Source organism: Rhinolophus hipposideros (assembly GCF_964194185.1).
Source record: "Rhinolophus hipposideros genome assembly, chromosome: 17".
Lineage (NCBI taxonomy): Eukaryota > Metazoa > Chordata > Mammalia > Chiroptera > Rhinolophidae > Rhinolophus > Rhinolophus hipposideros.
In genome coordinates this window covers 34,822,193-35,110,550 of record NC_138063.1, presented here as the reverse complement: position 1 = coordinate 35,110,550, position 288,358 = coordinate 34,822,193, and positions in this window count along the sequence as shown.

Genomic DNA, 288,358 nt, shown 5'->3' with positions numbered 1-288,358 from the left:
GATGCTTCCAATGTACTTGTGAGAAAAGCATTAGTTATATGAGAAAACTAGGCTAAAATCAGTTTATTTGTTATAATAATTGCTCATTGGATCTATCAAATGAATAATTGTTAAGTACCTACAATGTGCCAAGCACTATTAATATTCAGAGATAGGCAGTAAAGAGATAAAATTTCTGCATCATGAAACTTATTATCTAGTAGGGAGTAGTTTTTCCAAAAACACAGAAAATAAATAAAAGGACACAGTGAATCATTTTCTTTAAGGTACCTGTAGTAAATCAAGATTACATATTAATTTAAAGGTGAATTCAAGAGCACTTCAAGTATTGAAAGTATGACAAATAATATCATAATTTATGTAAAGAGCCTAAAATTATAGTCCACATAGTCTAACTCCTATAACTGCTATTTTAATTCTCCTTGTGACTAATTTTTCTTTATTCCACATATATTTAAATTTTCAAAGAAATGTGAAAATCTAATTGACAATAGATATTTCAATTGTATTTTTTCAAAGGTCAGGTGCTGTCTCTCTTACATTATCAAATGTTCTTGTAAAAATTTAAGTACAATATTTTTTTAAATATTTTGTTTAGTCTTGAATAGAAAACAAAAACATCTATGGTACCTTATGTGCTTTATTTGGCCTCTGAGGTATTGACGAGTTGAGAGGTATTAATTATTAAGTGCAAATGAGATGGCGACCTTGACTATTCTCTTTCTACTTGTTTTAACCCATTTGCATTAATCTAGAAAAGGATAGTGTATTACCTTGGACTTAAATCACAAAAAGCACATTCAACACCATGTTAAAGACAATAATTACATGCATAACACTTGAGTTGCTGAAGAACTTTCCGCCTCTCCTTCAGAAAATCGTTACCAATTGCCACTTTTGCTTTCACATACTATCCAATTCAGTAAAATCTGTAAAGCTGCAACTGACAGTTAAAATAGATTTCAGTAGTATTAGCTCCAATTTCAGGAGATTAAATGATGAGGATTAGAGAGTAGGATATTCTGATTAGGAATATTTTACAGTCTCTTTTAGAAGATGGAATATGGGAACTTAAAAACTAGAGACTAAAATAGGTGTTTAGTTTTAGATCTTATAGTGTCTAAGTAGATCATGTTATTCAAATCAATTTACTTACATTGCTGCCTAAATGAAAAAAAAATTCTTGATTGTTTCTGTTATCTAATGAAAAGATTAACTCCAGAGATTCAACATCTACTAAATAAATAATATTGAACTAGGCCTTTGAGTAGATCATAGCCCAGTGGGGGACACACATACATTTATAAATATCTACAATGGAAGGACTCTAATAGCTAGAAATAATTATGCAAGTGGCAAGGAATTGTCGACTAAGATATATATCTAGATAGACAGATAGGCAGATAGATGATAGATGATGATAGATATATAGATGATAGATAGATAGATAGATAGATAGATAGATAGATAGATAGATGATAGATAGATGATAGTTAGGCAGATCTCTCTCTCCATATATATATATATATATATATATATATATATATATATATATATGGTGTCAAAACGTGTATGCACATTTTAAGAAAGGAAAAAACTGTATTAAAATTGTAATGCTCAATACATATTGATAACAAAAGATGAATACTGTTTTGTGTATACTTTTTTTGGCACTCCCAGTATAGAAAGATATCTATCTGTGTGTGTGTGTGTATATAATGCATATATATATATATATATATATATATTTCATGTATATATACATACATATATGAGAAATATATATGTATGTATATATATGAAATATATACATATGAAACATATGTACATATCAAAATATATATGTATATATGAAATATATATATGTTATATATATATAATGAGAGATCTATCTATCATTTATCTATCTATCTATCTATCTACCTACCTAGCTATTATCTATACAGAGAGAGATATACCAGTTAAAATGGACTTACATACAAGGAGAAAATAAAATCTCTATGAGAAAAGACTACAGAATAATGTAACATTCCTATCCCAATAATTAATAGATCAAGGAAACAAAAATGTATTTTAAAACTTTATCAATATAATTAACTAATTTGAAGTTATAACTAATTTGTGCATATACAAAACTCTACATCCCATACTAATAAGAGTCCATGTTATTTTAAAACATATAGGTAACATGGATAATTTCATACTATGTTAGGTTGCAAATAAAATGTGTACATATTTTCAAAACTATAATTATATGATACAGACATCATTCCTATTCCTAATGCAATTTAGAATCAAATAATCAAAATGTTAATTTAAAGGGTTAGTGGAAATTAGAAAATATACTTCAAAATATTTCAATGATCAACGAAAAAGTAATAAATGTATACAACTTAACAAAATTGAAAATACTATATATCAAAAATGGCATAATTGTAAGCAATACCTAGAGAGAAATGAATTCAACTTACTTACTTTTATTAGACAATCAGAAAAACTGATAAGTAATAAGCTAAGCATCCCATGTGAGAATTCAGAAAATGAACAAAGAATAAAACCAAAAAGAGATAAAAGTATCTGAATTATAAATGCAATATTAAGTACATAAAAACAAAGATAAAATAGAGAGGAATAATTGAACAACAAACTGACTGAAAAAATATATGCACAGCATGTGGAAGATTAAGAAAAAAAAAACGAAGTTTGAAAAGGGGATTTTAGTTGAGATACAACAGAGATTAAAACTAATAAAAGAATACTATGAATAACTTTATGATAAGACATTAGAAAATTTATATAATAAAGCAGTTGTCTGGAACTGTATTACCCAAACTGCCTCAGGAAAAAATAGAAATTCTCACTTATCATTAAGAAATTGATTTAGTTGTTAAAAATCGCACCACAATTTAACCACCAGTCTTAGAAAGTTTTATAGCTTAGATGTACCAAAGACTTCTGGTATAGATAATCCAATTTTATACAAATAGGAAGGTTTTTTAATTAAGTTAGACACACACTTAGAATAGAAACCAGCATATTTACTCCTAGGTATTTACTCAAAAGAAATTAAAACATATAGTCACATAAAATGTTTTACTCGAATCTTCATTGCAGCTTTTTAAATAATAAAAACTGAAAACAACCAAAACATCTATCAATTGAAAAATAAGGAGATTGTAGAATAATCATGCAGTGGTATGCTACTCAGCAATATGAGCAAATGACTAAAATATTCAACAACATAGGTGTACTTAAAAAACATAAGTAAAATGCCAGAAAAAAAAGTTATGTATTGTATGATACCCTTTATATGAAATTTTAGAAAAGACAAAACTATTGTATCCAGACAAGTCAATGATCGTCAGGGGCTGGATACTGAGAAAGTAAGTAACTGACAAAATGCATAAAGGAAGTTTAACTGAGGTTTCTATCTCATGATTATGATAGCCATTGCATGACTATATATATCTGTCAAAATCCATCTAATTATTTATATAAAATTGTTAAATTTTTGTATGCAAATCACACCTCAAAAAAGGCTGATTTTTATTTTTTTAGGACTGACAGTATATTTGACTTACTACAAATATAGTCAAAATGGAAATGTTTCCTATTTTATTTATTTATTAAGTGCTTTAAGAACTTTATAAACACTAAGATTTTTAAAGAAGTCCTATAACTTTGAGAGCCAAATGAATTAATATTCATGTATGTAAAATCGTTAATGTTTAAAAATAATAAAGATAATAATATAACAGTATTGAAAACTCCAACAGGTTTTAATAAAGACTAAAAAAGATGCTAATGTGTGAATTTTGAAGAAAAAAAAAGATGCATAAAGGGCCATGAGAATCACAGGTCAATAAATCTTAACTTGAAAAGATTTATTCATAAAAGAAAATTAATTTTAAATAAAACTAAAAATATATTCCAGGGATTCCAAAAAATGTACACACATGACTTGTATTCATCTTTTGTTATCAGTATATATTGAGTATTACAATTTTAATACAGTTTTTTCCTTTCTTAAAATCCGTATGCATTTTTTCAGCACCCCCTGTAGTTACCTCTCATTATCTATATTAATGGAGAAGAAAATAGCTTGCATTTATTCAATGATTGATTATTCTTCAGAAATAAATGGCATTTTATTGACTGTGGTTAAACAAATGATGTCTACATAGCCGGTTATATTTAAATGCTACACATTGAATGTAAATTAAAAAATGAAAGTGTTTCTGTATTTCTTTTTCTACAAGTACTCGCTGAAAATAATAATGAATGCCCAGTGAGTTTAGATATACTTGTATGATACCCACTAACCACTCATGATTTATTGACAAGGCACCTACTTTTTTTTAGCATTTTTGTAACTAATCTATTGTCAAAATTTTTCTATCAGAGAATTCTACAAGTCATTTAACTTATTGTGATGATTTCTATGTGCCAATGATAAGTTAAAAGTCATGAATACATGAATTATGTGGCCTTTTTACATACTTCGTTGAGCACTTAAACTCTGCTCTAAGCATCGGGATATTTGTGTGAAAAAGTCTCCCAAAATTTATAGTCTCAAGGAGTTTAAATTCTTGTTAGAAGAGAAAAAAATAAAATTAAAAATGAATAAATCCAGATATTGATAAGGGCTTTCTAGGGCATAAAAATAGGTAATGGGCTACAGCAGTACTTAAACACTCTGTGAATCTGGGGGGTTCCCTCCAAACTATTGCAGACCAATATTTTTATACAATACAACACACCTGTGGTAGCAATATCAAATTGCTATAATATTTGGTCAGCACACATTCTGCACTTGTTGTTGACTGGGATACACAGTTCTTGGACTGGCACCAAATGGTGGACTTCCCTTTGAGTACAACATAGAAGATAACTAAGGAGGGGCTCCTTTTGCTGAGATAATAAAGGAAAGCCATTCTAAGGAGATACGTTAAAGTAAGGACTTGATTGATGAAAGGGACAGACGTACAGAACCTAGAAAGAAACATCTCAAACATCAGAAACTTCAGATAAAGGCAATTGTTTGTGGACATCCATATTTAAGGTATTTGTAAAAGTGAGAGGCAAGTAGAGCTAAAGCATAGAGAACAAAATTTAGGATTAGAGGTTTAAGAATTAAGAAAGGGCCAGTTCTTAGAAAGCCTTTACAGCTTAATCAGCCAAATTTGGCAGATTAGATTTTATTTTAAACTAGCATCTTATTGTCTTCATAATTCATAATAATATACTAGGAATGAAGAAAGACCCTACTAATTACTTTTGAAGAAAAGATAAGCAAGTTATTTAATTTATATTAAACTTAGTTTCTAAATCTATAAAATAGAAATAATCATGATTTTCTCATAGGTGATTGTGTAATTAAAAGATACATAACATACTAAAGAGATCTAGATGTCTGGCATTTGGAATATTCTCAATACTAAGAATTTTTGCTCCTTTTCTTTTCACACATATCACATCCTTAATATAAAATTTAACCAGATAATTATATAATTCTGATTATAAGGTTCTTTGTTTTGGGTTAACAATTTAGAAGGTCAATTTATGAAAATTGTATAGCACATATTCATTCAGCAAGTGCTTACTTATCATTTATGGCACCATGATTCTCTATGCTGATTATATATACCTAAAGTCTAATGAGACAATATAAATACATAAATGGAATACAAATAAAATAATTTCAAATGATAAGTGGTAATAAGAAAATAAAACTGGATGATGTGGTGAAGTATGCCCTGAATAATAGATAATAGGGAGCTACTGGAATTTGGGTCACTTCTGAGGAGGTGACAGATGAGTTAGGAACTGCATGACAATTTTGACTTTGCATGTGATTCAAAGTTTAGGAGTCCAGACACTGGAGAGTTTGGACAAATATTTAAGGAAAGAAGATGAGTCTTAAAGGATGTAGAGTGTTGCTCTATTACAAACAGCGCTAAAGGGGGGTCTGCTCAGCAAAGAGGACAAAAAGGAAGAATAAAGGAAGTTGAGTAAAGGCAGTTAATGAAAAGAAATAAACCACTCAAAAAATGACAAAATTTTGGACAAGAAAAGAAAGTTACTAAAACTCCAGATATAAAAATCAAGAAAAAGACAACAAAGTTATGACTTATCTAAAAAAACACTTCATAAAGTTTTTAGAGACTACGCTAGGGATTTATTTGGTGGAGAAGTTTGAAAAACATATGTAAATCTATTTCTATGTAGATAAATATAGGTCATATATATGATGGGACTATATACAAATATATATGTATATATGAATATATATATATACACATACATATATATACACACACATGATTAATCCTGCTGACAATAAAATAATACTGAATATAAATAGACTACTTTTAATCTTGATATATACCAAATTTAGCTATTTCTTTGTTAAATTTATTTATTTGGCATCCACTGACACGTTTTTTAATACTCTTAAGAAATGAAGCCCAGAATTTCAATGTCATAAGTTAGTCATTCATTTTCAAAACTAAATGACCACATTTCAACTTATAAAGATTATGTAAATTGATATTTTAGTCAATTCATAATATACTAGGAGTGCCAAAAAATATATACACATGACTTGTATTCATCTTTTATCAGTATATATTGAGTATTACAATTTTAATAGTTTTTTCCTTTCTTAAAATGTGTATACATTTTTTTGGCACCCTCTGTGTTATGTACAGTGGTACTGTATATTCAGAATACTATGAGAATATTTTTGGTTCCATACCAAAGAAATAGTATAAAATTTGTATGATTTTCTGAGACAAAATATTACAATATAAATTATAAAAGTATATACAAATTACAAAAGTACAATATAAATTACAAAATTATGATTCCAAAAGTACTGATTGGTTTTGGAGAGCTATAAACAAAATCATGTAGGGTCATTGGAGTCATTATAGTGGACAAGATTTTGAGCCAATCTGAAAAGAAATTAAGAAATATAAATTATTAGAAAGAAGATTCTTTTAGTGGAAATACCTCAATGGTATTTAAATTAAAATATATTTGTGTTTCTCTAAAATAAATAGAATGGAATTTTTTAGTCAGTGACGTGTTTAGACAATATATTGAAAGGGCCTAACCTGAATGTTATGGAAATAACCCTAAATAATATGTGATATAATCACTCTAGTCACTTGTCTATTTTATTGAGTCAGATAGTTTAGAAAAATATGAGATTGTAGATTGACAATTATTCTAATAGTAATTTAATACATTTCATAAATGAAAGGTCAACCTAAGCAATGCTTCTTTAAGGAAAGACTGCATGTAAATATAGGATAGAGTGCTTAAATTTTTGTTTTAAGAATGTACACATTTTCACAATTGTATATTGTTTTTGTGTTTCTTGTTTTATAACTTAACTTGACCATTTTTTAAAATAGTATATACACAATAAAAATAGTTGCTCTTTATTGTATGACTGGGCAAGCAGGCAGGCACCAGGCTACTTGTATGTTACACGAATGGCCTCTGTTACTTTTCATCACAACTGTCTGAAGTAGTTTCTAATAACCCCATTTGTCATAGGGAAAAACAGAAGCTCAGAGCTGTCAAGTGTCTTTCTCAAAATGACACAACTAACCACTATTCTGGACTCCTGCTGTCTGATTTCAGAGCTACCACTTTTTATGCATATACCATACTCCATTAATGTTTCTGCCAACCAGTTCACGTCCTTAATGTTTTGCTCTCTGTTTGTTTATTTTATTTAGTTTTGGGTCTTATGACTTGTGAAAAATAAAGTAAAAGCTTAATAGATTTGACTTCTTATTAGATACTTTTTCTTGTCTTTTCATTAAAGGTTTCCTTGAACTTGCATATATGGCAATCACCTAAATCAAAAGTTAATGATTTTAGTAAATTCGGCAGAGAAAAATGTCAACTTGGGTTTTAAATTGAATTAATTATCAAACTACATGTCCATGCACCGCCCACACTTCCTTGGAAGGGGTTGAAATCTATGGAGAAGAGCTGTGTGAGTCATAGACCCTATCATGTCAAAGCCTTATATTGAAAATGTATAATATAATACATTACATTATAATGCATTATATTGATACTTATATAATAAATAACTCCTTTTAGGTAAGTTAAATATAGAGACATAAACACATAAAAAATTAATAATAATACAGGGTTTAACACTAAAGAAGAAATGCTGGATTATTGTATAAGGCCATACCTGATTAAATGTTGAAGTAATAACACAAAAATCAAAGGCTTTGGGTCAAAGAGCATTTTTTTGCAGTTTAAGTGTTTAAGTGTTCATAAAGAAGAGACAATTTTGTTTGACTTTGAAAATTGCATGTTATTTCTGTACCAATCACAGTTGCAGTTAGCAGCAAAAGGTATATTTATTTAGGTTAAAGAAAATTCATTAAAGTCATGATTTTAAGTGCTGTGGTAGGAGTTTAAGAGAAAGCAATGGTGAAGTACAATGAGGAGACACTGCCATCCCTAGGCCTGAAGATGTAAGGAAAGGGATCACTTATCACATCCCAGGGAGAGCTGTCGCCATAGATGTGGGGTTGCCAGATAGGAGTTCTGCCTTCGGTAAAGAAATACCAAATGGCCAGAGCAGGAATGAGCAACACCCTCTATCCAGGCCCTCTTTATTCCTAACAGTGGTGTCTGATTAACTAAAGGAACCTGGAAATCAGAGGGCAGAGAAGCTCCAATACTAGTCTCGTTAGCCTGCAAGGCAAAAGGGTAGAAAAACAAAGGGAATGGATAAGGTGAGTGCAAATAATCAGCCCAATTTTCTTGGTCAGAGAAGACCAACTAGTTATTCCCAAGCTAAAGAGAGGGAGAGATTGGGTGCACAGGGACAGAGATAGGAAACTGCCATGACTTATCCATGAAGTATAAGTAGCCAACATAGAGATGATAGAGACAGTAGAAAACAGAATACAGAACAGAGGTCAAATGAAACTGTATAGAGGACCTAGACCAGGGGTGTCCAAACAGCGGCCTGTGGGCCAACTGCGGCCTGCAATCCATTGTTAATTGGCCCACAGCAAATTCCAAAAATATATTTAGTTTACTTAAATAAACCAGGTGAGGCAATACATACTTCACCTCGAGTGGCCCTGCTGTTTGTGTATCTTACCACATATGGCCCTTGGTGAAAAACGTTGAAAAAGTTTGGACAACCCTGACCTAGACTATCATCTGAAATTACCCCATCATTAAGAATTAAACATATAAACTTGCTTTAAAATGCAAATTGTTAAATATAGACAAATAAAAGTTATGACTTTCCCATTTACCTTGCTTTTCTTTTTTTTTTTTTTGTATTGTTAGTCACAATCCTTTCTATTCTTGTTCTAGGTCTTTCTTTTCTTCAGCTTCTGTGATACCAATTGTTTTACCTCTCTTCCAGCATCTCTAACCTTCCTCCTTCAGGTCTAGTGTAAATATTACTTTTAAATAAAGCTTGTTCTAACACTTTCTTTTAGGACTCTAGCCCATAATGATTTTTCTGAGCTTCAATTGCACTTACAGTCAAAAACACACAATTTAGTACTGGTGGATTTCTAAATGTTCTTAAGTGTCACTTTACTTCACTTCTGGCTGAAGGTAAAGTGAAAACATAGTTTTTCCTGCTCTTCACAATACAGTGTAGAATTCAAGCAGCATAAAATTGTTAAACATAAATTCTTATAACACTAGATACATTTAAATTAACGTTTATAATGTCATATAACCCCAGGGTACATTCTAATACTAACGTAAATTTGGGGATTGTATCAATCAGAGTTGTGGCAGTTCTGAACATAATTCAGAACATAGTTCTGAACATAATTCAACTCAACTCAAGGGATACAGAGGATCCTAAGGAAGAGAAAATTCAGGAAGGTACTAATACCACTGGGCACAAAGTAGCACGAACAGAAGCCATGTTCTTGAAGCTCAGTGAGAGCTGGAGGCTTCAGGCCTAGATCCTATGGGGAGTTCTTCTAGATTGTGAGTGAAAACAACAACTTGAGGAAATAACTGTATAAGACAAGAATATGAGAAAGAAATTGCCCACCCCCCTCTTCCTTCTTCCATCATCTATCCTGCTGGTGTCTCTCACTGACTGAACTCAAACAGAATCCAGGAAAAAGAGAGTCCGAGTGACTCAGGCCCATGGAGGTCTGCCTGTAGGGCACAGAGCACGGAAGGAAGGACAGAAGGGGATAGTCCAGTGGAGAATAAACACTATGGTAGAAACTGAAAATAAACTTATTTTATGGAATCCAAACCACTTTATACTTTTTTTCTTTCCTAAATACACTCAGATAGAGAAAGTGATTAAAATTATTTTCTCTGGAATATCAGTTACAGATCAAATCTAATTTCAAAGTGTTTGGTTTTCAAAGTGGATGGTCTTCACAAAGGAAACATTCTGGGATGCCTTAAATAATAAGCTAAGTCTGTACAGATTCAAATAAGAGCTAATGTGCATTTTAGTTTTGTTAGAAAGTGATTTAACTATGAGAGATTGACCACTTAAACATATTTTTCTAATGGACATATTTTAGCTCATGTGCAGCCACCTTTTGTTAATACCTTTCCGAGCCACGGTAAACTACAAAAATAATGAAGGGATGATGTAAAAGCAACAAATCATAGGCTAGCAATGACTTATTCCCGAAGCCTTAGTAGAAAATTATGAGTTGAAAGAAACAGATCTAAAGGGTGGAGTTGAGTCATACGAAAGGTAGAGATCGAGAAAGGAAATCATACACCCTTGTCTACTGTAATTTCTGCTCTTTATGTAGCCCATCTCTGCTTTCAGTTCTACTTGTCTCATTTAATTATGGCTTTTACTCTTCCAGATTTCTGCGTTTTCTAACTAGGGTTCCTACAGATATGCACACTTACAATAAATGGTTCAGTACTTGACATAGTTGAGAATATGATCTTTGCAAATCAAAGACTTAAACTAAAATAATTCTGCAGAGAATTCACTTTGCACATAAAAGGAATGACTGTCTAGTCACGCGTGGTGATTGTAAGTGACATTAATTTCAAGAAGACGTATTTTAAAATCCTAATCAAAACTATCTAAAATAGTACCCTGTCCTCTAACTGTTGCTTATCTGCTTCCTTTTAACTCTTTCAGGTAGTGATTTTTCTGTTTCCACCTTCAACTAATTCCTTCACATTGTCACATTGTCCTGTGAAACAGCACAGAACAAGAACACTGGGGAAGATGCAAGATGGGGGAAAATATCTAAGGAATAGATGCCACGTGTTGAAATTGTCAAGGAAACATTATTCTCTTTGTCATACTTGGCTAACTTTGCTGACCTAATACATAATAAATAAATGTATTATTTATTTTCTTACTTATTTACTTACCTATGTGGTTGCTAATTAAAGGTGTTTCCTTTTATTAGTCCTAAGAGAAATATTATGACTCAGGACATTGCCATTGAACTAAACCTTAAATTACACATACAGATATTTTGACACCCACAAATTAGCCCCAAATCCCTACTATTATAAACTGATGCAATCAATTTTCATGATATCAAAGCGGATCCCAAATTACAGTAATAACCATATCTTGTATTTTCACAGTATCATGCTATTTCTAAAGGACTTATGGGCATCTTCTGACTTGAGCCTCACAGTAAGTTTATAAAGTGCAAATTACTACCTCCAGTACACAGGTAAGGAAACTGAGGTTAAGAAAGTAATGTGGAGCCGTATTATAGTTGGCAGGGTTGATCAAAATTCCCAATGTCCTAACACAGTGGCACCTACACTGTGGGTGTCAAATTTTTATTACAGGCTTATGAGTAAGATCTGCTGACTTTAGTGTTACACAATATATTCAAAATAGTGTTCTCAAGATTGCTTGGAAGATTCGTATTATAGACCTCAATTAAAATGCACGTTTGGCCTATAATGGAAAACAATGATTTCTAAATCTTCTGTCTCTTGAGAAATTATATTTTACTTTTTTTTTTTTATTGAGGTACAACTGATATACATTACATTAGTTTCAGGTGTACAACCTAATAATTCAATGTTGATATATTCATATTGCAAAATAATCACCAAAATACCTAGTTAATATCCGTCACCATACATAGTTACAGGATTTGTGTGTGTGTGTGTGTGTGTGTGTGTGTGTGTGTGTGTGTGATGTGAACTTTTTAAGATCTACTCTCTAAGCAACTTTCAAATGTGCAATACAGTATTATTAACTATAGTCCCCATGCTGCACAGTACATCCCCAGGACTTATGTATTTTATAACTGGAATTTGTACCTTTTGACTTCCTTCACCATCCATTTGGCCCATCTCTTTCACCCCCTGCCTCTGGCAAGCACCAATCTGTTCTCTCTGTATCTTGTTTTTATTTGGCTATTGTAAATAATGTTGCAATGAACATGGGGGTGCATATATCTTTTCAAGTTAGTGTTTTCATTTTCTTCAGATAAACACCTAGAAGTGAAATTGCTGGATCATAAGGTAGTTCTATTTTTAATTGTTTGAGGAACCTTCATATTGTTTTCCATAGTGTCTACACCAATTTACATTCCCACCAACAGTGCACAAGGGTTTCCTTTTCCCCACACCCTCACCAGCACTTGTTATTTCTTGTGTTTTGGATAATAGACATTCTAACAGGTGTGAGGTGGCATCTCACTGTGGTTATTATTAGCACATAATAATGAGGATTAGTGAGGATGAACACCTTTTCATGTACCTGTTGGCCATCTATGTGTCTTTGGAAAAATGTCTGTTCAGATCATGTGCCCATTGTTTAATTGTATTATGTGTTTCTTTGCTATTGAGTTGTATGAGATTTTAAAATATATTTTGAATATTAACACCTTATCTAATATATTATTTTTGAATATTTTCTCCCATTCAGTAGACTGCCTTTTCATTTTGGTAATGGTTTCCGTTGCTCTGCAAAACCTTTTAGTCTGATGTAGTTCCACTTATTTATTTCTGCTTTTGTTGCCCTGTCTGGTTATTTTATAAGGAGAAAATTAAAGTTCTTTTAAATCAGAACACCACTTATAATATAGCTATCTGTTAAGAACCTATGTTATAGGCTTAACAGAACATGAATTGAGTTCTTATGAACTAAATATTTCATCTTTGTAAAGTATTCAGTAAAATGACCATCTTATATTGTTTTAGATCAGCGTTTCTCCAAGCCCATTTGGCAGAACTTATTCAGATGGATGTAATTAGTGCTGTGTTAAAAAAAAAAAAAGAAGAAGAAAAAAGATAGCTTGCAAAGAAATTTTGGGAATTACTGGATCCTCTAAATTGCTGAAATGGACTGTAGATCTTAAGAAAGGGTAATATTCCAAAATGATTTGGCCAAGAAATTCTTTTTTTTTTTTTTAACCCTGAGTATGTCTAAGAAGTAGCAGCATTCTTTAAAAATCTATTATAAAGGCTATCTACTCTTAAGTTTTTTACTGAATGTGACAATAAATTTCTGATGCACAGAATGGGCACAATAGACAAAGTGATATTTGTTACAAGATTGTTGCTTTAAAAAGAACTCATTTCTGTCTGAATATATGAGTGATATTTTCAATTTAAAGTTAACATTTCTATTTGCAGTGTACATGATATATTTTACTATAAAATGATAATTATCAATTATTAATTCACTTAAATGTCCCTAAATTTCTATTTGACAGTCTATACTGATGTGTTTTTGTGTAGACATGGACAAATATATATATATATACACGTTTTAAAGTTATTTTCCTCTTTTCTATTTTATTTTTCCAAAAATATTCCCAGAGTTTTTGAGATATAGTTGACATATAACATTGTGTAAGTTTAATATGTACAAGGTGATGATTTCATACATTTATATGTTGTGAAATGATGACCAGAACAAGGTTGCTAAAACATCCATCACTTCACATGATTACCTTTTTTCGTATGAGAATATTTGAGATCTGCTCTCTTAGCAGCTTTTGAAGATATAATACTGTACAATATCATCAACTATAGGCACTATGCTGTACATTAGATCTCCAGAACTTATTCATCTTATAAATGGAATTTCATACTTTTTGACCAACATCTCTTCGTCTCACCAACCCCCAGCACCTGGCAACCACCATTCGACTCTGTTTCTAGGAATTTTGCTTTTTCAGATTCCGCATGTAAGTGAGATTATACAGGATTTGCCTTTGTCTGTGTGACTTATTTCACATGACATCAAGATTCTTTGATGTTACAAATGTCAGGATGTTCTTTATTTTTATGCTTTAATAATATCCTATCACATACACATATAATTTTTTATAATTAGAATTAGAATTAGAATGACATAATTATAAGTAAATATCACATAATCTTAACTCATTCATCCATTGATAGACATTTGGATTGTTTCTATGTCTTGGCTATTTTAACAAGGCTGCAATGTGCATGGAGATGCAGATACATCTTCGAGATAGTTACTTAATTTCCTTTGAATACCTACCCAGAAGTGAGAATGCTGGATCATATGGTAGTACTATTTTAATTTTTTTAAGGAACTTTCATACTGTTTTCTATAGTGGTTATACCAATTTACATTGTAGCTGTACCAATTTGCTTAATATATTTAGGTGCTTTGAAGTTGGGTGCATATGTATCTAACAATGTTATATTTTCTCGTTGAAGTGAAACCTTTATTATTTTATAATGAGTTTCTTTGTCTCTTGTTATAATTTTTGATGTAAAGTATATTTTGTCTGATGTAAGTATAGCTATCCCTGCTCTTTTTTGGTTTCTCTTTGCATGGAGTATCTTTTTCCATCCCTTCACTTTTGTCTATATGTGTCTTCAAAACTGAAGTGAGGCTCTTGTGTTTAGCACATAGTTGTGTCTTGTTTTTTTGTTTTTGTTTTTTGTGTTTTTTTTATCCATTCAGCTACACTACGGCTTCTGATTAGTTAATTAAATCCATTTACATTTAAAGTAACCATCAATAGGTAAGGATTTACTAATTCTATCTTATTGTTTTCTGGTTATTTTGTAGTGCCCTTGTTCCTTTTTTCCTCTCTTGCTGTTTTCCTTTATGAGTTCATGATTTTCCGTAGTGGCATGCTTTGCTTCCCTTCTCTTTATCTTTTGTATCTACTGTAGTTTTTGTTTGGTGACTACCATGAGGCATACATAGAACATTTTATACTTATAACAAGTCAATTTTAAGCTGGCAAAATTTTAACTTTGCATACAAAAACTACATTATTACTCCCCCCATTTATGTGTTTGATGTCATAATTTACCTCTGTTTATATTTTTATCCATGAACAATTTTTGTTGTGATAGTTATTATTAATATGTTTCCCTTTTAACCTGTATAATAGAGTATAGTGATTAACATACCACAGTATTACAGTATTCTGAATTTGACTAAATACTTTCCTTTACCAATGTGTTTTATATTCATATGTTTTCATGTTACTAATTAGCATCCTTTCACATCAACTTGAAGAACTCCTTCCAGCATTTTTTTATACAGCACATCTATTGGTGATGAATTTCCTCAGCTTTTGTTTTATTTTTTTGTGGGGGAGGAAATAATTATCTCTCCTTCATTTCTGAAAAACAACTTTAATGGTAAACTATTTTTGAACAGTTTTTTTTTTTTCTTTCAATACTTTGAATGTATCATTCCACTCTTTCCTGGCCTGCAAACTTTCTGCCAAGAAATCCAATGATAGCCTTATGGGCATTCCCTTGTATGAGAAGATTTGTTTTTTCTTTTGCTTATTTTAAAGTCATCTCTTTGTCTTTGATGTTAGAGAGTTTTATTATAATGTGTCTTGGAAGAGATTATTTTGGATAGAATTTCTTGGGGGAACTCTGAGCTTATGAATAAGGATATTCAAATATCTCCCCAGATTTGGGAAGTTCTTAGCCATTATTTCTAAATAAGCTCGCTTCCCCATCTCTTTCACTTATCCTTCTTGGACTCAATGCCTAAATTGTTTCTTTTAGTGGTATCCTATTACTCATATATTTTTTATGCATTTTTTTTATTCTTTTGTCTTTGTTCTCCTCTTACTGGATAATTTCAAATGACTTGTTTTCTACTTCACAGATTCTTCATTTTTCTTAATCCCATCTATTGTTTGTGCTCTCTATTGCATTTTTCATTTCAATCATTATATTCTTTACGTCCAGAATTTGAGTTTGGGTCTTTTTATCTCTAATTTCTCTGGTAAACTTCTCACGTTGTGTATTGATATCTTGATATCATCAAATCGTCTTTCTGTGCTTTCTTGTAGTTCACTGAGCTTCCTTATAACACTATTTTGAATTCGTCATTGTAAAAATAATGAATCTCCATTTCTTTGGGGTATGTTACTGAAAAATTATTGTTTTGTTTTGTTTTGTTTTGTTTTTTTGGTGGTATCATGTTCCTTGATTTTTCATGTTTCTTGAACTCTTGCATTTCTGTCTTCACATTTGAAGAAGCAATCTTCCTCCTGTTTTACTGACTTGGTTCATGAGAGTAATACCATCTGTCAGCCCTGTTAAAGATTCTGAGTCTTTCTCAGATTTTTCCTATGGCTATGCCTATTCCACACTTCTCTTGAGGGAGTTCTTAAGATTGTATGGCTTTTCTAGACCCTGCAAAACTAGTTTAGACGCTGACAACCTCTGGGTGGTGCTGAATTCTCAAATTTGTGTGCTATTTTTCAGTCTTGCAGAGTCAGGCCAGCTTTCTACACATGCTCATTAGCTATCTGTATAGGTTTGTTCTCACCACCATTGGGGGTGCACGCAGTGATCTGGCCATGGAGTCAGGGAAGCAGGGGGGTAAGGCATGTGGAGCGCAGCAGATGCTCTTGGGCCAGTAATGAGGATTTATAGACAAGCTATCCCTAGCAGCTTGTAGGCAGGATTCCTGAGGGTGTCACAAAGTGGTTAGTAGATCTATATTCGTTTGATACCTTCCAAGAGCCCTGGCTGTTGTTTTCCCAGCCATTCCCTGCCCCTGAGTTCTGTAATTCACCTCAGCGTTCTGGATGGAATGATAAAGAAATAGGTCTCTTTGGCAGCATCTTGCATACCTAGAGGAATTAGGTATTCACTCACACGCTCTCACTTTCTCCCATGGAAGAAATCACAAGACAAGAAGTTCTCTCTTGGTATTTAGCTGTGCCTCCTTGCAGATGGAGTGACACAGGTAAAATGAAACTGTTCCTTTTATCGTCTTCAGTGTATTCAATCACAGATTGATTTTTGCTCCAACAGTGTGCTGGAACTTCTCTGCCAGACTCCAATCTTCCATAAAGACTCTCATCATGGGTGATTGTCAAAATTGGTGTTCTTTGGTAGGGGCCTGGGGGAAGAGGGAGAATGGCAGAATACTCCTATATCCTCATTTTTATTATTTTCCTTTTTTCATTGTTCCAAGTACTAATTTTTGTCAGACAATGTAATCAATATGAGAATTTTCTGATTCTGAAACATCAGTTTCTTAGCAACACAGTGGAAGACTCTTTAATATCCATTGAGATGTACATCAATAGCTTCAAATTTCTTAAAATAAAGAACTGATAATATATGATGTTATTAAAATGTATTTTACAACGTAATCATTAATCTATAAGACACAAAATTTTTGTCATAATGGGATGCTGTCTTTCTTGAAGTTGATTGATTTCTGATCCAGTGCTGCTTCATTTATGATTGAGCCAAATCCAAACACTTTTGGATAACATTTAGAATTTACACTATACCTTTTAAAAATGCTTTTCTTTGCTGCATTTGAAGAGTATAAAACTTGAAGACCCAACCCGGAGGGTAAAAAGTATAGGACGCAATTCTATACTTTTTAGAATTTGCCTAACTTTATATTAAGGAACTAGTTTAACACTGGATTTGAAACAATTTGATAGATAGATTAATCTTTTGAAAGATAGTCAAAATGAAGAGGAATAAACTACCCATCTTCACCAGTTTCCTAAAAAATAAGACTTATAAAACATTTTTACACAAGAGACAAAGTGTGACTATTGATTCCTAAATAGCATAAAAAGAGAAGGGGTATGAGAAAAACATCTAAGGTATAGCTCCTTGACTTTGTTGTAATGTTTGAGAATTTTACTTTCAAGTTCTGAATGATGAATCTGGGTAGAGCGGGACACTGATTTAGTGAAGATAGTACATTTGTTCTATTTTGCATTGTTTTCAGAATCTTTTAGGGCTCTTCACATCATAATATCGACAATTCTAAGAAAGAACTTATTCCTCTTATACTGTGGATTTGACTAGGAATTGAGTAGTTTATTACCACTTCTAGGTACTCATCTCCAAATGTCACCCTTGAATACACAATAGCCCAATGATTGTGTTAACACAATATGTTAACAAATATTGTGTTAGAACAATATGATTCTAAAAACTGGCTCTTTTCCTTAATATTATTCTTCCTTTTCTTTTTTTTAATTCCTTAAATAATAGTATTATTCCCTTTTTCCCTAAGTTCTATGTAGACTTAATACCACCCAGGATAAAGATCTTACCAGACTCTCTTGCAGCTAAATATGGCTATGTGACTAAATTCTGGCCAGTTAGATATAAGCAGAAGTTTTTGTTGTTGTTGTTGTTTTGTGCAATATTTAGAGTACCCTCTATGAGAGATAATTTTTGTGCCCACTTTGTTCTTTTTCTTAATAATTTTCTTCATCTTGCTGCCTAGAATACAAACATTACCATCATGAGCCATGATAACAAGGCCACTCCCTAGAGATAGAGGAGTCTGGGTCACGAAGAACTGAGTGAAATAATACTGTCACACTAGTCCTGCCATATTCATCTCTGTGCTTTTGGATTCATGGAAATAAACTTCCAAATTGCTTATGTCACCATTATTTTTGGTTAAATTTAAGATTGATAAAGATCATGTTGACTGGAAATAGGACTCTTCTCATTTTAGGATCTACAAATGTAGGCTTAGTGGAAATGTTTATGAGAATGACAGCAAACACTAAAATTCTTCAGGCTGTCTTAGTTGTTCATTATCCTTGTCATACCATTGAAAAAATTTAGTGTTATCTATTGCAACTTGGAATCCAGACCATTTGCTGACCCAGAGGAAATGGTATCCCTACCACTTAAGAAAATAATGTTACGGCTTTCAAGAAAATGCTTGGACAGATGAACTCAGGTCAGAGCTATTCAAACCATAAAAAGGATAGAAAGAGTGTTATGGGTGTTATAAGAAACACTCTTTGCCTTGGCCAAGGATGGAAATTGACAGGAAGACCTATAATTTGCAGCCTTCAAAGACTGAAAAAAACAATGTTTTGTACCAAATATTGGACCAGTTAAACAGTGGCTTCAAAATCCCAGATTTAACAAGCAGAAGATGTCCTTTCCCACAAAGATTGCCCGGCTTAATGGCAGATTTGTGTCAAGGGTATTGTCTCACGCTTCTATGAAATGATTTCCAATAGTTTCAAGACAATCAAGACTAACTGAGAGGACTGATGATGGATAAATTATTTACATAAAACATCAGAGACTTTAGGGTTAAAACCTAGATTTAAACAAGATATTCTGCTAAGGGAACATGGACATGGGATTGACTACAAACAAATAAGAAGTTTACAGAGTGGTTGGGTAGATTATATTGCTACAGAAAACAAGAGACAGACTGGACTGCAAATGTCAGTAATTTTTTACTCTACAGCAATCTCAGGACTCACAAATCTGTACCAACAGAAGGTGGGCTCCTAAATCTCCACAATCTCCAAAATGGACATATTTTCTGGTACCCACTGTAGAACTGGCTATGAGAAATACAGAATATTGAAGAACCACTCTGATATACAGACAATGCTCAGACAATGAAAAAAGGGTACACTCGGGGCTGCCAGATGTGCTAATAAAGGAAATTATACCTGTCAGAGGAAGGAGGGTTCATTATCTCTGCCTAATGGAATATTGTTATTGCTATGGCTTAGCCAATGGCTGTATGTTTTTGCTATGGTTTCCTCCCTGTATTTCACTGTTGTATACACGTATCTGTACCACACAATGAAGGATACTAGACTTTGAACTGGCTGTAGAAGCTGGAGGAGATTTTAGTGTTTTTCACTCTTCGGAAGATGAAGACATTTTCTCTGTGTAAGAAAAATAGTAAATATGTATATCTTGGAGGCCAAAGAGGAGTACAGGGACAATGACTAATAGCTAACCCTCTGATATTAGTCTTCACTTTTTGTTTTGGGGTGAGGGGGTAGGTCAGGGAATAGAGTTTAAAACTGGGCATGTTTCTCATCTGCCCTTTCATTAGGTGTGGTTATGTAACTAAATACTAGTGAATGGGATGTAAGAAGGTGGGCTTCCACACCCTTAAGAGTCAGGTAAAGTGTGTCCTTTGCTTTTTTTCCTCCCCTTTTCAGCTTATTAAAGTTAGAAGGCAGTATGCTATGTAGCCTGAAGCATCTCCTTGGATCATGAAATAATCATGAAATATAGGCCACAACACATCAATATAAAAGATACATGGACCCATGACACTGTAGCCTAGCATATCTGCCATAGACCACCTATATTCAACATTTTTCACAAGAGAGAAGTAAACCTTTAACTTTTTAAAGCATTGCTATTTTGGGTTTCCTGTCACTTGTAGCCAAATATAATACAATAACTACTTTACTTCAAAATTTAGCAAATATAAATGAAATGTGACTTAGTGAGGAATATTTACATCTTTAAGTTACAGAAAACCCAAGTAACAGTATATTAATTATAGAGCTTGTGTTTTTCCCAATAGGAGACATTTGGTTTAGACTCAGCTAGACCAAGATCTCATCAAGGATCTACACTGTCCCTTTATTTCTTCTCCTTTATCTTTAATATGTTTGTCATGTTTTACTTGTTTTGGTACTTCATGATTATAATCAGTTCCAGATTTCATAATTGTTTTGCGGCAGAAATGAGGGCAAAATGACGCTAGTTTTCTTTGGTTCTTTTATCAGGAAATCAGTCTGCCAGCAAGCTTTCCATGAAATTGCATCATTCTGAACTGTGTCACCATCATCCTAGAAAGTACAAAAAATGGGAAAAGTCCGGAGCTCTGACTTCCATTGTGGGGGGAATTGAGTGAGAAAGGGCTTGGGAATAAACATTGCTCCTATTGTGTGCCAGTTTATTTCCAATATACCAGTCCTCCAAATCACATGAACTGTGATTGTATGTACAGTGGACTTTGCTCAGATCTATTTCATAAACTTTTGTAAGTAAATCAACTGATTGAAAGAAATGACATACTCAAAATATGTAGCATATGTATGGTTAGTTAAATGAACAAAAGTAAAAAAAGTAAAAAAGTATGAAAACATCTTGTTTCACAATTCAAAGATAAATCATCACAGCATTATAGAACTCAAATTAAGTGGCACTATACAATAATGGGGCAGTTCATTTATGTAGTTTAAGAGTAGAAATTATATAAAAGTATATGTAATACTCATATCAATTTTATTAAAATATTACCAAAATGGATAGATGACTTGGGTCGTCTTTAAGCTTTAACAAAACGTTTTTGCTTTAAAAGGAAATGTCATTAATTTCATGTGGAAAATAGGCAAGCCTTTTCAGTGAGACACATGTTTATCCATAAGACTGTTTTCTAAGGAAATATTTTCCATCATTAGCTAGTCATTATTATGAAATTCACCCTTTATTTCATTATCCTTGGAAGATCAAAGACTTATGTAGTTTTTTTCAGTTCAGATTGGATGCATTCTGACTTGGTTTATTAGCAAGAGTCATTTCTTGGTGTAACAAAAATTCATGAAAACTCAAAGCACTTTATGTTCACATTTATTTGCAGCTTTTACTCTTTTGTTATGTAAATCTGAAAAAAAAACCTTACTAAACACATAATTGTGATAGTACTTGACCACTGGGTGGTGCTGATGGTGGTTAAGATATCTTAGTATAATGATAGAAAATCCATAGAAAATATGGGTTCTGGTATATAAGATGAATAAAAAGAGAATTAACCATTGTACAAACAGGTGGTTCATGTCTCTCCCTCCTTATTTTTTAACTATATGATTATGTTTATAATGTATGTGGGCATGTGTGCATGTGCAGATATTAGTCTCCATTAAAAATTATCCTTCAGAATTTTACCCTAATTTCCAGTCTTCATTGATTGAGCTGGAAAATAATGTCCTGGCTGGATACAAATAGGGAGTGTTAATGCCTGGGTGTGTTCACCTAGCAGCTCAATACAGAATCCATAGATTTTGCTAACATTGAAAAGGATGCCCAATATTAGGTATTCATAAAACATTATTTTATTATCCTTACTGACTGACCTCTAAATATCACTCTATTAATAAGATATTTCTATCACTACAATGGTTAGAAAGAACCAGAGATAGATTTGTTTTGTTTTGTTTGCTTTTGTATTTTCATCTGGTAAAATCAGTCAAACTCATATGAAAACAACAAATATTAATTCTTTCCCTCCCATAACTTTGAAGCAATGAAACAAAACAGATCCAAAGAGAAAATGGCAGATTCATTTAACCTAATTGGCTTACTTTTGTCGTGGTATTAAATATTGAAATTGCTGAATAGAGATTTTTCATTTCCATTGCTACAATGTTCCTCAGATGGCAGGCAGAGTATGAAATGAAGGGAAACAGGGAAAGTAAGAGAAAAATTGCTCAAGTAGCTATTTTTCACTTGCAGTTCTGCTTTATCCCAAGAAATCTAAAATGATCAAATGACTCTGGTATCAAAAAAATGCATAAATATGACAACCACATAAATTACTACCAAAGGACAGAATTCTGCCATTGCAGATATTTTTTTTACCTTAATATGGAATAAAAATACAGAAAATAATTTTACAATTCTCTGATGATTACACTGAAGAAATGCTAAAAATGTCACACTGACCATTTCTCACCACAGTCCCACCATTAAGAAGTACCATAACAATAGAGAGAATTTAGAAGTAACTATGGTGTCTCCCCTACCCAGATGACACCAGTAGTGCTTTGAAAGGATTTTATAGGAAAATACTGAGCTGGCTTTGCCTGTCCATCAGATTATTAATAGAAAATGGCTAGCACCATCTAGCTGCAACACCTACAGGGTAATAATGTTAAACCTTGACGTCCTGGGCCAGTGTAGGGGCTCAAATAACATCCAAAGAGACATGGGAACCATAATAACATTAACACAGGAGCAGCCCCATGGAATTACATGTAAATATATATAACATTAGCTTGAATTATAGCGTGGAAGTTTTGTTGTTGTGGTTTTTAAATTTTCTAAAGTCTAAGGTGAGCATGGGAAGGACGTGTCAACTGTATATTTTGCCTCAGGCTGAGCGATAAGTCATTTTGTTATAAATGCAATTTTTCATCCATGAACTATTGTTCATGACTGTATGCCCACAAATACAAATGCTCTATAATCTTGAAATTCTCCTGGTTACAGTCAAGGTATTTTTCTTAGGCTAATATTTCCAGAATACCTCTTAAATCTTTGCAAACTGCTACAATATTTTATGCTTTAACATCGTGTGAATTCTAGTTCCTTTAGAAAAAACAAAAGACTCTTGCAGTTCTCCTGTGTAACTAGGAAAAGAATAAGATACTGAAATAATATAAAGCAGGTTAATACTTTTCAATTAGCCATTTAATGACAATTTACCATAAATTTCAATTGTATATAATGTTATATTTTCTACTCCTCCAAGATGGAAACATTTGTTTTCCTTATAAGCATATTGGAGATATCAGAGTAAAATAGAAATACCAAAAAAAACAGATATACAGACTAATTCTCTTGGGTATAATGGAATTTAACACTGGTGTCCAATGGCTGTTTTTATTCATGACATAGGAATGCATTAATGCTAGTAGTTCACATGAAAAGACATGCTTCAGGAAAGGAATATATTTCACTAGAATAAATAACTTACCTTCCAGTGAGCAGGAAATCTTACAACAGAAACTTGGCAAGAATTTACCTGTAATGAGTTAGTTCGATTAAGAGAGGGATTTAGTATTGTTACTTTTGCAGGAGATGAATGATTAAAACTACTCCCTACACCAGGTGCTGTATGGTGCTCTTGACCTTCATCCCCACCTATGTTTGCAGGTGTTCCTTCAGTTTTACAAGAATAAACACTGTCTTTCTATGTCTCCATGTGGTGTAATTTTAGTGGCATGCATTGTGGATGAGAGCAGGCACTTCATCTTGCCATTACAGCTAAATTTTCAACAAGAGGCTCCAAAATCTCATCCATAAAATTTGCATGTGTATCAAGGGAACTGGAAGAGATGCCAGCATTTGCACACACTGTGTGTATGAGTATTGGTATTTAACCTGATATTTTCATTCAAGTGGATTTAAAGAGAAAATTTAAATTGGATTGGATATGTTAATATTATATCCAGTTTCTTATGATGTATTTAAGAATATAGAATGGGAAAAACACCATGTTTCCCGGAAAATCAGACCTAGCTGGACCATAAGCTCTAAAGCGTCTTTTGGAGCAAAAATTAATGTAAGACCAAGTCTTACTTTAATATAAGACCAGGTCTTTAACATAACATAAAATAAAATAAAATAAAATAAAATAAAATAAAATAAAATAAAATATAATATAATATAATATAATATAATGTCATATTGTATAACATTATATTATATAATATAATAATATATAATATAATAATATATAATATATAACAATATAATACTGAGTATAATATAATATAAGATATAATACAATACAATATAATATAATACCGGTCTTATATTAATTTTTGCTCCAAAAGACACATTAGAGCTGATGGTCTGGCTAGGTCTTATTTTCGGGGAAACATGGTGGAATGATTTTATTTGACCAACAACATTGCCTTTGATTGTAAGTGCATATGATGGTACACTAAAAAGATATAACCGAATATATTCCCTATTGTAGTTGTACTATGGAAGAGGTAGATGAGGAGAGAGTAGATTGTCAAGAAAAAATATAGGGTGACTTTATTGTGCCATTGCTGCTGGGAGCAAGAGAAAAAAAATGCCTCCCCATGAACAGTGACTCTGCCTCTAATGCTGAACCGTAAGTAATAGGGAGGATATATTTCAGATAGAGTAAATCTAAACGTAGTATTAGCTTACCTCATTAACTATCTGTCTATCATCTATCTATCTATCTATCTATCTATCTATCTATCTATCATCTATCTATCTATCATTTATCACCTATTTAATTTTAAGAAAGCTCTTCTATAACAAAATATTGGTTAACATTAGAGAGGTTACATGAATTTAAGGAAATTAGTACATACTACCCTTCTGAGTTATAGCTTTCACATTTGTTCTTCCATATTTGACTTTGGTAATTCTGAGTAGTAATTCTGGTGTTATTAAATCATATGATTAATATGGGGAATTGAAGTAGAATAGCAATACTGTGATAGCATAAATGTACAGGATCTTCTGTGATACTGTAATCAAGTATTTCAAAGCACGTGCAATTAAAAAAAATAAATGGCACTAGTAAAGCAACTGTATACAAGGCAAATACATTTAATTAGTGGGGTCAAAACAAAAAAGGCTAGGAAAAGATTTTAAGCCAAACTTCTGAAAAACAGTATTTATCTTTATTGTTAATCGCTGTATCTTATTAATGTATTGGAATGCTGTTTTTGATACAATAATCCAGTGTTTGGGGGGTTATTTTACTTTTCAGATTGTGGTGCTCAAGTCATACACACAATGGTTAGGTACTTCCTGGAACTGTGTAATTTGGACTCACTTTTAGGATAATTGGGCCAAAAAGCCAAAACAAAACAAAATAAAATGGACAACTCTAAATTCAAGTAAAGTAAAATATGAAATTTAGAAAGGAAGGAGTATATTTAACTACCAACATTGATTTATGATATATTTTGAAAAAAGAGAAAAAAATCCTATTTTATCATCAAAAAGGACTGAATTTTCCATACTATCCTCATTTTTTTCTCCTACTTATCAATTTTTTCCTCCTATTTATCTCCTACGTATCAGTAATTGATTCTACTTCCTGGGACCAGCAAATAAAATGATAGCTATATTGAACCTGAGATGTATTTGACAAAAGCAAGAATTTGACCTGGATATTATTTGAAATTGTTAAAGAGGACAAATAGGCCAACCTGAAGTGAGCTCTGCTAGTGGACAATTATGGAAAATGTGTGCATCAAAAGGGGAAGCAACAATTACAGCCAATAAGATAAGCGGTCTTTCAAAAAATTCATGAAAATATAATGATGCAAAAAAGGGGTCCTGTAACACAAATTATAATAAAAAGTTACATGCATATGTGAATTTCCTGATTAATAGAAATGATATGAGTCCTAAACAGAAATTTTAAAAATGTAAGTGGTTTAAAATATAGACGTAGGCTCTTGTTTTCTAAAAAGACATAAAATAAGTAAAAACATTTATGTAAAATGTTAAACAGGGGGATGATTAGTATTTTTGGAAACATTTCCCTGTTTTCTTACTATCAAACTAATTTGGAACTTCTGATTTGGTAACTCATTCTACCAAACTTTGGAAATCCCATCTCTGTCAATGTTAGTGCTTTAGACTGTCACTTGGATTCCACCGGAATATCTGGACTCTAATTCTGGAATTAAAGGATTGTGCTTGGGATGAAGGTTATACAAGGAATGATCTGGCTCTGAGTGCAATTACTAGGGATATCTAACTATAAGTTCATTTGGAAGAAAAGGAAATTTTTCTAAAATCTGTATTGGAGAGTAGAGAATAGGCCCTGTGAAACTCTTCTGGCTGAAAAATATGGACCATGAAAATTGCACCATGGAAGACTTTTGGTTTACAAGATAAATTAGAGTGTCACACAGTGGAAGAAACACTGTGGTTATGGCATATGAGGAAATCATGTGACAGGTTGGTGTTTATTGCAAGAGCAGTGAAAAATTATGAGTATCAATGTGTGAAAATTACAGTGTTAGTTAGATGTGACAGTACTTAGAAGAAAAAGACAATGACACTGGTCAAAATTGTCTGAGATTTAAACTGTTACTACTCCTCGATGCAGCAGTGGTGTCTAGTTAAGAGGATACCACCCTTTAGAAGAGAAATTGAAGGCTGTGAAAAGTTTACATTACAATCAATTAATAAGGCGAATTATAATAAAAGTTGTGGTGGGGCCTAACAGTCTGACTCAAGTTTACTGGCTAATGCTGATATATGCAGTTCAAGGGGAGTGAACTATGGAAGAAAAGAAAGGAAACCCAAAGTGTGCCAATATTTAGCTGGCCACAGTTTCCCAAGGAAATCTAGATGGTGGATAAGTAATCTGTCATGTGGAAGTCTTTGTAGAAGCTATATGATGGAATCGCTCTGTCAAAGGAAAGACCACTGGAAGAGAGTAGTAAATGTGGGCAAATCTAAACCCATGTAGTGTTGACACCAAGTATGTTGGGATTGTATTACCCTTCCCCTCCACTCAACTGTCTGGGAAGCCAGAGCCCCCGGAACTCAAATCCAGTTAGACACTGTTAGAATTGCTGGGAATCTCACCTGGGGGGCACAATGAAAGACTTGCTGCATCCCAGGCTTTACACCTAGAGAGTCTACATGCTAAGAGTTGAGGCAAGTGGGATGGCACATATGGCTTTGTGATCATGAAAAACAGTCCGTTCAACTCCTAAAGCAAGGAAAATGGCTATGGCCTAGAGGGCAGAAGTGACGAGACAGAGCCAGGCTTGTGTTCAGGCTGGTTCAAGTAGATGGGGAATTATGATGCTTTGTCAGTGTAATTAGTAATAAAGGAATAAGTAAAACAAGAAAAAATGAATGAAATATTAAGTGATTAAATGATGAAAGTATGTTTAAGGAGATATAAACATTTAGGAAGAAACATGTCAAATGTTGATTAAGGGGGAATTCTATTATATAAGAAAAGAGAAATGAAACACTTAATTTAAAAATAAACAAATGAAATTATGTGATAAATTTAAGAGAATCAAATCTCACTGTGAATTCCTTAGAGGCGCATGAGACCCAAAGAGATTGGAGTTATGATAACCATATAAATAGAAGGGAACTTTAATCCTTTTGAATTAAAACAGTGAATTCAAGAAAATTGTACAGGTCAACCAGACTTTAAGGAGATAGGAAAGCAAGGACAAAAATCTGGCCCAACGTGAAATGATTTGGACTCTTATTGTTCTCCAAAAGTGAAATAGAAGAAGCAGCGGACATCTGATCGCTAGGTTCAAGGTCTCTAACAAGACTAAAATTGGGTGACCACCTATCCCCGTGGTACTGACAACATAACCTTCAAGCTAACAGCGTGATCATGAGGAACATCTCATATAAATGAAATAAACAGCAATTCGGAGCTCTTCAGCTCAACCTTGGAGGAAGAATTGGGAGGAATTCACTTTGGGTTGTACTGCTGGCAAAGAATGGATTCATGGTGGGGAAGAATTTGCATTATATATCAATAAATGCAAATCAATGCAAAATCAGTTGCAAATCAATCAATGCAAAATCAGTTGAATGAGCTTCTGAAGACTGTTGGTTATTACCTCATCATAGGTCAGTGGGCACAGCAAATCATGTGGTTTGTTATCCATGATGCATTGTCAATATTTGCCTTTTGCTTTGCTACCAAAAGAAACTATGCATTGAAAAATAGGAAGCTCACTTTCATTTGTCCTGGAATCCGAAAAGTCATTGCCAACTGCAAGTATACATTCTGCTAGAGCACTGGGCTTGCCTAGCACAGGAGTTGAGCTTGGCCTCCAAATGGACTCTTCTCCTACTACCATTGGGATGCCTTAGAGTTTCTTTTCCAGTCTTATTTACACCTTCGCACTATCAAAAACTTTGCCCTATGAGCACATAAAACCATTTTCCTGTAAGTGAAACAGAAATGTCACAGAGAAGAAGACCTCACTGTGCTTCTATCAGAAGAGCAAAAGCCAGAGTTATGATCGTGTGCGTAGAAGAGTGCTCTTTTCATGTCGATCCATATGATTGTGCAGTGTCCTGATTTATATTATATCAGTACAGACATTTTCAGTTTCATAAATGATAGTTTTAATGCCTACTCTCTTACTGAGTATTTACAGCTTCTCATTATAGCAGTCTGTCCTAATAAAAATAGATAAATCACTTTTTAAAAATTATTCTGGTCAACATCAAGTCGTAGAAATGTATCCTGAAATACTAATACTAAGCAGTGAAATACTATTTCCATCTAAGAATTTGAGCAGAACCATAACATGAAGTAGCTGAGTAAGGACACATGGATGGAAGATATGTCAGAAAACCAGCTTCTAAATTTGATGTGCTGAGACTTTCTCAGTACATCTTTAAGGGAACAAAATAAATGACCAGAAGAGAATGATACTGTGCTTCTTATTGGCGTTAGCTCAAATGCTTATGCAAGTAAAATTTCTCATAGCCTTCAAGTTCACATTAGAACTAACATATCTTATGAACCTATAACATTATTAAAAGAACACTTTTTAGTAACAACATTGTAGGTCTTTAAATTTCAAAATGAAGTCAACAATGTAGTTGTGAAATTTCTTATAAGGGTTTCTTAAAACGGTGATATTATAAAAAAGGTATGTAGTAGAAATGAATCTTTTAAATGGATTCTCTTAATTGTACGAGTATATAATGACTTAATAAAGATTTCAGGTTAAGAGACCATGTACCTTATTCTTATCTACCCTTACTATCTCAATTCATTTACTTCCCAGTTATTCTTTAATCCACTCCAAACTAGTTTCCACCCATACACTCTATGCACTTTGGTTTCAATATATTCATTTATATGTTAGATGATGTTTAATCCAATGTAATTGGTTTAGTTCTTATTTTGTATGGCATTTCAGTAATTTTTGAAGGTGAGGGGACATTCTTTCTTTCTTGAACCATGACTTTTCCCTGGCTTCCATAATGCTATAATATCCTGGCTTCCTTCCTATCTATAACACTAATCATTCTCAGTCTGTTTCTATGGCACCAGACAAAATTAAACAGGCAAAAAAAGACTGTATTCAAAGCTTTTTTAATATAGGAGGGAGACCAGAACTCAGAACTCAACTTCTCTGAAACAGAAAGCAAGAGGTAAGGTTTTTAAGAGCTGAGGTGAATGGAGGATAATAGGCCATCTATGTTTGCTAATTGGCTTTATCCAAAGGATAAGTAAACTCTAATATTTTCATATTAGAGTTGTATTTTACAACTTGGAGCTCAGTGTTCCCCGAAGTTAGGCTTCTACTCTCATTTCCCACAGCAACTGAAAGATGGAGCTGCTGCAGGTCCTCAAATAATGTTGTTTTCTTCAAAGTTGTTTTATTATAACGTTGATGAGAGGAAAAAAATGATTCCAGACCAGGGCCAGTGTTTGTGTTGAATTTGCACGTTCTCCCCATGTACAAGGTTGGACAATTAAGTTCGCAAACTCGTCTTAGAAAAAGTGCTGCATACCTCATTGCCAAATGTCCTAAATGTCATCAAAATGTCTTCCTTTCAATATTTCCTTTGTCTTCGGGTAAAGAAAGAAGTCATGGGGGGGCCAGATCAGGTGAGTAGGAAGGGTGTTCCAATACAGTTATTTGTTTACTGGCTGAAAACTCCCTCACAGACAGTGCCGTGTGAGCTGGTGCATTGTCGTGATGCAAGAGCCATGAATTGTTGGAGAAAAGTTCAGGTTGTCTAACTTTTTCATGCAGCCTTTTCAGTACTTCCAAATAGTAAACTTGGTTAACTGTTTCTCCAGTTGGAAGAAATTCATAATGAATACTCACTCTGATATAAAAAAAAAAATAGAGGAAGGAAGGAAGGAAGGAAGGAAAAAAAGAAAGGTTAGCAACATTATTGCAACAATGTTGCGAACTTGTCAGACCTCATAAACATAGGCTTTCTCAGGGCACTCTGTTTCCTCCCCCATCCCAAGGAGGTGCATGTTGGGTGAATAGGCATGTTTAAATTGTCCCCGTCTGAGTAAGAGTGGGTATGGGTGTGAGCGCCCCTGTGATGGAAGGGCATCCTGTTCAGGGTGGGTTCCGGCCTTGTTCCCTGAACTGCAGGGAGAGGCTCCAGCCACCCATGACCCTGAAATGGAATAAGCAGGTCGGAAAATTATTGTCTTATTTGCTTTAATTAATTTTTCTTCAACGTTTGTAGAGCTCACATTTATTTCACTGTTTAATATTAGAAGTGCTTGCATCTTTATTTAGAAGTTTGGTAATGTTTTTGTGACCAAAATTTTGCCTTAGGAACTTAATTCTTGTTTCTATCAAATTTTCTATGGTAAAATTGTTTTTCTTAAATTTTGTTTGCTTACAGTCAGTTTCCAAGAACCCGTTCCCTATGTTAAGTGAGGACTTACTGTGCTATCTTAACGATCACATTACCTAAAGGGATGTTTCCAAGTCCTTGAGAAAGACAATCCCACATTGCAAAACTATCAAGATGCTTTTTTAAAAGATTTACATCTCAAAGGGACAGAGAAATAATTTTCAATTATAAGTTTTCTAAAGTAAATGCTCTAAGGAAAGGAAGGTCAAGGACCTAGAGACAGGAAGAAACTTGGCCTGTCTAAAATTGGGTCACAGTGAGAAAAATGTTAATGTTAGCTCTCTTTATCACACACTCGAAACTGCAGTTTTGTGGTGTGTGTTTTTTCAGTGCCTTGTTTCCTTTTAAATTTTTCCATGGATATTCTTGTCTATTCTCATGGCTTCAGCATCCATATTCTAATAGCGGCCAGATCTTAATTCCTAGCCCAGCACTGTCTTGTACACTTCAAACCTCTCTATTCAATTGCCTAAATCCTATATTTGTTAGGGTCCGGAGTCAACCCCTCCTCAAGTGAACAGAAGTCACACGATAATGCAAGTCACACAGCGAGGTTTATTTCCAGCTAGCTGGGGTCCGAGTATCTGCCCGACGCAGCGGGTTTCAACAAGGACCCCAAACACTTAAAACTCAGGGTTTATATAGCATTTTCAAGGCACACAGTAATTAAACTGCAGGACTTACATAGCTTTAAGGAGTATATGATAAACTGCAGGACTTACACAGCTTCAAAGAGTATAAGATAAGCTACAGGGCTGCTTGTCTCCTTGCTGTCACTGCCCACATCTTGGAATTTACAGTCAGGTTGTGTTTACACTTAGGTTGTTTTTCAAGCCAGGGGCCATTAACCCTGACCTTAAGATAGCAGTTCTCATGCTAACAGTCTCTTACATTTCCCCCCTGTTTGTTGTTCATAATGAGCAATCTTGCTCATGTGCGGGCCAGCTGTAGAGGTCTTCAGGGGCGGCCACTTCATCGTTGGGCGAGGCAGGGGCTTGGTGTTTCCCCGAGGTCAGGAGAGCTGTAGCTTCAGAGGGTTATCAGGGTGTCGCCGTATGGTCCACTCCCCAGCTTGTCTGCTCCAGCTGGTTGGCTTGGCGTACCTGAGAGTGATGGACCCAAGGTCCGATGTCGTCAACCTTTAAGGCAGTGGGGGTAACCAGAATAACTATATAAGGACCTTTCCACCTTTTGTCCAGTGTCTGGGACCTGTGTCTCCTCACCCATACCCAATCCCCTGGAACGATGCCATGTTCCGGGTTTGGTGCATCTTTAATTTTATATGGTGAGTTCCAGACCCGGAACATGGCATAGGGTCAGAGGGCACCCAGTCCCCGCCAGTCTCGATGGCCAGTTTGGACAAGGTCTCCTTTAGAGTCCAATTTATTCTCTCTACCTGCCCTGAGCTCTGGGGATTATATTCACAATGTAACTTCCAATTGGTCCCTATCGCTCGGGCCAGTCCCTGTAGGACATTACTGATGAAAGCTGGGCCGTTGTCGGAGCCTAAAACCTCGGGGACTCCATATCTGGGAATAATTTCCTCTAGCAACGCCTTAGCAACAACCTGGGCAGTCTCCCGTTTCGTGGGGAAGGCTTCCACCCAGCCTGAAAATGTGTCAACCATGACTAGTAAGTACGTGTACCCACACCTCCCAGGCTTTACCTCAGTAAAATCCACCTCCCAACTCCATCCCGGCGCACCGTCCCGGCGCTCTCCCCGGTACCCTTGTACCTGTATGCAGGGGCCCCTTCCTACTGAGTTTCATAGCCTGGCACCCAAGGCACTGATCCACAATCTTCTGGATCTGAGCTGTTTGTCGGGGGAACCGGAGGGGGGCAGACTCAAGAATCCTTAGTAACTTCCTCTTTCCTAAGTGAGTGGCTTGGTGCAGGTTGGAGAGGAGAAACAGTCCTAGCTGTGCCGGCAGTATCAATCTTCCCTCTGCATCCCGATGCCACCCATGCTGATCAGACTCCGGGCAGTGGTGGCTCTGGATCCATCGCAGGTCTTCCGGAGTGTAGTCAGGTCGCGGGGGCAGGCGCGGGAGCTCGGGTGCGAGCAGGGCGAGTGCCAAAGCTGATGATGAAGCTACTGCCGCTACTTTGGCGGCTTTATCCACTCTCCGGTTTCCTTTAGCTTCCGGGGTCCGGGCAGACTGGTGCCCGGGGACATGGACAACAGCAACTGCCCGGGGCATTTGCACGGTTATCAGCAGTCTTTGTACCTCAGGGAGATTGCACAGGACCTTTCCTTCCGCTGTAACAAAGCCTCTCTCCCGGTAGATAGCACCGTGCACATGAACAGTGCCGAAAGCATAGCGGCTATCGGTGTAGACAGTCACTCGTCTCCCTTCAGCTCGCTCAGTGCCTCTGCCAACGCGATCAGCTCTGCCTTCTGGGCTGAGGTCCCCGGGGGAAGCGAGGCACTCCAAATGATGTTCCCACCTTGGTCTACTACTGCTGCGCCCGCCCTCCGCACACCGTCTATAATGAAGCTGCTTCCATCAGTGTACCATACCAACTCACTGTTGGGTAGTGCGGTGTCCTGGAGGTCGGGGCGCACCTGGGTGACTCTTGCCATGACCTCTTGGCAATCATGCAGGGGGGGGGGGGCTTCCAGATCCGGGGTCGGCAGCAGGGTGGCTGGATTCAGAGCGGTGGGTTCAGCGAAGATGATCCGAGGCTCGTCTAGCAAGAGACCTTGGTAAAGGGTTAGTCGGACATTGGTTATCCACTTACCAGGGGGATATTTCAGGACCCCCTCGATCGCCTGGGGGGTCACCACCTTCAAATGTTGTCCAAAAGTGAGTTTATCTGCATCTTTTACCATTAGGGCTATTGTCGCGATGATCCTTAGGCACGGGGGCCATCCTGCTGCAACTGGATTTAGCTTCTTGGATAAATAGGCAACCGGACGTTTCCAGGGCCCCAGACGCTGCATTAGCACCCCTTTCGCTATTCCCCTTTTCTCATCAACAAAGAGAGTAAAAGGCTTCAGGGGGTCTGACAATGCCAGGGCCAGGGCTCTTAAGAGAGCTGCCTTGAGTTCCTCATAGGCCTTCTTTTGGTCTGGCCCCCAGGCCCAGGGGCCTTATCCTTGGTTGCCTCATACAGAGGTTTTGTTATTTCAGCATACCCCAGAATCCACAGCCGGCAGTAGCCTGTCGTTCCTAAAAACTCTCGGACCTCTCCAGCGGAGGTAGGAACCGGAAGTCTAAGAATAGTCTCTTTCATGGCCTCTGTCAGCCATCTGGTTCCCTCTTTCAGCTTATATCCCAGGTAGGTGACTGTTTGCCTGCATATTTGAGCCTTCTTTGCACTGGCCCGATAGCCCAACCGCACTCGGCTTCGGAGGGGGCCGCCAGAAGCGTCATCTACATACTGCAGGAGCGCAACTGAATCATGGCTCTGGCGAAACAAGTCCAAATCCTGATTCAGGGCTTCATTAAACAGGGTAGGAGAGTTTTTGAAGCCTTGCGGTAGTCTAGTCCAGGTCAACTGCCCGGGGGTTCCTGTATTGCCATCATGCCATTAGAAGGCAAAAATGTGTTGACTGCTGGGTGCCAGGGCTATGCTAAAAAAATGCATCCTTCAGGTCTAAGGTAGTGTACCAAACATGTGAAGGGGGTAAGTGACTTAGCAAGGTATAAGGGTTGGGGACCGTGGGGTGGATGTCTTCGACCCTCTTATTTACTTCCCTTAGATCCTGGACTGGCCTATAATCTTCCCCCCCCTCCGTTTGTTAACGGGGAGAAGCGGGGTGTTCCAGGTAGAGTGGCAGGGTTGTAGTATCCCAGCTTCCAGTATTCAAAACTGAGTACTGAGCTCCTGTGTCTACCATGAATCCCACCAGCTCCCCCTCCACATACACGGTTACCCAAGACTCGGGGAGGGGATCCGAGTCCCCTCCCCCCTAGTCACTGTCTATTCCCGCCAGCAGAACCCGTGTGCATTGCCTGGTCTGGCCTTGGCGCTTGGGGCACTCCCTCTTTCAATGTCCATATTTTTTTCAGTTTGCACACTGCCCCCTATCCAGTCGGGCCGCGGTCTCCACGGTTGGGCTGGTCCAGCTGGACCTGGTCCCGCCCCAACTGTGCCTTGCACGCCTGCCAATAAGATCTTAGCCATCTCCCTCTGCTGCCTCCTGTTTTCCCTACTCTGATGCTCTCTGTCTTCCTTCCTGATTCTTTCTCCTGATACGATCCTCCCTCTCTTCGGGAGTCTCTCAAGTGTTGAAGACTCTCTCCGCTACTTTCATCAAATCCCTAATAGTCATCTCTCCCAGTCCCTCCTGCTTATATAATTTTTTTCTAATATTTGGGGCAGCCTGGTTTATAAAAGACATAATTACAGCCGACTGGTTCTCCTCTGCCAGGGGGTCCAACGGGGTGTACTGTCTAAATGCATTATAGAGGCGTTCTAAAAACACGGCCGGGCTTTCATTTTCCCCTTGCATCACAGCTTTTACCTTGGCAAAATTGGTGGGGCGGCATGCCGCCACTCGGAGACCTGCCATAAGAGTCTGGCGGTAGACTCGGAGATGCTCCCTACTTTCTGCATCCCCAAAGTCCCAATCCGGTCTATTCAAGAGAAAGCGCTCGTCGATCAGCTTTGGTAAGGCTGTAGGCCGCACCTTGTCACCAGGGACATTTTTTTCTAGCCTCGGTGAGGATCCGGTCGCGCTCCTCGGTGGTGAATAAGGTCTTAAGAAACTGCTGGCAATTATCCCAAGATGGGACTGCGTATGCATGACAGACTTAAACAAATCAGTTAGACTTTCGGGTTCTCAGAAAAGAGGGATTTGGGGCCTTCCAGTTATACAAATCACTACTCGAAAAAAAAAGGCCAATACTGATAGGGTCGCTCCCCATCTCTCCCAGTTCCTCCTAGTGCTCGCACAGTGAGGGTTGGCGCCCCAACGGAGGTGGAGGAAGAAGGCTGCTCCTCCTCCGGGGTTTCTCCCGCTTTCTACGGGGCTTCAATCCTCTCGCTGGTCCCTGGGCTGGGGCAGGGGGAGGGGGAAGGAGAGGAAGAGGGGGGAGGCGGTCGAATGCGGAGACGCTGGAAGGTCAGCCGCCTCTGGCTGATGCGGCGTTTCAGGCACATAAGGAGGGGGAATCTGCCTGCACCGGGAGGAGGCTCGGGCAGCCCCGGCGTGGGGCACAGTGGAGTAAGCAGACGCGGGAGGGGCAGCCGCCTCAGGCTGGAGCGGCGCCACAGGCGCGTAGGGAGGGGGAGTCCCTTCAAAATCTAGGTCTATCAGGGAGGGATATTGGTCCGGATGGCGCCGATTAACAATATCTCGGACCTTCTTAATAATGCCTAGGGAAAAAGTCCCCTGGGGAGGCCAGCCCACATTAAAAGTGGGCCATTCTGCAGAGCAGAAGGTGTCAAACTTACCTTTCTTCACTTCCATGCCATTGTTACGAGCCTTGGCGCGGATTTCAGGAAAGTGGCTCAGGAGCAGAGTCTTAGGTGTTACCTGAGCCTGTCCCATAATAGTCACAAAGAGAAACCAAGAAAAGGCAAAGGAAAGGACGAAAGACACAGTACCAGCAAATACACAACTTCGCACAGGACTTTTCAACACCCACCGGCCGGTCAACCACACCACATCCACAGGCGCCGTTTCAATCACACCAGTCACACCACACTCAGGATCCTTACCCAGGGCCCGTCCAAACGGCGTCCACTGCGGACGTCGCTGAGCCACCTTCTCGTCAGGGACGTCTCCCACGACTTCCAGTAATGGAGCCTCCAGGGTCGTAACCCGCTCCTTCCTTCCCGTGAGAATTCTCAATTGGGACCGGGCAGAGACCTGTTTCAGTCTCTCCGGCCGAGGGCCTGTTTCAGCCCTTCCCTGATGACCGGGCAGAGACCTGTTTCAGTCTCTCCGGCCGAGGGCCTGTTTCAGCCCTTCCCTGATGACCGGGCAGAGACCTGTTTCAGTCTCTCCGGTCGAGGACCTGTTTCAGCCCTTCCCTGATGACCGGGCAGAGACCTGTTTCAGTCTCTCCGGCCGAGGGCCTGTTTCAGCCCTTCCCTGATGACCGGGCAGAGACCTGTTTCAGTCTCTCCGGTCGAGGACCTGTTTCAGCCCTTCCCTGATGACCGGGCAGAGACCTGTTTCAGTCTCTCCGGCCGAGGGCCTGTTTCAGCCCTTCCCTGATTGGAGGTGGCCAAACCTCCTACCGCGGTTCCAGAATAAACCTCGGTATCGGGAGTCGTCTGTTCCCCTGAGGTAGGGTCTTAAGATCCCGGACGAGCCCCCAAATGTTAGGGTCCGGAGTCAACCCCTCCTCAAGTGAACAGAAGTCACACGATAATGCAAGTCACACAGCGAGGTTTATTTCCAGCTAGCTGGGGTCCGAGTATCTGCCCGACGCAGCGGGTTTCAACAAGGACCCCAAACACTTAAAACTCAGGGTTTATATAGCATTTTCAAGGCACACAGTAATTAAACTGCAGGACTTACATAGCTTTAAGGAGTATATGATAAACTGCAGGACTTACACAGCTTCAAAGAGTATAAGATAAGCTACAGGGCTGCTTGTCTCCTTGCTGTCACTGCCCACATCTTGGAATTTACAGTCAGGTTGTGTTTACACTTAGGTTGTTTTTCAAGCCAGGGGCCGTTAACCCTGACCTTAAGATAGCAGTTCTCATGCTAACAGTCTCTTACAATATTCACTTTAATGTCCCACATGCTCTTCAACAGGCTCCAATGCTAATCCTAATCCAACACTGTCATTTATACCCACTAATTCAACTAAAAATACATTTTAAAAAAAAAATCCAAATAGAATGAGTTACTATATCTATTAATGTTAGTCCCAACTATTTATCAGAATAATTTGTTTTCCAACTTGCCATTGTTTGCATACTAGATCAATCAATCCACCACGGGAACATGCCTTGCTTGCCACATAACCTCTACCAGGTCTCTGTACATTTTCCAGCTCCTTCTCTTCACTGCAGCCAATGTAATATTTGAAAAACACTTTTTTTTACACCACTTCTTTGCTTAAAACTCTTCAATTATGTTTTTTGAGGTGCAGTTCAAAATATTTGACGAGAGTTATGTGCCCCTCTACAACGGATCTTCGGTCTACATTTCTAGGCTTAATATTCACTGTCTGTGCTCTAGCTGTAGTGTTTTTTTTTGTTTGTTTTTTTTTTTATTCCTTGTAATATATCATGCTTTCTTACCTTATGGGTTTCACTATAGTGTTTCCTCTTTCTTTCACAAATATTTTAGCTAACTCTTATGTTCCCTTCCAATCTCAAGTTAAATTCTACGTTTTCCAAAAAAGGACTTTTTCCATCCCTCAAACTAGACTAAGTTTCCCTTTTCTGTGCTTCTGTCCTACTCTGTACTTCTTTTTTTGTAGCAGTCATCACAGGGCATCAAATTCTTTGTTCCCATGATCAGAACCTTGATGAGAATAGATAATGATGGTCATCATGACATCTAGACCAAAGGCTGGCCTGAATCCAGTATTTGATAACTATGGAATATAGTCAATGAACCACAAATCAAAGTAGTAACTCCTAATTCAAATGCCTATTACATATCAGCATATACACATTTTTCAAAATATCTAAAAATTAAAGGCAAATTTATGTCTAACATGGCTTTGGAGTGTTACACTAAGGTGTGTCTTTCAGATTAAATCATGTAAAGTACATATTTTGCCAAAGTAAGAGCTATCTTATTAGAGTAACATATGTGTGATATAATATATATATATATATATATATATATATATATATATATATATATATATATATTGAACCTAAGGAAATGTCACATCAATTAGATCACTTCATCGGTTTTCCTAGTCATTCTTATCAAAATTTAGCTCACATAGTACATTGTGTCCAAAAGGGTAAGGGCAAAAAGCCTGAGGGTGTTGCCAAATTCACAACAGTATTCATAAATATTCATGAGCTTACAGCATTTCTTCAAGATGCTCTTTGACAAACTTTCCAGGAGAATTGAGACTTTGTCAAGGTTTCAAAATCACATGATTGATTGTTCTGGTAGCTCATTGTAAATGTAAAGTATGATTTTTGGGGGAGAAGCTTCTCATCACTGGAAGTTGTTGAAAGTCTTTGGGAGCACATATGTTAATACTATTATTAATTATTCACTAAGGATCCCATCAGGCCACTTTACCACAGGAAGTTCTTCCTAACATACCTGAGGCATGATCTGAGAGACTAGAACTTAAAAGAGAATTGCAGAATTTTCAAAATGAATCTATTCACACAAAAATTAAGAAGTAAAAGAGACCATTTATTTACACATTGTGTTCTGAAAACTGTACACATCTGGTTGATTATGTCACTAAGGTTTATGTCAAACCTTAGTAATGAAATGAGACTGTAGATGCACTGTGCAAATGCCCTTTAGCAATACTTTCAAGCCTCTATATTTAATCAAATCCTTACTCTCTTGAATAAATAAGAGGAGATAGGGGAATACCTTTAAAAAATACTAGCAAGGTTGATTAAATAATCATTACCTATCAGAAATTATACATGATAAGATTCACTGGAGAAGATGAAATGTGAAAGCTTTCTCATATGCTCCTTGTAATAATACCATTTGGTTTAATCTTTTGGGGTAGTATTTCACAGTATTCAATAAAAGCCTTGAAACGTTCAGAGCCTATTATTTTGTCACATATATTTCACATATAGTAATGCATCCTAGTAAAACAATCAGACTTATAGAAAGTGTTTACAGAGCAATATTATAATAATCAGCAATTGGAAATATCCAAAGATGGGAGGATTAAGCTATTAGTATATTAACATATCTGAATATTTAAGTACTTAGAAAGAATTCTTGTAAAGAGTTTTTAATAACGCGCACTTGCTAAAGCAAATTATACACAAAATTTTATAAATTCTCCCTATAAACAGCATTTCAGTGATTTTAACATATGCATAGCAAATAGAATAAAAATTAAGATTATGAATTGTAGATTTCAAGTATGTTACTTACGTAATCAAAAAACCTCATATTAGTACTTTTTTGAAAGAAACTTTATATTTTAGAGCAAATTTAGGTTGAAAGCAAAATTGAGTGACTAGTTCAGGGCGTTTTCATGTACCCAGTGACTCCACATGTACACAGCTCCCCACACTGTCAGCTCTGTGAACCTATCACCCAAAGTGTGTAGTTCACATTAGGATTCACTGTTGGTGTTGTCCATTCATTCTGTGGGTTTTGACAAATGGATAATGACATCCATTCTCGATTGTGGTACCATACAAAATAGTTTTAGCACCGTCCAATTCGGTGATCCACTGATCCAACCCTCCCTCCCCACTAATCCCTGGGAACCACTGATCATTTTAATGTCTCTATAATTTTGCCTTTTCCAGACTGTCATATACTCCAAAGTGTCATATAGTTGGAATCATACTATAGATAGGCTTTTCAGATTGGCTTCTTTCACTTAGTAAGATGCTTCAAATATCCCTCTACATCTTTTCATGGCTTGACAGCACGTTTGTTTTTTAGCATGAAATAATATTCCATTGTCTGAGTATACATGAGTACTCATGGGTGACACAGGCTGGTTTCAGTATTGAAATTCAGAATTATAACATAGAATGCACTTTAGTTACTGCCCCAGAAAATATAGTGAGAGTTTATGTTCATGCAAAGGATGTCTACAGAACTACTGTACTATCTTGTTACAGCCCATCCTTAAAAAAAATAATAATAAAAAAAATATATAAAAACCTTCAGGGAATATCTACATGTTATATAAAATATGTTTTATTAAGATGGGCAAAAGTCAATATAAAAAGTAAACAACTGTCTTGTTATGTATTGTAACCCAAGTGTTAAGTATACTATATTGAAATTTTTAATTATTTTTCATGAAAGTGTTTCCTTTTGGGGGGAATCCTAAAACCACAAGCACAATCTTTTTCACACGTGACTGGAGTTTTGAGGCAAGAGCTATGCAGCCTTGCTAGCTGTCTGAAGTGACGAGACCAGGGAATTTGACCCCAATATTTCCTCCTCCAGGAGCTGTCCCTTTGCAACAACCCCGAGGTGATGATTAGAGTCCACCAACATAACTGAACCTCTGCATCTGGCTGCACTTATTTTTTCAAAACTAAACATTTTTGTTGTTTTGTTTTGTTTCCTATTTCCCTAGTGACCATAGACCACAGCACTAGAAGGCAAAGCCTTGCTTTGCACATTATCCCAATTCCCATCATCTCAGGGAGTGTGTCCATTGTGAGTTCCCTGCCCTGGAGTTGAGCTTCAAGGCTTCCAGTGCCCAACCATTTGTGTTCTCTGTGGGACACCTTAGAACCCTGGGGTGGGAGAGGAAGGGCTGGATGTTAAAGACTGGGTATGCTGGGCCATAAATTACCACTGTCCAGAATTACCATTGTCATTCACCTTTTAACACACTTGGTTTAAGCTCTATTAACACAGATTCTGTAAATGGATCCTTACAAAATCCCAAATGTCTATGTGAATGGATTTCTACAAACCCTTACCATTCCTTTAGTGCAAACCTTTAAAACAGAAAGAAAGAGAGAGAGACAGAGAGAGACAGAGAGACAGAGAGACAGAGAGAGACAGAGAGAGACAGAGAGACAGAGAGAGAAGGAGGGAGGGAAGGAGGGAGGGAGGGAGGGAGGGAGGGAAGAAGGAAGGAAGAAAGGAAAGAAAGATAGAAGGAGAGGGAGGGAGGGAGGGAGGGAGGGAGGGAGGGAGGGAAGAAAAAAAGAGAGAGAGAGAGAGAGAGAGAGAGAGAGAAAGAAAGAAAGAAAGAAAGAAAATGAACTTCAAAAAATAAACATTGAAAATTGGGTAAAAATTTTAAATGAGTTGTACAGTGGCTCTTGTCACATTTTCCTTTTCCATACTCTTATATTAATGGAAACACAACAAAGATCATTTGTCTTTGGATGAGCTATGTGTCAATAACGACAGTCTGACTTTAGTACCTTGATAAAAATCAAGATGGTAAAGTTATTTTATCAAATCCTAATCTGGGAATAAATGGCTTTAGGTACCACTCTAAGAATCACCAAATAGTCCCCGTGAAAATTTTTCATCTAATTTAATCAGTTATAAGCTTCCTTGAAAAACAAAACAAAACATATGTTTTATATATATAATATATTTTATAATATATATATTCTATATGTAAAATAAATATATTATATATAATATGTTATGTATAATATGTATTATACATATATATCATTTTTGTATGCGTACATTTTGTATGCATACATTTATGTATGCATATTTTAAGAAGGGAAAAAACTATTAAAATTGTAATACTCAATCTATACCGAAACAAAGGATGAATACAAGTTACATTTGACTTCTGCAATTACAAGAGGTGCTCAAAGTGGTTACCATCAGCATCCAGATACTTCTGGTTGCGGTGAATTACTGCTTGAGTAATGCTGACCAAAGTGTCCACTTGTATACGTTTTTTAGGCACCCCCAGTATACTCACTCAAATATATATGAATGGCAGTTGTAGCACTTTTGGTAATAGGAAATTCTTTAATATGCAGTTGTACAGCTATAAAGGAACTGAGCTCCTCATACTTACTACAGGGATACCTACACCGCTTTAGCACTACTGACGGCATTCACGTCCATGCCACATAGGTCCAGTGTCCCTACCAGCAGTCAGCGTCATCCACAGTAGTTCAAATTAATCTTTAAGTTGGCATGCAGCGAAGAGAGAATTCAGTAAGATTAAAGGCAGTGCAGAAAGTGGTATGTTTTAATCTTTATTATATAGATGTCCAGATTTTTAATCAGGGTCTCATATGTATGACTGAATCATTGGCTTTGTTTTTAAGTTCTGTTTGTAGCTTCCATCTGCAGAGGTCACCACGCAGGCTAGGATCTCATGGCTCAAACCTCCAACACTCTAATTGCATCTTGCAACTATCCACAGGTTCATCATGGGTTACCCAGAGACCCAATATGAATAACAAAGGTAACTCCGCCCACTCAGGAAATTCCAAGGAGCCAGTATCAAAGGTCAGCTAAATTCTTTGCTATATAACATGAACTCATTTAATTTTCTTAACAGCCCTTTGAGATACGAATATTTTCCTAAGTTTATAGGGCAGAGGGTGGCTAAGTAACTTACCCGAAGTCCACCCCGCTACTGAATGGACACAACCTAACTGAAAAACACAACAAAATAAAACAAAACAAATATATACATATATATGTATATATACACATAATTTCTGTGCCCTAATTCTGTTTGAAACTCCAGCTTTCATACAAATGTTAGTTATACTTAATAAAGAATTAATTCATCGTTCAATTTAAAAAATGTATTATAATATATTTTCTTTGTATATTTTGATTAATTGATGTCACCTTTCAATTTGAGGTAATATAAATCATCTTTTTCCATCAAAAACAGCCAGCCTTATATCCAACTAGAAAGTACAAAAGTTTACAGAAAAAAAACAAAACACACACACAAAGCTAGAAAAGCATAGGCTGTCAATTGAAGCGTTAAAATATCCCAGTATTTACTGAGAATGTTCTGTGAGCTAAATGTTGTAAACAATAAAATAGTAACAGGATCCCCTCCCTCGTGGGGCTTAGGATCTCACTGAGGAAATCAGGCTAACAGTGCGTGATACAATTAGTAAACAATTAAGTATGTAATTATTTTGTACTGACTAAATATTAAGCACACTGGGAGCAGAGGGAAAGATAACCTGTGCAGTTTCTTGGCTGCTACATAGCAATCTTACTTGGAACAGCAGAGGTTATGAAAAGCAGCTACCGATGTGGCTTTATGAGAAGCAGAGATAAGAAGTACTTTTGATTGTCTCTTTTGTTTCACACTTCCATCTGCTCTGACCCCTCACATCTCCAAAAGTCTTTTATTATTTCCTGTGCATCCTGATTTTTTCCTAAATTCTCTTCAATGAGACAGAGTTGCCCACTCCTACAAGACTGTTTATCTTGACTGGAAGATGTGTTGTATTTGCAGGTACTTAGTACTCACAACCATCCTGTCCAATGCTATCATGGGTAATGGCAGTTTTTCCTCATGACACACACTGTAGAGGACAATCCCCCTTGACCGGCACCTTCCACCATCTCTGACATCAGGTAGGATGTTTGAAGAGGAGGAAAGATTTTAAGGGAAAAATGACTTGTAAATTATTTTTATAGGACTTCATCAACTATCTAGGGGAATTATTTAAACTGAGTGTGACTTATTTGAAGTTCTCCAAGTTTTAAAATTAACATAGGACAGCAATAGTTTAAGCAATGAACACCTATGCTTATAATATATACATATACAAAAAAAAAAAAAAAATATATATATATATATATATATATATATATATATATATATATATATATATATATATAAAACATAGCTGAAAAATAAAATAAAGTATCTCATAAACATACCCAGGTAGCAAAATCTTGTATGTTATATTAACATAATTATAGACATTCTAGTAATTTCCTCCATGGGATATTATCATAGACAATGGAAATTTTATGCTAATTTCCATACACATTTTTAAAATTCTGAACTAATGATTGATGTTGGTTTTATAATTTTTTTGAATACTTTATAAATGTTCATTTATTATTCTAAAAACTCTGATATTTTCTCTGCAATTTTCACACATATGTTCTTTTTAAAAGAGTTTCCCCAAACTACCCAACAGATTTCTTCAACTGTTTCCTCTGATTTTGTAATGTTGAATGGATTTCTGTTTACTGCTAACATTCTTCACTGATATTTTACATTTTGCTTTTTGACAGAACTACAGGGAATCTATCCTTTAGTATTCATAGAAGGAAGAAAACCAAAATGTAGAGAGACTACGATTATTGAGGGAGAAGAGTACAGTAGATTATACTCTTTTGAAATAGATGTTCTGGTAGCTTGTCATTTTATGTTATTGCCAGATTTAATGTATGTAAAATACAGTTGCAATAGAAATGGAAGTCTAATAAAGTGAGATTTTCTTTAAATGACAGAAACTTTTCAATAGAATAAGAGCACTTGAAACCATTACTAGACCTTTCCAACATGATCTAAAATTTGTGTAAACTTTAAGTGAAATGTTGTCCTTAATGTCAAAAATACTTGTCCAAGTATACTTTCAAAGATTAAAAACATTAAGTCATGATACTACAGATGCAATGTCTTTAAATAACAAGGAGAGCTACTGTATTTATAAATCATTATTTTTATCCAGACAATTGTTTGAGCAATTTTCAGTACCCCTCAAAAATGTCTTACTACTGTGATGATACAAAGCAAAGTATTGTAATTTTGAGAGGTTCAAACTGATAAATCTGTCGTTTACCAGTGGTTTGCAACTAATTTGCAGACATTCCTAATGCAGGGCATATCCCATTAAGTTGAAAAATTCATTAACATTTCTATGTGCCAGATGACACAATGTAAGAAATGTTTGAAGTACACAGCAATTAAAACTCTTAAACATATAATAGACTAGCTGGCAATTTATTATATATATATATATATATATATATATATATATATATATATATACACAAATATATATATATGTGTGTGTGTGTGAGTGTGTATATATATGTGTGTGTGTATATAAATATATATAAAAATATATATAATTATATATAAATTTATATATAATGTATATATAATATATACACATTGTATATATATTACATGTATATATAATATATATATAATTATATAATATATAATATATATAATAAAATTATATATATATATATATAATGTTAGAGCACCACAAAATGCTAGCTATATAATATATTGAATTTCTAAGAACATCAGTAAACAGATCAGGCTTGAAATAAATTCACATTCTGATTTTTAAAGACAATAGAACTTTCCATTAAATTCTCCAAAGTTACAAAACACAACTGAATTTCAAACTGATTGGAAAAGCACAGAATGATGTAGACACCAAGCATTTAAAATTTTATCTTCAGAGACCAGCTGGGTTAATCACCTTGGAATAGAAAACCATTAAACAAACAAACAAACAAAAAAGTGCTCTTGCAAATATCCTGTTAAAAGCAAGTATTTCAGGTCACAGATTCTGTGACAGATTACAGGTCACAGTGTAAAAATAACCTAATGTGATCCCTTGTAAGGAGCTATCAACAACAACTATAGATCTTATGTCGAGGCAGACAAGGGAAAAATAATAGCTAACATATATTGAGCTCTTACTATTTGTCAGGCACTAAGTAATTTTTTAAAGCAAGTATAGTTTTGAAATAGAGAAATTGCAAAAATACTAAATTTCAAATTTAATATTGTATTATATGGGCTAGAATTTAAATCTGAACAGTAATTCATCTGAGTTCTCACTGATTACATTCACCAAAATAAGTATGCTGTTTATATGTGGCAATCCAGAGATTACCTCAATTACCTAGTTAAGAAATATCGTTTATCAAAGCTTATATGAATGATTTAAGAATGCATTTTTCAGCCCCCTTTCAACATTAACTAAAATATAGTTTGCCTTTTGTCCCTGTATTACTAGGTGAAAATGTCCCCCTAAATTCAGAATACATTTAATTTCCTTAAATCCTCTGCTTCACTTGAATATAGTGTTAAACGGATATTAAAAATCTCCTATGTTTTATGTGGTGCCAGTCTGATTTTGAAGATGAAAGTTTCTTTGTCTCTAACAAGAAATAACAAAGTGATAAAACTTATGTTTAAGATCTACTAGGCACGGTGCACTCATGTTTTTTTTAAAGCATACCTATGCAGTAAATTTTATTATACCGATTTTACAGATGAAGAAACTGAACCTTAGGAAGCTTATATAATTTTCTAAAGGGCACAGAGCTAGTAACTTGAAAAATTAAAGTTTGGAGCGTATTCTAATTCTCAAGAAGTAATTTTTGTAAAAATAGTCTCAGATTATCTGATAGGGTCAGATTATCTGATCTGGAAGCCCAGACGACAGCTAGGGAGCAGCACCTTTGTAGGCAAGATACTGGACAGAGATCTCTAGTTTTCTAGAAATCTAGAAATTCTGCTTAACCTATACTTCATAAGAATGTAGCAAATATCATGAAATTACATTAAAAGGAAATTCTAGAAGGCATTTTTAAGAGGAATAGACACTAATGATGTCATAGTCTGGTTGCAAAATAGAACATTACGTAATAGTGGCTTTAAGTATGTCAAATTATAAACAAATGCTGATACATATGCATGTACATACGAGTCAGAGAGGTATAAATAGAAGAAGAATTAATAGAAAATATGCGGGAGTACTTGGCTTAATAGCTTGAAAAGCAGGCATTAAAATTTAGTAAATTAGAAGAATAATTTTTTGGATTATTTTCTAGATCATAATTGTCTTATAACATAGGCCATTTATGAAATTTTTAAAAATCCAGTTATATTAAAGACTAGGATAATTTAAATGTTGCTTAATTCACTCTGATTCTAATACTGATATAAAATATTATATGTAGTGTCAAACTAAGAAAATCTTGTGAGTCTGATGAAGTTGGAATACCATTTCATAATCCCTGTCTTTTAAATATCTGAAATTCACCATCTAGTTCTATCCCATTCATATATGATGCAAAAATAGCCATAATCCACACTACTCTAAAATTTAGAAAAAATGGATAATAAAATATTATTTTGTAACTCAGGCTATTTGAATATTGGCATTTTGGTAATGTATAAAGATTTTAAGAGGACTACCATAAAATCTCAGTTTGGAATATGATCAAATCATAGATAGTTTCTTTGATTATTTGTATAATCTCATGATTGATTTCAAGACAATAGAAGTAAAAATCACTTGTAAACAAAAAACTCAGATGGTTTTCATTAAATAGAAATTTTATATCTAATAAACCAGTTCATAAACTTCATGAAATTTTTCCATGTAATTATTTCATGAAATATTGCCCAGCTGGACATTATTCTTTTCTAGGATACCTGAGAATAACTAAAGACACAATTAATTACTTTTTTAAAATAACAAAAGAAGAAATAACAACTAATCTTATAAACAAGCAAAAAAAGTATATTTCAAAGAAGAGTATCATTGTGGTTATGAAATATGACACAAAAATAAATACAAAACTACCCTGTTCTCCCTTATTGCTCCTCTAAGAGGTGTTATATTAATTTTTCATGTAACTACAATACATTCAAATAGTTACTGAAACATGTTATACTGAATTTTTAAAACAATAACAATAAAAATACAGATATCTCTGGAATCTTGTAATAAATTTAGTAACTTTACAGAGGCAAAACTTTGCAAGTTTGTTATGCTTAATCCTGAAGAATGACAGCTGTTTTATGATAATTTTAAATTTAATGATAAATTCTGAAAATAAAGATGAATAAACAAATTTATTTTGCTAAATTGTGAAGAGTTAAAATACATAGGAAATCTTTCTTTAAATTAAAGTTTATTGGGGTGACAATTGTCAGCAAAGTTACATAGATTTCAGGTGCACAATTCTGTAATACATCATCTATATATCACACTGTGTGTTCACCACCAGAGTCAGTTCCCTTTCCAACATCATATATTAGATCCCCTTTTCCCTCCTCTACCACCCCACTCCCCCTTCTCCTTTGGTAACTACTAAACTATTGTCTGTCTGTGAGTGTTATTTCTTTATTTTTTTTTCTTGTTCTTTGGTTGTTTTCAGTTTTATATACCACATATCAGTGAAGTCATATGCTTCTCAACTTTTTCTGTCTGACTTATTTTGCTTGGCATAATAATATCAAGAACCATTCATGATGTAGCAAAGGAACTATTTCATCTCTTCTTATGGCAGAGTAGAATTCCATTTTGTATATATACCACATCTTCTTTATGCAATCATCTATTGAAAGACACTTTGGAGTTTTCATGTCTTGGCCACTGTAAACAAAGCTGCAATAAATATCAGAACATATACATCTTTATGGATAAATGTTTTCAGATTTTTTAGGTATACAAAAAGAGGGATTGTTGGGTCCTATGGTAATTCTGTTCTTAGTTTTTTGAGGAACCTCCACACTGCCTTCCATAGTGGCTGCACAAATCTGCATTCCCTCCAACAGTGTATGAGGTTTCCTTTTTCTCCACAGCCTCTCCAACACTTGTTATTATTTGCCTTGTTGATGATAACCATTGTAATTCCTGTGAGGTGACATCTCATTGTGGTTTTTATTTGCATTTCTTGATGATTAGTGATGTTGAGCATCTTTTCATATGTCTATTGGCCATGTGTATGTCCTCTTTGGAGAAATATCTATTCAAGTCGTCTGCCAATTTTTTAATTGGCTTGTTTTTTGTTGTTGTTGTTGAGTTGTATGAGTTCCTTATATATTTTGGATATTAGCCCCTTATCAGAGGCTTTTTTTGCAAAAACTTTCTCCCATGTGGTTTGTTGCCTCTTTGTTTTGTTGATGGTTTCTTTTGCTGTGCAGAAGCTTTTGAGTTTGATATAGTCCCATTCATTTATGTCAGCTTTTACTTTCCTTGTCTTTGATGTCAAATTCATAAAATCCTCTTTGAACCCAAGGTCCATAAGTTTAGTACCTATGTTTTCTTCTATATATTTTATTGTTTCAGATCTTATGTTTCAATCTTTGATCCATTTTTGAGTTAATTTTAGTACATGGAGACAGATAACATTCTAGTTTCATTCTTTTGCATGTGGCTATCCAGTTCTCCCAGCACCATTTATTGAAGAGCCTTTCTTTCCTCCATTGTATGTTTTTGGCCTCTTTGTCAAAGATTATCTTTTTCTATAAAGGTCAAGGTTGATGACCCTGAAGGTGTACTGACAGTAACTGGCTGCCCCCTCCAGGTGATTTAGTTGCCTTAGAATCATCAGGGTCAGCATGTGCAGAAGCACAGCAGTCATCATCTGCACTTTGGTTTTGTATCAGGTAAATGTATGCTCAGTAGTGCAACACTGTGTAATATCGTGTGGAATTTATCTTATAAGCAAATATAGTGCTTTGGTATTTTACTTCGATTCCATATTAATATATTGAATCTTAAGTTATCATTAAAATTTTTCAATTGAATTGTGCTTAATGTAATAAAGACAGTTTTATGATTTGGTGTAGAGTTTCAATAGGTACGAACGTAGATTGAGACACCTAAACAATTGTTTGTATGTACAATGACCAAGTCCAAAATCCAGACCTACTGAATCCTGATAGCTGAGTGTGAGTCCTACGCATTGATCAGCTTAAATAGTACTTTCAAATGTTATCACTGATGCTCATGTTGGTTAAGAATTATCTTTTCGTGTTTATTTGGGGATTTAGAAAAACCATATGTTGTCTCTTTCATGAATGCCATAATTCTCAATAGAAAAAATTAGTATAGGAGAACATTGTGTGTGTGTGTGTGTGTGTGTGTGTGTGTGTATCTTTAAAAAGGAAATTGAGAGTTTTTTTAAAAAATAATCTGTTGAATTAAAATCCACATAATATTAAAATAATTAAAGTGAGCAATTCAATGGCATTCAGTATATTCACAGTGTTATACAACTATTACCTTGTTTACTTTTAATCACCTCTTCCTTATGGCTTGTCTTCATTCAAAAGAGTTCTGTCTTCTTGATTTTTTCATTCTTTTGTTCTTTCATCTTTCTGAATAACACTAGATGTACCTGTCTAATACTTCTGTGTTTGGCTTTGTGTCCAGTTATTGCAAAATGCACTGTGTGTCAAACATGGATATGGGCATGACTGAATTGAGAAATTGAAAGGGCATTTTTTAGGAACACACATTGTTTTGTTTACAGGAGAAAAGATAGGGGGAATGTCAAGAAATATTATAGGACTCTCTGATGCAGAGGATATCTTTGTTTTATCTTCTTTCTCTTTGGCACAGGCAGGTCACCAAACGTGCCAGAATTCTGCTTGGAGGGAGCCTAGGATTGATTCTCACAAGAATGTCTGTCAAAGTCCTATAGCTTGTTATTCAACACTTTGTATTCTTAAATGTTTTATCTCATCGTAGGAAATTTAAGATCAGGTCTGAGAACCTACCCAGTTTTAGCAGAAGTTATTGGCAGAGAGAGATATCTCCTTACCAATCAGACTGCAAGAACAAGAGGTAGTTTATTAGAGTGAAATCAATACTGGACTAAGAGGGAAAGGATTCCATGCTCTAGCCTGAGCTCTGAGTCACTAACTGTTGTGAGTGATTGGTTTACCCTTCCTTGATTTATTTTTCCTGCAAAATGGGGGGAGGGGAAATGTGTTACAGGGTAGCTGTAGCGATCATGTGTGAATGAATATTCATGACCACATTTCAAAAAAGAATATGAGCCTTCACTGTTTGAAATTGGCTTAAGTACTTGATGTTGTAGCCCCTGGTAGTGGGAAAGACGGTTTGTACTAGATCAACTCCCATAGAGAGAACTTCCCCTGATAACACAGCAGAAACAGATTTGCAGGTCCTATGTGGCCTCAGAGTTTTTGTCTTACTAGACTTAAATTTTTTTGGTAGTTTTAGGTTTGCACAAAAATTGAGCAGAACTTAATAGAAAGTTTCCATATCCCCCTCAGTCCCCACTCTCTTTCTCAGAAATCAAACTGTCCTCTCAAGTGGCTATACCATTTTGAATGGCTATACCAAATGAATGGCTATACCATTCATGTCTTTATACCAGAAATGAATGAGAGTTCGTTTTTCTCCATTTCTTTACCAACATATTGTACTATTATTGTTGTTTTTTTTTATGTTATCCATTCAAATAGGTATGATGTGGAATTTCTTTGTTGTCTTAGGAACTGAGAATTTTAAAAAGATTGAAATGCATAGTATACTGAAATACAGTTTGGTGGTTTCTTACAAAACTAAACATACGCTTACCATACAATCCAAGGAGTTATCACACTCCTTGATATTTACTCAAATGAGTTGAAAACTTATGTCTACACAAAAACCTGCACAAAGATATATGAGATTTCTCATGTGTGTATTTAAGGCCAATTGAGCAGGTGTGTTCACCTGCTTGAGGTCATGGTCTTTATAGCTGTGTGGTAAAGTTCACACTAAACTGCGCTCCAATTAGTGTTTCATTGCAGTTTTTCAATGTTGAGTTTATTTTATTTGTCTCCTTGGGAATACGTTTTCTAGGGACATTTTTGGTTCTCTGAACATAATTTTATTGTTCCTTAGTGAATTTGTTTTTGAGTATCCTAACACATGCTTTTACTGTCTGTTTGCTTGTCCAGGGTTTTGAGTATTGATTGTCTATAAAAGGAAACATCTATAGAGAGAGGGCAGGCAGAGGAATGATAAGCCTGTCCTTGACTAGGCTCCTGGAATAAAAGGGTAATCCTCAAACTCTCGTCTTTTTTACAAACTTTGTCTTAAATTCCATTTCTAAACCTTGGAAAGGGAAAGTTCTATTTCCACCCAAGATGGAGTAACAGATACCAAATTTGCCCTCTCACTCAAAACAAACAAACAAAACATACAAAACAGTGGTTTCAAAATACTCTACACAGTGAAGGATTTTGCTCCCTGAGGTGCAAAGGGTACCCTTTGCTCAAATGAGGTGAAGCCTGTGGTTGTGTCAGCTTATTGCCTTGAGAGTATAGCCTGGAAAGGGAACAGGGACACAAAAATCTAGTTAAAATGCAGCAGATCACCTAAGAAGATATATCTGAGAATCCGGAAACAAAGCACCTGAAGTTAGCAGAGCAGAATGTAAGAAAGGAAACTGCTGCAGAGAGAGACAACCTCAGAGATCTTCAAAGGTTTCAACATAAATATTCAGCTGACTGCAGCTCAGTGCATAAGTGTGAGATAACTCCTCAAGGTGGAGGAAGGAACAACTCAGAAAGTTTAGAGGTCCCAGCACTGACACCAGGCTGGGAAGAAATTCTTCTCGCACCTGTTGGATGGACAATATAGTATGATTCACAATGTCTTGGGCAGAGTAACAGGGAAGGATCTTATCTCAGTAGGGGGAAATTATTATCATTAGATCATGTGTTTCAACAGGGGCAAAATCATTTCTAAGAGGTTAAAAAATTGATCCTTGAAAGTCAAGATAATCTTAGATATTACAATGATTTATTTATATACCTCTGAAAGGACAAAGTATATAAATGGAAATACTATAAGATTGTGGCATTAAAATTTCTTGAAAGGAGAGTGATTTGAAAAAAAGTCTAAAATGCCTTCATAGAAGATAATGAAAACATACTTTATTTAAGAAACATTGCCTATAGGCTGACCACTGCTCTGGTCTCCTCTAACAAATATTAGAAGAAAAACTAGAAAGATTTAATATGTCTTAAGTAATTTAACTGTATTCCACAATAAGTTTTAAGAATATTTATAGGAATACAAAATTATTTAACACCCATCAAGAAAAAACTGATTACCAAGAATGCAAAGTAGTCAGAAAATTAAAAATGTCTGCTTCTTGAAAGACGTTCTCGAGAGAAAGAAAAGACAAGCCACTGAGCAGGAAAATATATTGCAAATCACATATCAGATAAAGAATTTATATCTGGAATATATGTAAAAATAAACTGTAAAACACTGATATTAAGAAAACAAATACCTCAGTAAAAATTGGCAAATTAATTGAACAGACACTTAGATGATAGATAGATAGATAGATAGATAGATAGATAGATAGATGATACAAAGATGGAAAATAAGCTAAGCAGGTGAAAAGATGTTATATCATCACTAATTTTTAGGGAATTTCAAATGAAAATGACAGTAAAAGGCCAATATACATGTTTTTAGAATGGCTAAAAATTAAAAAACTAGCTATATCAAATTTGGGGGAAGATATAAAGGACCAAGAGCTCTCATACAATGCTGGTGTGAATAATAAATAAGAAAAACAATTCAGAAACCAATTTAAAAACAAACATTAAATACATACTTGCTATATGCTCTAGCTATTCCACTCTGAGATATTTGCTCAACAGAAATGAAAGTATACATCTATAAAATGTATAGATTTTATAAAATATATAAAATCATCCCTGAGGTGGTCACCCTAATGGGACAAGTGTCCAACGGATACCCTACAAAATCTTTACAACATTATAAAGAGACATTTTTCTAAAGAGGATATTCAGATGGCAAACAGACATATGAAAAAACGCTCAACCTCACTAATCAGTAGATAAATTGCTATACTATTTTTGAAATGTACTTTATCCCTTTAAGAATGTGTTTCTTTTACCTGCCTGACTCTAAATACTCTTCCAGCATGGAACATAAAATATAGCTGCAAGGAATTTTATATGCAAATTAAGAGAAAAAAGGTTTTGAGACAGTGAAATCTTTTGAGAAATAAAATTAAAGAAAGAAATATGTAGTTTAGATAATTATAATTTATTTCAAATAAACAAAGAATACTTTTTAGTAATGGTACAAATTACTTTTTAATGTCAGTTTGCATGTGCATAGGCAATTACAAGTAATTCAAATTTAACAGAGTGCCTTATATTTTTATTCACTAAATATGGTAATTTTACTTATACATAAATGTTCATAATTGTTTTATTTTTAATAGCAAAACCTATAAACAACCCAAATGTTCATTATATTAGTCTGTTTGTACTGCCATAACAAAATACCACAGACTGAATGGCTTAAACAACAGAAATTTATTTCTCACAGTTCTGTTGGTTAGAAAGTCCAAGATAAAAGTACCAGCCAATTTAGTTCCTGGTGAAGGTCTGTTTCTGGTTTGCACATAGGTGCCTTCTTCTTCTGTCTTCACATGGCCTTTCCTCTGTGTTCATGTGGAGAGATGGAAAGAACTTTCTGATGTCTCTTCTTACAAGGCCCCTAATCTTACTGGATCAGGACCTCACCCTTTGACCTCATTTAACCTTCATTTCTTCCTTCGAGGCCCATCTCCAAATATAGTCACACAGAAGAGTAAGGCTTCTACACATGAATTTGAGAGGAACACAGCATTCAGTCTATAATATCCAGAAACAACTAAATAGACAAACTATGGTATATCCACATACAAATGTAACACAATGTTATTTGGAAATAAAAAGGAACTATTGATACATACTATAACAGAAATCACTCGAAATAATTATACTGGTAAAAGAAGTCAGACAAAAAAAAACAAAAAAATACATACTTCATTTTTCCAGTTATATGAAAGTCTAGAAAGTTCAACTAATCTAGTAATACAAGTAGGTTAGTGGTTGCATGAGAATGAAAAAGGAGCATGTAGAAGTGTGGAAAGACAGGAGTTATAGAGGGGCATGAGAAAAATTTGGAGGGTGGTGAAGGTGTTTATTATTTTGACTGTAGAGTTTATTTCTTGATGTATGTTTAGTATATGCAATAAAACGTTTTATAAAAATTTTGTAAATGTCACTGATAACTCCTGAGAACCACTGTTAAGGTTACTACCTGGGGTCTGGCCTCAAATAGGGCAAGGCTGATCTTTTACCAAGTTCCAGAGATACAAGTTTGCGCAAACACACTGTCCTCCTTGTACCCTGCAGGGTACAAGGGTTTTTTTTTTTTTCCGTCAAAAACGACACCTCTCCTAAGCAAAACACCTGTTGTCTCTTTTCTTTCTTCTTTTTTTTTTTTTTTTTGCTATAAAGTTAAACCATGTGATTCTTTCTAACTGGCATAATTTCATCAGGGACAATTTGGATTTAGAGAAGTTCCCTTGGAGAATTGTTGAAAGTAAAGAGGGTTGTTGATTTGAGAGATGCTTTAGAACAAAATAAGAAAAACATCAGACTATTCGATAGTCTGCTTTCTTTAATCAGTTTGAAGACGCTTCCAAATGCAAACTGAACTCAAATATTTTGACCCACTGAGTGATTCTTTATCTAATACCAGTGAAAATTGTGAAAACTTAAAATTGCTTCATTTGTCAATTCACCAAAATTATGTTGTCTTCCTTGTTTTATGTTTCCTTTCTTTTTTTGGTCCTCTTCCTCCTTCTGAGCCAGTTATCACCTCAGTGCAACCTCCACATGGAGAAAATATTGGTTGATCTTTGAACTTAAAACCCTGTGCCATTGTTAAAGACTCCCTAAACACCAAGACTTAAAGAAAATTGTTATTTAAGAGGTCAAACTTGTTCTGGGCTCAGACTCTCTAAATTCTATCGATCATTACCAATCAGAATACCTATAGTGGGCCAAAGTAATACAACATTTAGGTTCAGGAAATTGTCACAACCCTCAGTATGTTTATGGCCTTGATGGCAGTGATGATTTCAACGTATACCAGGGTGTATATGTTTTAATTTGAAAAAATTGAAATTCCTTTTAATTAAAACATTCATATAGTATATGTACATAGTATACACATAAAAGACACTGTATTATTTATAATTCATTCAATATGTAAATACATTCATAAACAAATAGAGAACAAATGGGGTACACTGAGAACATACAACTAGAATTAAAAAAGTTATATCTGACACTTGCAAGCCTTGTTATCATGATTAAAGAATTTTAACCTCTCAGTAATAATATTTCTCTTCTCAAAATGTAATAGAGAAAATTATAACTAATACCACCATGATTTCCCATACTTAAAATAATTTATGCCGAATATGAAAACAAATATTTCAATAGCAAATTATTATCCTATACAAATGAAGGATATCATTATTTTAAGTGCACTGTAAACAAGTGGCACTTAGTAACTTTCATTGAACCACTACTGATGGTTATAACCGATCTTGAAAAATAATGTATGTGTGCCTGCTCTTTTGCAAATTTTACTGCAATTAATAAATTTTCTTCTTTTAAATGTCATTTTGACTTAAAAATGTCTTATTTCCTGTAGGCTAAAACTTTGGTTCAGTCTGAAACCAACGGCTGCTTTTCTTACTTCTCACCTTCTGTATCAATACTGAGGATTCATCTCTTAACTAAGGCATTTTTTTCTTCCAAAGTTGTCTTTCTTTCCCTTTACTGATTTCCAGTGATTTCCCCAGGGCTTGCTTAGGTCATCCCCTAGTGTCTCATCAAGAACTACAAATTTATGTGAATTCCTCTTGTCCAGATTCCTTTCAATCAAAGAAAGTAGTATCGTTTTCAATTTCTTTCTTCTCCCTGAGTATTCACTCCTAACCCTTCCACTGAGTTTCAGCCTACAGTGAGCTCTTTATTCTCTGAATTCTATTGCCCTTAAATCAGCTTTTAATTGTTCTGCACTTATTTTCTTCAGGTCTTTGTGGCAAACACACTATCTTATTTTTTGGTCACCCTTATGGGTCCTTAATGTAGTTTAGGGTATACAGTTTGTACAAACACTAGGTGGTTGTTGATTGCTTGAACTAAACTGTAATTTATAAGTCTAAATGTATTTGTAGCACCTATAACTACCTCACTCACGATAAGGCGTATACATTCACAGACACGTATTTGAATTATTAGGTTGGTGCAAAAGAAATTGTGGTTTTTGCAATTATTTTTAAACTTTTAAACCACAATTACTTTTGCACCAACCTAATAATATAGATGCAAACTTACTAAAAATCAAATAGGAATAAATAGTCCACTACTCTGTAAAGAAATGGGCTCTTTCTAGCTGGTTTATGCATGAGTGAAATGCTATCTGATAAGAATATTGAATATTCAATAGCTAGAGCTTTTGAGAGCAGTAGAGGGTAATCAAATGAGCTGTAAAACTCCCATTTCTAAGAACATATATACTAACTTACCTATAAACCGCTATTTAAAGTTTATGTTTGTGTAAATTATTTATTATTCTCCTTACAAAGATTTAAAGTCCCTTGATCACAAAAGCCAGTCCTGCTCCTTGTCCCATTACTCACAAATTTACATATATAGCATTCTCTTTATAATGTTACAATCAGGTTAATAGGCAATGTTTTGTGACATTGGAATTTAATTTCAATTGAAACTGACAGCTATTGATATATGGCAGGGAAGAGAATGCATAAAAAGCAAGCTCCAGAATTGAATTCAAATTTTCAAAACTTGGTATTTACTAATAGGAGCAATTTAAAGATTTAAATATATGATTTAGTCAGACTCCGAAGCAAATGTGAGCTTTACAAATATTTTATTAATATGCAAAAGAATATTTATTAGATGAGGTGAAATAAACTACTAATACATTTTAATTTTCATTTATGTTTATGTCTGTATATATGAATAGTAAACGTTTAATCATTAGTCTTTGCCCGGTTCTTACAACTGCAGTAATTTAATTCTATAATTATACCAATCTTTTTTTGTATTGTTTTTATTTGACTTGTAGTAAATAATTATTAAACACATTGGTGACAAGGAATACGTTTCACATCTGTTACAATTGAAATAGAATGTACAAGCAATTAAAACCACACCAACAATGCTACTAGAAGCAGCAAATAGCACAGGCTGAAGTTCAGCTTCTAATTAGAATGAGAAACTTCTCCCAGGCCTTTGTAACTTTCCAGAACACACCCAACATCGTGCTGATCACAGTTTTGCTGTTTATTTCCTGTACCCTCACATTACCATACACGTATGTTGCTTTAACCACAACCCCAGCTCCACAGGTCGTAAGGCTTCTATGATTGCTACAGCAATTTGTTTCATAAGGTGCTCTTGAACTTGTAATTTTCTACTGTAAATTTCTGCAATCCTTGCAAGTTTGCTAAGGCCAAGGACTTGCTTGTTAGGAAGATAACTGATATGAAACTTTCCAATAAATGGAACTAGATGATGTTCACACATGGAAAACATATCTATGTCCTTCACAATCACCATCTCATCATGATCTTCATGAAATATAGCATCATTTAGGACATCTGAGTTCTGCTGTGTGATCTCTGATAAGTGACTTAACCTGATCCTTCGCAGATTCCACTTTTTTAAAATGAGTATGACTTCCAAGTTGACAGCAGGATCACACGAGGTCACACGTGTACAACCTGGTGTGCTTTTCCAGAGGCTTGGTTTCCAGGCTCTTCCCATCAACACCTGAGGCTTTCATTCACCAGTCCCCAGCATGTTGCTACCTTGATATACACCAAAGAGAAACTCACTGGATCCTGACAGTCAGGAAAAAAATACCTCAAAAATTTTCAGTTTTCTGTAATTTGTCAACTTTAGATTTCTATAATTTGTGAAATTGTAGAAAACCCTAAAATCCTACAACTGACTTCTGACCACATTAAGCTATTAAAACTGCTAGCATCACCTTCAAATCAAATTGCAGTACTCATTGCTAACACGTACAAAATATCTGTTGCACTTCATGGATGCTGGGCATTTCTCTTAGCACTTTGTGTATGAATTCACTAAATCCTCACAATAATCCTATCAGATGTGAGTACTATTAATAGCCCCATTTTACAGATGGGGCAATTGAGGTACAGCTATTAAGTAACAGGATCTGAAACCAAACATTCTAGTTCAAGTCTTCTATATCTCATGACCTCTTCTTTTTGTTCCTTTTTCCTTTTAAAACAGTTTTTGGCCAACACTTACGCTGTTGGATGTCCTGCCTTTCATATCTCCCTTGAGGTCTGCCTCTACTGCTTCTTCTCGCACTCTTCTTACTATCTCAGGGCAAACATCTCCTAAAGTTTAAACCACCCATCTCCCGCTCTCACTCATTTGAGGAGCTCAGACACTTTCCTAGCTTCAGCTGTCAGCCTTATACTGATAATTCACAAATGTAAATCTCTACCTTTAAAAGCATCATGCTATCTCTTGGCCTGTTTAAGTCACTCTTTTCCTGTGCACAAATGCAAATTCTAACTACGCTTATCTCAAAACCTGTCTAGTTGCTTTTTGTGCATAACAAAACACTCCAGAATTTAGTGGTATACAACTATTTTATTATGTCCCTGGATTATGTGGGTCTGGAATTTAGACATGGTACAAAGGATATGCCTGACCTCTACTCCACAGTGTCTGGGGCCTCAGTGGGGACAACTAGCTAGCTGAAGGCTGGAATCACATAGAGGACTCTTTACTCACGTGTCTAGTGCTTGATGTTAGTTGTTGGGTGGGAATCTCCGCTAGAGCTATCAGCCAGAACACCCACATGTGGCCTCTCCATGTGGCATAGCTTCCTCACATGGTATGACCGTCTCAGGAGTAACTGGACTTTTTACATGGTGGCTCTGGGCTCCAAAGTATCCCACTTTCTTAAAACACTTTTCAATTAATTCAATCCCACAATTTTTCCATCCCATAAAGGAAGGATTATATTAAGCATCAAGTGCTTTATACATACCTTCTTATTTCTTTTGTTGTTGTTGTTGTTGTTTTTTAACATCTGATTATTTTTTTGAGTTTCAAGTGTACAAAACCGCAGTGATTAAACATTTACATACCTCACAAAGTGATGACCCCGGTAAGTCAATTACCCATATGACATTGCACATAGTTATTATGATATTATTGACTATATTCCCTATACTGTACTTTTGATCCCATGACTATATTTTTAATTATAGTTGACATTTAATATTATTTTTTATTAGTTTCAGGTGTACAGGGTAGTGGTTAGACATTTATATAATTTATGAAGTGACCGCCCCCCCATAAGTCTAGTGTCGTGTTTCCCTGAAAATAAGAACTAGCCGGACCATCTGTCTTTGGAGCTAAAATTAATATAACACAGGTATTATATTTATTATATTATATTATGTTATGTTAATTATATTATATTATATTATATTTAATGTATAAGACCTGGTATTACATTATACTATATTATATTATGTTATACCTGGTCTTATATGAAAATAAGACCAGGTCTTATATTAATTTTTGCTCCAAAAGACGCATTAAAGCTGATGGTCCGGGGAAGCATGGTGCCCAATTGAGACCATACATAATTTTTACATTATAATTGACTATATTCCCTATACTTTACATCCATCCCCATGACTATTTTGTGACTACAGATTAGTACTTCTTAATCCCTTCACCTTACTCAGCCAGCTTCCCAACACCCCTCCCATCTAGTAATCATCAGTTTCTTCTCTATATCTATGTGTCTGTTTCTGTTTTGTTTGTTCATTTATTCTGTTCTTTATGGAGTCCACATATAAGTGATATCTTATAGTATTTGTCTTTCTCAGTCTGACTTATTTCACTTAGCATAATGCCTTCTAGGTCCATCTATGTTGTTGCAAATGGTAAGATTACATTCATTTTTATGACACAGTAATACTCCATTGTATGTATGTACCACCTCTTCTTTATTCAATCATCTACGGATGGGAATTTTGGTAGTTTCCGTATCTTGCCTATTGTAAATAGCACTGCAGTGAACATAGGGTTGCATATATCTTTTTGAATTAGTGTTTTGGATTTCTTTGGATAGATACCCAGAAGTGGAATTGCTGGGTCATAAGGTAGTTCTATTTTTAGTTGTTTGAGGAACCTCCATACTGTTTTCCATGGAGGCTGCACCAATCTGCAATCCTATCAGCAGTGCACAAAAGTTTCCTTTTCTCCACACGCTCACCAACACTTGTTTGTTGATTTATTGATGATGGCCATTCTGACAGGTTGAAGTAATAGCTCATTGTGGTTTTTATTTGCATTTATCTGATGATTAATGACAGACTTCTTTTCATAAGTATATTGGCCATCTGTATGTCGTCTTTGAAGAAATGTCTATTCAAGTCATCTGCCCATTTTTTTAATTAGACTTTTTTTTTTTTTTTTTTGGTGTTGAGTTGTATGAGTTCTTTATAAATTTTGGATACTAACCCTTTGTCAGATGAATTGTGGAAGAATATTTTCTCCCATGCAGTAGGCTCCCTTTTTGTTTTGTTGATGGTTTCTTTTGCTGTGAAAAAACTTTTTTAATTTGATGTAATCCCATTTGTTTACTTTTTCTTTTATTTCCCTTGTCTGAGGAGATGTATCAGAAAAAAAAATATTACTCTGAGCAATGTCAGAATTTACTGCCTGTGGTTTCTTCTAAGAGTTTTATGGTTTTGTGTCTTACATTTAAGTCTTTATTCTATTTTGAATTTATTCTTGTATGTGGCATAAGAAGATGGTCCAGTTTCCTTTTTTATTTTTGCATGTATCTGTCCAGTTTTCCCAGCACCATTTATTGAATAGACTGTCTTTACCCCAATGTATAGTCCTACTTCCTTTGTCATAGATTAAATGACCATATAAGCATGGTTTATTTCTGGGCTCTATTCTGTTCCATTGATGTATGCTAATCTGTGTTTTTATGCTAATACCATGCTGTTTTGATTACTATGGCCTTGTAGTATAGTTTGAGATCAGGAAGCATGACACCTCCATCTTCTTCTTCTCAGGATTGCCATGGTTATTTGGAGTATCTTATGGTTTCACATAAATTTTAAGATTGTTTATTCTAGTTCTGTGAAATATGCCATTGATATATTGATAGGTATTGCACTAAATCTATAGATTGCTTTGTGTAGTACGAACATTTTTAACTGTATTAATTCTTCCTATCCATGAGAATGGTATATTTTCATTTATTTGTATCTTCTTCATTTTCTCTCTTCAATGTCTTATAATTTTCTGAGTACAGGTCTTTTACTTCCTTGTTTAAATTTAGTCCTAGTTTTTGTTTGTTTGTTTGTTTATTCCTTTTTTTAAATTTCTCTTTCTGATAGTTAATTATTATGTATGAAAATGCAAGCAATTTCTGAATATTAATTTTGTAATCTGCTACTTTACTAAATTCATTTACCAGTTCTAATAGATTTTGGTGGAATCATTGGGTTCTCTCTATATACAGTATCATGTCATCTGCAAATAATGACAGGTTGACCTTCTCCTTTCCAATTTTGATGGCTTTTTGTTTTTCCTTGTCTGATTGCTGTGGCTAGAACTTCCTTTGCTTATTTCTGATCTTAAGGAGAATGGTCTAGCCTTTCCCCATTTAGTATGATATTAGTTCTGGGTTTGTCATATATGGCCTTTATTATGTTGAGATATGTTCCCTCTATTCCCACTTTGCTGAGAGGCTTTATCATAAATGGATACTGGATTTTGTCAAATGGTTTTTTTTGTGTGTGTTTTTTTTCTGCATCTATTACTATGACCATATGTTTTGTTTTGTTTTCTTTTGTTTCCATTTTGTTTATGTGGTGTATCACATTAATTGATTTGTGGATATTGAACCAAACTTGCATACCAGGAATAAATCCCATGTGGTTGTGGTGTATGATCCTTTTAATGTATTGCTGAATTCAATTTTGCTGATATTTTGTTAAGGATTTTTGCCTGTATATTTATCAGGGATATCAGTCTATAGATTTCTTATTTTGTAATATCTTTGTCTCATTTTGGTGTCAGGGTAATGGTAGCCTTGTTAAACGTGCTTGGGAGTCTTTCCTCTTGAATTTTTTGGAATAGTTTGAGAATAGGTGTAATCCATTTTTGAATGTTGGTAAAATTCACCTGTGAAACCAACTAGTCCAAGACTTTTATTTATTGGGAGCTTGTTGATTACTGAATCAATTTCATTAGTCATAATTGGTCAGTTCAGATTTTTCTGTTTCTTCTTGATACAGTCTTAGAAGATTGGATGTTTCTAGAAATTTATTGATTTTGTCTAGTTTGTCCAATTTGTTGGCAGATTAATGCTTGTAGTATTTTCTTATTTTTTTTTTTTTTAGATTTCCATGGTGTCAGTTGCATTTCTCCTCCTTCATTTCTGATTTTATTTATTTAGGTCTTCTCTCTTTTATTCTAGATGAGTCTGCTTAATGGTTTATCAATGTTTGTTTGTTTTTTTTTTTTTTTTAATCTTTTCAAAGAACCAGCTCTTGTTTTCATTGATCTTTTGTATTGTTTATTGGCTTTGATTTCATATACTTCTGCTCTGATGTTTATTATGTCCTTCCTTGTACTCACTTTGGGCTTTGTTTGCCATTATTTTTCCTGCTCTGTTAGGTGTAAAGTTAAATTATTTATTTGATATTTCTCTTATTTCTTGAGGTAGACCTGCTTTCCTATGAATTTCCCTCTTAGGAATGCTTTTGCTGTGTCCCATGGATTTCAGATCCCTTGTTTTCAGTTTTGTTGGTCTCAAGATGTCTTTTGATTTCTTCTTTGATCTCACTGTTGACCCATTCATTATTAGTAGCATGTTATTTAGCCTCCATAAGTTTATGTGTTTTCCAGTTATTTTCTTGTAACTGATCTTTAGTTTCATACTACTTTGGCCAAAGAAGACACTTGATGTGATTCAATGTTCTTAAATTTACTGAGATTTGTTTTGTGACCTAACATGCGATTTATCTTAGAAAATGTTCAATATGTACTTTAAAACAATGCGTAGTCTGCTGCTTTTTGGTAAAATGCTCTAAAAATATCAATTAAGTTCATCTGGTCTAGTGTGTCATTTAAGGTCACTGTTTCCTTGTTGATTTTCTGTCTGGAAGACCTGTCCATTGCTGTCAGTGGGGTGTTAAAATCTATGATTGTGTTACTATCAATCTCTGCCTTCATGTTGGTCAATATTTATTTTATATATGTAGGTGCCACGATGTTTGATGCATAAATGTTTACTAGTGTTATGTCCTCTTGTTGGATTGATCCCTGTATCACTATGTAATGTCCTTCTTTGTCTCTTTTAGAGTCTTTGTTCTAAAGTCTATTTTGTCTGATATGAGTATTGCTATCCTAGCTTTTCTCTTGGTTCTGTTTGCATGAAATATCTTTTTCCATCCCTTTACTTTTAGTCAATGTATGTCTTTTGATTTGAGGTGGGTCTCTTGTAAGCAACATATGAATGGGTCTTGTTTTCTTATCCATTCAGCAATCCTATGTCTTTGATTAGATTATTTAATCAATTCACATTTCAAATGATTATTGATAGTTTCATAGTCATTGCCATTAATTTATTCATTTTTTATTTTCTTTTGTTTGTTTGTTTGTTTTTCCCCTTCATCTTATTAAAGAAGTCCATGTAGCATTTTTTGTAATACTGGCTTAGTGTTAATGAATTTCTTTACCTTTTTCTTGTCTGGGAAGTTCTTTATCTCTCTTTGAATTTTAAGTGATAGCCTTGCTGAGTTGTAGTGTTGGTTGTAGGCCCTTGTTTTGCATCTCTTTAATTATTTCTTGTCAATCCCTTCTTGCCTGCAAAATTTCTGTTGAGAAATCAGCTGTTATTGTTATGAGAGGTTCCTTGTAAGTAACTAGTTTTCTTTCTCTTGCTGCTTTTAGAATTCACTCTTTGTCTTTAACCTTTACCATTTTATTTATAATGTGTGTTGTTGTGTGCCTGTTTGGGTTCCTTGACTTGGGACTTTCTGTACTTCCTGGGCTTGTATTTTTATTCCCACCAGGTTGGGGACGTTTTCAGTCATTATTTCTTCAAATAGGTTCTCGATGCTTTACTTCCTGTCTTCTCCTCTAATACTTCTATGATGAAAATGTTGTTATGCTTAAGTTGCCTCAGAGTTCCTTTAAACTATTTTTGTGTGTTCTTTTTTTTCTTTTAATTCTTTTTTGTTTTTGTTGTTCTGATTTGGTGTTTTCTGTTACCTTGTCTTGTAATTCACTGATTCGATCTTATGCTTCATCTAGTCTGCTGCAGATTACTTCTGGTGCATTCTTCATTTCTTTATTGTATTCTTTATTTCTGACTGGTTGTTTTTTTATGGTTTCTATGTCTTTCTGTATCCTTACTATCTCTTTGGGATATCTTCACTAAGTTCCTTAAACATTCTTATAACCAGTGTTTTAAATTCTTTCTGTGATAGGTTCGTTGCTTCTATTTCATTTAGTTCTTTTTCTGGATTTTTCTCTTGTTCTTTTATTTGGGACATATTTCTTTGTTTCCTCATCCTGGTTCTCTCTCTGTGTTTGCTTCTATATATTAAGGAAAATATCTTATGTCTCTCAGTCTTTGCCAGTCGGCCTTCTGTAGTATGTGTCCTCTGTGGTGCTCAGCACAGTCTCCATGATCCCCTGTGTGTATATTCCCGGAGTGTCCCTTCTGTGTGTTGTATGTATTTTCCTGTTGTAATTGAGCCTTGATTGCTTTTGTTGCATCAGTGGGTGCGATTGACTCTCCAGCTGACTGGCTGTGAGGATTGGCTCTGCCTATAGCGTATAAGCTTCTGTGTTGGGGAGATTTACCCCATAGGCATTGTACCTGTTATGACCAACCTTTGTGTGTGCTACTTGTGGGGCTAATCAGGTAGTGTTCTGATTTGGTCTGAAATAGGCCTCAAGGTGTTTCTCATTTCTCTTGGAAGGGGCTTCCATATAGACCTATCTCAGCCTTGCTTGTGACTAGCCTGGGACTACTTGGTTGGAGCTACAAAGCTATATGTGGTTAGTTGCTGCCTGTACCGGACCTGGAGACATGTGGTCGTGGCCTCACTGTGAATCAAGGTCAGCATACACCAGTATCAGGCCTGCAGCAGCTTAGGAAAAGGACCAGGACCTCACAGGCCTGTTACCACTTTCCAGCTACCACTGGTATCAGGCCTGCAGCAATTTAGCAAAAGGGCCAGACTCCCCTAGGCCTGTTGCCACCTGCTGGCTACCCATAAGACTCAGCCATTGAAAGAGCCTCCTAGGTGCACAGGCCAACCTGGCTGACCTGGTGTTGAGTGTACCCCCAGCAATGCAGCACTAGCTGGGTGGGGCAGGGTCCCAGGGTGTCACAGGGTATGTCTGATGGTTTTTACAAGGTTAATGTAGATTCAGTTCTTGTACCAGTGTTGGACCTGTTAACACTTTGCAAAACACCCTGAGAACACTGTGGCCAGTCACTGTGTGACTCAGGTCTGCAGATCTCCAAGGGCAGCCCAGGAGAGGCTATAGCACCAGCTGTGGCTGACTGCCCACCACCAAAAGTTCCTTAGGTTGCTGTGAGCCAACAGCTGCTGTAAAAGACTTCTGCAGCTTCTTAGGTGGGGCTGGCCTCCCAAGAGCTGAGAGTGCCCTTGGAGATGCAGAATTAGTTAGTGAGGTACGGATTCACGGTATCATCAAGTTGGTGTATATGCACGAATTTTACAGGACCAATGTGATCTCACATTTGGCCCTTTGGGGGAGGGTTCAAATAGGAAAGATGGTGCCCTCCTGCAAGCTAAATGTGAGGCAGGCTTCAAGCAGGAACAATGGCTGCTGTCTCTTCAGCCCTCACCCCATAAGGGGCCACACAACTTAGTCTTTCCCTGTATGTCTCTGGTACCTCTCAAGTTGCTGCCCCTCTACCAGAGCCTGAGTGAGTGTTTGCAAGCAGGTGAGTCTGTGTGTGGGCTCTTTAAGGGGATGTCTGGGTTTCCAATTACTGCCTTTGCTCTTACTGGGATGAACAGATAGAGTCTTTGCGATTTTCACAGCCAGATTTTGTGGGGACTCCTTTTCCCAGCACAAGATCCCTGGATTGGGGAACCCAGTGTGGAGCTAAGATTCCTCCCACTTCAGGTGGGACCTTTAACATCGAGATGTCCCTCCTGTTGTTCAAACACTACCTATAGGTTTGGAGTCAGCCTATTTTGCTTCCCCACCCCTCCTAGCAGTCTCAATGTGGTCTCTTATTTATATCCTTAGTGATAGGGGTTCTGTTCATCTAGTCTTCAGATGATTCTTGAGATTGATTGTTCTATAATTTTGTTGTAATTTTAACATTTTCCTGGGAAGCTGCAGTCATAGTGTTTATCTATTCCACCATCATGGACCTTCAATTATACCAATCTTACAGATGAGGAAATTGAGGCACAGAAAGTTTTAGTACTTGATTAAGATTGCATGGCTAGCAAATGGAAGAGCCTTGGACCTTGATAGCATGATTTTAAAATTGCTGTTTAGCCACCACCCTATATCATATCATCTCCTACACATAGCAAGTCCTAATACTTTTACATTCTCATTAGCTGCTAGGCTGTGTTTAAGTATAGATAGATGATATAGATAAACATAGACATATAGACACAGCAATAGTTTAACCTAGATTTTTACCCCCATTGTACAGATAAGGAAGCTGAATCACAGAGATTAAGTGAATAGCCCAAGTTTACACAGATACAATGTGGTAAATATGACATCTGAACCAATACTATCTTCTCTAGAGTCCGTGCTTTTTGACACTATAACTTAGGAGTCTCATGTAATAAATATACAAAAATATATCAGATTCATTAACATCGCTGTGTTTATATTTTCATATTTAAATTTTCCCTGTAATTAGTTTCTAATTGACCATTATTTTATTTTAATATATTAATCAATTAACTTATTTTAAAATAAGTCAAAAGTAATAATACTGAGAATGACGAAAAGTTGATTATGGAAGGTTGACAAAATTTTCTCAAAAAATTGTATTTTTCTATCATTTGGCTGTGAGATATTATAATATTTCCTATTTTCTTGAGAAAAATATAAAAGATTCTATTTGGGGGAATTTCAAAGGCAGTTTTGGATCAAAATCCCTGTCATTCATTATTATCTCAATAGATTCACTTTTGTGATGCTCCAAAGTAAACCAATTACAAAAAGTATGAACATGCAAAAGATGTGGATTTCAACCAGTGACTGATTTGCCAGGTCAAATTGAAGTGATTTTGGATTTAGCCTAGATGATGTTTTTATTTAAAAGTTTGTAATATAGAAGGGAAAGAATGAAGAGAGGAAGGAAGGAAAGCAGGATGGAAGGAAGAGAGAAGAAAGGGCTACAGGAAAGGAAGAAGGAAGGGAGGAAAGGAAACAATACGTAAAAAGAAAGCAACTCAAATCTCGGTGAGGTCATATGTTCGATATAGGTACTCTTTCCCAAATGTTAATAACACACATTAACATGAACTTTTAGATAAAAAGGATTGGTGAGTACAAAACTAACCTAGTGTCTCTAGATTCTCGAGATGACAAAATAGAGGAGTCAATCTAGAATAGTGATTAAAGTCTCAAACTCTAAACCAAAGTGCTTAGTTTACATCCCAGCTGTTCTGTTGGTAACTGCAAGTCCTTGAGTAATTTATTTTACCTCTCTCTGCCTCTGTTTTCACACATATAAGATGAGGTTAATTGTGACACTTTTATGAATTGAATTAAAATATACAAAAATATTGTATATAATTGTATCTGACCAATAGTAAGTACAATATAAGTGTTTGTTATAAATTATTCAGATTTTAAAATTTTTATTTGATTATATGATACACTATTTACTCAATGAATTTTATTTCAGCTAGCTCAAAAAAATCCCTTTCATACACAGCTGACCCTTGCACGACATGGGTTTAAACAGCATGGCCCATTTATATGCAGATTCTTTTCAATAAATACTGTGAATGTATCTCCTCTTAAAGTTTTCTTAATAGCATTTTATTTTCTCTAGTTTACTTTACTGTAAGAATACAGCAGATACTACATAAAACATGTATATTTGATAATCGACTGTTTATGTTATCGGTAAGGCATCCGGTGAACACTAGGCTATTAGTTGTTAAATTTGGGGGGAGTCAGAAGTTAGAATTGGATTTTCAACTGGTGGGGGTTCGACACCTCTAACCCTCGCATTGTTCAAGTGTCAACTGTATAAATTTCTCAGGAGAGCTAATTTATACTTCCTGAACTAATAATAATTTAATAAATTCAATATAACCTTGCATTGATAAGCATTAGTATACTTTATGTCTCCTGAAGTAAAATGTTACTTCTAAATTTTATTTTGTTTCATTGTTCATCGTGGCTATTATATACTAAAAGACCTCAAATATGAAAATAAAAACATACAGACAAAATAACAAGAGGGTCCTTGAATTGAAATATCCACATTCTATTCCATTTCATACACATATAAATTATAAACATAACATTTCAATTTCCTATCAGTAATCTATCTAGTTCATAGAATTTGTAGAAAGCCTCTTTATTGCTTTTATAAATTGACTAATAGCATTACCATAAAATCTTGATGAGGTTTTTAAATCTGATTTTAATTTATTTGACAGAAAAACAGATTGAACACATTTTTTAAAAATGAATCTAATCAATCTCTTTTTTACATAGATTGAGTCCTCCTCTCTTTGCTTGCAGACATCATGATCAGAACATTGGAAATCTGATCATGTCAGATGTCCTGCTGAAGATCATAAATAGCACATTGCATAATGTAGACATTTTGTTCAATTTATGGATGTACTTTCTATCCCACTTCTCAAATCCAAAACATGGAAGAGTCAAGGTGTCTGTGATAGAAATGGCAGCAAACTTCTTCCAGTAGTTCCTTTTCTACCCTGAAAATTGAAGCGATGAAAAATTTCACACCAATTCACTCCATTGACTTGTTAGCCATAACCCATACAGACACACACACACACACACACACACACACACACACACACAATTATGATAGAGTAGGTAGATCAATAGAAATGAGCAGGAAAAAGAGAAATTTAGCCCTGATTAGAAAGCCCTTGCCGCAGCTCCTACTTGGGCCAAGACCCCTGGCAGCCACCCAGAAGGACTCCAGGCTTATACATACCTCTGAATCAGAGAGATAAGTTGTTAAAAGTCGGAGAAGAGGAGAACACATCCTGTCTGTCACCAATACCTTACTCACCGAACAGGACTCCAGGTTTCCACATACCCCAAAGGGATATGTAAACACATCCCCCAAATCCAAGGGGATGTGTTTACACATGCCCCTAAATCAAAGAAATGTACTGTCAAATGCCAGAGGACAAGGCACCTCGGGGGAAGAGAGACTGATGAGAGGGGAGAGAGGGAGGCAATTCCATCCATAGAAAGTAAAGCCTTCACTCAAGGTAAAAAGAGGCTGCTTCCCTCTCTGGGGTCAACCCATGCTATGTCTCAGAGTGTACCTTCTTTTACTAATAAACTTCTGTTCACGCTGCACAAATTTCTGTCTCTTGATTGAAGTCTTTCCTTCAAGAAGACAAAAGCCAAGGTTTAAATGTCATTTTCCCAGTAACAATTAGAAGAATATAATATAAAATCAAGGGGAAAATATTTTTCTCAATTTATATCACTTATGACAGTAAAATCTTTTGGCCGATTTACCAAAAGCTCAGTGAATTTCCTGTACCTTAAGCAATGACATATAAGCTTCAACACAGTCATAGAGGAATAGATCATTCAATTGTTTATACCTTGAAAATAGATGCACCTAGTGAGAAAGAGTTCTAAAATATCAGGAAATACTTTATAAGAGTTAGACAATTTTTGTATTTTTTTTTCATAGCACATAACGACAAAAATTAACCTTATGCAATCTAAGGTGAAACTGAGAATGATGCCTCATTCATGTGTACATTGATTTCTTCATTCATTTATTCACCACACTCTCCACTCCCCATTCTCCAACATTAAGCACTAGAGTTGGCAGAAGGGATTCTAACCTCACCACTTAGGATCATGAGAATTTAAGCCACTGAATCTGAGGACTTCATGCTGTCATAAAGATGAAATGAAGTAATGAACATATCATTAGCACAGATTCTGGTACATATTAACTGTACAATATATGTTGTCCTTGTTTATTATCATTCAGTGCATTTTGCCGGCCAATAGATGATGTGAATAAAGAGCTTGATGTCAAGCAGATGAGAATATAATGCAATAAGGGAAAAATGTATAAATAGTGGTAATATAATGTAGAAACAGAAGAGAATCAGAAAAATACATGAGTATATTCCAACTTAAACAACTTAGAAGAAATAGAATGTTCATGATCGTATAAGGGTTTATAATGAATAGCCTTAAGATGTGCCCCTAAGACCACTCTGGTACATAGATTGTTTCTAACTGAAAACAATCAAGGCCCAGAAGTCTCAGGAAGAACCTTTGACCTTCCCCCTTAGTACCTGAAAGAATTTAGATAAAAGACCTGTTTCAGAAAGGGAGCCATAATCATGATAACTGTATTTTACTATGAACTAAGCTCAATAGACAGGGAAGAAACTTGCAAGGCCCATTTGATCAAAGCCCTCTCTGTGTCTCATTGTTTCAAGATGGCCCAATTAACATTTGTTTGCTAAACATGAACTATTTTCACCTCCTTATGAATTGCCTTACTTCTTTCTCTTTACTCCCCCCCTACCCCCAGTGCTGAATAACATGTATACCTCATTTTGCCTTACTGTGTTTGGGATTTTCATGCTTATGTGAATTCCTAGTGCATGGGTATTAAAACTAGATTTTCTTCTGCTAATTTTCCATATGTCATTGAATTAGTCCACCAGCCAGAAGAACTAAGAGGGCATGGGGGAATATTTCCTCATCCTCAAAGGTATATAGTTTTGATGTCTACTCTATGTTGTTTTTATCTAAATTATTTTTATCCCTTTTCTCACAGAAACAACTAAACATAACCGAAGCCTCTTCAGATGTCATGTAATTCTCTATCTGTTGTTGTTTAATGAAATATATCATCAGTCATTTCTTTCAACTCCATCTGAGCTGACATACTGAAAAGTTACAAAGCATGGTTGGAAAAGCCCTATATTGTATGTTAATTAACAGAAATAGACAATTGCAGTATTAGTTGACTTAAATTTTTAACATTAGTAACATGTAACCAAAATATTTTTTAGTATCTTCATGGCCAAAGTATTTATTAGCAAGAGAAAATTAGAACATAAATCTGATAACTATTTCAGAGTTCTCAATATGTAGCTTTATAGATATGCTAAGGGAGTCTACATTTCTCAACTCAGATTTCTAGATTCAAATTCCAGCTCCACAACTTAATTCATGTCAGAACATTGGGCAGTCACTCTTTGCCTAAATATTTACATCTATAAAATGGATCTTCAATTAATATCAGCCTCATAGATTTGTTCCGGGATTTAATAAGACAACATATGGAGAGTGCTTTTTAAATGTTCCTAGCAGATGATTTAAGGTCAAGAAATTTTAGCTATTAGTATCATCATTACAACTATTATTGATTCAGTCTGTTTTTGCTACAGTGAGTAATTGGCCTATTCCCCAACTAAGAAATTGGATGCCATCTCAAAGCCTGGATTGATAGAAATTTTTCGCTCAGAAAAGTAAACTGTTAATTGATATTTGATTTTATTTATAACTTGATTTTCTTCTTGTTTTTGTAGATTGAAAGTACCCAATTTTGAAAAAATCTGCTGCTTATCATCTCTGTGCATATATCTTTTTGACTGGGCATACGTTTTATCTTGGCATGCTAGCCAGTTATCCTGTCATTCCTAAAATAGACACAAGCACACTGTTTTAATATGGCCCATTCTAAACTAATATCAGTTAACCATGAGACTTCTTTCCCATTTCATACAGATTCTACATTCTCTTACCCAGCCTTGCAGCTTATCAAACCTTGCCACTAATTTCCCACATTTTACATTTTAAACCTACCTGCAGTTAAGTTTCCCATACATAAAATGTACACACACACACACACACACACACACACACACATACGACTAATTCTTTGATAATTTTTGGTTTTTGACTTTTGATCATAGACAACAAATATTGATGACAGCACACATTGGTATGCAGCATGATATACCTGGATGTTTTTCTTTATCAGAGCTGTGGGGGAGGAAAAATAATATTCTCTCCACCGTTCTAGGTTTTTGGCTGAGTTTCACACCCCACAACCATAGTAAAAGACAGATTAACAGGAGAAAAATGAATAGTAGTTTAGTAACATGCATACCTCCTGCACACATGGGAGCTACCCAGGAAAACTGAACAACTCCCAAAATGATTCAAGTCACCACCTTCAATACCATCTCTAGCTAAGACAAAAGAAAGACACTGTGGGGAAGAAAGTGGCGAGTTCCTTATGGGAGGTTATCAGGACAAGCACAGAAAACAAGGGTAAATTGTGATGCAGATTTAAATCCATGCCTTCTCCATTGATAAGAGTTTCTAGAGATTTGGTCATCCTCCTCTTCCTGGTACAAAGAGGGAGACACGTTTACAGTGACCACTCTTGTAAATATGAATGTCTCTTTCAAAGGGTAACTTCTACTTGGTTTTTAGAGCTTCTCCCTTGTCTATTTTGTTTGTTTGTTTGTTTGTTTTAATAAGCAGCTCAAAATAATCCTTATGCCTAAGAGGCATATTTTGGAGTGTCGTGTTCTGCAACCCTTCACAACATTCAAGGAAAAGACCTCAGTTTTATTTGAGGGTCATTCTGCAGCACAATTTCAATTTTCTAGTTTCATCAGGAGATAAGAATCATGATAATGTTATTCAGCTCGTGAGTGGCATGGCCTGTCTCATTTGTAAACTCCTCTCATCACCTTTTTCATATTTGTTACAGAATAAAAGGCAATAGGATAGTGGGTGGAATTGAATATGACATTTATTCAAATATTCTTGAAGTTATAAAAAGTAACTAGTTAGAGCAAACTCTGTTCTTCCTAATGGATTCCCTTCATTTCTGGTGGATCATTTTAATTAATGTACAAAGTTCCAGTGAATCTTATTAAAAAATCTTATAACACTTGGCAGAGTGATCATTTATAGTAGTCAAGTTTTTAATCATAAAAGAAACAGTGTTTTTATTATATACTGCTACACAATCTGTGCTATTACATCCAACGTAGTGACATAGAACATACTTTGGCAGCCTGGGATTATCTGATTCAATGCAAAATTTCACACATGACAGATTGTAAATTATTATTGTGCAACTCTATCATATAATCAGATATCGTTATCACATAGTAACCACATAGAGCTATATTTTAAACAGACTTCAGAAAAAAAAAAGTAAAGCAAAAATCCTCATTGAAGCAGTTTTTTAAACTAAAAGACACAACACTATTGTTAATATTTTCGTGATTTATTTTAGGAAACCTTGGTTCTACGGTGGTCTATATCCTAAGTATTGTTATAATCTCAAACACATAGCAAAAATAAAATTAATGACTAAATATCTTTACTGGATGGGAAACTGAGTAAGAGTACCACGCATATCATATTCTCAGCTGTTAAATCAAGACAAGGACTCATTTGAATCCAAATATGTTATTTGATGCCCCAGTGAGGGTTTTTTATTTACATGGATCAAATTTCTTACGTTGAAAATTAATACATTCAATGAGTATACTCTGGGGAAACTGAGAATAAGTGTGCTTTTTACATCAGTTTATTTCCAAACCAGATGTATAAAAGCACTAACAAAGAAACAGCAGTTATTTGTACCAGGTTTGTCTTAGAAGAGTTTACCAGGGAACTCATTGGAAAAGATGATATGTTCAAGCTTCTTGGATTCTCTTTTAACGATACCTACTGCCCCCTGCTGACTCATCACAGAAATAGATCGTGGCTTTCCTGAGGAAATTGACACAAATGCCTTTGAGTAATTGAGAAGAGTAATGGGACAGAAATATCTATTAAGGTTTGAAAATGTATAGATATTTACCCTCCTATTATTATGTATAAAAATATTTCCATATCTAAGTTATGAACTGCCCCTTTCAACCGGTCTTTTGTGTGTTCACAAATGATTTTCTGATACCCTTCCGTTTGACCCATTAGATCATCTTCTGTTATAAATGCAAAGCTAATGAAACTTAGAGGAGACCACTGGAAGTATGAAGAGGTTAATATTAGTTTTAGGACAATTGAACAAGATTTATTCAGTAAATCTAAAATATCTTTTCACTGAAAGTAGGTGTTTCATGGTATGTACCTCACTTTTGACAGCCTCTAGGACATAATCCCTATTGAACACATGTTATAGATAACATAGTAGATATATGTGCATGGCACATGAGAAAACCAAAATATGTATGTATTAAAAATCATAAAATAATTTATTTCATATTTTTAAATATATTTCACAAAAATAACCAATTAGATAATTTTTGGAGTCTTTATGTCATTTTCTACTAATTTGAGCAAATTGAGAAAAAAAATTGAGGCTATTTTTAATCATTTAAATGAAGATTAATGGATATTTTGTTTCCTCAACATTAATTAATCTGTAAAATGGATCTTATTTCAACTACACTTACGAGTTGCTATAAAAGGAAAATATTTTCCAAATTCAGACCAACAGTCTAAGTTATAGGAGAATGTTCTAATAAATTGCTGCTGTCACTTTCAATAATGAGAGCCCAGAAGTAATCCACACTCAAAGTGATATTCTAATAAGGCTTCTGAGTAGTCAGTCACCATTTTTAAATTGAGAACATAACTGATCATTTTCTCTTCATCCCAAATTATCAACCATAAGAATTGTGTTTCATTAACTAAGTGAAAATAACACTTGTTATTAACAATGATATTTGAGATCATTTATAGTTATAAATCCCAAACTATTTCACTTGGAAAGCCTATGAAAATATGTTATTAAAAGCATTAAAAGGAAATAAATTGTAGTGAAAAAGTATAATAATGTAGTAATAATTATTAACTTGTAAGTAAATTAATTATTTTATTTACTTATATCTTTCATTAGTTGTTTTAAAAGAATGCATATTTATAAAGTGCTAATTTTCATTAAGAAGTAATTAAATAAGTAAACACTAAATTATTAATATATAATATCAATTTTTCTTTAAACGAGATAATTGGTATTAACTATTATATACACAAATAAATGTTTAACAAAGATTATAAGCAAATGCATAACAAAGAATTAGACAGTTTTTTTATTTTTATATATTACAATTATTACGTATAAGTAGTAATGCATTTTTGTTTAGACACTTAAATCAACAAGCAGATTACTATCTACCAGAGACAAATAGTTGAAACCTACCAGATGATACTCTACCCTATGATTCAGTTTTTCTCATGAAATTAGGAGTTGTAGCCCTAAGTAGTCCATGCTCATTAATAAAAAATTCTGCCCAAACTTATGAATTGTTCTTGGATTACCCAGTCAGAAAAGACAGAAATGATGGGAGAAAAATCTACAAAGCTGCAGTAGTTATCCCAGCATTCCACTTACGTGAGCTTCTATTTGTCACAATTAAGTTTGTTCTACTCAAACATTAATAAAAGATTGTGTGTGTGTGTCTGTGTTTGTGAATACTGACTACTTCCCCAATATTTAAAGTAATTATTTTACATATTTTCTTTCTAGATTCTGAGTATTACAAATTATTTTAATATTTTCCTGTGTCCAGGGAAATACATGCATATTTACTCAACTGGCTTTTTTTTCCTTAAGAAAGGATTGCTGATAAAACTATAATATACAAATAAGCACATAGCTATCTTGAAATTAGTTTCAAATTTTCACTGATTTTTCAGAATACAAACAATAAAATGTAAAATACTCCTAGAACTGGAAATTTCCATATGACTTTCAATGAAGATTCTGAGAATTCAGAAATGGAGACAAAAGTGTCTTGTTGAAGCACATTGTAGGGTAATTTATTATTTTCAGCAACACTACAGTTAATGCTATTTACTTAGTGGAATAACTAAAGAAATGCTTTCTAAGTACTGATTTAAAAATTAGAAATGCTAGATTCTAATACTGCCATGGTTTCTAACAATTTATATAACCTTGATAAATCATTACACCAAGTAATCTTTAATTTCCTTTGTAAATGATGGAAATGGCTAAATGCCTTTGAAAGCCACTTCTAGTTATTTATTCTTTTGATGAACATCAATGAGCTTTCCTAAATGGTTCCTCTCCCAAACCCTATTTCCATAATTTGTCATAATCTGAATAAATCCATTTACTCCTCAAAACAACTCAATGACAATGGCAGTTATCACCATTTCACCAAAAATAAAACTAAATTTGGGAAAGAATAATAGACCTGTTGATATTCATACAGGTGGCCAATGGTGAAGTAAGTATCTACTTCTTAACTGTGGGAAACTACACTGTAGTGGGAAAGTGGCTTTCTCAAAAAGGCTTTTATGATATATGGCATTTTTCTAAGGGCAAAAAATAATTATTTAATGAATTATTACTATTCCCATTTAAAGGTGGTTTACTGGTTATTTTCAATGAAATATACACAGATGACAGGTCAACTTGCATCACTATATACACGAAGAAAGAATTATAATGTAAGCTTGAATAAACAAACTACAGAAATTCAGGAAATTGGCCATGGACACATACATTTAAATAATAAAATATACCTGTCAATTTGCACAACAATAATTCAATAAAATTTTAATAAAATAATTCAATGCAGTCAAGAAAAAAAGGTTATTGTGTTATTCAACTTACTATGTTGGTTGAATCGATCAAAATGAACCAGTAATTAAAAGAGATTCATTTTGGTTTTTAGGGACAGAAGTCAGGATAGAATGTGTCACCTGGATATATGGTCTTTGCTGTCACATCTCATAGAATTTCTCATTATTTAAATTATTTCTGTCATTTAATTGATTTTCACTTGAGAGTAAAACCTCATTACACTAAATTGCAACCAACGTGAAATTTTATTTTTTAAAATAGGCTTTTCTCTTTATCCCTAATTTTCTCTAAATTTTCACTTCGTGTGTAATTCTCTTTTTCGTCGCTGAGGACCTCCAAAATAAAGTCCAGTTAATTATATGCCTCATTATCAATATTACCATAGCACTGTTTTAGTCGTTTACTCCAATGACCTTTGATATCTTCAATTCAGTCTTTTTCATAAAAATCTTGGATGTGCAACAGCCAGATAATTTGGGCCATTTCCAAAGCGAAGGGATTCAGTTAGATATTCCAAGATGTTCCACTTTGGATATGTAGATTATTTTAAGTTAAAAGAAATGGAGACTCTTCGGGCTGTTTTACCTCGCCCTTAAATAATTTAAATTGGGGGCCCTGCCCATAGTAAGAGTTATTACCAGAAATACATTTTTATGACCTAGCTGTATGGCATGGCAAACATCTAATTACTGAACATCTGCTCTTCTTATCATCCTGTGAATTACTCTCCTTCCTTTGAAGCTCCAGGCCCCTATCCTATTACCTACCAGGGATGCCAAAAAAAAGTATACATTTTAAGAGATGTTATCTATTATTTTTTGAAGTTGAACTGAATTACGGTAGCAATGTGTAGTATAAAGTTCACTCAAAAGATGGCGTTAGTCAAATGAATGCTACCATCATTCCTTGTATTACAATTTTAATAGTTTTTTTTCTTTCTTAAAATGTGTATACATTTTTTTTTTTTGGCACCCTCTGCTCAGTGTACCTCTTTACCTTTCTGTCTCTGAGACTCTCATGTATGTGGGGTTTCTCACTCCTGTGTATGTGGGATTCCCATGCACATGAAATTAAATTTGTTTTTTTGCTGTTAATCAGTCTTAGGTCATTTTAGTTACTCAACCAGGCAAAATGAACCAGAGGAGGTAAAGGGGAAATTTCCCCCTCTTCCACAAAAGCACGGACTGATTTTATTCTGGTAGACAATGGAACTCAGAGGCCTCCTAGAAGAATAGTAGTGAACTGGGATGGTTGATTTTTTTCCCCCTCTTCCTTTCTCTTTAGTGCTAAAAGAACTTAAATAAAGTCCCTATAGTCTTTTTTGTTTTCTTTGTTTGATTGGTGTTTTTGTTTATTTGGTTTTTTGGTTGTTGTTGTTTGTTATGCTCTTGTTTTTTTGCATAACTAAATGGAGATGAAATGCTCAGATAATTTTGAAGGTTTACCTCAAAATTACTCAGCTCTGTACTGTTATTCTAGTTTTCCATACAACTTATTTCATTCTTTAAGTGTATTATTGTCTGTTTCAGTTTTAATAATTTTACAATAGGTAAGCAAAATAATTGAATACCCCACATCACTTAAATAATTAATTTGCATGATCTCACCAGCAAAAATTAAAATATTAAATTTGGATAGAATTATTATTATTATTATTATTATTATTATTATTACTCATGTCAACATGTTGCTGGTCTGATTACAACTACAGAAAAATAAATTATGGTTATGAAACTATATAATTGATGTTACCAAATATTTTGTTGATAACTCTTTTTAAAAAGATTGGAAATGTAAATCATCATCACCATTATTGTTTGAATTATCTGGTTTTCCTGTGTACTCTTTGCAAAAGCCTATATGGTATAAATTAGATTTCCAAACTGTTCAAAATTGAACTTGATAGCATTGATTGCAATTAAAAAATCTTTGTGATATTTTAAAAATACCAGAAGAACATTCTTATGTATTGTGCTCTTCACTTAGAGAAAAATATAACCTGTATCCTCCTAACAATTATTTACTCACTGGCATTTTTTACACATGTGTAAGATAGGAAAAAAAGGAAGTCCTGAAATATTATATTTCTAAAGTTAATTTTGAATCCTAAAAAAAAATAGTATTAAAGTTTGTTCAAGATAGCTTTAATGTGTTTAGTATTATAATTCATATTCAAATTATGCACTATATACACTGACCCAGAGGCTTTAATATGCCCTTCAGGGTCACTAGACTTTAGATAGGTTTCTTTCTGACTATAAGTTCCTGACCTCCCTTTACTTACAGCATTTGCTTTAGAAAACTTTTAATTATAAATTCTTTCTCTATCCATTTGGGATGTAAATATTCTACAATGCAGGACTTCTTTCTCTAGGACCTGAAATGTAATCATTAAAAAAGATATGGCCTTGATCTGCCAGTCTCTGGTGGAGAATATGAGCCCTACTTTGATAAGCAAGAATTAGCAAATACTGATAGCCTAATCACATTGATTAACGTTCTCCAAAGTTCTCTAGTACTTCTCCATTAATGTACCCCAGAGTTTAAAAATCCTACTTTGCTTCATTGAAGTCTTGATCTTTATTGCAATAGTCTTTAATAAATTCTCCCTTACCATTTTAAAGTGTCCAGTGCAATTTGTTTTTAACAGTTCAATGATTAATTAATTAACCTGAGTTTTACTCCATGGTCATGTAATATTAAAAATATACAACATACGCTGTAATATATACTCCCATATATTTATATTCTTCATCTCAAAAAGTAACATTTTGATTAAAAATCTCAAGAGCCGAAGCTCATGTAATTCTGATTGAACCAGAGCCCTATGATGTGTACATAGCTCTCTTCACAGTTTTCCTGTTGTTTCTTGTCTATTTGGTAAACTACATACGCCCTACTTGGAAAATATTTCTGGTATTAGAAATCATGTACAAAATGCTCTCTGTACTCCTACAATCTTGCTTTTTAAAAAAGATTCTGTTTATTTCAGATTTGCTGTTATAACAGAACACGTTTCTGATGTGTTTTACACTTTACATTTTGACTTCACAACAGGGAACAGCTTATTAGTGGGTGGTAGAACTGTGATCCAGACGTGACTGAGCCAGTATTTACATAGCAGTTAACTTTAGCTCTTTTTCAGGCTGAAAAATGATATATGGGATGAAATGTATGGGATGAAATGACTTAGAAGTCACATACAATATTTGAGAAGAGAAAATAGTATATGCTGCCAGCTTATCTGGGCCTATTTTCATTCCTGCTGTTGACTTATTGGTAGATCACTTGTTTCTGTTTTTCCTTTTCCATCTTTCTTTCTAAGAAATGTGAATAACAATATCTGCCGCCTTCACCAAATACCACAATATTTTCAAGTAATGGTTTGGAATCAACTACACAGATAAGTAAATCAATACCCATAATATCTTTGTAGGTCAAATTCATTTAACAACAAACTATCAAAAAAAAAAGATACAGATATAAAGATAAGAAACTTTGTTTAAACAGTGCAACTGCCCAATATTTTAAATATACAGGTCATCGTGTTACCCTACTAGAGTGAGGATGCCAAACAAACAAAAAAAATGAAAAAGAAATTAATCATAAATGTTCTAAAGATGCTTATAGGATAGAGGGGAAATGAAACACTGCTAAAAAAATAATAGATGCAGGTACAGAATAGGAGAGCATTTAAAAGGGCCAACTAATAACAGGCTGAAGAAAGAAGGGAACAAAGATATCTTCAAGGACGTGAATTATGAAAAGATGAATAATTTTTTTTCACATGAACAATGGGGAGAAGGGCTTCTATATCAACAGGCAGTGTGTGTAAAAAGTTAGTGAAGAAAGTAGATCATAGCATAATTTAGTAGTTCTCAAAGACAGTATCTCTCACAATAGTCAGCAGCATCAGGATTACCTGGTAACCTGTGGCAAATTCAGATTGTCAGGTGCCAACTCAGACCTAGAAAACCAGAAACTCTTGCGACAAGGCCCCTCCACTCTGTGTTTTAACAAGCCCTCCAGATGATTATTGTGCAGGCAAAAGGTTAAGAAACTGTAATATTGCCTTTTCATAGTTTGTTTGGACCAACATCACTTAGGTGACGAAGCAGGAAATGCCTCACGTTCCCCAGATTCTGTTAGCCACTGATGCAATTTCTGTGGCCCTGGTACATTTAATCTTTTTCAGTAGCTTTGCCAAAGTGGGTGCAGCAGACTGAATTAGCTCAATGGGAGATCCGAATAACATCCCTCACTGGCTCTAGAGGCTCCACTTTCTAGCAAAGAAATTCCTTCTTTCATTAGAGAGCTTAGATTTTTCCCCAAAAACAGAAAATGCTTTAGGTAGGGCAAGAACTCTTCAGGAGCACTTTCCAAGATGCTTCCAGTCCCGGTAGGTTAAGGTCTAAGCCTGGAATGATGGGAATCCCCCTGCTTCTTTCCTTATCAGTTTCCCCAGTAGCTCTTACATCCTATGTGCACTGGGTGGTATTGCTCAGATGTGTCTGTGCCCTGCTTTACCCAATCCTGAACCTTTTGGAATCTTGAAAGTAAATAATGATTCAGAAGAAGAGCATTTAGCCACAGAAGACTCAATTAACTAATAAAAAACTTAATTTACCTTTGGTGGTTCTTTGATAATACCCGTTGTAGATCACTATTTTAAGAACAAATGCATTGGGGAAAAACGGTGGGGAAAAAAAGGCAAGACTTTATTTATAAAGCTAAGAATTCAATGAATAGAGAAAAATCCACAATATGTAGAATAAGTTAGAACATAATCTAATTTTTACATTTCTGAGATGAAATGGCAAATATAATCCATGATGTCCCTTTTTTATATAAGCTTGCAAATTAATGATACCAGAAACATAAATGCTATATCAAATTATGACACTTCATATAGCATACTTTATGAATCATAAAAATGTCTAAAGATCTAGTAAAGTCAATAAAAAAGAATCTTTGTAATGACAATAAAAAGCCAGAAGTAAAACTTTTATTTCAGATGTTTTCAGATTCAGAAATAATTTTTATCTAAAATTTTAGTCAAACATTCAGTAGAAAGACATGGATTTTTAAGGTCAAGAATACTGGTTTTGAATGCCAGTTCTATTATTTAGCAGTGTGTTGTTTTGTTGTTGTTGTTGGGTTTTTTTGATGTCCTATTATCAAATTTTAGCTGTAAAACTGGAGATAATATGTATCTCACAAAATTTTAAAGGTAAAATTTGATAAGGTTTGCCAAGTGTGTGTGTAACCTGTATCATTCCTATATGTAGACATATTAAATACATATTAGTTATCTTCCCTATGTTTTACAACCCTATCTCCACTATCCAAAACATTTCCAGTATTGTTCATGGTTTAGTTTCCTATTGCTGCTGTAACAAATTACCACAAACTGAGTGGCTTAGGACAACTGAAATTCATTATCCTATAGTTTTGGAGACCAGAAGTCCTAAAATCAAGGTGTTGGCAAGGCTGCATTCTTTGAAGAAGCTTTAGGAAAGAATCAGTTTCCTTGCCTTTCCTATCTCCTAGAGGCTGCTTGCATCTTCAGAGCTCTCTCTCTCTCTCTCTCTCTCTCTCTCTCTCTCTCTCTCTCTCTCTCTCTCTCCCTCTCTCTCCCTCTCTCTCCTCTTCTTCTTTTGTTACATCTTTTTTTTTTTTTCTGATGGACTGTTACACCATCCTCTTTCCACTATAATTACCCATGTTACTCTCTTGGGCCCACCCAGGTAATTCAGGATATTCTCTCCATCTCAAGATATTTAATCACATCTGCAAAGGCTCTTTTTTCATGTAAGGTAACATGTTCACAATTTTCAGGGATTAGGACATGGGATATCTTTTTGGGAACTGGGATTAGGACATGGGATATATTTTTGGGAATACTACTGCCTACCATAGGACAACTTCAAAAAAAAACACAACAACTTTTGAAAAGTGTTATAATAACTAATTTTAAATAAAATAAATTAAAAGAGATTAATTCCCTTTATTCCTGACAGCTTCCTCTCAGTTTGAATACTTAGAGAGCAAGGAGTGCAATTATATTTATTTTGTGGTGCAATTTTCATACTGAGAAATTAACAATCAATTTGTTTAAATTACAAAAACAAGCAAACAAATTTATCACAAAATATAACACAGTTCTCAGACAGCTAAAATATGAAAAACACATTTAAAAAAAGAATACAACAAAGGCATCTCAATAGAAAAAAATGCAAATATTTGTAAAGATTTTCTTATTAGTACAATAAAAGCCAATTTTATATGTTTTGAAATTGACTTGCAATAAAGTCTTAAAACACGCTGAGTTCAACTTCAAAGAATTTGCTCTTCGTAAGGCATGTCAACAAAGAGAAAATATGTGTGGTAAAAGAATTACAGCAGTATGCTTTTTACAGCTGTTGTATGGTAAGAAATACTGTGGAGAAAGTATAGATCTGGAGAAAGAAAATCATATTTGAATATAATCTTAGTTTTATGTATGATGAGTTCAGGTTAACGCATGCACTGTTAGTTATTCCTGCATACTCCTCTCAGGTTAGGTCTAAGGATAAAGTTACCTTAACTGTAGCTACCTTTATTATTCTTAAGGTTTAAATTGAAAAAAAAAATCCTCATTCTTTGTCTGCTTTAACTTTTTCTAATCTCAACACCCAATATGCTATTTTAAATTATTCCTATTGGATTGCCTATATGTATACTGAAACCTCAATCCATCTGGTTGCCAAACATTATACAGAAGTAAATTCATATATAATCAAACATAGCAGAAGAGGAACATGCAATTGAGGAAGTATGATGGCTTATAAAAAACAAACCATCGTGTTCTGCTTATAAGAAATCAAAGAGAGATTTATAGAGAATGCTTACACAGCCTTGAAGAATGCAGAGAGGGATAACAGGAAAGAAAGAGGAAGACAATTTAGGAAAGAATAGCACGTTCAGTGTTATAGAGATGAAAGAGAACCTGGTATCAGGACAAAAAGCAGTTTGGTAAATCTAGAGCAGAGGGTCAAAAAAGCAACAGATGGGGAATGAAAAGTGTGCCACAAGGTTAAGAATAGAACTTTGAAGACCACAGTACAAAAAGAGAAATCATTAGTACAACAGTAATTTTATTTTCAGCAAAAACCGTATTTCAAGGGAGACAATTCTGTTTTGTTTCTTTCTTTGAAGTTTGTTTTAAAACTCCATCATACTCTTGAATAAGCAACATTATAGAATTAGATAAACCAAACATGCAAAGCTCTTAAAAATCTCTTTAAATGCAAATGTATATGTGTGCAGGATACATAAATATTGAATACAACCATAAAACACATCCACCAAATTGTATACATTTTCTACTATTAAAAACTAAGCAACATCCCTGCTTGTCAGAATTCAGAACTAACCCTATGTTTTTTTGTTATGTTTTGTTTTGTTTTTGCAAAGGAGCATTATGTGTGTTCTCATCAAGTACCTCATTTTTTAATATAGAATAACAAAGCAGAGATGGTAATTTTTCCCTCCATAATTCCCCCCTTATATCTGATATCGGTATATCATATAAATTGCTGTCAATGGATATGAATTAAGAATAGTTTGCTCTTTATTCTTGATTATATTTTCCAGAAACTTATTTTCATCAATTTTTGGCTTAAGAAATAAAATCTTAGATGTATTAATGTCACTCTTTTCTATTTCAGTTCATTTATAACTGTGCTTTTATTATTGCTTTCTTCTTTTAATTAAAAAAAGTTTATAGCTCTTTCTAAGTCCTGTCTTAAAAATGTAATTTAGCCTTTTAGGCCAACACTAAAAATGAAAACTTTAGAAAGAATGACTTAGCCATTGCCCATAAGTTTCAAGCTACATTATTCAGTTTTTTCTTAATATCTCATTATTTATGATTTTACTATAATATTAAAAAATATTCTGTTTTATTAAGTAGTCTGCTGTACTGTACAAAGTTTTTTTTGAAAAATGCTTTCAGTTTTTAACTTACATAGTTTCTAATTTAAAAAAATATATATATTGAGAGTATCTTTCTGGCCATACATAAACAAATTACAGAAATAATCCATTGAATATATAAAGAGAGATGTAAAATGTAAGAAGTGAATAGAGCAAGGATTTCCATATCAGTTAGCCATATTTTGTTGATTGGATTAATCAGATCCTCTGTTTTAAAATTCACATATTCTCCTATGGGGTGAAATAATGATAATGTGTTAAAATGTGCCAAAAGTTTTAGAAATCAGTTTCTTTGTCTTTAAATGGCTAACAGTTGTTGTTGTTTTTTCATTTTATGCCTGTTAATTTGGTGACTAAAAGTTCAAATTTGTTTTGTATTCACCATTGATTGTGCTTCTCTTTCATTATTTTTGCCTGATATTAACATTGTTATGTTTTGTTTAAATGGGTGCAGGTTTCATGTATATATATGGTCTTTAAGTTCTTCAGCGTTATTTAATTTTAGTCTAATTTTTAGAAGCAGATATTTTTCCCAGTTTTGTACTTGAATACAATCTCAAATGTTTGCTTCCTATAAACACTAATTAAACCTTAGCATTTTGTCATATCTAGCATATTTGGTCTATCTTTTGTGAATTTTTTCATTGTAAAAGTAATTCTGAAATGATTTGAAATATATATATCAAATGATTTGAAATATATTTAAAAATATATATATCTTATTTTTAATCCGAGCATACTTTAGCTAAAAATTTGTTTTAAAAGTTTTTTTTAGAGTTCTAGTTACCTAATTATAAATAACAAAACAATAACTTTTGACTTTTCAAAAGTTACTTGCTTAATTTACTTTGTTTCATAGTTAGCTTTTTCATTTAAAAAATTATTTCCCCATTTATAAAAGTAATTAACCTCTTTTTAAAGTTTCTATTTCTTTATTTTTGCTATAAACATACAACAATTATTTAGCATCATAATCATCCTAATAGTAAGGTAAATGCATTTATTTTCCTGTTTTTACCTACTTTGTTGTCTTAATTACTCATTGACTATCCTTTTTTAGCATTACTTTTACAATTTTAAAATTTCCCCATCAGTGTTTCCATGATTTTGGTGCATTTTTGGTCAGTTTCAAAAATGTCTGGGTAATAAATTTTCTCAAAATTTGAAAATAATCATTGCTTATCTTAAAAAATGAAATACAACTGGCTATGACATTCTTAAATGACAAACCTTGATATTATTCTAGGATTTTTCTACCTTTATTTTCTGTTTTCGTTGTTTTTGCTGTTGTTTTGGTGGTGGTTTCTATATTTTTTCTTTATTATTCCCTGCCAGGTATAATTTTTTTTTAAATCTAGACATTGGTCGTTGATATTTCTGAAGTATGATTTGAAGGTAAAGGTATTTGTCCAGCTAGGGTAATTTCTCTTATAGATTTGATGTTTGCTTCTGTGCTTCATTCTAGTTTCAGGAATAAATAACTTCCATATATTGGATGTCTAATCTTTTTTCTATATATATTTTTGGTCATCTCATCATTTTCCACACTTTATACAATTTTGCTGTTTTCTAAAATTTGTCTTCTTCATCTCCAGGTTCTGCAATGCAATTCTACCTCCCTAGATTTTATTTTTTAAGAGAAATATTTAAAAAAAAAACACACATATAGAAAAATGGATTCATCAAGTATATAATTCAAATAATTTTCACAGTGAACACAAGACATTTCACTAGAGGTTTTAATTTTTGTAATTTACTTTTAAATTCTTTGCGGTATATTTTTATAATAGTTAGCAGCTGTTATACATTTTCTGTAATTTTGCCTATGTCCTCTCCCACCTCCATTGATGAATATATGGAAATTATACCTCTTGATGCAAATTGTTAATGGGTCATGTTTTATCCTGCAAGGTATAGTTTTCTGAGTAGATGGTCAAAAGAGTAAGTTGATGGGCTGTGACACAGTTTCATGTAAATACCCTGTATTTCCATAATTTATAGTAATTACCAAACTTGTATTTATTCTTTGATGTATTGCCCAACCAGATATTAAGCTCCTTGAAGGTAAGTAGGAAGAATTCATTATTTATTGCTGTATTCCCTGTGTCTTTCATAGTACCTTGAACATAGTAGGCACTCAATGAATATTTGGTGAATACAAGTATGATTGAATAAATGAAAAAAATGAGTAAATTAAAAAGTTAAGAAGAGAGAATTTCCTTGCTAAAAGTAGGTGACAGTTAACCATTTTTCTGGTTTCATCAATCTCAGAATTACCAGTCTCAAGGCATAATAGATTGTGAATAAACTTACAACCCACCTACTTTTTTTCCAAACATACTGATCCATTTCAAATTATATAAGTTTTATATCTATCCAAGCTTCATTGTATGGCAGAAAGAAAAAAGTTTTCCAAACTCTTGCATAGTTTAACCATTATCATTATAATCTGGTTCCTTTGTTTACCTAACTCAACTGTCTGCTGAAAAGAATTTAGGAATTTATAGCCTGCAACCACATTAAAAAAGAAGAACCACTTGCAACTTGAAAAGAATATTTTTTCAAAGTTGTTTTGTTTGCATGAAGTAGCTATTTAATGAGAAGACTTTTCCTCTAATTTCTTAGAACAAGTTTCTCTTTTCTCTACTAAGAATTTTTTCATGAGCCCTTAAACCATGAAAAATATATTTCAGTCAGATGTAGAACAATAAAAAAGATGAATTTCTCTCATTCTTTCCAATGATGTCTGAAGTGAAAAGATACAAAGAGATATGTTTGAAACACCTGGCTCGGTGTTCTGGATACAGCAATCAATCAGTAGTTCTAAAATGATGTGACAATTTATGACTCGTAGTTGGTACTATTGAGGTAAGTTTCTCTCCACACTGATTAGAGACAAATTTCTGCACCCTGCTGACACACAAGCTAACTTCCTATTCAGTTTTTGTTTTTTCTAATTTAATGTATATATGCATACATTTTATACTTAAGTTTCCATAGTTGAACATAGGTATAACTTTTGCTTTTACACTAGAACTAAACCTAATGGATTTAAATTAGACATATTTTTCTTTGACAACATGAGTTTATTTACTGTCATGAAAAGGTAATATAAAAACATTAAAATCTGTCCATAATGTAAATATTATGAATGGATTTTATTTAAAATAATTGAAAATTCCTCAGCTGTCTCATATACACATCATTTTGTACCCCCTGTTTGGTGCTTTTAAGTAGTAACTTGGTCTCAGTGACACTGGGGTGCCCTCACTCAGAATCAAAAACTGGAACACTAAAAAGTCACCCTCTCCCAAAATCTACTATTTCCAAAATAAATCACATTCAAATGCATTTTAGTTTATTATTTCAAAAGGAGACTGTGTTTTATTTACTGTTATACTTCAAGTGTTTTCTTTCTAGCGCCATGAATATTGCTGCAAATCCCCTTTGCTATTTGCTTAATTTGCTGTGTTTTATAGTTTAATAAAAGGGCCATTGTAATGTGGTATAAGGTTTTTATTCTTCAACAAAATTTAAATCACTAGTTATTCTCTAATACATAATTGCCAATGATAATGTCTTCTATGTAAACCTGGCAATTTTCGCTTAATTGCTTCCATGTTTATAAAAGGCACAACAGATGATTAATGCCTGTTCTACTGTGGAACAGGCTTTGGAAATTACTTAAATAACTTTCAGTTAATACCTTGGGCCATAATCACTAATGGCTCATATAACTTGCAAATGATTCAAATAATTTTTTTCCTACAAATATTTAGCAAAAAAATAGCAAAATTGTTCCTCAGCTCAAAATTTTCATTTATTTATTGAGGGCATTGCATAACTTAGCTAATTATGATCGTTAGTTTTAGATTAATGCATCACTAAGCTTCCCTTTGGCTCTTAAAATAAATATTCCTCAAATGAACTTGCCGTAGAAAACTTTCAATGATTATATTTAAGAACATTAAAATATAAATATACCTTATCATCTGCAAATATCAATTCTATTTTCTCTTTGATTAATCTTGTTTAGTGAAAAATGGAATGGAGGGTGCAACACAGGCACTAGTAGTCAGTGATATCAAATTTAACTCAAAAACTATGAATTAATTTAGAGGCACTTGTTATGAGTATGGTGTAACATTTAGGACTTAAAATTTGAAGGAATAATTCCAATTAAATCAATGACTTTGTGCCATAAATTAGGATCATCTGATTGATGTATAACTTTTTACCTTGTTAGTTCACATCTAGATGCCTCAGCTGTTAGGTGTCAAAGTATTAACAGTGAAAGCTAAAATGTAATAAAAAAAAAGAAAAGGAAAGCAGGGAGATTGATGACCACAAAAGTGGTATAAATGTGTACATCACACTTGCTTCTTTTTTTTTTTTGTATTCTGTACAGAAATACCTTTATCAATTTAAAATGTAATGTTATGTACAATTTTTCCAAGAAGAATTTTAAGTTTGAATTTTGAATTCTTTCCAGACATTGGGACTTTGGTCAGTTCACTAATTCTTTTCAAGCTTTTATTTGTTTTTCTTTTTTGTAAAATGGAGATGTTAATATTTAAATAGGCTTTATGCTTATTAAATGAACCCATCTGACACATGATAATTATGAATATAATCATATTTTTTATTATTAGTCGTCAGTAATGTCCATAAAAATCCTTCATCTTTTTGTTTCGTTTGTTTCTTACACCCTACTGAAGCAAAGTTAGGGTGCAAAATATCACCCTCATTGAAAGGTGTGTTTGGAGAGCATAGTTTAGAAATACAGGAACAATGCATTTAACAGTGAACCACAGAATTTGCCAGAATTAGTCATTGAAAATACTATGAGAATAAGGCATTCCTGTTCTCACCCTTCTCATTCCACCCTGAACTGATGGGGAGCCTGGAGGAGCACTTGCTTCCAGAGCTTTTTTCTCTTAAGTAAAAGATGAGAAAAGAACGTGGTGCCTCAGTTTATTTTTCCAAACTTATTATAGAAGTCATTCTACTTACCCCCTCCCCCCCAAAAAAATGAATAAAGGGACAGAGAGAAACAGAGAGAAGATATTAGTATGATACTCATGGGACTTCTTTCACATTGAAGTACATCATGTCAGGATTGGGGAAGAAGTACCGAGGTAAAAATATACTCTATTACACTCGAATTCAATACTGAACTTTGCTGATAGCATCACCCAGGCCTCAGCCTGGGTTTTCCAGAATGCAGAGGGTGAAGTAAAGACCTATGTTGTTATTATGAGTACAGACCAGAGTGGAGGAATGAGAGGAAAGGTGAAAGGAAGAGATAGAAAGATGATGCTATTGAGAAGGCTGCTACTAAGTACTAGTAATGATTTGGTTGTATGGGACTGTACGTTGAAAACCAAGAAGCTGCATTTTAAGACAATCTATTCAGTGATGTAAAAAAACAAAGGATTTATTCACTGACACCTGGGTCCCTTTGGGCAAAGGCTTATCCCATGGAATAGTAAACCCATTGTTATTCTTCTGGGTGTGTGTACATGGGTTCCAATCTGTCCTGTAGTAACCCAAACCCCGTTTCGTTTGTTTCTTTTTCAGTTCTGTAAAATCTTTATTTTATTTAAATTAAAGTTTATTGAGGTGACAATTGTTAGTAAAGTTACATATATTTCAGGTGTACAATTCTGTATTACAATTCTGTAATACATCATCTATATATCACACTGTGTGTTCACCACCAAGAGTTCTCTTTCCATTATTATATATTTGAACCCATTTACCCTCATCTACCACCCCTCCCCCCCTTGCCCTCTGGCAACCACTATTGTCTGTGTCCATGAGTTTTTGTTTCTTCACTTGTTTGTCTTGTTCTTTTGTTGTTTACAGTTTTACATACCACATATCAGTGAAATCCTATGATATTCGACTTTTTCTGTCTGATTTATTTCACTTAGCATAATAATCTCAATATCCGAAAGTATGTATCCATAAAGACATGTGTGCTCCAGTGTTCATTGCAGCTTTATTGACGGTGACCAAGACATGGAAACAACCGAAGTGTCCTTTGATAGGTGAATGGATAAAGAAATTGTGGTATATATACACAAGGGAATACTATTCTGCCATAAGAAAAGATAAAATAGTACCATTTGCAAAAACAAAACTCATTGCCTCTCACTCAGGAGAGGCCCTGATTGGGGGGCAAAAACATATGGTGTGAACATGACATGAGTGTTATCAGGTTGCACCTGCATGAAGCTGGGAAGGCTATACACAAATTGGGTAACTCAATGGTTACCCAATGGTAGCTGGAAAAAAACAGCTGATAGAAGAGAGCAGAGATGGCCTAAACTTGTCCCTGAGAGGTTATCTACTATAGTCCAGATCACGCTCGATGTTTAATTGTTTCTTTATTCATTCAGAAATTGCATTGAACCACAGTAATTGGAAGGAGTTTTTTAGCTTTATAAAGAATAAATTAATAAATCATTTACATATCCATTGAAAAATATGCTTTTAAATGTCCTGTGTACCTTAGGTGCCAAAGTGGAAAGATGTTATTCCCTTTAAGAAACTAGAATGTACTTGGAAAGACAATGCATGCTGTTTTCTAAATTAATGTATTTTTTGAGTTTGGTAGTGCTATTTTTTCATAATAGGAGTTTTTAATTTTTTATTTTTTTCTTTAGTCACCATTACAACAGCCAAATTTTTCTTGACTTCTTGTGTCTAGTTCTTAACTTTTTATTGACTTTTCCTTTTCTAACTCCAGAGATAAATGGTATTTTTCCCCCTCCTGATTCAAAAGTCAAACCTAACAGCTTAGAATAATTAAACTATAGTAAAATATGTAATTAAGTCAAAGATAGCATGCAGCCAGGTACATGGAGTAGGTAAAATTCCACCACAGAGTTCTGTTGAAACCAGAGGTCAGAGCCCCATTTAAAAACATTTCCATGTACAGCACTTAGAAAATTCTTACATCTATTTCATTTTAACTGGTTCCTTAATTTTCCCTGACTCTCACAACACACTTGAATTGAGTGAAAATGTTTTTTAGTAGATATGTTGTTTCAAGTGTTCAAGTCTTCCCTAAGGATTCTCATCACAATTTCACAATATGCTTTAGAAAGCAAGTTTCTCGGAGCAGAAACATTTTAACTTTTTCCCAGCAATCATCAACAGTTTCACAAAACTGATACCACAGCTTGACAAGATAACTCTTTGCTTAAATTGATGGTGACCTGATAGCAGTAAATATGAGGGAAGGAGCCATAAATACAGACAGCTGCATTGACAGCGCTTGCATTTATTATGTGATATTGGACAGGCATGCTTCCAGAACTCGTGCCACTTTGCTTTTGTTTCTTTTTCTAGGAAACAAATAGAACTAGATTTTGTCTCTTCCACTCAGTTCTTCTCTCTCTCCTTGATCTTTTTAAATTTCCTTTGATTAGAAAAATATATGTAAACACCTTCCAGTGTAAACACTTTCCACCTTCCAGTAAACAGCACCAAAAGATGGAAGGTGTGAAGGAGAGAGAGGTGAGGGAAAAAAGGAAAAGGTAAGGTAAATCTGAGAGCATAATGCTGTAGTGTTGTCTCTGGGGCATTCTGGCTGTGTCTACATATTGTAGGTTTTATAATCTAAGTTTTGTGTTTCTCTGTACACTTGATGGGTTAAAGTCAAGTAAGAGTATGCCTGTTATAATTCACGTGTGCATTGGTTCTGAAGAAATGTTATTCTATCTGGATTTCAACTCACTCATCCTCTTTGACAGTTTGTGTATAAAGTATTTTTCCCAGTATGTTTGATGAGTGGAGTAGCAATATGATCTTACCGGGTGTTGTTAACATCGACTGCATTTTTGAAAGGTTTAGCATGGACCAGTTCCCAGCTATTTGTTCTTAAAAAGTAACTTCTCTACCAGATTTTAAAATAGCCTACTTATTTGAATAAAAAAAAGTGTATGTTATTTGATCCCTTGGATGCTTTCTGCAATGTTAGATGACTGGTAAACATATCTGTTAGTCTAGAGCACAGACTGAATCCTTTCCTTATCAATGTTACTATAAATCTCCTCTGAAACCAGGAAGTGAAAGTAAAGATTGAAAAAAGGTTTAAAAACAATTTTTTCTAAGGGTCTTTCCTGCAATTTTGCCCACATGACCCCTCACAAAACAAAACCACGTGGAAGAAAAATATAAAATGCTTTCATACTAATAAAACATTCAAATTATGTTAATAATAGCAATCTTTCTATAAATTAAAAGTCATATTTTATTAAGATGGTTTCATAGATTAACATGATTATATATATATATGCCAATGTGAAACTTTTTCTAGTAAACTATTTTGATGGGTAGATGCTTTTTACTACATTTAAGGCAAAACTGGGATTAGACTTCTAATGTAAAAAGGATGTAAGTGTTCAGAACGTATTGTAAACTTGCCTACTGTGGATCTTAGAGTAACTAGTAAGTGAAATAATAAATGTAACTAACTATGAACTACTACTAGTAGCTCTGCGAGAAGATAGTCCATTCAACCAGGCATTACAAAAGGTATTCTTTGAATTAGTTCACTTCTAGAATTTTGGAATACAAGAACACAAAATCCAAATATTGAAAATGTCATAAACCAAAATTTGATGCTGAAACAATGTTCTGTTAGAAGTTTCAATTAAGCATGCCATGGACATATTGCAGGCTATCTATTGTTTTTCTTTCCAATTCAGATCATTTTTTATGGTACAGATGAAAGAATTATGCAGTAATAAATAAGTAAAATTTTAACAAAGTCAGAATAAAAACATATGTATTTCTCTGATGTCAAAAATAGGTTGGGTAATGCTTACACATTTTTATGAGGTTAAAACAAACCATAAGTCTTTAGTGCAAGGAAAATAATTTGTAAACACCTGGTTGAATAATTTTATTAATAAAACAATGATGAATGCCCAGTGTCTAAGCTTTTGTTTAAGTAAACAAGTGATCTAAGGGCTTTCAGCAAGCACCCTGAACCAAATAATTTTGAGCTGTATATAGATAAGACATCTTTTTACATTCTTTTTGGAAAGTGCAATTTATGATGAAGCTACTATGTGCCCTTTTGCATATGATTGCATAGGAATTTCTAAGTCCTTTTCTCTAAATTCACAGTAATATGGACTTAATTGTTCTATATTATTTTTATGTTTATAGTAATATCAATGTAAGGATAAAATATGTTCATGTAAAAATTTAGATGTGTATTTAATAAATATGTTAATAGTACTTAAAATAGTGAATATAATAAACAGTAATTATAATAGCTTTAGATATTCTATAAATGGCATATATTAAGAATCTAAAAAATATCTAGAAATCATTTATTGGAGTAAACTAAGGAGTGTGCCTCTTTTGCTATTTGTATACGGTTTGTTTGATACCTAAGATCATAGAGCGAGGAAAAAGTCTAGCTAAATTTAAACCCAGAAGTCTGAATTCTGAATCTGCTTTTTAATCCACTGTACTGCAGAGTCGGGTTATTGTGCAACAGCCAGCAAGGTCCCTTCCTTCTCATAGCTCCCTCGCTCCCAATATTAATTCCTTTCTTATCTAGGGAAATGTAACTACCTGTTTCCATCCAAACTATACCCCACCAGCACACATTTTATACCTAGTGTTGCTATCAATGCACTTTGCTAAACAAAAGACGATCACATGTCTTCAGAAAGGGATTGTGTTAATTCTTTAGAACTAGAGGCAAAGGATGGGTTTTGTTGTTTGTTTTTTTCTCCCATGTCTTCTGATATTAGAAATTTTCTGGCTTGATTAGATGTTTCAAAATCTAGATTTAATCAGTAGATCTAACCGTCATGTAGACAGATCTACTCATGTGTAAACCCGTGACATTTCTGTTCTGACAAAGAGCACAGAGGTGGCAGAGCATAACAAATCATGTTTTAGCATTTTGCAGGCTCAATTGATGTTAACAACTACAGAAAAATACTGTAGATAACATGGCTTCGAAGATGTTTTAAGATACGCGTAGAATGCAGACAATATCCAAAATGGTTACAATTCTTTAGACCTGATGCTAGAGTCAATAATACATTATTAACTGCAGTTAGTTTTTGAACAAAGCAGGAAATTATATGTTCTAAATTTAGAACACGAGCCTACTAGTTCTGAATTACACTTTTCTCTTTACAATCATGAATTAAGAATAGGTCTTTTTTCTATCATTTTCAATTACATCTGAAATACTAAAAAGTGTTATTTTTTAAAAGCAGAAAGAAGTATGGCAGTTTTATAAAAATTATTTCCATTCAGAATGATAACTAATATGTTTACTTGAAACTTTGAATATGTTAAATATAAAGTGAAGTACAAAACTTGAAATCATTCTTTTTAATTAACAACTCCAACAACTCCATTATTGTTAGGAAAAATGTAAAGTCTTGGGGTGACAAAAAATAAATAAGTAAAAAAGTCTTAATGTGACAAGATATATACATTATAGCCACTGAAGAAATGAAGAAAAGGACTCGTACATTATGACATCCTGCATGCATGTAATTCTAAGGTACTGAAATTGTGTTTGCTGGTGCTTTCTATTATTTTTTTAATGGTAATTAGTAAATTTTTGTTGTCTCAAATTTTCTATCTACTAACTGGTGATAATGGCCTTGAATTATTGCTAGAACTCTCTGAGACCAATTTTCCTCCTCTGTAAAATGGAATGGTGATAAGTTTAGTACCTACTTTTGTAGTTGTTGTGACGTAGGTATTGAAAGTATTAATTAATATATATGCATCACCATGTATTTGACCCCGTTTACCCTCATCTACCACTCCCCTTCCCCCTTCCCCTCTGGTAACCACTAGACTGTTGTCTTTGTCTGAGAGGTTTTGTTGTTTTTTTTTGTTTGTCTTGTTCTTTTGCTGCTTTCAGTTTTATATCCCACATATCCGTGAAATCATATGGTTTTCTGCTTTTTCTGTCTGACTTATTTTGCTTAGCATAATAATCTCAAGATCCATTCACGTTACTATTTCATCTTTTCTTATGGCAGAATAGTATTCCATTGTATGTATATATACCACAACTTCTTTATCCATCATCTATCGAAAGACACGTTGGTTGTTTCCATGTCTTGGCCACCGTAAATAAAGCTGCAATGAACATCAGAGCACATATATCTTTACAGATAATTTTTTTCAGATTTTTTGTAGTATATACCCAGGAGAGGGATTGCTCAATCATATGGTAATTCTATTCTTAATTTTTTGAGGAACAGTTATTATTTGTCCTATTGATAATAGCAATTCTAACCAGTGTGAGGTGATATCTCACTGTGGTTTTTATTTGCATTTCTCTGATGATTAGTGACGTTGAGCATCTCTTCATATGTCTATTGGCCATTTGTATATCCTCTTTGGAGAGATGTCTATTCAGGTCCTCTCCCACTTTTTATTTGGATTGTTTGTTTTTTGTTGTTGAGTTGTATGAGTTCCTTATGTATTTTGGATATTAGCCCCGAATCGGAGGCGTTGTTTGCAAATATCTCCTCCCATTCAGTTGATTGCCTCTTTATTTTGTGGATGGTTTCTTTCGCTGTGCAGAAGTTTTTAAGTTTGATATAATCCCATATTTTAGCTTTTACTTCCCTTGCCTTTGAGGTCAAATTCATAAAATCCTCTTTGAACCCAAGGTCCATAAATTTAGTACCTATGTTTTCTTCTATGCAGTTTATTGTTTCATGTCTTTTTTATGTTTAGGTCTTTGATCTATTTTGAGTTAATTTTGGTACACAGTGACAGACTCTGGGTGGCGAACACGCAATGTGATATATAGACGATGTACTACAGAATTGTACACTGAAATCTGTGTAATTTTAATAACCATTGTCACCCCAATAAATTTTAATTAAAAAAAAGTATACATGCAAATTTTTCCTGGTGTATCAACTAAGAACTTTTGGTGAAACATCAATCAACCCTCTGGAAGAGTCATTTTTTTTCTCCTAAAAGTGAAAATTGATTAAAAGTCTTTGTTTATGACCCCATCATTTTCATTTTCTTTCATCACTTAGCAGTGAGGGGTTTTTTTTGTTTGTTTGTTTTCCCCTTTCTAAGTCAGAAACAAATAATTGTTAGGGAAAGAAGTGCTCTGATCACACATGGTATACAAATTCTTTATCTAATCCCAGTCTGATTTTCCTTAATTCAGGATAATTTTATTTTATTAACAAACTGCTAACTCAATTAAACTTTCCTCTCCAAATAGATAAGACATTAAACATAAAGATGCTTTGTAAATTTTAATGCATTAGAAACATGAAAAGGGAAAGCAGTTCTTTATCAAGGCCTACTAAACATCAATTAAATTCACCAACCACTAACTCAACTCTTTATTGTCTCTAAAAATAATGTTTGTTTTGCTTGCGTTATATGCCAGGTACTTTTTTAAGTGCCTAAGTGTATTTATCCCATTATTATATCTACCTCTCAGATGAGAAAATTGAAGCACAGAGAAATAAGCTGTACAAGTTTATAAGACTAATAAGAGGTAAAATCAACCATTGAATGCAGGCAGTTTCTCTTTAAAACCATGCAATTAAGCACCATTCTCTACTAAATATCTAATGATCTGTATCTCTATTTGAAATCAGAAGGAAATACCTAGATGTTATTTCAAATAAGGCAATTATGAACCAGGATGAATTTTATATACTCATCACATATTTACAAATTATTAATCTCACATATCAAAAACTTGGGTTTTTAGTTTTCCAAATCTACATAGTGACTTTTAACCAAAGAAAATAAGTTACCAAACCCGTTTTATCAACTTGTACCACGAATCACACTTGCTAAAGTGGAGAACTAGAATATATCAGCATTTTTCTATCATTCAGCAGATTTACTCCAACCTCTTACATCCAAAACCATCTATATACAAGTTTAGTTCTCTATATATCAATATAGTAGAAATGCAACATGTGGAGTTTGCACAGAAACCTCTTTACACTATATTTAGAATTATTCAAGGTTATATATTCCATCTTCTGTGTTTTTGAAAATAAAAACAGACTTTAACATTGCAAAATGAAAAGCATTTGTTTGTTCAACTGCATGCGTTTGTTTTCTCTGTAAAAGCATTCACTTGAAACCAAATATGATAGTTTTCAAACATTCAAAGTTGTTTTTAAACACTCTATTACTAAAATTCTTCCAACAAATATGTATTGGGGGGAAAAAAAACAAGTTTCTAGAACCGAGAAGTTACCTCATTGCTGTGAAAAATCTTTCCATACATTGATGCAAAAGGAGGTTTTGTTGTTGTTGTTGTTGTTGTTTGTTTTTTAAAGAGTAACTGCCCACACAAGAAAAGAGAAAATGAAGAGCCAGTAAGAAATTTAAAATAATAATAAACAGAAGAGTTTATGAAAAAGAAAAGTATACCCACTACTATTTTAAATTCATGCCTAACTTAAGTTGCCCAGCATTGTCTAAAAACCATAGGGTATCTTGATTAAAAGTTGCATTCCAGAATGTATTCTGGAAACTCAGTATTAATAAAGATTTAGGATTAAGATTTGTACTTCTTAATTTTTTTTTTTTTTAAGCCTCAAAAAGAGCTTACTGCATACTTGCAATTATACTAAACCGTTAATTTATTCTGGTACTTGAGAAAGGATGTACCATATAAAATCTTCTTGTCATTACTTCTTATCCTTTTTGTCATTCTCCTACGCAATATCTCATTCAGAACTAGCATGCTGAAGTTTAATTCTACCAACTCTTATACTTGGGGATGGGGGGAATCAGTCATGAACATTTCTTTGTAACCTGTTCTTTCCAATCTTTGCATATTTGTTTTCTTTCTTTTCTTTTTCTTATGTTCTCTCATATATTCTAACCGAAGTTGTGGTATCTACAAAAATATATGTTCTTTCTTGACATATTAATGTCTACCTAAGATACCATTCAGCAGTTCAATTCCAAACTTTCATTATTCCTAAAGATAAATATAATCATATTAAAAGTTGTAATGGTAAGCTGAATGGGAAATTTATGAATCTAATTTTATAATTATTTAAAATTATAAACTTCTAAATTTTCTCAACAAGCAGTAACAGTGATTTTCATAGCTTTAGATAAAACCCCACCTGCTATTATTAGTGACTGAAAGTTCTTGTTACTCTACTAAGTTTCTTTAGTGCACCAAAGACATTACTCAAACCCTAAAACAACACAATTCTTACTTTGTCTAATTTCCCCCTATATTTTATTATTAGAATTTAGTTTTTTATAAATGAAATGTTATCAATTTGCTATATAAATATATTGTTGTTTTTTGACAGACACACTAATACAAGAAAACAATTACATTTATTAAATGGCAGTCAATAAAAATTAAAAAGTAGTGTTTTTGTTTTGTTTTGGCAATATCTCATTTTCACTTGAATAAAAATACATTGGCTTTTTCTATAGGTACAATTTTAAGTCTAGTTACCAAGGAGAAGAAAAAAACATGTCAGCAATGAACTCATCTAATTTTACCGTTTCAGAAAGAAATGTGAGAAATTTTAGTGAGGTAATTTGGTCACATTTGGGTTCTGAAAAATCAAGATGATGAATATATACAGAAAAATTGAGCTATTATAACAAGGGCAATAATAATAGCATATTGGATGAATGGGGTCTAGTTTGAGGGAAAACAACCCTATAATTTTACTATTGACAAGATTCATGATTGGTTAAATGTAAGGTGAGAAGAAAGAGCAAGTGGCAAGAATGACTCCCATTTTTATCTTAGGTGACTTGGATTATTGCAATATCATCAATTTAAAAAGGAGTAAAAATGAGAAAAACTAGTCAAAGGTAAAGATGATCGGTAAACTTTTGAGCATGCTGAGCTTGATGTGCCAACTGGTAACAATGTATACAAGAAACAAACACTTTGAGATACAGTACACTTTAATTATTAAGAACAGGGACATTGGAGCAGAGTTGGATTAAATTCCTGGTTCTTTTTCCACTTCTAGATCTTGGGCAAATTCTTTAATCACTTTGGGCCTTAGTTTCATCATCTGTAAAATATGAGTATGGATTGTACATCCTTTAAGGAGTTGTTCTCCAGAATAAATGAGACAATCCACATTAAGCACTTCATCCAGTATCTGCCCCTAGTAAGTGCAGAATTGTTTGACTCAAAATCAAGTTAAGTCCTTATAGCAACATACACATATCCATGGGCCACACATGCACACACACATACACACTCACACACATATACAAACACAGCTAACTTCTAGACAGGTTAAATAATTATTATTTTTAAAGAAATAATGAAAGGGGTAGAAGATAAAACCCGTGACTCCCCAATGTTAATTTTGAGAGATCTCGTTTAATACAAAATGATTTCAAAAGAAGAAACCATAAAGAAAAAGATGAATAATTTGAACACAGAAACATTTTAGAAATACTAAGGACAAAATTGAAGTACAAATGTTGTAAATAAATGGGAAAGTATCAGTTTTAAATATATGTATGACCTATAACAAATTTATCAGAAAAGTATTTTGAGAAGACAAAGGACTCAAATTGGCAATTCATAAAATGAGAAATGCGTTAGAGAAATGTTTAAAACATGGAAAGTTTGTCAAGATATGTTATTTATCTCTGGCTAAAATAGTGTAGGTTTTCAGAAAATGACCACATCTACATCTGTTAAGAGAGTAGTGACAGTGGCACAGTGGTATACAATCTAGCTCTGTCTCCATTGGGGGGCAGTTGTGACATCCTGTGTAAATTTTAATATATTTTTCCAACAATTAATGTTTAAGAAGTATCTTAAACAAACAATGATAGATCCATGCAATGCTTTATCCACATCCAAGTAATTATCTTATACAATTATTTATAGATATATGTGGTTTTATGCCTAGAGGTGTGTGTGTGTGTGTGTGTGTATCAATAGTAGGTCATAGGTTTAATAAAGTATACTGGACACCTAAATTATAATTACAATAATAAACTATAAGTAAAAACTCATGTATTAGAAAATTTTAATAGCATTATAAAGTATAATCACTCAAAAGTGATGAAAAAAGTACTTTACTTTTGTACTGCATATACCATTGTTAATTTGTCACATGTATTTTTAATATATTCATATGAATAAACCTTATTTTTACCTATATCTGCATGCATCTATTTATAATTGTAAAAAGCTGCAGATACACATACACACATACACAGATATACATGTATGTGTATGTATATATGCATATATTTTAAAATGGCTGTTTCTTTTTTTTCTTTTTTTTTTTAATGGCTGTTTCTTATTGGAGATTATATTATGTTTATTTTCTGAATTTTTATTTTTTGTATTTTTTGTGGTAAGCACATGTTTCTTTTATAATCATAAAAATGTAATAAAGCACTTTAGAAAAATAATAAAAAAAACATTCAAAATTCATTTAACATACATTATTTCTTGGCCACAGCCATTCTGCCAGCATGACAGAGATTTACCATTTATTGGACAAAGGTGGTCTGTATTAACCATTGTTAAAGAGTCCAAATTAAAGGTAAGATTTAAAGAAATAAATTACTTAACTCTGTGAAATCCAAGTGGAAATACTATCTGTGTATGTGTAAATACATATAGGAAAACTGTGTGTGTGTGTGTGTGTGTGTGTGTGTGTGTGTGTGTGTGTGTGTGTGAATTGGTCTCAAGAAATATAAGTAATGTAGTCTTTGAAACACATTCTTTCATTTTGAGTAGGTTTGAATGTAAATTCTGAGATTCTAAATTCTCTGATGAGAGAATTCTGTTTTTTATGTAACTTTCATAGTGTCCTTCTCTTCTAGGTAGAATTACATCTTCATGATTAGTGCAATCCTCTCTTGAAATTAAGAAAATAAAGTTGCAAACAGATGATTTTAACTGAATAAAACAAGAAAAACAACTAAAAACAAGAAGGCAGTTACTCTGGACATAATGATTACTGTGTACATTTGCAAATGTGGAAGATCCAAAATAGAGGGTAGGTTTAATAGGCTAGTTTTTAAAGATTAGAATGGCTTTTACATTCATTTAAATATTCTTTAGACGTATTGGAATTGGATGATTTACATACATCAATGAAGGTATATTATAATGACTATAAGAAGAAATGGATTTATGTGTAAGTTCTTGAATATCACAAGATATTGAGAATATCTATCACCTTTCACTTTAGTGAATTTATATATTTATAAATGTATATGTGATAGGAATTTAGAAAATAAAATATTACATTAATTATTTGCAAATGCTCTCCTTCCCTACCCTCTTAGAAAGATGTAGGATTTATATTTTCTGGGTCAGCTTCTAAAACCACTTTTGTAAGATAATATCTGTATTATGGAGGACAAGAAAATTGAAGCATTGCAGATAATTAAATTACTCTATGTAGTTAAAAGATGAGAGGAAAGGTGGGAATGGAAAAGATAAAAGGGTGATCTGTGAGGGCATTTTATGAGTTCGGCTTGGAAATGAATACTTTGGGTCAACTTTTATATGTTATTAATATTTTCAATGAGAGAGATGTATAAAGCAGATTTTAATAAACTTTTAGAATGTATGTGCATATATTTCTTCTTTCAGATTGATATGAGCTCTATGGAAGTTTAACAATGAGTTGGATGCTTGAAATTTGTTTCTTTGAATTCAATCCTCTCTTGAGAAGAGCACTAAAGAATGAGCATTGTTTAAATGTAGGGCATACTGTTGCAAATATACAAAATTAATGTACTCTTATTCCTTACAAAACTCTATAATGGATCTAGTTTCCTCCTCCCTCCAAAACAAGCAAACAAAAAAAATATGCACTTCTGAAGAAATTGACTTCACTGCCAGTTCTGCCAACTCTAGAGGGAAGAAAAATTGATCTAAAAACAAGATCATTTCCATTACAAGTGAATGGTTCAGAAATGGATATGTAACCCAATTTTTACCTATAAGACACCTGGGAAAATTTGCTAAGGTTTGCTGGGAAAAGTTTTACATCTGCCACTAGAGATCATGTAAAAAGTTATATTCTTTGTTTTTCCTCTTGTGTTGTCATCTCCTATTGTGAAATTCTGATATAAGGGTACCTATGTGCAGCAAACCTGAGAATAAAAAGAGAACATTGAAAATAGCAGAGACAAGGAATTGAAAGAATCTGGGGATTTGATGGACTCTGTTGGGTGCTAAGTAACTAGCTTTATAATCAGCACTACCCCTGGATTTCCTAAAAAAATTCTTTATCATTTAAATCAGTGTGAATAAAAGTGTTTTTAATTATAACTAGAAGCTTCCTAATTGAATGTGTAGTTCACATTTGGGGGGCTATAATTTGATGTTTTGAAGCTAAATTTCCATCATTCGAATTATAATCCAAAAGATTACAATTTTACTGGATATTGTAAAATTTGGATTCTTGTTCCGCAACCAATCATTCCTCCTCCCCTCCCACTGTAGGTGGGATATATTTCTCTACCTCAGTGATTTGGGCTTGGCCTAGTAACTTATTCTGGCTAGTGGTATGCGTACTTACCACAGGCTGAAATCTCCAGAGACAAGTATGTTTCTGTTTGCTTTCTTGAGCTTTTGCAATTACCAAGAAAAGAGCATTCCATAGTAATCTATGATTTCAGAAGAATGAAAGACATGTGCACCAGATGTGGACCATGTTAACTAGAACCTGACTCACATCAGCCAACTCTCAACCACAGCACAGACATGTAAGTGAGAAACACATGTTTACATTGCATGCTACTGAGTCTCGGAGTCATTTGTTATGAAACATTAGACTTTAGCTGACTGCAATTATATGCACTTGTTGATTTTAGAATAATACCACAAAATTAAAAGACAGTGATGGAAAGTACTCTGAGATCAACACTATAACTTTGGGACTAGCACACAAAATGCAACTGGTTGCACTTCTCTGAGACCCAAATAGACCTCTATTGATTTCAGTTATTGAAAAGTCTGGGTGGCGGATGTCTCAGTTGGTTAGAGCAATAGGGTTGCGCATTAGATTCCCACATGGGCCAGTGAGCTGCACCCTCTACAGCTAGATTGAAGACAATGAGCTGCTGCTGAGCTTCTGGAGGGGTGTCCAGATGGCTCAGTTGGTTAGAATGTGAGCTCACAACAAGGTTGCCTGTTCAACTAAAGATTGAAAACGGACTTGGAGCTCAGCTGCGCCCTCCACAATTAGATTGAAGGACAACAACTTGGAGCTGATGGGCCCTGGAGAAACACACTGTTCCCCAATATTTTTTTTTAAGTCTAAAAATTTCTTTTTTTAAAAGTCTAAAAATTCCCTTGTGAGAGAATTTAAAATAAATGTAAAAACAATCTCCATACGTAGCCTATTTCTTAAGAAACTAGTATTTCTGGACAATGATATTAGACATTCATGGACCAGTGGAGACATGTGTCCAAATCCTCTAAGGATTTGGTTCCTGCTGTGATACTTTCAATTTAAAACCTTTGGAACATGTTACCAAAAAAATGTAAATCTGGAAATTTTCAGGATTTACTGTTCCATGGCGTGAAATAAAAAATGGAGAATCATGTACTGAACACATTATGAAAACAAAGAAGAATAACATTTCAACTGCTACGGAGGTTCAACATGCTGTGCCATTGACATTTTTCACAGACACAAAACCACCAGACCTAAAAGGGACACATGAAAGAGCAAAGCATTGTTAAGATTCACATAAAGAGTAAAATATTTAGATTCAGTAATTTCTAGAACTATTCTTCTTCCAGCAGGAGGTTGTGTGCAGTTTACAATTTTGAGCCAAGATAAAAGAAAAAGAGGAAAATAGATTACAGCACAATGACTTAAGTTGATCTGTGAAACAAAGAGCTAAGCCACAACTATTTGGCTGTGGGGGCCAGAGGAGAAGTAAGAGAATTTCTTTGGTCTTTTTTGTTAGTGACTTTATGTAGTTAGGAATGAAGGTGAGGGACAAGTGAAAGGGAACAAGACATTTGTTTCCCTTAAATTTTAAGAATTTAAGGAATTAAATTTTTGTATTACAAATTTTTCTCCCCTTGATATTGCAGTCAAATGTACATTATTTTGTATTATTTTTTGATGCTGATTTGTATTTGATTTGTGACAAACACATGGACATTGGGCTGCATAGAGGTTATATGTTTTTGTAAATGAAACTATTCAATATTATCGATTAAAATATATAGTTCAATTAAGAAACAAAATGGGTTAAAATGACACTAGAGTGTTAAAAGCACAAGTTGCTATATGGAAGGTCATAAGTAATTTACAAAAAAGAACAAAGGAAATTTCCTTATTTCCATTCCTTTCTAATTTAGTCATATTCTGAGCCAGATGCTCTATTAAAATCCATAAATTTTCCTTTCTTCTCTCATTTTACTTTAGATTTAGACTCAGCATTTCATATTCTTTATATAGTATAAAAATAAATGTGGAATAAGTAGTTACAACCACAATTTATCCAAGATGTTTGCCATAGCCATATGAAGGAAAAGGCAGGACTAAAAATTATCATGTTGAAAATCCTGCAAGGCAAAAAGTTAGAAGTGAAATATGACATTATACTTTATAGAAACCTTTCTCATAGTCATGACCTAGAAATGCCAATCAGCACATTGACTAGTCTTACATGTTGAATTCAGAAGGCGTACACAAAACTGTTCTATAAGCTATTCAATTGAGTTTAAAAATTCTGAGATATTCTGCTGTATTTGTTATATATAGTATGTATATAAATCACCAAGTCAGAAATTAATGTTGCAAATAACAAGATACAAGAGAAAAGTAAGGTACAAACAGAGCTGAGAAGCAAGAAAAGATGGTGAAAGTGAGTACAAAGATTATTAATAAGTAGAGAAAATCAGCAATGCAGACAGCATGAAGGACCCCCTTCAGACCCTCAGAATTCTTAAGTTCATGTACTGACCTTCTTAGAGTACTGATAAAAAAAATACATACATACATACATATATATATATATATATACACATATACATATATACATATATATATATATATATATATATATATATATATATATATATATATATATGTATATATCAGCACATTAAAGAAAAAACAAGGGAAGCTAGAAATATGAGAGACCCTAGTTATTTGTTGACTAAGCAAAAAACAGTTATTTGTTAAAGTAACCTAACTGGAAATTGGAGTGAGAATCAGGGTCATCACAGTCTGTAACACTACTGCCTGTTACAAAGATCTTTAGTTTTGAATAAATACAGCTTAGAAATCCTCTGGTTACAGATCAAAATGCTTCCTTTTTTTAAAGCCATCTCCAGTTGTTTAAATTCATGGAAAGTCTTGATTTTGTTTTCACTCTATCTTCAAATCTTCTGTCCTTGATCCTGAGAGTTCTCTCCAGAACTCTGGTCCTACATACTTTTAAAACTCTGTAGTGTTTGCTCCAAAGAATTTTAATCAAATTATCCAGAAATTTAGTCAAATTTTTTCTACTCATTGTTACCTGATCTGTTTTGTCCATTGATAGTTCTGCTGGTAGATTTTCATAAAAATCACATTGTTAAATAATCCCTGTTATCTAAAGTCCGCTTGCAATTATAAATAATTCGATTTCAGTAAATAGAATTAATATATGCACATTATTTTTGTGGTAAACTTAGTGTTTGTTACAGAAAACAAAAAGGAAAACCTCAGAGTTGTCTAAACAGGTTATTGAAAGGGACTAGATTGACATGAAAATAATCATATGAAAACCAAATCATCATAAAAGGAATTTTTGCTAAATTATATAATGCTAGAGCACTTTATTCTATATAAATTCTAAGAACAAATCCCTGTTATGATTAAATTACATAGGATATATTAAAATTGAACTTAAGAAAAAGTGAGGAATAAACATGACAGATATTTTAGACATTGTTCTTCAAATTACATGTGTATAGTATATATGTAACATCAATAACAGATAAACAAAGATATGAAAATCAATGAAATTATTTATTTTGTTCTGCTTAAATATGGATATTATACCAACAACAGCTATCTACCAAACAATATTAAGTATAAAACTGCATTGATATGGACAGTGATTACAGAATATATAAAATTTCTTTGGTTCAAATATTCATCTTTGGTTCAAATATTCAAAAATTATTTAAATTTTGGAACTGCATGATAAATTTATACCTCTTAACTTTTAGATTCTGAGTTGTTTAAAGGTACGTATGATTTAAAATCATAGTTTCAATGATATACATGGTTAGTTTTCTCTATTCTGTGACCATTCCTTAAAATATTATTAGTCAAAGATACTTATAAATGTATGATGCAGCCGTAAAGGGAAAAAAAGGCAATACTGAAAACTCCTTAAAGGCAGAGGTAATAATCCCACTTACGTATTATTCCTCCATGTGCAACACAATATCAACACAACACAAACACCTGTTAATAATTGATGAATAAATAAAATGTTATTGTGCATTCACTCAACACACATCTAAACTATGACTAGAAAACTGTTGCGTCCAGTGCAACACAGGCAGTGAGAGAACAAGAAGAGTTGTTTCTTGTTCTTTTCAAAACAAAGAAAGTTTTGAAACAGGGGCCAAGCATCTCACAGCCTCAAAGGATTGAGAGCCCCGAATCAGGCCACTTTGTGGCTTTTATTGAAGCACATACAAGGAAGTAGCATTGTGTTTTCTACGGTCTGTGAGTTTCATACACCATACCAGAAAATTGGTTCAAACCAATCACCCTTGCCTGCCGAAAGTCCCATGATATATTAGTAGTTGTTTGTACCTCCCAAGGGGACAAAACCTTAATGCTGAAACTTGCTGAGATGGAGAACTGATGTTATCACTTCTAGAGTCACTTCCCAAGCAGGTTGTGGGAAGGAATACAGCCACATAGGCAGACGCTCTCCTTAGACAGGAATGTGGGGGGCTGTGCCCACCTCTATCTACCCCGTGAGTTCTTCTGGTAGTACCCACGCGACTGTGGCTGTATTAGGTCATTCCTCTCTTGAGGAATCTTACCCGTCATTGGCTAACCAGCCATCTTTTGGGGGCCAAACAGAGAGACATGACGTGTAAGCACAAAGGTGAAGCAAAGTCCTTGAAAGGATTAGTCTCACAGACTCTTTTCTTTTTAGGGGTAGGCATGAGGGGACAGACGGGCAGGCAGCTGCATGACAACAGAAAACAAATCAAACTTGCTGATTTAGATCAAGACATCTTTCTTCATGAAAAAGTACACATATCCATCCCATATTAAACTCGTTTTGGACACCCAGCTTTGGTATTTCCAATACTTAATTGTAAGGGCAATGTATCAATAGTGTATTTCTTACTATGACACAATGTAAGTCAAAGTTTTAGGATATTTTAACATATTATAATTTTGAAACAAAGTGTGTATCATATTTTGGGTATAATGTTTTCTAATTTCACTTAATCACATAATTGTAAGAAATCTTAAAAAACTAGTGTACACTTAAGAAAATTACATATATAATCTATTTAATGAAATGAAGTGTGTAAAAATATGCATCATGGCATTAATTCTTTCAGAAGCAACACAGAATTTTTCCTTATCCAGGTTTGTTTGAAACCCATTTGATCATGATTTCTCTGAGGCAATTTATGAGAGTAATTCCACTTATAGACTGTGAACAATTCATAATTCTGTCTTCACAAATTTTTGGAATAATGTTGCTTTGCATCTCTTTTGGGCTTAACTCTTCATTCAATGATAACAGCAAATAATTAATTTCATTCAGTAAACTTACACCAAAGAATTAATATATTTTACTGTTAAGAGGAAAAAAATCAAAGGGAATGAACCATGAAAAAATATTTTTTCTGTAAAATTATGCTTTTAGAAACATAACTAAAGCTTTGATGTAGCAATTAGTGATATTTTAAGATTTTTTACATATACCAGGGATGCCAAAAACATGTATACAAGTGGACACTGGTCAACGTTGCTCAAGCAGTAGTTCACCGTAATCAGAAGTGTCTGGACAATGACATTAACCACTTTGAGCACCTCTTGTAATTGCAGAAGTCAAATGTGACTTGTAATCATCTTTTGTTATCAATATATATTGAGTATTACAATTTTAATACAGTTTTCCTTTCTTCAAATGTGTATACATTTTTTTTGCACACTCTATATATAATCTTGCAGCTTGACATTTCGAAAGAAGATTTGACAAATTAAATGATGTTGTTAGTCTGATGATCTGTGACATCTCCTATCTACTGCCTGTCTGTCTATGGTCTCCGTGCATAGCCTGTACCTCTTATTACAACTTGGCCAATAGAGTAGCATGTCACATGCATTGTTTTCTGTCTGTCCCTCTTTGTTTCCTTTTCCCCTCATGCTTTCTGGCCAAAGAATGCATCTGTGAAAAAGCATATTAACACTTAACTCTTACCTCAAACTCTGTTCTAAGGGAGTGTGGGATAAGATTGCAGATTATCTATGAAATTGCCTAGGCTAATTGTATTAGAAAAAGTACTATTTAATTGACCATAGTACATAATGTATTAATACTGGATTTCCTTTAGAAATATTATCATAAATGCACAAGTTTTATTTTAATTTTCAGTCTGACTTACTAGTTCAACATAATAAAAATTATCTCAATTAATTATGTAAAATATTCAAAAAAGCTGAAATTTTACATGTATCATTATATCAATGTAAGAAAACATAAAAATTATTTTATAAGCAACAAAGAAAATAGTGGAAAAAACTTACCTCAGTAGTTAAAAGTCGTAAAAATTTAAGGATTTTCTATACTACACACTTTGCAGCAGCCAGAATGTAATTTCATGACATTTTAGATGTGTGCTGAAATGAGAAGAATATTTACCAATTTCCAATTCTCATGTGTTCTCCCAATGAATTCCTTCAATTTTTATCACAAAACTTTGTTCTTAGTCCATGTTGTCATTCATCAAGACTACATACTATATCAGAAACTCCTGTCCCACATATTTTCCAATCTTAGTTTAATTTGTTGAATTTTGGGTAGAACCACTGTAGTCTTAACTTTTTTTTTTTTTCCCACAAATTAAAGAATTAGATTTGAAGAAAATTTTACTAGATAGTACCTAATCTGGTGAGTATTTTTACCTTCAGAAACTGATAAGGTATGACATTGTATCATTAACCAAATAATTCAGTTAATTTCAAATTTCAAAAGGAAACTAATTGTAGTTAATAAAATTCCCAGATTTTATGAAATAAAATTTAACTTAAAAATTTAGTTTGGAATTTGATTTACCAGAAATATGCTAATATATTGAAGTTTCAATCAAAACTATTTAAAAGATTAATATTCACCTTATCATATCATATAGGTAAGCATAGTATATAGGTAAATGGTATGCTTAATAAATTATCTTTTTATTTGGAGGCGGAATCTCTAGGTAAAAAAATTTTGAATAAGTTGTTCATTACATACCATCATCATTCATCAATGTAAAGACTGCCATATATTATTTTATGTATTTTTCTTTTATTCCAGGTACCTATGTCTCTTTCCCTCTAGAGTTGGAAAGTACAATGGAAATCATGTACTCAAACAATCTCACTCATTTTAGAAAGGAAGAATCAAAAGTACAGAGACTGACTTGATCAGCATCACATACTAGTTTGGTAGATTTGGAAGTAAGACTTAAGTCACCTAGTCTGTGAACTAATGTTTCTTTTTTCTATAAGTGATGTTGAATAGTGTAGTGGTATAGTGTTTAGAGCTGGGAAACATTTTTCTAGGCATAACTTTTTCACTGACAGTCATGTAACTCTTCTAACCTCACATTTTTCATCTGTAATATTAAGAAAGTTTAATTAAGTAACTTTCAACTTTAAAATTATATGACACTGTAAAAACATTTCTTTATTTGTGGGAGTTTGAGAGTGACAAAAGAGAAATACCAAAATCCATTTTATTTGTTCTCATTACTTTTCTGAAATGCTGAATCACTTCCAGTTTTCATAAGGGTAGCCCCTCTCATAAATTGTCTATGTAACCATATCCTATAACAAACAACCAATTCCCCGCCCCCCAGTACATCAGGTAAGAATGGATTCATTATTGCTTTTCATGTGATAAGCACAAAATGTTTCTCAAAGTCAGATATCACTGATTTCATGAACTGCAAAAAAAACCCAAAAAAACAACCAAACAAAAATAATTTCCTATGAACCTGCTTTATCTTTAGTTTGTCTATAAGAAAGGCCATATTCACATGAAAATCTGACAAGTAAATCTCAATATTAACATTTAATTGAATATTCATGATAAAAATTTTAAACTTGAAAAGTAATTAATTTTTTTTCTGAAATAATTTTCAATCCTTTCTGCAACCACATTGAGAAAATATTAGAAAGTATTAAAGCCTAAAAAAATTAAGTATACCTCCAAGAAAGCTTGCCATTTTCTTATTTATTGGCTATGCAGAACCTAAGAGATACATATTACCTTAATAATTTGTTTTACTTTCCAAATAAATGAAAAATGAACAAAAGAATATTTCCCAAAAAACAGGAAAAACAGAGATAATGTGATGGTTAATTTTATGTCAACTTGATTGGGCTATGGGTGCCCAGATATTTGGTTAAACATTATTCTGGCTATGTCTGTGAGGATATTTTTGGATGAGATTAACAGTTGATTCAGTGGACTGGGTAAAGCAAATTGCCCACCCTAATGTCGGTTTTCCTCATTCAACCACCTGCCTGACTGCTTTAAGTTTGGACGGAGGTCTTTTCTTGCCGTTGGACTTAAAATGAAAAATCAGCTCTTCTTGGATTTTAAGTCTGATGGCTTTCAGACTGGAATTTATACCATGGGCTCTCCTGAGCCCTCCAGGTGCCAATTGCAGACCTTGGTAGTTTTCACCCTCCACAATCATGTGAGCCAATGTGTGTGTGTGTGTGTGTGTGTGTGTGTGTGTGTGTGTGTGTGTGTGTGTGTGTGTGTGTGTAGAGAGAGAGAGAAGCTAATATAAATGGCATAGCAAACTTTTCTTGACTTTATAAATTATGCTTATCATAGTTCCATAATGAGGAAAGCAAAAAGAAGGCTTAGTAAATCTACTAAAATCTTTAGGGAAGAGAGCTTATCATGACATCAGGAAGATTTGAAGAGAAAATGAAAAGTTGAAAAGCAGAGTACAACTGAAGAAATAAAGGACTGGGACTTAGAAAATCAGGGTTGGAGTCCCAGCTCTGGAATCTTGGCCAGAACTATAACCTATCAGAATTTCTTTTTATTCATTGAAGAGTATGGAATCACTTCATTTACTCACTTATTCAACAAAAGATGTGAATGTGCATTTTAAACCCAAATTGCCATGTAAATAAATGTCTGTATTGACAGAACTAAACATGATAATGCAAATAAAAATAATAAAGAAAAAAATGAAAGGAATATGAAATTAATCTATCTTTTCCATAAATGTTGTGGAATGAGTACACATTTCAGAAAAAAGGGAAGAGTATAGGAAGAAGTTATATAAAAAGTGCTAACTCTGTGTACCTTTCAGAAAGGGCATTGTAAGATTTGTTTACCCTGAGATTTTAATATTGAGAAGAACACTGAAAATTCATAAATATTTAAGTTGTGGCTAATTATAAATCAATTATGAATTTTTAAAATATTTGTATTTAAGATAGTGTATTTAATGCCTTATTGTGACTAATAATGACAATATATGGTCTCTTTGCTGAAATCTAGATCTTTCCTGTCATTCTAACTATTAGACATCACTTACTTCCTTATCACAATATACAGCTGAAGAAACTGATAATGAAATACCTTCTTTAATGAATCAGCCCAGTAATGGAAAAAGTCACCAAATATTACAAAAAAACAAAGCTTCATTCGAAGCCAAATAGTAAATTTTCCAAAAATAAAATCCAGGTCTTTTATGAAATAGTGACCAGAGAAATGGCAAAGCCAGTAGAGAATAATATAAGCAATTTTTTGAAAAATTGCCAGCAAGTAAAATAGACTGGGAAGGAACTGTCATCCTAAGATGTTAAACAGAAGAGAGGACAGGAAGAAAATGTGTACTATTTGTTTGTTGTAGGAAAAAAGCAAAAGATAATGAAAAGGGTTTACAAATGCATTTCTCATCTTGTTGTCTGTTTTTAAAATGTCACATGCGTCACATGAGAGAGCATACAAGAAACATGTGATTAGAAGGAAATACAAAGAGAGCTAATATTTATTGAGCATCTTGCCTTGAAGTAAATGTTGACATATTTTATTATTTTTAATCCTCCTGACAACATCATAATGCTTCCATATTTTATGGACAAGGAATGTAAGGCTGTTTAACTAGTGTAGTCATAGTGCTTTAAAAAAAAAAAAGGTAGCTGGATTAAAATTCACATATTCTTTCAATCTAAAAGTTCTACTTTACCATGAAGTTTATGAAACCAAAATTGAGCATTATTTACAAAAAATAACTACAGACTTTTTGTTCACCAAGCGCAAAAAACACATAATATCCTTGAAGTATTTACAATTATTGATTTAAAAACCTGAAAATGTTATTTAATTAAAATACTTACAGACAAAAAAAAAAAAAACTCAAAAAGATCTATAAACAAATTCTCCTAGTAAAGAAATGTAAATAGTGACCTGCATTCAGGGAATTGCCTTAATATAACTTAATGATCTGAGCAAGTTGATGTGGAATCATCAGGTTTACAAAAGTTGCGAAAGATAGTGATGTAGTGGAGGAAATGCATTTAGCAGTAAGTGGAGTAAAATCGTCAGGTCTGTGGCTTGTAATAATTTGGAATTTTGCTGAAGCACCTATTTGAATTACTCACACTGATGTGTTGAACGAGTCAGTTAGCCTTATAAATTATTTTAGTAATGCATTTATAGAATCATTAAAAATCCAAAGGGGTCACTTAAGAGCTTCATCTTTTACTGAATTTTATGAGAGAAATTACATTCTATAATAGTACTGGGGGTTTTAAAGATTCATGAAATTATCAGTACAGGTCCCTTGAGAAGAATGTCAGTGATCTAGTATAAATGAATGCCACTTTTTAGGACTGCTGCTCTGAACTCTCAGTCAACAGCGAGGAATTCAGGCCAGATTGCTTTCTGAACATATAATAGTAGCCCAACATTATGCTGATGCAAAAGAGACCATTTAAATGATGAACAATAGCTGGAAAACTGTCAGGAAGAAATATATAGCCTTATAGAATATTAGTGGGTTAACAATTAATACTAGGTACAATTTTTGAATATTACTCCTCACTAGGGAAATAGGGGAGCTCCTAATATGTACCAGACCCTTTACTTAGATTGTCATTTATTCCTCACGGCAATCCTCTCAGGAAAGTATTCATTTTATTATCATTGCTACTTTAAAGGTAAGGAAACTGAGGCTCAGAAAGCTGAAGTAATTTACTGAAAATCCCATGACGTAAGAAGAACCAAAAGCTAGATTTGTATGCCTTTATATTTTCTTTCCTTTTGTTAAACAATTAGTTTCCATAATAACCAGCTATGTTTTAAAAAAGAAAAAGAAGAAAAGGGGGTTCCTAAGAAAACACAAGTTGAAATGGTAACATATTAATGTCATAAATCTTGAAAGTTGTAGATAATATAAACAGAAAAGCACTAAAAGACATTGATTCCTGATAGAGATACATTTTAAAAGTATGATTTAAAAAAAAAAATAGGTAGAAAATCAGGGTAAACCTTAACTCCTGATGTGCTATAACTCCATTAGAGAAATGATTAGACAAAATACTGGGTAACAGCTAATTCTAGGTCATGCCTCCTGATTTTTTGAGGATGACATAAATAAGAACATGTAAATTTTCTTAGAAGACAGTTTTTAATCTTGTTCAGATAGAATGTCATATATATGAAGGATTGCCAAACACTATTATGGTAATCAGGAAATTTAATGACCTTAATTATAGTTTAAAGAGATTCAATTTGAATTGTGAATTCCTGAAAATGTATTTATTTGTCCAACAATAATTTTAAAGATTTCCTATAAAATGCTGCGTACTGTACTAGGTGCTGGCCCCAAAATGTTGAAGAACAGTGTCTTCCTCTACTTTCTCAGTGTGTATTGGGTAAACAAGTCATAATGTGTTACACAGATCACACTGAGAAAATGTAAGATGGCACTAAACCCAATCTAGGAATGGGTAATAATAAAATAATAATAATAATAATAATAATATAATAATCAAGCTGATATCTAAGCTTAACACCTTCATGCAGTAGTTAAAAAAATATTGGTTGGGAGCCTACTATGTGTCAGGTATTATTCTAATAACTATAAATAAATTACTTAACAAGGTATTTCTCTATTTTATTTTTGCAAAATCCATATGAATCCATATGAATGAAATAAGAAGAGAAATCAGTAAAATGAAAAAAAATCGATGAGAAGGATAATAAACTAATAAGTAATTCTATGAAAAGACTGTAAAGTTAGAAAAAAAAAAACTCTTGGAAGATAACCAAGGGTTAGGGCTGGAAGGAAAGGAGAAGGTGGAAAAAATTCATATGAGAAAGCTGTATTTATAGACACAATATTACAAAAAGAATACAAAACCTTATGAAAATATGTAAATGCCAAAAATGTGAGAACCTAGATAAAAATGAAAAAACTTCTACAAAGAATACCTTAGGGGACCCTTGTGAATTTTGGCTATATAACATCTGAACCTCTTTCCCTATGTTCAAGACAATCCCCATCTTATTGGTAGAAAATGCAAAGTACATGGAAAGATATTCCAATAAGAAGAAACAGCATGTGTAAAGGCCCAGAGGTAAGAGAACATAAGCAGATATGTGTAGTGGGCTAAATAGCATGGCTGTAGACTTGAATAGAGAAACAGAGATGCCAAATCATGAAGTGTATAAGTATTGTAAGCTATTTTAAGGATTTGGGGATTTTCCCAGGTATTAATAGAGAGTCACTAAAGGGTTTCAGAGAAATTGTATTATAAAATTGTAATATGATCATGCTAATGATGATCTTGATAACTTCTAACATTTTTTAGTCATTTTTATGTAAAAAAGCATGGGATACTAATTGTGTTTTATGAACTATCTCAGTTAATCCTCACAGGAACTCAGTAAAATTCATACTCCTATTATGTGAATTTTAAAGGTCAGGAAACAGGTTAACAAGCTTGCCAAGTTTAAGAAGAGAATACATAAGTGAAAACAGAAACATCAGCTTCTTTTAAAATACCTGTCAGATATTTGGGTACAAATACCACATATCTCCTAGAGTATATAACATAGAAAAAGTAGAGAGGATCCTTCATCCATTGCCCAGTCCTAAAAGAAGCCAAAACTTGGAAACAACCGAAATGCCCATCAGTAGACGAATGGATTAAGAAACTGTGGTATTAGTTGGCTATAAAGAAAAATAAAAATCTTACCATTTGCTACGATATGGATGGACCTAGAGAACATTATGCTAAGTGAAATAAGTCAGTCGGAGAAAGACAAATATCATATGATCTCACTTATGTGTGGAATCCAAAGAACTGAATAAATGAGCCAAGTAAACAGAAACAGTCTCAGAGATATAGAGAAGAAACTGATGGTTGCTAGAAGGGAAGGGGTTGGGAATGAGCAAGAAAGGGAAGGGACTAGACAGCATAAATTGGTAACTACAATATTACCAGGGGATATGAAAGATAGTTTGGGGAATATAATCAATAATGTAAAGATTTTATAGGGTGTCAGATGGACACTTGTCTTATTAGGGAGATCACTTCATAGGCGATGTAGGTGCCTGATCACTGCACTGTACACCTGAAGCTGAAGCTGAATAATATTGAATGTCAACTATAATTTTATATATTATAATCATGGGATATGGAGTACAGCAAAGGGAACAGAGTCAATGGAATCGTAACAGCTGTATATGATGTCAGAGGGTTAGCAGGTTGGAAGAGGGGGGTTATCACTTTGTGAGAGGTAAAATGTCTAACTATTGCATTGTCTTGTACACCTGAAACTAATTAAAAAAATAGTCATGGCCATGTGAAGTATAGCATAGAGAATATAGTCAGTAATATCATACTAACTATTTACTATGCCAGGTGGATACGAGACTAATTGGGGGAATCACCTCATAAATTATATAAATGTCTAAACAATATGCCATACCCCTGAAACTAAACTGATATAAAATACAAAAAAAATTTTAAAGTCGTGAAGAAAAAAAAAGAGGCTTCAGTTCTCAAGCCTTCTCATTCTCAGTTGTGGCAGGTATCCAAGAGCTATTGACTGAGCAGTGCAGAGGATTGGATTTATTAATGGAAACATGTAAAACAGGCTGTGGGAGCCATGAAGTGCTTGAGGGAGGAACACAGCAGGAGATTGAAAATCCATTGTTTAAAGGAGATGACAAGAGTCATGACATTGAAATTATAACGTTAATTCTCTCATGTTATCTATATTCACAAAAAGATTTGGAAAATGTGAACTTCAGGTAAAATGCCAAACATCACAGAATTAGCTGAGATTGTGAACTATGCGTTTTCAGTACCAGGGGTCTGCACTGTTTCTGTTTCAATTCTCTCCAGCAGTGCAAAGCAACCCGAATTTAAGAGCAAGGAAGGCAACACGGATAGATTGATGAGATGTAGGCTTTATGTTTCCTTAAGTTTTCAAGAAATTAGATAGCTTTGTGAGCCAGTTGTCTTTCTTTATTTTACAGATCTACTTAAGAGCAAATTAGAAATGGTGAAAAAGGTGCCAGGAGGAGACTGTAAATATGTCAATGAAAATTGTCATCCCTGACAAGAAAAAAAAAAAAAGTTATCAATTCTACAGATGGTGGTAGAGCATCATCCTGTTAAAAAAAGTAGAACTCACTACAGTTGTACATAAATATTCATCAACTGCACTTAGCTTATCTTAAGTGTTTTTGCATTCTTTTTTGAATTATATTTTTTGGTAAGAAAGTGTTCTAAAGTATGAAATTTCTTTTATTCATTCTTTAATATCTATAATATTACCATCTCAGTGAAGATGCAATCTTAATTGAATTAAAATGTTATAAAGAAAAACTATGAATTGAACTTAAAAAAACACATACTTGTGGATGATACCACAATCTATTTGTAAGGGAATGACTTCTTTCAGGACACAATTGACTGTTTTAACTCTATTTAGGACTTTGAGGTAGATGAAAATAACTATGTGAATCACAAATTTTTCAGTTAAGTGCCAAATAAATCAATATATGACAATAGGGTCTATCAGGTTAATAAATATAATAAATAACTTATATTCTATATGTAATACTCCATTTTATGAGCTAATGCATTTATTCAGAACATTCAAACTTTCTAATGGCATGCACCAATGCCAGTATCTAGTCCACCCTTCAAAGCAATTTTGGAACTCTTTTCCTTTGGGTAAAGAAAGAAGTCATTGGGGGCCAGACCAGGTGAATAGCAAGGGTGTTTCTATACAGTGATTTGTTTACTGGCTAAAAACTCCCTCACAGACAGTGCCGTGTGAGCTGGTGCATTGTTGTGATGCAAGAGCCATGAATTGTTGGTGAAAAGTTCAGGTCATCTAACTTTTTCACGCAGCCTTTTCAGCACTTCCAAATAGTAAACTTGGTTATCTGTTTGTCCAGTTGGTACAAATTCATAATGAATAATCTCTCTAATGTCAAAAAAGGTTATCAACATCATTGTAACAGGTTCGTAAACTTAATTGCCAGGCCTCATGTACCAGTCTTTATGAAGCAAGAATATATATTTTCCTCAAATGTGTTAATTTTGTTCATATATTCAAATCTTAAAGTGGTTCAGTACTTTTCTATATTTAAAAAATACATATATATTTCCACATAACCTCTCAGAAGCAGGGTCATTTTGTCTTACTTCATTTGTTTGATGGCATATATCATGACACATATTTGTAGGCTTACTATTATATTTTCATTCATATGCTGAAAGCCTTATATAAAAAATCATAATTTGACAGACAGATAAAGTGGGCAGGGCAATAAGTGTATACCTGTTCTAGTGATATGCTAAATATAAGCCACTCTTGGCATAGGGTATATTTTTAACTGGGATCATTGATCACAGTTAAAGTGCTACCTTTCCTTAAAACTTTCTTTGGTGTTTACTTCCTCTAGAACTTACTCAAAAGTGAAATCATTTACTGAATCACAGAGTAATAGAATCTGAGACTTAGAACATTTGAAGCCTTATGTAGTGGATTAAATGGTAGCCCTAAAGCTATATGTACATGTCCTAATTCTGTACATGTTTTAATTCCTGGAACCTGTGAATATTATCTTATCTGGAAAAAGTTGTGCTTAAGGTGAGGCTCTTGAGGGGAAAATCTTATCCTGGATTATCTGGACAGGACGTAAATACAATCATACGTATACTTAGAGAGAGGCAGAAGCCTGAAACAGATACACAAAGGAGAAGGCCAGGTGGAAATGCAGGCCAAGATTGCAATGATGCTACAGCAAGTCACAGAATTCCAAAGACAGCCAGTAGCCACTTGTAGAAAAAAGAGAGGCATGGAATGGATCCTCCCTAAGAGCTGCTGGAGGGAGTACAGCGCCACTGTCACCTTATTTCAGACTTCTGTCCTCCAGAACTCTGAGAGAATAAATTTAATTTTTAAGCTACACATTTGTGGTACTTACAAAACAAAAACAATAAAGAAAAAAAAGTTACAGCAGCTACATAAAACTAATACACCATCTCTTGCAAGCTCACATATCTTTAGGTAAGAGGTTTACTTGACAAATTGCTGCCCAGGTTCCCCTTGAACTGATCAAGTATAAGCTAACCTCTAGGTAACTTAAGAGGGTTTCCTAGTACTATCTGGCTTATTAGCATATTCCTCTTGACAAAAAGCTGAAGTCTGTCTTCTGACAGTTCCTTATCCCAGACCCACCACAATTAACAGGTGACACATCAGTCTTCCGGTATAACATAGACCATGTCTCTTCTTACATGAAATTCCTTTGAATATTTGAAGACAGTATTAATCACCCCTTAATCTTCCTTGCATAAATTAGAGTGCTATATTTCTTATAACATAGCTAAAGGCTGTCCCATGAACCTCTCTCAGCCTTCTCTGCTCTTCCACCAAGGAAAGTGAAGGATACTTGATCATGAACCTGTGTACCTACGGGATACCTGGCACAAGAAGACATGCAAACATGAAAACACAACAACTGGAAGTATCTGTTGATTTCAACGTTTGAAAATGGAAGACAAGCAATTTTAGAAACAAACAGCAGAAACAGAGATGAGGTAGGCAGAGAGGTAGAGATAGACAAAGAAAGAAGGTGGAAGGAAGGGAGGGAGGGAGAAAGAAAGGATGAGAAAAGAAAACATAACAAGTAGACCCATGAATCTCTCGGTTATACAGAATCATTGGATCATAATGAATAGGAATGGAGAAAAAATAGAAAGTGGGAATGGAAAGGAAGACTTGCCAAGGAAAGTCTGTTGAAGAATTTTAATAATAAATAATCAGTCATTAAGAGTTGGTCAAGTACATACCAAGCACTGTACAAAACATCTAAATATAATATCTCTGCTGTTACAATAAATTAAAGATTAAATTTGGTTTTATTACCTCAAATTGAAGGTTAAAAAAAAACATTAGAAATATTATTCCACATTAAAAATGAAAAAGAGACATAAATATTTCATCAAAATCATACTTCCTATGAATTGTGAAGCTGGAATCTGAACCCACAAGTCTTTCGTTGCTAATGTGACTTCTTAAGCATTTTGATATGCTCCTTCTTGATCCAAATAACCATAAATCTTACTATTATTTTACACTGTCTTTATTACTATTTATTCCAACTTATCCTCGCTTTTTATCCTCATGCCTCTCTTATCAGACTAAGTCCTGCAAACATAATTTGAGAGCTAAAGGGAAGTCCTTGAAAGGTGATCAGAGAACTAGAGTTATCAAACTAAGACTATCGTTTAGCACAATGTCTGAAACAGTATATAAAACCTATTTACTTGTATCTATATTATATTTTAAATATATCTCTAGAAAACACCACAGTACAATCTTGCCACACATAATTGTGTGAGTGACATGTATCTGGAAATAGATATAAAACTGGTTTTCCTAACCAAAGCCACATTTGATGCTATTTTCTTTTTAACCTCTTTCATTTAAATAAGATACAGAGTCTATTTTCTCCATCTTTGTTTAGAGGCCATGGTTATTAGAATCCTAAATTACTTCCCTGTGCAGCTTTATATTGAAATTGCCTCTATAATTACTTTCCCCTGAAATTTCTATGGTTAAGTTTAGCAACTAAATGTGAATTGCTTCTAAATGAAGATATTTGGTCACTGCTGTAAGTTTGCTTATTTATAACTAATCATCAAGCAGGTAAAGATTTTATTTACTTTTGGAAAGTTAAAGCTTTTCAAACAGCCCTATCATCTCTTTTTATTCATTTATTTATGATTCAAGAAATTAATCTTACCAGTGTCATTTGATTCTGTGTGGTATGTTGTTACCATGGTAGTTCTGTTGGTTTTTAATAACTGATACAAAGTTCTGAATGAAGTGTTTAATTGTGTTTGCAGATAGTTTCCTGAGCCATAAATAGCTAACTCTCAAAATCCTCTTTCATTATCATTGACACTAGATAATCAACTTGTGCTTTTCATTGAAATGAGGCATAGGGAGCATGGTGCCAGCAAGGTCATCACAACTCAAAAAGAACATGAGAAGATATGAGGTCACCACAAGTCACAGAGGGCAAATAGAAACTTTGCATAACCTTACCATATGGCAGTGTATCCAATAATTATTTTCCTTAGAACGTTTCAGTGTAAGACTGCACAGATCCCTGCATACAAATCTAATTATTCTTCCCACTCATAAGAGTAGGTTATTCTTGCTGTTTCTATTGTCACTTTCAGGTCATGGACATGAAAATAGAATTTATCTAACTGCAATGCCATTTGTCCAATGATGTCCTGGAAGAATTTATTTTTCTTTTTGAAAAGTGCATGCTTTACTTACAGTTACTGTACTCATTTTATTTACCCAGGGAAGTTATTTGCCTTTTACTGAATGAGTTGAAGTTAATAAAATATGTAATACTTTTATTTTCATCATTATAGCATGAGTCACAGTTTTCATGGAAATCTACCTATAGTTTTAGTACAATGGCAAAGCTCTATATTTGAAAATGACTGAACTTTCATATTTAGAATCATAATATTTTTACTAAAAGATGAGAGTGCATTACTCATCAATAACAAAAAATAGGAATTTTCATGTGAAGGTATGAGGAGGTAGTACATTATCAGATGATTTTAGGAATGCTGTTTCATTTCTCAACTTCATTATTTGAAAGGAGGAAGAATTTTAAAACTATATTTTGATAGAATTGGGCGATAAAATGGAGGCCGTGGTGAAATTAAGACTGTTTCTCTTGAACTATATATACAAACAAAATGCAAATATTTAAAACTTTATGAAATTAAATAGAAAGATGAAACCTGTGTTTTTAAAACAACAAATGCGAAACTGTTTTTAGAATATGACTTTTAGGGAAATTGTACCCTGAAAAATAGGCTTAACTTATAATAAGATATTTTACTATCTAAGTACAAACTACACACCATAATGTCTGACTCTGAGACCACTGAAACAATATGGATTCTCATGTGCCCTTCATATATATATTCAGAGTACTCACCAAGTACCAGAGGTGTTAATGCTCTGAAACGTGTAAACATTATGAAGCCACTTCGTTCCATGTAAATATTTTCCAGAAATATATCTAGTGCTACCATGTATGGAGATCCTTTACCCATGATTTATGATAAATAAATAGTAAGTCATTGCATCAGATATTAGAACAAACGGTATCATTTTATATAACGTAGCATCAGGCCTTTGCAATATACACATTAATATTACTGTGATGGTCCTAGTAGGTGGACTCTTTTGGCATACAATGATAAAAGGCTGCCCAGGTCCTAACTTGGGACTTGTCTGATCTGTCCAATCTGCTGCCTCATCTAGACTGAATGGTATGTCTATATGGCGGCCGATCAATATTCCTAACAAAGTGACACAAATTTTAGTAAGCAGGATATGGAGAATAATGAGCTAATCTTATATTTATTAAAATAAACTACTCAGTTTAATGAAACACTGCCATAAATAAAACTAAACAATGAACATAGGAGATCAGATGATTTATCGAATTAGGAAGTGATCTTAGTTTCAATGTTTAATTTCAAAAGTATACTTTGTACAACTTACCCAATTTATTTAGACGGGTATATTGAACATGCATGACTACATTACTCAGTTAAGATAAATAATAGATATTATATTGAGTAAAAACAATCCTTATATAGACAAACATCTCTGTGTAGTAGTTTGTAAGTAGTCTGGAATTGGGAATCACAATGGCACTCAATTATTTATCATTCATTAATGAATTTTAACTATGAATATCTACAATCCATATATGGGAATACATATTAGGAGCTATGTCATAGACTGTGGACAAGATTATAGCTTTCTATTGTTATTCACTTGTAGTATAAATAGGTTGAATTGATAGACCTTTATCTTATTAGCATTCTATATATTATATTTTATAATAATTCTTATTCTTCCCTTTCTTATGAATGGTAGGCTACCATGACATTCTATGAAAAACGCCTTTTCCTTTGGGACATGCTTTAACATTTACATGGTTAGCTAGAGCTGGACTGCTTTGAAGATCTGGCAAACTGATAGGTGACCCACCAGTCAGAACACACATTATAGCTATTGAAGTAACACATACATTTTCTTCTTTGAAATTTATGCCTACTAATTCAAACCATTTTAAAAATACTTACTGAGCAAAGGTGATTTTTCAGGGAATTGAGATTCTAACGATTCATAGCAAATGATTATCAACAATCTTTTCACATGGTCCTTAATTATGGGGAATTTTACATCTGAGGACTGGGGTACAGATTCTTCAGGCGTAACAGCAAATTAAGAGAAGAATCAGGCTTAGTGTAAAACAGATAACCTCATCTTCCATCTAGAAGAAGAATGTTGGACATGTTGACTTCTTAACTGAGATTACATCAACAGTCTGGAGGTGAACATAATTTTGCATAGTTTTATTATGACATGCCAGTATAAAATAAAATAACCCAAACAAATAATTAAAATTGAATAATAAATCTTAATTCTTAGGCAGCATCATTTTTTCCTCACTAGTTAAATGCTTATTAGAATACTGAAGGAAAAATAACAAGCAATATTGCCATCCAATGGTGAAATTGTTACATGTAAAGTATATTAAAAATAAAGATGGGATTATAGAACAATATTTCAGAGTTAGTAGAAATATCTTTCTTTTTACTGCCTGCATTTTCTGGGAAATATAAAGGAAATGCTTGATGCTGTTAATATAATGAGTACTAATCTAAAATAAAAAGAAATTGCTAAGAGTGGGTTTTCACCTTTTTCAAGCACAAAACAAGAGAAGCTTTAATTCACATTATTTAATCATTAAAGAGGTAGGAGAATGGAGCTCGCAAAACTTATTAGTATCATTTTAATTTTTTATTTTGCATTATGCTTAGCAAATATTTTCCTTTCACAGTCAATTAAGGATCTACCTGAATCTTGTCCCCATCCAAAAGACTTCAGCACTAACTTTCTCTCTCCCAAGCCCCCAGACACTTCATACCTACGTTGTTCTTTATTTATAATCATTTGATTTAACTTAGAATCATTGACATAATCATTGGCACACCTTTTTTTTTTAATTAATTAATTTATTTATTAGTTTCAGGTGTACAAAACAAGGTAATACTTAGACGTTCATCATTTATATCCCTCATACTGTGAACCCCCCTCCCCCATCCACTATCCCTCCGACCTCACACTGAACCATCACATTATATATATAAAATTATAGTTGGCGTTCATTAATGTTTAGCTTCTGATGTACAATGCCATGATCAGGTATCCACAGTATCCCTGAGGTGGTCTCCCAAATAGGACGCATGTCCATCGGATACCCAACAAAATCTTTACAACATTATAGAATACCTTCCCCAAATTAATTTTCAAAAAAAAAAACTGAGAAAGGAGGGATTATGTTTTATTCACTTGTAACATTAGTAACTGTCTGTGCCTAACAAGCCAACAATTAATAATAGTTGAATTTAGTAGAATTGTATTAATCTGAATGGCTATGGCTATACGGATTTTCATGTTCACACTGAAATGACTATATTTCACTAGTTAGGCAGATTTTATCTCACTCGTGAAATTCAAAGAATAACTTCAAAATTCTTAATATGTGGACATTTTTCCTATACTTAATGGCAAGAGGAGATTACAATAACTAAATATTGAATAGCTATAATTGATAAATAATAAAGTTTATCATTATGCCTATTGAATAGAATGTACTTAATAAATACTAGTCAGTGAAGTTCTGCTGCTGCTATAATGATAAGGATTACTTAGGCTGCTATAGTTGGATGTTATTAACCTGGTATGTCAGACACGTACATTTAGAGAAAAATAAGAAATGCATTTTGATTTCCTAGGATTGAATTAATTACTGCAGTAATCGGTTTACATATGTATTGCTAACTTACATATTTTTCATTTAGCTCTTCAAGAAATATTGAAAGAACATTTATTTTGGAACTGCTCACTCTGTTAGGTAATACGAATGTGAGAGTAAACCAATAGAAGTGGTCTCTGCCGAAATTAAAATAGTCTTAGTGACTCAATGGATTTTGATCATGCAACTGCAATTACAATAAGTGTTATGGACATGGTAATTGGATGGCAATAGCAGGAACATCTATCCATAGAGTGAGAAACTCAGGGAACGACGTTCTGAAGGAGCTAAGACCCAAGAATGAGTAGTAGTTACCTAGGTGACCAAGTTAAAAGAAGGTAAAAGGAGAGTTTCAGGGAGAAGAAACAACTTTAAGGATAGTTTGAGGGAGAGAGGATCTTGGAACTTTTGAGGGATTGAAAGATTCATTTGGTTTAAAGGAGATAGAATTCAAAATGAAATTGAAATCCTAGGCTGGGCTTTTTAAACTGTGTCAAGAATTTGAGATTTACCTTAATGGGCAGAAGTACTCGGCAGCACATTAAAGGAAGAAAAAAATAAGTAAACACACTGATCTGAGTAGAAGAAATAATGTGTGTTGTTTTTTTTTTTTTTATGTGTAGATGTTGAGTGCCTACTTAGACAATAGCAAAGAATCTACTTTAAAAATTTTCCTAGAATTAATACATGAATTTAGCTGTGTAGTAGGATTCAAGGTCCATTTACAAAAAGCAATGATATTCCTATATACAAAATTTAAATGGAGAGGCTAAGGAACCAAAGAACCAAAACCCCATGCGTATTCTCTCAGTGTTTTCAGGTTGCTTGACCTGACCCTTGCTCCAGAAATGAGGCTTTATAATTATATATTCATCAATACACCCTGTGTTAAGTATGATTCCTGAGTCAAGGTCTCGTTGTGTACATCATTTATTCGGGGACACTATCATGAGAAAGTGTTGATAGATTGGGGAAAGCAGGACACGAAGAACTAGCTAGCTCAAGCTAAGTCCTTAGAACATTCGCTTCACTCTATCCCTGAAATTAGGCCACAGAATTGTCCCCACTGAGACCAATGAGCTGGGCTTTCATACTCCGGTTCCCAGCTTTCATACCCCATTCCCAATTAGTCAATTTGCTATAATGAGAATTTGGCTGGACATCTGATACAACCTCTAGCTCTTTTATGATTGATTTGAAGTTTAAAGAATGTCAGTTTTCTTCAAACACTTATGGTCCCAGTGGAGATATTTAGAAACCAAGTCAATAGAACAGAAGGTAGAGCCAAGAGATAGAAAGAAACAATCCCATGACCTTATTTTAACACCAAATGCAGCTTTTCCTAAAGCCACATTCTTCCCCAATGCTTCAGTTACTCGAAGTTATTTGAACCAATACAGATGGTGCCAAAAAAAAATGTATACACATTTAAGAAAGGAAAAATCTGTATTAAAATTACATTGATGGTAACCACTTTGAGCACCTCTTATAATTACAGAAGTCAAATATGACTTGTATTCATCTTTTGTTATCAGTATATATTGAGTATTACAATTTTAATACATTTTTTTCCTTTCCTAAAATGTGTATACATTTTTTTTGGCACCTTCTGTATATTCTTTCCCTGCCTTCTATTTTCTTTGCTCAAGGCAGACAATTTCACAAAAGAGTTATAACTGGTACGGGTCAGATGGAATTCTTATAAAAAAGAGTGATTCCAGAGAAGCATTTGAAGGATATACAAAAATTAATTGAATGAACAGTTTGCTCTGCCTGCTACTGGTTCCTAACATTGCATGAACGCATTGCAGAGAATGAAGGGAATGTAACATGATCAGCCTTTCCACGAGGGAAATTCTGTACTTGTTTATTATATTTTAATAAGTTGAAAACAGAGAAATTCAATGAGACTATCTTGTATATATCCATTTACCTATCTGTTAGTATTATTAGGTGTAACTATTTTGTCAATATGATTTATCAGAGAGAGTTAGAACACTCTTTATTTCGTCTCTGCAGTCGACTCCTCCACCCTTTCTCCTCAGACACAATCACTTATCACAAATTTATTATGTATCTTTTTCATTCACAATTTTGTAGTTACCTCACACCCACAAAATATGTGAGTATATATAAACAAAACGTACATATATAAACAAAAAATACATATAGGAATGTAATAAATAATATGAAGATAAATATACTACATACAGTTTATTTAACATTGAATGCTGCAGAATTTCATGACTACCCACCAATTTATTTATATAATATATAACAAATATATCTTTTAAATTCCATTACCTTTTAATTTTATGTGTTATTTGACTAAGAATATCAGTTGTAGTGAGTAAAAACTTGAATTTACACCTAAAGCTGAATAATATTGAATGTCAACTGTAATTAAATATATATGTATACATACATACAAACTCTGACAATTAGGTTTGCGAACTCATCCTAGAAAATGTGTTACACACCTGATTGCTGAATATCACTACAGTCACCTTCAAAGTACTCCCCTTGGGAAGCCGTGCACCAATGCCAGCGCCTAGTCTACCTTTCAAAACAAGTTTGGAACTCTTTTTTCTGGAATGGTCATCAGAGCTGTCGTGGAATTACCCTTGATATTACCTGTGATTAATTTTTTAAAATAATTTTCATTCCTGAACTAGTGGAGACATCGTGAATTCTCTAAATATCAACTGAGATCTTCACTCTAGCTACTACTATCCTCTGATACTTCATAGAGTGGAAAAAATCCTCATCTTTCTAAGCTTTCTTTGTCTTCCTTTCAACATTTCCTTTATCTTTGGGTAAAGAAAGAAGTCATTGGGGGCCACGTCAGGTGAGTACGGAGGGTGTTCCAATACAGTGATTTGTTTACTGGCTAAAAACTCCCTCACAGACAGTGCTGTGTGAGCTGGTGCATTGTCGTGATGCAAGAGCCATGAATTGTTGGCAAAAATTTCAGGTCATCTTAACTTTTTCACACAGCCTTTTCAGCACTTCCAAATAGTAAACTTGGTTAACTGTCCAGTTGTACAAATTCATAATGAATAATCTCTCTGATATCAAAAAAGGTTAGCAACATCGTTGCAACAAGTTTGCACACTTAATTGTCATAACATAAACATACAGGATTGGCTCCATAAAGAAGTTTATAGAACCTATTGGGAACATCACGGTGAAGGGACCTCGTGTGTGTGTGTGTGTGTGTGTGTGTGTGTGTGTGTGTGCTTGTATATACAGAGGGTGCCAAAAAAATGTATACACATTTTAAGAACGGAAATAACTGTATTAAAATTGTATACTCAATATGTGCGGATGACAAATCTAACAGATGCTCAAAGTGATTACCAACAGCATAATTTTAATACAGTTTTTTCCTTTATTAAAATGTGTATACATTTTTTTGGCACTCTGTGTCTGTGTGTCTAAATATAGATCTAGATATTTAGATTTGGATGGGGCCTCATAGGAAAACCATCTCTCTTCTTTATATTGACTTTCATATGAGGAACTAGGCACTTAAATAGGAAAACTAATAGAACAGCAGTTGCTAATAATCTGTGTGTGTATATTCATGCGTGTATGTGTGTGTGTGTTGGGTGTGTGGACTTAGGATAGGCTCCCACATATGGAGTTACAGGGATAAAGGAAAGATTTTAAATGTGATTAATTTTTTAAAAGACCTTTCATTCCTGAGCTAGTGGATACATCATGAATCCTCTAAATATCAACTAAAATCCTCACTCTAGCTACTAACTACCCACTGATTCTCCACAGAGGGAAAAAGAATCCTCATCTTCTTTCTAAGCTTTCTTCTAACATAAACATACAGGATTGGCTCCATAAAGAAGTTTATAGAACCTATTGGGAACATCACGGTGAAGGGAAAATATCACAGATTTTGGAAATAGATCTGGCTGCAACAAGGATCAATCCTCCCTCAATCTGGAGAAAGGTAAGCTCCCACCTGTTTGGTCCAAAATCACAAACTCATGTATCAATGTTGTACTGTAATGTACAAATGTAAAATATAAAGGGGTCTTTCCCACTGAAACAGCTTTGTGCATTTCGAATAGTGCTTGCTGTCTTCTTAGAACGTGTTTTGCCATTGAATGTCTGTATGTAGGAGAACAGTCATACTCAAGTATTAATCAAGTGCCTGTATAATAGGCACCTACAGTCTACTTGGCATCAATTACAGTGTGCTTCAATGAAGAAAACTGGGCTTTCCGTCTCTGCCCATCCTGCAACCCATGTTTACTGCTTAGTGGAAAAATTGCCTCAGAAGTATGTGCTTTCCTTGGCTTTTTAAAGAGAAAAGGTTGGAAAGAACTGATGGGATGTAAAAGTGCACTCAGAGATTAAATTTTCTTTGTGTGTACATTTCTTGGTTAGGCATTTCATCAAACACAGAGAAGGCACTAGGGGTTCTACTTTCTCCAGGAGAGATAAAGCTATAATTGTAGGGGAAACTCATTGAAATGTCCCCCTTTGACAGACATGTTTACACCAGGAGCCCAGATATGAATAAGGCCAAACAAAAAGATTAAAGGGATCTCACGTGAGTGACTTAAGACTTACCTTTCAGTTAATGTTCCTGGGGGAACTGAGCGACTAAGAGAGTTCAGAGTACAGATCATCATGGAAGTTTGTGAAAAGGATCACAATATTCATTGTCTTCTCTGTATGGTATGCCAAAGTGTGAAGGATGAGAGACCGCTCAATTTTCTTATGCAAGGAAAAAACAGCTCCATTTGAATCATACAATTGTTAAGCCTTCATTTGAAATCTCTGCATGGATTTAGTTTTTAAATATAATTTGTATTAGAATTCATTCAGAATATTTAATGTGCTAGGCACTCTTCTAAATGCTTGGGATACATCAGTTACATAATTAAAAAGCCCTACCTTCATAAAACTTACACTAGTCAGAGAAGTCAGGCAATACATATAACAAGGAAATTATAAAACAAAACCATAATGAATAAGAAAACCACGTTGTACGTTCTTAAATGGTATATGTCGGTGAGAAATATAGACTATGGTTAAGGTAAAGGGATGGTTTGCAATTTTAAGGATGGTTAGAATGGACCTTAGTGATTTGAGCAAAGACATGAAGGATGTAGGGAATGAGTCAAGAAAATAACACTACATGGAGAATTCCTGGGAAAGGGAAAAAGAAGAATGAAGGGTTTACGCACTAGCATGTTTATTGCATTCAATAAGTATTAAGAGGGTCATGTGCACTTGAAGTCAAGTGAGTTGAAAGGACAAATATTAGTAGAGACCAAATATTAACGGTGATAGGGACCAAATGATACACTGCTCTGTAGGCCTCTATGTATTTTGGCTTTGACTGTGGGTAAAATGGAGATGTTTTGTGGAAGGTTTTAAGCAAGATTTTTTAAATAAGTAAGACTTCTTATATAAAATTACTAGAACACTCCCACTTCATTAATGTTTCAATAAGGTAGTTACAATTCAGTTTGACTTTTCAAGGATAGAATACATGCTGGCAGACTTAAACAATTTTCTATTCCATGTCAGTTCTTACTTCTGAATAATGAATGTTTTTTAGAGTTCATGTTTTCTGAATGGTTGATCCCTTTTTTGTTTAAATATAGTTGGTATACAATATTATATTAGTTTCTTTTTTAATGATTTTAACTAAAATATAGTTAGCATATAACATTATATTAGTTTCAAGTATACACCAATTATTCAGCATTTAGATACCTAAGAAGTAATCACCATGATAAGTCCAGCAGCCGTCCAACGCCATACCACCTTATCACAATATTATTGACTATATTCCCTACGCTGTACATTACATCTCTATGACTAATTTTTTATAGCTAAAAATTCGGACCTCTTATACAGAGTTATTACAATATTATTGACTTATTCTCTATGATTCACATCCCCATGACTATTTTGTAATTACCAATTTGTACTTCTTAATCCCTTCATCTTTTTCACCTCCCCAAACCCCTCGCACCTATCACCCCAACAAATCTAGTATCCATGTGATACCATACATAGTTATTACAATATTATTGACATTGTACCTTATTCTATACCCTACATCCCCATGACTTCTTTGTAACAACCACTCTGTACTTAATCCCTTCCCCTGTTTTCACCCACACCCCCAACCCTCCTCCCATCTGGCAACCATCAATTTGTTCTCTGTATCTATGAGTTTGTTTCTGTTTTGTTTATTAATTTTGTCCTTAGATTCCACATATAAGTGAGATCACATTGTATCTGTCTTTCTCTGTCTGACATACTCCACTCAGCACAATACTGTCACGCGGGGAACCCTGCTCACTGCGCCATTTGTCATGCAGGGTCTCAGCTCCCACTCCCCGCCCAAGAACGCAGGACACGGTAAGGCCAAAAAGGAACACCCATGGAGCCATAAGTAGGGGAGTCAAACCAATATATTCTCGCTGGCGGCTGGGCTGGAGACACAGGAAGCAGGATCTACATAATCTGCCTAACAGCAGTCCGTGCTCGCCAGCCACCATCTTCTTGCTAGCCCCCATTCCATTCCTTCTAGCGTAGCCACAGCCGTTATATTAGTGGCCAATGGCCTACGGGTTACAGCTGACGGCCAACTAGCCACAGCTGCTGGCATCTGATCACAGTTGATGGCCATTTACTACCCGAGCCAGCACCTTTCTATGTGAGGCCGAGAGCCTGGAAACTGTTTTTTTGGGGTTTTGTCCCCACAATACCCTCCAGGTCTATCCATGCCACAGCAGATGGCAGCAACACACTCCCTTCCATGGCCGAGCAATGCATATTCATTTATATGTACCACCTTCTTTTTATCCATTCTTCTACGAATGGAAATTTGGGCTGCCTCCACATCTTGGCCATTGTAAACAACGCTACAATGAACACATATGGATGCACATGTCCCCTGGAAGTAGTGTTTTGGGTTTCTTCAGATAAATACCAAATACCCAGAAGTGGGATTACTGGCTCCTTATTTGTCTCTTGTTATAGCCTTCATTTTCAAGTCTATTTTGTTTGGTGTTAGTATTGCTACCCTAGCTTTTTTTCCCCCCTCATTTTCATGAAATAAATTTTCCATCCTTTTATTTTCAGTCTATGCATGTCTTTTAATCTGAAGTGAGTTTCTTGTAGGCAACATATGTAAGGGTTTTGTTTTCTTGTCCATTCAGCCACCCTGTTATCTTATGGAGCATTTAATCCACTTACATTGAAAGCAACTGTTGATAAATATGTAGTTATTGTCATTTTATTATTCAGATTATTGTCTCCCCCCCCCAATCTTAAAGAAGTCCCTCTAACATTCCTTATAATACTAGATTGGTGGTGATGAGCTTCTTTAGCTTTTTCTTGTCTGGGAAGCTCTTTATCTGCCCTGGCTCCCAATAAGGTTCAGCTCCTGATAATGCCTCCTGCTGTATGCAGCTCAGTGAGTCAGCAGGATGGAGCAGCAGAGCTCACCAGACCAATCAGATTCAGATTTGGCCTATGGGGGCGGGCTCAACACAGGAAAGATGGTGCCCGTTTGCCGGCTGAATGGATTCCGGCTGAATGGATTCCGGCTGAACACAGGGAAGATGGGGACTGTTCCTCCAGTCTTCACCCCGAGTTACGCAACTCAGTCTCTCCTGAAAAGTCTCCGACACCCCCAGAGTCACCTTCCCTCTGCTGGAGTCCAGGGTGAGTGCCTGTGTGGGACCTTTAAGAGGATTTCTGCATTTCCTGCAGCCGTCTATCTCACTCAGATGGTCAGAATCCCATTTTTCACAGCCAGAAGTTATGGGAGCCCCTCTTTTCAGCACCAGTATTCTGGGCTGAGGAGCCTGTTGTGAGGGGCAGGGGTCCCTCACTCCTTCATGGGAATCCTCTCTGACTGAGCTATCTCTCCCAATTTTTAACCACCACACATGGGTGTGGATCCAGCCCATTCAGCATCTCTGCCCCTCCTATCAGTTGTAAGGTGGTTGTAGGGCTTCAGCTCAGCTAGACTTCAGGCAATTCTCAATAATGATTGTTCTGTGGTTTAGTTATAATTGATGTGGTCCTGAGAAGAAGTGAGCACAGCGTTTACTACTCCACCCTCTTGACCAGAAACATTAAATTAGTTTCAGGTGTGCAATATAGTGATTTGATATGTATATACCCTAAATTTAGTAATTGTCTGTCACCATGCAAACTTATTACAGTATTATTGACTATATTGCCCCTCACCATTTTTACCCATCCTCCCACACACCTTCAATCTAGCAACCATCATTTTGATATCTGTTACTATGACTTCATTTTTTATTTTCTGTTTTTTGATTCCACATATAAATGAAACCATACAGGGTTTGTCTTTCTTGGCCTAACTTTTTTCACTTAGCATAATACCCTCAAGATCCAACCATGTTGTTGCAAATGGCAAGATTTTGATATTTTTTATGGCTAAGTAATATTCCATTGAATGAATGAATATATACACACACACACACACACACATAACATATTCTTTATTTATTCATCTATGGATGGACACTTAGGTTCCTTCCATATGTTGGCTACTGAAAATAATGCTGCAATAAACATAGGGGTTCATATATATTTTGAATTAGTGTTTTTGTTTTCTTGGATAAATACCCAGAAGTGAAATTGTTGGATCGTATGGAAGATCTAGTTTTAGTTTAGTTTCTCCATACTGTTTTCCATAGGGGCTGCACCAATTTAGTCCCATCAACAGTGCACAAGGGTTTCCTTTTCTTCACATCCTGGCCAGCATATGTTACTTGTTTACATTTTGATAATAGCCATTCTGACTGGTGTGAGGTGGTATCTCATTATGATTTTGATTTGCATTTCCCTGATGATTAGTGATGTTGAGCATCTTTTCATGTGTGTGCTGGCCATCTGTATATCTTCTTTGGAGAAATGTCTCTTTATGTCCTCTGCTGAATGAGTGACTGTTTATGCAACTCTGCTTTATACTCTTCCCAACTTTTGTCTAAGTAAAACTGACATTTGAGGAAGAATTCTCTATTCTTAAATGCAAGGCTTTAAGATAATTCTCATTGACACAAAACTTGCCTTTTTGATACCTGAAATTGATATTTTTTTAAGTTTATTGGGGTAGCAATTGTTAGTAAATTTACATAGGTTTTAGGTGTACAATTCTGTAATACATCATCTATATATCACATTGTGTGTTCATCACCCAGAGTCAGTTCTCCTTCCATCACCATATATCTGACCTTTTTTACCCTTATCTACCCCCTTACCCTCTGGTAACCACTAAACTGTTGTCTGTGTCTCTGAGTTTTTGTTTCTTCATTTGATTGACATCTTTCTCTTCAACAGAATATAATATTTAAATGTTTTAAATGGATAAAAATTGTCATTTTCATTACATTTAGAGTCTCTCTGACATGAAAATGCTAGGAAATACACTGAAAATCTTATCTATGATATGGAAGCATCACTGACCCCGAGATGTTTCTTCTATCCCTGCCTTCTTTCAACTACTTTCTTTATCTGATTATAGAAAACAGCAAACAAACAAAAACAATAATGGGAGTACATAAAAAGCTACTAGCTATTTTCCTGTCCCCCCCTTTTTTTTTTGCATTTTATTGATCTGCCTGTTTGTTCAGTGAAAAACATCAAATTAAGGATGGTAAGTAGACCCTACCCTACTACTGAATTTAGGAACACAAACTGATGTAACTGTCATCCTAGTATTACCTGGTCATACTCTCAGTGTTGGAACATGCTTGACTATTTCCAGATTTTATGCAAACAATTTTCTTCCATCAACCTAGAAAGCTGGCCTATTTTGTTCTTTATTTCCAGCTGGTATAAAATACCCTTAACAGGGAAATGACTAAAATTAAGAGCAGGGTACAAATTCTCCCATCAGAAACTAAAACCAATATATTCTGGAACTTTTAGAAAATATTCCTGTCAATGATTAGTTTCTGGTCTAATCTCACTGAGAAGACATATACAATCAGATGATTCTAGCATAAATGTGTAGATATGGTTCATGCTTCCTAAAATATAAAGTGCATTTATATACAATGATAGGACAATAAACCTGGAAGTAAGTGATATAGGTTATATTTAGAGACTTAGTGAACCTATATAAATTTGCACTAATGGATCCGTAAAAATGTACCAACTCCTAAAAGTATGACAGATTAAAAAATTAGTAATTGATCAAATGGTACTTAAAAGAATTTGATCCCAGGTAATAATAATATGAACACCTTTTACTCCTATTTATAAGTAAAATACATGGGTAACATGATAGCTAGATTATATAATACTCTGACTGCACTTCAATGAGTTTGAAGGATTCAGTTTTCACTAAGTTTTGTTAATCAAATACACACTTTTTTTAAATGTCTTTTTTTCTTTGTTAAGCAGTCTGTATCTTTTTGGCATTTTCATAATAAAGTAATGTAAGACGTTCTATTTTTAAAGGTATTTTTTGGTTTTGTTTTGAGAATATGGAAATTGTCAGTAATCATAAAATATAAAGAAAGGGTTAGATTTCTAATAATATTGGTGTAAAAAAAAAAAAAAAAACTATTGCAACTGTAAGTTACCCATTATTTTACCATCAAGTTAAAATGTCAATCCAGCATTTAAAAAAATATGAATAAATACAATCTTCAAAAGTATCTACTCCTAAAAAAGAAATGACCACAACTTGTTAAATTTGTTAGAGAGTAAAATATTGCTACTAGGAAGTGAACTCATTTTTCTTGCTTATAAAAAAATTATTTCTCAACATGGAGAAAAAATATATATTTCACAGCCTAGAGACATGCTATTTGAAATTACGCCTTGGGAAAAAGATAATTGCAAAGGTATTCTGGAGATAGATTTTGATCTCTGCAAGGATATGAACTATAGTGATCAGAGGGCATTCTAAAATGCTTCAAAATGTGTTAAACCAAGGAATAACTCAACCTGAACACCCTTTATCTTTTCAAGATTGAATGCTGGTGAGGAAGAGCTATAGGTTGCCAGAGCAATAATAGCGTTTGAAGCGTAAAGTGAGACATTAAATAATTGGAAGTTCTATTCAGCATATTGTTAAGCTAATTGTACATCTTTCAAAGGTTTAACAAATAACCTATGCCTGTATGCAGCTTTACATTTACATCGCATTATAATCAGGTAAGGTCAACTTTGTATCAAACTGAATAAGGTCTAAAATTCCATATTAAATAAAAACTACATTTCTGAAAAACATAGTATGGTTTGTCTTCTAAATAGAACAGAGAACTCTAACACTTATTGTAGATATGTATCAAAATACTCTGATAATTTTTATAATTATTCTTGTGTAAGTAACAGGAGTAATATATTATGTACCATTTATTTAACTTTAAAAAATAAAAACAGGATAACATCCCACAAAAGGAATGTTCACAATTTTTAAAAAAAAATTATAAATAGCGTACACTACACCAAAAGGTTCAGAAAATCAGATTTAACCATTCCTTCTCTTTGTTTTCCACAGTATAAAATGCATTTCTTATGTAATTTTTAAGTCCATGTTCTGTATTATTTTCTTCATGCACCAAAATCTGGATAAATCCATGTATAGGAAATACATTTTAATAGTTAGAATAAATTTATTTTGCTGCTTAAGCATTTAATATTTACTCACCAATGTGGTCTTTGTGATGCTATGTTTTCTCTAGGAATTTTTGCTTTCTATAGCAATTATCTAATTTGCCCCCCTACATTTGCAGTAAAGTTTGTTAGAGTTAGGATTACAGTTTATATCTACCTTTCCCCGTGACTGGAGGTTTGTCACATGAGCATAGAGCTTAAAATGGCATCATTACATTGGCAGTGTTCTAACCAAATTAGACAGCAAGTAGTGGCAAAATGCAACTGAACTTTTAAATATATTCTTTGCACGTGCTTATCAGTTTGCCTTTCTTAAAGCAGAGACTCATTCTAAAATCGTGTTTTGGAAACAAGACATTGACTTCTAGTCATACTCTGCCAGCTATGTGATCTTGAGAAAGAACGCCTTTAGTCTTTCCTGCCTCACTTTCCATATCAGAGAAAAGGACTGGACTGTGTAGTTTCTGAAGTCCATCCAATCTCTAAAAAGTGAAATAGTAAAGAAGTTCAAATATGCTTATTTTTCTCCTTAGTACACGCTTATCCCCTGTTGAAAAATTTCTATATTCCAGGTTTAAATATAAGTGCACATTTCTATATATCAAAAATCTGTGCAGTCACAGAAAACTCTAAAGAAAGAAAAAAAAACAGAACTTTTAGATGATGGATAACCCTAAGAGAACTTAAAAAGTTTTTGGCATCTTAGAATTTATGTAATTTATTATTATTATTATTATTATTATTATTCTCATTTTCAGAAGGAATTGAGCATGCCATGTGCCAAATGCCATGCTAAGATATTGGAAGCTCCAGTTTAACTATTGTCTAAATAAAAAAAGAGTTTACTACAGTTTGGAGTTCATTTATAATTTTACATTTATATAATGTATTTAAACAGTAATGATTGTATTTAAAATTCAGATTTTAACTTTTTACTACTTAGACATTTATGAATCCTCTGGTGAAACTATTACATTTTATTTATTTTCATACTGATGAAACTCAACATGGTAAACAGAATATAAATTAATTTTATTTGTTAGTTGATTTTACACAAGGTCATTTAGGCTTTGTAACTTTTAGACATGACTGAAAAATTGTATAGATGAATAGATCACTAAATAATTGGTAAGGTTAAGAGGATAGGTATATTTGTGAAATATTACAATCCTATTTTGTATCAATTTTTGGAGTTACCCAACACTTTCCTTTGCCAATGTTGTCAACATAGTACAAGTCTGAGCTACTTCATCCCTGTTTCATTAATATCCTCTCGAGTCTTCCACCCCTCTCATTCTTTCTACTTATTTTATTCAGAAATTTTCATAGGCCAACTTTATAAACCATTTTCTTGATGACCCTTCACAAATCGAACTTATACTGTAACTCCCCAATACTGAGGAGGCTCCATCTAAATTAAAGCATTGTTTCTTTTTTTTTTTTCACTAGTCTATGTCAGCTTATTCTTTTGTTAGAGGCAAACTGACTTATCAATGACTCAGCAAAAAGCATCTTCTAGAAAAGGCATGCTATCTGTTCTCAGATTGTGAGCCCCCATCCCCATTACCCTTCTCTAACCAACAATTACTTATTCACAAATGGGATCTACCTCAAACCTCACCTATTATATGAAACCCTTTCCACAAGTTACAGATGAAATTGACTACACCAAATGCTCATCTCTAGAGTTGCCTAAAAAGCTTCATAATACACCAAGTCATATATTATCAGTTAGCCATCACTATTTGTTGTCTATAACTCTAATATCCTGATTGACACATTTAATCTGAAGATTGTTGTTATAAGCATCTCTAGGATAAAGGTTTACATCTTTAAGACCATAGAGAATAAAGGGCTTAGGGATATTGGCGCAAACCCTACAATGCCATGCAGTCCGGTTCTTGCATACTTCTCAGTCTCTCTACTCACCATGCTCCTCTTTATTATCTGGACACCAGCCCAATTGTTCTGACACCATTTTCCATTCTCATCAAGATTTGCATACATGCTATCACTTCTGCCTGGTATGTTCTTGCTTCTCATTTGCCTTGTTAACTCCTATTCAAGGCTTAGATGTCAACTTAGCTCCCTTTAGAGGGAAGCCTTTCCTGACCTTCGTGACTATTTTGAATCTCCTCCTTCTACACTCTCATAACACCAGGTTTGTGTCCTTTGTAGATATTAACGTGCTTGAAATGTTACATACATGTGTATGATTTTGTGTTTGTCTTCCTTTCCCACTTGATTAGAAAACTTCCATATCTGATATCTCAATGCAAAGAATAGTACCTGGCACACACTGGACACTGGATACATATTTTTAAACTAGAACATAACTCTGGTGCAACTCAAGGTATCAAGAAATGTGACAGCTTTAATAGCCTATTAGGTTGGTGCAAAAGTAATTGCAGTTTTTGCAATTTTTTTTTTTTAACCTTTTAAACCGCAATTACTTTTGCACCAACCTAATACATGGAAAACTCCCAAATAAGGGATATGCATCCCAATTTTATAGGTCTCTAATCCTTCAGCATTTTAATTATTTTAATTAGATGAGGACATCATTAGTTAAGGAAGTAATTTTTAAGAAACAAAGGAAATAAAAGAGACTCGGTTTAAATTCTAATTATACAACAACATTATTTCCATTACACAGTAACATAGCATCTAATATGAGCCTAGATTTCCTCAACTTTAAAACTATCATAACATTAACCATTCTTTCTGTTAGAATTAATTTTATACATATATATATGTTTATATAAATATTTATAAAAATAAATATGTTAAAAATAAATATAAGTATTTATAGAACTGTATTTATATATTATAGTACATGTAATATATATCTGTATATTTAGTAGTTTCAATGCAAAATTCTATTCAAATAAATTAAAATCATTATCCTAAAGTGGTGCATAACATTGTCCTCAATATCTATGAAAACTTAAAAAGTCTTTTGGATTTATCATTAACCAAGAATAATGTCAAAATGAATCTTCTTTAAAGCAAATTCTGCTCTGTAGTAAAAGGTGTAGTGAGTTTCTGGTGAGTTTAATACGAAAACAGAAACTGAAATGGCATCAAGCTAAACACTAAGACAGCAGAGATTTAAAAAGCCCATTAGATTATAATGCCATTGACATCAGAAAACAAGTATTTTATTCCCCTTGAAACCTTCTGCCTTTCACTATATAAGACAGGGTTTCATATGGAGTGAAGTCCTCTGTGGTGGCTGCTAGATAATGAGTCATGAAGAATAGCTAAATTAGAGTCAGGAAAAATCTATATCGCTGTAGTAATCATGTGTGTTGCAACAAACATCAAGAGAGTAGCCAAAGGATGACAGTGAGAAAATAAGATTTGTACACCTGGTAAAATATATTGCTATGCAACTATTCAGGAAGTAACAGACTGACTTAATCTGATATAAAGTGTGAATTCAGGAATATAAAATAAAAAACTCATGATCTGTTATCACAAATTTCAAAGCAATAATCACAGCTAGAAGAAATGAAATCTCACTAGGGACCTTTGTAATTGTGCCTTCAAAAGACTTTTCTATCTTCACCTTTGTATTCACATTAAAAAACAAAACAAAATATTTAGACATATTGAAACACTTCTTGTAGGAGGATGATGCAGAAAGTATTTATACAGCCAAGTAAAAGCGGAATCCAGATATATTTTCCTTAAAGACCAATCAGCATGTTAGCTGTGCTAGTATCATTGATACTCCAATGGCATTATTTATTTTAATCTCATAGGCACTTTATGACATATTTATGATTAATAGTGATGTCATCTCTACATGTTAAATGTGGGTAATGATTTGAAAATATTAATATATTCTTAATTACATATTAATTAAGGTTATCTTAAAACACATTCATGCCTCTTTAGGCAATGCAGGCCAGAGAGCTCTGGATGGAGATCTAACTTTGAGTGGTTGTTCCAGTAATCTGGATCTCAGGCAAGACGTCATGTCAAATTAAACCTGGTGGGGAAAAGGAAGCCCTAAGTTTTAGATTCTCCATTTGCCAGCCAGGGCAGTCTCTCAAGGGAAACTATAACTAGATATTAAGTTCTAACATCAGGTAAATTTAACCTTAAATGCCAGTAAGGTAAGCAGTAACGAGAAGGCAAAAATATGGCTGAAAGAGGTAGAGGAGGCGCTTGATCTCATAGCAACCCTTTTCCCCATTTAGCTAGATGACATCTGGGGAATGGGTGTGAAGGCAGAAGGAAGGACACCAATTCACTTACCTGGTTCAGTTCATTGTGGTAAAAACTTGAGGTCCCTAAAGAGCATATGTGATTAAATTGTGAGGAGAATTGTTTTTCTCCCACTATGACATAGGGGCTAATGAGGAAGATCTGATTATTTTCCACAACATCAAGCTACCATAGTACTGTCCACATCTGAATACTACTACATTTATATTCCAGCTCCCCCATCAGCCCCATCACACACACACACACACACACACACACACACACACACACACACTCCTCTTAAGCTTGAAATTCACTTAACACTGCAGGGAACAGAGTTTGCCACCTCAGAATATGTATTTTGGGGCATAGTATTTTAAGCTGGTTAATTATAAGAAACAAAAGACTCAGGAAGAACTTTTGACCTTCCCTCAAATGCCTAAAACAATAGAGGATCTATTTCAAGAAGGGAGCTATTGTCATAGATTAACTTTATGTTTATATGAACTGTGCGTTATAGACAGGGAGGAACCTAACAAGGCCCATTTGATCAAAGTCCTCTCTGTGTCCCATTGTTGAAGATGGCCAAGCAAACATTTGTCTACCAAACATTTGTTTCTACATCTCCATGTGAATTTCCTTCCCGCCTGCCCTATGACAAACTATTACCCGCTTTCTACTTAGCTTAAGATGACAGGTAATATTTAATAACATATCTGTCATTTGTCTCATATGAGGTCTGACAATTAGGTTCATGAACTGGTTGCAGTGATGTTGCTAACCTTTTTTGATATCAGAGGAATTATTCATTATGAATTTGTACCAACTGGACAAACAGTTAACCAAGTTTACTATTTGGAAGTACTGAAAATGCTGTGTGAAAAAGTTAGACGACCTGAACTTTTCACCAACAATTCATGGCTCTTGTATCAGGACAATGCACCAACTCACATGGCACTGTCTGTGAGGGAATTTTTATCCAGTAAACAAATAACTGTATTAGAACACCTCCCTACTCGCCTGATCTGGCCCCCAGTGACTTCTTTCTTTACCTGAAGACAAAAGAAATATTGAAAGGAAGACATATTGATGACATTCAGGACATCAAGGGTAATACGATGAGAGCTCTGATGGCCATTCCAGAAAAAGAGTTCCAAAGTCGTTTTGAAGGGTGATCTAGGCACTAGCATCAGTGCTTAGCTTTCCAAGGGGAGTACTTGTAAGGTGACTATAGTGATATTCAGCAATGAGGTATGTAGCACTTTTTATAGGATGAGTTTGAGAACTTAATTGTCTGACCTCATATTCTTATGGGACCTCTGTATGTACACATGTAATAAATTTGGTTCTTTTCTTCTGTTAATCTGTTTTATGTCAACTTAATTCTTAGGCCAGCAAGAAGAACTAAGAGGGAAGAGAGGAGATAATTTCTCCTCCCCCACCATACACACCATCATTCTGTAAGATTGGGGAAAGATTTGGGAAACTATGTATTTCCAAGTTGACTGGGCTATGAAGAGATAAAGATGATTACAGAAATACCTTTATAAAGTATTGACAGTTCAGAAAAAGGAAAAAAAACACATAATAGACAAAAGCAGAAAAATTTCCACAACAAAACTGATGATTGCTAGATAGGAGGGGTTTTGGTGGATGGGTGAGAAAGGTGAAGGGATGAGGAAGTACAAATTGGTAGTCACAAAATAGTCATGGGGATGTAAAATACAATATGGGGAATATAATCAATAACATTGTAAAGATTAAGTAGGGTTCCAGACGTAGGTTACTGGACTTATCGGGGAGATTATTTCGTAGATTGTGTAGATGCCTGAGCACTGCACTGTACACCTGAAGCTGATGTAAAATAACATTGAATGTCAGCTATAATTAAATATGCATATATATATATGGTCACGAGATGTGAAGTACAGCATAGGGAATATAGTCAATGGTATTGTAACAGCTATATACGATGTCAGACGGGTAGTAGATTGGGAGGGGCGTTGTCACTCTGTGAAGGAGTATAAATGTGTAATCATTATGTTGTTTTGTATACCTGAAACTAATATAAAAAATAAATTAAATAAAAATAAATAAATAAATAAGAGTATATTTTCCATTAAAATTTAAAAAATGAAAGTACTCATAATACCAACACAGATAAAACTACCACAAACATATTTGTACATTACTTTATAGTATTTTTCAATAAATAACTAGGATCATATTAAATGCATAGGAACATATTATTTTATTATCTAAATAATTTGTATCAAATATTAAAATTATTCAATAATATTTTAAAGAATATATAACATCTTGTTTTATATGTGTAGCAGGATTTATTTGCCTATTTTCATAATTTGAGCATAATACTCTTTTCTATTGTTGTTCTTTTCATTGAGGGGATTATCTCTCTGGTGAAATAATTACCTTTATTTACGTAAACTTATATTATTCCATACCTTTCCCCGCTTGGACATCCTGGCTCCTCAGATGCCCAAAATTTTCTACAGACTCACTTGAGTCACTTGTATTTTATAATAATATGGGTAGAGCAATTGGTAATTAGGACATTTGTTAGGTATTCTGAGTCTCTCCTCATGCCTGCTAATGTTTATTATATGGTTATCCATAATCTGCCTTTGCATGTGTATCTTTTTCTATTAGCTGTATTTCACAAATTGAACTATTACAAATCATATTATAACTTATGGAGCATTGCTTTTCATTTTTAATTATTTTAAGCACTCAGAATATCAAAAATTTCCACTGATTAAACTGAAAATTTTTCCAGTGATTCTCATATGATAGCTAGTAATGTAACTAAAGGAAGATATTTGACAGGGAAAGGAAACTTCTAAGTTATTATTTTTGGGCCACAATACTAAAACATGGTTACTCTGTTGTGACATACTTTATTGTTTCTGTATTAAAACCGTGTGACAAAACGAGGAGCCAGTTTCTTGATATTAAGATGAATTTTTAAAAGCTAGTTTCTATGTATTTTATGCTACATACCTAGTGTGGTGTGGTCATATATATCAAAGTATTACTTACACTTAATATGCTTAATACCAACTTCTGTGCCTGCTTCTTCATGGGATGTGTTCCCATCCATAAATGTGTACACCATTTTATGGAGTTTGGTTTCTAGTATACCATACTTAGAAATCCCACTTGGTATAGAAACTGCTCAAAGATAACATTGTGCTGATAATTATTATTAACAATTCCGGTTATAATTCATTCATGTTTCCCATTATATCTAATGATGATTCATTCTAAAATGAATAAAGAATATATTTGGCAAGTAGAGCACAGGGAAACAGAAATCAATATCGGACTAAATGAAATTCTTCTGTAATAAACAAATACTGCTTAGAAGCATTCTGTTCAGTTAAATTGCTTTGTGTTTATCAAAATTTACATTGCAGTCAGTAAACATTAAAAAAATCTTTAAAATAATTTGTTATAGAAAGTTACAGGAAAGCTAAGCTCTTCAGGTAGTTTTCTGACACACTGAGGCAGTAGAAGTGCGGAAATGCATCATATACCAGAACAACCTAAGAATCAAAAGAAATTAGTATGCTATTCCAAAAGGAATATAATAAAAAGAAACTAACTTTTCCTTATAAAAATACATTTTGAGGAATGCTAATAAAGCAGTCAAATAGTTAAGATAAATGCAAGCTCTCTATTTAGACAACAACGTTTCATAAAGAAATGGCTTGAAATGGTTTTGAATGATGCTATGCAAAATGGAGAACATTTTTACAGGAAATGTGGAAGAGAGTATGAGAATATTCTGAGCAAAACTTGAGCATGAATCAGCATACGGTTTGATTATATCTATATATCTGTTTATCTATCTATTTATCATCTATATCTTTCTAGAAATAATTGAAGAGAGAAATAAATCTGAAGTTAGAAGGAACTGTGGAGAATATTCCATGCCAGTGAAAGAACTGATAATATAATATATAATCAGGTAGAAAATAGGTCATTACAGTATGCTTTCGATCAGATTGATCATATAGGGGGCATTATAATTTAGGAGTGTAGAGTGGCTTTTAACATTTTGATCATGATCTACAGTAAAAGAGTATTTTACATTAAACCTAATCTCTTTACCTATAAAAATATTTCATTAAACATCACCTATTCTTACTAGCTACAAAGCAGTCTAATATTTTTTATTCTCTTCTCTTACATTTCTGTTCTATTTCATTACAAAAATGCTGTTCTTCCACTATTGCATCTATTTTATATGTTGCATTTATTTTATACTTTTCTGGAGTTTGAAAAACACTACCATAGCAATATCAACTATCAGTAGTATATAACAAAGATTAACTTAAAGAGAGACTAAAAATGGAGGAGTAGTTGTGGAATAATAAAGACACAAATTAGGATGTGCCAAGCTTTAATGACACAAGGGAAATCATAAAATACAGTTTCAATACAGTAGAAAACATATACATTAGGCAAGATATTTATGTATGAGACACCAATGATTATTGCTAACGGAAAGAAATGAAATTGATTTGTGTGTGTGTGTGTGTCCATCTGCATCTCTCATCAGAATGAGATTTTATCATTGGGGAAGAGACTTTATCATTTTTGTTCACTGCTGTGCCCTCTATTACTAAAATAATATCAGGGACACAGTAATTGCTGAATTAATATTTGTTGAATGAATGAGACAACCAAGTAAGATGACTCAAATATTAAAATAGCAAATATTATCAGGCTAAAAACTCGAAAGTCTTTTGAGTTTTCAACAAGTCAAAGTATTTATGTGTTTTGTCTTTTTTTTTGCCAAAGTACAGTTCAAATATCTTTAATATTTCAACCACTTAATTAAAGAAATTAAAGTTGAAATTGAAATTGTGTGTCCCAGCAAAAAAAATTTTAAGTTAAACTTTCCAAAGTGTTTGTGTTCATTTATGAAAAACTTTGGCAATATTGATTTCTTCCTGTTAAATAGAAATTTACAAGCTCCCAGCTCCCAACTGTGATGAAAATATACTTACGATAGTTGAAGAATATAGGCTGTCCTATAAAGACATAATCAACCCTGGGGTCTCCACACATCATGGTGCAAGTAATTAACAGACTGTCTTGGGGAAAAAAAAAAATATATATATATATGTATATATACGTATATATGTATACACACACACACACACACACACACACACACACACACACAGAGTCAGAAACAGTGTCTTAATTATTTAAGTATCATCCGAACTCAGCACTGTGTCTGGCATACTTATATACAAGAGCTTAATAAATGTTCCATATACGCAAGACTAAATGATCTTTTACTTTTTTTTTCTTAGTAAACATATAATATATGCTTATTATGGAAGATTTCAAAGTACAAATGATCAAGAAGAACAAAATGACGATCACTCTACCATCAGAGATAACCGCTAACACTGTGTATGTGTGTGTACATAAGCACACACACACATGCTTGTGTATTTTAATTTCATTTACTTTTAAAAACACAGAATCATTATTGTACATATTTTATAACCTTGTTTAAAGTCATTTAACCTCATCAACGTTATCTATATCAGTGAGCTATTATGGAAAGCAAATGAGAAAAATACATTTATAGCACCTAATACAGTGCCTAGCACATAAAAAGAAATCAACAAATGCTAACAACTGCTATTGAAATCATACTGCTTTATATTCACTTAACAATATGTAATAAACATTATTCAGCCATTAAATATTATTTTACAATGTTATTTTAATAGCTTCGGCATATTCCATTATATATAATTAGATTTTCACCAATCCTATCTTCTTGGGCATTTAGATTGTCCTTTTTGCTGTTAAATCCAGGCTTCAAAGAACTTCTTTGTAGATACATATTTGCATAAATGTATGCTTATTTGCTTAAGATATATTTTTAGATTTATAATTTAAATACAATATGAATACACTGGTTTAAAAGGCAAGTCATATTATAAGGTTTATAATACTACTAAAATATTATTAGTATTACTAATGTATTATTTTTATTATAAGATAACTAGCTTATATCCTGTTTTCCCTATTCTCATTTCTTAAATCCATAGGCAATTATGTTCCTACCCTTTAGCACCATATTCTAAATGTCTTTTTTTACTAGAAATTAGTTGACCTCCTAGAAGGGAAATTAAGAAACCTCTCTTCACCACCTTCCTTATCACATGTTTGATAAACCAATATTTAATATTTACAATGTAACTTTTATTCAAAGTAGAGCCATGTGGTATGTAAGACATATGTCCTATTTAAAATATATTTTAATACTTTTTGAAATGTATGGGTGCCTAATTGCATCATTTTTGCTTTCCATGGATCACTTGCCCAACAGTTACTTCCCAAACAAAATTGAAAATTTCCTCTTATGCTTCAGATATTGTGGGGACAAAGCCCCAAAAAGCAGTTTCCAAGCCCTCAGCCTCACATAGAAAGGTGCTGGCTCGGGTAGTAAATGGCCATTAACTGTGATCAGATGGCCATCAGCTATGGCTAGTTGGCCGTCAGCTGTAACCCGTAAGCCATTGGCCACTGATATAATTGCTGTGGCTACGCTAGCAGAAAGAGAATGGGGGCTAGCAAGAGAATGGGGGCTAGCAAGAGCGGATTGCAGAGAGGCGGATGCCGCCGGTGAGAATATATTGGTTTGACTCCCCTACTTATGGCTCCGTGGGTGTTCCTTTTTGGCCTCACCATGTCCTGCGTTCTTGTGTGGAGAGCAGGACCAGAGACCCCGCCTGCCACCCTGCGCGACAGATATTATCTTATTTTTTACTCAAAAACATATTTTCTGGCACCTTTCTTCTTGTTATTTCCTTCATAATTTTATTTCTCTCTCTCTGTCTCTCTCTCTCTCTCTGTCTCTCTCTCTGTCTCTGTCTCTCTCTCTCTCTCTCTCTCTCTCTCTGTCTCTCTCTCTCTCTCTCTCTCTCTCTCTCTGTTACATCTACTAATTCCTGGATGCCATGTCTTATACTTTTCCTGTTTTTTTTTCTTTTAGATTTGTGGACCACATTTCCTACTTGATTCCTGTAGACGGTAAGCTTTTTTACAATATTACATATCTGATATTTCTTAATTCTCTATCATACTTGATTTATACTGTTGCTCGATATATAATCTAAGGTTCAAAATAAGTTTGTTCTGAGAATTGAAACACTGCTTTATCTGCTTTATTGTTTTCTAGCTCTCACTGATAATCCGCAGTCATTTGTGTACCAAAACATAAGAACATAACTGATGTTTCATTTTGAAAGATGACCAGAACGACCTTAATGTTCCAGTCGGCTTGACTAAACTTTAGACAGGTTTATTCCTGACTATAGGATTCTACTTTCCCTTTTCTTAGAGCACTTACTTTAGAAAACTTGCAAGTATAAATTCTTTCTTTGCCCTTTTTAGATGTATATCTCCTACAGCCCAGAAATGTCTTTCTCAAAGACTTGGAAGCCAATCCTTTAAAATGTAATCATGGAAGGGGAAATGTCCCTATTCCCTCAGTCTCTGTGGGACGATGGTAGGACCCTAATTTTTGTAAGTGCCAGTTAGCAAACCAAAATGGAAAAGAACTGGGAAACTAGGAAGGGGAGGTTGGATCATCTGTGTTGCTGAATCACACAGATGATCCAACCACCCCTTCCAAGTCTCCCAGTTCTTTTCCATTAGTTCATCCCAGAGGTAAAAAAAAAAAATCCTTCTGCCTTTTGTTTCATTGGAGTTGAGTTCAGTTTCTCTTCTCTAATTGCAATATTCTCGATCCCTATTGCAGTAATCCTGAATAAAGTTTTCCTTGCCGTTTTCTAACAAATGTCTGGTGCAATTTTTCCATGATGAAGGATTTTGAATCTCAATTTTGTCCCTAGTGTTCTAAAATGTATTATAATGTGACAGTGTCCTTTTTCTCCCTTTCCCACAACACCCCAGGTCTCTCTGGGACCTTTCAATCTAAAAATGTGTTTCCTCCAACTACAAAATTTTGATTTTTAAAAATAACGTTTCAGAATATATCTCTTTCGTCCTAAAATTTGTGTTATTTGTTTTGAACCTTGTAGCTGACCTTTTAATTTCCTCATTTTTTTCTAAGGCACACCCATGGCATTGTCTTTTTGTTAGACATTCTAGGAAACTTTCTCACTTTTAATTTCCAAATCTTTTAATAAATTTATTCCTGCTATAGCTTTTATTTTCTAGGACAATTTATTTTTCTCTGATTTTTTCTAAGCATTATTTTGAAACTGCAATATGTGGTTCTCTTATCTAATTAATGGTATGAAGGTGATTTGTTTGGTTTTGTGTTGTTGGTTTTCTGTTGTTTTTAGTTTCCCTTTGAATCCTTCATTGTATATTTCATCTGAGACTTCCCCCTCCCCATATATTTATTTATATGTATATTGCTTAAGAGAGGACTTCCTTGCATGACTGATACTGTTCATCATTTTATACTTATGAGTGAGACATAAAAAGGACTAGAAGTCCTATGTGAGTGTGTGGAGAGGAGAGGGAGCTATCAATTACTGAACATCATTATGGCATGATTAGGTATAGAATTCAGGAATGGAGTCAGGGAAGGTATTTAGTCAACGATTTGGCTTACATGTTCCTCTGAGAATAAAATTGAAGAAAGAGGACTGGGCCTAAACTTTTAATATGCAAATCATTAGTTAATAGTTCTGTTTTCTATAGGAAAATACCTCTCTATGGCCCTTGACTGGGCCTGGTATCTCTCAGTACTCAGCTTTTGTGTTTTGATCTCGCCAGAACAAACTTCCCAACTTCTATTTGGATGAAAGAGAACCTGTGACCAAGATTTAAATAGTGAGAAGGCATCTTGGCATCTAACTTAAAGCTTTTTTCCAGTGCACCAGTTATTAGCCCACTCCGATCACCTCCTTCAAGGGTATCTATTGTGTCAAATACATGAGACTTTATTCACAATTTTGGCAGATATTGAGTAGTTTTTTTATTGCCCTACTCCTCCATAGGCTTCTGTTACCTAGGCCTATTCCAACTTGTCTATCTACATTTTTTTTTCCCTTAAAAGCTCTATTGAGCTTAATATACATACCATAAAATATACTTATTTTAATTACACAAATTGATGAAATTTAGCATAATTGCTGAATTGGGTAACCTCCACCACAATCTAATTTTAGAATATTTCCATTACCTCCAAAAGTAATATTGTACCCATTTTTAGTCACTCGCCTATTGGTTGGCATTTACCACACCAATATTTTTAAATAGTGCGTATATCAGAACACTTCCATTCAATAACATAGCTATTGGTGATGGAATGATATTAACCAATTTGTGATGGATATTTTAATTGATTATAGGTTTTCCCACCAATTACTAATGCTTAATGCTACTTGGTTTGGCATTTTAATTTGTTCATGAGAAAATATACACAAAATGTCAACAGTTGCTATTGTCTATTATTTTCAATTATTCAAAATGCTTTTAATCTCTAAATTTTCTACAATGAATATAACATATGAGTTTTAATAATGAAATGAAACTTTTAAAATGATATATATTAATAAATATAGTGCATGCCCCTATAAATAACTTATTTTATTATGGGACATCTGGTGATCAATTTTCTGTGCCAGTCTGTTTGTCCCCCCCCCAATTTGGATGTATATCCCAAGCCATTCCATCCTCAAGTATAATTATCTGTATGACAGAACATGTAAGGTAACTGATACATAGTGTAAGTCTCTGTGTCTTGCGAGAAATTTCTTAAGAATCTGGGAAAAGGCATTAAGTGCTGCCCCAGCCATGTCAATGAGAATGTGAACAACATGAAAGATGAAGCTAAGTGCAGTTGATTTTCATAATGACTTTAGTATCTTGTGTAATGCCCTGGGCATATATACATACTACACACCTATAGCATAAGTAGAATACTGAGAAGGAGGTATGAGCAGCATTATTTTTAGAGCAAAAGAATAAATAAAATCAGTATATAATATGACATTTCTTCCTCGTATTACATTTTTCTGCACAAAGTTTGCAACCACTTTCAAAAGAATGTCCAGAGGAAGGACTGAAGTTCTAAAATATATAAAGTCCTTTGGGACTATTAAGAATTAAATTTCAGTGAAGTGAACTGAAGGAAAACTTACAAAGTTTCCACTTCATATCCTGCTTAACTTCGGTTATTTTTCCCAGATGGCATAGCAACTGCCTTGAAGAACTTCCAAATATTTTTTGCTGAGACTTAAAAGTTATTGCACTTACAGTACAAAGAAAACTGACTCAAATACCATCTTAAAAGGAAACAGAACAAAAAATAAGTACCCAAAAAAGATATGGACCAAAATCTTGGCGGATTTATTAGTTTATTTATTTACTTATTTTGTTATTTATTTAATGTAAAAACTATGTTATTTCACTGGCATCACCTGCAGGCTTAGTATTTGAACCATGACAGCCCATGTGTTTATCTCCAAATATTTATTAATTTACTATGCATTATGAACAGTTATTTTGGGGTTAAAATAATCTCATAGATTTTACATTCTAATAAGCAAGCAGAGGAAAACAAAATAGTTTTCAGTATTGCTATGTTATGTGAAAAAAAATACAATTTGATAATGTAGTAGAGAACTGGATAGCTAATGTAGATTTGAATGCTGAAGAGAAGCCTAGTAGTAAAAATCTTCATGGTCCGAAAATGCAAAGGAGACCAGGTAGTGTGAGGGGTGTGTGTTTATTTGGAGGACAGCATATAAATGAGTGGAAATGTTAGAGTGGGAAATAGAGATTAACAATAAAGAAAAAAAGAAAAGAATATAGAATGGGATGGAATAGGACAGTAATTAGAGAAAAATCAGTGAAAATAAATGGTCAAAGAGACTCTGTGGAAAAAAGAGAGGTTGAAGTTCAGAGCACAAGTGGCAGTAAACTGTAATCAGGGTGAAATAAGTCTGTACAATGACCAGCATCAGTCAGCAGGAGCAGTGGGTACCAACAGGAAATGCAGTGTACTTATCTATGAGCTCTGTTACCATGGACAAGTTGTTTATCCAAGACTGAGTGTGCTCATCTATGAAATGGGAATAATAACACCCATGCCACAGGGTTGTTGTGATAATGCAAGTTTAAAACAGATAATGCACTTTAAATAACATTTTGCCTGGCTGGTGGTAAAAGTACAAGAAATGATAACTATTACTGCTGTTTAAATTAGATAGATAAAAGATATGTAAGAAAAAGGGCAGGTCTCTCTGCTCCTCTTTCTATCTGAAACAGTCACATGAAACTGAGGGCTATGTAACTTAATTCTCCTTTGAAATGGACTGCTATTGATTTGTTTATTTATTTTGTGTTCCTTGTTTTTGTTTTTACTTTGTTAAATCCAATTACTTTTGTAACTCCCTGTCCTACAACCACTTTGCAGAAATTTTATGTGTGAGGCCCCATGTGGATTTATTCTAATTTGACTAGATTGTACTCAGAGTCTATGAAAAGCTGCAAAATCCCAGGACCAGTTTTATTTTTCCTATGGGCATTGGCCAACATGACAGTTCTTTTAGTTTTACAGTCACAGATATTCCCCCCCACCCCCCCACCTCCCAAGTCCCTCAGCTGTAGGAATCATAATCCCTGTCTGTTTTGACCTGCAAATCCTTCCTAATTTCTTGCTGTCTTTGTGCTCAGGAGAGGATATAACACTGCTTCACCCTCCTAGTGTTAGAAGTGAGGCCTCTGGAGAATGTTATACTCCAAAGGAGAAATACAATAGCCAAGGAAACATTGATTTCTAGTACATGGATTCTGAGTCTAATCAAATTTTGGTAATATCAATCTGTGACCTTTTCTCTGATTAGTAAATTTTGCACAGCTTAACTGCCTGCTTCCTGATCACTTTATGTGTATCATCGCTTCCTGAAGCATAAGTACTGGAAAGTTTCAAATCTTTAATTGGATGTAACTGGATTTTGATCATGCTTTTTCTATATGAGAAAAAAATATATACATGTTTGTCTATTCTACACATTTTAAAGAATGATGTTATTTTGTTTCCTGTTTCCTTCTTACTGACATGGCTAATACATTCAGGAAAATTCCAGAGAGTAATTATATTTTGCCCTTAAATTTCCTAGTATGTCATTTAATAATGCTTTTTCCTCCCCTCCTCTCAAGGGAATTCACTGATGGCAATTTCATTTGCAAGGTATTCTTTTCTATTATTAAACAGAATAGAATAAAACTCCATCTGTTTGAATTTAGCCTCATTACTTTATATCTTTAAAAAACTAGTCTTAATTAAATCTAAGCATGCTAAGCATGTAGTTAAGGGAATGAATGTTTCTTTGTTCCATATGCATACTTACTTATTAAGACTAAAAAATTAAGGTGAAAACATTTCATCATTGATATTTATGTTTTTTTAAACAAACAAATTAGAATTCTGCAGAAATAATGTCTCATTTAACATTCTGCCTGTTCGTTTAGAAAAATTCAAAGTTGTCACTAATTTGATTTAACATTTTGAAAAATAGCAACTCTCCTGACAGCTATATTAAAATACTGCTGAGTTTTATATACTTTATATTTTTATGAATTTTCATAAGATTTTATACCAGTTTGAATTCAAAATAATAATTTCATGGTGGCAATAATGATAGGAAAGAAATAAAATTGGGGGAATGTAAATTGTAAACAAAACTTCATATGCAATAATGTATATTTCGTGTTTTACCTACATATTTAGGATGTATAAGCTAAAAGTAATTTTTCTAAAAAATATATAAAGTTAAATTGTGGTCAAATTTTAATAAAGCATAAATGTCTATTACAAAATGCTACATTTGGATTAAAATGTCTAATCATTTAAACAGATATAAAGATAATCTTTGTGTATAAATCCTTATTTTATGAGATATACCCTAGATTTTCTGCAACATGAACTATTTTTGAAAAGACTATACTTAGAATTTTCATGTTCTCATTTGATGTGAAGCTTAGTCATTTTCCAAAATTGAAATCACATCAACAACACTTTTTAGATTTTTAGCACCACTACAAAAATATATATATACATATATACACACATATATACATATATGTATATACATATACATATATATACATAAATTTGTAAATGTGACCTCCCTCCCCTCTTTATCAATGACAAGTCAGTCGTCACCAACAACTTTAGACTGTTGATAGACTCTTGTAGGCGTGGAGATGCTAGAAGGAATCCACATAACAAACTTTACTAATTAGCCTTTTTCTATTGTTAGTTTCCCATATACTTGCCTTCCTACAACTGGCTGCCCCTACCAAGATCCTTTACCTTGTCACTTCTCTAAAAATGGATTGTTCCTTTGCGATATATGTATATATGTACATATATGCACATATATGTACATATATGCATATATATGTATATACATACATATATGTATATATGTGTATGTACATATACATATATGTATATACCTATTATATATATTTATATATAATATAATATAATATAAAATAAAATAGAATAACGGGACAAAAACTGGCTCTATTTTTTGGTGACAGAAGGCTATTGGACTCAGACACTTAATATGACAATAAGGATCAGATCCAATAAAATTATAATTCAAAATTATAAAAAAGTGGCCAGCTTTTTCTGCCACTAACATGGCAATGTTTTTAATCAAAAGATGTAACAAGTCCTATTTCCTTTTCCCCCTCTATAATTATCCCCCTTTGTAAATATATGGTCTCCGTACTTTCCTCTTGATATTTGACACAGCCAATCCATCATAGTACATTGCAAAGCATCTTGTGAATTTATAATGGTGTAACTTAAGCGTCTGTAAAGAAAAAGGAATATTTATTATTTCATCTGCCAGTATATTATAATCATGATTCCTTATGCTTAACCATAGTCATACAGACAAGAGTATTAAAATATGCTAACAAAACATTTGACTTAATAATAAAATTTAGTTGCTTCACAAAAATCTAAAATTTGCCAAATTTCTGAAAGTACAGAGAAATTTTCTTAAATAGGGCACGAAAACCCACTTTCACCAACATGCCCTGATTTTTTCCTTCTTGTGGAGAGTGGATGGAATCAATAGAGTGGGATTATTCTTTGACAAGTTCTGCAAGGGCCTGTGTTACCTTGGCAAGACACCCTTTTACTATCAGTGTGTAATATATATTATAGCGTGGTTATGGTGACTTTGTAAAAGTTTTCTGTTGATATAATTATGTTGCGCCTAACGATTCTATGCAATAAGGCATTCTTTGAGAATTATGACTAATCCATTATTAATTGACTAATTTACTGGATTAATATACTAAGTTAAAAAGGATCTTGTTTCCAGTGTTCCAAATGTGGTAGAGGAGAGTTGTGATTGGACGTCAAAAGGCCCTAGCATGGCACAGTGAATCTGAGAATGTATCTACAGCTGTTGTGTTGTGTGGTATGGTCCTTCTCTGCGTGATGTGAGTGAAGAAAGTTGTAACTCTGGGTGCTACTGGCAGCCACCTTGGGACCACATATGGAAGGTCTGCAAGTGAACAGTGGCCTCACAGAAGAAGCCAACCCACAAAATAGATGAAGAGAAACTGAGACGTCCTGGATTAAGTTCCCCTTGGGCTGTTTGTTCACTGACATGAGCTTTTTATTCTGTCACTTGCAACCAAGAATCCTAACTGATATTGGCCCACAGCAGAGGATTGATCAATAAACATTTATCGGACAAAAAAAAAAATGTATCTACATTCTTCTGTCATTTTGCCCTCTGCCAAGTTTGATCATTTCACAGCCTCTCAGGGATCAAATTGCCAAAATATTTGAAAACTCCTTACTTTAGGGAACAGGACAAGCAACAGTGTGGGTAAAATTAGCATTGGGGAATTAAATAAATAATAAATAAAATTCATATCGTGATCTGTTTCATTATTAACAGAGGATAAAATACGGTTTGCCTGGGAACAGTGAGTGGGGGCATGCTGCATGTTTTGGCAGCTAAGAGACTATGGGACTAAGAGACAAGCGGGGGGGAAAAAATCTTTCATTTCTTCCACTGATGGAGATTAGTATAGCCAAGGTTTTTTCAAGCCAGCAGTGAGACATCTGTCACAATTAGATGTGATTCTGCCATTGCATATGACAGAAAAGCAGGAAAAATAGAGGGGGAAATGTAAAACAAGAGGAAAAGCCAAACAAAAAATGCTCAGGTATATAATAAACTGCCAGTTCACCTCTGAAGGATCTAGTTCCAGTCATGGCTCATATTTTTACTCATCAAGTATCTCTGGCTCTCTATATTATAATTTGTATAGTGCTTTGTGGATTTATAAATTGCTCTGATGAACATTATCTCAGATACAGACCCTCACAAAATCAATTTTATGATAGGCCATTATTAATTAGATCCTCATTTCTTCATAATTGTGAAGCTTGCCACCTACTCAGGAGCTCTCAAAAGAATATGGATATTTTTAAATAGTTGGACATTTATCATTTATATCCCTCACACAGTGGCAAGCCCCTCCCCCCATCCACTACCCATCTGACATCGCACACAGCCATTACATTTCCACTGTCTCTATTCCTAATGCTGTATTCCACTTCTTGTCACTATACATATGTGTGTGTGTGTGTGTGTGTGTGTGTATATATAAAAATTGTAGTTGACATAATAAACAAAACAAACAAACAAAAAGAATATGGATATATCTAGACCACTTCTTATAATATATGGTTAAAGGAAATAGGAAAACTGACAGATTTATCCACAGTTTTTCATAGCAGTAAAGTCATAAAAGCATAGATCCAATAGACAGATCTTAAATTTTCTCATCAGTTTCTTCATGTATAAAATATCCATCTAACTGGAGTTTTTGGTGCTCTGTAATGTAGGGCTAATCAAAAGTTTTTGCTAATCAAAAAGTGTTTTGTTTAGTTTTCTCAAAATTAGGAATTTCTATTCCAAAATGTGTACCAAAGACAATGTCCCTATAGAAATGAGAGAATGGAAGGAGATATTTTGATTTTTAAAACTTTTTCTGATGATGAAAATGCTGCTATTATGCACTTAAAATGGGGCTATTGCAATGGATGACCTAAGCTTTTAAATTCATTTCATTTTAAATAATTTAAATTTACACTTAAATAGCCATCTGTGGCTAGGGGCTACACATTGGATAGTGCAGATCTAGAATATAAAAGGAATTTATGAAAATTAACAAGAATTAAAAATCTGAATATAATAATGGAGAAAAGAAATAAACCATTTACAAAAGAATAAAACCCAAAGTTATTCACACATATGAAGAGAGTCTCAAATTCATGAGTAATCACTGAAATGACAATTCAGATAAAAATGATAATTTAGAAAAACTATAAAATTAGATAATTTTCAGAGTAATTGGAGACGGAGAAAACTCCATGTACTGTTGATGAAAACGTAAATTTGCACCCTTTCTGAAGAGTGATCCAGAACAACCTAGGTAATTTTATTACATGCATACTCTATGTTCAAATAACTGCTCCTCAGTATATACATATGAAGAGAAAATTCAAATGGATCCAATGGCATGCTGTTGAATATGTGGGGGTAGAAAAATAAATTTTCCTTCTACCATTCTAAGTTCTTCTGGCTGGACTAATAACCAAATTAATATGAGATAGATTAATAGGAGGAAATAACCAAATTTGTTACATATGTACATAAGAATGTGGAGCTTGAGGACAGATTGGGCAGTTAACGCTCATATTCCATCTTTAGCTGAAGGGGAAGGGTATGGGGGAGTTGTGGTTTGGAACTTAAAATGTCAGAAAGACAATTCACATGGAGATAGAAAAGCAAATGTGAGGTAAACAAATGTTTGCTGGACCATATTTATTAATGAGACACAGAGAGGACTTCGAACAAATGGGCCTTGCTAGGTTCCTCCATATCTATCACTCACTAGTTCCCATTAAACTATCGTTATCTATGATAATAGTTCCCTTCTTGAAGAAGGTCCTCTATCTAAACTCTTTTAGGCAGTTAGGAGGAAGGTCAAAGGTTCTTTTTGTCTTTTATTTCTTGAAAATAACCATCTTAAAATAATCAATATCCCTAATGGTATATTTGAGGTGGCAAACTCTGCTCCCCCTCAAAGGCAATCTGAGGATCCTTCTTGGTACTATGGATAGGTCCCATGTAGTGGATACTTACATAACACATGATGATGCAATATTTGGAAATAAAAGATTAGCTGTCCACATGGCCACTAACATAGATGCATCTTAATAATAGTCCTTCAAAAAATGAGGTCTGACAATTAAGTTCACGAACTTGTTGCAACGATGTTGCTAACTGTTTTTGATATCAGAGGGATTATTCATTATGTAGTTGTACCAACTGGAACAGACAGTTAACCAAGTTTACTATTTGGAAGTGCTGAAAAAGTTAGACGAAAATGACCTGAACTTTTCGCCAATAATTCACGGCTCTTGCATCATGACAATGCTCCAGCTCACACAGTACTGTGTGTGAGGGAGTTTTTAGCCAGTAAACAGATAACTGTATTGGAATATCATCCCTACTCACTTGATCTGGCCACCAATGACTTCTTTCTTTCCCAAAGATAAAGGAAATATTGAAAGGAAGACGTTTTGATGACATTCAGGACATCAAGGTTAATACAACAACTCTGATGACCATTCCAGAAAAAAAGTTCCAAAATTGCCTTGAAGTGTGGACTAGGTACTGGCATCAGTGCATAGATTCCCAGGGTGGAGTACTTCGAAGGTGACCGTAGTGATATTCAGCAAGGAGGTATGTAGCACTTTTTCTAGGTTGAGTTCCGGAACTTAATAATCTGACCTCCCACTGGGTCCCAGCCAGTATCATTACTGTGATAAGCTCTTTGCTTCATTCTATCCTTGCCCCCAAGAATCTATTCTGATTACACTAGTCACAGTGATTGATCCTCTTAAAATCGACATTGTTGAACTGCACCTGAGTCCTGTTATCCTGGAAAACCATGAGGGTTTAACAAATCCACCCACGCTTTTGTGTTCCAGGTAATGGCTTACTGCAAAGAAACACCCTTCCCTCCTTAAAGTACCCTCCTGAGAATTGCCTGAGGAGAAACATTTCATAATCGCCCCACTCCTCCACATCTGGCTCTTTCTAGCCTTGTTCTACCCTCCCTATAAAATTGTTTTCTGTCTAACCTTTGAGTTGCTTTCCTCTTATTACACTACTCTTTTCAGATAGTCTCTCCTACCTAAATCCAGATTTGTTTTAATTTGACAAAAATGCATCAGATCACATCACTCATCTTCTCAAAATTCTCCCATGGCTCGCATTCATTCAGAGTGGAACCAAAGACACTAAAATGGTCAAAAGATAAACATTTATAAGCAAATTCTAAAAACTTCAGATCACACAACTGGACAAAGTGTAGTTAGTTTTGTTTTTGTTTTTTCCATTTGAGATTCTATATCAAGTTTGTGAATTTCTATTAGCACAATTTTGCTTACAGTTTCTGGAGCATTAGAAATATCTCTTTTGATTTGTCCCTTAGAGCAGATTTAAACATTAGAGATTTAGTCAAATAAGTTCTTTTTTTCTTGATTTATAGTTTTTTTCTTCTGTGAAGACATCCTGATCATTTTGATGGACTTCTCAAATGTTAACACATTCCTTTAGAATCTGATTTCAAGATTTCTAACTTACGGTATTTGTTTCTGATGCTTTAACTTGTTTAATTTGTTTCTGAAATATTGAAATATAGGTTGGTATTTTTCATTATGTTGCAATAAATATTAATGATAGGAATTGTTATTGTAGAGGAAAAATAATGTCTTATTTGTCAGTGACAAAAATAAGAATCCGTTATCATATAATTTGCCTCAAACTCACCAAAAAGAATGAAAAAAGGAAAGTGTTAAGACCACCTGCACCTTCAGATTCTTGTTAATTATTTTCAGAGGTAACATTAATATCAATCTATGCAGAGAAACAGTATGTTACTTTATCTCTTTCCGGGAAATAAAGAGAGAAATAATTTTTTAGATTAAGATTCAAATTTCTTCCAATTTAAGCCTCACAAATCGGGAAATCTATGACGATGCTTGTGAAAATATGATCTAGATTTTACACTAGACTAAATATTTGATGTACGGCTCTTCTACTCACACATTTTTTATTTTATAATTAAATTCACAAAAACTCTTGAGAAGGAGCAAATCTCTAGTGATAGACATTAAGGATGATGAATTGATTGTTTTGCTACTTTGCCTACCACTGGGCATAAAAATGCTACCAAACAGAAAAGTAGAGTAAGGAATATAAAGAAACAAGTGGCGTCTGTGGTGGTTTTCCAAATTTAGTCTGTGTAAAGATCAACTGTCAATAATGGAAATTTCTAGTACATGCCAAAAATTCTGGAATACTTATGGTTTGAAATGTTCCTGGAATCTGCATTTTTAAACCCGTGTTATCTTGATACAAATGATCTACCTCCTGACTAACGAATTAATCTTTAAAAAATAATGACATTGCACATGCTGTGAAAAAAAAACAATGATTTTATATACATTTAATTGTTTCTAAACTTTTGGCTTTCATATGGGGAATAATTGACCAAATGGTACTGTTGAAATCACAGATTTTATTTGTGATTTCACCGAATAGGTTTTATCTCACATGATAGGTTTCACTAGACAAAGCAAATATTACTTAAGAGGCACCCGAGGAAATTTAGTTAGCCATGTTCATTATAGTGGGTTGAATGGTAGTTTTCTAAAAGATATGTCTATATTCTGAACCCCAGAACCTGTGAAAGTACCCTATGTAGAAAAGGGTCTTTGTAGCTGTTATTAAGGATTTCAAAATGAAATTATCCTGGACTATCCAAGTGGGCCTTAAACCCAATGACAAGTGTGTTAATAAGAGGCAGAGAAGGCACAGACACAGAGTAAAAGCCATGTGAATATGTAGGCAGATTAGAGTTATACAGCTACAGGCCAAGAAATGCCTAGAGCCTTTAGAAGCTGGAAGAGGCAAGAAATAATTCTTCCATAGACCCTTCTGAGGGAACATGGACCTCTTGACAAATACCTTGATTTTGGACTTCCAGCCCTACAACTATGAGAGAATGAATTTCTGTTGTAATCTACATGGTTTGTGGTAATCTGCACAGCAGTTTTAGGTAACTAATATATGCACTATATAAAAAGTCTATTTGGTAGAAGCATATTGCCACCTTCTTATCCATATCTGTTAATTACATCATTCCTTCACTCATTTGTTTCTACATAATATTCTATGCAACTAAAGGGAATAGGCATTTTGCAAGCTGATGTGATTTCTTAGTCAAAGCATGTAAAAGAAAAATGGATAATGAAAATATAGGGAATAGGACATATAGATGAAGACAGCAGATGAAACTGGATCTGAAATATTGTTCCTTTGATAGCAAATTAAGTATATAGAGGAAAGTATCAAAAAGCGTTAAAGAAGCATAATATAATACCTAAACCTAAATACATGTGGTTCAACTTTTTTTTTACGAAAAGGAAAATTATGGCATAACTCTCAGCTCCAACTCACACACAGACAGTAAAAATTGTTAAGTAACATCTGCAATCCTCTCACCAATTCTCTTAATCTGGAGTGAATCATACAGCAGGAATCTTTATGTTCTCCATTTAGGAATGAAGAAGAGTAGAGATTCCTTCTGGAAGAAACATGAAATGGGAGAAAGAGATGACTTTATTTGTCTTAGTATAAAAATGGTACAGTTTCCAGGATTGAAGGCCACCTTGAAGGAATTTCCTTAAACCTGAAGGGTCTCTCATAACAGCATGCAATACACCCAAAAGAAGTAAACTTGAGCCCACTGCATTTGACAAACAATGGAAGAGTCCCCAGTCATCCAACCAAGACTTGTTCAGGCAGCTGATACTTCCTTCTTACAATTTCAGGCTAAGGTACTCAAAGTGAAACAAAACAACTCATAAATGCAAAATAAAAGTCAATAAATAGTCACTGGAATTTGTGATTGTTGAACCAGTTTACATGTCCCTAAGAATGCTCAAAAATTTCAAACAGAATTATAGACATAAATAGTGTTAAAGTCTGATTTTCAAATTCCTCAGGCATTCATTCATAAAATTGTTCTGCCTTAAAATAGCCCATAGTCAAGACATCAGACTGTGTTTTACCTTTTCTGCCTCTCTTTGCCTCTTCCACTCCATCTCACCAACAAAAAATTATGACAAATTTTATCATGGTATATTATCTTGGGGCAGAAAATATGTTCGGGTTTTAAAAGTGTTGAATTGCAACTATGAATGCCAGTGAGGAACTCCATTTACTAAAAATCCATAAAGTCAATCTCTAGCTCAAGAGTTTGGAGAAAATTTATAGAAAATGCATAAGATAAGAATCTATAAATCATTTTATTGGGTTAAAGAAGGTGGTTTTAATTGAAAGAACAGCAGATAAAATTTTAAATGATTTAAAAATTACTTAATGAGCTTCATTAAACTCTTTTAAATCTGCTTTCCTAAAACTGAGAGAGAGACTGAATCTAAGGACTGGATAATACATGTTTTTGCAAGTCAAGTGATTTTCAATTTTTGCTCTCCAAAAATTGAAGGTAGGAGACTTCTAGTTCCACCAAGATGAAGTTGCTCCATTCCTTCCAGGCCCTCCCACTTAAAACTAAAAAAAAAAAAAAAAAAAAAAAAAAATCTGGAAATAATGCATCAAGCACTCATAGGAAGACTCTGGAAGGTGGAAAGAAAATGGACTGCTTAAAGTCCTTGGGACCTGAGGATTGACACTGGGGTGTCCCCTGGTTTCCTCCTCATCTTCCATGTATGCTCAACAAGGTACTGCAGCAGCCTCCAGCCTAGAGCCATCAACAGGCACAGACCAAAAATCACTCCAAGGAAAGTGTTTTACCTAGTCAGAGGAATAGGAAAAGGGTGGCCTTACCGCAGGAAGTGTTTTTGTACCTAAATTATGTACCTAATTAATGGAAAAAACTTATCACCACAATTATGATTTCAGCAGGGCCATGTAGGGAGTTGATTTTCTAAACCCACTTCATGCTCCTTACCTTTTCCCTCCAAAAGATTAGGAGAAATTGAGCAAGAAGTTGATCTTTCATCCTGTACCTGGCAGCAGCAGGCAGTGCTCAGCGTTTCATCTCAGGGTAGTGTCAGTGAGATTCATCAGCAGAAGAAATAAAACTTGATGAGGTGGTGCAAGGTGGGCTGCTAGACACCCCTTCCCCAGTGTCAGCAGGGTCCAGTGGGGCTCTGAGGTTCCAACACCACCGGGTATTAATGCAACTGAATAAAGTGCTGAAAGTTAAGGTTAATATGCACTTCATATTCCTCCACCCTGATGTCAGTGAGTGTTAATGGAGAACTGGACCTCCACCACCCCCCTCCACCTGGCATCCACCACCCCCCTCCACCTGGCATCCACCAGGTAGAGCAGGTGGTAGGAAGTGGGACTGCCTGGCAGTGTGCTTCTACCCCTTCCCTTACCTGGCATCAGCAGAGCCCAGCGGAGAGCTAAACTTCCTCCTCACTCTGCAGCAACAAAGCAGAAAGAGTTCCTCCTTTGCTTACCTTTGCTTGTTACATCAGGGCTCAGCAGGACATGATCTTGTACCCCATCCCCAGTCTCCAGCCCAGGAAGCTATTAGATAGTGCAAGCCAGTTTCCCACCTTCTCTGGGAAAGAGAGAGCAACTGAATTTCCAAGACACCCTTCTGCAAAAAGTCATCATGAGTCAGTGAACTGAACACACACACCCATCCAGCTCTCATGCTATACATCAAAGGGAAACAATATGAAGAAGAAGATTGAACAGAGTCCAGTATCATAATGACACCAGAGGGTAACCGAGTCCGAGGCTGGCGCTGCCTGGGCTTCTCAGCCAATAGACCGGCTGTAGGAGTTGGGCTATAGAATAAGCTTTTATTGTCAGAACACTGGTGGTCCAAAAAGGCAGCAGTTTAACACCTTCAAAACTGCCTTAACAGTCTTAGACCAATTTAGGGGATTTAAGGGAAAATCTGGGTGTTCCTTCAGAAACTATGTGACGGTTCCAGGCGTCTATTTTTCTTTATGATGCCTCCCTCTGGCAACGTGATTCTCCAGTGGTGTCAGCAATCCAGGAACGGTGATGGGAGTAGCCTGGAAGGGATGCTGGACCACAGAGATTGTGATCACCAAGTATAGGGGGATCAATCATGGTTTACAGGGTAATCTTCTAAGGCAAGGAACTGGAACAGGGGCATTCAGAGCTCAAGCCACAGGGGGATGATCTATTGTTAAGCTACAAGTCAGGGAAAGGTGAGGCCAGGGACAAAGTGAGGCCTGTGCTATGGGGTCCCAACCGGTTCCTGTTTCAATAATATAATGTCCAAGATGTGCAGGAAGCAATGGAAAAATCACTCTTCATGGACAATCACAATATAAATGAGGAAAGACAGTCAATGGAGGCCAACTTGGAGATGAGTCAGAGATTGGAATTATCTGACAAGGATTTTAAAGCAGCCATCATAAAAAAGCTTCAACAAGCAATTAAGGATTCTCTGGAAACAAAGTAATTGAAGAAAAATCTAATCTAGTTGTCAGCTGATAAATCACTAAAAGTAATTTTTCATAACAGATCATTATATGATTTTCTGGCACATAGATCATTATATGATTTTCGGATGGAGTTCAAATAATTAAGTAACACTTCTATAATAAAATTTCTTCCATTCCCATCTATTTGTTTATGTGAACAAATTTTGTCAGAGCTTACACACTTAAAAGGAAAAAAGCAGGAATAGAATTGATGCTAAATCATTTCTCATTCATGCATTGAAAATTGTTCATTCGCAATTAATTAGGAAATAAACAAAGCCTTTTACAACTTATTAGAGGGTTCAGTTCTATTTATTGTTTATGTTTAATAATCAAACTTTATAATATATTACATTGTTTTGATAAGCTGTATACTAATAGACACTGCAATGAAAATTAAATCCTTAATAACTTTTAGCACATAGGCAGAGAGATCATTTCATTGCATAAACATATTGTTATAAAAAAGTATAATAGAGTAAAAACTTAACTATTTCCAAGTATGAAATATTTAACGTTAAGATAGTGTTGTATCAAAGAATTAGAATGGATATATGTGTTTAAAGAGATAATGGTGTAAAATTTCTGAATGGTAAAGGTGAGATCTCTTTTCTTAAATGGATAGTGTTGGGTATCAAATTGATACATATTTAGATTACACTGGACACATTTAAAAGTTTACTGAGACAATATAATTCAAGATTTATAATATTTACTGAAACAATTTGAGATTTATAATGTTTTATAAATAACATTGTTTGCAAGTCTTTAAGCAACTTATGGAACACTTGAGAAATCAAGTTCAAGAAATATGAGGGAATGGATAAGTTTTCAAAGATTTAGAAGAATGAGGAGACAAATTTCATGAGCACTGGCCTTTCTAAGTAAAGAGTAAAGGCTTAGGAAGTGTTGACCATAAGAAAGGGGCATGATGGGAACATCATGTGTAAACCCATTTCATGGAAGGAGGGAAGGGAGAAAGAAATAGAGGAAGAGAGGAAAGAAGGAAAATAATTGCAAACCATTTACCTACTGATAAAGTTACCAAGCAATATTCTAGGATATCATAGAATCAGCAGCATAACCTATTATGTAGCCACCATTATAGCCTTCATTTTAAAATTTAGAAAACTTTGACACAGAGTTAATTTATACTATAATTCGTAAATAGTGGATATTTGACTCTAAAATCTTGTGCTCCTAATCACTGTGAATACACAGGGGATTTAGGACAAGAAAAATAATAGAGATTACATACAAGTGGGAAACATAATAAATAAGTGAATGTAGTACATGCTAAGTGTTAGAAAGGAAAATAAATAATGCGTTAGAGAATGAGTGACTGATAATGTTATTTTTTATGGTGGATCAGAAAAAACCTTTTTTTATGTTAAACCTGAAGTGAGAGAGCAAGCCTTGCAAAGATCTGCAGGAAAAAAAATAACAACAACAACAACAACAACAACAAAACAACAACACAGTAATTTCAAATGTTTGTAACACTTTCAAAAATGTTAAAACAGAATACAGGAAAAAGAAATCATATCCCAAGTGTTGCATTTTGGGCTTCTGTCCCCAGAATCTCACCTTTCATCTCAAGCCCTCAATCAAGCTACTGCGTTTGAAACAATCCAGTGGTAGCCCTAACATTTGATGAACTCAATAGTTTTCATCTTATGTTTACATATCAGCGATATAGAATATATTTTAATATATTTCATATAATAGGAAAAGAAGGAAGAAGAGAAACCGCTTTGATAATCATGTAGAACGGAAACATAGAACTCTAAATTCAGAACTTCCACTTTTGTATTATTTTAATCAGTTTATAATTAAATTTTATGAAAATGAACAGTATAAATTATCAAAAAGATAAAATAAGTGTATTATAGGTCATAATTTTTGTGCCTGTGTGTTCTTTATTTTGCTTTGATGTTTTGTTTTTTTTCTGGGTTTCTATCATATTAAACTGTTTTTAAAAGACTATAAGTTTTTAATGTTTTGTATATTTGTAAGTTTTGAACTCCTGGCCTCTTGAAAATATACTCATTAAAACTATTAAAAAAAAAAAAGAAGTCCAAAAGCATATATAGATAATATTTTGTCTGTGAGTATGCTGTGTAGTTAATAAAATGATAACATACAATTCAATCTTGTTGATTGTTACTGTTACCAGACCCCAATATTTGAGTCTGTCTGCCTGTGCACCTGCCCAAAAGAAGTGTATGTGCAGGAGTTTGCAGCATAGAAAGGTGGTTTATTATCAAATGGACCAATCCGGAGTGCAGGCAGGCTAAGGCTCTGAAAGATCCTATCCCTTTATAGCATGTAGGTTACACATTATATAATGCAGAATTACAACACTTGTAAAGCTTGGGGTAGTGCTGGGAGCTCGTTGGTCTGAGGTGAAGTAAGGGTAATAAAGCATTTCTTTAGGTTTAGAGGACAGTTCTTGGGTCTTTCTAAAGTCCTTCTTCCTGATTGCATGGGAAGTAGCCAGGGGGTTATTCCACCTTAAGGCTCAGGAGCTGAAACACAGTTTAGGTCAAAATGTTATCTTTAGCCTTCCAGAGGTCTAGAGCTGGTGACCTTTAGTTACGGCCTGGTTATTGTCCTCTGTTGACTCAGGGGTTGTTGATTATCCAGGGGAGAGGAGGCTACCTCGATGAAGGGCGGAGAGAGAAGGGAAAGATAGAGAGAGAGAGAGAGAGAGAGAGAGAGAGAGAGAGAGAGAGAGAGAGAGAGGATTTCTAGAGCTAGGATTCCAAGCTAAATTCATTCAAAGTCATTAGAATCCTTGGTTTCATTACTGAGATATAAATGATAACATAGCTTAATCTATAATTGACTTTCACTTTCAGTAAAGGCTTGAAGGAGTGGGATATGAAATACAAATATTGAGGTCTTCCAGAAAAAAGGAGAGATTCACAGTTGCAAAATTATTTTTATGTACGTGTTTTGTTTTCTTAGATGTCTTTCCAAATTCATCTGAAAACGTTAAAAATAATAATAAGCATATTAGCATCTAATACCTGTCTAAGAACTCATTATATGTTAATTTATTTAATCCCCAAACATGCTTTGTTTTCCACACATAGGTTTAACGAAATGAATATAGTTAAGTTTCTCTACCCGTGTAGTGAGCGTTGTATATCCTAGATGTCTAGTTTTGAGGTGCTCAAGAGGACTGTACACAGGTCATTGTTTTCAAAGATTTGATCTCTTTGAGGGCAAGTTATAAAGCTTTCTCCAAGGGAATAGAAGCAAATGATTAACATAAAACAGGGAGTGTGACCTTTGAAAGGGAGTTTGTCTGAGACTGAGATTGACAGGGCATAGGTTCCCAGGAGACAAAACTTGGGACCTTTTGGATGATTTGCAATGGACGTGACTGCAAAGTCTGTAAGTGGAGTCTCCCTGTGTGCATAGGGTGGACAAACTGTACTGCAGCAGTCTTAGCACCACCGCCCACCCCCAGCCACTATCTTCAAAGTACCACATGGCTGAGCATATTTGTCCTTGTAATTTTAGAATTATTTTTGTGGGAGTAGCCAATCAATATTTCTTTTCAGTGAATTTTGGAATTTTGAAGTCATCATTCTTTAGATGGTACTTCTTTTAATGTAATCTTATGTTTTTCTTTCATCTCTTTATTTTTTAATGTGCCTTCTAAACACATATCCTAAGGAAAATTGTAATATCTTGACCTCATGATGAGAGATAATTATTAATTTTTGTCATATTGATTCACATCTTTCATTTAGAACATTCTGCGTCGAAGAATTTTGATTTTTCCTTTTTTTCATGAGTTCTGAAATCATCAAAGTTACAGTTTGTTTAATGTTTTAGATACATTCTTGAAAGAATGCCCTGAGAGTTAGGTACCAAGCCAATGCTAACTCAGCTCTTTAGTTTGTAAAGACACGTAATTTTTTGTAAAGTTTATAAAGGCATGTCATCAGAGATGCTGTACTATCTCCAGTCTTGAATTTGTTTGTTTAAAAAGTCCTGTCTATAAACATGTTGTCTAAAAGCATTTTGCTGCTTCAAGGACAATTTTGGACTTCACTCAAATTCATACTGACAAATAGATTATCAGAGAAGGATAAATCCTATGAGGTATTATAACAGATATCTGCACTGACAGCTAAACAATAGGTAAATGATAGCAAAATAGCCTTGGAATTTGACAAATTGGAATATATTTCCAAGTGCATCACTGTTAAAATTTGTCCAAAGTTTGTTTGAGGACAAAATAAGATAAAGTATGAGGAAAATATAAATTTACAGAGCAGATTTCCTATAATAAAGTTTTGCCTGCTAGAGTCTCCACATTTTGTAAGCTGTTTTACTTCTTTGGGTGTAAAGCATTTTTCTTAGTATTGTGATATTGTATATATGTTTTGTCCCAGTTGTATAGTAATGTTTCAGTCCATCATCCAGCTTGAGCTGCTGAAATCATACAGGTATGAAGACTTGCCTTTTTTTCTGTTAGACTGTTTTCATTTCTATAGTATCTTGTGTGCTGTAGAAAATACGTCATTTCTTCCTTCAAGGCTGTTTTGCAATATATATATATATATATATATAACTGTGTTTTTAAAGAAAAGCATTCACGTATGACAATAATAGTATCTATGTTTCCACCAAAGGGTTTCATAGCTAAAGTTTAAACTATTTAATGCCATTTAATAAAGTGACCAAAATGTGTTGTGCTCTTTAAAAAAGAGAGAGAGCGATAAGCACCCAAATCTCCATTTTCAAAACTGGGTAAATTGGACACAATATTTTTAAATAACTGGCTAAAATCACACATAGGTAAGTACACCAAATACCATCTCAGACCCTCATCTTATCATGAATTCTCGTGCCCTTTTATAGAATGATTCATTTGCCTCCTTACAAATGATTCAACATAATTATGAAAGTACAATCACAAACATTTGCTTCAACACAGAGAAGACATAATACAAATGTTCTAGACTGTCACCTTGAATTTCCTTTATTGTTTTCACACATAAGCTACTATGGTTTAAGAAAAAAAAAAAAGTCCATTTCCTATCTTCCAGGCATTTGATAACAATTGTTGGAGAACACATTAAAATATTACAAAAACGGAATATGAGATACATGTGGTAGTCTGAGCAAATGGCTTTCCAAAGATTCCAACATCCTACTCCCTGGACCCTATGACCTATGTTCATCTACAATAGTCTCCCCTTATCCACAGGAGATAGGTTCCAAGTCCCCTGGTGGATGCTTGAGGCCATAGATAGTACCGAACCCTATATATACATACTATGCTTTTTCCTATACATACACACGTACCTATGATAGAGTTTAATTTATAAACTAGGCACAGTAAGAGATTAACAGCTAATAATAAATAGAACAATTATAACAATGTACTGTAATATAAGTTATGTCAATGTGGTCTCTCTCCCTCCCTCCCTCTCTCCCTCCCTCTCTGCCTCCCTCCGTGTCTCTCTCTCTCTCTCTCTTTCTCTCTCTCTCTCTCTCTCTCTCTCTCTCTCTCGCTCGCTCTCTCGCTCTCTCGCTCTCTCTCTCTCTCCCTGATAATTGATCTGATAACTGAGATGACTACTAAGTGACTAATGGGTGGGGAACATGTACAGCATGGATATGCTGGACAAACGGATGATTCACATCCTGGGTGGGATACAACAGGACAGAGCAACATTTTATCACACTTCTCAGAATGGTGTACAATTTAAAATTTATCAATTGTTTATTTCTGAAATTTTCAATTTAATATTTTAGGGCCATGGTTGACCATGGGGAAATAAAACTGTGGAAAGTGAAACTGCTGATAGGGGGGACTACTGTATATGGCTTTGGGGACTGTAAAGGGACTTCGTAAATGAGAATAATTTAGAATTTTGACAGGAAGAGATTATACTGGATTATCTAGGTGGGCTCAGTGGTGTAATCACAAGTGTCCTTATAGTACTATAGCAGAGGAAGAGACACTGTAATAATGCAAGCAGAAACTAGAGTGATGTGCTTTCATAATGGAAGAAGTCACATGATAAGGAATATAGGTAGCCACTAGAAGCTGAAAAAAACAAGGAAACACGTTATTTTATTAGCGCCCCAGAAGGAAATAGCCACAAAGAATCCTTGACTTTAGCCTAGTAAAAATGATTATAGACCTCTGACTTCCATGACTGTAAGAGAATAAATTTGTGTTGCTTTAGGATACTAAATTTGTGGTAATTTGTTACAAGAACAATACAAAACTAATACAATATAGTATTGTATTAAATTCAAAAGCAAAATTAATTTCAAAAACAAAATGCCATTTAACAATTTGAGATTGGTTCATTTAAGGATGTTCGAAGAATACAAATTAGAGGATAGAGAGAATTCTAGCTAACATGGAAGACAAGACATGTGTATTTAACTTCCAGTTTCTTAAACCTAACAAAAATGATAGTAAAGGAATAAAAAAATAATAATTAGTATAAACCCAAAAGGACAAAATGAATGACAGATCAGAAATATAAATAATGAGGAAAATGAAAAACCTAAGATGAGTAATAATCAGTTTAGAAATGTGAGAAAGTTAAAATGCAAGATAAGTATTGCCATTTCCAGCTGAAAATTAGTAATCATGTGTGGAAATAACCACCCATCTTAAAGAACAAAAAACACCTAACAAATTATAGGAGAAAGCTATCTAAAGGTGTTACACAATAGGCAGCACCAGATGAAAGAATTTCTGTCCCGGAGAAGTTGTTGCTTTTGGGTCATGACACATTATAAATGCTATAGAAGTACTTTTTTAATTCCCCACACCAATATTTTGCTATATAGTACTGTGTCCTCCATTAAGACATTGAAATATGTGAGGGTTTTTTTTTTTTTATTGTTGTTGTTGTTGCTGCTGCTGCTGCTCATGTTTTTAAGTCTAAACTATATCTAGCATAAAGTAGCCAGTCAATGCATTTTTTTCTGATTTTATTTTGTGGTAAAATATGCATAACATAAAATATACCACCTTACCTATTTATAAGTGTACACTCCAGAGGTATTAAATGTAATTGTAATAGTGTGTGACCATTCCTAAAACCCATATCCAGAACTTACTATATTTTGTAAAACTGAAAAAAATTTACCCCCATTAAACGATAACTCCCCATTCCTCCATCCCTCAGCCACTGGCAACCACTATTCCACTATCTAGCTTCATGATTTTGACTACTCTCAGTATTTCGTATAAATGGAATCATACAGTATTTGATTTTTGGGACTGGGTTATTTAACTTAGCATAATATCCTTGAGGTTCATTTATGTTGTAGTATATATAGGAATTTCCTTTTTAAGGCTGAGTAATATTTAACTGTATGTATGCACCCCAATTTGCCTATCCAATCATGTCAATGAATTCTTAGGTCGCTTCCATGTTTTATCTATTATGAATAAGGCTGCTATGTATATGGATGTACAAGTATCTCTTCTAGACCCTGTTTTCAATTATTTTTGGATACATACACAGAAGTAGAATTTCTGGACATGTTAATTTTATTTTTAACTTTTGAGGAACTGCCATGCTGTTTTTCACAGTCGCTGTACCAATTTACAGCCCCATCAACAGTGTCAAGAGTTCGGATTACTCCATATCACACCAGCACTTGCTATTTTCTGATATTTGGTAGTAGATCTTAATAGATACAAGGTGGTATCTCATTGTAGTTTTGATTTTCATCCCCCTAATGATTAGTGCTATTGAGCATCTTTTATTGTATTTAGCTATTTTTATATTTGGTTTGGAGAAATGTCTGTTCAAGCCCTTTGCTCATTTTTGAATCAGGGTTTTTGTTGTTTCTTTCTCACTCTCTCTTTTTTTGTCCCTCTTCTTTTTTTTTTTTTTTTGTTGAGTTAGTCAATACAATTTAAATTAATGAATGAAGATGAAGTGAATCCCTAAAGATTTAAAGGATTACTAGAAAAGGTGTTAAAATATAAACATTTTCAGTCATATTTTGTTTGGGGTCTTAAATGCTGAATAATGGTTTTCCTAGGAAAGAAAAATACATTTGGGAAAGAGAGCAAAAAAGGACATTCTAGAAGAGTAGCACGTTTTGAGAAAGCTTCAAAATTTCCTAGGCCAGCTAGAATCAGGCTGAGAAACCTCTAGATACCTGCTTATCTTAAACGCTCTGTTTGGTTTTTTTCAGCACAAACAAGTTTTACAATTTACTTATGAATAATCAAACTGGATGTGTGTATTTTTCTAATAAGAGAATTATATTATTTTCATCTGTATTATCCATTTCACTCACTAGATTGTGTGTATGCAATATGAATGTTTTTTTTTATTATGATGATTTGTTTTGTTATTGAGTTTTGGGAATTCTTTGCGTGTTCTAGATCTAGTCCTTTATCATTTTTTCTCTTAAAAAATGTTCTTTGCTTTTGTTTTCTTCAGCTTTACTACTGCTATCTAAACTTTATTTTTATTTATTCTAGTAATCCATTAGGTTTCTTTAAATAGTATCTCTCATCTGTTTTGGAATCAGCTTTTATCTCTCAAATATTTTCTTTGTCATCTAATACTTGTATTAATGAATTTCTTCTTCCAGAAATGGTGGCAAAGTTGCATCTACTGTATTTCTGGCTTCTGCTGGAACTCCCTAATAGTATTTTTGACTAAGTGCTGGTGTTAGTCATTGATCTTAAAACTTACCTGTAGGAATTCTTTGTGCCTAGGATAAAGGATATTCATTCAGACAGGATTTGTGTTTGACTCTTCCATGCAACTGGGCACAAAATCAATTGGGTGCCACCTCAAACCAAGTGTGTCTTTAACCACCGAGCTGACTCAGGCTATAGATATCTGCTGGAGGGTTGGCGGCTGAGCTGTGGCCACAATTTGTCAGGGACTTTGTTTTTATCTTTATTGTTATGTCTCTGGTCCATTTCATGCCAAGGAAAACAATGTCACAAAACAAAACACGCAAACAAAGAACAGAATCAATAGAAAACTCTCGTAGAAGCTTGCAGCCAAGGTACATGGTGGCAGGTGTACAGAAGGTTCACAATTATTCTGAGTGTATACTCCTTTGGGATCACATGCTGAATATTTATGTTAACCTTCCCTCCGTGTTAGCATTGGGGCCTTATTTCTTCTTATTTTATTAAATACACACATACTTCCCTTTACCAGTAAACTATCTCAGGGCAAAAGTAATGGAGGTACCTGATAATTCACTTACTTTAATGTATTTAAAGTAATGGATTTGTGCCTTCCTCCACACTGGAACTGGAAGCTTCCTACAATCTTCTCAATGTGATGAATTTGATATTTAAAGAAAATATATTTTCACGGCATTTTTAATTGTTTTCAGGGGAGGATTTGGATTAATTAACTCAGCCTGGTGCTATTGAAAATATACTTCTATCATTTGTTTTTGTACTTTATTTGGCTACACACAAAAAAATTTAGTAGATCTTTGTGAAAGAAATTACAATTCAAATGAATAAATGAAGTACATACACATACACTCATCTGTTTAGTTAACTTTTCCCAGCTCTTGCTATTTCAATTGTATTTATGAAATGGTATGTATTTTTTTTCCCTTTATATCAGCAAATACTGCTTACCCAAAGAAATACTAGAGCTTTAACTCATGATCTGGGTTTTACTGAAACTCTAACTTAAGTACAGCCGTTTGTTGAGGTCTCAATTTTCTCTCATGCCTGTACTCATTATCCACCTCCTTAGCCAGCCAGTGTTAATGCCAGGTATCAAAAATGTTCTTCCTTCTAAAGAGTGCACTGGATATGATCAGTCACTCAGGAATGACACACTTCCTGACCATTAGTGATAGAGAAGCAATAGGTTGACTTGGCTTGTAGTAAGAAATGAAGAATATTTTCAAGTTTGACTGCTAAATTATATAATTTTTAACCCTATTGTACAGAAGGCATTTATTTTGTGGCAATGACCTGTGCAATAACTTTGCTTGTTCTCCTACACCTTAACACAAGTCTTCCTTGACTATCACATTTCATCAATTGGACTCCAAATACAAATATTGACATTATAATAGCATTGTCATTATCACATGGATATTAAGAGGTCTTTAAAGACTTATTGCGTGGTTTCTTGGTTATCTGTATTTTTTTCATCGGAAAGTTTAAAAACATATTTGGAAAAACCTTGTTCCTACTGGAATTAAATGTGACATGTCCTCACATATAATTAACCTATATATTAATTTGGAGTAATAAGCTGAAGTTCTCAATTCATATATATTCTGATAATATCCACAGATATTCTTTGAGCATCATTAGACACAATGCTAGTATATTTATGTTTATTGAAAGAAATATATATTCTGCAGTGTTCTACCTGTCACTTTGATCTACTGGTATATTACCTATTATGAAAAATAATCTCCTTATTGATCTCTTTGGTATTGCTATGTTATTGCTTGAGAAATGAATCACTCTATAATTAACCAGAGCTATATAAATTGTCTGCCTTTATTGTATTCCACTTCTCATGGGCTAATATTTTCTTTATTACTCTTCATCTTAACAATGATTATTTTTTTTAAAAAAATACAGATACATAAAAATATATCTTTTGTTCAATCTTTGATGTCTCCATGACAGTGAAATTACTTAAAGAGAGAAACAAATCATTTAGCAATATTCCAAAGTGACACAGTACACTCAAGAAAACTCCCCTTAATTAAGCCATAACAGTTTTTCTGCCCCATAATAGCTAGTGACTATAAAAGAGAGACACACTATATCTGAAGAAGAGCAATATAAAATAATTGACTCTGGACCAACCTAAGCTGCTTCATACCATCAACCTCTTCACATTTAGATCCAAATTAAAATCCAATTTAGAGGGAGTTTAAATTAAAAAAGCACACTTAATTCCTTCAATTTGCAGAACTATTCCATTCCATTAGGCAACTAATTTCTACCTGTCAGATTTGGAATGAAAGTAGTCTCTCTCAGGAGGAAACTTTTCACTTGTAGTAATTAGGAATGGGGAGCCTGTGCTTTGATAGTTGCTTGTGTCTAACCCTCCAAGCTGATGAACCCGTGGGTAAACTCAATTGAAGTGTCAGCTTCAATACTTGCCTGATAGGAAAGTTGAAATGAGGTTCCATATTTCATAATTAAATAACACAACTACTTTAATTTTTATTAGAGAATCATGAAAGGTTACCTTATATAAAATCCAAGAGCATACATTTCTTTGTTGATTTCCTATTCTAATAAGCTCCTGAAGAAAATCTGAAGAGGTCTTGATTACAATTAGATAAAAGCTGGAAGAGTTCAACAATATCAAAGTAATGACTAATATGAGCAAGCAGGGTGAACTTCAAGTGTTATGTCAAGCAATTCTCTTTGATATTACTCTTGACTTGTGCCATGATGTAACTTTTGACTTGTGCAAGGTGGCATGTTATAGTGAGGAAGCCCTAGGCTGGTAGATGGAAGTCTGAACCCCAAGCCTCACCACTTACTAGCTGTGAGACCTTGGACAAAGCACTTGACCCCACTTAGCTTCATTATTCTGTCATCTACAAAGTAATTTTTATCTCAAATTCATCAGAGACTTAACATCTTAGAGATGTATGTGTTTGAATGCTTCTTCTCAAAAGCATTTATCATATTCAGTGATGAGTATAAAAGTTCTTATTACTTTAAAGCAATATTATATTATAAGCTATTTTTATTCAAACTGAATCAACAAATAAAAACTGTTTCCATCATGATTGATCTTCATTGTAAAACATTTTCTTTTTTTCCCTCTTTTCCTTCCTTCATTCATACCTTCTTTCCTCCCTCCCGCCTTCCCTCCCTCCCTTCTTCTCTTCCTTCCTTCCTTCCTTCCTTCCTTCCTTCCTTCCTTCCTTCCTTCCTTCCTTCCTTCCTTCCTTCCTTCCTTCCTTTTTTCCTTCCTTTTTTCCTTCCTTCTGTGGTAGTCTCACAGAGAGAATTGACCCTCCTGTAACAAAACCAAAACGTAACTTTTGTTTCCTGTTTCTAATTTCATAAGATATATTTTCCATCCCCTTACTTTCAGTCTCTGTGTGTCTTTTAGTCTGAAGTGAGTCTCTTGTATGCAACATATGTAAGGGTCATGTTTTCCTATCCATTCAGCCACCCTATCTTTTGATTGGAACATTTAATCCATTTACATTGAAAATAATTGTTGACAGGTATGTAGTTATTTTCATTTTATTATTCATATTTATTATTATTATTATTATTATTATTATTATTATTATTTTGTCTTAAAGAAATCTCTCTAACATTCCTTGTAATACTGGTGTGGTGGTGATGAACTCTTTTAGCTTTTTCTTGTCTGTGATGCTCTTTATTTGTCCTTTGATTTTAAATGATAGATTTGCTGGATAGAGTAGTCTTCATTGTAGGTCCTTGCTTTTAATCACATTGAATATTTCACATCAGTCCCTTCTGGCCTGCAAAGTTTCTCTTGAGAAATCAGCTGATTGCTTTATGGGAGCTTCTTTGTAGGTAACTACCTGCTTTTCTCTTGCTGCTTTTAGGATTCTTTATCTTTAACCTTTGGCGTTTTAATTATGATGTGTCTTGATGTGGGCCTCTTTGGGTTGATCTTGTTTGGGACTCTCTGTACCTCGTAACTTGTGTACTTATTTTCTTTGCCAGGTTAGGGGAGTTTTCAGTCTTTATTTCTTGAAATAGGTTTTCAATTCCTTGCTGTCTCTCTTCTCCTTCTGGTACCCATATGATGCGAATGTTGGTATTCTAGGTGTTGTCCCAGAGTCCCCTTAATCTATCCTCATTTTTTGGATTTTTTTTTCTTCTTGCTGTTATGATTGGGTGTTTTATGCTACCTAACTTCTAATTCAGTATTTAGATCCTCTATTTCATCTACTCTGTTAATTACCTCTAATGTATTCTTCATTTCAGTTATTGTATTATTTGTGTCTGACTGGCTGTTTATTATGCTTTCTGTCTCCATTTTTATTTCTTCTATCTCTTTGTTAAAGTTTTATCTGAGATCATTGAACATCCTTATAACCAATGTTTCGAATTCTGTATGATAGATTACTTGTCTCCATTTTATTTAGTTATTTTCTGGATCTTTATTCTATTATTTCATTTGGAACATGTTTCTTTGTCTCCCCATTTGGCTTCCTTTCTGTGTTTGTTTCTATGTAGTATGTATGGCTACTATGTCTCCCAGTCTTAGTAGAGTGACTTTATGTAGTAAGTGGGGCCCAGTGGTGCAGTATCCCTGGTCACCACAGCTGGGTGCTCCAGGTGTGTCACTTGTGTGGGTTGTGTGTGCCCTCCTATTGTAGTTGAGACTTGGTTGCTGTTTATACACCAGTGGGAGGGATTGAAACTTGGGCTAATTGCTTGTGAATACTGGCCATGATTACAGTGAAGGAGATATTGTGCAGGGGCTAATCCTACAGAGCAGGGCTCTGGTACCTGCCCAGTCTGCCCTTTGGGTGTGTTATCCTTTCATGTGGCTGGGTGACGCTCTGGCTTGGTCTGAAGCTAGCCACTGGACATGCCAGCCCCAGAGCCTTCTGGGGAGGGACCTGCTGCATGCCAAGTTCAGCTACAACTTGTGCCCTGCCCAGGACCACCTGGAATGAGCCACAAAGCAATCCACAGATGGCCTCTGCCCTCACTGTGCTTGGAGGTGCCATGAGAGGCCAAGTTGCAAACCAAAGTTGGCTGTCACTAGTGCCAGGCTTAGAGCTGCTCTGCCAGAGGTATAGGACATGCTGAAGCCAGATCCTGCTTGTTTGGGTTTTGTGAACTTTTGTGAGACCTTACTAAAATCTGCAGCATGAGACAAGACAGGACATTCATATGGAAAAGACACTAGAAGCAGCTTGGATGGGCCCTAAAGTTGAGTGGGGCAGGGTCTCCGGGAACCACCAAGGTAGATGAATGATGTTTGCCAGGTTGATAGAGACTCAGATATGGCGTCTGCCTTTGTCTGCACCCTGGGAGTGGGGAGGGCTCAAGAAAGAAGCAAGGACTTCTGCCAACTCCTTTGTCTGACAGAAAGCTGTCCCTTCAGCCCTCGCCCTGCAGCCAGACAACTCAGTTTCTCCCTATATGTACCTGGCACCTTTTGAGCTGATGCCCCAGTGATGGAACTCATATTGAATGAGTCCATCAGTGAGTAAGTTCATGTGTAGGCTTTTAAAGAGGATTGCTTGGGACTTCAGCAACCCTCCATTTCACTCAGCCACAATTTCCACTCGTTTTTGAAAAACAGAAGTTATGGGGACTTCTCTCTCCAGCACTGAAACCTTGAGCTGGGGAGCTGGATATGGGTCTGGGACTGCTCACTCCTCTGGAAGGGACTTCCACAGCTATGATATCCCTCCTGATTTTTAATGGTAACATGTGATATGGGACCAGCTGGTTCTGCATCTCTGCCCCTTCAACCAGACTAGAGTTGTTTTCTTCTGTATGTCCTTAGTTGTAGGGCTTTTGTTCAGCTAGAATTCAGGTGATTTTCAATAATGGTTATGCTGTAGTTTGCTTTCAAATTTGATATAATCGTGAAAGGATGCATGTACAGCATTTTCCTACTTCACCATCTTGACCATAAAAGCTGGTTATTATTTAAAATCAAATGATTTTTTAAAATACAAGTGAGAATGGGTTACTTCAACTTAAAGAATTTATTAATATTATGACACATAAATGATTTGGCAGAAGGGAAAATTGTGAATTTGATGGACAGAGACATTTTTATATAAGGCCTAAATCCTTTCATATTTTTAAAATGTAAGTTAAAAGTATCCAAAAATCTTCATCAGAGTAATTCGCATCAAAGTGTGCTTTTCACTCTTTTAACTACAAAAGATTCTTCACATGTCAATTATGGTAAATTTTGTTTTTAGCAGTTCATATACTAACTGATTCTCTGAAGGAAAATGAGAGTAATTCATGATATTCATTCCAAACTTTTTTGTTTCCAAATTATTTTTGCATAATTAACTCAGAAGTAAATTACTATATTAAAAACACAGTCAAACTGAAACAGCAGTGGCACCATTTGAATAATACCTATGAAAATTGGGCAGGAAGTAATCAACATCTTTGACTTCTGTAGCATTAATGTATTTATATCTCCAAAGAAGATATAAAATGGCTAATAAACAAATGAAAAGATGTTTGTCATCATTAATCAGTAGGGAAATGCAAATCAAAACTATAATGAGATACTACCCCATATCCATTAAGATGGCTACTATCAAAAGTTATAAAATAAGTGTTGGTGAGGCTGTGGAGTAATTGGAACTCTTATACACTGTTGGTGGGAATGTAAAATAATGCAATCACTGTAGAAAACAGAATGGCATTTCCTCAAAATATTAAAAATAAAATTACCACATGATACAGCAGTTCCACTCCTGAGTATATCCCCAAAAGAATTGAAAGAAGGGTATAGAAGAGATATTTGTACACTCACCTTCATAGCAGCATTATTTACAATAGATAAAACATGGAAGCAACATAAGTGCTTATTGACAGATAGTTGGATAGGCAATATATGGTATACACATACAATTGAATATTGTTCAGTCTTGAAAAGGAAAAAAAAATTCTATACATGCCGCAACATAAATGAACCTTGAGGACATTATGCTAAGTGAAATAAGCCAGTCACAAAATGACAAATACTGTTTGAGTTCACTTATATGAAGTATTTGGAATAGTCAAAATCATTGAGATAGATAGAATGGTGTTTTCAGGGGCTGGGGGAAGGAAGAAAGGAGAGTTATTTGCTTAATGGGTCTAAAGTTTCAGTTTTACAGGATGAAAAGAGAGAGTTCTGAAGATGGATGGGGGTGATGGTTATACAATATTATGAATATATTTAATACCATTTTATTTGCACTTTAAAATGGCTAATAGATAAAAATATTGGGACAAAAATGATGCAGCAATAAAAGAAATTCCAATTTATGTAATAGACTTTTTTTTAGTAATCAAAATGAGCACAGGTGAAAGAGTGAGAGGGAGGTAAGAAGGGTTGGATGAAGGGAAGGAATTTTATACTACAGCAAGTTAAAAGCATCAGATCCATATAACTGGACAGGAGTAAATCATTGCATACTTTGGGAAAACAGGTTATAAATTTAAAGATTATAAAATATTCAAAATAATTTATATTATATTTTCATGTCTCAAAATCTATATTAAGCCATCTTAAAAATGTAAAAAATAAATTTCAGTACAACAAATATACACTGAAGTGGAACAATTATTTCACTGAATTGTATTATCTAATACAATATGATTTTTTTTAATTACAAAATATTGTTAGTTGCATTTTATAATAATACTAGAAGCTATTTAATATAAAAATATGTTTTGAAAGCAGAAATAGTATCACATGACCTAATGTCATCTAGCATACCCAGTAGAATTCTGGAAGTAAATATATCAAAGTGATAACAGTGATTTTTTCAGGGTGTAAAATCATGGCTTGGTATGATTATTCTTTAAACCTTAGTATGTTTTCCAAACAAGTAATAAAGGAACTTCAAAAATTTTAAGTTCAAGTGATAAATGCTCCAAAATTAACATATTTATATATGTGGATCAATTAATTGACTTATGTGAACATTTATGAACATATGAGCTTGAAGATATGAAATTTTGAATAAAATAGGTGCACTTATATGTACATTTGATATGTGCACTTATTTCTATTGATATTTAATACAATGTTTCTCTTCTTGAAAAGAAGATTATTTACAATGAGAAATTTCTCAAAAACTTTAAATTAAGACACATTCTTATTGTTGTTAAGAGAGCAATGCAAACAACTTTGGATAGTTGAGATGATCTCAACTGCCCATAATCTCACGTGTTTTTGGCATTCTGACTTTGGTCATCACTAAGTGGAAAATTGGTATGTCAAATAGGTTGGAATAAGATCCAATAAAAAAATAACAAAATATTCCAAATCATTAAGAGAAAAACTGAAAATGTCTTTCAAAATAATATATCTATATTTTACCACTTACCATGTGCTAATAGCATTTCAAATCACCTACAAGTATACACAAAAATTTTGCTTTTGACATTCTTTAAAATGGTAAAGTAAAAACCCCCAAAACTATAGCACAGTAAAAAGCATTGGTTAATGTAACTAAAAATCATAAGAAAATAGCAAATTATTTTTAATGAAGAATTGACTGTTATCTTGAAAATTATAAGTGTGTGAAATAGATTCTCTTTCATAGCTGATTGTTCATCAATTTAAGAGACTATATTAAACTGCTATCTATGCCTACTAAAAGACAGGTTTCCATAGAATAATCTCATACTACCTTTTTAATTGATCCTTAACAATAATGAAATATCAAAGATCATATCAAATTTCTATAAATAAGCCCAAATAAGCACACAACCTTAGCTTAGTTTAATATGTAAATAATCAATAGCCTTAATAAAGAGAACATGTAAATATAGTCTAAGATCATAGCTACACTTTCCTTTGTATTTGTAAAATTTTTGCCAATATGAAACATTGAATAACATAGTTCCCATGCTAATAAATGTAAAAATGTATTATTGAGATGCATTTTTATTATTCAATAGGAATGTACACACAAAAGAAAGTAATCAGTAGTCCTATTTCACTGCTTCTAATCTTATGAATTTTTCAGATACGTTTACCTATTGTCTTCAATGTAAATAGATTTCTGGGAGCACCTGACCTTTTAAATCAGGTATCTATTTCTTTCTCCTAAATTAGATCACATAACACATCTATGACTAAAATTCAATTTTACCATTCAAATTCATCCAAATATTTTAATTCATATTTGTCGCATTAAAGGAGAAATGAGCTCAAAATATGTCTTAAAACAATTTAAATTAATATTAAGATTAACTTCTAATATCTACATAAGCCTATGTAAAACAAATCAGACTTAAAAGTAATTTTGAGTATTGTTTTCCTAGGTATGTTTTTCCTAGGTATTTTTGCCTTTCTACTGAATAGTTTTAAAATCCAGGTCACTTTTCTGTAGGAGAGGAAATTATAAGAATGACTTTTTAAAAAACGTGTTTACACAACATAATGTAGCTTACAATTCTGGGAAATTTTAAAAAGAGGAAAGGCTAAAGTTTTAAATTCTGTAATGCAAGAAATAAATTGTTGTTTGCAAATTTTAGAAGGAACATAAAGATTTGATTGGGTAAATGGGATCAAATATATGGTGATGGAAGGAGAACGGACTCTGGGTGGTGAACATGCAATGTGAGATATAGATGATGTATTACAGAATTGTACATTTGAAACCTACGTAACTTTGCTAACCATTGTCACCACAATAAACTTTAATTTTCAAAACAAGTTCATCTTCAAATGTAAATATCGGCCATAAGGATTACTTAAGTCCTCTTAAGTTTGTGATGACTATATAAAGTTTTATTTACATAAATTCTTGTGACCAAACATTCTATATTTCTATTTGTGTTATATTACATTTCAGTGAACTATTTTGCTGTAAATCTGAAAATTTGTTTTAAAACTGTGTTAAAGATAAGGATTAAGCATATAAATGACATTGTAGTTTTTCATGTAGTGGTTTAATGGTAAGAAAAATAAGTAATACAAAATTTAACATAAAGCTCAATTACCAAAGAAGTTTTGATAAACTAACACTATGCCAATTAATCAAGAAAACCATTTGACTAACGTGACTTGAAAACGTTAACAGCAATAATAAAATGTTTTCTACCTTTTGGCTATTGTGAATAATGCTACAGAGAACACTGGCACACAAGTATCTACTTGATCCCTGTTTTCAATTTTTGAGGTATATACCTAGGAATGGAATTGCTGGATCACATAGTAATTCTGTTTAATTTTTTGCCACCATACTGTTTTCCACAGTGGCTACACCATTTTCTATTCCCACCAGCAATGTTTAGGGTTCCAATTTCTTCACATATTCATTCCCCTCCTTGTCAATGCTTGCATATTCTGTGATGATGATGATAATGATGATGATGATGATGATGATGATGATGATGACAGTGATTATAGCCATCATAGTGGCTGTGAAGTGGTACATCGTTGTGGTTTTGATTTGCATTTCCCTTATGATTAAGGATGTTGACCATCTTTATATGTGTTTGTTGGCCATGCATATAACTCTTTGGAGAAAAGTATATTCAAATGTTTTACCCATTAAAAATAATCCTTTTTGTCCTATTATCATTGAATTGTAGGAGTTTATTTTATATACTCTGGATATATGACTCTTATCAGGTCATACGTGATTTTCAAATTCTTTCTACAATTCTATAAGTTAGTTAACTTTTTATTTTCTTAACAATGCCCTTCAGTACCTCAAACTTTTTAATAAAGTTTTTTTTTTTTGTTTGGTTGTTGCTCATGCTTTTGGTGTTCTATTTAAAAATTCACTGTCAAATCCAAAATCATGAAGCTTTATCCAAATTCTTTTCCTGGAGTTTTATGGTTTAGTTATTATATTTAGATTATACTTGGTAATTTTTTATTGTTAGTTGCTAGTTATTTTATTGTTAGTTGTTAGTTTGCATTTGCCAGGTATCTTTTTCCCCTAGCTTTTTGAGATGACCTTATTCGAATTTCAATAATTGAGATAATTTAATTTTATTTCACTCTTATTCATAAAGCTTGATATTTGGATATACCATTCCTAAGCACAGTGACTTTACCAGGGAAACTCCTTGATGGTCCCTGGACTCTACATTTTGTCACCCTGATTATTGAAGTTTCAACGTTATCATTTAGCCTCTCAGTATCTCAGCTGATTCTTCCAGAACTAACAAAATTCCATGAGGAAAATACATTTCAAAAATAGGACTCATTTATCTGAATTTCTTTCTTCTTCAGGATTTTGAAGCTGTATTTCTTTATTATCTTTTAGCTCTCTGGTTCTTTCAAGCAGGTGTTTTTTTCTTACTACATTGTTCAGATTTTCTATGTGATCTCAGATAGAGGGTTGGTCTACATTTTTCCTTCATTATCAGAAGTAAAGCCAGTATAACATTTGCTAAAAGTTGGCTTTTCATTAAACATATAATATTTTAAAAAATTAAGATAATTCCTCTTCCTGCAAAGTTGTTAGTACTCAAACAGACTAGCATTTAAGAGTTCACGACTCCCTAACAACTACTTGTCTTTAGGTTCAGGCTGCATGCCCAGCAGCACCTGGTAAAGTAGATGTTTTCTTGAGCTGTAGTATAGCTTCTATGGTATTGAAAATGGTGAACACACAAATGTTCTTTGCTAATAGAATCTCTTTCTAGTAACAAATAGGTTTTAGAGGCTGATCCTTGCTTTTGTTCTCAAATCATTAGAGAAAGTTTACTGGAGAGTGTCTTCCAGCAGACAGTGATTAAAAACTGACTCTTCTTAAAGAAGTTATTTTCTCTACTCAAACAGTTTTTAGATATACAGTATATTTCTCTGTCCTGATCAGCTCAAATCTCTACTGGAACCGATGGGATCATCTGCTGAAACAGAGACATTTTTTTAAAGAACAGGCTCAGAATTAATAGTGACCTTTTTTTTAAGTTTTATCCTTAAAAATCAAGCTATCAGCATTATTCTTATATGAAACTTTTACTTTTGAAAAAGTTATAAATAAATTTAATTCTGGTTTTAGTGAATAGTAAATATGACTCAGCACATAAAGAAATTTGCTAGAAGAAATGAACTGTTGGTTGAAGAATATTGTCTCATATGGTCAACTCAATTAATGTTTTAAAAGAAAAACAATCCCATATTTCCTTATTGTAACTTCTTCACATTTATTAATTTTTTACCATTTGTCACTTGACTTGCAACTATAGGTATATGATATTAGAGTCTCAATCAATGACCAAACCAATGATAACAGTTAGGAAGCTGACAACAATGAGAAAAGTAGTCCAAACACGTTGGTCTCAATCCTCACTTTTCCTCCAATAGCGTATTTATAGTTAATATTTATCAAGAGTGCGTGTGTGTGTGTGTGTGTGTGTGTGTGTGTGTAATATGATTATATATGTTTGATAGAAAGTTCTATGGGAAAGTGAAGGAGGTACTTTTAAATCCAGAAAACTTGGTATAGTAGAAAAATGCTGAAATGATTGGACTGAGTCATATTACTGCACTTTGTAAATTTCACAGATATCTTTCTTGGATCATCAATTTAGGGATTATATACTTCTCTTCATTCTTGTCCTCTTACCTAGCTTCCTGTAAACCTCATAGCATGGTCATTCCATGCTCTTGACTAGCCTTAAGGGCTTAATTCCCCATGATACAGAATGTGAATGGTTAATCCTCCAGCCAGTTGCAATATGGATTGCTCCAGCAAACTATGAAATAAAAAAAAAGGATTATGAGCAATAAAGAAATAGAAGAGCTTTATAATTAAAATAGAATTTATTTTCACGTTGAATTTCCATCAATATCAAGAGTCACAAATTAATGACACATGAGGTGAGGGACATGGGAAGGTGAGGCCAAGAAAAGCCTGCTTCCTTTCTTAAAAGGCAAAACCAACCATTCAGGTTGGAATATTCACTCATTTCATTAGTTAGGCACTTGCAAAAAATAGCCCCCAAATATGATGCAATTTAAATGCTAAAACAACCCATTCCCAATCACATGCTTCACCCTATGTTTGAATCTACTGTTAGGTTCACACCTACAAGAAAACAACAACAAAAATATTGTTTTCCTTTTCCACACTGTTGAATTGTAAGAGTTTTGTTGAACATTTGGGACTATGTACATTTTACAAAAGCAAATTGGCAAATATGTGTTGCTACAGCTAACGTAAATCTATTTAATTTAAAATTATGTATTGAACAAAGAAAGGTTTCCGTGACATTTCATTAAGTAGGTTATCAATTTGATTACTGTGATATTTCTGTGACACTTTTGTAGGCACAGTATCAATTTGATTGTCATAACTCAAATTGATTTAGAATTGAGTTGATTTTACTTAATTGATTATTTTAATTAAAAGAAAAGTCTCAGAATCAAGTCAAAAACCATAAAAATAAGTATTCAGGATTTTTAAATAATCTGACAGCTCAGTCATGTTATTCAATTTGAATGGTTTTTCACAAGAAGATAACCCTCCCTCCCTCCCTCCTCTACCCATCCTAAGTGGAAAGCAATGGAGCTGCCAAAGGAAATGGTCCTAGAATTTCTCCTGATATATATGGGTGCATTATGATACATCACTGGCATACACTTTAAAAGAAGTTTTAAGATGAAATCATTTGGTGAGCATTTTACACTGCTTCCAGTTATCTGTTTCTTCTCAATTTCATCTCCTTCCATCATCCTCCCCTCATCCCTCACCCATCCCTCTTGATTTAGAAGTGCTCACAGTCCTGCACAAGGTTGTTAAACTCTGCTCAGAATCTCTTATATAGTGATGTGGAACCCCATGGAGACTCTAAAATTTCTCAAAGCCCATTTTGCAGACCAGATCAAGTGAAAACCTCCTGGAGTGAACACAGACATCAGTCAATTTTTTAAACTCTCTAGGTTATTTCAATATATAGCCAGGGTTAAAATCCACTGACATAAAGCAATAGTTCATGAAAATAATGTGAGGGAATTGGTGAAACTGACTATTTTCAAACTCATCTCCAGGAATTCTTTATCTGAAAGGTAGGGTGAGACATAGAAATCTGATTTTTTTAAAAAATAGTCCTCAAGTGGGTTAATACCAATAGTATTTGCTGCACATTTTGAGAAACACAGCCACCTGTCACTTTAACCATTGCCTCCCTCTAGCCTGTGACTTTAAACTCTCTGTGCACTGATATTTTTATGTATATAAAAGTATTTATTTCTACCACATAAAAAAAAAAAACCTTTCCTTTATAGCCCTATCTCTTTTACATTCTGCTCTAGTTATTTTAAGAAAAAAAGTTTTAAACACAAATCTTAATCATGTTTGTACCTGTTCTTGCACACCCTGGACCAGCTACATGAACATGCAACCTATACAAGCACAAATGGTCACAAGCACAGAAGGACCTCGCACTTGGTTTTGTGCCCTATTGTCTGAAAATTTTTGATACTTTTTGTACAACAAACTCTACATTTCTGGTTTGCACTGGGCCCTGAAAATTATATACCCAGTTCTGCTTTCTTTATTACCTCACCATTATAAAATATCTCTTTGATTTTTGAATTCAATGGGCATTTTAAAGTATTCATTTATTTATTTGTTTGTTTATTATTTTTTATTAATTTGAGGTGTACAGAACAATATAGTGATCGGACATTTATGTAACTCATGAAGTTATAACTTCAACAAGCTTACTACCCACTAGCCATTGTACATAGTTATTAGAACATTATTCCACTATATTCCCCAGGCTGCATTACACATCCCTGTGACTATATTTTTTTAAAGTATAGTTGATATTCAATATTATTTTATATTAGTTTCAGATGTACAGTGTAGTGGTTAAACATTTATATAATTTATGAAGTGATTGCCCCAGTAAATCTACTACTCATCTGACAGTATACATGGTTTTTACAATACTGTTGACTATATTCCCCATACTGTATTTTATTATCCCCATGACTATTCTGTTACTATCAATTTGTACTTCTTAATTGCTTCACCTTTCTCACCTAGTCCCCAACCCTCCTCCCATCCAGTAACCATCAATTTGTTCTCTATATCTATGGGTCTGTTTTGTTTGTTCATTTATTTTGTTCTTTATATTCCACATGTGGGTGAGATCACATGATATATATCTTTCTCAATCTGACTTATTTCACTAAACGTAATACCGCCTAGGTCCATCTATGTTGTCACAAATGGTAATTCATTCTTTTTTATTGCAGAGTAATATTACATTTTATATATGTACCACAATTGTTTTATCAAGTCATCTATTGATGGGCATTTCAGTCGTTTCCATACCTGGGCTATTGTAAACAGCACTGCAGTGAACATAGGGGTGCACTTTTCTTTCTGAATTAGTTTTGGATTTCTTTGGATAAAAAAAAACACCAAGGAGTGGAATTACTGGTCATAAGGTATTTCTATTTTTAATGTTTTGAAGAACCTCCATACTGTTTTCCATAGTGTCTGTACCAATTTGCAGTTCCACCAACAGTGCACAAGGGTTCCCTTTTCTCCACATCCTCTCCAACACTTGTTTGTTGATTTATTGATGATGGCCATTCTGACAGGTATGAGGTGATACCTTATTGTGGTTTCAATTTGCATTTTTCTAATGATTAGTGACAACTGAGCATATTTTCATATGTCTATTGGCCATCTGTATGTCCTCTTTGGAGAAATGTCCTTCAGGTCCTCTAACCATTTTTTAATTGGATTGTTTGTTTTTTTGGTATTGAGCTGTGTGAGTTTTTTTACAGATTTCAATATTAACCCCTTCTCAGATGTGTCACTGGCAAGTATCTTCTCCCATTCAATAGAATATTTTCTTCTTTTTGTTGATGGTTTCCTTTGATATGAAAAAAAAATTTAGTTTGTCCCATTTATTTATTTTTTCTTTTGTTTTTCTTGTCCAAGGAGATATATCAGTAAAAATATTACTAAGGGTAATATCTGAGAGCTTACATCTTATATTTTCTTCTAGGAGTTTTATAGTTTTGAGTCTTACATTTAAGTCTTTGATCCATTTTCAGTTTATTCTTGTATATGGAGTAAGAAGATGGTCCAGTTTTATTTTTTTACATGTATCTGTCCAGTTTTTCCAGAACCATTTATTGAATAGACTGTCTTTAACCCAATGTATATTCTCGCTTCTTTTGCCATAGATTAAATGACCATATGGGCATTGATTTAATACTAGGATCTCTGTTCTGTACCATTGATCTATGTGTCTGTTTTTATGCCAATATCATGTTGTTTTGATTATTATGGCCTTAATCATAGTTTCATATCAAGTGGCATGATACCTCGGCTTTGTTCTTCTTTCTCAAGACTGCTGTAGCTATTGGGGTTTTAAATGGTTCCGTATAAGTCTTAGGTTATTCTGTGAAAAATGCTGTTGGTATTTTGATAGGGCTTGCATTGAATCTATATATTGCTTTGGTTAGCATGGACATTTTAACTATATTAATTCTTCCTATCCATGAGCATAATATATGGTACAATTTATTTGTTTCTTTACTTTCTCTCTTCAATGTCTTATAATTTTCTAAGTGCAGGTCTTTTACTTCCTTGGGTAAATTTATTTCTAGATATTTTTTTGATGCAATTGTTTTCTTAATTTCTCTTTCTTATAATTGTTATTGGTGTATAAGATTGCAACTAATTTTTGAATATTAATTTTGTAATCTGCTACTTAACTAAATTCATTAATCAGTTCTAATAGCTTTTGGTGGAATCTTTGGGGGTTCTATATATGCAGTATCATGTCATCTGAAAATAATAACAGTTTTACTTCTTCTTTTTGGATGCCTTTTATTTCTTTTCCTTGTCTGATAGCTCTGGCTAGTACTTCCAGTACTATGTTCAATGAAAGTGGTGAAAGTGGATGTCCTTGTTTTGTTCGTGATCTTAAGGGGAATGCTTTTAGCTTTTGACCTTTGAGTATGATGTTAGCTGTGGATTTCTCATATGTGACCTATTATTATCCCAACGTATTGGGATATGTTCCTTCTATTCCCACTTTGCCTGAGAGTTTTTATCATGAACGCTGCATTTTGTCAAATGCTTTTTCTGCATCAATTGATATGATCATATGATTTTTATTTTTCATTTTGTTTATGTGCTATATCCTGTTAATTGATTTGCAGGTTTTGAACCAACCTTGCATCCAGGAATAAATCCCACTTCTTCATGGTATATGATCTTTTGTAATGTATTGCTGAATTTGGATCGCTAATATTTTGTTGAGGATTTTTGCATCTATGATCATTAAAAATATGAACCTATAGTTTTCTTTTTTTGTAATCTCTTTGTCTGGTTTTGGAATTAGGTAATGGTGACCTCGTAGAATGATCTTGGGAGCCTCCAATCCTCTTGAAATTTTTGGAATAGTTTGAGAAGAATAGGTGTTAATTATTTTTTGAATGTTTGGTAGAATTCACATGTAAAGCTATCTGGTCCACAACTTTTAGTTGTTGAAAGCTGTTTGATTACTGATACAATTTTGTTAGTAGTAATTGGTCTGTCTTGATGTTCTGTTTCTTCTTGATTCAGCCTTGGAAAATTGTATGCTTCTAGAAATGTATTCATTTCTTCTAGTTTGTTTAATTTGTTGGCATATTGATGCTCATAGTATTTTCTTAAAATGTTTGGGATTTTTGTGGTGTTGGTTATGACTTCTCTTTCATTTCAGATTTTATTTATTTTGGTCCTCTCTTTTTATTTCTTAGTGAATCTGGTTCAAGGATTATTAATTTTCTTTATCTTTTCAAAGAAGCAACTCTTAGTTTCACTGATCTTTGGTATTGGTTGTTTTTTTGCTTTGGTTTTTTTTTTTCTTTTTTTTTGTTTGTTTGTTTTTTGTCTGTAATTTATTTATGCTAAATCTTTATGATTTTCTTCCTTCTACTCACTTTGGGCTTTGTTTGCTTTTATTTTTCAAGTTCCATTAGGTGAAAAGTTAGGTTGTTTATTTGAGATTTTTATTCTTTCTTGAGGAAGGCCTGCCTTGCTGTGAATTTCCTTCTGGGGACTGCTTTTACTGTGTCCCATAGATTTTGGGTCATTGTGTTTTCATTTTCATTTGTCTCAAGGAATCGTTTGATTTCTTTCTTGATCTCACTGTTAACCCATTCATTGTTTAGTAGCATTTTGTTTAGCCTGTATGTGTTTTTCAGTTATTTTCTTGTAATTGATTTCTAGTTTCATACCATGTGGTCAGAGAAGACACTTGATATAATTTCAATCTTCTTAAGTTTATTGAGACTTGTTCTGTAGCCTAACATGTAGTCTACCTTGGAAAATGTTTAATGTGCACTTGTAGAGAATGTATATTAAGCCCCTTTGGGGTGAAATGCTTTAAAAGTATCAATTAAATTCATTTGGTCTAGTGTGTCATTTAAAGCCATTCTTTCCCTGTTTTCCTGTCAGGAAGAGCTACCATTGGTGTCAATGAGGTGTTAAACTCCCCTACTATGATTGTGTTACTGTTGATCTCTCCCTTTGTGTCAGTCAACACTTGTTTTATATATTTAAATGCTCCTATGTTGTGTGCATAGTAGTAGGTTTATGTCCTCTTGTTGGATTGATCTCTTCAATCTCCTCTTATTATGTCTCTTATTATAGTCATTGCTTATAGTCTGTTTTGTCTGATGTATTGCTACCCCAGCTTTTTGTTTGTTTGTTTGTTTGTTTGTTTGTTTCTATTTGCATGAAATACCTTTTTCCATCTCTTTACTTTCAGTCTTTGTGTGTCTTTTGATCTGAAGTGGGTCTCTTGTAGACTACACATGTATAAGTCTTGTTTTCTTATCCATTCAACTACCCTATGTCTTTTGATTGGAGCATTTATTTACATTTAAAGTGATTGTTGATAGGTACATAGATATTGCCATTTTATTATTGAGATATTTGATCTTCTTTTGTGTGTTTGCTTGTTTTCCCCCTTCTTCTTAAAAAGGTCCTTTTAACATTTCTTGTAATACTGACTTGGTGGTAATAAATTCCTTTAGCTTTTTCTTGTCTGGGAAGCTCTTTATCATTTTAAGTAATAGCCTTGCTAGGTAGAGTAATCTTGTTTGCAGGCCCTTGTTTTGTTTTTGTTTTTGTTTTGTGTGTGTGTGTGTGTGTGTGTGTGTGTTTAATCATTTTGTATATTTCCTTCCAATTCCTGATGGCTGAAAAGTTTCTTTTGAGAAAGCAGCTGATATTCTTATGGGATCCCTCTTGTAAATAAGTAGTTGCTGCTTTTAGGATTCTCTCTTTATCTTTAACCTTTTCCATTTTAATTATACTAGTTCTCTGTTTAGCCTGTTTGTGTCCATCTTGTTTGGGACTCTCTATACTTCCTGTATGTCTATTTCCTACACCAGGTTAAGGAAATTTCCAGTCATTATTGCTTCAAATAGGTTCTCGATCCCTTGCTCCCTCTCTTCTCTTTCTGATACTCCAATAATGTGAATGTTGTTACACTTCAAATACCTTTTTTATTTTTTATTATTATTCTCTTTTTTGTTCTGATTAGGTGTTTTTTGTTACCTCACCTTCTAAATCACTGATTCAGTCCTCTACTTCATCTAATCTGTTGTTGAGCCTTCTAGTGTATTCTTCATTTCAGTTATTGTGTTCTTTATTTCTGACTAGTTCTTTTTTATGTTTTCTATGTCCTTCTTTATGCTTGCTATCTCTTTGTTGAAGTTCTCACTAAGTTCCTTAAGCATTCTTATAACCAGTTTTAAACTCTGTCTCTGGTAGGTTGGTTGCCTCTATTTCATTTAATTCCTTTTCTAGAGTTTTCTCTTGTTCTTTAATTTTGGATGTATATCTTTGTTTCCTCATTCTGGCTGCCTCTCTTTGTTTTGTTCTATGTACTAGGTTGATTGTCTGTGTTTCTCAGTCTTTGCTGGATTGCCATACGTAGTAGGTGTCCTGTGTGGTTCAGTGGCACAGTCCCTCAGATCACCTGTGCATGTGTTCCAGGAGTGTCACTTGTGTGTGTTTTGTGTATTCTCCTGATGTAGTTGGACCTTAATGGCTTTTGGTACATCAGTTGCTGAGATTGACTCGCAGGTTGAATGTCTGTGAGGACTGGTTATCCCCACAGTTGTGAGCTACTATGTGGGAACTGGCCCCTCAGAGCAAGATTTGCCCAAGTGAGCTCTTGTGTCTGTTGATACCACCCTTTGAGTGTGCTGCTAGTGGGGCTAATTAGATAGTGCTCTGGTGTTGTCTGAAGCAGGCCTCTGTGTGTGTGTTGTTTTTTGTTCCGCTTGAGAGGGGTTCCTATGCAGGACAATTTTATCCTTGCCTGTGATCAGCCCGGGGCCATCTGTTAGGACTTACAGAGCTATATGAAATTGGTTGCTTCCTGTGTTGAACCTGGAGGTCTGTGGGGGTGGCCTTGCTGTGAACTAAGGCTGGCTACCAGTATTGAGCTTGGGGCAATTAGCAAAAGGCCCAGAGCCCCCTTAGGGCTGTTACCACCTGCCAGCTGCCCGTAAGTCTCAGTGGCTGGAAGAGTCTTCTTCTGTGTGTGCACCAGTTTGTTTGAGCCAGTATTGACAAGTGCTCTCAAATATGCTGCCAAGTTGAGTAGTGTGGGTACCTAGAGATTCCAAGGGTTAGGCCTGGAATCTAACTTTCACAAAGTTAATGCAGATTCAGTTCTTGCACTAGTGCCAAACCTGTGGCACTAGGCGATCAACCTAGTACATAGAACAGAACAAAGAGAGGCAGCCAGAATAAGGAAACAAAGATATATATCTAAAATAAAAGAACAAGAGAAAACTCTAGAAAAGGAATTAAATGAAATGGAGGCAACCAACCTACCAGAGACAGAGTTTACAATTCTGGTTATAAGAATGCTTAAGGAAAATGTCACAAAATGTCCAGAGAGCGCCGTAGCCAGCCACTACTCGCCTTGTGCCTACAGATCTCCGGCGGCCACCCAAGAGAGGCTGCCATGTGATCTGGGACTGCCTGCTTACTACTGAAAGTTCCCCAAGCTGCCATAAGCCATTAGCTGCTGTGCAAGGCTCCCACAGCTTTCATGGCAGGGCTGGCTGCCCAGTAGCTTAAGGTTCCATGAGCAATGTCGTACTACCTGGCGGGGCCCAAAGGAATCATCAAGATAGTGTGCTCGCATGGATTTTTCCAGACCGATGCAATGTCTGGATTTTACCAGACCAATGTGGATTTTACCAAGACCTATGGGGATGGGTTCAACACAGGAAAGACGGCACCCTCCAGTAGGTTACATGTGAGGTGGGCTTCACACAGGGATAATAGCAGCTTTCTCTCTCTCTCTCTTTCTCTCTCTCTTTTTTTCTCTCTCTTGTCATCTCCCTGAGCCTCACAGCTCAGTCTTTCTCTGTATGTCTCTGGCACCTCTCAAGTCAGTGTCCCTCTGCCAGAGTCCAGGGTGAGTACCTGCAAATGAGTGAGTCCATACAAGGGTCTTTTAGGAGAATGTCTGAATTTTCCCGCTACCTTCTATCTCTCCAGGATGGATGGACAGAATCCTCACTGATTTTAGCTGTCAGATATTGCAGGAACCACTTCCTGAAACAGGACCCCTGGGCTAGGGAGCCTGGTGTGGTGCTAGGGCCCCTCCCTCTTCAGAGGGAACCTCTATCACTCAGGTGTCCTTCCCGCTTCTCAAACACTACCTGTGGGTTTGGGGTCAGACCATCCCATAGCTCTGTCCCTTCTACCAGACTCGTTGTGGCCTCTTCTTTATATCTTTAGTCATAGGGATTCTGTTCTGCTAGTCTTCAGATGATTCTCAAGGTTGATTATTGTATAATTTAGTTGTAATTTTAAGTGATTCTGGGAGGTGGCAGGAATAGCATTTACTTATTCTGCTATCTTGGACCTTCTTCTTAAAGTTTTTCCTTCCTCAATTCATTTGTAGTGTTTAATACTGTTGATCATTTTGTCTTTGAAATGCTTTTGTACCTTTACTCTGCTTTTTTTTCCATTCTCCTACATCTCAGACTACATCAGTCTACTCCCCAGTCTTTTTTCTTCCAAAAGCCTTCTAGCATTCCTCAGCATTTCATTCTTGCTTCTCTGTTCCAGTAAATTTTCACTATTCACATGCTCACTAACTGATTTCACCCCCCCCCAATTGTATACCCCAAATTGTCAAAACAATATTGTCAATCTAGAGCTCTATATCTGAATGTTCCACAGGAACTATTCAAAAAGAAAAAAAAAAAAGTCCTCATTATCTTTTTTCTAAATCTGTTCCAATTCTCTGATACTTATCTGAATTATGGACCCAATGTCCTTTTTACTCAAATAAAACCTGGAATTAACCTCAAATTTGTAAGCCAATCCTATGCTGTATTCTTAATATCTCTTAAAAGTCATTAATCTTGCCCACTCCCACCATCATTATTTCATTTCAGACCTTTATAATTTCTTATCCACAGTTGAAATATTGTTTTAAATATCCTCTTTGCTTTAGACTCTTTAATTATTCTCAGTGCTGCCAGAGAGATCTTTCAAATGTACAAATCTGACCATGGAATTCTTATTTTCTAAATCCTAAAATAGTCTCAGATAATTGTTTTTACCCCATCAAATGAAATACTTTCTTTCTTTGCATAACAAATATCATGTAAAAACTCATTTATTAACATAAAAGGAAATTTATAGAAAAACATATGTACCTACTCTAACAATTGTAAAAAAAATAGTGTAATGTTCTTTTAGATAGTTATAAAAAAGAAATAGCATAAAAATTATTTTGTTAAAATTGCATATATTTTAGTAGTTAAATATTTGACAATGGCTGCTGTGAGAGACATATTGAAATAATTAAATACTTACACTTATCCATAGAATAGCAATGAATATTGCTAATCAACATTCATGAGCAATGCTATTGCCAATGACAATGATGGAATTTTGCAAAGTAATAGGAATTTCTTGATAAAATTCTGAACAAAAGAAAATTATAGTCTTCCCTCATTTTGTATAGAAGCTGCAAAATGGAAAAATAAATACATAGTAAAGATCATTTAAAACATTTTTTGTTTTATGACAAATAGAGTTGGTTCTAAGAACATGTAATTATGAATAGATTTGCCTCTAAATGGATAGAGGGCAGAGGGGATATTGAAAGTCATTCAGTATGTGGGCCTAGAATTCACAGTGCAAGATCATGTTGCACACTGTAAGATGACAAGCATTGCTGGCACCCATCCACTAAATGTCACCTTATAAACTTCCATTGAAGATGTAAGCAGTCAGACTTTATATGTGTAGTGCCCATCTCCCCACTCTAACCCCTCTTCTTTGCACAAAAGCTGAATTTACTAACGTATGCAGAACTACTTTGTGCCAAGTGAGTTTTGTTGGTAACCTGCTCATGAAACATCTCAGGAAAACGTTTCTGAATTCTAAACCACAAACTTTGAAAGAATCTCAAAGTTATACAGTGATTCAAGTTGAGTACTATGATTTTAATTTAATTTCTGTTGGAATCTATATTCTTTCTAAGGTTATTTTCTTGGATAAGGTCTAGATACTCATATCTTAGGGGAGATATATATATATATATATATATATATATATATATGTATATATATATGTATATATATATACACACACATATATATACATATATATACATATATGTATATATATTTATTTATATTTAACTCATAACAAAAATCAATTCAAGGGTAAGAGAGACTTTCTGACACTTAACATTTTTAATTCTGTACTACACTATAGACTTGGATGTCACTTGAGAAATTCTTCTCTTCCTTAGTTGCTAAACTGGTTAAAGATGTTGGAATAAATACTCTTATAAATCTGTAACGTGTTTTTGTTTCAGTTATACTCACTATTCATGATTTGAAGAACAATAAAAAATGGGTATAGATACAGTTGAACAATCAAAAATCATTCTTAAAATAAAAAAAATGTTAAACTATGCTGATATTTCCTTTTCCCTTCTATATTTTTAGTTTAATATATCACAATTATTTATATTATTTTAAGTCACCACACTCAAATTCATGCTTCTGAAAATGCCTTTCTTCAAGAGATTGGCAAGTATCACAATGAGCTTCTATACTTGTTGTCTTCTATGTCCCTTCTGTATCTCAGTGAAAAGAAGTTTAGGAACTACACTTTCCAGACTTCCTTGTAGCCATAATTCTGAATATAGAGTAGCTTCTGCCAGTGAATCTCACTCAAATGCGATATGAAAGGAAAAAAGGTGGAGGAGGTTGTCTTCCCTTGTCTGTGACAGTGACAAAAAATGTGACAGATGGGACTGTTTTTATGACCGCTTTCCCTATTCCAGTGATCAGTCATTAGACTGGGTGTGAGGAAGTTGTGATGATGGTATCAATGGTAACCAGGGAAGTGGGAACCTCCTAACCTCAGGATCACAGCAATGGTGGTTTAACCTTAAATTCTGTAGAGGTTTGGAATCCTGATTTTCACTCTTTGAGTCCCTCCAACTTTTCTGTAATCCTCTTACCCCACATTAAACTCCATTATGATTGAAATAAACCATAGCTCAAGTCTCTTGGCATATGTCAGAACTTAACACAAAACTGCCAGTAGGTGAATGTGATACCTATTCTCCTGGTATCCTGCAGAGAGGTATGATTAAACCAAGATTCAGCTGAACTCATGTATAGACTAGTGTTAATGAGAGAACCTGTCTATCTTTTGTTATTTCTTCTTATGGTACAAAGGAGAGAACAGCTTCATAAGTAGACATTATGGGCTTAGGTATCATGTCTTTAGACCTTCGATGCTTCCTTTACAGGAGAATATTGGGAGATCATAACTGCCAAGAAATGGATATTTTCAACATCTTCAGACCTGTGGGTTATGCCTTACAGTGGAAAGATGTGTTCTCAGTATTAAAACATGTTGCAACCACTTCACCTGGCAGTGACGGTGTCATGCCCAGCTATTCCAATACGAGGCAACCTAAAGAAACCCCTGGTGTCAGTGCTGAGCAATCATGAATGTCCTTATAAATTCATGATTATTGGGCTAGTCCTCCCTAGCCCAGTTCCTTATAAACGTCTAGAATTGTTTCTCTTTCTTACATTATTTGATTCAGCCACAATTTATAGTAAGAACATTAGTAAATCTTTTGTGTCATAAGAAAATAGTTTAAAAGTAACTTTAGGCTAAATTATTAGGAAACTCACATGATATGAAAGTTGCAGTATCTAAGAATCATAATTAATTTTTTTCAGAGTAGGATATGAGAGGCTTGAATTAGAACAAAAGTGGCATGTCTATTGCTGATTTTCATTTCTCAGATAAAGCTTTTTATCACTTAGATATTATTAGTCACTGCTAAATTAGAAATCCATGCATAAACCTGTAATAATCATTTCCATCAGAAAAATTATTTGAATTTTTCAGAGATGTATTTTTATGGTTATTTTGATCTGATATGTTAGTGTTTCACAAAGAGATTGCATTAAAAAATCTTAAAAATGAGGTTTTCAACCAAGATTTCTTCTCACATGCATAAATATGAATGATGTCAGCATTCATTATATAGAAAATTAAGAGTACAATTTTAATAACAATAAAGTTAACACTTGGATCTATAGAAATGGCCACAAAATTGCATATGGGACAATTGAAAAATCTAATAAGCAAATTTTATTTCAAATTTAAAAACAGAAATATTTAATATTAAATACAAATTTAAAACCACTCTCAGCAGAAACCAGTATATCAATATGTATATATACTGGTTAGGTGAAAAAATGCCCAAATTAAATGTTCAATTTAATTTGATGCTTAATTTAATAATGCTCAATTAAATGTTTCATGTTTCTGCTGTCTCCCCACTATAATTCTTTAATTATCCTCAGAAGCTACATTAGGCTGCTTCATAATAAGTGACATCTCCATCATCTCCGTGCTCATCATTCTACTCTTGGCATGGAATGAGTGGAAGCCCCAGAAAGTACAGTTACTTTCTCTTCTAATTTTATTATGAAATTCATATTCATATTAGTATTACCAACAAAAACATAAATTTGTATATTCTTGTTTTAAATACTGCAATTTTGTAATGGAAAATTAGGGCAAAGGAAAGGGAAAAGGACACATGATGAAAGCACAGGTAGAGATTTATGGTGCAAAATAATAAGTTTGAATATGGTGAGAGAACTAAGAATAGTGCTCTAAGGAAAAGATGAGAAGGAAGAGAAAAAGAAATGCATATGTGAATTGTGACACACAGAAGTTTTGTTTGGGAGTAGAGAGATTTTTGGGGAAGAAGATGCCATTTATCTAGAGGATAGGAGAGCAGGTAGGGACAAAGAGAGGGTGTAAAACATTTTAATGTATCTACCATCCTTCCACTGGTATCATTGAGAGACCACCATAGTTAGGCTCTTTGTTTGAATCATCATCGGTTGCCATTGGATCTAATCAGTTCTAATTTTAAGTTACATCATATTTGGAAAAAACATTTTTTTATGGATTTTTTAAAAAGAAATTAATAACTTGGTTAACGTAATTTTTAAAACTTTGAGACCTCTTTTGAAATAAATTTATATATTTTTATATGACAAAATTGAGACATACACTCAAAAAAATGCTTGCAAATGTATAAGTTCAGTCTTTGTTATGTAACCAACTCACCTTTCTCAAGGTGTTCTCAATACTTGGGTCTATATTCTGTGGGTATTTTAATTGATGATTATACGCATTTCACTTGAATTTTCGTTTTTTGTTTTTTTTTTTGTTTTTTTTTTGCTGCTGCCCATTAAAGTTAATCATTGCAAAGTCCCTAGTCTCAATTGTTTTATCATACCTTTTAATTTTTCAGAAGATTACAATAACAAGAGTCCCTTTGAGATTCCTGTATCTAGTTTGGCAGGTGGGTAAATTGTTCTCTGGAGTGGCATTCTTTCTTACTGATGAAACTGCTTCTATCATGTAAACACCTGTTAGCTATCTGGCAGCATGGTTTCAAATGATGGATTCTGTGATATCTACAGAAGGCTCAGAAGGTATCTCCTAGTTGTTCTCCAACCTTATGGAGAAGAAAACAGTGGGTGAAGAACCCAAAAGTTATTTCTCTTTTAAATTGTCATTTACTTTTCAGTGTAATCACATGTCATGATTATAATAAGCGCAGGACACCACGTATAATGTGTTTTACCTGATCTCCCTCTAAACCAGAAGGCAATCTTAAACTGACTCAAGATATAGTTATATCAGAATAAACAATAACGTCACTACACATTTCCCATTTATGTTTTCCATAAGTTCTTTTTAGTTAAAATTGCTGCAATTTTTAAAATAATCAAACATGACATAAAAATATGTTGCGACCAAAGCACAATTGTCAAATATGTTAGTATAAATAAATGTCACTTAAACTTTAAATTTTATTTTCTCATATTTTATAAATGTAAACAATTAAACCACATTTCTTGAATCATATCAATTATAGTATATAGTACAATTATAGTATATAGTATATAGTACAATATTTACCACTTTAACTTTTAGACACGGGCTAATAACAAAAATATTTGTTAATTTATTTCCTTTTCTCTCTAGTGTTAATCTTCGTGGAAGCTTTGTATGCATTTTAATTTATCTTAAATTTATGCAAAATTAGATTCGCATTTGCTAGCAGTCATTTGTTTCCCGTTTTTGCTTTCAGCCATTTTTTAAACCACCTGCTGTATTTGCCTTATGCTCAAAGTATGCTGTTGACAGTTATTAATAATGCAGATTAAATTTGCTTATGATGACAGGCAAAACACTAAGTAAAAACAAAACAACATAATCCCACGTTCATTTTCTCTGTTTAAGTGGTGGCTTAAAAGAAACCACCTGACTTCAAAGAGCATTGATTTATTACCATTTGACAATTTTTACTGAACTGAGATATAGACCATATGTGAAAATGAATATCATTACACAGTTTTTCAAATATTTATCTGTTTTATAAAGTTATATGTGTATGCACTCTAAAATAAATATCTTTAGGTTCTTTTTATATTTTAAGAAGCCATTACAATTTGCCACTAAGATATAATAACATTAGTAAATGGAAATATCTAGGCTGAAGACAAGCATGCAAGTGTCTTTTCTGAAGGCAAACATTGCATTTTCTACTTATGCTTGTTGGTGTACATCTAATAAATGTGGCACAAAACAAATATTTTTAAAATTCAAAATACAGTGATTAAGACTGACACAACAGATATTTGTTATATTTACTTTATATATTTAGATAGTAGAAAAAATGATGGATGGAGTAGATAATTGTCCCTGAGACCCATGTATTTTGACCTGAAGAATTAGCCATGCTTTCAAAAGCCTTCACTGTGAATTGTGGCTATCGCTGATGTTTCCATTTATTTAACAAGAAAAATATATGGACTCTCATGATCCCATAGTCCTTGGCCACATGATTGCTTCTCGGATGCTTTTAACTCAGGGATTAATTCTTGGAATTTATTGAAGCAAAAGCAATATAAGCAAATTAGATTCAATTTATCCCTGAAAGTAATGTAGAAATTATAAATTATTATACAACAGGTTCATCTATAAATGTCAAAAATATGTTTTTCATTTAATGTATAACACATCAAATTAATTTTTGTCCATTTATGTTATCTTGATATATATCTTATAGGAGTTTTATTTTAAGGCAATGCATAAACAGACATGGAAGATTTGGTTTGGCCGATTCAGTATTCAGACAGTTCTAGCAAGAATAGGAAAATTGAAAGTGCCAAAATTGGTGCTAATAAATTGTATTCATAACTTATTTAAGTCTCATGTGTGTAAGGTAGATAACAGTATTTATCTTCATTTTGCTAAAGAAACCAAGGCACAAAAAGATTTTTTTGCAAGGCTTAAAATGTATTTAACTAAAACTAGTAGCCAACCACAATCGAATGATTTCAGAGTCTGCGCTGTAACCACTCACAGTAATACCTATATTACACCTGTTGGGAATGGGAATGGGAGTGGGAAGGATTGGAAATTTTCACTAGGGCTTCAGGAGGGTTACTGTAGTGATTCATTGGCCTAGCCCTTTTCCATCCCTTACATGTGACATAAGAAGAAGAGGCAGACTCTGCAAGAAGATAAAGAAGCTATATACATAACATATGCATATACTGGAGCCAAGATCCTGGCTTTAAAAGGAGTATTTGGTTGTTAGCTCTGTGCTATTTAACTTTCCTGAGTCTCAGTTGTCTCATCTGTTTTGGGGGGAAATAATGTTTATTCACAGATTTCCCAGTAATGATAGTAAGAACCAAATGGCTATAGAATAACAGTTTTAAGAGAAAATACTTACAAATATATACTATAAAAGTAGAATATGACAATGTTTATTATCATAATAGAAAATAAAAGTAGAATAAAACAACCAACTAAACTTCTAACATAGAATGAAGCTAAAATAAAGTTGTCGTGGATCCACAGTAATTCACAGAGATTACCACTCATAAATCCTTGTTAAAGAAATTCTGAAGAATGCATTTCAGAAAGAAGAAAATTGGGGGGAGGGGATGGAAGAAATGAATGGAATACAAATAAGAATGATGTACAAAAATTGTAAACCTGGGGGCAAATCTGAACAGTATTCACTATGTGACGTCTGGCCCCTTATTCACCGAGCTTAAAATCTAGCAGGGATTTAAACCTTAAATAATTCATTACAATTCTCCTGGCTAGAAAAATTGTTGTGGAGTATATATAGAGAGATATAAGTAGCATTCTTCTTTTTGAATAATAATGAGATAATGTAATCAAATATACGCCCTATGTGCATAATTTAAATGCCATTAAAAAATGTGAACATTGACATAGGTGCTCTGTCATCACCTCCTATCACTAGCCAGTAACTCCCTTTCTTCCTATTAATGTTTTCACTTGCAGTTTCTTAAACATACCACACTGCTTCTTTCAGTCTTTGCTCATACATCTGGGGGGAACCCACACTTTCACCTACTTAACACATCTACTTCCTTCAGATTCAGCTCCAGGGTCATCTCCTCCTGGAAGACTGTCCTGCTTATTATGCCTTACCTGTCCTAATCTGCCCCTCCCCATTTTACTCAATTAACTTATACACACATCTTTGATTCCTCAAAATAAGGTGCTACCTAACTCTTAAGTTTTCACGAATTGTATTAAACATACCTGTTTATATGTTAGTATTCCCCAGTAGATGTTAAACCACTATAGGGAAGATAATACATTGTTAATACATAATTGTTTCAGTTATCGCCCTTGGCCCTACTGGGGGAACACAGTTCTAGACAAGTATCCAAAATACAAGGTAAAATATCATTACTGCCTTAGATAGCAACAAAAATGCTAAAGTAACGCAGATGGCATGTCATGTTATATATCAATACCAACTCATTTACATGAAAATACTTAACAAATAATTTAGTAAGTTGAAGTACCAACTGCAAAAACAGAATGTGTCAACATTGCTGAAAGGTATTATGTCATTTCAACAAATTTCTAAAGATCTGTCTACTGACAAAGTCTTTAGAGTTTACAGTGGAGACTGTTTTAATTTTTGATTTTGAAGTCTTTTTAAATTTACAGAAACGTTGTAAGCATAGTACAAAGCACTGCCTTTTACCGGTCACCTAGGTTCACCAATTGTTACCATTTGGTCACATTTTCTTTTTCTCTATCTATGAATTATTATTTTAGTCCTATTATTTTTGCTGAATTGTTTGAGAGTAACTGGAGTATGTATCTCTTAAGAATAAGGGTGTCCACTGATATACACCCTACTTATGATTACCAAATTCCTGAATTTTAAATGTGTACATTTTATTACCTAGTAGATAGCTCATGTTACATTTTACTGATTGTTCAATAATGTCCTCTATGTGTTGTCTTTTTGCAAAGGAGAATCCAAACCAAGATTACCCATTGCATTTAGCTGTATTGCTTCTGACTTCTTTAACTTGGAATCCATCTTTGTCTTTCATGACATTTCTATTTTTAAAGATACAGACTTGTTCTTTTGTAGACTGAGGTTGTCTGGTGTTTGCTTTTGATTACATTCAGTTCTTCCTTTTTTGGTAGGAACACGGCATGAGAGGTGTTATATTCTCAGAGTAGCACATTAGGAGACACTTTATATCTGTTTGTACTCAGTATCGGTGGTGTTAACTTGGCTCACTTGTGAACTTGGTGTCTGCCAGGTTTCTACCACCTTCCATTTGCAATATAGGAGAAAATGACTTAAGACTTAGGAAACATTTTATTTTTCACCAAATTTTCACCTAATATTTTTAGCGTCTCTTGATTCTTGACTAAATTAATTATAACATTTTCAAAAGACAATTTTATAACTATTTCATTCCTTCTATATTAAGTAATTTGCATTCTACTATAAGAAAAAGCCTTACCATCTTTTTTATTAATTACCTCATTCATTTATTTAGGAGGTGTGATCAAACAATACGGTAAATGTTTAAATAAAAAACTATATTACAGTAAAAGACACATTGCCATTAATACCCCCTCAAAATACTCCCTCTTGCTTTAAACACTCTTTTACCATCATTCTTGCCACTTTCTGAAGCAGTTCTGGAAGTCCTCTTTCTTGAGTGTCTTTAGTTGTGCTGTTGTGGCTACTTTTATGTCCTGTATCCATTTGAAACGTTTTCCTTTCATGGTCATTTTGACTTTAGGGAAGAGCCAGAAGTGTCATGGTGCCAGATCCAGTGAATAAGGTGGATGAGGACACTCCATAATGTTTTTATTTGACAGAAATTGCCATACCAGAAGCGATGTGTGACATGGAGTGTTGTCATGATGGTGAATGAAGTAGACACGAAAGAGGATTTCCAAACTTCTTCAGAAAGTAGCAAGAACAATGGGATTAGTGTGTTTGAAATGAGAGGGAGTATTTTGAAGGAGATGAATGGCAATGTGTCTTTTACTGTAATAAATTCTTTTTATTTAAATGTTCATCATATCTTTCAATCACACCTCGTATGTACTTATTTATTGTAATTATGAATTCATGGATTCTTATTTTTTCCCTTGGATATACATTACTGTCGATATTTTATTTCAGTACTTAAATTGTCTAAGATATGACTGCTGGAAAGTCCTTCAAGTGGGCCTTATGGCCTTTTGTCATGCCCTTATTTATTTTTTTTCATTCCCTACTTTCTGATACCCCAAGGTATTCCACAGTCACTTATTACTTCCCTTACCCCAATCTTGGAATCAGACATTCCTCTATGGATCTATCATAACTTGCAGTGAGTAGTTATTTAGAAACTACGGTCTATGTGTTGAGTGTGCTCATATATGTATAAATTTCACATACATGTAAATCATAATTTCTTACTGATACTTCTATTTTGAATGCAATATTGCTGAATTATTGTATGCCTTCCCCCATGCCCATAACAACATGTTTATTCTATAGTGAAAACTCTGGCTCTCAACATCAATATATTTACTCATTTGCTCAGAACAGTAGCAACTACAAGGAGCACTCTCTCTCCTATGACTGAAAAACAAAGGGAAGGCATCGACACTTTTAAATCATGGAATACTGAGAGAACAATCTCAAAGTGTTAAAACTCAGACCATTGGGAAGAGAGTGTTGCTCAGTGGTTGCCAATAACTCTGCAATGAGAGAAGGGGCCTGTGGAGCTGTGACCCAGACGCCAGAGATGAGTGTGCACCAGAGTTGATCCTGGTATCTTGGACCCAATGCCGCTGCTTCTTTGAATATTGAAAAAACTGCTAAGAGTTGATACAGGAAAAAAAATAATTGTAGTTGCTCAACTATTATATGGGGAAATGAACCGAAATAGAATACAGACTAGCAAACAGGAAGGAGCAAATCTTTTCCTCTTCCATATCTAGTTCCCCCTTAGCTCTCCTATTGGCAGAGATAACACAGAACTGGCAAAACAAAAATGGAGTTTTCTACCACAGTATCACTAACCAGAATATACACTAATAAGTTTAAAGCAGAGAGGCAATAACTTAACAATCAGCAAAATATAACACTCAACAAAATCATCTTCCAAAAAAAAAGGAACAAAATCATCTTCCAAAAAAAGGAAAAAGAAAGACACTATGCAAAATCAGAACAAATAATGAGAAATTATTCTATATCCATAATTTCTACGTAAGACACAAAATTCAGAATCCATAAGATAAAGAGCTCATACAGTCATACATTATAAGTTATTAATGCAATAATCAATATAAGCAAGTTTAAAATTTAAATGATAAACTGAAAGAAAAAGCCACCCCTTTCTCAAAGGTCTAATTTTCCTAAACTACAAATGGTTTCTGTAAATCAATGTGAAAAGACCAATGATTCAATAGGAAAACATGAACAAATTATTTGAATTTGCAGTTCACAAAAAAGGAAATACATATTTCTCTTAAATAATACACAATGCCAAAATCATTTAAAATGAAAGGAGAATGAAATTTAAAACTACACTAAAATGTTATCAGATTGTCAAAAGTTTGACGAATATTATGTTAATAAAATTATAGAGAAACAACAATTATATATTCCTGGTGGGAGCATATTTAAAATATTTCCAAAAATAACAATGTTCAAGCTATTTGACCAACATTTCCTCTTCCAGGAACTGATCTATAGAGATAATCAAACCTATGTAACATTCCACATTTAAAAGTGATTTAAAACAAAGAAGTAAATTAAATTAAAAATAAAAGTGTTCATCTTTTCTAAAAATAAAAATGTACTTATGACTGTTAAAGAAAAAGTCATTATTGTTAATTTAAAAAGTTATGCAAAGAAGATGTATATTATTAAATCATTTTTGTTTTTAAAAAGGAAATACATTTATTAATTTGCCTATATTTGTATGAACTATCACTTAAATTACATTCAAAGAAACCTGATAACAGGAATTGCCTTGGGGGATGGGGTAAGTGGTTGGATTGGAGGAGACGGGATGAGAGATACTTCACTATATACCTTTCACGTTATATTTTTAAAAATAAATAAATAAGAATATTTTGCATTGATAATATTCATAGGTTGATAGTACTCTCAGTACTTTCACTCTCTTGACAGGGTCACTTAATTGATTAACTTCCATTAATTTCCCCCATCCATTTTTATTCATAGTCAGGAGAGTAAGAAAGATACAAAAAGTAGAATGACATTATTGTTCAGAAATATGTATTAGTGCCAAGCCATTATACTGTAAAACAGTGATTCATGTAATTGCACTGATTTGAAATAGTATAATACTTCTCCATGAACAGACAATACACATTTATGTTAATGTAAATGTGTTTTAGAGTTCTTATATTAGAATATGTTATTAGTGTATTAGTCCATTACTCACTATTCACCTTGCTTCCACATTTTTATTTTTACTTGAAAATTTGATTTTAGTGTATTGACATTCTTATATACGTGAATAATATTAATGATAATAATAACGATAGCAAAGCTCTGAGAGATTTGTTGAACTCTTAAAGGAATGTGACATTTTCCACGCTAGTTAGGTTTAACACAGTTAATATTCAAATCTATAAACCACTCTTTTATTCTCCTAATGACAAATAGGATTGTTATAATTAAGTTAATGATCAAATTTATAGCTACTTCAACCATCTGTGAATGAGCCACAAATCCAGAAATGAGCCCCTAGTAGAGATTTATCACATTTTGCTTCACAGCGAGTCTCACATCAACCTACTGCTTTCAGATATGTACTTATACATAATGATAGTTATAATAGTTTTCACTCATTAAGTCCTTACCACATTACAAACCGTGCACTATGCATTTTATACAAAAACAGTGTTGTCCACTCTCTGGGTTGTCTACTGATGAGCTGGTTGGAAAATGGGAGTCCCCTTCTAAAGGAAGATGCCATTGCTGACCTCATCTTTGAGGGAGACGAGATCTCAGTTCTTCAGTCTCCAGGGTCTGCAGCCAGCTCTTCTCATCTGCTCTGAAGATTTTCTTCCATGATTTTTTTTTCATTTTTCCCCCTTTCTTCCATCTTCCCCGCCTCGCCACCCCACTCCGGTTCAAGCTGTTGTTTGTCAGTCTAGTTGTGTAAGAACCAGCTCCCTGGCCCATGCTGGTATTATAAACCCTGCGCTCCCCGCAGCTCGCAAAGCAGCCCAGCTCCAGGGAGAGTTGTTGTTCACAATCTTAGCTGTAGAGGGCGCAGCTCACTGGCCCAATGTGGGAATTGAACCAGCAACCTAAGTATTAGGAGCACAGCGCTCCAACCACCTAAGCCAATGGCCTGCCCTTCCATGAATCTTGTTACCATAGCAGTCTGTTTCTCTCTGAGTCCCACAAGTCCACTCTCATGCTATCTTTATTAACAACAACAACAACAATAACAACAACAGAGGAGAGTTTTCATCTGCTGGAGTCATTCTACAATACATAATGATATGTATTGTAAATACATAATGTATGTATTGAAATCTCAGACTTTCTGTAATGTCAGTCATGCTCTAGACCAAGCACCTCTTCCCATAGGATGATGAGAGAACTTGTTCTGTTCTACGAATTTTCTGCCTCAAGTACTGGTATTTGTTCAGAACTTCTTCCATGACACATTATCTCATTTATGAATGTAACAAAACATAACATTTCAAGAGGACATGTTTCTGTCTAATATCCCAATAAAGTCTTAAACATACTATAGGCAGAGAAAATATTTCATCAGGACTTTATTAAAATTAAAAACTTCTGCTCTGCAAAAGACGATGTCAAGTGAATGAGAGGACAAGCCATAGACAGGGAGAATATATTTGCAAAAGATACATCTGATTGTTATACAATATATACAAAGAATTCTTCAAGCACAATAGTAAGAAAACAAAACCAATCAAAAAATGGACCAAAGACCTCAATAGACACTTCACCAAAGAAGTTATACAGATGGCAGATAAGTATATGAAAGGATACTTCACATCATATGTCATCAGGAAAATTCAAATTAAAACAATGAAATACCACTACACACCTGTTAGAATGGCCAAAATTCAAAACATTGACAACACCAAATGCTGAGAAGGCTGTGGAGCAACAGAACTCTTATATGTTGCTGATGGGAATACAAAATGGTACAGTCACTTTGGAAGACATTTTGGAGGTTTTTCACAAAACAGAATAATCTTCCAGCATTCACACTTTCTGCTATTTACCCAAAAGTGTTGAAAACTAAATCCACATGAAAACCTGCACACAGATATTTATAGCAGCTTTCTTCATAATTGTGAAAAGTTGGAAGCAAGCAAGATGTTCTTCAGTAGGTAAATGCGTAAATAAACTGAGGTTGATTCACATAACAGAGTATTATTATTCAATGAAAAAGAAAAAGAGCTTTCAAACCATGGAAAGACACGGAAAAATCTAAATGCATATTATTAAGTGAAAGAAGCCAATCTGAAAAGGCTACATAATGTATATGATTCAACTATATGACATTCTGGAAAAGTCAAAACTATGCAAATAGTAAAAAGGTAAGTCTTGCCAAGAGGAAGGATATAGGGATCTACTGGTAGAACACAGAGGATTTGGGGGACAGTGAAAATACTCTGTATAATACTATAACAATGGACACGTTTAATTAAGTAAAGGTTTTATAAGAGAAAATAAGGAGTCACATATGGCAAAAATAATTTGAATTACTTTTGGTAAATGTAAATAATTCATTTTCATCTTATATCTGAGGCTCCCAAAGCTATTTATTATATTGAATCTCAACCAATGTGAATGTCATGATTGAAATCAGAAGCATGGGCTTTGATAGTTTATCTCTCACATTTTTCTGATAAAGCGATGTAGAAAATACATAACTTTTTAGTATAAGTTATAAGATAAAAAACACATGCTATTTATTCAATGTTATGTTGTTTCTCTGACTATGTAGGTGCCTAATTTCCTTCATGCATAACTGTTATTATGAGGTGCTATGATTCCATAAAAGAAGCCACAGGCATGAATCTACAGGGGCTGTATAGGGCTGTTGGAGGACAGGATGCAGTGGATATCACTCATTTATAGGGTTACCAAGAGTCAGAACCAAAAAGTTGTGTGCTGGGAAGTTCCCATAGTTAAATTGGATTTCAAAAAGTACTGACAATTATTTAAATGTATACATGAAATTGCATTTTCGGGGTGTTTTAAACTATATATTTAAATGGTACCTTGAAACACGCAATCTTTTTGTTTTCCTTTAATTATCACCAGGAAAAAAAATATTAAGGTTTTGGGGCAGAAACATTTTCTGTATTAAGAGTGCTATAACTATCTCTTGCTTCAATATGAGTTCAGAAGCAAACCAAAACAAGAACAGAGTGAAACAATAAACAACTTCCATTTCTATACATCAAATAACACTTTTCTATATGAATTCAAATTGTTTCAGGAAAATACAATAATGCTTTTCATAATAATTCTGGTTAAAGTGCATCACTATCATTTAAAAATGGATTGAGATACTGCTATAATATTTTTTTCTTTAACATTATATCAGTTTAAAAATAAGAATGTCTTCACCATGTAATATGAATGGGCAAATAATGGCAGGTTTTATTTTTATCAAGGTACTAAAGTCAGACTGTCGTTATTGACACATAGCTCATTCAAAGACAAATGATCTTTGTTGTGTTTCCATTAATATAAGAGGATGGAAAAGGAAAATGTGACAAGAGCCACTGTACAACTCATTTAAAATTTTTACCCAATTTTCAATGTTTATTTTTTGAAGTTCATCTGAAATGTTTAATTTGACTGATATCTGTTATTGATGGATATATTTTAGCATGTGACAGATTTACAGGAGTGAATAAGACACAGCTGCTGATATAATCAGTCAGAGAAGATGAACCTGTTACCAGATAAATTACAGTGTGCCATACTGAAAAGAAGCAGAGTTGAATGATTTATTTCAATTGTTTTGGTTTTCTTTTACCTAATTGTGCAGTCCAGTGGTTTTCAAACTTTAACATGCAGCAGAACAACCTGGAGTGTTTGTTACAGCAAAAGTTTCTGGGGATAACCCTCAGTTTTTGATCCTGTAGATCTAGGGTAAGGTCTGGCAAATTAGCATTTGTTACCAGTTTCCAGGTGATGCTGTTGGTGCTAGTCTGGGACCATATTTTGAGAAAAGTTTTTGAGTCTTTAATGCAACCACTCACAATATATAATACAATACATACTACATAATACAACCACGTCCAACTTGTCTATATAATAGCCAAATTATTTTATTTTCATTTTTTTAACTTCTCTTTCTATCCTTTCTTTTTAAAAGAACATTGATGCAGGTGTTTAAGACGATTATGTTTTAACATCAGTTAGGATGGTGTATGGAAAGATATTCTAATTTTCTCTGCCTTCCTTCTTGTGATTTACTCAAAAGCTTAGGGAACTCTATTCAAATTGACAGATAAAAACTCTAATCTGCTTTTGAACCTAACACATTTTAATCAGATTCTACAACAGTAACATTAATATTAGTAAAATAGATAATTTTCTTAGCAAAAGTTGATTTAAATGAAAGTGGAAATGAAAGCAAATTAAATGAAATCATGTCCACATACATATTTTAAAACTTTCTCCTGACTCATATTGTCAGTTTCTCAGAGATTCATGATGAGTCCTACGAACAAGAGACTTGGAGAGATGTTACACAGGTAATAGAGTCTAGGAGAAGGTTTTTAAAAATAAAACTCCTAATATGCCTTAAAATTTTAATTATACATTAAAAACGTTTCCTCTGTAGATGTACACAGGCCAGCTTCTTGATTGAAATTAGCAAAAATTCTCTGTGATTAATTTAAGCAAAAAGAAACACATTGGAAGGTTATCTGGGAGCTTTAGGGTCTAAAAGACACAGACAAGATGAGAGCTCCTGACTAATGAGTGGGCTGTGGACAGAACAGCTGCCTTTGGCCCCAGACACTTGTCCTGGGCTGTTGGACCTTGACCACCCACCCCACAGGGGTAATCTCTGACTACCCATGACTGTGTTGTTCACTCTCGAAGAATCCAAGTCTTAGTGTGAGGATTCAGTTAGCCAAGCCCGGTCCTACATGAGCATATAGATGCCAGTGAGTGAGAGAATGGAGCCTTTGACCCTTTCGCTGTCCTATAGAGGGAGGCAGTGCTCCACCTTTTGTGTATGTGATTCCTTTGAAGCCGGAAATTGTTTGGATGCCTCCTCGCCAAAATGACAAATTTCCACTGTAACAGGGCTACTGTTATTATCTTTACCCCTAATATGTTCATATCCCATCACTCATATTTTCCTTACTGTCATAGCAATTCACAGCTTATTGTATTCATAATTTAAAAAAAAAACTTTAATATAATGTCATCATTTTATTTTATACTTTGAGGGACAGGGATTCAGAAGAGGTATTATTACTACTTTTAAAGAATTAGACTATCAAACCTCACAGAAGCTAGTAACTTGTTCTTAAACACATATAGAAAATGTCAAACAGAGCGAGGCTTTCTACCACAATGCATTGGTACAATGTTTGATTTAAGAAAAAGAAGTCCGTGCTTACATCTTTCAGTAATGGTGCTATATCTGTTAGGTATATTTTGATTTGTTTTTAATGCTTTGGACCGCAAGTTATAGAAAACACAATAGGCACTGGCCTACACAATGTAAATGTTTATTATATCACAGGACAACAAGTCTGGAATTGGGGTCGCCCGGGAAGGTTGGATAGTACACCATTTCAATGGTGTCAGCTCTTTTTCTCTTCCAACACTCAGGTTCCCTCCATGGCTGCCCTTCACACAAAGCACTCACATACAACCTCACCTACATTTCCTTCTTTCAAAAAGTTTCTCGTATTTGTGTCGATGATTGGAAAGTTAGCTACATTTATTTTATTGTAGCCTTTGTATTATAGCTATTGTAAATTGTTCAAGCTGGTAAACAACTATAGCACTCATAGCCACATGTCATAAACTGCCATTGGAGTCAGTTGCACATGAGCTTGACGTGGCATGAAAGTTGTCTAATGAGTGAGTGTTTAACATGTTGTATCGTTTTAGACATACTATTAATCCTTTCATAATTTTTTGTTTTGATTTGTTTTTAAGAGTGTGTGTGTTCCCATCTGACATTTAAATTTATAATTAGGAATGCTCGCAGTCATTTGATATTAATAGTTATTCACGATTGGAAAGAAACTTTCCTAATGCTTTCTTTCAAATTTCTTGTTTGACTTAATTGAGCAGGACCTTGAAATAGTAAGACAATTTAAAAAAAAAAGAAACTAATTCATTTGCAACTTATGTGTGAGAATCCATTTGGGAGGGGGGAGGTTTGAGGGGGAACAGGGATGGAAAGTGTTTATGTCTTTGTTTTGAAAATATCAAAAAACATGTTTGCTTTTTCAATAATATGTAGAGATATAGAATTGTAAACTCCAGTTATAAAATAAGCCTGGTGAAATGAAACATGCTAGGCTACATCAAAAATATGAGAAAAGAAAGATTAGAAAAATTTTCTATTTCAGTTACCTCAGGAAAAAACTCTAATGAATGGAGTAAAATTCTTCTAATATTAAACTGCATTTTTTTCTATCATGGGTACAAAATGTTCTCCCAAATTTTACTCATTATAGAAAGTCATAAGACTGGAAAATGTGATGGTGTAACCACTTAAATATTTAAGCCATTTTGTTTTTAGGAAATTATATTTGTTTATTAAAGTTATGTATTTTATAGTATATTAAACATGTTTATTTAAGATGAAAAGTGACCACATGGGCCCGTTTTTGTTTGCTTTATGTACATGTTGTACATTTCTTTTTCTACTACTCAGAAAAAAATCTCAGACCTTTGGGATTATTTTCCATTTGTAAATTTTCAAAGTGCAACTTAAGCAAAAAGTGCTCTTAATAGATTCATGCTCAAACACAATTTGAAGCCATGTTCTTCCACATTTTTCCTTGCGTTAATGATGGTACAGAGCCCACCAAAGAAAAAGAGGCAGATGCTTCAGTTTGATAGATAAAAAAGTCACCAATTTGTTCACTCAATACACATTTGTTGAGTGCACTCTAAGTGCCAGGAAACATAGCCTCCACAGTTCTGGCTGTTGTCAGATAGCTTTCATAGCTTCAAGCAGCTGAAGAAGTAAGCATCCAAGTTTGAACAGAGACTGTGGTACTTTTGTGCCCATTCTTGACCAGCTCAGCTCCACCTGACTTGTCAACGTTCATGGCCTTAGATAGGTTACATCCTCTTCCAGCCTGATAGGTAATTAACATGTCCCAGTCCATGGGTCCTAATAGAATTCATTGGCTACATTAGCTTAGTCTTGGAATTTAGAATGTATATCTGGGTCCTGAGGCCTCACACAGCAACTTTATATTCTCGGAGACCAGAACTGAGTGGATCAGTCACTTCTATTTAGAAAAAGACTAGGGAGAAGAGAATTATGAATAGGGGTGGGAACAGGGGGTCAAATGGATCAAACTACAGTGTCAACAGCAATATTCCTAGTACTTTTATAGTGTTCCTAATCTATCAATTACTGTGAAAAGCCGTCAAAATCTGCCATTCTGATTTTGAATGTGTCAGTTTCTTCATTGCAAGTTATTCTTTTGCTGCATATAAATTTCAAAATACTTGTGTTCATGTTATATTGTTGTTTTTAATTATTTTTTTGTTTTAATGCCTATTTTTCTGATATTCATACACACAAGATTTCATAGACACTTTGTCTTTTTTCATATTTGTTTTCTATCCCATTAATGTCAAATTTTGTTTGCCGTTAAATTGTAGTAATGTGTTCTATAAACAGAATGCTGAAACAATCTGAAATGCATTAACTTTCACATTTCTGTTATATTTGGATACCATTTCATTTTGTGCTTCTTTTTTTTTCCCCACAGTTTTCACTCAAATTAGTACTCATTATTCTTTATTTTTCTACTATCACTTACATATAATTTTCTGTTATTTTAATGAGTATGTGCAAATTTTACTTAATAAATCCACAGTTAATTAGCATCTCACTTTATCCTCACAAAACCAAGAAGTTTATAATACTCTAATGCCAGATATTGTTGTGAAGGGAAATGACCTCAGAGACTCCATCATGTTGTACAAATTACGCTGACCTTACTAACTTGCTCAAAAGGAAGTTATTTGCTGAGAAAGAACTTTTCAAGGACTGTGCAAAATAGCTGTGCTTTTCAAAGACTGTGCAAAAAAAATGTTTTTTCTCCCAGTAATGGAAAGGGATGCTCATGAGAAACCAATGGCTTGTAAAAGATGAATTTCCCTCCTATCATAATATTTAGCAAACAACTAATGTAACCTGAATGCTTTTTTTTTTCCCTTTTAAATTCTCCGTCACCTAATCCCTCAATGGGACACTTTAATGGTTAATGCCGGAAACTGTATTTCCAAATTGTAATTCAAGACCCGGAATAAATGCTTTTCTTACCTTGCAATCTTGCCTCTTTCTCTTAGACTACACTCTCATCCTTTCAGAATGTAATTTCTCTTCAGTATTTTAGTTTTATCTGAATCTTATTCATTCTAAATTATACTTCATTTTACCAAATAGTCATTATTATTAGACGTATATGAATTCTAAATTAGAGTTTTATCCTCGCAAAAGTAATTTATTTGCCTATATCTTTACTCCCACTGCATCTGGCATCTCATTTCTCCTGGGATAAATCCTCTTCTTTCTCAAACACAGCCTTTGGTGTTTCTTTAATAACAGTTGTATTTCTTTCTCTGAAAATATGTTTATTTCAACTTCAGTTTTAAATGATCATTTAAATAAACATAGGGTTCTATATTGACAACTATTTTTTCTCAGTGTTTTGAAGATATTATTGTAGTGTTTTCTACATTTTTCCTGTCGCAGAGTTTGCAGTTTAATTTTCCTGTATTTGAGAGCAATTTTAAGAAACTGTCTCTGTGCTTCTAGAGTTACAATACCTAGCCTGGGTATTATTATTATTATTCATGAAATTTATGAATCTGAAATATCTTCATTTGTAAACTCTTTGAATGTTTTCTTTTCCCTTATTTTCCCTTTTCTATCCTTCTGGAATTATTATGTTGAAACTTTTCATCCTATTCTTTATATTCTTAGCCTATCTTTTATGTCCTCCATATCTTTATCTTTTTGCATCGACTTTTGGTAAACATCCTTCTACATTTCCCAGTTCATCAGTTCTCTCTACAGTTGTCTCAGGTTTGCTGCTTTGCTCTTCTTCCCATTGAGTTTTCAGTTCAATACTGCCACCTTTTATTTCTAGAACATCTACTTTGTTATTCGTCAAAACCACACATCTGGCTTCATAATGCCTTGTTATTTTCTCATGTTTTGAATTGGTTTTAATTTTATACTCAATATCAGAGAGAATTCTATTATCTGAAGTTCCTACGTTTGTAGTGTCTCTTAATTCTTGGCCCTTGAGGATTGCTTTGTTATATCTGTCATTTTAGCTAGGATATATACCTACAATAGGACATTAATTTATTAAAATCCTGCAGATCTTAGTTCAGGGTGTATTGCTCCAAAGAAGTCTTGCTTTTCTTCTGTGGGGCACCCCAAGGGTAATAACTGTGAACTAAAAATTTTGTAAATATGTTTCAGTATGTGAATTGCTAGATAACATGGGTCATCTGAACTTGAACTTCAAATTAATGTGGAGAAAAAGCTTCTTGGTATGAACTATCAAGGACTCTTCCTTTCCCCCATCCAGAACTCACATAAACATCCTAAACATCATTTTAATACATTGGGCCAAAGGAAAAATGTTTTGACCCTGTCATGTTTCTTGGTGGTATAGAACTTTGGAGGGCAAAACTTTTTGTGTTTTCTCACTTCCAATTTCCATGTTTTGAAGCACAGGTTCTCCTACTTTACCTCTGCCATGAATTGACTTTAAAACACAAGCCACTAGGCAAAATTCAACATCTCCCCAGAAGTAGCCAGAGTGAGAGTTTAATTATGTGCCATGTCTCTCCAGGTTTTAATTCTTTCATTATTTGCACCTGGTAACATCCTTTTTATTTTATTAAAAGCAAATGTATACATCTAAAAGCAACCTTTGTGCAGTCTCTTCTATTCTTATCAGCTATATAGCTAGGAGGTTTTTAGATTTTTAGTGTGCTTATTTGTCATTCAAAGTACTGGTTATATAAACTGTACCATACCAGTGTGTAAAATTTAGGCAAACATTCAGCTATTCCTCATTGATGGAAAGTTATTCTTTGGATATGAATGAGCCAAAACATATAAATTTCCTGGACAATAGCCCACTTTTTATTCCATCTTCTCATGTAATCCAAACAATAGTGTTGGCTAAATATCTTTATTTTTGTCTGAGAATAACGGCAGTCTTTAAAAATCTTACTCTCTATGATTTTAGTAACAGTAAACAGTAATGAGATCAGATATCATGGAGAGTTTGCATTTTCCAAAACATAAATGCAACAGCTCATTTAGCAATGTGCTTTAAAATGCAATCATAAATCACCAAAATTGAGTAATGGTTGTCAGGAAAAATGAAAAATGAGCATTTTGTGATATATTCTTTTTTTCCTCTCAAATGCTTACAAAATATTCACAGGTTTGGCAATTTTTAATAAACTACAAATGATCAGGACATTTCTAAAAAGACTATGTGCACTTTGACTTCAAGGGAAAACTGATAGCAAGTGCATTGCCATTTACTCCATTGAAGGGCGAGAATTGAAATGATTTTTGAAGGCAAGTCACGAGAAAAACAATTTGAATTCTGAAAGGTCCAAACTAAAGAGAATTTCTGCTCCAGATAAGAGGGAATATATTAGTCACAAAAGTGTTTTCTCAAAAGAGCCTTGTTGCTATTGTCTATTTTTTAAGAAAAAAAGATGTTAGCATCTCTAAACATATTACTTCCTCTAACTATACTTAAGTGCACTTATTTTATGTGAAATATAATAGTTCATTTTATATTGTAAAAAGAGGCCCATTCTGAACCAAGCCTTTAAAAGATTTGCAACATTATTACATCATTTAAAAAATATTCTTTAAAGTAAATACAATCTCTTGTCAGCAATTTCAATTTTCTCTGTCAACTTATATTGTTGAGACATCTGTCTTTGTCCCATTACAGTTAAGAGACTCAAGCAAAATTAAAAACAATAATCAGCCCAGCACCTTTGGCTTAGAATCCTTTTAAAATTTAAAAATTCAGAAAGCAATTAACTTGGCTAACTATAAGACATCATTCTTATCTAGAACAGGATTTTTTTTCTTGATGCTATCCCAAGTTATCTTCATGATAGTAAAGAAGAGATATTATCATTTATAAAATACTTTATTTTACATGATTTCATTTGATGTTTTTAGCTACCGTGTTTTCCTGAAAATAAGACTTAGCCGGACAATCAGCTCTGATGCGTCTTTAGGAGCAAAAATTGATATAAGACCTGATGATATGATATGATATAATATGATATCATATGATATAAGACATGGTCTTATATAAGACCCGGTATTGTATTATATTACATTGTATTGTATTGTATTATATTATATTATATTATATTATATTATATTATATTATATTATATTATATAGACCTGGTCTTATAGTAAAATAAGATCGGGTCTTATATTAATTTTTGCTACAAAAGACACATTAGAGCTGATTGCCCCGCTAGATCTTGTTTTCGGGGAAACACGGTATACGTAGTGGGGAGAATTAGTACATTGACACAGCTTGCTGGTCCCATCTCAAATAGCTTTTTGATGAAGTTTTCCCCGACCTTCTAAAATTTACACATTCCTTCCTCTGTGTTCCCATAGTGTGTTTAAAAACATTTTGCCATTTTTGCCGCATATCTAAAAATGGCAAATTATGCTAAAATATTTATCAAAACAAAACATTCCTGTTGCCCTGCCCAGATCCTTTTCACTGGGCCTCTGCACACTTTCCTAGCTGCTATGAGGAGAATTGCCCTTGGCCTAATGGAAGGAAACAGCCTTACCACGGAGGTTATGTCTGCACTTAACGATAAACTGACATATATCTTCTCTTGTCTCAAGAAAAGATATATTCAGCCATTACTGTTATTCTAGAGCCCCCGTGGGGTCAGGCCAAAGCTGGTTTGCTTGCTTAACTCTTTCCCTGCCCTATCCTGCTCCCTCATTTCTGTTTCTCCTGTGTTCCTGTTTCTATTTGCTTCTTTTTGTGTCTCATTTTCTATGCTTTCCTTAAATATCCTGGACTATCCACTAATATTTAAAAGGGAGCCTTTAAAATACTAGTTCTGTCTTTGTATATTTGGATGTGTTTTGTTGACTAGGGAGTGGACTTTTTTCTGGGCCTTAGGATATACATAAGCGTAGCATATGTCTTTTCTCTTTGGCTACTATTTCTCCAGCGAAGTCTTTAATCTGCTGCCTTCACATTTAAGCTTTGCTGCCAGCATTCTGGAACTAAGCTTGGAGGTATCTATATTTAGTATGTAAATTATCATTTGAATTTCTCTACTTTCAACCCATGAACTCATCCCTGCCCTCAACCTTGCCAATACCTGCAGCATTTTTCAAAGAATGAACCTCTTTTATCCCAAGGTGGTAGGGGAGTAGTAATTGAATTGCTTTTTTCAGTAGGAGTGGGGACCAGAACCATTAACTGATCCTAAAACAAGCTTTCAATAACTTCTTTTTGACATATTGTTTCATTCTCATCTTCCATCATATCACATACCTCAAATTCCTAATGGATTAGACGCTTGGGATGAGTTGTTTGATTTATTGCTGCATATACCTTTGCAGACACATAGTTTATGTTTCATTTACTATACAGTTGTTAACTTCATTCATTTCAACAGGTATGCATTAACCAATTATCATTAGCCAGGCACTGTTTGAACTCTCGAATACAGTACTGGACACAAACCAAAATTGCCACCATCATGAAGCCTGTATTTTAGGGAGAACATAAAGATAACCACATAAATATGTTAGTTTAGTGTTTCAGTGTATGAGAGCACTATGGAGAAAATTAAAACAGGACATTTGAATAGAGAAGTCTGGCAAACTCAATTGCAATTTTTAATGGGAGTATCAGAGATGACCTCATTGAGAAAGGATAACTGAGTGAATCTGCAACAAACGTGAAGAAGTAAGTCACCTAGTTAACAATGGTGTGACCAGCAGCAGAAAGTCCCTGCTGTACAACTCTGTGCTTGATTTCTTTGAGAAACAGCAAAAAGTATAATGTTCTTGGAGTGGACTGAGAAGGTCAGTAGTAGGAAAGGAAGCCAGAGAGATAATGGGAACCACGTATACCAATTATGTAGCACCTTTTGGCCATTGAAAGGGCTGGATTTCATTCCAAGTGAAATAGGGAACTATTGGGCAATATTGAGCAGAAAGTGGGATGTGATTTGACATATTTTTTAAAAGCGTCTTTCTGACTGCAATGTTGAGAAAGACTATGGGTGGAAAAGGAAAAGAACAGAAAGCTCTCTTAGGAGAATAGTAATTTACAAAGGAAGTAATGGAGTCTTGGAAAAGATGATGAGGGCTTGGCAGCAGTGTTAAGAGAGATGATGGAGGCTTGGTATTAGTAGAAATAAAGATAAGTAATTGTATTCTGTATGAATTTAAGGTCTGAGCCATTAGAATTTCCTAACAGAGTAGATATGGGATGAAAAGGAAATAGAAAAGTGAAGAAGAGCTAACTCTAAGTAGATTATATATATATATATATATATATATATATATATATATATATATATATATATATATATATATAAATTTCTATTTATATATATATATATAAATTTCTATTTATATATATATAAATAAATTTCTAGGCCCAAGATGGAGCTGTTTTTACACAGGGTGCCACGTCAGCAAACTGAAACTTAGATAACTTTCGTGTCCCTGTAAATATCCCACTTGACCAGAAACACAGTATATCCATTCAGCCAGTTCCCAAAGTTCCCAAATGCTTAGCCAACTTAGCCAAGTTCTATTCTTTGTTCCTTGATCTTTCTAAATAAGGTCAGATATGAATCTCCAGACAATCATTTAGGTTGAGTACTTCTTTCTTATCTCCTGCTTATCTCTTTCTATAAAAGCTTACAACCCTTTCCCCTTGCTTTGCAGTTCTCTGAACTCTTGAAAGTAGAAACTGCCTGCTTCATGAAGTGTCAAATAAAGTGTGTTTGTATCACCTAAATTGTCTTCTGGACTGAAGTTATAAATTTGAGAGTAGTAAGGATATAAATAATATTGCATGTGAGGATATATGATATTATTGAATAACATTTTAAATAAAAAGTTAAAAATTTGGATTAAAAAAAAGAGACTTAGACCTGGGTCACACCTACTTTGATTGAGGAAAGATGGAACCATCAAATGAAAGTGCAAAAGCAGCCAATGAGGTAGAAAGATAAGCAACAGAGCATTGAGTCTTTGAAGCCATGTGAAGACACTGCGTCAAGGAGGAAGAAGTGATAAACTGTGTCAAAAGTTGTTGATAAGAAAGTCTGAGGATTGAGAATCATGCATTGAATCCAAGAGCATAGAGCCTCCATTGCTGTTGGCATGTCAGTGGGTGGTATTTATTCTTAGGCTGACTGGCTATGGGGTTTGGCCATGTCCACAGTTATGGGCTGCTGTGCAGAAAGCTTAACCCACTGAGTGTGATTTGCCTCGTGGGCTTTGGTGCCTGTTGAGGCCACCCTTTGTGTGTGTCAGTTGTGGGGCTAATTGGGCAGTGCTCTGCTGTGGTCTGAAGCCAAACTCCAAGTATATTGGTTCTGGGACCTTTTGGGAGAGTCTCCAGTGCAGGCCCAGGTCATCCAGAGCCTATGACTCTTGGAGACTACCTAATAGGAGCCACAAAGCGATCCACAGTTGTTCACTTCCTGTGCTAAACTTAGAGGCATGTGGGAGAGACCATGCTACCAACTGAGGATGTCTGCTGCCTGTACCGGGTGTGGGGTAGCTCCCCAATAAGCCAGGACACCCTGAGGCCTGAGAGGTTTCCAAGAAAGAGTGCAATGCAGGTGGGGCTGGCTGCTCTTGGAGAACGTGCCTCAGGTGCTGGAGGAGTTGGGTGAGGCAGGTAGGTTCTCAGTGGGTCAGCAGGGTGGAGCAGCACAACTCACCAGGCCAATCAGATTCAGAGTTGGCCATGGTGGGGGCGGGCTCAACACAGGAAAGATGGCGCCCATCTGCTGGCTGCATAGGATGAGGACCTCACGCAGGGAAAATGCCAACTATCTTCCAGTTCTCTCCCCAAAACCACAAACCTTAACCTGCACCCTCTATGTCTCCGACACCCCCTGAGTCCCTCCGCGGGAGCCCAAGGTGAGTGTCTGCAAGCGGGTCTGTGCATGGGTCATTTAAGAGGACTTGGTTTCATACAGGCTTCTATCCCACTCGAACGATCAGAATCCTCACTGTTTTTCACAAACAGATGTTGTGGGGGCTCCTGGCACCAGTACTCTGGGTTGGGGAGCCTGGTATTGGATTGGGGCTGGGTCCCTCACTCCTCCAGGGAAAACTTGCACGGCTAAGATATCCCTCCTGATTCTCAGCTGCCAATGGAGGTTTGGGGCCTGTTCCGTGTCTCTGCACCTCCTATCAGTCTAATGTGGCTTCTTTATATTTTTAGTCATAGGACTTTTGTTCCGTAGACTTCAGATGGTTCTCCAGGTTGATTGTTTTATAATTTAATTGTAATTTCAATGTGTTCATGGAAGGACACAGGCATAGTGTTTATCAACTTTGCCATCTTGGATCTCTGATAGGACTAAATTTAAGAGAGAAAAGGAAAAGAGAAATTGGATACAGAGTTTATAGACAGCTTTCCTGTGGAGTTTAAATATTTAAAAGAAAGTAAATAAATAGAGCAAGACTCAGTGGAGGCAGTGGCATCTAGAAGTTGTTTTCTCAATAGGAAATAATAACAGCTAAAGGGAATGAGGAGGGCAGAGCTTCAAGTGGGGAGTTTGTATCTGAGTCATGGTCCTTGAATAGGCAAGAAGGGATTGGGTATAGTGCAAACAGGAATGATTTTAGATAGGAACATGGAAAGTGAATATGCCATGTGTCATGCAGGAACCCATGTGGGGTGTCAGGTGGGGTCTCTTGTCCCACTCCCCACATAAGAACGCAGGATATGGTGAGGCCAAAAAGGAACAACCACGGAGCCATAAGTAGGGGAGTCATATCACTATATGCTCGCTGGCGGCATCCGCCTCTCTGCAATCCGCTCTTGCTAGCTCAGCCACCATCTTCTTGCTAGCCCCCATTTTCTGCTAGTGTAGCCACGGCAGTTATATTAGTGTCCAATGGCTCACTGGTTACAGCTGACGGCCAACTAGCCACAGCTGATGGCCATCCAATCACAGTTGATAGCCATTTACTACCTGAGCCAGCACCTTTCTATGTGAGGCCGAGAGCCTGGAAACTGCTTTCTGGGGCTTTGTCCCCACACCATGTAAGTGGAAAAGTAGTACATTAGTTCCAAGAAAAGATTTCTATTAGCCTGCTTTGGCCAAGAGCTCAATCCATAGATGAATATTTGCTTTGGATGATAGAGAGGCATATCAACCAGTGTCACATGGAAGAGTGGAAGGATAGTTTCCAAAATGAGCACTGCAATGTTATTACCAGAATTTTGGCAAATAGAAATAATATTTTGTATTGCTTTTGTAATAGAAGTCTAAATAGCTGGGTAAAATAATAAATATTTATACACTTTGTCTTTGATTGATGTGTGACTTTAATTTTTCCTTCTAATACATTGTTTGTGCTATTGTTTAGTGTTGTAACAAAAAATTACCACAATAATCCACTGAATTTTACAAATATCCCCATTTTGAAATTAAGAATCCATAATTTCTCACCCTTAGACTTTGAATTTTTTGAAAGCAGCTACTTTTTGCTAGCAGAGTGGTAGTTAGAAATAGCTCAATAGATGTCTGATGAAAAGACAAAATTAGTACTAACATATGATAACATGGTACATTTTTTACAACATTAAATTTGTGTTTCTCCATTCATGTATTAGGAGGTTTTTCTTTAAGGTATATGATTGGATTTCCTTCTATAGCTTTTTGTTATGCATATCAGTAGTGAATTGGTTCAGATGGTTTTTGTTAAATTAAAGTGCTGCAGTGATCCAACTTGAGGTGAAGTTATGGTGACTAGACCTCTCTTTCAAAAAGTTTTCTGGTATGTGCATGTGTTATTTGATCCAACATCTTTTAACTGACTTTTCTCTGTTGTATGTAATCAGAGCATTATTTTTTTAGTAAAATTAGTTTCTATTACTTTAATATAAAGTGCATTATATATGCATGTGCAATATATATAAAATAATATACAAACAGTACAAGGTTTTAAATAGAAGGCCATATTTTGGTAAAGGAGTACATAAATTTGTAATGTTATTGTGTTATAATAAAACAAGTGCTTATTTTTAGTAAAATAATAAGGGTGTTATTTAAGGTATGTGGTAATCATATTTTCCAGGTTATAATGCATATAGTAATTATTTACTAGAAGAAGAAAACCAAACTTGTATTTTTAAAATGGCTTATAATGAGAGTTTCCAATTTTTAAGAATTATGTACTTATGATAAAAGTCTTCATGTGTTTTAGACTGTGTTTACATTTTTGTGAAGAAGAAAAAAGTAAATGAAACAATAAAGCACAAAAATATTCAGAAAGAAGTGATTTATGTAGTATGTCAGTATACAAATAAAGTCTGGAAAAATGAAAAACAAACCTCAAAACTACATATACTCAAAAACAATATATTAAACTAAGGATAAACAAGTATAGAAAGAAAGTGATAAAATTGACATTTTTGTACTTTACAAAGAGAAATGTCTGCCTTTTTGTTAATTTTGGCCAATTAGTCCCATTATAGGTTCCAGATTAGTCTGCCCTTTTGCATATTTAAGTTGTTAAAGAATCTATAACCCACTAGTTCCCATTATGAGAACTGAAGTTTGTTTTCATTAAAGAAAGTTCTTAAGACTGTTTTTGTTGCTGCTAAAGCTTGTCTTTTATCTTACATAAAACTATCATATATTTTATGGCATTTGTAACAATTTATTTACCCTTACATTATATGGCAGCATCATTATCTAGCAAGTCAATGTACAGCTATCAAGCTTCTACTCAATACACTCTTCCAAGGAGACTTTTGAAATATCTACTGGCATTGACACTGACACTTTCCATTATCAGCAAGTGGGTTATTATAATTCAAAATGACATAATCAATTGGAAGAGAAACTCTTTCCCAGAAAGAATAAATGTCTCCTTTTCTAGGAGAATGTGTTTTTTGCATATCTTAAAAGTGTAAGTGTATTCTGATAGTTTATATTCAGGTTTGATTAACCTTAATTTTTTAGATTCTATTGAAGGTCATGTTTTCTAGAAATAGATTCTGTGGTGAAGAATAGCATGCAAGACATTTATTGTATAGTGACCTTGATTGGAATCAACCCCTGTGGAAGGCAGAGGAAGGAAGTAGGAGTAGGCAGAAGGGGAAGTTCAGCTGTGATGCAGGTCTGGCAACAGCCTTGATTAAACCTACAGTGAAAGCTGGTTTTAAATGAGCCACCCAGGCTGTCCCAAATAGACAGGATTTTATACCCTGTCTCCATCAGACATCTTTGGAAGGTCATGGCCTTTCAGAATGGGTTGACAGCTGAGGGCTGTCATTCCTGGCAGCTGGTCAATGTGTCCTTTCATGAAGCAGGATTGGGGGCAGTACATTGCCATGTCTGCCGCAGATTCCAAAGATGCTTAGCTGGCAATGTACATAAATCATGTAGAATCCACTGTCTAGAAAATTGTGTATTTGTTCACCAATCTTGGGTGTGTACTATAGAGAATCAAATACTACGTACTTAACTGAAGAAATAGAGATAAATATATTATAAATTAAAACAGTCAGTTGATCTCAGTATTCACATTCCCATTTGGATATGTAGTGTTTGATAAGATATTTGTGGTCATTGTAGTCTGATTTAACAAATAGTGTTTCTTATAGTGGATCAGAATAACAAAGGATTTTACCAAAATCACAACATTAGGTCTCATTTTCTCCAATCATAAGGCTAAACAAACAACTTGCTACTTATTGCTTTTTAGTCCAGGAAAGTGTTGAGTATGCATTTGGAATGTAATCTTATTCCCCATCACATGAGTCAGTTCTTATACTCCCTCTCATGAAAATCAAAATATATTGGGACACTTATTCTGGTTACTTCAGTATTATCCTTTTACTTCTATTGCTGCCCAGTACTCTTCCCACTATAGCCACAGGAATCTTATGCTTGTGGTGATTATGCTCTTTCCTTCACTGATGGTAATTTCCATATAGTTAATCTATTTTTCTTTCCAGTGATGCTCAGCCCTACTATCCAAAATAATTACTGTTACTTTACTGCCCACTTTATCCCCCTTATTTTCCTTCTTTATTCATTGTTTCTAATAAATGCATATGACTCATACATGACATGGACCATATGCAACACTAAACAATACATTGTATGCTACAAGACATAGCTTATCATACTCGTCCTTGAAAAAATACTAATTTTGGGGGGAAAGGGCAATATGAAATAAAATATCTTTACCTTTGGAGATCATAACTGTCTCTGTTACCATTAAAATTACAAATTGGCTTAACTGAGAGATGACATTGTCTGTAAAATTCTTCATGGGACTACTGAAATTTGAAAGGTTAAAATTGAAAGTGAAATTATCAATCTAAAAAACTTTCTGGAAGACACTGGCAAGATATTAAGAGGCTTTTTTCACAATACCAGAGTGTTCCACCTGATACCTGGTCATGAGAATGAGCTCCTTCCCATGATGTGCTGCTCAATACAGTTCAAGTAGTAATGAAAACAGATTGTGATTTCAAAACCTTCCATTAACTTTAAATGTATGTATATCTTTAACTTCAGTTAAATAAAATCTATATATATTTATTGGGGATCAATAAATAGACTATGGGACTAGCTGTAAGCAAAATTTATTGAACACTAAAGGGTGTTGCTTTTAAAACATGGCTACAAATTTTTTGATAATCATCTTATTACGAGGTGGGGCCCCTTCCCCTTGTATCTGGGTGGGACTGTATGAGATTTTTTCAAGGCTAAGTCAAAAAGTCACATGTCTCCTGCCTTGTTCTATGGAACACTTGCTCTTGGCATGCAGGGACATGATGTAAGAAGTTCAAGTATCCTCAAATCACCATACTTTGAGGAAGCCCAACCACATGGAGAAGACTCAGGTAGGAACTCAGGTCAGCAGACCCATCTGAGCCTAAGCTTTGAGTCACCTTGGCCCAGGTGCCAACATGCAAGTAAAAGAGCCTCTGGATGATTCCAGTTTCTCCAGTGACTCTTTGAGTCATCCTTCAGTAAGATTTTCAAGCTGTGGCCCCAGACTTCATGAAGCTGAGAAATGCCATCCCCACAGTACATGTCTAATCTCCTAACCCACAGGATCTCTGAGTATAGTAAAAGTGTTGTGGTTTTATGACACTAAATTCTGAGATGGCTCTTACATAGCACTAGGTACCTGGGACACTCAGGCACTACAATTGTATGAAAAATGTTAACCCAACAGAAAGAAAAAGAAGTGAAGCTCGTGATAAAGTCTTAACTTCAAAAATTCCCAGCACAATTCTCTAATTACAAGATGTTCACAGAGTCTGACACTGTAAATGTTAGTAATTTTTGTATGGAAATGAGTGCCCATTAGCTATTTTTGCTTTAAAATATTTCTGTACCAAGTTTAACTTGAAGCAAGAAACTTTCTATTCTTTTAAATTATTTTTGTCAATTTAATATGGATCAAAGGATTTTCATATATGTATAACAAAAATTAGATAGAAAAATATACACTTATTTTAGCAGTGATTTAAGCAAGATTGCTTGATAACTCTATTCAAAAGTACTGGGATACATGTTACCCAGAAGGATAATATAGCTATTTGAGAAATTGATTTTGGATATGTTACAAAGGTGTTTCAATGACTTTCTATTGAGTGAGAATAGACACTTAGCAAAACCATTTTCAGCTAAGATATTCAATAGCTTTTCCTATTCCTCTGAATAAGATCATTTCACCTTATGTTTTAAAAAAAAAATCCTTCATAACTTAGCATTTTCTTGTTTAGGCTTTTCCTTAGACTTAGAGTTTACTGGGTAATCAGCAAAACTCCCATAAGTATTTACCTAAGAGGAAAGAGAGACAAGAAAGACTATAAAATCACTACATACATTCAAGCCCTTAGTGATTTGAAACTTTCATTAAAAGTTGGCTGAGAGTTTCAAGTATCTATAAGCCTGAAGTAACACCAAACTACTGCTATGTTCCCTCTTCAACTCTCAAGTGGCATTTGCTTTGGCCTTTATTATTAGTGTGTTTCATAAAATACCATGTATTATGTGTAATATTATTTACAGACCTGTGTGCTATCAGAGCTGGAATGAAACTTGGTGGTCTTGTTCAAACCAGCAGTTTAATACTAAAATTGAGCAGTTTCACTAACTATGTTCCTGCCTCAAGTATCTTAAAAGGAAGTTGCTTTTATCTTCCCTACTGGATCAGGTTTCAGTATAGTTACAACCAAACTCATCTGTCAAGTACAGTTTGGGTCTTTAATAATAGAGAATCTGTCTGGAAGATTTTAGAAAGTTAACAGCAGCACAACCAGAATACTAATACCTCATTTTTCCATAATTTTTGAGATTGGTATCACAGAAACTTGTAAGATGTTAAACCTAAATACACATCACATTTATGCTGAAAGGATTCGTTTAATAGTGTTACTGTACATTGATTTATTATGTGTTTATGATTATTTGTATTTCTTTGTGAGTAGTCGACACTTCGTACTTTATTCTGAAGTCATAGAAATTCCTTTGTATAAATCTTATCAAAAGGAGATGGACACTCACCACAGGCCAATCTTTACCAGTCCATTTTATTTCCCTTCTTAAATCTCTATACTAGTAAAACTTTTAGGGAGAAGTTACACATGAATATCACCAGCAGAACTGAAGGTAAAATGTGATATAGTACTATGAAGAGAAAATAAAAAATAAATCTGATGGGACATATCAGAAATCAGACATAAAGCAAACATACATTCCCCTTTTCATATTTTATTGATATTCTGGTCCTGAGAACGCCATAACACTATATGGGAGTCCTCCATGGATTATGGAGTATTAGGTTCAATTCTTCAGGGACAGAGCCATGAGTAGACAGCTTCTAAAAACATATTTATCAGCCACAACAACTTAAATAGCTCTACCAACAACAACAACAACAAAAAATAATAATAATGTGGTGTTATTCCCTGGAACTTGTCATTAATAAAGTAAACGAGTAAACAAGACTTATTACATCAAACATAAGAAATGGAAATAATACAAAATGCAGATACGTTGGATGCCAGAAAATCAGTAGGTACTAATTTGCATTGTGCTATTAGGCTGTTGTACTTTCCCATTAAAAGCACATGGTTTTTAAGAAGATAAATAGAACTTATTTCTCCTTTATTCTAATAAATTTTATATATTTCAATGACTAAATTTTCACTCTTCAAATCCAGGATTCCACTTTCAAATCCACTCTTCAAAAGCACAGGATTTTGTTTATTCCATATCTGATGGAATGATATGTTTGAATGAGACTGCAAACGCTGGCAATAATAACTCAACAAGTAAAAATTGGCAATGCATGTATTGTTTCTTTATTAGCCAATCTAAAGACAAGTCAGTGTTTTTAAAGTCTATTCTAAAATATTTTTTGAACTAAAGAACATATAACCCTCTTATTTATAGCTTTTCAAAATAGTCTTTTCCTACATGTAAAGGAAAGCTGTGTTCAATCAATACATTTTTTACAATATCATTGTCTATATACATATATCATATGCTATGATATATAGTTATAGATATTTAGTGAGTACAGACTATCATTGCATTTTACAATTTTGATCTCAAGTCATGTGTATGATAGAAACAACCTATGCATAATGTTTAAAGGGAACATATAATGCTAGATCATGGGAATTCAACATAAACAAGACAAACAGGGTTCTTTTCCATGGAAGTTCAATGTTTAGTAAGGGGAGGAAAACTTTCAGTAAGCAGAAGTTTAAATATTTAAAACTTTAAATATGTAAACAGAAAATCTATTTCAAAGTATAATAAGTTCTATAAAAATGATACTCTGACCTTTCATACTGTTACAGGATGGAGAGGAGCTGCCTTGGGTAGGGTGTGTAGTAAATCTCGTCTGGGAAGGTAATATTTGAGCTGTATCCTAAAAAGTGAGAAGGATCACTGGTTCAAAACTCCTTAGTGAAAAAAACACTCAAGAAAGTGGCATGAGCAAGTGCAAATATACTGAGGTAGTTGAAGTGAGTAAGTGGGAGCTAGAAAGGGAGAAGTGAAACAAAACTAACTGTGGTTGAAAGAATAGTTAGTCATATTTTTTAGTACCACCTGAGAATTAATTTCTAACAAAGCGACTTAAAAGTTCTTGATCTGTCATAGCTGAGTGCCTAAATAGGAATACAACCTTATTTTGTAATCACAGATTAGTGAGGTCTGTGACACCTGGGTTATACAGAGTATGTGGGAAAGTATATTTTTATCTTAGTGTGCAACTGTGATAAGCAACACAGCAAGGAGAGATGTGTGGCAATTTCTTTTAAAAGTTTTTGAATTTGAAACAGTTCTATGAACTACATGTTTAAACCAATAAGCAAGTTAATTTGGCTTATTCATCATTCACTCATGTATTCAATCAGTCATTCTACAAACATTTATTGCACCCACTTATTTCTAAGATCACATTTCTGCCCTCAATAAAGAGATATATAAAGAGCCCATTAGCAGGAAATTTGAGAAGGCATCGTGTTTGGTAAGGAAAGGCCAGGTTGGTCAACTGAAAACGATAATTGTATTCATGAAGGCTTGCTCATGATACGATCACAATCCATATCTTATAAATGGAAGAACTGAGACCTGAATCTTTGTCTACAAAATGTCTTTTCTTCTTTCTTTCTTAGTTATTATATTCTTGCTTGCTTATTTGTTGCTTTCTTTTTTTGTTTTCCTTTTTTTAATTTTAGTTTTTTCGAGGTATTTAATCATTTTTCCTGTAAATCTGTCTTCCCTTATGTTAGTTTTTTTCATTAAAATCTCTTTTTATGAATCATAAGGGCTCATGATGTTCCTTATACAGACTCCAATTGATAAGTAATCAAAATTTTGAGATGTCAGATGTCAAAAGGAATACCCGCATATGAGGCAGAGTCCCAGAGAAAACCAGTGAGGCAGGAGTTAAGATTTCCAGTGAAAAAGTTGTGGGACCAAGATGTAGGTTTATGATGGGGATTTTGTCAAATGTGAAAGGATTCAAGTCTTTTGGAAAGAGAAATGAGCAGAAATGACTTCAAAGAAAGTATGGGGAGAAAGGAGATTATCTATTCTATCTCCTGATCCTATTACTTGAGAGGCCTGCAGGCATGGAAGTTTCCTCAAGAAGCAGCCAGATTTAAGTAAGGTCTGGAAATGACTAGAAAAACAACAGAAGAAAATGAAACAACATAAACATATATCCTAAAGTGGCAGGAAGGAATATTTGGCTGCTATTGAAATAGACAAGTTATTCAAGCCTATGATATTCAAAAGCTGTGGAAAGGATTACATAAAGGCTGGGGCAAGCATTTTGGAGATATTAACAGCAGCACCATTGTAGATTTCTATGAATAATTCAAAGGAAGAGACAAGACAAGGGGGAAATTTAAGCAGTTGGCATTATTTAAGGGCTTAAGCAGCAGTTGCCATTCAAGTACAGAACTGGAAAAAAAAAAAAAAGAAAATGAGCTGCTACAATGTTTCAAAGGAAACACTGAGCGAAATATATGGTGATGGAAGGAAATTTGACTTTGGATGGTGAACACAATGTAATATATAGATGATGTATTATAGAATTGTACACTTGAAACGTATATAATTGTTTTAACTAATGTCACTCCAATAAATTTAATTTTAAAAATGAGCTGAGTTTTAGAAATTTGGGGAGAAATCAGGATATTTGTACTGGGTGGCCTAATTACACATATGGTGTTTTCTTAAAGACCATAGAGGACACTTCTAACCGTCCTTAAAAACGTGTTCTCCTCGTCTTCCTTTAATAGCTGAATTCAAGGCTTTCCAGCTAGCCTACATTTTCCATCTCCCCAGGCCGTTAGGTATGGTCATGTGACCAAGATCAAAAAAATGGGTGTGAGAATAACTATTAAAATTTTTAATATTTTAACGTATTTCTAGAGTTTCTTTATAGAAATGCAAAAAACTATGACTATTTTCTTTTTTCACTTTTTATACAAATGTAACATACTATACCACTGTCTGCATCTTTTTTTTTTTCATTTAACACATAACTAATTGATATTCCCAGAACAGAGAAAGCATTCTCATTGTTTGACTTTTTTGTACCATATTTTACCTAACATTAAGCTTTCATGGGTGTCTGGGTTCATTCATCAATTCAACAAACGTTTATTAAGTGCCTACTATATACCAGAATTATTTCAGACCTTTGTCAGTAAACAAAACAGATAAAGATTAAAACCTTCCATGAATTTTTATTCTAGATGAAAGAGACAGAGAATATGGGAACGGTGATCAACGGGGAAGGCCTTATTCTAGCACAGGACTGGAGTGTTGGAAGAACAGCAAGGAAGTTAACTTGCCTGGAGAACAGTAAGGGAAGGAAGAATATAAAAAAACATCAGAGAGCAGCCACTGGCAGTTATTGGATAGTCTGCATGAAATGCAGCCCCATTGCAGGCTATTGTTAACATTGTGAGTTGATTTGACTTGCATTTTTTTAATCCCTGACCATATTGCAATAAATAAACTTGTGCATAAACTATTTATGCATGTACAAGTATGTTTGTAAGAAAATTCCCAGGTATAGGATTATGGGAAAAATCAGATGTTTTTAGACAGATGTTGCCAGAAATGTATCACAATGGAGGTTAATTTATTTCACACTCCCACCCGCAACATATGATTGTCTGATTATATTTATTTCTGTTCTCTTTTTCTGATGTTTATGTATATGTATTGTCTTTGTTGTATTTTTAACATGAAAGAGCTTGCTTTTTTTTCTTTTTTCTGTTTGGTTTGGTGGGATTTGAAAAAACTTATATAGAGATAGAAAAGTTTCCTGAATAATAAGGAAAGTTTGATATTTTAGAGGAATGTAACTTAATTAATAATGTGAGGTCTTCGAGAGTTAGGGTTGGACCCATTCATAAAGACAGGAGTGAATATAGCCCTGACATTGGTGAGGGGACTTCCATTGTAATGAAGGAAACAGGTATTGAAGATAAAAAGAGGTTGTGGAAGAAAGCAAGTGCAGAAGATAAAATACCTCTTGTAGGGCATAAAAAAGAACAATGGCTAGTGAAATAGAATTCAATTGAAATTATTGTTAGAACACTGATAAACAGTTGACCATGAATGCGTAGTGTCAGCAGTTGGCTCAGGTATGTGACTTTCTCCAACATTATCAGAAGTTTGTGTACAAACAGAACACAGGCAACGTGATTTACCCAAGGCTAGAGGCTTGTAAGGCAGGTAGAAAGAAGACATCAGGTCACGGCTGTTTAGATATTCTTCAGGGAAAGCTTAAAGTATTTGGCTGTGAAATCTAAGTGAGAAAGAAAGAAAATGTATTGTAAACTTTAAGGAAATTTTAATTTCCTTCTTTCATTTAGCACTACATTTTATGACCTGTATAATGCTATGTATTACCATAGTACAACTTCTGATATATTAGGTAAAACACATTTTGACTGGTTTCCTTAATTAACAAAACTCACAGAATGCCAAAAAAAAAATATTTTCTTCCTCCACACTTTTTTTTTCTTGGTGGAGATTTCTTTTTTTTTAATTTATTTGTATTAAATTTATTGGGGTGACATGGGTTAGTAAAATTATATAGGTTACAAGTGTATAATTCTATCATACATTATCTATATATTACAGTGTGCGTTCACTACTCAGAGTCCATTCTCCTTCCATCACCATTTTTTGACTACCTTTCCCCTCTGGTCACCACTAAACTGTCATCTGTGCCTATGAGTTTTTGCTTGTTTGTTTGCTTTCAGATTTATATCTCACGTATGAGTGAAATCAAATGGTTCTCAACTTTTTTTGTCTGATTTATTTCACTTAGCATGATAATCTCAAGATCCATCCATGTTGTCTCAAATGGCATTATTCCATCTTTTCTTATGGCTGAGTAATATTCCATTGCGTATATGTATCAATCTTCTTTATTAAATCATCTATGGAAGCGCACTTCAGTTGTTATTATGTCCTGGCCACGATGAATAATGCTTCAGTGAATATAATTTAGAATTTTTGGATAGATACCCAGAAGAGGGATTGCTGGGTCATATTGTAATTCTATTCTTAATTTTTTCAGAAACCTCCAGTTTCCATAGTGGCTGTACCAATTTTCTCTTATATTCCCCCCAGCAGTGTATGAGGGTTGCTTTTTTTCCACAACCTCTCCAACACTCATTATCACTTGTCTTGTTGGTAATAGCCATTCTAAAAGGTGTGGGGTAGTATCTCATTGTGGTTTTGATTTGCATTTCCCTAATAACTAGTGAAGTTGAGCAAGCACATTTTCATATGTATGTTGCCATTTGTATGTCTTCTTAGGAGAAATGTCTGTTCAGGTACTCTGCCCATTTTTAATTAGATTGTTTTTATTTTTGTTTTTGAGTTGTATGATTTCTTTATATATTTTGGATATTAGCACCTTATCGGAGGTGTTGTTTGCAAATATCTTCTCCCAGGCACTCTTTAAATCTTTTCATAAAGAGTAGTCTGTATCTTGCTACAGGATGACCCTTAGGCAGTCCCTCAACATTGCTGATCACACTCAATTAAAGAAAATACATAACTCTCGTTTTAAGTTGTAAGCAATATCAATTCAGCGAGCAATTAACACTCTGAACATGATTTATTGTTTTTTTTCTCACCAAGATGTGGTTGGATATGTGTAATGAGATTGTTGATTTTTTTTTCCATGCTATTTCCATCTTTATTTCTAGATGTCATTTTCACATTCCTGGTAAAGCCAGGGGGCAGGAGCATTAGTAAGGACAGCAGAAGTTTCTTTATTAACTGTATTTTCAAATCTCATTTGTAATATCTAGGCCTAATCAAAATTTAAATCTCACTCTCTCCCATGGGGTCTGGATTTGGGTTTTGATGGTTATTTGTATGTCATTGTCCATATGATCAAATAGTCAACCTCCAGATTGTCCTTTGTCAAGACCAGAGAGACCTAAATTATTTCCATAATTATGCTACCTTCAGTGGGAGTTCAGTTACTTCCCAACAAAGCCTTTGCTCTCTATCTCTTTTCTCCTGCCTTAGGATAATGGAAATAGCCTCTTGCCTTCAGACTCCTCAGCCAGTATGCCCACCCCAAAATCCAGAGGATATATATTAAGGTCTTCTATTTGTCCCATGGGTGCACAACCTCTTACCTTGGAGAGAAGGAGAACATCCTACTCATCCCCTTTGGTTTTGTTGGAAGATTCAGTGGGTACATCTTAGAGAACATATTTCTTCAACCAATCCTCTTTATAAGTTCTCTTTCCCCCTAGTTTTTAATATTTAATCAAATGGTATGGCTGGGCCAACCCTAAACTATATGGGTCCCTGAGTCAATAGTTTTTGTGGGGATTTTGTGTATAAAACCAAAAATATGTAAAAAAGTTCATGGGTTCATGTGATGTATGATGATCTATCAATGAAAATTTAGAATAATGAGTAGAGAAAGAAAATCAATATTTTTGTTAATTGTTCAATCAGGGCATGTGAATACTAAATGTAATATGTAGGCACCATCTTTTTCTCTTCAAGTCCTCAAGTCCAGACATCATCTTTTCACACTCTTTACTATAAAACACACCATTCCTGGTTAATGTTATATCTTCTATACCAAGAAAATGGTAACAACACTACTAATTCACACAATGCCCTGGCTCTTTTGAAAATGGTCATATCAAAACAATATAGACTATCTTGCCTGTAAAATTCCCTGATACCATGCATTTAATCCAGGTTATCTCATTATACATGATGCCCTATAATCCATCCTGCTGTCCAGGAATATTGACTTCAAATAATTGTCTGAAAATTTATTTCTATGTTTTGTTGAGCACAAATGCAAGCCTTACCCAAAGTAATCTTGAATACTTTTCAACCATGTATTCTCATGAACTCTTTATGCCATAATCACTGCATTCCTAGAAGGTGATATCTTTGGAAATTGGCAGCACCCCCTGACTTCCATAACTACAACCAAGTGTAGGGTATGCAAGAAGCCCATGGTCATAGCAAAAAGAGTGGTACCACTGGCACACGATTGTTCCTCCCTTATCCAGCAGAGCTTAAGGCTATTCCTGGAAACACAATGTCACAACATCAATTGGCAACATAACTGAATGGGTCCATTGATGCTGCAGAAGATAATCTTGAAAGCTCTTGAAGGATTTATATCTACTCACTCTTGAGGACTCACTGGCCCATGGAGCAGAGCCTATGGTGGGGTGGGGTGACTGCCCAGCTGCTTATGATGAGAGATAAATTGTATAAAAGGCCCACTGTTCCTCTCTCGACCTCAGTGCTGTAGACCAAGGCTATTCAACACCATGGTTGGAACATAGATAGAGAAGAGCCATCCAGCACATGATGCCACACACACAGCTAAAGCCAAGAGTCACTGATAAATCAATGAGAGGCAGAACCTTGAATTCTTCCTGGGTCTGAATAAAAATCACCCAAGATCAGTGTATGAGCACCATCTGGAGGCCCATCTTCTGCAATCTCACACACAAAATAAATATTATGATAATCAATGAGAGCAATCCTCTTGCCAACACACCCTCCTGGAACAGAAGGATGACTATGGGTGCAAATCATGGATTTTCTTTATGCATTTTCAACCCCACATAAAGGGAGAGGAAAGGAAGACTGTGGAGAGTCCAGAAGAGAATAATGCCTGGTGCTCACAGGGGTCTTAATCCAAGCTAGAGTCACTCTGCCTGGACTACACAGCTGGTCACAGATGGACCTACACACCAAAGTGGAACTTAGAAAATTTTGAGGAAGACATTCCAAAGTGTTGAGTCCTTATATTAGTGTCTTCAGACTACTATAAAAGGTACCACAAACTGAGTGGCTTAAAACAACAAATGTATTCTTTCATCGTTCTCTAGAAGCTACAAACCTGAAATCAAGGTGTCAGCAAGGCCATGGTTCCTCTGAAGGCTCAAAGGCAAAGTCCTGTCTTATCTCTTCCAGCTTACAGTGGTTGCCAACAATCCTTGATGTTCTTCGGCTGGTAGATGTCCGTCTCTTCTCTGTCTCTATGTTCAAATTCACCTCTTTTGTAAGAACACCCGTCATATAGGATTTAGGGGCTACTTTAATCCAATACAACCTCATCTTACCTTGATTACGTTGTCAAAGAACCTATTTACAAATAAGACAACATTCTGAGGTTCCGCGCAGACATGAATTTGAGTATACTCTATTCAATCCAGTAGGAGATGACTCCCCGAGGCACGGAGTCCTAGATACAGGGTATGAGGACGGGGTATAAGGACAGTGTATGGGTGTGATACAATGAGTTGCAGAAAGAAATTTAGTGTATTTTCTTAATATAACCAGCTTGATGTGATCTGCTTCATACTCACTTTGAAATTTCACATCTATTTTACCTTGTAGCTACGTTTAAAACTGCCAATTAAACATCCCATTATAAGCATGTATTTCCAGCCAGTGATGGACTTGCAATTATGTTGAGAAAATAACGTCTATATTAAATTACTAGGAAGTAAATATATAACCTATAATCAATAATACATTAAAAATATTTTACAACAAGAAAATATATGGCATGCAGCTACACATAGTTGGGTCATGGTTACACAACAGTAAATATATGAAAAATCAGTGAACTGTAATTGTAAAAGGGTACATTTTTTAATATATAAATTTTATCCTAATAAATCACGAGGAGATTTGAAGCCCACCTTTTGGAGTAGATCCTTTTTAAGATGGTTTCATGAAATTGAGAAGCATAAATTTAAAACTGTAAATTAGTTTTAAAAAAATCTATATCCTAATGTGTGTGTGTCTGTAAAATTTCTTTTTAGAAATAAGGTTCAGATATAAAAGGCTGAATGATTAAATAACTTAACTATTTGATTTAATACAAATACTGACAAATTTATATTAATTAAATAAAATAATAATTTTACTGTCCACTTTATGTATTATGATTATGTATATAATCATACGCAGAAGGGAGACCATGAATCTTTAAATTATTGAAGATAGGTGGCCTATTTCTTCACAGGACAGAAACTGAAACCACGTTTTGCTTCCAGCAAGAACACATAATGCTACCTAGTTGAAGAGAGATACAGGCAGGGTAGAGAGAGGGCATTGTTATTAGGTTGTAATCTTATTTAACATCTCTATTAATCATCTAGTAGGGACAGAGATGCAAGCTAATGAAACTTAAATCACAATAAATTATCAGGTGTTTTAACACCAATTAGTACAGAAATTATAAAAAGGGACCTTCAGTGATAAAGGGCAACCACAAAATGAGATTCAACTTGGAAAGCATAATATGCTTGACAAGTAGCCCTAGGAAGTAAAAATAAAAATATGCAACTGTTTTTAATATCACCATTCTAAAGAAAAGTGAAGGATATTTAATGAAGCTCAAGAAGTCTTTACTTTTTGTAATGTGGATTTCTATGTCAGATTTGGAATTTTAATTGGGTTTCACTTTAAATTTTTGAGTTCAATATCTTTTCTCAATAGATAGTTGATGAAATTCATGAGGAAAAGATTTTATCTTTTGGTTCATATATATACATATATATGTATATATATATATATACACATACACACACATATATACACATATATATGTGTGTGTATATATGTATAGCTATACTGTATATATAGTATTATATATATTATATATATATTATATATATATTATATATATTATACACACACACACACACACACACACACATATATATATATCATATATATGCCACAGAATAAAGATTTGAGGATGGTAGGGACAATAATGAGATTTTAAAAAAATACAAAGGATGTTTAAAAAATTACTAGTAAGTTACCTTCATTAACCATCATATAGATGGAAAACTTCCCTAACCTGGAGAAGGAAATAGATATACAAGCTCAGAAAGCACAGAGAATCCCCAACAAAATGAATCCAAAGAGGCCAACACCAAGACACATTATAATTAAAATACCAAAGGTTGAACACAAAGAGAGAATTTTAAAAGCAGCAAAAGAAAAGCAGTTAGTCACCTCAAGGGATCTCCCATAAGACTGGCAGCTGATTTATTAACAGAAACTTTGAAAGCCACAAGGCATTGGCAGGGAATATTCAATGTGATGAAAAGCAAGCACGAACAGCCAGGATTACTCTACCCAACAAAGCTATCATTTAGAATCAAGGACAAAGAGCTTCCCAGACAAGAAAAAGCTGAAAGAGTTCATCACTTCCAAACCAGTATTACAAGGAATGATACAGGGACTTCTTCAAGAAGAGAGAAAAACAACATAAAAATATGAATAATAAAATGGCAATAACTATATTATCTATCAACAATTGCTTTCAATGTAAATGTATTAAATGCTCCAATCAAAAGATAGAGTAGCTGAATAGATAAGAAAATATGACCTTTATATATGCTGCTTACAAGAGACTCACTTTAGATCAAAAGGGGCACACAGACTCAAAGTAAAGAGATGAGAAGAAGATATTTCATGAAAATGAAAACAAACAAAAAAAGCTGGTTAGCAATACATATATCAGACAAAATAGACTTTTTTTAAAATTCAAATGTATTGGGGTGACAATGGTTAGTAAAATGACATAGGTTTCAGGTATACAATTCTGTAATACATCATCCATATCTCACATTGTGTGTTCACCACCCAGAGTCAGCTCTCCTTCCATCACCATATATTTTATCCCCTTTATTTTCATCTCCCAACCCTCACCCCCCTTACCCTCTGGTAACCACTGAACTATTGTCTATGTCTATGAGTTTTTGTTTCTTTTTTTGTCTTGCTCCTTTATTGTTTTCAGTTTTATATCCCAAATATCAGTGAAATCATATGGTTCTCAACTTTTTCTGTCTGACTTAAGTCACTTAGCATGATAATCTCAAGATCCATACAAAGTCGCAAATGGCACTATTTTATCTTTTCTTATGGCAGAGTAGTATTGCATTGTGTATATATACCTCATCTTCTTTATCCAGTCATCTATCGAAGGACACTTTGGTTGTTTCCATGTCTTGGCCAAAATAAATAAAGCTGCAATGAACATCAGAGCATGTACGTCTTTCTGGACAAATGTTTTCAGATTTTTTGGGTAAATACCTAGGAGAGGGATTGATGTAGGATATTGTTTAGTGAATGCTGGGGTTCATAGTCTCGTGGAGCTGAAGAATGAATACACGGACCAAGAAGAGTCAAACAGTTGCACATGAAAATAGTTTACTATAACAAACAAGGAGTTACAGCTTCGAGCGAGAGGGGTTACCCAAAGCTGGGATGCCCATTAGCTAAGGCAAAAGCTTGTGTTTATATACCTATATTTCTACCTGGGAGGGGGATGTGGGAGGTGGATGCCTATGGATACAATGTTTCCCAGACTCACTCTATTGCTCAGCTTGGAGGAGGCCTTTGAAACAAACCCATTTGTCCCAGAGTATGATTGATGACGTTTTTTACTGGCACGGTTGTCCTGTGTTCGGTTTTGGTTTTGTTTTTGCTCAGTCTACCAAGGAGTTTTTAACTGCTTGATTTTACACTAACTAACCTGTCTCAGCATTGCTGGGTCAATGGTAATTCTATTCTTAATTGTTTGAGGAACCTCCACAAAACCTTCCATAATGGTTGCACCAATCTGCATTCCCACCAACGGTGTATGAGTGTTCCTTTTTCTCCACAGCCTCTTCAATACTTGTTATTATTTGTCTTGATGACAGACATTCTAACTGGTGTGAGGTGATATCTCATTGTGGTTTTTATTTGCATTTCTCTGATGATTAGTGATGTTGAGCATCTTTTAAAATGTTTATTGGCCATCTGTGTGTCCACCTTGAAGAAATGTCTATTCAGGTCCTCTGCCCATTTTTTAATTGGATTGTTTGGCTTTTTTGTTGTTGAGTTGCATGAGTTTCTTATATATTTTGGATATTAGCTCCTTATCAGAGGTGTTGTTTGCAAATATCTTCTCCCATTTGGTTGGTTGCCTCTTTATTTTGTCAGTGGTTTCTTTTGCTGTGCAGAAGCTTTTGAGTTTGATATAGTCCCATTCATTTATTTTAGCTTTTACTTCCCTTGCCTTTGAAGTCAAATTCATAAAATCCTCTTTGAAACATAAATTTAGTACCTATGCTTTCTTCTGTGCAGTTTATTGTTTCAGGTCTTATTTTTAAGTCTTTGATCCATTTTGAGTTAATTTACACCTTAATTTTGTATATGCAAGGTGTGATAAAAAAATATTGTGAATGCTGCTGCTGAACACCATCTAATGGAAAGGCAGGGATTTTCCATATGGGAAGCAGCACATCAAACCTTAGTTAACAGTGTGTGAAAAGTTTCAACTTGTTCAGTGCAGTCAGTTGGGTGTGAGGTATGGTTGAGTGAAGGTGTGTTTTAAAGTGTGTCGTAAATCATCCTCCATAATGACGACATTCTGTGTCACACATCAATTCTGGTACAGCAATTTCTGTCAAATAAAAACATTAGGTGTGTACTCATCTACCTTATTCACTGGATCTTGCACCATGCAACTTCTAGCTCTTCCCCAAAGTTAAAATGATTCAGGACATCAAGGCAGCCACAACAGTGCAACTAAAGAAACTCACTAAAGAGGACTTCCAGAACTGCTTCAGAAAGTGGCAAGAATGAAGGAATTAATGTGTTTGAAGTGAGGGGGAGTATTTTGATGGAGATTGATGAAAATGTGTCTTTTACTGTAATAATTTTTTTAAATTTAAACATTCATAATATTGTTTGATCGCACCTCATATGTGTGCGTATAAATACATACATACATATATATATATATATATATATATATATATATATATATATATATATATATTTTACTGCTTTCATAAAACATTGATTACTTTTAAAAGTGAAAATAATATATCTGGAATCAAAAGTGCTCCTGTAAAATAGTCAAATGGTTGAAAGAGGCAAAGATGTTTTAAACTATCTTATAGGAATCAGTTAAATTACTGACTTATATAATTTAGAAAAGTACAAAAGTACAGTGACTGTATATTGTAAAATTGAGTAACAGCAGTATCCAAAAGTCAGTCCACACTGGGCCTGATTTACATCGAACTCTGTATCCCCTGCTTATCTTTACCGTGTGTAGTCCTCGATTTGACGTTGATGACAGTATGAGAGCAGAGAAAAAAATTAGAATAAAAAGTCATGAATTTATTAAAGACAACAGCAGATGATTAACCTGTATTTATAGTCATTCACCCAAAAATACACTTGGCTATACAATAAATTTTATAAACTGACAAAACAAAACAAAAAGAGTATACCATAGATGGGAGAACAACTAAATTCTCTTTGTATCACACACATTTAGTTTTGTTCATAATGACATCAAAATGTTTTCTAGTTTATTTTTATTTTTTTGAATTGTGGGTATATTTCAGCTAATGATAGTAGATGCCTGCCCTTTAGTTTCATATGTGGTGTGACATTTATTAGTCTCATCATTTCCCCCAAAGAACACAATAGCACGAAACCAGGAATCTCTTGACTTTATATCCAAAAAGAGGCCTGTACTGGCAGTCGTTTTTAAAGGATAGACCAGACCTAAGATGGAGGGAATCTGGATCTCTAAATCAGTTCTCAGAAGGAGGCAGCCACAATGAGGAATACCCATTACATACACTCATAAATGAGGAATAAATTGTCATCTTGTTTCAGCCACTAAAATGGTTATAGTTTATCTACTATAGCTTCCTCATGTCATCAATTCTGCATACATTCATTTTGTTTTCTTTCTTTAAAATGTAACACCTCCAAAGTCAGGATGCATTATATGATCAAAGGTGTCTTAAAATTATGTGGTGTATTTTTCCTTCACGATGATGTATGTTCTCAAGGTCAATAAAGTTTTAGATTTCATGAAATATGGTAATTTACAGATCATCCTGATTTCAAATTCCATGATCTTAATCACTGCCTACATTATCTATCCACTTAAGTGATGGACTGCTTTGTGTAAGATTGCTATTTGGTTCATGACGTTATGTTTTGTTACAAAGTTTGATTTCACAGTGCTTCTTCCTTCCTGTTCAGCAAATCACCTGGAAAAACATGAACATTTCCATAGACATCTTTCTAATTGCAATCCAGATATGTAGGTAAACATTGATTTTTTAAAAACATGTGTTCCGCTATGTAAAATATCCAAAGTCCATAAAATAAATTGAAAATATTTCACATATTTTCCAGAAAGATGTTGCCATGTGGTCACAATCGGAATAAGGTTTGGCACAAATTAAAATGATTTCTACTATATATTAGAGTTCAAATATGCATAGTGCTAAAGGCCACTAAGAGATAAAATACACACAGCAATAAAGATCAAATGCTAGACCAAACACGTATGCTAGACCATTTGTTAGAGTTGACAAATTCTGCCTTTGGGCAGTAGCAGGGTCGTTCGCATAAGAACATGGACTTTGACTCCTGTCTCTACAAATGTACTAGCTTTGTGGACCAAGGAGAGATATTTAAACCTACCAAATCTAGTTTACTCATCTGTAAAATCACAATATTTATTTTATAAGATTCTTGTGAGGATTAAATATGATAAATTGATAGTAGGTGCCAAGTAAATGCTAGATTCTTCTCTGCATCCCCTTTAACATACAGGATTTTTAGATGAACACTTACATTTAACTGATTTATGACTTAAATAGATGAAAGTGAATGCAAAATTAGTTGCAATCTTACATTGCTTGCTTCAATGAAAAAGTGAGAGCAAAACTAAACCTTGTCCTGTGTGCCTCATTAGCTCAGTAAAATCTAATTTTCTCTAATTTCTTTCACTTCCTATGGGAAAGACCAAGTGATTATTGGAATTCATAGTCACATTTCATAATCTTTTCATACCTCTATGGATTTTTATTTTGTAAAACAGAACCTGAATTTCAGTTCAGTTTAAGACCACATAGGTGAGAAGAAGGTGATGTTATATTTTGAGGGGAAATGACAGAAACTTCATTTGCTCACTTGTAAACTTTTCTCGAAGTTGCTAAAATCTCACAAAGGAATTGGACACATTCTCGTATCTATGGACAAAGAAATAGGCCATTTTCAAAAACAGAGGCCATAACAACTCCTCTGGGGTAACTATACTTCTATCTTTCTTAATGGGGAAAAATAAACCATTGAATTGGATGGCAAAATAACTGTTGCAATGCCTCCTACTTATTATGGGCCAGCAGATATAACTAGAAAATCCATTTTTACAAATAGTTATGATGGTGTTTTCCCATAATGTTAGCAGTTTGCATCCATCTCAGATCCTACGACACATCGGTGCTAAGAAATTAAAAAGCATGGCCACTTTCTTTTTTCAGAATTTATTGGTGGAGTTACAGCAAAATTTTCCACTGTAGACCAGCTTCTGGAGAATGAGATGTCGCTGTGTGCTGTGTCTGATTTAAGAAACAAAGGATGATTATAATGAGTTCCTCCTTTTAGAAGGAGTACTGATTTAAGAAACTATGTGAGTAACGTGGTGAACTTTTAATAATATTGCAAGCAGGAAACTTTAGGAAAAGATGGCAATACTATGAATTCATTAGGTGAGAACTTGGGAGTGTTATCATTTGGATATTCAAAGAAGTGAGACAGTCTGAAGAGTTAGTCCTATCTTTTTTAAGTAAAGTTTTTACTAAAGCATAATATGCAATATAAAGTATTCTATGTAATAATTACATATGCATAGACAAATGCAAAAATAATAACTGTACGAATCAATTTTCATGACTGAGCAGACTCATGTATTCAACAGATAATTAACTAGAACATCATCAGATATCCTCCATTATCCTTCGTAGAGTCACCATCTCCCCTCAAAAAATACCATCCTGACTTTTACCATCACTTAGTTTTGCTAGTTTTAAACTTTATACAAATGGAGTTATATGGTGTGCACTCTTTTGTGACAGCTTTCTTATATTCAGTATTGTATTTTGAGATTAATCTTGTAGTAGTTTATTCACTCTCATTGATTTCTAATATTCCATTAAATGAATATGCAATATCATTATCCATTCTAGTACTATAGGCATTAAGGTTGTTTCCATTTTGGGGTCTTTTTAACTAGTATTGCTATGAATACTCCTATACATGCCTTTTGGTGGACATATAAACGCACACTTCTTGTGTGTATCTAGGAATAGATTATTGAGTCATGATAAATGTATATGTTTAGTATTTAAGATATAGTGAAACAAATTTCCAAAGTGGTTAAAAATTTATACTTCTACCAGCAGCATACACGTATGATAGATCTTACCAACAATTTGTAATATCATTAAAAAATTTTTATTCAGTAAATGAGAATGTGATTATATATTTAATTAGGTTTTAATTTGCATTTTCTTTACTACTCTAACACCTTTACTACTAATGATCTCTAACACCTTTTCTTATGTCTAATGACTCCTTTAAAGTACCTGTCAAAATCTTTCACCTATTTTCCCATTTAGCTGATTGCTATATACTGAATGATTTGTGGTTCTTATGTGTTCTGGATGTAAAATTAACTTTGGGACTGTATTGAATTTACTGACCAATTTGGGAAAATTTACATCTTTACAGCGTTGAATCTTTCAAATTATTATTGTGATCCATGCTTTCACTTATTTAGGCCTTTTAAAATTTTTCTATTAAAAATTTGTAGATTCTTATGAAGAGATTTTGCACATTTTTTATTAGATATATTCCTAAATATTTGTGACTTTTAAGACTATCATAACTGATGATTTTGTATTTTATTTTCTTGTCTTTTTTCTATATTGTCCTTGCATCCAAATACTTTGCAAATTGATAAATTTGTGTAGTTTGTATATTGTTCTCTATTTCCTAAGAAAATCCTGTCATATGTGAATAATGTCAATACTTTATTCCTTTTCAATTCTTGTACCGTAGATTTTTGTCTGGTCCAATTGCCCTGAATAGAACCTCCTGTGAAATGCGGAACAACAATGGTGAAGGTAGGCATCTATGGTTTTTTTTGACCAGTCTTTAAAGGAAAGTCTTCAAAATTTCACTAGAAATTATAATTTGTTAAGCTTTATAAATACAGTCATTAGGTTAAGAAAGTTGCTTATAATTCTCGTAGTTAAGTTTATTTTTAAAATATGAATAGCATGACATTTTATTAAATGGTTTCTTGTAACTATTGACATGATCATTTTATTCTCCAATATTCCTGATACTGTTGTTATTATGTTGGTAGATTTTTGACTGCTAATACAAATTTTTTTTGATATAGGACATGCAAAGATATTATGGTATATAATCATGTTTTATATATTACTAAATTATATTTGCTTATATTTTATTTAGGATTGTCCCTTTGTGTTCATGATAGAATTTGATCCTTAATGTTATGTCTTTCAATGTCCTCATCAGATTTTGGTTTTAAAATTATGTTGGCCTCATAAAATGAGATTGAAAACTATTCTCCATTTTTCCATTCTCTGAAATATTTTTTTTAAAAATATTGGTGTATTTGTATCTTAAACATTTGACTAAATGATCACTAAAACTGCATGGGACTGGTAATATTTTAAAAAGATGTTTTAAAGTACAAATTTAATTTCTTTAATAGATAAAGGACAATTATGCTTTTCTTTTTTATTCTTATTTTCATTTTGGCATTTTTACCTTCTTTGTTTGTCATTCTTTCTTACATTTCTCTGTTCCTAACTGAGATCATGTTCCTTCTGCCTGAGAATTTCCTTTAGTACATTTTAAAGTATAATTCTGCCTGTGACATATATTAGCTATATATAAAGACAAATATAGTGTGTGTGTGTATTTGCCTAGAAACTTTTATTTTCTTCCTTCATTGTTAAGACTATTTTCTTCTGGGCATAGTACTATAGTTTGGCAATTATTTTCATTTAGCTTAGCACTTTAATGATTCTCTTACATTGTCTTCTGGTTTTGATCAGTTTTATTTGAAAGTTCGTTAGTGATCTTATATACTGCTATTTTAAGATTAACTTACCTTTTTTTCTCTTGTTGCTTCCAAAATATTTTTTCTTTGTCTGGTTCTCAGCAGTTGGACTAGAGTATACCTAGTCATGATTTTCTTTCATTCATTAATGGCTGAAGGTTGCAGAGTTTTGGGATCTGTGGGTTAAAATTTTTCATCAATTTTGGAAAAATCTAAGTGACCATCATATCTTTAAAAATTGCTTTTGCCCAATTTTTTCTCTTTTTCTAGGAACCCTATTACAAATGTGTTAGATATTTCAGTGACACACACACGCACACACACACACACACACACACACACACACACACACACAGACTCTCTTTTTGGTACATTCTTCTCCTTTCCGTGTTTTAGTCTGTACATTTTCTATTGACCTATATTCTAGATCAAGCACTCTTTCCTCTACTAAATTATTGTTAAATCTATCCAAAGAGTTTTCTATACTGCTTATTGTATTTTTCAATACCAGAATTTTATTTTTATATTTTTATGTAAATTCCAATAAGTTGGGGAATTCTCCATATTTCACCTCTTTTCACCATATACATGCACATCATTTATTTTTCAATTTAAAATCCTTGTTTGGTAAACCGAAAATCTCCTTCACTAATGTGTTTGGTTTTATTGTCTGTTTTTGTTTTTTCCTACTGACTTTCCTTCATTTAGTCACTCCTCTTGGTATGTTTTGTTAACATTTTGGATAAATGCCAAACATTATGCAGAAAGCATTTTTATAGTATCTAGATTCGGTTATCTTTTTCAACAGAGGTTTACTCCTTTTCTAGGCAGAGAGGGAGAAAGCTGACCACCCTAATACAATTAGTCACTGACTTGGCTTAAGTCTAGGTTGTAGCGTTGGTAAAACTTCTAGCTCTGGTCTGCTCAACCTATTCCTAAATCATAGCCTTTGAGAGATTTTACCTTAGATCCGTAGTCTTTCAAAGTGTCCTCTTCCTCCATTGTCCTCTTAACTCTTCACAGCTAAGTCACTGCTGAAAACTCAATTCCACTTTGCTAGCCATGCTTGATCTGTTAACAAGCCCATCAGAGCCATTCTTCAGTTCAACAGTTCTTTTTGTCTCTAGAATTTCTTTTTAGTTCTTTCTTAAGATTTCCATCTCTCTATAACTCCCATCTGTTCCTGCATGCTGTCTACTTTATCCATTAGAGACCTTAGCATATGAATGATAGCGGTTTTAAATTCCCAATCTGATAATTCCACCATCCCTGTCATGTCTGGTTCTGCTGCTTTCTGTCTATTCAAATTGTGTGGGTTTTTTTTTTTTGTTTTGCCTTAGGCGTAACTTCTCATTTTTTTTCTTGGTAGTTGAAAGTGATGTATCAGGTAAAAGGAGCTGCTATCCACAGGCCTTCAGTACTGTGGTGAAGTGTGGGAGGAGGGCAGGCATTCTACAGTCCTATGATTAAATCTCAGTCTTTTAGTAAGTACATGCCTCTGGACTGTGAACACCTCAACTGTTTCTTGGGTTTTATTCTCCCTGATTAGGTAGGACAGCATGACTAGAGGGAACTGAGATTCGGTATTTTCTTTCCCCAGGTCAGTTAGGCTCCTGTAATACCCTAGCATGTTAGCTTGCAGTTAACCAGTTTGCCCTGAGGGCCGGCCTTGGTAAGAAGAATGCTCCGGGATATTTGAAAACTGTTCCTTTTCTTGTCCTACCTGCCTGAAGCCCAATGGGATTTTCCTCTGGTATTTACTGTGGAAATCTGCTCAAGATCCTGGAGATAAATCATACAATATTGTATTGTGGGGAACCTCCTACCGTGTTTCCCCAAAAATAAGACCAGATTTTATAGTATGACGGGATCCCCCTGGAGATTTTAACTCTCAGAGTTGCCTGACTGCTGTGCCTCCAGCAATTTGTCTGTTGCAGTTCAGGTTTTCCTCCTATGGCTATTCTGCAGTGGTTTCCTGACCCGAGTCTGTACTCCTGGGAGAGCCGTGACTCTCTCTATTTTCTTGTCTCTCCCCAATCTTGGGGACAGTGATTTGCCCTGTGTCATCCCTTCTCTTATGGATCCAAGAAGAGTCATTGATGTTTCAGCCTGTTCAACTATTTTATTTGTCAGGACAGGGAGTGGTGACTTCCAAGCTCCTTATGTGCAGAACCAGAAACTGGAAGGTTTTACTCTAGATTGTATAGGATTTCTTCTTGGCTTCCTAGATCTGTCCCTTTGACATTGGAATTCAGTGAACATCACAAATGTAAAAGCTGAAGAGCGTCAGACTCAGTTCTCTGTTTCTCCTTTGTAACATAGAATCTGATCCACAAATACTCTAATTTGTGTTTCCTTTTTGTCATTTTATCCCTTAATGCTCTGCTGTTTTTCATACTCTTGGGCACTGTCTCACTTTGAATGTGAATAATATCTGACAGCCAAATAGGAGAAAGAGAAACTGCTGAATGTTGTCATACCTCTCCAAAAGATTTTGCCTTCTTGGAAATTTTGTTTCCTTCAGTCCAGGTTGCTTCATTAGCTCCCTAATACTGTGTTTCTCCGAAAATAAGACGTAACCGGAAAGTAAGCTCTAGCATGATTTTTCTCGATGACATCCCCTGAACATAAGCCCTAATTCGTCTTTTGAAGCAAAAATTAATATAAGACCCAGTCTTAGTTTCGAGGAAACATGGTACTTTAAAACACACTCATACACACACACACACACACACACACTTTAAATTTTCTGTCTTTTCTAGTCTTTGGCAGGAACATGGAATTGCTAGAAGTCTTCTTATAACTAAGAGGTGGCTACTTAGATTGTTCCTAACATATTCACTGACTCATTCCATTTTTCTTCTCAGATTACATCGTCCTTGCATCCCAAAAGTTTACCAAGTCTCATTTTCATTATCGCACAGTTCGAAACATTTACAATTTCTATTGCCATTTCTTTTAGGTCAAAGTTATTTAAAAGGGTTTGTTATTTTTTTTAGACATTTGAGGATTTCATTATCTTTTTGCTATTGGTTACTAGCCTAGTTCCAGTGTGGCCAAAAAAATTTATTATGTATTATATCAGATCTTTTAAATTTGTTAATACATGCTTTATTGTTCCACCTATGATGAATTTTGGTAAATGTTCCAAGCATACATGGAAAGAATATGTGTTTTTTAGTTGTTATTTGTGGTTTTCTGTAAGTCAAATAGGTTCACTTTTTAAAAAAATCATTTTGTCTCATCTTCCATATCTTTACTGTTTTTTGCCTTCTTACTCTATTACTGAGAGAAATATGTGGAAAATTTCCCAATATATTTGTGGTAGTGTCTGTTTCTTTTTTGTTTCTATCAAAATTTGCTTTATATACTATGAACCTATGTCGTTATATGCATGTAATTTTAGAATTGATGATCCGCCTGACAAAGTGACCCTGTTACCAGGTTGAAGTAGCTCTCTTTAACGCTAGTAATTCTTCTTGTCTTAAAGTCATATTTGATATCAGCATAGCTTTATCAACTTTTTCACTGTTGTTTTGTTATATTTCCCATATATTTACAATACATTTTTCTGTGCTTTTTAATTTCAGGTGAGTGTTTTTAATGCAGACTATATTTAGATTCTATTTTTTTGATGGAGAGTGATCGTCTTTTATTTGATTATTTATTTGCTTTGGAATTACTGTAATTGTTTATTTATTTGGATTTTTGTGTATCTATTGCATTACAATTCTTTATCTTCTTTCTTCCTCACTTTTGGATTGATCAAGTTATTTTAAATTTTTCTTCTCTATGATATTATTAGTTGTAAGCTCTTTTATTCATATATTAGTCAAGAAACTACAACATGAATCTTTGACTTAGCAAAATTTAATATAAATGAGTATTTTATTACCCCAAGATGTTAAAATTTTAGTATAATATGACACAAACTTCCTCCTACTTTTTTGTGCTACTGTTGCCAAGGATTATAATTTAATTATACCTGTAATTCAAACAACATATCTTATTATTAATGTTTTGTATATTTAGGCTTTTCATTGTTCTTTGTATTTTCCTGCATTTGCATGATTCTATTCAGGGTAAGTGAGAGAAGCTAGGAATTCAACATAGGAGATAAATCAAAGAAATTGAGAAGGAAAGGAAAGAGTATTAAATCCCTTGATTTACTGCTACGTGTCAGGGAGTGTTCACTGTGCTAGTAACAATAAAATTAATCATTTATTTTCTACATACCATGAGCCAGGTACTATCCTAATTCTTTATATGCAGCACACCTTTAAAGCTTCAGAAAAACCTTCTGGAATTTGGTTTAGCCCCTATGTATGCATGGAAACAGGTGTAGCTCATTGTTCAGTCAACAAATACACATCATGTCCCTTTATATGCTAAAAACTGTGAAGTGCTGGGGATAGAGCAAAGAAGCAGACTGGCAAAATGATGAGTGTTGTGGCTGCCTTTTTCTGTGAGGAGATAAGCAATAAAAATGAGCAAGTTAACATATGAACAATTATATGGCGTGAGAGATGATGGTAAATTCTATGGAAAGATAAATATATGTTTGTTTTGCTATTTTATACAGAATGGTGAGAGACAAAGCTTTATTTGAGCAAATTACTAAAGAAAATATCAGGCTCTCAAAATCAACTAGGGCTCAGATAGTTAAAAATTACAAAAATTTATAAAACTAATAAAATGCCGAGACTTTCCGATTACAAAGTCTGGGATTATTTCACTGATCAACAGAAGAAGGAAGACTGGAGGAAGGGAATAATGAGAGAGAAAAAATCAGGCCTTGAGGTAATTTTAGTTTTAGCCTTTTCAGATTACTTTTTTCTAAATTGATCACTCTTTGTTTCCTTTTCTTTTCTACTTTCTTGCTTAGTGGCAAGAAAGAAGATTCTTATTTCTCAAAATCAATGTATAGAACTATAAACTTCCAGAATCTTAATGGAATTTTAAGCTTGATAGATAGATAGATAGATAGATAGATAGATAGATAGATAGATAGATAAATAGATAGATAGATGATAGATAGATAGATGATAGATAGATCTACCTATCTATTCAAATAATCAATCTTCATGTTGTATATGAAGAAACAAGGATACAGACATTTTATATTTATTCAGTTATTCTTAATAATCTCTCTGTGTGTTTCCTTGTAATCAGAGTCAATCAATACCAGCTAAAAATGCATCCTTTGATGACAAAGAACAGGGAACTTTACTTTTATGTAAGAAGGAAAAATAAATTGTGTAAAAACATCTATTGTTCATATGTTTTTCTTCTATCTCTCCCAAAACTTCACTAAAAACTATTTTACATAGAAAGAATCTCATTGGTGATGGGGAGGTGAGAAAAGGAGAAACTAATGAATAGGAGCTGAATTCCATCAAAGAGTCATCTAGCATGCAATAGATAGGGTTGCCAGATAAAAATACAGAACACCAGTTAAATATGTCAAGTAAATAATGAAATAAACAACAAAAATTTGTAATAAGAATGTCCCAAATATTTCATGAGATATACTTATATGAAATTTTTAAAAATCATTTTTATCTGAAATTCTAATTTAACGTAAAATTCCATATTTCTATTTTTTAAATATGGCAACCCTAGCAATAGGAAGAGCTTATAGGGGGATACAGAAACTAAATCAATTCAGCAGAATGAGAACTTGGAGTCAGAACGAAATGAACTACCATGAATTAGGCTGTCTTACTTTCTGTGACTTCAGGAGTTTTGAATGTTAAAAAGGAGTAAATGGGATATTGGGAGGTTGAGACAATCTAATCTAGCTGTTGGGTGTGAGACACAATTTCCTCATGAAATCTGAACTATTTTTACAAGAGAAAACTTTATAATAACATGTCTCCCTCTGAAAGCAGTATGCTGATTGGTTTTCTAAATTTGATCAATTGATTGAGCATTAACATCTCTCACATCTTAATCTCTTTTCATTAAAATTGTGGAAAATTCTTCTAGTTCTATGTTTTTGTTTTGTAGAGGTAAATCCACACATAACTGCTGCTTGCAGAGGCCAGAACACCTCTGAATGCTAGCTAACTAACTCATCTCCAAAAGATTCTGAAAAAAACAGTTTTAATGATGATTGCTAATCATTATATGATTTTCTTATAAATGTAATTATCACTCTCATAGTATATTTTAGAAAACATCCCATATATGCTTATCAATTAATATTTTGAAAGCAAATATATATATAAAACCATGCTGAAGTTATACATGTAAAGTAAAAATGGTTTTAGTATGTCTGTGGGTGAACTCTTCAGTACTTGAAACCATATTGCACAATGTGTTATGTAGATATAGACTCCAGGTTAAAGTGTTTATAAACATTGCCTAAGATGTAAGAACAAAATAAAACAATAAAAATACACAGAAATAATTTTACAAAATTATACATTTATATGGTTTCCATGTTGAAATGATTAAAACATTGCCACAGATTACTATGATACGCAGTATTATTTTCCAGTTATTACTTGGATATATTCATTGATTGCGTTTCTTTATCATTTAGTCTGTTTTATTAAGAATAACTGAGAATGGTGATTCAAATTTGTAATTAGGCTTAGGCTATTCATTTTTGTTTTGCAATGTCATGATGAATTTCTCATCCATACAAAATTTCACCATTTGAGTAAAGTGTTTAAAAGTCTTCACAGCTATAAGACTGTACAACATGAAGAAAACCAAAACCATATGAGGTAACTATAATGATTAATGACTATTAAACAGAAATTGTTTAACAAACTTGTTTTTACACAGCATGGGACTTTGAGTGCACTAAGCTCGTCAAAAATGTTTAAAATCAGTTTGCCTTTATATTCTAGTGCACTTCTTTTAAAGGTCATTTTTCTGAAGCATGCAAAAAAAAAGACAAAGCAGATCCATTTATTCTCTTATTACCCTCTTATCAAAATGGGCTGAATTGCCATAAGGAAATATGGCATTAGTGACATTTTCTAAGACAATGACATCTACTTTACCTGGAACTTTTAATATTTTAAACTTATGAGTTAGAAGAAATAAATATGTGACATTTAATATTTTCCTATCTGCGCTTGTATCGTTCACATTCTCCACAGAAAAATATTTCGTACTCAGAAAAGATACATTTGAAATCTATCTGAGGAAATATTAATGAAAAGATTATTTACAACGTGTGGGCAATTAAGGGAACCAGAAAGGTTGGGTGAAGCACCTTGGAGCTGCCAAGAGCTGATCATATATACTCATATGTAGCTATGAAGATGCAAGAAGATGGAGCACTTACTAGAACCTGGAAAATATAACTACGGTTATACGAAAGGCTCCCAAGAAGGAGCTGTGGTGTTTAACAGACTTAGCTAGAGCCAGAGAAACATGTACCCCAATGTCAATCTCCTTCTGTCATATCTTTTCAAGGTGCTTTCCATTGGTCAGATCCAACCCTGTGGGAAAATAGCTCATCGACATAGTCTATAAAGTTAAGATGCTAAGAAATGGAATATGGTGGGAAAGGGTGAAGAAGAAATCTAGAGAAGCAAACAAAATATACAGCACAGTCCACCCCCTTTGCTTTTCAATATCTACTCTTGTTCTTTTTCTTGATGAGAAATTTGTGTAACCGTACAACATGTCATCAGCTCCCATTTACTCATGTAATAATAGCACTTTAGATATATTCTCACCTAAAATATAAAACAGTAGCCACCACCATTTCTTAGTATTAGAAACCATTAATATAAACCCTGATTTAACAGTCTCATTTCTGTAACTTCCATCTTTTAATACCCATTTAATGCTCTTACCCTCTGCATTGGCATTCTTTACCAAGTGGCATGATCCAAACCTTTATCCTGGGATCTGAGTCCTTTCTGACCCTGTCTTTATTAGACTGCAGCAGTGTTCAACTGACTACTATTGGCTAAAAGGATATTAAATGGTACTATAAGCCAACCAATCCTTTGGTTCCAGGCATTGCCTTCCTGTTCCTATTGGGTAGCAACCATCTACTTTCTCCTTAATAATGAATATCAGTCACTTGCCAGGCTAGTGACCCTCTTCTTTGTATGACATGAGGAGCACAGAGAGCCAGTTCAGCTTCTTATTTAAAGGAGTGTAACTGTGTTCCCTAGTAGAATCATCTCTACCTTGGACATTGGGACTTGTAAAGCCACTAAAACCAAAGTCACAAAGACAGGAAGCAAAAATTCCTCCAGTGATTTATTTTGTGTAACAGTAAGAAGAGAACCCTCTGACCCACCACCCTCTTACACCCTCCCCCCCAGGTTCTCCATTCTGTGTATTCTAGCTATAGTAAAGATAACCCCATATAGTGACTTCTGGTTTATGGCATACATACTACATGATGAATTGCGAATGCCATGACCTTAGAGAGACATAGTCCCTAGTCAGTGCTGTAACTGAACTATCATTGTCTTCACCCTTTTATTTAAAGCCTCCTCTGAAATGAGTATTCTCTGATGCTCATTTACAGGGAACACAATTATGTTCATCATTGGTTCCTATACCCAGAAGTCTATTCAATTACCTGTTGCCCAGACTTATCACCAATCTTTCAAATCTAGTTCTTTTAAAAGCCTTGACTAGTCATCCAACGCATTTGCTAGCAGGACATTTTTCTAAGTCTCTCCTTCCACATGAAGGGGAAAACACATATAATACCTCAAGTTCTGTCCACTAGGAAGAATTCCCTTTACTGAAATTTTCTGACCTCCCATGGATGGGGCTATCCACTTGCAGGTGGTGTCAACATACTGTACAGGTACACGCTTTTCCCTCCAATACAAGAGGTCATAGAGAGCTTTTGGTGAAGCCTGAGTCGTAATACGAAGCAAAGGCAGTAAAAAAGAAAAACCAGTTACTGTGGATTTCTGAGGTACCTGTCTGCAGTGTCCTTGTTTTTTCCAGTCTGTCTTTGTCTTGTTCTCACACAATTTATATCTAATTTTCAGTGGAATGCTGACATATACACATGACTTTATGATTTAGTGAATTAGGTAATGCCCAAATCATCACAGGTATTTTAGGTCACACTTTTAATTGGTGCTCTATTATTGGGAATTTGGATTCTAGAAACAGCAAAAGCAACTTTTCAAATGGTCTCTGAAGTTGACAGGTGAGACATTTAATAATGGTAATATCTAGATCATCCTGGATGAGGGGATATCTATAATGTCCAACATACAGAAGCCATTATCCCTAGAAAAAAGAGAGCATGACCTTAGTATAAAATTCTGAGTCTGAGCCATGCTTTCTTTTTTATGGCCTGCCACAGGCGATACTATAATTTCCTGGTGTGTTTTTTTTTGTTGTTGTTTTTTCCCTCCCACAGGGAGTGGCAACTTTTTCTATAAAGGGACAGATAGTAAATATTTTAGGTGTCATGAGCCATTCAGTCTCTGTAATAACTACCCATCTTTATTGTTGTAGCATGAAAGCATTTACAGATAATAAAAGGAATAAGAGTAGCTATATTCCAGTAAGAGTTGCCCTATGGACATGGAAATTTGTGTTTCATGTCATTTTTAGAAGTCATGAAATATTATTTTTCTTTTGTTATTTTTCACAACCATTTAATAATATTTAAAAAAACTATTCTTAGTTCACAGGTCACCAAAAAAAAAAAAAAATACAGATGATGGACCACATTTGGCCCACAGACTGTTGTTTGGCACACCTAATTTACTAGGCTATGTAGTCCAAGTGGCAGAGCAGCTTGAACTGCAGACTATACCTGCTGAATAAATTGTTCGTGCTTCAGGTCTCCTCAAAATAACAGTTTTATGGGTTATCAAGTAAAAGTATTGAAGTAGCATTCCAAAATGTGGCATATGTTGCCTTCAAAATCCAAAGACAACCATGAAGCATACTGAATCTCTCTTAATGGTAGGTGTTGGAACAACTTATCTCTCATTTTAGAGAAGGATACTCTGATATGGTTAAGAACCAGAGATTCCTAGCAACTTTACCAATATGGCAGGTCCCTAAACAGTTGTAGAGTTTATCTTCCATTCTTCTGGCATATTGGGGCATCTAGGTTTACTGCTCTGATCACCATATTGATCTGGTATAGTATCTTTAAGATAAGTGAGTAGCATGATGTTCTGTGATATGTCCAGAAGACCAAGGTCCCTCTAGACTATATTACACAAGAAAGCTGACATAGGCTGGTAGCAGCACAGTAAATGTATATTGCTATCTCTTACACATAAATTCATGTTGCTTCTTCTAATATTTGCTTATAGGAAAGACTAAAAAAATTGCTTTTTCATTAGCTGCACATCTAGTGATTTACTTTAGTAAAGATAATCTATCTGGAAGAACAACTGGTAATTGTATCACCATATAACAAAGTTTCTGATAGTCCACATTCATTCTTTAGAACTCATCTACCATTTATGCCAAAGAGATAAGATAAATTGAAGTGGGGTAAGAATCAGCACCCCTGCATATTTGGTGGTGGTGGCATTAATTTTGTTATTTCCCTGGGTATGTAGAGTTGTTTGTGGTTTACTATCATATCAGGAAGCGCTGGTCCAGAACTTTTATGCAGCTCTTCCTATCGTAATGTGCATACTTTAGAGGTTAGGGAATACATGTGGGAATTCTTCCAGTTATAAAGTACATGAATTCTTTCTATTTATTCTGGGACTGGAAAAGTACCACAAAATGAGTCAGAGGTCCTACTGGACTCCCTCGGGCTGACACCATCTATGTCATGACCTGCAGAAGTTCCCAATTGTTTAGCAAATTACAGTGGTATTCGAGTTTTCGGAGATCAGCATGAGTTCAGAATCACTATCCATAAACACTGACTGGATATCCAAGTCTGGATAGCCTCCTTTCTTCATTATACCTTATCCTGTTCCAAATGGCACTGGTGCCACTGGAGAAGGCTTTGAGGGGATTCATAATGCACACCTGTGGCTGTGTATGTAGCATGTTTCCACACAGGGAACTAGCCTGTTTCTCAGTCAAGAGGCTCTAGTTCAATGGCATAGCTTAGTCCTATGAACTGAAAGAGATTGTGAATCCACATTATGGAGGTTTATGCCTACCAGACCTAGAGAATTTCAACCTATTTATGCTAAATAACATCTTAATACAAAGCCTATTTCATTTCTAGTAACGTTGTGATCAACTAGCCATCACCATAGATCCATGCATGTGAGCACGTACTGGGTACCATTCTTTTCCTCTCGCTCATGCTTCTCATATTTGGCTGCACATTAGAACCACCTGGAGCACTTTGAAAAATTCTCTGTCTGGTTCTTACCCCAGACCAATTCAATCATAATCACTGAATGTGGAAGACAGGAATCAGTATATTTTTAAATGCTTTTGAGTAAAATGTACAGCCAGGTTTGAGAACCACTGCTCTAACTTGTGATCATTGCACTCATGTTGTCTCTGAAGGCTGTTATTACCACCTAGTCTCTATAACTCTGAGATTTCATGATTTCCACTAAGATCTGAGAATTCACTTCTATAGCACAATCTTGGTTCCAGAGGGGATAGTCACCGTAGAGCTTTGTAACGATTTTTGTGTCCAACTCATCAGTGCTCCCCCTGTACTTGGTGAAGAGCATGTCCTGTTGACCAAGGAATGAAGATAAACTAGTTTCTCAGCTTAAGGTATCACAAGGCTGAAATCAGGGTATCTGAGCTCTTATTTAGAGGACATGAGGAAGAATTTGCTTTAAAACTCATTTCCATTGTTGGCTGAATTCAATTCCTTGTGGCTGTAGACCTGAGGTCCCTGTTTCCTTGTTGGCTGTCAGCTGACAGTCTGTGTGAGCTCTCAGCCAACCCTCTAGCCCTTTCCACACAGGCTCTTCTATATCCCAGGTACCCCCACTGGGGCGTTGAGTCCTCCTCATGCTTGAAATCCCTCTGACTTGCTCTTCTGCCTCCCCATGGATAAAGAACTACTTTTAAAAGCCTCATGTGATTAAATTATAACCATTTAGATAATCTTCCTTTTGATTAACTGAAAACTACTTAGTAACCTTAATTGTATCTGCAAAATTCTGTTTGCCGTATAATATGGCATAATCCTAGTCCCTAAGATTACAGAGAGAAACCATGGGCTAGAGGGTCATTTTGGAATTCTGCCTGCCACCTCGCACATTTGATTTCATTTATAATAGAATTTTTAGATTTTTAAGATACCTTGAATGTAAGATTTTTTACATTTCTCTGATTTTGTTATGTATAGTAGTCCTGTTGGCATTACTCTATTTTCTCAGATGTTAATTCTGTTAATTATTCCTTTTTTTTTTTTTTTAGTTTGATATCTCACTTTTGTAGTGTTTTGCTATAATTCAAAGATTTGCTGGTTATTTATTTTGTTTTTGAGAATGCCTGTTCAACACATGAGGGTCTGTGAGGTATGAAGTAGTGCTGGTGTTTTAGATGTTGACAGGCCCCTTGCAAGGTGACTAACAGTTGCTTGAAGCATCCCCTTCTGGCTTAGTCCAACAATCCCACTCACTGCTTGAGTCTTTGGCCAAATGCCCCCATCAGTTAAGCCCAAGGAGGGGCAGGCTGTGAAGCTACGGAAGCTAAGGGACTTCAGGTGGTTCAGGTGACTCTCCCTCTGCCCCTGGAGCTCCTTCAAGCTTTCTCTACTTAATTACGTTCTTTGATTGCTTATAACTTCTTCCAGGATTGTTTCTCATTATATGCAACATTACCTGCTTTCTATCTTTCAGGAATTCTTGTTTCATTGTGATATGGGTTTATTCTGTCATGTCATAGGATTGAGAGGATTATCTCTTGGTCCTATTATACAGCAGTCCCTTCATAAAAAGAAACCTTGATGTAACGAGAAGTACAAAGATGTATAAGACACGATTCTTTGCTTTTGAGGGGAAGAAATATTAAATAGTGAATTTACTCATTTTAATAAATACAGATTCAATTTCTTCAAAGTACCGGATATTGTGATACTTACATAAAATGACAACCAATGCAGGCATAGTCCCTCCCCTAACAGAGGTTACAAACTGAAGATGATATAAAAGTAGACAAGCATTTACAATTATGCATGATAAGTGTCCTGATAACTGGAGAACAGGAAGCTGTTAGAACACATTGTAGGTTAAAATACTCTGCATGTGGTAGGGAGGGGATGATCATGAAAAAACTGCCATCTTAATCTGAGATCTAGAAAAAAACAAACAAACAAAGATAGGGTTAGTCTGATAAAGCTGGTATTCTGGGGAGATGTTTCTTTTTGATTTGAAGTGCCATTGCTATAGTGACATAGGTCTCTCTTTGGCTCTAGCCTCGGTCATTTCCAAATTACTGCAGTCTTCAGGCAGATTTTCAATTAACCGTCCGATGAGAAAATAGTTGTATTGCAATTAGTTATATGCCAAGACCATATTGATATGCATGATATCTACTTCTTCATAATAGCAGTTCCTATACAAAAAGTGAACCCATAAATTATTTTTAATTTATTAAGTACAGGGAACAATTATATGCTAGGTTTTGTGTAACTTTCAATATGTGTGCTTCCACAAATATATGAACATAAAAAAAAAAGGAACAGGAAACTTCACCCTTGAAAATTTAGTCTGGAAATAAATTATAATACATTGATTAATTATTTTGCTTTATCTTCACTTTCTAAAGAAAGTGAAAATTTTAACATAGAGTTCCTCAAGAGGATCCCAATAGATCCCAATGGCATCAAATCACATCCTAACTACAAGGCTGAAAAATAAAATCACAATTTCTTAATAATCTAAGAAACAAAATACCTTTATATAGAAGAGTTTTGTCAAGTAAAGGTTTTCTTTCTTTATTGAATCTGAGCCTATTTAATCAAGTCCTGAGTGAACTGCCAATTTCCTTTTTTATGTTTTACAAGGAAAAAGGCCTCCAAAAATAGACTTCTGTTTCTTAGTACACTCTAAGTCACTGATGTTTCAAGTCACAGCTTAAAAGTGTACTTTCACAAATGAATTCAAGTGGAGAGTGGAAGGAATGGTCCATATAACAAACAAAAAATAGCATTAACATAAATGATCAGCTTGCATTCTCTGTATATTAAAAAAGAAGATAATAGGTCTGTTATTTTAATAGATTTGATGTATAATTGATATACAAAGAACTGCACATATTTAATGTGTATAATTTGATGAGTTTGGACATATGCAAACACTGTGATGTCATCACCACAATTGAAGTAATAGACATATCTAGCACCTCCCAGAGTTTCCTTGTCTCTGGTTTTGTGTGTGCATGTGTATGTCTGTGTTAAAAACACTTCACACAATATCTGCCCAGTAAATACATTTTAAAATGAAGCAGGTCTGTTCTTTCATATTTATTTATAGAGATAGAAGAACTCTCTAGAATATCTCAAATCCTGCCAAGTCTGTAACTAACACTGGGACTATCTCTTGATTACCTTTCATTGCCAAGTAAAACTTTGCTTCCTGTCACTTCACTAAAAAGTATTCTGGAATATAATTATAAGAATGATCCTAAAGGATCATATGGCTGAATGAGCCCTACAACAGAGATAGATTAGATATTGAGCTTTGCACAACAATAAATTGCAGGTTTAAGTGCCTGAAGCAATAGTAGCTATGACCTATTTCATGGCAATTATATTTATGGAACCAATTAAATAGGAAATTATCCAAGATATATTTTTGAGTGAAGAAATTGCAAGAATAAACTGCACATATCATCAAGATTTAGTTTAACCTTATAAAAATATACTGACTATTTATATGAGGAAAATATGTGGTTAAGTAGATGTCAAATGCTAAGGTTCTTTACAAGAAGAATATTATCTCTCAAAAACACTTTAAAAAATCCAGTCACAAGTAACACTACAACAAACCATCACAAAGAGAGTAACTTTGGAACCACATAATGCTTTGGTTGGATTTGTTTCAGTGTATTTCGTTTATCTTAAGCCATTAGTTATAACATGTACCATTATTTTACCATATACTCCATGTGATTAAGGGTGAAAATGCTGCCAACTTAACAACAAATCAATGTTTTAACAATAGTGTTACTTGATGCATGAAGAAATCACAATAAACTTTTATCTACTCTGGGGTTTTAGCAATGGCTTCTGCCCTCAGCTGCATTGTGGTGAAAAATATACTACTGATCTCAACAACAAAAATTAAAGAGCTTGTCAAGGGCATTTTTCTTTCTAAGATCCTATAGACATTAGGTTGATGCTTTGCAAGAAAGTGAGGACTTATAGTCATTTCTCTAATAGTGAATATTTGTTTCATAAATATCAAATTTACTCCCCAATGATTACTTTTCATGCCTTCCTGAATACGCAGTAACTCTTCATTTAATGCCAAATAATGGTGTAAACTTTTAAAGATGATTTAAATGGCAATTAAAGTTAATTGTGTTGTAACAACAGTGCACATAGCTAGTGAAGAAAAGAAGAATATAGAACTATGGCTCAATCTGTCCACATGCAAGCAGTGAAACTATATCACAACTTCTACCTGGCCAAAAGTGGTTGTAAGACGATATCAATTGTAATTCACATCTCAGCTCCGTATCAACACACACACACACACACACACACACACACACACACACACACACACACACCCCTAAAAAGAAATAAAATAAGATAAATAAAAGTATCCTGAATGTCTTCCTTTGGATTGTCAGAAGTTCTTTATAATTAATTTTGGTTCTCATTTCCTAGAATTTATGTTGTTACAGAGCTTGCATCTCAAATCCTGTTTTTTTTTTTTCATAATCTAAGTAACTAAGGACAGAAATGAGGAAGAAAATGTTTCAAGTATTTTCTCAGCCATGAAAGTGGTTCGATGTTTCTGTTTTATTTGGTTTCTTGAAGGTTTTTGAGAACATTGGAAATATAATAGAATTTTAAGTAGTCATCGTATTTGAAAAGATGCTACAGGATTTAACTAATCAAGTGAATTATCTCACTCTCCATGCCTGAAGTTTCTGAAAACCTCTGTGGAGTCTTGTGGGTGAGAGATTACTGCCCCTCCTCTAGTGGCCTAAGGCTTTTGTCTACTGTATTAGTCTGCTTGGGCTACCATAACAAAATACCATAGACTGGGTAGCTTCAACAAAATAAATATATTTTCTTACAGTTCTGGACATTAGAAATCCCAAATCAAGGTCTGGCAGTATTGGTTTCCGGTGAGAATTCTTCCTGGCTCACAGATGGTACCTTTTCTCCATGTCTTCACTTGGCCTCTCCTTGGTACAAGTGCATACACAGGAAAGAGACACCAGTCCTAGCAGATCACAGCTTCAGCCACATGACCTTGTTTAACCTTAATTACTTCCTTAGAGGTCCTACCTCCAAATAGTCACAAAGGTTGGGGAAGGGATCTGGGGAGGTGGTATTTAGTACTTCAACATACGAATTTGAAGGGGCACAAAATTCAGTCCATAACACCACTGCCAATTTAAAATTTCTGCTTCCCATGTAACTGCAGTGTAACTTAACAGCAGCAAATATTGATACTTGCCTAATGTTTAATAGAACTAATGATTGGGGAAAAAAAAAAAAAAAAAAAAACTTCCCAAAGCCAACTAACTGTCTCAGGCACTTCTGCTTAGGGAAAGAAGTGTTTGCGTAGTTCAAGGTCAAATGGAAGAGGTTTTACTCTAACCTGCCAGGGCGGACAAGGGCCACATCCTGACATTTGCTTCTCTGGGAACTTGCACAGGTCAAGACCATCCAAGACCTGTGCTTTCATTAAGATCTGAGCAGCTGAGAAAATTATGGCAAGAAGGAGAAGAGAAAAATGTTCTCTCTCTACAGGCAGCTCACTCCATAGGGAAAAAGGGAAGAAGCAATAATTGGTTTACATATGCCAATTCCTCTTTACAGCCTCATATAGCAAATAAAAGAGTAGAGAAACCGGAAATGATACCACTTGTGGAGTTCTTTCCGCATGGAAGAAAACATCAGGAAGAAGAAAAATGCATTTCTTCCGATAGACCACAAACAGAAACTTCTAAATATTTTGCTTGCAATGTTTTGCAGCCAATAATTAAAACAAAAGACAAAAGCAAATGGCAATATTAATATCACCAGATGAAGTAATATCATAGAATAATTTAACTAATATAAAATCTCTACAGCACTTGACTGTTGTTTGATATCCTTGTAAAATACTGTTGCAGAGGGCATGCAGAGTTTTTGTGCACCATCACAACTTCCACCATCCATGTTTTGTAATTAGACTCCTAATTTTCCTTTGTGAAAATCCTCTTTCCTCATGGCCTGAAATCTTAGAGACTGACAATTAAAGTGACTAAGGTATGGTCAATATCCACTAAATACCAGAGACTCTGTTTAAGAAATTTTAATTCTTGAGTGGAGTTCTGCAAATAGGAAATGAGCCCTGTACTGACTGCTACCAGGATTTCATTACCTGTTCTAGTTTTATCTTTCCAAAGCTAGGTTGTTTAGCTTTGGGTTCGATTCTTTAATTATTCTGTAAATGTTAATTAATTTTTCAATTAATCTATGTTTAAGTACTTCTAGTGATAGAAACCAATTTCCTTAGCTAATATTTATCTCTATATGTTAAAAATACTCTTCTTTTTCTTGATCTGAAATTGAATCCTGCAGCTTCCTTCATTAGATCTATTTTTTCCTTAGAGAGAAGAGATATAAAGAAACATCTAGAGATCCAGATCTTCTGCCATATTGCCATTCTTTCAAATTATTAAACCAATTGCATTTTCCATACTAATTCTGTACAAGTTCCTAGAACATTTTCTTATATGACATGATTTATAGCTTTATAATCCTTTTGTAATATTCACTAATCTTACTACTCTAAAAGTGCAGTGTACAGTTGACTAAAATGTGTTATATATGCTCAATTGAATATAGAGAAAAATTAGACCACCAACTCTTCCGAGTTGAATATAAAGAAAATTAGATTATTAAGTATTCTGTATGTCAAGTCTCTCTTTCTGTAGTCACGTCCCCCATAAATAGAAAAGCTAAATCATGTTAGATGTTGGTTTTGAATACAGTAATTTATTTTTATAAATTGTATTTATTAATATGTGATAATAATGTATTATAAGTGTATGTATATTTATAATTATTATATATAATAATTTTATAATTATTTTATATTTGTATATATATTTATTTCATAATTATTTTAAAGATGATACTGATAAGTGAAATAAACTTGCACCACTTGTGCAGCTCTTTTCCTAAGTGAAATAACTTTACCTACTCATTTGTATAGTAAGTTATATTATGTTGAAATTTAATCAGAATACAAAATAAAAGAAAAAAGGTGAATGGGAGCAAAGTTGTAATGGATTAAGCACAGGAACAAGTCAGGAGAGACAAAAACGATCATTAAGAAATTTAAGGAGACATGGAACTGGTCAAGATGGTGGAGTAGGTAAATGCTGTGCTTACCTCCTATCACAACCACATCAAAATTACAAGTAAACTACAGAAAAACTGTCATTGAGAATCACCTGAACCCTAGATGAGTTGAAGCCCTACAACCAAAGACAAACAGCAGAAGCCACCTCTAGACTGGTAGGAGGGGCAGAGACACAGAACGGGCTGGTCCCATAGTCGTGTGTGACCATTGAAAATAGGGAGGGATATATTGTCTGCGGAGGAGCCTCCCAAAGGAGTGAGGGTTCCCAGCACCACAACCAAGCTTCCAGCCCAGGTTCCAGAGTTGGGGAGAGAAGTCCTCACAACTTCTGGCTGTGAAAACCAGCAGAGATTGTGGCTGAGTGAGAGGAAGGCAGATACAGTCCCAGGCACTCCTCCTAAAGGGCTCATGCAAAGACTTACTCTCTAATGAATCACTCGCTCTGAGCTCCAGCACTGAAGCAGCAGCTGAAAAGGCTCCAGAAACATACAAGGAGAAACTGAATTGTCTAGCTTCAGGGCGAGGGCTAGAGGAAAAGCTTTCTCCTAGATGGAGGAGCTGGCAGCAGCCATTGTTTCTTTGTTGAGACCTACTCCCTTCTGGCACGCAGACTCAGGCAGCTGCCACATCTGAGTTTCCATCAGCCTGAGTTTCCATTCATCTACCCTGTCCAGGTAATTCCCTGAGAATCTGTCCCACACAACTTTTGGGCCCACTCAAGCTGCTTCCAGTGACTTTTCCATACAAATGGCCTATCTTGGCTCATATTGAGGACTTTCCTAAAATCTCTCAAAGTTTAAAAAACCCAAACAAGCAGCATCTGGCTTTGGCATGTCTTGTATTGCTGGCTGAGCAGCCCTAAACCCAGTACTGGTTGTAGCCAGTGTCATTTTGCAGATTAGCCTCCTGAGGCACTTCCAAGTCAAGCATGGGTGGCGGCCATCTATGGATTGCTTTGTGGCTTGTGCCAGGTGGCTCCAGGAAGGCCACAGGCTGCAGCTGAACTTGGCCTGCAGTGTGTCCCCTTCCAGGATGCCTCGGGGATGGCACAAACAGTGGCCAGCTTTGGACCAAGCTGGAGTTTACTTGGTAACTCCAAGTATGACGCACACAAAGGGCAGACTGGGCAGGCACCAGAGCCCTCCTAAAGCAAATCCTGCTCTGTAGGGTCGACCGTTCACCACACTTCTCCACTAAACCATAGTCATGTCAAGTCCTCAAAACCAATCAGCCCGAAGGTCTTTCCTTCCTATTGCCATGAATACAGCAAGCAAGGCTTAAGTGCAACACAACCCACACAAGTGACACACCTGGAGCACCTGGTTCTGGTGACCAGGGAGATGGGCCCATAAGACACCAACTACATAAGGCCACTCTATTAAGACTGGGAGATATAGCAGCCCTACATAATACATAGAAACTAACACAAGGAGGCAGCCAAAATGGGGAGAAAAGGAAATGTGTCCCAAATGAAAGAACAGAACAAAGCTTCAGGGGGAAAAAGATAACAAAAACTAAACAAATGGAGACAATCTACCACATACAGAGTTCAAAACACTCGTTATAAGGATGCTCAGAGATCTCAGAGAGAATGTCAACAAAAAGACAGGAAAAATAAAAATGAAGATAGAAAACATAAAAAAGAACCAGTCAGAAATAAAGAATACAATAATTGAAATATAGAATATATTAGAGGGAATCAACATAGGTTAGATGAAGCAGATAATCAAATCAGTGGTTTAGAATATAGGGTAGCAGGAAACACCCAATCAGAACAACAAAAAGAAGAAAGAATCCAAAAAATGAGGATAGTTTAAAGGACCTCTGGGACAGCATCAAGAGTACCAACATTCACATCATAAGGGTACCAGAAGGAGGAAAGAGAGAGCAAGAAATGGAAAATCTATTTGAAGAAATCATGATGGGAAACTTCCTGAACCTGGCAAAGGAAATAGACATACAAGCCCAGGAAATGCAGAGTCCCTAACAAGATAAACCCCAAAAGGCCTGCACCAAGACACATTATAATTCAAATGGCAGAGATTAAGGACAGAGAGAATGTTAAAAGCAGCAAGAGAAAGCCAACTAGTTACTTACATGGAAGTTTCCATAAGACTGTCAGCTGATTTCTCAACAGAAACTTTGCATACTAGAAGGCATTGGCACAAAATGTTCAAAGTGATGAAAATAAAGGACCTACAACCAAGATTACTTTACCCAGTAAAGCTATTATTTAGAATCAATGATCAAATAAAGAGGTACCCTGACAAGAAAAAGCTAAAGGAGTTCATCATTACCAAACCAGAATTACGAAGAATCTTAGAGGGACTTCTCTAAGATGAAAGAAAAATGAAGATCAAAAATGCGAATAATAATATCTATCAACAATTACTTTCAATGTAAATGGATTAAATGTTCCAATAAAATGACAGAGGGTGGCTGAATGGATAAGAAAACAAAACCCTTACATATGCTGCCTACAAGAGACTCACTTCAGATTGAAAGATATACACAGACTGAAAGTAAATGGATGGAAAAATTTATTTCATGAAAATGGAAAAACACACACAAAAATAACAAGCTGGGGTAACAATACTTATACCAGACAAAATAGACTTTAAAGCAAAGGCTATAACGAGACAAAACAGAGCCAGTAATCCCATTTCTGGGTATTCATCCAAAGAAACCCAAACACTACTTCAAGGGCATGTGTGCGCATCCTTATGTTCATGGCAGAATTACTTAAAATGGCTAAAATGTGGAGGCAACCTGAGTGTCTGTCAATGGAAGAATTGCGAAAGAGTAGGTGAAACATATATACAATAGAATATTGCTCAGCCATGGAAGGGAATAGCTTCTTGCCATCTGCAGTGGCATGGGTAGACCTGGAGGGCATTGTGCTGAGTGAGACAGAGAAAGAAAGATGCGATGTGATTTCATTTATATGTGGAATCTAAAGAACAAAATAAACAAAACAGAAAGAAACACATACATAAAGAGAACATTTTGATGGTTGCCAGATAAGAGGGAGTTTGGGTTGGGGTAAAAAAGGGAATGATTTATAAGTACAAATTTGTTGTTACACAGTAGTCATGGGGATGTAGTGTATAGCATAAGGAATATAGTAAATAATATTATAGTAACTATGTATACTTATATGTCAGATGAATACTAGATTTATCGGGGTGTTAGATGGGAAGGGGTTTTGGGGTGGAGTAAAACAGGTGAAGGGATTAAGAAGTACAAATTGGTAGTTACAAAATAGTCATGGGGATGTAAAGGACAACATAGAGAATGTAGCCAATAATATGGTAATAACTATGTGTAAGGCAAGGTGGGGACTAGACTAGAGAGGGGGATCACTTCTTACATTATATAAATGTCTAACCACTACCGTATACACCTGAAAATAATGTAAAATAATATTGAATGCCAACTATAATTGAAAAACTAAAAAAGAGGTGGAAAATAGTGAAGGGGAATAAGAGGTTCAAATTTCCAGGTATAAAACAAATAAGTCTTGGGTATGTAATATACAGCATAGGGTTTATAGTCAATAATATTGTGATAGCATGGTACAGTGTCAGATGGTTGCTGGACTTAACCATGGTGATCACTTCTTTAGGTATATAAATGCTGAACAACTATGGTGTTTAACTGAAACTGATGTAATATTGTATGTTAGCTATATTTTAATAAAAATCTTAAAAAAACAAAGAGAAAAAAGACATCTAATGTAATAAGCTCTATAAATATTACTTGCTATTTTATCTCTCATTTTCAAAAGACAAAATTATGTGAAGTAGTAATTATAACAATGTGTTATTACATTTGTAATATACAGAGGGTACCAAAACAATGCATACACATTTTAAGAAAGGAGAAAACTATTAAAACTGTAATACTCAATATATACCAATAACAAAAGATGACTACAAGTCACGTTTGACTTCTGCAATTACAAAAGGTGCTCAAGGTGGTTACTTTCAGCATCCAGACACTTCAGATTACGGCGAACTAGTGCTTGAGCAATGTAGAACAAAGTGTCCACTTGTATGCATTTTTCTGGCACCCCTGGTATATGAATGTAATATGTATAATAATGTTAGCGGGAGTAGGGCAGCTGGTTGGCTCAGTGGTTAGAGCGCAGTGCTCATAACACGAAGGTCGCCGGTTCGATTCCCACATGGGCCACTGAGCTGTGCCCTCCACAACTAGACTGATAACAATGATTTGACATGGAGCTGATGAGTCCTGGAAAAAATACTGTTCCCCAACATTCCCCAGTAAAAATTAAAAAATATATATTAGCAGGAGTATCAAGTTAGTATAAATCTGAAGTAGACTCTGATGTTATATTGTATATGGCAAGTTATAGAACAACCATTAAGACGATAACTAAAAAAAATTTTTTTAAACTTTGTTAAAAAATTAAAATTTTACACTAGAAAGTATTCACTAAATACAAAACAAATCACTACAGAAGAAACAGAAAAAATATATATGAGCCATCGAAAACAAAAAGTAAAATGATGTGGCAATTAGGCAAGAAAAATAAATAAAAAGTTTCCAGATTAGAATAGAAGGACTAAAATTATCTCTATTTTTAGATAGCTATTAAAACTATTATAATAAATCAGTTCAATAAAGTTGTAGGTGAAAGAAATAAACAAAATGTATATTCTTGTATACTAGTAATAAGCAATTCAAAAAATTAATGAAATATTTCCATGTAGAATATCACCAAAACGTATAAATCACTTTGGAATACATTTAACAAGAGATTCAAATCTCATACTCTGAAACTACTTCCCCAATAATGAGACCAGGTGTGATTCTCTTTAGACTTATACTGCTTGGGGTTTGTCAAGATTCTTATATCTATGCATTGATTTTCTTTTTCATCAAATTTGTGAAATTTTCAGCCATTTTTTTTCAAATAGTTTTTCCTTCCCTCCTTTATGGAAATCCCACCACATGTACCTATATATATTTGATGTTGCTCTGTTAATTTTTTCTCAGACTAGATATCTATTGATCAAACTTCAAATTGACGAATTTTCCCCTTCCTGACTGTCTTATATCTGCTGTTCGGGGAACAGGACTTTATTGGGGAACAGTGTGTACTTCCAGGATTTTTTTTCTAAGTCAAGTTGTTGTCCTTTCAATCTTAGTTGTGGAGGGTGCAGCTCAGCTCCAGGTCCAGTTGCCCGTTGCTAGTTGCAGGGGGCGCAGCCCACCATCCCTTGTGGGAGTCAAACCGGCAACCTTGTGGTTGAGAGCCTGCCCTCCAGCCAACTGAGCCATCTAATGGATTTTTTTGTATGTGTTATTTTTTTATTTTTTGCTTCTTCCCTTTTAAATTCAAAGATGTCTATTTAATCTTTTTTAAAATTACTTTTATTTATCGATTGTGGAATAACTCAAAAATAGTTTAAATCAATAGGAAAAGTATAATGGTGCTCAAAATATGTATTTAAAACAAAAGAACACGATACAAGAAAAACTGATAAGGAACAAAACAACAAAACATATAAAAATCAAAAGTGTATAATATAATCTGTCGGACAGCTATTACAATCAACAGAGGAATTAACACAGTGAATTTAGAAGCATTTGTTTAATATCAAATATGGCAGTAATGGAAGAACAGAGAACTAAAAATATCCAGGAAAAATACAGAAAATAAATACCAGAGCAGTCAATGTAAACCCAGAAATATCAATAATGGTATTAAATGTGAATGAGCTCATCACTTTAATCAAAAGGCAGAGATTGTTAGACTGGATGAAAAGTATGACTTTCCTGTATGATATCTACAAAGATATATTTTAAATTCAAAGACACAAATAGGTTGAAAAGATAGAAAAATATATACTCTACAAATAGTCTCCATAAAATAATTGGAGTGGCTATATTAATGTCATAGAAAATAGACTTGTATTTCTTGTAGGAAATATTTTTAGAAATAAAGAGGGACATGTTGTAAAGAGTCAATATATCAAGAAAATATGACAATTATACATATATATGCATCTAAAACTCAAAATATATGAATTAAAAATGTCTTTGCACCTAAATAGTCCTCCCTTGAAGAGGAAATGAGATGAATTCTGCAATTTCTCTATACATATGAATTTTGTGCCATGAGCTCTGCACAATGAAGGAAAATATTTCGTTTTGCTGATGTTTGACAAGTATGATTTTGCAAACAATTAGCTAAGATAAAAAGTAGACAGGAGTAGCTAAATGTTGAAACCATGTCCCAAAGTCATAACTATTAAGGAAGAAACCATTTCCTCTCAGTTGATTTGGGAATGATTGGTTCACAATTTACATGATTTATGTAGGATTGTGAGCCAATGCTAAAGCATACACATTTTTTGTTTGTTTGTTTTTTTTTGGCTTGTGCATGACCTTAACTGTTCTATTTTCAGGTGTTGAGAGGACTCACTATGCTGAGGCTGAGTCTTAATCCCAAGAATATTGTACATGCTGGGTTTTCACAGTGAACCCCAATGATTTTTTTTAAGGAGCTTGTCAATTTGGTGTCAAGAAAAGACACAGCTTTTGAGAATTATAAACTCACTTGGAGTTCTGCCTCTGTAGATGAAAAAAAAATATGTTTGGCTGATGTTTAACATCACGTTTTCATGAAAACTAATGTTATTAATTCATTTTTCTAGCTAGTTTGGCTAGTGCCATTTAAAAATAATAACAATAATTCGCGGGGGAGAGGGTGATGCAGAGCACAACACATTGTCAGAAGTCTGGTTTGAGACTCAGGAAAGTAATCTTATGGTGTTCTGTTCTGTCGACATAGAGCTAATTTCCTCAATAATAGTACAATGAAAATAACAAATATAAAAGCTTCATTTCCTCATTCTTCAAAAAGCCTTTTAGCCTACTTTGAAATCCCCAAAGACTATCTAGAAAAATACCTGTCAACTGAAAAATGTCAAAGTTAATGCTCTGCTTCAGAATTAAAGCACAGAGAAAAAGCCTGCCAAACAGCTGCTAACTTCTTTGGTGCCCCTGAAGCATTTCCCCGGTGGTAACTCACAAGGGCTCATTCTGCCCCGGAGGGCACTGACACAGTTTACTCCCACACTGCTCACAGTATATTGTTTCTTATGAAATATGGATTAAGAATGTAGGAATTGAGTATATGAAATGGACAGGTGCCCTTGCAGAAAATTAAGCAACTTTGGAAGTTGCACTGATATTTCAGACCAACCGCCATGGCTTATTTATGCCTTGAAGGGGGGTCAGAGATTCCATAGAATCTGAAGGTCCTGAAGCATAAATTCAGAGCAAATACCGCAGCATTCCAGGAGAACAGATTCTCAAACGCCACATTTCATCTCATAGCTAAGTGAAATAATGGTCATTTGGATTCTGTCAGCCTAAAAACTTTCTTGACTTCAGTTTCTAAAGCATTCCTCCCAGGAGTGCCTAGTTTTCCATTGGGCATTTCTGGTCATGGAATCCATACACTCAAACTCTAAGTCATCAGGGAGGAACGAAAGGTAAACATCTAAGATGTCTGCATTCCCACGGCAGACTGAATGGTAATGATATTGCAACTCTTAATTCAGCTTGTGTTTTGAACAACGTTTGTGCTCTGCTCAGAGAGCCTTGAATTTCTTTTTCTCCTTAGTGTGTATGTGGGGATGAGGGATAGGGGCAGAAGACAGTCACAGTTTGTGCTATTTTCAAAATTCAGCATGTGCTATTGTTTTTCAGAGGACTGCGCTTTGGGCTATCCGAGCCCTCTTAACCTGTTTTGTGCAGAGATCAGGAAGTACCTGAGAATTTATATCTCCCTCCTCAGAGGTCAAAATAATGCTGAGGCATAATTTACATTTTCTAGCAAGAGAGCCTTTGCAAAATCAGGCTGCATCTCCACCCATTTTAGGACTTTGCCGGAGACGGTAACTCACTTAGATTTTTTTCATTTTATACCCCTTCTCTGTCCTGGTTTCCCTACTTCCTTGCCAGTTTCCCATGAAGTATTTTCTTAATAAATCTCTCACCCCTCATTCCACCTCTCTGGATCTACTTCTGGGAATCTCAACCCATGATACAGCCTGGCAGTGTGGGACTGAAAACCGTGACAAAAAGAGCACAGACATTTTGGGAGAGGTGAGGGGAGTAGCAGAAATGGCTAATGTTTCAATGGGCTAAAGAAAAACAAGGATGCTGATAACCTTTTCTATCCTGTATCTTATTCCTCACTGCCCTTTTTCCTGTACTTTTTCTATTCCCTTTAAAGGCTGCTGGGCCTTTAAATTCATCTTACAGTTCCCTGTGGGAATACTATCATTTATTTCACTCCTTGCTCTCCTTCCATCAGAACATATTTGTTCACTCTTCTAGTTCCCAGAACTTTGGACACTGTCCACTACCTTGATAAAGTGATTCTAGAAAGAATTTATTCACAATTGTTATATATAACTCATCTCATACATTTATTTATACACAAAAACGCCTATAGCATATATCTTTAAAGCAAAGCATTAAGGTAAAAACATAAAAAGGACTCAGTTCCTATCTTGAAGAAAGGCTCTTAGTCTTCTTAGTATAATAAGACAAGTTCACAATCAAAGTAGAACCTCTCAAATGTCATAAGAGACATATGAACAAAGTGTTATCTATCGGTGTTCAAAGAAAGAAAGGAAAGAGCTATGGGACCAGCGTTTTTGCATATCATTCCATTCAGAATGTTGTTAAATAATATGAAGTACTGGCTCTCACTTTCTATAGATAAGTAAATGAGCTCAGTACGGTAAATTCAGTATTTGTCTGAAGCACAATGCAGGTGAATGAATGCTAAAGCCAAGTCTCAAAATACTACTTTTGTGTCCAAAGCCTGTACTGCTTCCTTCCTCAATATTACTTCAATGAAGGGCAGCAAAAAATAATTGGAATTTAAAATTTATTTAGGGAATTAGGTAATAGACATAATTTAAATGAGAGATTTGAGCCATCTACCTTACCTATACCTAGGGTGCCAAAAAAATGTATACAAATTTAAGAGATGTTATCTATGTATTCTTTTCGAAGTTGAATTGAGTTGAATTGAATTGTGGTAGCAAAGGATAGTATGACGTTTTCCCAAAGATGGCGTTAATCAAATGAATTTAGCATCATTCATTGTATTACAACTTTATTACAGTTTTTCTTTCTTTAAATGTGTATACAGCTTTTTGACACCCTCTGTATTTTTATTCTTCCACTAACCCTATAGAGGTATGTCATCTCTATGAAGTAAACACACATACAGCTATTAAGGGACAGACATAGGTTTGATCCCAGGTCTCTCAAACCAAAGGCCAATATTTTCTTTTGGCTATATGGAGATCAAGAAGTGGGGGGTCGGGGTGTGTGTTGGGGGGTCTACCAGACAGACAGGAAAGTAGGGGAAGGCATCACAGCAGCAACACTTCCAATATGTATAGGGAGAGAAAGTGGCATCTGGTAAATGAAGAGCAGGAAGCTAGCATAGATCCGCAGAATCCACTGCTCAGATCTAAAGAGATTTGACTTCAATTAGTGATGGGCAATGGAGTGTCATCGAAGGTTTTTAACCAAGAACACAGTCAGAGCTGAGATTTAATATGCCAACCTCTCATATTTTGTGGTAACATTGCTTATGTATCTATCTATCTATCTATCTACACATATATATACACATATTTATGTATATATAGGTATATATATATATAATGTAATAAATATATTAATGCATATGTTACTTGTGGAAATAAGTAATATTTACTATTTGGGGTAGCATGTTTTTAATGAAGTAGATTTGGGATCAGGTTAATTTCCTATTACATTCTTTAACTCACACCACATAGGATGTTGTTTATCGTTACCCAAGAAAGACTTCTTAACCCTCAGAGGCAATTTTTACTAATAACATTGCAGTTTATAAATAGCCAAATGCCAGCTGTGTCGACTGTTGTGTTTTCTCAGAGGATCTAAGCCGTCTATAGGGGTGAATGCATGTCAACCAACTACAAACCAGCATGTGGGAATTTAGATCTAATCCAGTAAAATATCAGTGACCAAAACGCTTGAGGTTGAGAGTTCTGGTTAGTGGTAACATTAATTTTAGGTGAAAGACCAGGTCATTAACAAGGGCATTTATTTACCATAAGCAAAAATTAATATAATCCTTGAGCGTCAGATGTCCCAAGATACTGGCTGAGATTAAAGTGACTTTCAGGCTCTATTCTGAACGTGCATATGAGATAGCGAAGAGAAGTGAGAGGAAGCTGGAAGAAGCCTAAAGAAGCCTTCCGAAGCAGGAGACTGACTAGAACAGTCAGGGAGGAAGACTGGCCTTGAAGAATGAAGAAAGGATAAGAGAGCTATTATGTGGCGCTTTGGTCAGATGTACGATGCTGTTTATGAGTTAGTTAGAAATTGCTCCATGTGCAGATAGGACATTTTTAGGCCCTGGGACCAAACAGAAGAATATTTAATCATATGCCAGGGAGGACTGACACAGCGAGTGACCATGATTTTTGTAAGAGATATTTGGGGGGGGGGAGGGGAAAGGACCTACATCCATTCATTTATCCATTCTATGAAAATGTATTGGGTATTTGTTATTTGCCGGAACTGTTTTCCGTGCAAAAACAAACACACAAACAAGGAAACAGTGAAAGGAAAAGTTTCCTCCCTCTGGAATCTTACATGCTGATAGGGAAGATAGAAAACAAACAAATACAGTGAACAAATAGGAAAGAAGGAAGACAGAAAAGATTATACAACCCCCAACTGGTTGGCACCATGGCTGAATGGAAGGAAAGGTCTTTAAAGGTTCCAGAACAATCCACAATGTCACCAAGTCACACTCACTTGTAGAGCAGAAAGGGAGTGTGTTATTTGCATATCAGCATGTCTACCTCCCTGTCATTTGTTAAACTATAAAGGTACTGATGCAAGGATATGAGAATGAATCCACTTTCCTCTTTATAAGGACAGAACAGTTGGTTTGCTGCTTTAAACAGGAGTATTATTTTATTTTTGAGTAAAATCAAAGTGTATGGTTATACATCTAGATGGTTGAAGGTTTTTAAATTATCAGTTATAGACCCCAGAATTCTGAATTTAATGACCTGTTACTGTAGGTTCATTAAAGTAGAACCAATTTTCACTATGTTATAATCTATGTCTCTAACTTCAAAATAATGGGAACTCGTGGAAATTGCAGTCAAACTTTTAAAGCATTATCTGCTATTGAAATATGTACTTCTAAAGCAGAATCTCCATGTCTGTTGAACAAGTCCACCTCACTATATTATCATTAACCCTCACACATTGATTAAATATTAATGTGACCCCAAGGCAATTTCAAATGAAGGTTGTTGTTTTTTTTTCCCCTTTCTATAGGCCTCATGCCTCCAAAGCTATTAAGCTACTCAATTCTTCTGCTAATTATCTCAAGTGTTATTAATCTGAAGCCTAAAACTGATAGAACTTCTTCAAAGCTACTCTGTAATGGCAATGGAGTTGAAGTTAAAAATATAATTAAGAGATTGAAGAAAGAGATGCCAATGGTTAATTTCCAAACTTGTAGACCTTACCACACATGCCAGTCTCTTCTTCTGTCTGATTTATTTTTCTTGTTCCCCCAAATACTTTAAGTGGTAAAATATTGGGAAATGGTCACTCTTTAAAAAAAAAAAAAAAGAAGAAAAGAAAAAGAATTTGCTTTCATATTGAAGCTGATATTTTTAACAATTTGGTTCAAAAATCTGTATAACCTATATTCTACATCATCACCTTCCTGGTAGAACCCTCATCACCACTGTTGTTTCATCCTTGATATCGAATGGTGCCCTCTAGAGCGAGAAAAGTCTAGTGTCCCCATGTGAAGTTGTTTCTCTTCCACACAGGTCCTGAATGCAAACACAAATAAAACAGGCATGCATTGTGTCTTCTTGTCTTGGGAAGAGATAAAGATTGAGGATGGCCAGAGATTCTATTTAGCTCAGCAAGTGACATAAAGAACTGGAAAATTGGCTGTTCCTGTAAGCTGTAAGATAGGCATATCATTTAAAGTTTAATTAATAGTGATTTTGTTAACAGCACAACTTTTTAACATAATAAATGGTCTGTAATGAATGGAACCAAGTTTTATGCTTGTAGTTTGGTTGGCTTCTTGTGTGCGTGAAATCTTTAAATATTTTGACAGCTATCATCAGAGAAAATAATCTTACATATGAAGGCCATTGCACCTATCATCCTGGCATCATAATACATTGATAAAATGGCCATTCAGTTCTAATCACTACCTAATCAGTTAATAGTACAATAGTCTTGACCTAATAAAAAAACAAACAACAAAAGATATTTTCACAACAGTGGAATTCCTGGGCTTATTATACCCTAAAACCAGCAAAACTTTCACTATGCTGGTGAAATCTTTCTCCTCTGTTTATTTATACTGCAGGAAAAAGTTTATTTACTCCCAAGTAGACATGGTTTCAGCACTCTGACGGGACATCCATTAGTCATCTAATCCTTTATTCAAGACTTCTTTCATACATTAATTGATCTGTGAGGACTAAGAGAAAGGTGCTTGGATTCAGTCCTAGAGTCTGTCCCTTGTTATTAAGGGTGACATCGAGCAATGGATTTAACCTTTATAAACCGATTTTTCTCATGCATAACATGGAGAACATAAGAGTACTTATTCATAGTAATGCTATTGCTACTAAATAAAATAATGCTGAGAAAATATATTTGGCACAGTGTAGTTGTTTGACAGTCCTCCTGGGCCCTATTCCAATTATATTCATTCTTTTTCAATTTTCTGAATGGGCCATTCTTTTTAGTCCTGGTTTGTTTTGCTTTTCTCTTTGCATTACCTGAAATGCATTTTTTTTCCCTATTGTGAACTTTTATTTGACAATGAAGTTTTAAGTTACTCATCATCTAAGTTACTCATCATTAGAGAACCTTATAGACTCTGCCTTCTTTTCCATCTTCCCAACAGAGAACATTGACCTTCCTCACTTTTATACTTCCTGAGTGTGTGGTCGAGGTTTCTATCATAACCAGGACAAATTTGTTTCACTTTTTGTTTATATTTTTGTTTCCTTCCCTAACCGTAAATTCTCGAAGCCTTAGAAATACTTTATATTCCTACACTTTTCCTGAGAAAAGTACCTGAAATAGAATTAATATGAAATAAGTGTTCAGTAAATGACAGCATACAAAAATGCATTAATATCAGTGTTATGACTATTATCAGTAATGTACAAGATCCAATGAGTGCCCGCAGAGCTTACTGTGTAGGTATCAGTCTACAAACTTTAACAAAGTTATATTATATAACCCACTGAAACCTGTATTTACAGGCAGGAGACAAATATTTGGAAATTATAAATGACATTCCTAAAACCACAGTAAAATTGGTATTGGCAGTGAAGTTTCCATTGATTTAATGCACATCTATTATATCTATAGCTATACTGTAGCTATATATATTGTTTTATTTTTACTTTGCATTACTATAACATACACACCTGGTTTAAATAGTCAATAGTATCTTAATCCTTAAAACTAAAAACAATGATCATCTGCCTCACCATGGATTCCCATTACCTAGACACTGCCAATTTCAACTCTTAACTGTTTCCTCTTGTATTTTCTTCTTTTTTCTAAATAGCATGCTTATAATATTATGTTATTATTTACATTCAGATTTAGATATTATTATTAAATTCCTACCAGAGAAGATGGTGATTTGTTTTTCGTACATTATTTTCTCATTCTCCTAGAATATATATTTTCATAATTTTGGTTAAATAAACATGCAATGTTAAGACAAGTGTGACTATAACAATATTATTCTCAGCTCAGTTGCAGAATGCTAGGATACTAAGTAGTAATCCCTCTGATACTTCCATTCATGAGAATCTACAACCTTCTTCACCCTGAAGAGGCCATTCTTGCCTTGCGTGAAGACTCCATAATGTCTTCCCATGAGAGGGTTAGTTACTTTGTAGAACAAACTAATTTCTCCTCATTTGTCACTCCCTGTATAGGACTCATTTGCTTTCAACTTATGTTAGTCAGATCCCAGTATGTTTCAGGAGATCAACTACAAAGTTACAGCTACAAGAGAAGACTACAAATCAAAAGCATTGCAAGATTTTGCTAATTGTATCAACATAATTCTGGAAAACAGCTGTGTGAATGTATTTTTATGATGCTGAATCTGGAAGGGAAAAAATAATATCAGTTATATTGATGTGGTTTAAGCTACCTGCACAACCACCCCCTATCTAGGCCCTATGATAAAGTCCATGAGATAGTCTCTTTACCATGACTTTCAGAAATATGTTATGCAGGGAGGAACAAAATCTTTGAAAAGTACTGTAATGGCTAATTTCTATAGGCCAAGGGGCAATAGAAGATCCTGCTAATGAAATGGATATTTATTTTCAGCAGTGATGCTGGAAGCAATCAAGAAGCAGCTCTAATTTATAGGATGAAGATATATTTACTCTATTCAGCACCGAAATGGTCTGAACTAGATAAATCTTTGGTTGTTACTTATTGATTATGGTGTCCTTAGCAATAAATTGTATGCTTATTCGATTCAGAAAGTTCCTACTTGACTTGTGGAAATGGAAATATTTTATGTGTGCCAATCAGAGATCTGATTTGAGCCACCACGTTAGTCATGTCCTGTTACCCAATTCCCAAACCTGTGTCAAATCACAGAACCCAAGTCCTTTGAAGCACTCTCAGTACACTTGACTAAGGAAACTGATAGTTTCATAAAAAGTACTGCACATTTCTTTCCTAGCCTTTCCTTATAGTTATTTCCTAGGTTTCCTGTACACTGAATAAATTGAAACACCCATGTGATTTGAGGGTGATTGAATACTGATTCTGAGCTAATGCTAACTTTAAGGGATCCACAATATATGTGGTATTACGTATGTCTAGAAATTAATGGGTATACTGAACAATGTTCAGAATTCCTCCAAGAATTCTGACAAAGATAGTGATACAGGGACAGGAAGTGTCCATTAGGAGGTCCTGGAATTTTTCTTTTTGTCAAAAAAAAAACAACACAAAAATTAAATTTATACTATATTTTGGGGGGATGGTAGGGTATAATGCCAGCATCAGAGATTTGCAAGTTGCCAAGGGAAGGATTCCTATCACTTTTCCCACTTAACTCCCTTGTTTGATTTGTGCAGAAGACAGATGTACCTTAGACAATGATAGTTGGTTATTGTGAATGTAAACAAAAGATAATTACAATACGTATTGTAATAGTGTCTAGTCTTCCTGTTGTCTCTTTGCTGTAGGAAATCAGCAATGACCTTTGTCTCTGTTACATTTGTTTCTACCAAAGAATACCAGAAGCAGTTTGCATTCAGCCAACAGAGATAGCATTGTATCTTTATTCTTATACTTTAGAGCTGAATCAATTATTAGGATCTGTGCCATGATGCAAGTTTTACAGAGCCTTGGTCATCCCAGCATCTCAAAATAAATGAAATTGGGTTACTAAAGGAATTGCTAAGCTGTGGTCTACTAGCCAAATTCAGCTTACAACCCGTTTTGTAAGGCCTGTGAACTAAGTATGGTTGTTACATTTGTAAAGGGTTGTAAACACACACACACACACACACACACACACACACACACACACACACACACACGAATATGTGATAAAAAGTAAATGTGGTCCACAAATCCTAAGGCATTTATTTTGTGGTTCTATAGAGGGGAAAAAATTGCTAACTCATGGTCTACTTAATAACAATGTATTAATAGAATTTAGTAAGCAGGAAGTGATAGTAGTTTAGATGACTTATAATATAAATTTATGCCATAAGGTATAAGATAAATCCCCTGAACAAATACTTCTGCCAACTCTGTGAAATTTTAGTGTTTTTGGTGTTCTAAGGCATTTGGAAAATCCTCTCTAAAGGGAAATATATTTACTAGAACTAAGAAAGATGCCATATTAGGATATTTATGCTGTACACACCAAAACCATATTCTCCAATAGCTGTATTAATAATAAAGTTTATATTTTCCCCTCCATTTACCTGATTCTTTGTCAGCAGGAGAATTTATTAACCTTCTCAAACCCCAGAATATTTAGGTACTTCAATTCTACTAACAAAAGCCTTAGGACTTGCTGGAGAAGAGGTTTCCAAGCAGGTGCTTTTTTCTGCATTTCTGCAATGGCTGCTTCTTAAGTAAATGATAGTATTAAGTAGGGGAGGAGGAGTAACTGACATTTATTGAAGCCTTACTACAATCCAGGCACTATGAAAAAATATATCAAATAGGAGACTTTATTTAATCTTCACAGCAACTCCAAGATATAATCATGATTATATGCCAACTTTAGGAATGTGAAAAATGAGTCATAGGAGATAAAACAACATATTCAAGTCCACAAATCAATATTGAATGAGGCTGGAGTTGAACTAAGGGAGTGGACTTCTCAGTCTTTGTCCCTAATGACTTCTTGTTCTTTGACATTTTCTTCTTAATCACTTGGAGCTGATTATTTCATGTTTTGTAATATCCTTGTTTTTAATGCCTCCTCTGATACAATGATTAAATGTATATATAATCTTGACCCTATTTTACGTAATTTAAATCTGGAAATAATTTTACCCAAGCCGTCCGTTTAGAAGTTATGACAATGCTAACTACGTGTCTCATTTTGTAACACAGCTCAGAGAAAAGCGTATAGCATGCATTTTTAGAAGATTTGAGTTCACATTTTGTCTCCATCACTTATTAGCCAGGTTACACACCTGCTGGATATGGGTGAAAAGATTGGCTTGCAATAATGTCCTGTTCATTCAGAACAGCTCCCAGTCACCCTAAGGCTATTCATGAATCTGTTTCTCACACTTCACAAGTTTGATTGAGGAGATAGACATCTATGCTCTTAATTAGCAATTTTAAATCCACAAGTGAAAAACAAACAAACAAACAAACAAAAACCCCAGTATATTCCTGTTCAGAGTTTAGCAAAACTACTCCATAACGTGGCTGCCCGGAATCCATTTTCTGGTGGCCTTCAGGCGCCTCAAACTGACACTAGCCCTGCGAGTGAGTGCCTGCCCTGAAACAACCCACAGAATCACAAATAAATGTAAGCTCCTGGTTTCATTCCCCTTGTGATAAATAGTCTCTCCTGCCTCCAGGCTCCTTCCCCTGTGTATCGCTTAGATAAGACTCCTGTAGAGCTTATCAAAACCCCACTATGTTTGGTTTGAATTGACCAATCTGGCCTTAGCCTGGGAACTCCAAAGCACTCCATATACACTGTCTGCACCTTACCTTGACTTCCTCAGGTAACCCCTCAAGGTGTGGTGCATACCTCCTCCACGACCTGTTGTGAGTAATCAACGTCTCTGTTTCAACTCCCTTGTCTTCTGTTGAATTCCCTTGCTATCATACCTCGCCATTCTACCTCTGGTGTGCTCTCTCTAACATGCATTTTTAAGAGTCACAACAAGTCTTCAATGTTAAAGCAACTAAACTGTAAATGAGGAATTTGCTTGATAATTTTTTTAAGAGAAAACAAAGAACAGATCCTAATATTCCAGGAAATATTGTTTCAGCATATCTCTTTTGTTGTTTTTGTGAAAAGCAAGTCCCCACAACATCAAATGAGGTAGAGAATCAACCAGTGTGTTTCATTAACCAGTTCAGAGGAACATGTAGAAACATGTGCAACGCTGTTTTCTTGCAGCCTGTCAGCATGGCAGTGTGACCAACCTGACTGAGAACCACATCTTTCCAGTGTTACCCATATTTAGCCAAGGGCTGAATTTCTCAGCCAAAATCGACAGCCAGAATTACTGGAGAAGAATTCTGCTGCTGTGTGACCAGCTAATGACATAGAAGAATTCTGCTGCTATGTGGACCAGCTAATGACAATTCAAACAAATCATTTATTCCTTAAAGTTACCTTTTTGGTAATTCAGTAAATTTGTCTCTAGTCACTGAATAATTGTGAAATTTTCATTCTGACCCACCCTATGCATACTGGGATGGCTCACAGTCTGTAAGTCCCTCTAGAACATTTGTATTTTTAAGTAAAACACTAAGTGCTTAATAAAAATAAATAGGGGGGAAAAATCAGTGTGCCTTGCCTCCATTTGGCCAACAATAGCACCCAGCAATTACTAACACTTAACACAGCCCTTATTACGAATTAGGCTTCTTTTCAAGTAGATCAGTTTTGTAAAATGACTTTGGAAGTAAGAAGTCTGAATATTGTTTATTAATAATTACCAGTGCCTATATACTCCTTGCGAAGGCTTTACATTTTCCCAATTTGGAAAAAAAAATGAATCTTCAGGATCCTTATTGGTCATTCTCCCACTTCCGTTTCCAGTTCTATTCCTATATATGCCATGAACCACTGCCCTCAATCTAGATTCCAAATACATTCGTGTCTTTATATGTTGTATTCTGTCTCTTACTTGTCCTCTTTGGCGGAAGATACTTTGTTCTTTTCCTATGGATAATTTTTATTCATTTGTAATTCTACTCATGAGGATTACTTCCTTAGGGAAATTTTTAGCTGCTACTAAAGACATGGCCTATCCTTAGGAAATACTTGTTCAGTGAATATATGATTGACGTGTAAATGATGATAAATTACCTCCCACTTTCCAATATTTAAATTGATTTTCTCTTTTCCTTTTATCAGAGCCTAGTGTTTTCACAACATTTTTAAGAATATTAGTAATTTTTCCTTGTTCCTAACTTGATCGGAAGGTCTCTAGTGTTTATTTCTTGAGTGTACTTACTGTTGCTTTTAACTGGATACTTTCCCAAATCTTCCTATGGACTCCATTGTCTGTGACTGGTAACCGATAAATTAATATCCAATATATGACATTTCTGATAGTTAGTCTCACGATCTTTGAAATACTTAAATTGAATGATAGTCACTTCTACACTATTTCAAGACTTAATTACCACTTTCTGGATTCCACTCTGACCACAGATTTCCAGGTTATCTCATGCAATACTTTCATACATACATTGTGATGGTTAGTTTTATGTGTCAATTTGACTAGGCAGGGGATGCCCAGATAGCAGGTCAAACATTATTTCTGGATATGTGTGTATGCATGTCTGCAAGAGATTAGCATTTAAAATCGGGACAGAGTAAAGCAGATGGCCCTCCCCAAACTGGGTGGGCGTCAGACAATCCACAAGGGTCTGAATAGAATGAAGAGGTGGAGGAAGGTTGAATTCACTCTCTGCCTGACTGTTTGAACTGGAACATCAATTTTGTTCCCTTGGTGCTTCTGTTTCTCAGGCCTTTAAACTCTACCACCAGCTTCCCTGGTTCTCCAGCTTGCAAATGGCGAATTATGGGAATTATCAGCCTCCATAACCCTATGGACCAATACCTTATAATAAATCCCTTTCTCCCTCAGACAGATGGATGGATGGATGGATGGATGGATGGATGGATGGATGGATGGATGGATGGATAGGTAGATTATGGATAGAGAGATAGACAGATAGATAGACAGACAGACAGACAGACAGACAGATAGATAGATGATATAGATATATAGATAGATAGATATGCTATGGGTCTGTTTCTCCAAAGACCTCTGACTTCCATGCTTGATGCCACCGCTACTAAAAATAATTATGACAAAAGTAATAACAAAAATTCTCATTCATTAGTTATTTTCTGTTAGTCAGGCATGCTACTCAGTACTTTACAGACACTATCTTCTTAGGTAATAACCCTCTAGGGTAGAATATAGGCTCCATGGGAAAACGGAGTGTGTCCATCTCATTCACTATTGTGTATCCATTCCCTTGTACCCAAGATTCTAGCCTGCCTTATAGATTTCATACTTGCTTTACCAGCACCTATAATCTCATGTCTATTTCTTGCAATAAATCTCTTTATATAAATATATAATAAATCTCTT